Consider the following 227008-nt stretch of genomic DNA (forward strand, 5'->3'; position numbering starts at 1 on the left):
CCTCGACTCAAAAGAAAAAAAACAAAAAAACAAAACCAAACTCATCAATTTTACAGGATACTTGCTACAGTTTTCTTTTCTTTTTCTTTCTTTCTTTTCTTTTTTTTTTGAGATGAGTTTCGCGCTTGTTGCCCAGGGTGGAGTGCAATAGCACGATCTCAGCTCACCGCAACCTCTGACTCTGGGTTCAAGCGATTCTTCTGCCTCAGCCTCCCAAAGAGCTGGGATTACAGGCACGCGCCACCATGCCGGCTAATTTTGTATTTTTAGTAGAGATGGGAGGTTTCTCCACGTCGATCAGGCTGGTCTCGAACTCCTGACCTCAATGTGATCCCCCTATCTCACCTCCCAAAGTGCTGGGATTGTGAGTGTGAACCCCCGCGCCTGGCTTGCTACCGTTTTTACATCTGTTTTACATTGGAGGAAACGTCACAGAAAGGTACAGTCACTTGCTGAAGGTCAGTATGCAGGCGTTGGAGCCACCCCACTCCACCGCACGCTAGGGGCAGGAGGATCAGAGCTCCTGCTGCAGGCTGGGGGCTGTCCCAAGGTGCACGCCCTCTGCCAGAGCTGCGTAGTTGTGAGCCCCTGGAGCCAAACACTTCGCTAGCACCCCCAGAGCAGAGGGCAGAGCCCCAAAACAGAATGAGTGAGTTCAGAGCAGTGGCTCTTAGTTTGGCTGTCCATCAGGATCCCTCCCGAGCCTTATAGCCCCGTAGACTGGCTCATCAGAACCCTTGGTGTCCGGCCCAGGCATCAGCATTCATCAGGGCTCCCCAGGTGAATTCAATGTCCAGCCAAAGAGGGGAACCACCACTTCTGCCTCAGCCTCCCAAATAGCTGGGATTACAGGAATGCGCTACCATGACCGCTAATTTGGGGAGGCTGAGGGCTTGCGGCTTAGTGGAAATAGTCGTGGATTAAGACTCACCTGGGTTTGAGACTTGGCTCCATCATTTCAAGCTGTGTGACTTTGCGCCAGTCACTTAACTTCTCTGAGCCTCAATGTCCTCAGCTGTGAGAAAAGGTGTAAGTCCCTCTACCTTACAAAGGGTTTGCGAGGGTGGAATGAGATCGTGTCTGCAAGGACACTGGCATGCAGGCTGCGTCCTCACTGTTAAGAAGGGGGCACAAGAGACTAGGCCGGCAGAGCAACTCCAACGACTCACCATCGATGGGATGGTCTGCAGAATGTGCTGGGACCCCCGGACCCCAGGCCCTTCCACTGTGCGCTTTTGAGCTCTTCCGGGGGCTTAAGTCTTCTGAGTGGGACCACCAGCCCTGGCTTGGGGGTGAAAGGGTGGGGAGGGTGCACTGACTTCAGCTCACCACCGGGTGGCGACACGAACACACCCACCCGGGGAGGACACCGCCCCGCGGAAGGCGAGGATAACGGGGAATACGTTTTTGTTTGGCTTGATTTTGTTTTAGTACTAGGTACGTACTCGTGGGTTCTTTTCTTTCATTTCCATTGTGGCAGCGCCACTGCCCTCCTTTAGCGGGTGAAGAAACTGAGGTGGTGCTGGGAACTAGGATGTGAACTCCACATCCATCTCCTGACCATGGAGTCACAGAAGTCAGAGCTGCAAATGAAAGCGTCAGATCCACAGTTCCTAAACCTGTCTGAGGATAAAAATCATCCAAGGCTCTTTAAAAAAAAAAAAAATATCCTGGGCCCCAGGCTGGGTATGGAATTAGAATCTCCCAGGAAAAGAGGCCCGGGACTGTGTGTGGTTAAAAGCATCTGGCGGGGCGTGGTGACTCAGTGATTCCAGCACTTTGGGAGGCCAAGGAGGGAGGATCACTTGAGGCCAGGAGTTCAAGATTAGCCTGAGCACATAGTAAGACCCTGTCTCAATTTAAAGAAAAAGTGAAAGGCCGGGCACGGTGGCTCACGCCTGTAATCCCAACAGTGTGAGGCCGAGGCAAGGCGGATCACTTGAGATCAGGAGTCTGAGTCCAGCCTGGCCAACATGATGAAATCCCATCTCCACTAGAACTACAAAAATCAGCCAGGCGTCGTGGGCGCCTGTAATAGCTACTCAGGAGTCTGAGGCAAGAGGATCGCTTGAACCCAGGAGGTGTAGATGGCAGTGAGCCAAGATTGTGCCATGGCATTCCAGCTTGGGCGACAGAGTGAGACTGCGTAATGAAACAAAACAAAACAATAACGAAAAACCCCACAAGAGCAGAAACAAGAATCTGTTTCCAGAGAGAAAAGTGACCTGCCCACAGTCACACAGTGAATCCCCTCTAAGCTCCTATGTAATCTCCTAACACCCTCTGGTCCAGAAGCCAGGCCACTCCCCACAAAGACGAGACCTCTACCAAATGACCCAGTAATCTCAATTCTGGGTTTATGCTCAAAAGAATTGAAAGCAGCCGGGCGCGGTGGCTCAAGCCTGTAATCCCAGCACTTTGGGAGGCCGAGGCGGGTGGATCACGAGGTCAAGAGATCGAGACCATCCTGGTCAACATGGTGAAACCCCGTCTCTACTAAAAATACAAAAAATTAGCTGGGCATGGTGGCACGTGCCTGTAATCCCAGCTACTCAGGAGGCTGAGGCAGGAGAATTGCCTGAACCCAGGAGGTGGAGGTTGCGGTGAGCCGAGATCGCGCCATTGCACTCCAGCCTGGGTAACAAGAACAAAACTCCGTCTCAAAAAAAAAAAAAAGAAAAAAAAGAAAAAAAAAAAAAGAATTGAAAGCAGGGTCTTGAATAGATACTTGTATGTTCATATCCTTAGCAGCATTATTCGAAGTAGCTAAAATGTGGAAGCAACACTAGCGTCCATCGTCTGAGGAATGGATAAACAAAATGTGGCATACCCCTACAGCGGAACATGATTCAGCCTGAAAAAGGAAAGACGTTCTGACACTGCTACACGTGGAGGAACCTGGAGGGCTTTACGCTAAGTGAAATAAGCCAGACACTAAAAGACAAATACTCCGCTTATAGGAGGTACTCAGAGTAGTCAAATTCACGGAGACAGAACGTTGGGCGCCAGAGGCTGGGGTGGAGGAACGGGAACGGGGAGTTACGGTTTAGTGGACACAGTTTCAGTTTTGCAAGATGAAATGAATTCTGGGGATGGATGGTGGTGATGGTTACGCAACTATGTGAATGTTACATTGAAAAATGGTTAAAATGGGCTGGGACCAGCGCTTCGTGTGTGTAATTCCAGCACTTTGGGAGGCCAAGGCAAGAGGATCACTGGAGGCTATGAGTTCAAGACCAGTCTGGCAACATAGTGAGACCCTGTCCCTGAAAAAAAAAAAAAAAAAAAAAAGGGTTAAGATGGTAAATTTTATGTCATGCATATTTTACCACATATATATACCCAGAGAAGAGGGCAGTGCACCCCCAGAATACACACACACACACGAGGCAATCTTTGCCCAGTCTGATTTTTATTTCCTTTTATTTGTTTTTGAGACAGAGTCTTGCTCCGTCGCCCAGGCTGGAGTGCAGTGATGCAATCTCTGCTCACTGCCTCCCGGTTTCAAATGATTCTCCTGCCTCAGCCTCCTGAGTAGCTGGGACTACATAAAGGTGTGTGCCACCACACCTGGCTAATTTTTGTATTTTTGGGTAGAGCTGGGTTTCACCATGTTAGCCAAGCTGGTCTCGAACTCCTGACCTCAGATGATCCACCCGCCTCAGCCTCCCAAAGTGCTGGGATTACCGGCATGAGCCACCATGCCTGGTCCTTTTCTTTCTTTCTTTTTTTTTTTTTTTTTTTTGAGATGGTCTCATTCTGTTGCCCAGGCTGGAGGGCAGTGGCGTGATCGTGGCTCACTGCAGCCTCATGCCACCACTCCTGAATATATTTATTTACTTATTTATTTATTTTTTTGAGATGGAGTTTCACTCTTGTTACCCAGTCTGGAGTGCAATGGCATGATATCGGCTCACCGCAACCTCCGCCTCCTGGGTTCAAGCAATTCTCCTGCCTCAGCCTCCTGAGTAGCTGGGATTACAGGCTCGTGCCACCATGCCCAGCTAATTTTTTTTGTATTTTTAGTAGAGACGGGGTTTCACCATGTTGACCAGGATGGTCTCAATCCCTTGACCTCGTGATCCACACGCCTCAGCTTCCCAAAGTGCTGGGATTACAGGCTTGAGCCACCACGCCCGGCTATTTGTTACTTAAAAAAATTTTTTTAAAAGAGACTAGGTCCCACTGAGTTGCCCAGGCTTGTCTTGAACCCCTAGGCTCAAGCAGTCCTCCTGCCTTAGCCTCCCAAAGTACTGAGGTTATAGGTGTGAACCACCATGCCCAGCTGATAGTTCTTTATTTTTATTTAAATTTATGTTTATTAGATCGAAAGTAGAATGTCCAGAATTTGCTACTGTCCTTGACAGCCTCAGAAAGATTTTCCCCAAAATGTTAGTACCCAATTTATAATACTAAAGAAAACAAATTCATGGTTAGTGCTAAAATAAATCGATAAAACTGCTAGGTCAGCCAGGGGTGGTGGCTTACACCTGTAATCCCAGTACTTTGGGAGGCTGAGGTGGGCGCATCACCTGAGGCCAGGCGTTTGAGACTAGCCTGGCCAACATGATGAAATCCCATCTCTACTAAAAGTACAAAAATTAGCTGGGCGTAGTGACAGGTGCCTGTAGTCCCAGCTACTCAGGAGGCTGAGACAGGAGAATCACTTGAACCCAGGAGGTGGAGGTTGCAGTGAGCTGAGATCTCACCACTGCACTCCAGCCTGGGTGACAGAGCGAGATTTCATCTCAAACAAAACAAAACAACTGCTAGGGCCATGACCGAAGCGGGAGGCAGCTCCGGCCTTGACTGTTCCTCCTTACCCAGTAGAAGTTCCGGGTTGTCACAGGGAGGCTGTTAAGGCAGAGGGATGGTGATGGGGAGCACTTCAACGAAACTCCTGCTGTTCATTTACGCTCAGGGCCGTTTTGCTGCTCCACTTGCTGGTATTAGGTGGCTCCTAGGTCACTCCCCTTGTGATAGAACAAAAATGGTCAAGGAGAGGCTGGGCAGACTTCTCCCACCCTGGCCTACCAGGGCCCAATAATTTCTCCACCATCTCACTTCTTTCCTAAAGAAGACTGATTCGGGGCCAGGCACCATGGCTCACGCCTGAAACCCCAGCACTTTGGGAGGCCAAGGCGGTTGGATTGCTTGAGCTCAGGAGTTCAAGACCGGCCTGGGTAACATGGAGAAAGAAACCCCATCTCTACATAAAAAATACAAAAATTAGCTGGGCGTGGTGACACGTGCCTGTAGTCCCAGCTACTGTGTGGGCAGGTAGGGGTCGGGGGCTGAGGTGGGAGGAGAGGTGGGTTTGGAAAAGGAGTTTTTTTGGCGGGAGATGGAGATTGAAATGAATGGCACAGGTTGCTTTAGGAAGAAAGGAAAGAGGATTTTTATTAGCATAGCTTTGACTATGTATAGGAATCATTTTAAAGTCCTTTGACTTTAAAGGAAATGGATTTTTAATTACTTTAGAATACTGATTTTTTTTTTTTTTTTTTTTTTGACAAGGTCTCACTCTATCGCCCAGGCTAGAGTGCAGTGGCAGGATCTCGGCTCACAGCAGCCTCGACCTCCCTAGCTCAAATGATCCTCCAGCCCCAGCTCCCTGAGTAGCTGGATCTGCAGGTGGGCACAGCTACGCCTGGCTAATTTTTGTATTTTTTGTAGAGGTGGGTTTTTGCCATATTGTCCAGGCTGATCTCGAATTCCTGGGCTCAAGCAGTCCTCCCACCTTGGCCTCCCAAAGTGGCTGGGATTACAGGTGTGAGCAACCACACCCAGCTGACTTGCATGTCTTGAATCAGATACTATTCTGAGACTGAAGCACGTGGGACTGAGCTTTAAGAGGATGCCTCCCTTATTAACGAAGACTCCTCGTGGGGCTGGAAAACCAACACCTTGGTGTCTTGGCTCCTTGACAGCTGGGTCACCCACTGCCGTGGCCATGCCCCGGACCCTGTCATCACCCGAAACTGCTCCACCTCTGAAATTACCATTCAGACGCCCAGTCTCTGACAGCAGTCTCCTCCACCACACCTCTTCCTTGACCCCATTGAAACTCCCAGCTCATAGCTCCCAATTCTTCTGCCCAAGCCTCTTTTCCTTTTTTTTCTTGGTAATGGCACCCACTGTTTCCTTTGAGGAAAATCCAGTTTCCCCTTAGATGGATAATCTGATTCAGCTGAGGCTGACTCCATTCTCCCCAGCTCCAGGGGCAGACCATGACCCACATTTGGCCAACCATCCTGAGTTAGTCCTTTGGCCTCATCGATCGGTCAAGCGTGGCCATGCGACCCTAGCCAGTGTCGGGAGAACAAGCCCCAGGACTATTACTAAGACTCCAGAGAAGGGGACATTTTCTTTCTGTTCAGGTGGCTATGCTGGAAGGACACAGCCTGGACTTGCTGAGAGCGGTCCTCAGCGGGGAGCCTGCAGGAGACTGAGAAAATCTGAGCAAAGAGATAAAGAGACCAGTTCCTGATAATCTTGTTGGAGTATCTGGAACTGGTCATTCCTGGAAACTACTTTGGATTTTTCAGATACTGTATGTGAGTCAGTATTTGAGATCTGTGAGTCACAGTTGGTTTCCATGACTTGAAACAGACTTGACTTTTATAGTAGTGTCTCTCCAGCAGGCTCTAGAGCACGGGTCTCTAAACATGGTTGCCCATCAGAATCATTTGGGCCCTGAGCGAAGTGTCTCATGCCTCGTCCCAGCACTTTGGGACGCCAAGGTGGGTGGATCACTTGAGCTCACAAGTTTGAGACCATTCTGGGCAACAGGGTGAAACCCCATCTTTACAAAAAATACAAAAATTAGCCAGTCATGGTGGTGCGTTATCTGTAGTCCCAGGTACTCAGGAGACTGAGGTGAAAGGATCGCTTGAGCCTGGGAGGCAGAGGTTCCAGTGAGCTGAGATCACACCACTGCACTCCAGCCTGGGTGACAGAGCCAGATCTTGTCCTAAAAAAAAAAAAAATTACTTGGGAAGATTTTCTTCCTTCTTCCTTTTCCTTCTTTCTTTCTTTCCGACCAAGTTTCACTCTTGTTGCCCAAGCTGCAGTGCAATGGTACAATCTCGGCTCACCACAACCTCTGCCTCCTGGGTTCAAGCAATCCTCCTGCCTCAGCCTCCTGAGTAGCTGGAATTACAGGAATGTGCCACCACGCCCAGTTAATTTTGTATTTTTAGTAGAGACGGGGTTTCACCATGTTGGTCAGGCTGGTCTCGAACTCCTGACCTCAGGTGATCTGCCTGCCTCGTCCTCCCAAAATGCTGGGATTACTGGCGTGAGCCATGGTGCCTGGCAGATTTCCTTTTTCTTAAAATCTTTATGTGAAGTAAAACATACTTACAGAAAAGTACATAAAACATAAACATACAAGTTAATGCATTACTATAAAGCCAACTCCTTTGTAACCTCAAGTAGGTCAAGAAGTAGATATTGTCAGGTACCAAAAGCCTCATCCTTTTCCTCATCTTCAAAGGGACTACCACCCTGATTTCTATGGGGATGTGGATTAGTTTTGCCTGTTTCGGAGTGTTATATAAATGGAATTATACATTAATCTTTTAAATTTATTTTTTATTTTTATTGCTTTAGTTAACTTTTAAACTTATTATTATTATTATTATTTTGAGACAGAGTTTCACTCTTGCTGCCCGGGCTAGAGTGCAATGGCACAATTTTAGCTCACCGCAACCTCTGCCTCCTGGGTTCAAGCGATTCTCCTGCCTCAGGAGCATCTGGGATTACAGGCATGTGCCACCATATTATTCTTATTTTTTAGAGACAGGATCTCTGTTGTCCAGGCTGGACATGGCTCACTGCAGTTCTCAAATTCCTGGACTCAAGCGATCCTTCTGTCTCAGCCTCCCAAGTAACTGCTAACCTCCCATTAGTCATATAATTTTTTTTTTTTTTTTTTTTTTGAGATGGAGTCTTGCTCTGTCATCCAGGCTGGAGTGCAGTGGTGCGATCTCAGCTCACCGCAACCTCTGCCTCCCAGGTTCAGGCAATTCTCCTGCCTCAGCCTCCTGAGTAGCTGGGATTACAGGTGCCCACCACCATGCCCAGGTAATTTTTGTATCTTTAGTAGAGACAGGGTTTCATTGTGTTGGCCAGGTTGGTCTCAAACTCCTGACCTCCTGATCTGCCCACCTCGGCCTCCCAAAGTGCTAGGATTATAAGTGTGAGCCACCACACCCAGCCTAATTTTGGTATTTTTAGTAGAAATGCGGTTTTACCTTGTTGGGCAGGATGGTCTCAATCTCTTGATCTAATCCACCTGCCTCAGCCTCCGAAAGTGCTGGGATTACAGGTGCAAGCCACCACGCCCAGCGAATTATTTTGTATGAGCTTTATTCTTCTGCTTTTCGTATTGAAAACCACAACCCACCTGGAATTTATCTGTTGATGGTGTGAGGTAAGGGTCAGATTTTATTTTTCCCACATAGGAGCACAGTCAGTCCATTTACTGAAAAGTTGACTCTTTCCCTGTGTTGTTGGTGGTGGTGGTGGTGGGGTGTGTGTGTGTGTGTGTGTGTTTTTTGAGACAGGCTCTCACTTTGTAACCCAGGCTGGAGTGCAGTGGTAGTGTGATCTCGACTCACTACAACCTCCACCTCTCAGGTTCAAGCAATTCTCCTGCCTCAGCCTCCTGAGTAGCTGGGATTATAGGTGCGTACCACCACACCTGGCTAATTTTTGTAGTTTTAGTAGAGATGGGGTTTTGCCATGTTGTCCAGGCTGATCTTGAACTCCTGACCTCAGGCGATTCGTCCACCTTGGCCTCCCTAAGTGCTGGGATTGCAGGTGTGAGCCACTGTACCTGGCCTTCTGTAGTGTTCTTTGCACATCTTTTGTTACATTTATTCCTGTGTAATTGATTTATCATTTGATGCTATTCAAGGAGCTTATTTAAAGCCCACGTTTTGGCCAGGCACAGTGGCTCATGCCTGTAATCCTGGCACTTTGGGAGGCTGAGGTAGATGGATCACCTGCGGTCAGGAGTTTGAGACGAGCCTGGCCAACATGGTGAAACCCCAACTTTACTAAAAATACAAAAATTAACTGGGCGTGGTGGTACGTGCCTGTAATCCCAGCTACTTAGGGGGCTGAGGCAGGAGAATCACCAGAACCCAGGAGACAGAGGCTGCAGTGAGCTGAGATTGCACCACTGCACTTCAGCCTGGGCAACAGAACAAGACTCCATCTCAAAATAATAATAATAATAATAATAATAATAATAATAATAATAATAAAGCCCAGGTTCTAACAGGGCATGGTGGCTCACGCCTGTAATCCCAGCACTTTGGGATGTGGAGGCAGTCAGATCACCTGAGGCCAGGAGTTCGAGACCAACCTGGCCAACATGGTGAAATCTCATCTCTACAAAAATACAAAAATTAGCCAGGTGCCTATAATCCCAGCTATGTGAGAGGCTGACGCAGGAGAATCACTTGAACCCACGGGGTGGAGGTTGCAGTGAGTCGAGATCACGCCACTGCACTCCAGCCTGGGCGACAGAGCAAGACTTTGTCCAAAAATAAACAAATAAATAAAATAAAGCCCAGGTTCTCTGGTTCAACATTTGAAGAGTCTGAGTGAGTAGTTCTGGGGTGAGCCCAGATGGGAATTTTTAAAAGCTCCTGGTGGTTCTGATATGCACATCCCATCCCGTCTCGCCGCACACATTATCTCTTTTCAATCCTCTTCAGTCCTCCTCCCTCCCAGCTGGCCCATGCCTATAACCCTGTGAACATGCTAAGTCTCCGTGTCTTAGAACAAACCTCCCCAGACACTTCCAGGGCCTGGCATCACCTTTTTCTCCCGTTAATAGCCACACTTTTTGACCACACCTGTGTTTTCATTTTTCTGTACTCCTCATAAAACCACGCAGCCCCTCGCAGGGTTTTAAATGGACATCTAATTCACCTCACCCTTACCCACCCCTATTCCCCTCTGGTCCACCAGGCAGTCTCTCTTTTTCAACCACCTTATACTCCTCCAGCCTCTGCAAAACAATTTGTGTATGTATGTATGTGTTTTTGCTTTGTTTCTGTTTTTTGTTTGTTTGTTTGTTTCCCATGTGTACTCACGGCATGTTTCTGTTTTATTTTTTATTTTCTTTTTCTTTTTTTTTTTTTTTCTGAGACGGAGTTTCGCTCGTTACCCAGGCTGGAGTGCAATGGCGCGATCTCGGCTCACCGCAACCTCCGCCTCCTGGGTTCAGGCAATTCTTCTGCCTCAGCCTCCTGAGTAGCTGGGATTACAGGCACGAGCCACCATGCCCAGCTACTTTTTTGTATTTTTTAGTAGAGACGGGGTTTCACCATGTTGACCAGGATGGTCTTGATCTCTTGACCTCGTGATCCACCTGCCTCGGCCTCCCAAAGTGCTGGGATTACAGGCTTGAGCCACCGCGCCCGGCTATTTTTCTTTTTTTTTGAGACAGAGTTTCACTCTTGTTACCCAGGCTGGAGTGCAATGGTGCGATCTCGGCTCACCGCAACTTCCGCCTCCTGGGTTCAAGCAATTCTCCTGCCTCAGCCTCCTGAGTAGCTGGGATTACAGGCACACGCCACCATGCCCAGTTAATTTTTTGTATTTTTAGTAGAGACGGGGTTTCACCATGTTGACCAGGATAATCTCAATCTCTTGACCTCGTGATCCACCCGCCTCGGCCTCCCAAAGTGCTGGGATTACAGGTGTGAGCCACTGTGCCCGGTCCTGTTTCTGTTTTAAGAGATAAGGCCTTCTTCTGTTGCCCAGGCTGGAGTGCGGTGATATATCATAGCTCATTGCAGCCTCAATCCCCTGGGCTCAAATGATCCTTCTGCCTCAGCCTCTTGAGTAGCCGGGAATACAGGTGTATGCCACCATGCCTGGATAATTTTAATATATTTTTTTTAATTTTAGAATTTTTTTTGTAGAGAAGGGATCTTGCTGTGTTGTCCAGGCAGGCCTCAAACTCCTGATCTCAAGCAATCTTCCAACCGCGGCCTTCCAAAGTGCTAGGATTGTAGGTGTGAGCACCATTCTTGGCCTAAACTGTCTATTTCCATCCTTGGATTATTTCTTTTTCTTACTGGTGTGTAGGAGCTCTTTGTATAATATAGATATTAACTTATCTGTCACATGGATTTCAAATGTCTTCCCAAATGTCATTCCCTTTGACTTTGATGAAGCTATCTTTTTCCATATACAGTTGTAAATGTTTACGTAATTTTATGTGTGTGTCTTTTCTCCTGTAGCTTAGTTTAAAATATTTTATATACTCTGGCTGGGTGCGGTGGCTCATGCCTGTAATCACAGCACTTTGGGAGGCCAAGGTGGGAAGATCACCTGAGGTCAGGAGTTTGAGACCAGCCTGGCTAATGTGATGAAACCCCGTCTCTACTAAAAACACAAAAATTAGGTGGAGAGCACCTGTAATCCCAGCTACTCAGGAGACTGAGGCAGGAGAATTGCTTGAACCTGGGAAGTGGAGGTTGCAGTGAGCTGAGATGTACCACTGCCCTCCAGCCTGGGCAACAAGCATGACTCCATCTCAAAAAACATATATATTTTATATACTTTGAATATTGTTTACATTTATGTGTTTAAAGCACTTGAAATTTATTTTTGTATGGTTTTGGTGAGAAGTAGGGATTCTACCTCATTTTCTTCCTAGTGGGATAGCCAGTTGTCAATGTCACGTATTAAAGAAAGTATCGGGGCCGGGCGCGGTGGCTCAAGCCTGTAATCCCAGCACTTTGGGAGGCTGAGGCGGGTGGATCACGAGGTCAAGAGATCGAGACCATCCTGGTCAACATGGTGAAACCCCGTCTCTACTAAAAATACAAAAAATTAGCTGGGCATGGTGGCGCTTGCCTGTAATCCCAGCTACTCAGGAGGCTGAGGCAGGAGAATTGCCTGAACCCAGGAGGCGGAGGTTGCGGTGAGCCGAGATCGCGCCATTGCACTCTAGCCTGGGTAACAAGAGCAAAACTCCGTCTCAAAAAAAAAAAAAAAAGAAAGTATCGGACTGAGTGGGACTACAGGAATGACTATTCAGTAGTCCCATGTAGTCCTACTGAGGACTACTCATGCCTGTAGTCCCACCACTTTGGGAGGCTGAGGCGGACAGACTGCTTGAGCCCAGGAGTCTGAGACCAGCCTGGCAATATAGTGAGACCTCATTTCCACACAAAAAAATACAAGCCTTAGCTGGGCATAGCGGCACCCACCTGTAGTCCCAGCTACTTGGAAGCTGAGGATCGCTTGAGCTGAGGAGGTTAAGGGTAGAGTGAGCCATGATTGTGCCACTGCCCTCCACCCTTGGCAACAGAGGATGATGCCCTGTCTCAAAAAAAAAAATCACAAATAAAGTATCATCCTTTTCTCACAGAGTTAAAATTCAACCACTGTTTGGTTGGTGGTGTTTAGACCCAGGGTCTTGCTCTGCCACTCAGGCTGCTGGAGTGTAGTGGCCCAATCATAGCTCACGGCAAATGAGCTCCTGGCCTCAAGCGATACACCTGCCTCAGTCTCCCAAAGCACTGGGATTATAGGTGGGAGCCACTGCACCTGGCTTCCACCATCATTATATATTACATCAACTCTCTGTTGGGATCTGTCCCTGTATCCTCTTCTGTTTCACTGACATTTTCATCATTTTCTTGACCATTCTTAGAAAGGCGCTGGCAGGATCAAAGTCTGAAAGCTCCGTCTCTCCCCAATACCCTTGGCCAGATAGGAATCTGTGCTGAAGGTGGGCAGCCCCAATTGGTGTGTGCTCCTGGCAGGATCCCCTTCTCCTGCCTATATGGGGTTGTTTCTGCATTGCATGATTATATACATGTCTCTGCACTCTGCTTTTCTCCCTCACAGCCTTGGCAGTCCTCAGCCCCACCACCACTCTACTGCAGACACAGGACTAATCTCATTACTTTCTTTGTCCCTGTTTACATCACCCAGCACAAGAAGCCCAGATCCCTGCTCAGCCCTTCTCCCTGCATCTAATCCCCATCTGGCCCCGCTTCCCTTCTCCCCACCCCCCAGCCACTGAAACTCTCTGCCAAGGCCCTGGAACTCAGACATGGGAGGTCTTCTTTGAACGCTTCCTTCACCTTCTGGCTCTTCTGACGTTGCTTCCCCTACTGTGAACCCAAGTGGTGGCTGTTTTCCACCCGCCCCTCCCTCCCCTGCCACTGGGCCAGCAGATGGGGGCCCTCCTTGCTCTGTTTGCAGAACATGAGCTTTCCCCTCTTCTCCCAGACCCCCAGCTTTCAATCTCATGTTATTTGACAATATCATTGCTGCGGACAGTCCACGACCACGGGGTGACTCCTCATTCCTTGAAGGGTTTAGGCCAAGCGAGGTGACAAACGCCTGTAATCCCAGCACTTTGGGAGGCTGAGCCAGGAGGTCGTGACCCACCTGGGGAAAATAGTGAGATTCTGTCTCTACAGAAAAAAATAAAAATGAAAAAATTAGCCAGGTGTGGTGGCATGTGCCTGTGGTCCCAGCTACTCAGGAGGCTGAGATGGGAGGATCACTTGAGCCCAGGAGGCGGAGGTTGCAGTGAGCCATGATTGCACCACTGCACTCCAGCCTGGATGACAGAGTGGATCCCATCTCAAGAAAAAGAAAAGAAAAAGAGTTTAGCAGCAAACTCACTGCCCTCTCTAACACTGCTTTTGAGGTTCAGTTCATTGGGTGTCCCTGTAGGTGACCCTTCCTACCCAGCCTCTCAGTCCCTCCACACATGGCCTCCCCTTGCCCTGACCTCAGCACTGTCCCTCAGGATCAGACCTGGACAGGCTTCTCGACCCTGGGACTGCGAGGTGTTGCTTCCACCTGAGATCCCAGCCGCAGGTGCCCTTTCCCAGTTCCCCCTCCACCATTTCGTCATCTCCATTGCTTTGGGCACCCCCTTTCAGCCACTTGGTAGTTTGGGGTTTTGGCGATCTCCTACGTGTATCAATAATGGGCTTTCTGTTACCATACTGGATTCGCCAATATGAGATCACTTGACGGGGACTCTGGAGCTGATGTGAGCATCTATCTATTTCTGTAAAACTCAGTGGCATAAGGCAGGGCGCAGTGGCTCATGCCTGTAATCCCACTACTTTGGGAGGTCGAGGTGGGTGAATCACGAGGTCAGGAGTTCAAGACCAGCCTAGCCAAGATGGTGAAACCCCGTCTCTACTAAAAAATACAAAAAAATTAGCCTGGCACAGTGGCACACACCTGTAACCCCAGTTCCTTGGGACGCTGAGGTAGAGAATTGCTTGAACCCGGGAGGTGGAGGTTGCAGTGAGCCAAGATCATGCCACTGTACTCCAGCCTGGGTGACGGAGCGAGACTCCGTCTCGAAAACAAAAAACAAAACAAAACAAAAACCAAAAAAAACCCTCAGTGGCATAAAACAACCATCATTTTATTTGCTTGTGATTCTGTGGGTCAGCCACTTGGCTTGGTTCTGTGGACAAGTCTTCCGTGAGTCTCCTCTCCAGTCTCTCATGTGGTGGCAGTCATCTTGTGGCTTGATTGGGGGCTGGATGCATGACCCAAGATAGGTAGCCCAGTTGTCTCTCCGTGAGGGCTTTTGTCCTCTAGGAAGCCAGCCCAGACTCCTTCCCTGGTAGTCTCGGGGCAGACAGAGGGAACTTGCGAGGCTCTGGAGAGCCGGCTCAGAACACCCACAAAGTGGCCAGGTGCGGTGGCTCACGCCTGTAATCCCAGAACTTTGGGAGGCCCAGGCAGGTGGATCATCTCAGATCAGGAGTTCAAGACCAGCCTGACTGATTGGTGAAGCCTTGTCTCTACTAAAAATACAAAAAACATTAGCCAGGTGTGGTGGGCTATTACTCGCTGGGCATGCCTGTAAACCCAGCTACTTGGGAGAGGCAGGAGAATTGCTTGAACCTGGGAGGTGGAGATTGCAGTCAGCTGAGATCTCACCATCGCACTCCAGCCTGGGTGACAAGAGCAAAAATCCATCTCAAAAAAAAAAGAACACCCACAAAGTCAGTCACTACTGTCACATTCTGTTGGTCCCAGCTGTCCAGCCGAAGGCCAACCCCAATTTAAGTGGGTGGAGAAGTAGACCCCGCCTCTTGAGGGGAGTTGCAGTCAAGTCACATGGCACAGGCTCATGGACACACGGAGGAGAGGGGTTTGTGGCCATTTTGGTTTACAGTCTACCAGTCTGTTAGTGTGTGCAGCTGAGAGACGAGCTGGAAGTTTGTTTCGTTGATTGACTATAATTCAAACTTCATAATGGCCTCCCTTCAGTGAACCTGAGGTACTAGCAGTTCCCTGAAATAATGTAGAAAAAGGACTCCGGGGCTGGGCACGGTGGCTCACGCCTGTAATCCCAGCACTTTGGGAGGCCGAGGCGGGTAGATCACGAGGTCAAGAGATCGAGACCATCCTGGTCAACATGGTGAAACCCCGTCTCTACTAAAAATACAAAAAATTAGCTGGGCATGGTGGTACGTGCCTGTAATCTGAGCTACTCAGGAGGCTGAGGCAGGAGAATTGCCTGAACCCAGGAGGTGGAGGTTGAGGTGAGCCGAGATCGAGCCATTGCACTCCAGCCTGGGTAACGAGAGCGAAACTCCGTCTCAAAAAAAAAAAAAAAAAAAAAAAAAAAGAAAAGAAAAAGGACTCCGAAAATGCAGGAAGAGAGAAAGCTGAAGTGGATTTATGACATGTGACCTGCACGTCCCTCCCCATGGCATCCCCCGGGGTGCCTCAGGGGTGCACCCAAACCTATGGCATTAGAAATATGTTAGTAAGAGGAGTGCTGATATCCTCATGAAGCTGTGTGCTGGTGTTGCCAGCGCGGTGGCTCAAACCTATAATCCTAGCACTTTTGGGAGGCCAAGGCAGCCGGATCATTTGAGGCTGGGAGTTCAAGACCAGCCTGGACAACATGGTGAAACCCCGTCTCTACGAAAAACATACAAACATTAGCCAGGTGTGGTGGCAGGAGGCTGCAGTGAGCCAAGAGTGAGCCACTGCACTCCAGCCTGGGCAACAAAGTGAGGCCCTGTCTGCAAAAAAAGCTTTGTGCTGGCCAGGTGTAATGTGGGGAGACTCGCCATTGAGATGGGCTCCCATATTTCCATAGGAAAGCTGGAGTTCTGAAGTAGCAAAAGCCAAGTGTCCACAGGTAGTCACCAGAGACACACTGGACATTGGAGGATGGAAATCAGGATGGTTTGGCCTGTACAGATTTGATGGGGGCTAATTAATCCTGACGTCCCTAGGAATAAAATAGATGGGCAATCTACTAAAATACCACTTGCTCTACAGAACAGAAAAGTCCCAGGTCTGGGGGCTGGCAATCTGACTTCGTTTCAGAATAAGAGTCACAGCCCCTCACCCAGTTTTTGGCCCTAAGGCGGGTCATAGGCCCAGAGCCCCTGAACTGAATGATGGCCAGGGTCCCTTGGAGATAGAATCTTGCAAAACTTCATGTGCATGTGCTATAAATCTTCTCCAAAGCCTTCCTCAAAGGACCCTGCAGCCACTTACTAGGATAACTGTATCCTGGGGAAAGAAATATTCTTGGACATTTTGGCGATGACTAGATTCCAGCTTTGAGTTGTCATTAATTTCTGGAAACCATACAAACTAGTAGGGGCATATAGAGCTCAGATGTTAAATGCAATTTTGGCTAAAGTCAAAAGCACAGGGAGCCAAGTAGGACCACAGACCCTTTCTGTGGTTATTTCCTTAGTTCTCAAATGGGTACTTGGCAAGTGGCAATTGGATTATCACATTGGTTTGGGTGCAGTGGCTCACTCCTGTAATCCCACCACTTTGGAAGGCCAAGGGAGGTGGATCACATGAGGTCAGGAGTTTGAGACCACCCTGGCCAACATGGTGAAACTCTGTCTCTACAAAAAATACACACACACACACACACACACACACACACACACACACACATTAGCTGGGCATGGTGATGGGTGCCTGTAATCCCAACTACTCAGGAGACTGAGGCAGGAGAATCGCTTGAACCCAGGAGGTGGAGGTTGCAGTGAGGCAAGACGGCACCACTGCTCTCTAGCCTGGGTGACAGAGTAAGACTCTGCCTCAAACAAACAAGCAAAAAAAGCCAAACCTGAATCCTCGTGTTGGCTCTCAGAACCATTGAATAAAGGCTGTTGCGGTATGAAGAATCACAAGAAAGGAGCCAGGAGCTTTCTCGGTCTCTCCGGATAGTAAATTACTAAAAGTAATTTAGTCAGGAATTCAAGATGAGCCTGACTGATCGGTGAAACCCCGTCTCTACTAAAAATACCAAAAAATTAGCCGGGCATGGTCAGCTATTACAGCTGGGCGTGCCTATAATCCCAGCTACTCGAGAGGCTGAGGCAGGAGAATGCTGCTTGCTGGGGAAACTTCAGGGACGAGGCTGCCCGTCAGACCATCGTTTCTATTTTTTGTTTTTTGAGACAGGGTCTTACCCTGTTGCCCAAGTTGGAATGCAGTGGCATGATCATAGCTCACTGGAGGCTTGAACTTGTAGGCTCAAACCATCCTCCCACCTCAGCCTCTTGAGTACTGAGACTACAAGTGCATGCCACCATGCTCAGCTAATTTTTATATGTGTGTAAAAACAGGGTCTTGCTGTGTTGCTCTGTCTGGTCTCGAACTCCTGGACTTATGATTCTCCCATCCTGGCCTCCCAAAGTGCTTGGATAAAAACCCGCCATACCGGGCCTCACACCTGGTCTCACACCTGGCCTCATGCCCTCGTTTATCTCACTTGTTTGGCTTGTGCAGAAGGCAGAAGGCTTTTAGAGAATTTCTGTAATTTATTGTAAACATAATCAGACAGTGACTCCCAACTGCAGTTGCTGTACCAGATGTGATATCTTTTTAGAGCAAATCAGCATATTCTCTGGTCCCCTGATATACCACTCTTAATCTGGAAATGATTTTTTTCTCTATAACAATTTGCAAAAATTAACAAAAACCATTTAATTTCATCTGATATGCCCAACAGTATACCTTCGCAGTCTTGCCTCGAGGTTGATGATCTTCTTGTTCGCCCATAATCTAGTCGGCAGAGGTTTTAATCATTTTACTATTTCACAGAACACCATCACACGAATGACACTGTTTTCTTTGGACCTAATAAGCAGGTAGGAACAAAAACTTTGGATTCCTTAGTAAGGACTATGCAAGTCAGAGGGTGGAGATTAAGCTGGCCTGTCCTAATTAATACAACATTCTAGAACTACAGATTCATCATGATTGGGGGTAGAGTGTTCTGCTGATTTCAGTGAAGGGCCAAAGGAGCCACTTGGCTTAGAGCAGGGCTCAGCAAACTATAGCCCTGGGGCCAAATTTGGCCTGCCATCTGTTTTTTTCTTTCTTTTAATTTAAACTGTATTTTTTCAATTGGTATGGTAGGCAAATAGCGCCACATTCAAAAGGTAAAAATGAATATACAGTAGAAAGTAACACTCCCTCTCCCTGACTTCCAGCTAGGCAATTTCCTTCCTCAGATGCATCTACTTTTGCCAGATTCCTGTGTTCCAGGAGATGGTGAGATTCTATCCATAGAATTTTGTTTATTGCCTATTCCAAGGTCATGAAGATTTACTCCTATGTTTTCTTCAAATAAATTCATAGTTTTGGTTCTCACGTCTAGGTCTTTGACTCATTTTGAGCTAACTTTTGCATGAGGTAGGGGTCCGACTTCATTCTTCTTTTTTTTTTTTTTTTTTTTTGAGACGGAGTTTCGTTCTTGTTACCCAGGCTGGAGTGCAATGGCGCGATCTCGGCTCACCGCAACCTCCGCCTCCTGGGTTCAGGCAATTCTCCTGCCTCAGCCTCCTGAGTAGCTGGGATTACAGGCACGTGCAACCATGCCTAGCTAATTTTTTGTATTTTTAGTAGAGACGGGGTTTCACCATGTTGACCAGGATGGTCTCGATCTCTTGACCTTGTGATCCACCCGCCTCGGCCTCCCAAAGTGCTGGGATTATAGGCCGACTTCATTCTTTCAGCACATTGTCAAAAATCAGTTGACCATAGATATATGGGTTTATTTCTGGATTCAGTTCTATTTGAGCTATATGTTTATCCTTATGTCAGTACCACACAGTTTTGATTATTGGAGCTTTGTAGTAAATTTTGAAAGCGGAAGTATGATCTGGAGAACTTTGTTCTTCTTCATGAAGATTTTGGCTATTTAGGGTTTCTTGGATTTTCATATGAATTTTATTTTATTCTATTTTAATTTTTTGTGAGAGTCTTGCTCTGTTGTCTAGGCTGGAGTGCAGTGGCATGTTCTCAGCTCACTACAACCTATGCCTCCAGGTCTCAAGGGATTCTTGTGCCTCGGCCTCCCAAGTAGCTGAGATTACAGGCATGCGTCAACACACCTGTCTAATTTTTGTATTTTTAGTAGAGACAGCGTTTCCCCATGTTGGCCAGGAGAGTCTCAAACTCCTGACCTCAGGTGATCCACCCGACTTGGCCTCCCAAAGTGCTGAGATTACAGGCGTGAGCCACTGCACCCAGCCTAATGTGTGCGGCTTTAAGTTGTGCGGACCCATCTCTTCTTTCCTGTCCCTTTTGATGGGAATGCAGTCAGCCATCTTGGCCTGTCTTGCAAAAATCTGCCATCTGTTTTTGTAGATAGAGTTTTCCTGAAATACAGGCACATTCCTTCTTTTATGTGTCATATGTGGCTGCTTTTATGCTACAATGGCAGAGTTGAGTATTTGCAATAGAGACTCTATGGCCTAAAATATTTACCATCTGGCTCTTTACAGGAAAATGCTTGCTGACCCCTTGCTTACAGGACCTCCCTGCAGCCGGATTTCATAATCTTGTCTTTCTGGAATTGGTTTTACAGTTGCTGGTGTTAGAAGCATCATCGTCTTCGGTTTTACTTACATTCGTCTCTGTCCCAGGCTGGCAGCCTGCTGTTTCTGTCCAACAAGTGTTCTTTTGGCAGCAACAGCAACACACATGTTGCCACAGACTCACTAATCACCTAGAACAATCAGTTTCATTAGACCTATCTCTCTCTCTGTCCCTCCTGTAATTTTCCTTCCTGTTCTGGAACACTTCACTTAGTTTTTTGCTTCCTCTGCACCTGAGAGCTTCTGCCTGTTCCCCTCTGCCCTCATTCTCTCTTGAGTCGGTTCCTCCTGCAGAGCCCCTCCTCTGCTGATGCAGTGTTTAAGGGTCTCTGTGGCAAGGTTCCACACTCCACTGCCTCCGTGGCCAAATGCTTTGTATGTGATGCCTGCTCTTGTCCAGCCCATACCTCACTACTCAGTTTGCATTCAAAATGGTCTCTTTTTCAAGTACAGTATTCTTTTTTTTTTTTTTTTTTTTTTTTTTTTGAGACAGAGTTTCGCTCTTGTTACCCAGGCTGGAGTGCAATGGCGCGATCTCGGCTCACCGCAACCTCCGCCTCCTGGGTTCAGGCAATTCTCCTGCCTCAGCCTCCTGAGTAGCTGGGATTACAGGCACGCACCACCATGCCCAGCTAATTTTTTGCATTTTTAGTAGAGACGGGGTTTCACCATGTTGACCAGGATGGTCTCGATCTCTCGACCTTGTGATCCACCCGCCTCGGCCTCCCAAAGTGCTGGGATTACAGGCGTGAGCCACCGCACCTGGCCAGTATTCTTTTTTTAAATTTTTTCATTTATTATTATTATTTTTGAGACAGTGTCCCTCTGGCTCCCAGGCTGGAATGCAGTGGCACGATCTCGGCTCACTGCAACCTCCGCCTTTTGGGTTCAAGCAGTTCTGCCTCAGCCTTCCAAATAGCTGAGATTCAGGTGCCCACCACCATGCCTGGCTAATTTTTGTATTTTTAGTAGAGACAGGATTTCGCCATGTGGGCCAAGGCTGGTCTCAAACTCCTGACCTCAGGTGATCCACCTGCCTCAGCCTCCCAAATTGCTGGGATTACAGGCAGGAGTCGCAGTGCCTGGCCAGTATTCTTTCTTTAAATTGATTATAATTTACAAACAATAAAACACACTGATACTAAGTTCCATTTTGACAGTCATGTACACCTGTGTAACCAACATTTACCACAAGGTGGAGAACGTTTCCATCGTTACTTCTGCTCCTGAGAGGACCTCCACTCTTTCCTGATTTGTCACCGTGATTAGCTTGTTTCTTCTTGCATCTCGCACAGTTGGAATCACATAGAATGCACTTTTGTCTGACTGGTTTATCCTCAGCATAACGTTTTTAAAGATTTATTCTTGTTGTCTATATTGGAGCATTTTGTATTGCTGAATGATATCCTACTGGAAGGATGCCTCAGTTTGGTTATTCATTCTCCTGTTGATGGACATTTGAGTTTTTTTCAGTTCAAGTACAACATTAATTTATTATTATTATTATTTTTTGAGATGGAGTCTCGCTCTGTTGCCCAGGCTGGAGTGCAGTGGCATGATCTCCACTCACTGCAACCTCTGCCTCCCAGGTTCAAGTGATTCTCATGCCTCAGCCTCCCCACTGGCTGGGATTACAGGTGCCCATCACCACACCCCACTAATTTTTGTATTTTTAGTAGAGACGGGTTTCACCACGTTGGTCAGGCCGGTCTTGAACTCCTGACATCAAGTGATCTGCCCACCTCGGCCTCCCAAAGTGCTGGGATTACAGGCGTGAGCCACTGCACCTGGCCATTTTTAATTTTTCTATAGAGATGGGGTCTTGTTATGTTGACCAGGGTGGTGTCAAACACCTGGCCTCAAGCAATCCTCTCATGTCGGCCTCCCAAAGTGCTGGGATTACAGGTGTCAGCCACTGGACCTGGCCAGTTTAAGTACAACATTTCTTAACCAGAATTTTGTTCTCGAGTGATTCTTTTTCCTCCTTCTCCACTTTTTTTCTTCCAGCTTCATCCTCTGCTGCCTGTTAGAATCACCTGGGGAGCTTTTAAAAGCCCAGTGATCAGGCACACCTGTCACCACTTAGCCAAGGATCTCTAGGGGGTGGGGCCCAGGTTATGTGTTTTTTAAAGGCCCGCCCCCAACCCCAGGTGATTCCAATGCAGGGCAATGAGAACTCTTGAAGGCTTCTGGAGAAGTAGGAAGGCTTAGAATGTCACACACTCATCTTTCACTTCCTGGAGCAACTGTTCTGTGCTTTTGGGTCGGTATTTTTTGTTCTCTTGAATTTGATGGTGTTCAGACTTCCATCTTCTCTCTGCTTGGTTTTGGTTCATTAAGTGCTTCTCTTTTCCTTCCTAAAGCTTTCCTAAATTTCTTATTATAATCTTTTCATGAATTACTGACTTTCCATGTCTTTTAGTTTTTATTTACTTATTTGAGACAGGGTCTCACTCTGTTGCCCAGGCTGGAGTTCAGTGGCACGATCTCGGCTCACTGCAGCTTCTGCCTCCTGGGTTCAAGCGGTTCTCTTGCCTCAGCCGCTCGAGTAGCTGGGATTACAGGCGTGTGCCAAAAGGCCCAGCTAATTTTTGTATTTTTAGTAGAGATGAGATTTTTTCCATTTTGGCCAGGCTGGTCTCAAACTCCTGACCTCAAGTGATCCACCCACCTCAGCCTCCCAAAGTGCTGGGATTACAGGCGTGAGCTACCCCGCCATGTCTTCTGTACATTCTTTTCTTCCTCAGTTCCCCAAATAAGGGGCAGATTTTCTCTCGTGTTCGCTTCATAGCCTCCTGATTATAGGTGAAACCAGCTCTTCCATAAATTCTCCCTCTGTAGCTTGACTTCTTTAAAACATATCACAACTGTTTTGCTCTTCTGTTCATAAAATGACACCTTTTACATAATTTAAAAAGGATTTCTGCAGAGCCTGGTGTTGAATCACTTCAGATCTTTTACTTTTTATGGCAAAGAAAGGTCCCCAGAAGAAAATGGCAAATGCGCCGATTCTCGTTAGAAGCTCCCAGGGTGCCCCAGGAAAAACCAGGGATTCTGAATCCGAAGCAGCCGCACTCTCGTTGGCTGGCAGGCGGGCACCTCTTCTGTGTTGTTTCCCGGCCCTGTTCTCAAATACTGATGCCTTTCAGCTCGTGTGCAAACCACAGCCTCTCCCGATGGGTGGAATTTCCTCAGGCCTGTCCTCTGAGGTCTTGTTCTGCCCTCTCTGGGGGCGTCCTGTGATTTCTCTGGGGACCCTGACCATTGTGCTCTTATTCACGGTTGTTCAGGTCCAGTGTCCTCCGGACATTGTTGCTTGCTCCTGTGTGGGTCTCAGGGCCGGCCGGTGACACCCCTTTCTCCCTGCAGGTGCGTTCATGTCTGTTTGTACCTGGATGGCTGACATGGTACCAAGCAGAAGCGCTCCCACCTCACCTCTCCACCTGGAGGACACCATCTGGAGGGGTGAGTTCCAGGGTCAGGGAATGGGATCAGGAGGCTGGGGGAGGACTTGTGGGGGGACTCCTGAGGTGGCCTGCAGCGGCCTGGAGCAGGAGCCCAGGACCGTGTTTAAGAGCTGGGGAGGAGGAGGAGACCTTGCATCTCCAGGATTGGGTGCTGTTGTTATCTGGTTCTAGCCATCAGGCAAGTCTTTACTGTGTTACCTCCCACCTCAACTATTCCCTTCCTCTTCCTCCACCCGCAGGGCAGGGCAGGGCAGGGCAGGGCAGGGCAGGGCAGGGTGGTGGAGCCCCTTCAGGCCCCAGTCCTGTGACTCAGTCACCAAAGCCCAATCTCCAGCCCAAAGGAGCCAAAGATACCTTCCTCGGCACTCTCCCAGTCCTCTTTCCCTTCACCAGGCTCCAGCCTGTGCAGGGCCCTCGCCTCCACTCCTCTCCCGCTCACTCCTACCCCAATCCCACTTCATCTCCCTCCCTCGCCTTAGGGGCCTCACTTGCTCCTCATGCTGGGAGTTGATTTTCTACCATCTCAACTCGGCCAAGAGATCTCATCCCCTAAAAAAGTGATCTGAACCTTAAGATCACATACGGCATATGGGGATGGAGGTGGGAGGTGGGGGGTGGGGGCAGCAGGTGGGTCAGCTTCAGGTGCTAGCAATGGGTGGGGGGGGGCGTGTGGTCTGCAGAGAAACCTACAAACAATAATGCAACTGATTAGCCCATCTGCTTTCTATCATAAAACCCGGTGCTGGCAATCCTAAGCAATGTCGGTGATAAAATGTTCCTCTCAAAATCTTTGGTTAGGATCTGAGTTTTATATAATTTCTTTGGTCATTGTTGAGTTTCTTCTTCGTCTTCTTTTTTTTTTTTAAGACAGAGTCTCGTCTCTCTGTTGCCCAGGCTGGAGTACAATGAAGCAATCTCGGCTCATTGCAACCTCTACCTCCTGGGTTCAAGTGATTCTCCTGCCTCAGCCTCCCAAGCAGCTGGGATTACAGGCATGTGCCACCACACCCAGCAATTTTTTGTAGTTTTAGTAGAGATGGAGTTTCACCATGTTGGCCAGGCCCTCATGTGATCCGCCTACCTCAGCTTCCCAAAGTGCTGGGATTATAGGCATGAGCCACCTTGCCCAGCCTTGACTTTCTTTTTTTTTTTTTCTTTTCTTTTCTTTTTTTTTTTTTTTTAAAGAAGAGGAAGAAAGAGAAAGAGGAAGAGGGAGAGAGGATGGGGGTATTGCTTTATTGCTCGGGCTAGAATACAGTCTAAATATGGGTATGCCTATAATTGTCCTTAATAATGGAGACATGAAAGAAAATGAGGGAAGAGAATAGCAAACAAGGAGCCAACCAAGATTTCTTTTAAACTTCTAAGTTGATATGATGTGGTACTGATAAGAGTGTATATTTTGTATATTTAAAATGGAGAGTTCTATAAATATTAATTACATTTACTTGTTCCAGATCTGAGTTCAAGTCCTGAATATCGTTAATTTTCTGTCTCATTGATCTGTCTAATATTAATGTTGAAGTCTCCCAATATTATTATGTGGGAGTCTAAGTCTCTTTATAAGTCTTGTATGTCTGTGTATTCCTGTATTGGGTGCGTATATATTTAGGATCTTTAGCTCTTCTTGTTGTTGCATTGATCCTTTTATCATTATATAATGTCCTTCTTTGCTTCTTTTGATCTTTGTTGCTTAATTGTAACTTCTGCTTTTTATTTATTTATTTTAGCTCTCTGTTTGGTTGGTAAATCTTTCCCCATCCCTTGTTTGGAGTCTTTGTGTATCCTTGAATGTGAGATGGATCTGGATGCAGCATACTGATGGGTTTTAGTTTTTTATTCAAATTGCCTGTCTTTGGATTGGGGGATTTAGTCAATTTAAATTTAGAATTAATAATAAGATATGTGAGTTTAATACTGCCATTAGCTGGCTATTTTGTCCATTAGTTGATGTAAATTCTTCATTATATTGATGCTCTTTTTGATAATTTTTTTAGAAAGGCTGATACTGTTTGTTCCTTTCATATGTGTAGTGGTTCTTTCAGAAGCTCTTGTAAAGCAGGCCTGGTGGTGATGAAATCTCTGAGTGCTTGCTGATTCACAAAAAACTTTATTTTTCCTTCACTTGTGAAGCTTAGTTTGGCTGGATGTGAAATTCTGGGTTGAAAGTTCTTTTCTTTAAGGATGTTGAATATTGGCCCCCACTCTCTTCTGGCTTGTAGGGTTTCTGCTGAGAGATCTGCTGTAAGTCTGATAGGCTTCCCTTTGTGGGTAACCTGACCTTTCTCTCTGGCTGCCCTTAGTATTTTCTCCTTCATTTCAACCCTGGTGAATCTGACGATTATGTGCCTTGGAGTTGCTCTTCTTGAGGAATATCTCTGTGGTGTTCTCTGTATTACCTGGAGTTGAATATTATCCTGCCTTACTAGGCTGGGAAAATTTTCCTGAATAATGTCCTGAAGCATATTTTCCAACTTGGATTCATTCTCTTCGTCACATTCAGGTACACCTATCAAGCGTAGATTAGGTCTTTTCACATAGTCCCATATTTCTTGGAGACTTTGCTCGTTCCTTTTTATCCTTTTTTCTCTAATCTTGTCTTCTTGTTTTATTTCATTGAGTTGGTCTTCGACCTCTGATATCCTTTCTTCTGCTTGATCAATTCGGCTGTTAAAACTTGTGCATACTTCACGAAGTTCTCGTATTGTGTTTTTCAGCTCCATCAATTCACTTATATTCCTCTCTAAATTGTGTATTCTTGTTAACATTTCATCGAATCTTTTTTCAAAGTTCTTAGTTGCTTTAGATTGGGTTAAAACAAGTTCTTTTAATTCACAGAAGTTTCTCATTATCCACATTTTGAAGCCTGCTTCTGTAATTGGAACACACTTGTTCTCCATCAAGCCTTGTTTCGTTGCTGATGAGGAACTGTGATCCCCCGCTGAGGGAGAGGCGTTCTGGTCTTGGGCATTCTCAGCCTTTTTTGGCCGTTTTCCTCCCTTCGTTATAAATTTATCCATCTGTGCTCTTTGAATTCACCGTCTTTGTAATTAGGTTTCTGAGTGGACGTCCAACTTACTGATTCTCAGCGCCGAGATCTGAGCAACCCACTGCACCGACCAAATCAGCGGCGTTAAGATTGATGGTGCTTTTCCGACTCTGCACCAAGAACCGTCGCTCCAAGGCGCCGGCAAAACCGCCTCGCCGGTCACAAGAGTCGCGCTGGCGACCCGTGGGGCTCCTCCGCTGGGAATCTCCTGGTGCGTGAGCAACAAGAATTCATGTGAAGGTGTGGCGTCCTCTCATTCTTTGCGCTTTCAGTGGGAGCCACAATCCCGAGCTGTTAGTGATCAGCCATCTTGGATCTCTCTCCCCCAGCCTTGACTTTCAATTAAAAAAACAAAACAACCAAAAAAAAAAAAAAAACCTCTCTATCTGTGGGGAGAGAGAGCATCAGGATAAATAGCTAATTTATGCTGGGCCTAATACCTAGGTGATAGATTAATAGGTACAGCAAGGCTGGGCGCGGTGGCTCAAGCCTGTAATCCCAGCACTTTGGGAGGCTGAGGTGGGTGGATCACGAGGTCAAGAGATCGAGACCATTCTGGTCAACATGGTGAAACCCCGTCTCTACTAAAAATACAAAAAATTAGCTGGGCATGGTGGCACGTGCCTGTAATCCCAGCTACTCAGGAGGCTGAGGCAGGAGATTTGCCTGAACCCAGGAGGTGGAGGTTGCGGTGAGCCGAGATCGCGCCATTGCACTCCAGCCTGGGTAACAAGAGCGAAACTCCCTCTTAAAAAAAAAAAAAAAAAAAAAAAAGGTACAGCAATCTATCACGACACACATTTATCTACGTAACAAAACTGTACGTCCTGCACATGTGCCCCAGAACTTAAACTATTAAAAAAAACCTCTATATCCTTCAAATGAGCACATTTTAATTACTTATCCTTTATATTCTACATGGCTACTAATTCAGAAAACTACCCCCACCCCACTCTGAGCCGCAAACACAGTGATTTCTTATTTGCAGAGTAGGTCCCTAAAGATTTAAAATGCTTTCTGCTCTCTTCCTGTGGTTTGTGTCTTCAGCCCTGCTGTACTACATACTTCCACATTTAGTGAATATGAAATAAATGATGGTACACAGATTATACAGTGATTGTATGCTGTGCTTGTAAAAATGATTAAACAACTTGAATCATTTCAATTCAATTATGCGATTGCTTAGAGTTTTAATTTGATTTTAATTTTTTTTTGAGACAGAGTCTCACATTCTGTCACCAGCCTGGAGTGCAGTGGTGCAATCTCAGCTCACTGCAACCTCCGCTCCTGGGTGCAAGCGATTCTCTGCCTCAGCCTCCCAAGTAGCTGGGACTATAGACGCATGCCACCATGCCCACCTAATTTTTATATTTTTAGTAGAGATGGGGTTTTACCATGTTGGCCAGGGTGATCTTGATCTCTTAACCTCGTGATCTACCCACCCCCAACCTCCCAAAGTGCTGGGATTACTGGCATGAGTCACTGTGCCCAGCCTAATTCTTTTTTTTTTTAGTTGAGATGGGGTCTTGCAACGATGCCCAGACTGGATTGGAACTCCTGGGCTCAAGCCATTCTCCCACCCTAGCCTCTTTTTTTTTTTTTTTTTTTTTTTTTTTTGAGACAGAGTCTCACTGTGTTGTCCAGGCTGGAGTGCAGTGGCATGATCTCAGCTCACTGCAGCCTCCATCTCCCAGTTCAAGTGATCTGTGCCTCAACCTCTTGAGCAGCTGGAATTATAGGTGTCTACCACCACACCCAGCTAATTTTTAAATTTTTAATAGTGACGGGGTTTCACCATGTTAGCCAGGCTGGTCTTGAACTCCTGACCTCAAATGACCTACCCACCCATGGCCTTCCAAAATGTTGGGATTACAGGTGTGAGCTACCATGCCTGGCTTGCCCTAGCGTGTTGAATAGATAGATTACAGGTGCCTGCTGCCATGCCTGTAAACCTATCCCAAATCCGTCAATTTGGTTCAAATTTGAAATAGCAAAATAGAATGTCAGCCTAAGGTGTAACTTTTTAAAAATCAGTATAAATTTTCATTGGTACATGAAATATTTCACGATTGAATAACATTTTTTTTTTTTTTTTTTTTTGAGACAGAGTTTCACTCTTGTTACCCAGGCTGGAGTGCAATGGCGCAATCTCAGTTCACCGCAACCTCTGCCTCCTGGGTTCAGGCAATTCTCCTGCCTCAGCCTCCTGAGTAGCTGGGATTACAGGCACGCGCCACCATGCCCAGCTAATTTTTTGTATTTTTAGTAGAGACGGGGTTTCATCATGTTGACCAGGATGGTCTCGATCTCTTGACCTTGTGATCCACCCGCCTCGGCCTCCCAAAGTGCTGGGATTACAGGCTTGAGCCACCGCACCCGGCAAAAATTAATTTTTTTTTAAAGAGATGTGGTCCCTCTTTGTTACCCAAGCTGAAGTGGAGTGCCATGATCATAGTTCACTGCTGCCTCAAATTCCTAGGCTCAAACAGTCCCCCTTACTCAGCCTTCTGAGTAGCTGGGACCACAGGTGCATGCCATCATGCCCAGCTAATTTTTAAATTTTTTGTAGAGTTGAGATCTTGTCATCTTGCCCAGGCTGGTGTGGAACTCCTGGGCTCAAGCAATCTTCCTATCTTAGCCTCCCAAAGTGCTAGGATTATAGGCATGAAACTATTAGGCCCAGCCTATTTTTTTATTTTTTGTAGAGATGGGGTCTCACTATGTTGTCCAAGGTGGTCATGAACACCTGGCCTCAAGTGATCCTTCCCACTCAGACTTCCAAAGCATGGAAATTACAGGCATGAACCACCATGCCTGGCCTTAGTTTCTTTCTTTCTTTTTTTCTTTTTCGTTTTTTCTTTTTTTTTTTTTTTTGAAACAGTCTCACTCTGTTGCCCAGGCTGGAGTGCACTGTCCCAATCAGCTCACTACAACCTCTGCCTCCTGGATTCAAGTGATTTTCCTGCCTCAGCCTCCTGAGTAGCTGAGATTACAGGTACTCACCACCACACCTGGCTAATTTTTGTATTTTTAGTAGAAACGGGGTTTTACCATGTTGGTCAGGCTGGTCTTGAACTCCTGACCTCAAGCAATCCACCTGCCTCAGCCTCCCAAAGTGCTGGAATAACAGATGTGAGCCACCGTGTCTGACAGCCTTGGTTTCTTATTTGTGTTCTGGCTTTATGAAAGTTTCTGTTTTAAAAAATTTTAAAAGAAATATTTGAATTTTTCACCTGCTCAGTGGTAAAAATCTTCTAATAAGTATTCTCCAGTTTTCATATATTTATCTTGTTCCTTTCCTCCCTTTTTAAAGAAAAATTTATTTTTTATTTTGTAGAGACAATGTATCCCTATGTAGCCCAGACTGGTCTCATATTCCTGGGCTCAAGTGATCCTTCCCTCTTATCCTCCCAAAGTGCTGGAATTATAGGCATGAGCCACAGCACCTGGCCCCTTGCCTCCTTTTTTCTTCTGGTGTCTTTGCATAGATCCCCTACTGATTCCTCTTTTTTTTTTTTTTTTTGAGACGGAGTTTCACTCTTGTTACCCAGGCTGGAGTGCAATGGCGCGATCTCGGCTCACCACAACCTCCGCCTCCTGGGTTCAGGCAATTCTCCTGCCTCGGCCTCCCGAGTAGCTGGGATTACAGGCATGCACCACCATGTCCAGCTAATTTTTTGTATTTTTCGTAGAGACGGGGTTTCACCATGTTGACCAGGATGGTCTCGATCTCTCGACCTCGTGATCCACCCGCCTCGGCCTCCCAAAGTGCTGGGATTACAGGCTTGAGCCACCGCGCCCGGCCTGATTCCTCTTTTATTTCAGAGGGTGAGCTTTTCAGGTGGGATAAGAGGCAGGGCCTTTTCCAAGGAGTAAATCAATGCTAAAGCAGACTTGTCAACTGCCAGGCTGACTGTGGAAGGCATGCCTCAACATGCACACAGAGCCCCTGGGCAAAGGCTGTGAGGCTCGCTGGTTCCAGGTGGTGACAGAAATCTGTGTAATTCCTAGCCGACCACTAAGCTAACCAAGAAAAGACTTCAGTAGCCATACCCAACACAGAATATAGACTTGATGGTATTGTCAGCAAAGTCACTAACAACAGTAATCACAACGAATCCTGGGGAGGGAGAAGAATATTTCTAGAGTTTGGCACATCTTGTTATTTAAACTGTCCATTTTTCAGAACGAATTGAGACATGAAAAGGAATAAAGAAAGTATGGCCCACACACAGGAAAAAAAAGCGACCAATAAAAACTGTTTCTGAGGAAATCCAAATAATGAACCCACTTGAAAAAAAAAAAAAACTTTAAATCAGCTATTTCAAATATTCTTAGCCAGGCAGTGTGGTGGGCACCTGTGGTCCCAGCTGCTTGGGAGGCTGAAGTGAAAAGATTGCAGGAGTTTGAGAGCAGCCTGGGAAAAATAGTGAGACCTCACCCTAAAAAAACAAAATAGTTTAAAGAACAAAAGAAAATCGTGTCTAAAGAATGAAATGGAAAGTATAAGAATGATGACTCACCAAACGGAATATCAACAAAGATGGTAAATGATATAAAGAACCAAGTAGAAATTCTGGAGTTGAAAAGTGCAATAATCGAAATGAAAAATTTACTATAGAGGCTCAACAGGCAAAAGAATCAGTGAACTTGAAGATAGCTTAACTGAGGTGACCTTGTTTGAGGAATGGAGAGAGTGAAGAAAAAGGAACAGACTAAGATCTGTAGGACATCATCAAACATATCAACATACACAAGATGGGAGTCCCCAGAAGAGACGGACAGAGAAGGATGAGGAAAACGTTTGAAGAAAACAATGGCTAAAAGTGTCTCACTTTTTTTTTTTTTTTTGAGATAGAGTCTTGCTCTTTTTGACAGGCTGGAGTGCAGTGGTGCGATCTCGGCTCACTGCAACCTTCGTCTCCTGGATTCAAGCGATTCCCCTGCCTCAGCCTCCTCAGTAGCTGGGACTACAGGCGCACGCCACCACACCCGGCTAATATTTTGTATTTTAGTAGAGACAGGGTTTCACCATGGCCAGGATGGTCTCGATCTCCTGACCTCATGATCCACCTGCCTTGGTCTCCCAAAGTGTTGGGATTACAGGCGTGAGCCACCGTGCCCAGCCATGTCTCACATTTTATTAAAAACACTAATAGTTTACTTCAAGCAGAATAAACTCAAAGACATTCACACCTAGACACATTATAATCAAATGATTGAAAGTCAAAGCCAAATAGAATTTTGATGGCCGGTTGCAGTGGCTCACACCTGTAATCCCAGCACTTTGGGAGGCCAAGACTGGTGGACCACCTGAGGTCAGGAGTTCAAGACCAGCCTGGGCAATATAATGAGATCCCGTCTCTAGTAAAAATACAAAAATTAGCGAGGTATGGTTGTGGGTGTCTGTACTCCCAGCTACTCAGGAGGCTAAGGCAGGAGGATTGCTTGAACCCAGGAGGCGGAGGTTGCAATGAGCTGAGATCATGCCACTGCACTCCAGCCTGGCTGACAGAGCAAGACTCTGTCTCAAAAACCAAACAACAACAATTTTGAAAGTAGCAAAAGAGAAGCTACTCATTGCGTACAATGATCTTCAATGAGAGTCACAGCTAATTTCCCATCAGAATCTATGGCAGCTAGAGAGCAGAGGGAAGATGGAGAAATTAAGACATTCCCAGATAAACGTATATCATCTCTACAAAAAAAAATTTAAAAAATTAGCCAGGCTGGTGGTGCACACCTCTAATCCCAGCTACACAGGCATCTGAGGCAGGAGGATCACTTGATCCATCAGTTTGAGGCTGCAAGGTCCTCTGATCGTGCCACTGTACCTCAGTCCAGGTGATAGAGTGAGAACTTGACTCTAAAAAATGTTTTTTTAAAGATCTGGCCGGGCACAGTGGTTCACACCTATAATCCCAGCACTTTGGGAGGCCAAGGCGGGCAGATCACCTGAGGTCAGGAGTTCAAGACCATCCTGGCCAACATGATGAAACCATGTCTCTACTAAAAATACAAAAAAATTAGCCAGGCATGGTGGCGGGTACCTGTAATCCCAGCTATTTGGGAGGCTGAGGCTGAGGCAGGAGAATCACTTGAATCTGGGAGGTGGAGTTTTCAGTGAGCCAAGATCATGTCATCGCACTCCAGCCTGGGCAACAAGAGCAAAACTCCATCTCAAAAAAAAAAAAAAAAAAAGATCTGAGCAGGAGTAGTAGTGTACACCTGTAGTCCCAGCTGCTCAGGAGGCTGAAGCAGGAGGATCACTTGAGCCCAGGAGTCTGAGGCTATGTGTGCTATGATCATGCCTGTGAATAGGCACTGTACTCCAGCCTGGGCAACTTAGTGAGACCCTGTCTCTGAAAAAAAAGAAAAGTTATTTATTAAGAACTTAAGCTTCCATCTTAAGAAACTAGAAAAGAAAAAAAATATCAAACTAAACCAAAAGCAAATAGAGAGAATAAGATCATAAAAATTAGAGTGGAAATAAATAAAATAGATAATAGAAAAATAGTAGAGTAAGTAAATCAAGAAACCAAGAATTGGGTTTTAAAAAGGTTAACAAAATTGACAAAGCAAAGCTACTCTTCTCCCATCACACGGTCTGATTTCTGCAAATATGGTATTTCAGTTATTTATTGCTGCATGACAAATCACCCCAAAACACAGTGGCTTAAGACAGCTGCAACCAACCATTTTTTTTTTTTTTTTTTTTTTGAGATGGAGTTTCACTCTTGTTACCCAGGCTGGAGTGCAATGCGCGATCTCAGCTCACCGCAACCTCCGCCTCCTGGGTTCAGGCAATTCTCCTACCTCAGCCTCCTGAGTAGCTGGGATTATAGGCACGCGCCACCATGCCCAGCTAATGTTTTGTATTTTTAGTAGAGACGGGGTTTCACCATGTTGACCAGGATGGTCTCGATCTCTTGACCTCGGCCTCCCAAAGTGCTGGGATTACAGGTTTGAGCCACCGTGCCCGGCCCAGCTGCAACCATTTAAATAAAAGTTCTGTATTTTAGGCAGGGCTTGGTGGGTATGACTCAACTCTGCCCCCACATGATAGTGGCTGGAATTGCAGCAACCCAGAAGCTCTACTGGACGGGCTGAAATTTCCAAGATGGTCCACTTGTACAGCTGGTAGTTGGTGCTGACTGTTAGCTGGGGCTGCAGTTCTGGGCTTTTCCTTGTGCCATCATGGGCTTCCTTACAGCATGGCAACTGGGTTCCGAGAAGGAGTGTTTCAAGTATTGAGAGTGGAAGCTGCCAGTGTCCTGGAGACCAACCTTGAAAGTCATACAGCATCACTTCTGACACCCTCTATTGGTCAAAACATCACATAGCCTGTCAGGATTCAAGAGGAGGGGAAACAGACTCCACTTCATGGAAGGAGTGGCAAAGAAATCGCAGTTGCTTGCCGGCGTGATTCCTCAGTTGGCTGCTTTTTCTTTGTTCCATGGGAGCAAAGCGGACCCAGGGCTGTTCTTGCCGCTGCTGCTCATCTGCTCCCGTTGCTGCAAACAAGATTTTGTTTTTGTACACTAGGGTGCGCTCCTCTCCCTCAAGGCATGCACTTTGCTCCTTCTCACATTTAGGGTGTGTGTAGGGGGATGGGAATCCAGGCAGAGAGGTCATGGACACAGACTCTAGGGCCAGATGGCCTGGGTTTGAATTCTGCCTGTGCCACTGTTAACTAACTGTGTGTGCACAGTCATGTCATCTTTCTGAGCTTCAGTGTCATTGCAAATGCTATTCAGGTTATTTGCTTCTGCAGCCACTGCTGCTCTATCTGCAGCCACAGGCACCCTCTGTGGTCTTCTGTCCCTCTCTGGATCTCCATCGCTTTCAGCACGCTCACCTATTATTTTGGTACTCAGGATCCCTGGGTGGCTCCTAGGTTCACTGGAAATGGACTTTATGTTTCTGTATCTCATTCTCCACGTTGCTTCTCGTGATTTTTGAGAGGAGGGAGGAAAATGCTAATTTTGTTTTACCATACGCAAACCAGAAGTCCAACAAAAAAATTTTTTTTGAGAAAGGGTCTTGCTCTGTCACCCAAGCTGGAGTGCAGTGGTACGATCTTGGCTCACTGCAACCTCTGCCTCCCAAGTTCAAGTGATTCTCGTGCTTCAGCCTCCCAAGTAGCTGAGATTACAAGCACGGGCCACCATGCCGGGCTATTTTTGTGTTTTTAGTAGAGACAGGGTTTCACCATGTTGGCCAGGCTGGTCTTGAACTCCTGACCTCAGGTGATCCACCCACCTCGGCCGCCCAAAGTGCTGGGATTATAGGCATGAGCCACTGTGAGCAGACCCAACAAAAACAATTCTGAAGAATAAGAATAAGCTTGCATCACCAGCTATCATGAGTAAAACTATGGTCTTGGCACATGGATATCTGTGTGTCTTTGTCTGTCTCTTTCTGTATCCATCCTAATAGAACAGAATTGGAGCCTAGAAAGTCATCCAACATGTGCAGGAGTTTGGCTCCGACGGAGGTGACAAAACAAACCATGAAGGAAAGAACGGACTAAGTAGTATGTGGTACTGAAAAAGCTAATGTTAGAGCCTTACCTTCCACCACACAAAGTACATTCTATACTAAACACCTATATGCGTCTGTTTAAAAATGGAGGGCTGGGCCGGGTGCTTGTGGCTCACACCTGTAATCCCAGCATTTTGGGAGGCTGAGGTGGGTGAATCACCTGAGGTCAAGAGTTCAAGACCAGCCTGGCCAACATGGTGAAACCCTGTCTATACTAAAAATACAAAAATAATCCGGGCGTGGTGGCGAGCACCCGTAGTCCCAGCTACTTGGGAGGCTGAGGCAGGGGAATTGCTTGAACCTAGAAGGCAGAGGTTGCCATGAGCTGAGATCACACCATTGCGGTCCAGCCTGGATGACAAGAGTGAGACTCCAACTCAAAATAAATAAATAAAAAATAAAAATGGTGGGCCTAATATATACTCTTCTCCCCATGGAAGCCCCTTTCCTCTGAAAAGACAGTAAAGGAATTTAAGAAGTATAAAGCCAGCTGGGCGTGGTGGTTCACGCCTGTAATCCCAGCACTTTAGGAGGCCGAGGTGGGTGAATCACAAGGTCAAGAGATGGAGACCATCTTGGCCAACATAGTGAAACCCATCTCTACTAAAAATACAAAAATTAGCTGGGTGTGGTGGCTCGTGCTTATAGTCCCAGCTAGTCGGGAGGCTGAGGCAGGAGAATCACTTGAACCTGGGAGGCAGTGGTTGCAGTGAGCCAAGATTGCACCACTGCACTCCAGCCTGGGCAACAGAGCAAGACTCCATCTCAAAAAAAAAAAAAAAAAGGGGAAACGAAGTATAAAGCCAAAAGGACAAAGAGAATGAACAGGACAGGAGAGAGGAGCACACAGCACTGGCAGAATTTCAGATGCTGGAAAGGGGATGGCTGGAGGGTGACAGAGTCAGCAGCAGGGAGAAGGTGGCACCGAGTATGCAGAGGACCTGGCCCGCCAAAAGGAAGTAGTTTCACATCTTGGTCCTGAATTCCCAACCTCATGATCCATGCACCTCAGCCTCCCAAAGTGCTGGGATTACAGGCGTGAGCCACCGCGCCCAGCCGGATATTGGGTTGTTCACAGAATCACTGAGAGAGCTGAGGAACCAAGATCCAAGACTAAACCATGTCTGCAGTCAAGCCCCAGGCCTTCAGCTGGCACAGCCATCGCCTGCTAGCTCTGGGCAGGGACAGGGGAAGGTGCCTCTGATACTATTGCCTCTGCTATCCTGGAAACTCTTTCCACAATTGCTTCTGCCTTGTGCAGCCTCTGCAACTCTAGTGCTACACGCCAAGTTAGGGGAAGTGAGTCCAGCTGGCAGAACCTAGGTCGCATGCTTACCCATATGCAAAGGTGGGCGGGCAGCTGGCCTTTTAGCCTTTATGATGGAAGTGGTCTCAGCTTCCTACATAGGAGAGGGGCTCAAACACTAAGCAGCTAAAAGAATGATAAATGGGACTGGATGTAGTAGCTCATGTCTGTAATCCCAGCATTTTGGGAGGCCGAGATGGGTAGATCACCTGAGGTCAGGAGTTCGAGACCAGCCTGGCCAACATGGTGAAAACACATCTCTACCAAAAATACAGAAATTAGCTGGGTGTGGTGGTGGGTACTATAATCCCTGTTACTTGGGAGGCTGAGGCAGGAGAATTGCTTGAACCTGGGAGGCGGAGGTTTCAGTGAGCCAAGATTACGCCATTGCACTCCAGCCTGGGCAACAAGAGTGAAACTCTGTCTCAAATAAATAAAAATTTAAAAAAGAATGATAAATGGACACATTGCTATCATTTATGTAAAACTGACAAACACCCAAAGCAATAGACTAGGCTGTACATATGGAGACAGGTAGTTAAAGTATAAATCATTAATAGGAATTAGTTAATAGGAATGACATACATTAACTCCAGGAGTGTAGGTACCTCTGAGAAGGGAAGGTAAAGGAAAAGATGTAGGACTCTAGTTGTATCTGTAACATTTTGTTTCTTAAAAATAAGACCTCTGGGCGGGGTGTGGTGGCTCATGCCTATAATCCCAGCACTTGGGAGGCCGAGGCAAGAGTATTGCTTTTCACTAGCCTGGGCAACATAGTGAAACCCCCATTTCTACAAAAAAAAAAAAAGTAGCTGGGGATGGTGGCACATACTTGCAGTCCCAGCTACTAGGGAGGCTGAGGTGGTAGCATCACTTGAGCCCAGGAGGTGAAGGCTGCAGTGAGCTATGATCAAGCCACTGCACTCCAGCCTGGGTGACAGAGCAAGACCCTGTCACAAAAAAATGAAAAATAAAATCTCTCAAGCAAAGATGGCAAAAATGTTTATATCTGTCTATGTTTGGTGGTGCGTAGGAGAGTATCATTATTTTCTATGCTTAACTGTATGTTAGGAAATATTTCCTAATTTCAAACGGAAATAAAAAATCACTTCAACTAATCGGAGGTGTGTGCCAAGCAGCTCAGGTCTCTGCAGGTGTTTCCTTATGTAACCGTTTACTTGTGAATTAGCCCTGTGCCCACCAAAGGAAGTAGAAAGCTTTGCTTGCTTGCACTCGCCTGTCTTTCCACTGAAGCACTAAATCAGAGACTTGGAGAGACCGATAGGGAAGCAGGAGGATTTTATTAAGGTGGCCACCAGCTCACTGGATTAACATCCTAAGGCTGAGCCCCGTATCAAGAAACAGAGGGTCTTTTAGTTGCACCTTTAGTGTGCAGGATGACGAAGCAGGAAGTAAATTTACAGAACCAAGAACAAAGAACAGTTCATCAACCTGTGACATGCCTTGTGATATTACATTTGAAAATAGCATCTTGAGAAACACAGTGTACATTCTTCGGGTGTTATCTGTCCTGTAACCTTGCAGTGGGCAGTAAGAAAAACAGGAACTTTTAGATGTCTGGGAACTTGCTAAGAATGTGAGGAGGATAGATAAGGCAGGTTTTACAGGGAGTTGGTTAATTTTAGACAGAGCTGGGGGTTAGGTTTTATACTGAATTGAACACAACACAGTTAACTGTCTTTACTGTACAGCAATTATAAATTATTTCCCTCTTCATTCCCCACTTTGTTGCTTGTTATTAATACTTTACTAGGAAGCAACACCACTACTTTGAATATTTATTACTGCTATTTGGGGGATAGGTTAATTTTGGCTAGCTGTTTTTTTTTTTTTTTTTTTTGAGAAAGGGTGTCCCTCTATCGCCAGGCTGGAGTGCAGTGGCGCCATCCCGGCTCACTGCAACTTCTGTTTCCGGTTTCAAGCAGTTCTCCTGCCTCAGCCTCCTGTGTAGCTGGGACTGCAGGCATGCACCACCACGCCTGGCTAATTTTTTTTTTTTTTTTTTTGAGACGGAGTTTCACTCTTGTTACCCAGGCTGGAGTGCAATGGCGCGATCTCGGCTCACCGCAACCTCCGCCTCCTGGGTTCAGGCAATTCTCCTGCCTCAGCCTCCTGAGTAGCTGGGATTACAGGCACGTGCCACCATGCCCAGCTGATTTTTTGTATTTTTAGTAGAGACAGGGTTTCACCATGTTGACCAGGATGGTCTCGATCTTTTGACCTCGTGATCTACCCACCTCGGCCTCCGAAAGTGCTGGGATTACAGGCTTGAGCCACCGCGCCCGGCCATTACTTTTTTTGTGCTTTTAGTAGAGACAAGGTTTCACCATGTTGGCCAGCATGTTGGCCAGGATGGTCTTGATTTCTTGACCTCGTGATCCACCCGCCTCGGCCTCCCAAAGTGCTGGGATTACAGGCGTGAGCCACCACGCCCGGCCTTGGCTAGCTGTTTCTATGAGCTTATGTGCCATTTTATTTTAAGCACGCTTATATTTTCATAGATGAATGTTGAAAGGGAAGGCCCAGTTGAGTGTATTGTGGAACCAATTAGAAAACCTTTCCTAGGAGTGCTTTTATGCTTTTATTGAGTGATGGCAGGCTGGCATCTGTTTGCTAATGGCATGATATGCTTACGGTCCTGAGTTAGGTTCTTGGAAACCTTGTTTTGCCCTATTGGGCCTCAAATGAGCTTTTACCTTTATCTCGCTGTGGCCCCTTTGTGGCTGTGCCTGTCTTAGAGCGTCCCTCCCTTGAGGGCTCTTATCCGTCATTGGCTAACCAGCCATCCGCCCCGGGCCAACCAGGGTGTGCGTTTGGAAGGCTGTCGGGGGCTGACCCACAGAGCGTTGTGAGTTCAGGAACAGGCTTGTCACTTACCTTTAAGTTGCTTCTTTGTTGAGCTGCCTGCTTGGAAAGATGGTGTTAGTAAGGCTTTTCCAGGCTCAGAGCATGACACTTGCATACTTCAGGCTTATTCCATTTGGACATTTGCTAGTAGTAAAGTTTTATCTGATGGCTACTGTTGTTTAAGCCCACAGCAAGCACCACCATTATACATGTCATTTTGGGGCAGCTCTATTTCTTCTTGAGGTACAGGCTCATATTTTGTTAAGGCTATTAGTTGGCTAGTGGTTTGCTTGGCTACAACTGCTTCTGTAGTTGACTGAATGCTTCCAGTTAGGAGAGATAAGAGACAGGGAAGTATTAAACATCCCCCTAATATGATTATTACTTCTCCTATTAGGGTTTTAAACCCTCCAAACCATGAAAACCATCCTCCAAAATGGGAGTCTGGTGACCATCCCTTCCAAGTTTGTCCTGGAACATGAGCTCGCTTTTGCATTCTAGCTGTTATTTTCATGACCATTGTCATCAACTTCTAAGCAACAATTTGAGAGGCTAAACTTTCCATGTACTCCTCCTTCCTGGGAGAGACGATCATCCAGTGCTAGACCGTTTTATAGATTTTATAGATGGCATTTCTCATTCGTGTAGCCTGGATTACCAGCAAATCTAATGCTCTGGTAGTTCCATTGGTTATGATTTCCAGGACGGCTTGTCATCCTGTAATGTGGTTTATCATGTCAATAGGTGTGCAGTAACCCCAAGAGCCGCCCTGTGCCCATGTGGCTGGTCCCTAAAATGTTGTGATTATTTCAGAGGGCCATCTTTCCAGCCTCCTATCTCTGTATCTTTTTTTAGGTTTACAACTCTTGACTCTTTGACTGTTTTCATCGTAGACAGGATATCCTAGTGCTTCTCTTTGTTCTAGTGGGATTAAAAAAAGGATGGTCTAATAGTTCCTAAGACACAGCCCCCTTTCCACTTGGCCTGTGTTGTTGATACGCATGGGTTCCACAAATCCAGTAGAGGCCATCAGGGGTGTTCCATTCATTTGGGGTTTCTAATTGATCCCACACAGAGCTTAAAGTGGGGCATTGAGGAAAAGGATTCCGGTCAGGTGGGGGTAAACCATCCTCAGTGCTTCTCCCTCCCGCTTCTCCTCTGCGCCGTTGCCCCAAGCAGGTTGTTTCTCCTACTGGATCAGTAAAAGTTTCTCCCATGTGAGCTATGTAAAATTTCCAATTGTGGGGGATCTTAACAACCACACACTAAGGCCTGAACTTACAGACCCTGTGTCTGGGCTGGTAAAATTCTCCTGTGGCATTGTCTCTTTTGCTTTCCATGGCTATTGGCCCCCTGTGTGAGTTCCCCCATACACATAGCAGGATGAAACCTCTAAACTGCCAGCTACATTTTCTGCTAGTTGGGCAAATAGATTCTTGGCTGGTGAAAGAGGTTCAGAGTTTGCTTGACTAATTTGTTTATTAAAGGACTTGAAGATTTGGAGTTGCTGTTGGGTTGGCCGGACTATATAGTATGTTTAATAATGTATATGGATGCCCTGCAGTCCCAGTGTTTGGGTTTATCAAGGTCGAACCATAAAGGGGTATGGTTAGCCTACACGGGAAAATTGGGATTCATGATAGTTATATTAACATGGTTGCATGTGTGTGCTTTGCATTGCATTGTGTCATGATATTCGGTGACTGTGAGTGGTTCGTAATCTGGGGATTGAGTTATTGCTTGCCAGCAAGTAGGCAGCTGACATTCTCCTGGAGGGATGGTGGAGCAGATAAGGGGCCACATGCTCATGCATGAGAGCTGAGTCCATATCCTAGGGTTTGAAGGAGACTAGTTTCAGGTATGAGCCCGTTAGCAAGCTGACAATTGTCAAAAGTTAGAGATGCGGTCCCTATGTGGCCAGGGGGTACCTTAGTGAGATTTAAAATTTTTCCTTCAACAGACCCAATGCAGATTTTGAACCAGGCCCCTGGTGGGGACTTGGGATCGTAACACACATAAGGTTGTTCATTTCCAAGATCACATGCTGAATATGTGATAATGTGGTTGTATACACATGCCTCTGGGTGAGTGCTGGTACACTCATAATGGAGCTGGTATAAAAGAGTTTTAGGCTGGGCACAATGGCTCATGCCTGTAATCCCAGCACTTCGGGAGGCTGAGGCAGGTGGATCACCTGAAGTCAGGAGTTCAAGACCAGCCTGGCCAACATGGTGAAACTCCGTCTCTACTAAAAATACAAAAATTAGCCGGTGTGGCGGTGGGTGCCTGTAATCCCAGCCGCTTGGGAGGCTGAGGCAGGAGAAACGCTTGAACCTGGGAGGTGGAGGTTACAGTGAGCTGAGACTGCACCACTGCACTCCAGCCTGGGCGACAGAGTGACACTCTGTCTCAAAAAAAGAAATAATTTTTTTCCATTTTCATGCTGCGAAGACATACCTGAAAAAAAACTTTTTAAAAAGTTTTAACTTCAGTATTCCCTACCCATGTCTTATGTAAGCAAGGAGGAAAAGTTTCTGCAGAGTCTCCCTCTTTTTGCCCAGTTCTAGGGTCTAGGGAAATGAGAGCAAGGCATAGAATGTTATACGAAGCATCGGCAACCTCAATCTTTCCCTGATAGGAAACAGCAACAGAAACGGCAGCATAGTAATAAGAGAGTCAACAGTATTAAGATAGCAGCTAAGATTTCAGTCCACATTTACTTTTGACGACTCCTCAAGCTTCAGCCATGCATAGACTAGTCAGCCTCCTGCAGTGCGACTGGAGCAGGGCTGCTGTCACTGTTAGCAGTTTGGTCCTTCAGATCAGGCTGGCTGGGTCTCACTCACGAGTCCACTTGTTTTCAGGATCTTGCTCACTAGTCCACTTTTCCTGCCTGGCTGTGGGTTTTGACCGCTGTGACGAATCCAGAGCACCATGCCTACAACCTTAACAGCAGTTGGGCTGGACAAAATTACAACATGGGGCCCGTCCCAAGTTGGTCCTAAGGTAGTTGGCTTCCACTTTTTAACCCAAACCGAGTCTCCTGGTTTGAAAGGGTGAACTGGGTCTATTAGGCTGACGGGTAATTTTTCTCGGACCCAGCCTCGTATTTCTTTTTTTTTTTTTTTTTGAGACGGAGTTTCGCTCTTGTTACCCAGGCTGGAGTGCAATGGCACCATCTCGGCTCACCGCAACCTCCGCCTCCTGGGTTCAGGCAATTCTCCTGCCTCAGCCTCCTGAGTAGCTGGAATTACAGGCATGCGCCACCATGCCCAGCTAATTTTTTGTATTTTTAGTAGAGACGGGGTTTCACCATGTTGACCAGGATGGTCTTGATCTCTTGACCTCGTGATCCACCTGCCTCGGCCTCCCAAAGTGCTGGGATTACAGGCATGAGCCACTGTGCCCAGCCCTTCCAGTGTATTTTTAACAACTGTGTTAAGTCCTGAACAATTTCAGCCACAAATGCTGGGCCATTATCTGATCCTATGGCTGAAGGCTGCCCAAATCTGGGGATAATATCCTTTAGTAATATTCTAGTCACTTCTCATGCCTTTTCTGTCCTAGTGGGGATAGCCTCCACCCAGCCTGAGTAAGTCCAAACAAACACCAGCATATAGCCATTACCACCTGCTCGGGGCAACTCTGTGAAATCTACCAACAAGTTTTCACAAGGTACTGCCCCAGTTCCTTGAATTCCCCGGGTTGGCCCCTGCCGGAGGCTGTTTTGATTACAGGTTAAGCATTGTTCGCAGATGGCTTGGGCGATGACAGTGAGCCCTGGCACATAAAAGTGGTCCCCCACGAGTGTTTCCAGTGCTGTTTTACCTATGGGCGTTCCTTGGTGGAACTGCTCTACAAACTTGGGGACTGTGACTTCAGGAAGAGCTAAGCTTCCATCTGAGAACCTCCACCAGCCTTTCTCAGTATAGGCTCCATTCTCCTGAGCAAACCAGGCTCTTTCATTTGGGGAGGAATTTGTCTTCTCAGGCGGGGGTTCTGGGAGGAGAGGCAGGGTGCAGGCTGCCTTCCTAGCTGCTGTGCTGGAAGGCGGGGTATTCATCGCTGCATGCCCAGCTTCTGTATCTGCTTTCCTGTTTCCTCTTGCCTCTAGGGTCCCACCTTTTTGATAGCCTCGGCAATGTATAAGAGCTATGTCCTTAGGTTCCCATACTGCATCTAAAAGCTGTAGGATTTCCTCCGGATATTTCACTCTGTCCCTCGGGCAGTTAGGAGTCCTCTCTCTTTGTGTCTGCTCCCACATACATGCAGTGTAGCAAAAGCATACTTGGAATCAATGTATATGTTGGCTCTTTTCCCTTTAGTTAACAACAGTGCCCTCGTTGAGGCTCTCAGTTCTGCTCGCTGGGCTGACGTGCCCATTGGCAGACTGTGGGCATCCACTACTGAGTCCAGGGTTACAGCTGCGTCTCCTGCCCACGTGACTCCTTCTGTTACAACACTGCTGTCGTCTGTAAAGTATTCAACATCTGGGTCCTGGAGGGGCCGGTCTGTGAGATCCTTTCTGCTTGAAAATACTTCATCTACGGTCTCTATGCAGTCATGTAAGGGAGCTCCTGGCTCCAGCGAGAACAGGAGAGCAAGCAGGGTTAGGAGTGTTTACGGTTTCTAAGGTTTTTGTGGGAGTTTTCACGTAAAAGTCCTTGGTACTGGGTCATTCTGGGATTTGACAGCCAATGGTGCCCTCTTTGATCCATTAATGATAAGAGAGAGTGTGGCACCTGTACAGTCCTGTCCTAGAGTTCATTCATCTGTCCTAGAGTTAATTCATCAGCTTCCTGTATGAGCACAGCTGTAGTGGCAAGAGCCTTCAAGCAGGGTGGCCATCCCCGGGCTACTGTGTCAAGTTGCTTAGATAGTTAGGTGACCAAGCAAAGCCATGATCCTAAGATTTGGGTTAAAACCCCGATGACCGTCCCCTCTGCTCATAAACCTACAGGAAAAAGGGTTTAGTTATGTCTGGCAGTCCTAAAACAGGTGCCCCAACTAGAGCCTTTGTGATTGCATTAAATGCTTTCTGTTGCTCTGGTCCCCAGAGGAAGGGTTTCTTTCCCCCCTCTTTTGTGGCTTCATATAATGGTTTTGCCATTAGTGAGAAATTTGGAATCCAAATATGGCAGAACCCTGCTGCCCCCAAGAACTCTCTGACTTGCCGCTGAGAGGCTGGGGTTAGAATTCTGCAGACACCTTCTCTGCATGCACTCCCTAGCATACACTGTCTGTGGCTTATAACAAACGCCAAGTATGTGACCACTTCGCAGCAAATCTAGGCTTTTCTTTTTTTCCCTGGATACTTTATACCCTGCCTTCCACAGGAGGTAGAGGAGGCCTTGGGTTTCTTTATGGCGATCTTCTATAATGGGTGCTGCTGGGAGGAGGTTGTCCGCATAGTGCAAAAGGACACAGTCCTCGTTTGGTGGGTGTAAGCACTGAAGTCTGAAGCCAAGGCCTCACTGAAAATGGTGGGGGAGTTTTTGAACCCTTGGGGAAGCCTGGTCCAAGCATACTGGAGATTTCCCCATTGGAAGGCAAAGAGGGGTTGACTGACTGGTGTAAGGAGGAGGCAGAAGAAAGCATCCTTTAAGTCTAAAACAGTGAACTGTACTGCCTTGGAAGGAATCAGCAAAAGTAGGGTGTGCCTGGCTGACGAAAGCTGCATGTACCATACGTTGGTTGGCAGGGACTTCTGGGTCAAACGGGGCATAAAGCCAAGATGCCTCACAGAGCCTCTCTTAAAATTCACTTGGACTTTCATCCAGCTTTTGGCGGACTTCTCAGCGTCTTCCAATATTTGTTATCCTCCCCCCGACCCACCATCCTGCCTCCATCCTGTTTAGAAGTGCAGCTCTCTGTAAGTTCTGCAGCCCTTCTTCCCTGGGGTCGTGCTTTGAATCTGCTTGGGAGGGAAATGCTGTACTGCGTGTTGCAGGGCGTCATTAGCTCCTGCTGGTGCGTTATTTTCTAACCATGAGAGCGCCGGCTTGGCTGATTCTTTGGCGCACTTCTGTATTAAACAATGTTAGCAGGAGCTCCTGGCAATCCGGCCAGCTGGGATAGACTGTGTCATATCAGTAAGTGCCTGGGGCTTCTCCGTGAAGGAGGGAGTGTGCTGTTTCCAGTTTAGAAGGTCAGTCGTGGAGAAGGGTTGATGGATAAAAAGTCTCTGCCCACCACAGACGTGTCCCTGCTCATGTAGGTAGGCTGGTGCCCGCATTTCGCAGAGAGGCATTTGTAAAGCCTGAGTGCAGCCAGAGCAGAGTGCTGTCTGCATCCTCCTCTTTTTCCTTTTCCCCTTTCCTTTTGTGAGGGGGAGACACTGAGCTCTTGCTCCTTTCTGTGACTCTTCTTGAGTTCTTTCGTCTAAGCTTGGTCTTGCATGGCCCCTGCCCCTTGCTCTCCTCCTTGCCTTGGAGGTGCTAAGGATGGCACGTAGTAAAGAGGTGGAACCTCCCTCTCCTCTGGGGAAGTCTGCAAAACTGGTTTCTCTGGTAACCTGTTGTTCTTTCTTCTCTTCCTTTATGGCCTTGGGGTCAGCGGGTTCCTTGATCTCCTGTGATCCTGCCTGTGCCTCGCAGTAAGCGGCTAGACAAGGTTGCAACCCTCAGGGTGTGTCTGATTCGTTTAACCGTGAATCAATATGTATGGAAACTGATCTGGATGCCCTGGCTATCCTCTGGTTCCACTAACCACCCGCAACACTCAGCCAATAGTTTCTTTGTCTATGGTTCTGTCGGCCAGCCACCTGACTCCAAAAGTGGGCCATTCTAACTCACAGAGTCCTTAACTTCTCTGGAGACAACTTAACCCCAGAGCCCCCTGAGAAACCTTTCTTAAAGTTCTTTAACATGCACTGGTGTGGGTTTCGATTCCTTTCCCCCCATCCACCCACGTGGCACACGCTCTCTCTGACCTTTCGCTTCAGAATGATCACTGTTCTACTGTCATGGGAGTTTTCAGACTGCCCCTTAGCTAGGAGGGTTCCTTACTCCCACCACAGTCAGCTGTGGCCGTGGGGCGGCTCCTCTTAGCTGTATGTGGTCAGTCCCTAGTGAATTAGTCCTCAGTCTCTTTGGAGCATGTAGTCCATGCTAAGGGATCTGCACCTCCCGGCTTCATGGCCCACATTGGCTCCTCCTGGAACTGCCTCTTCCATACACTTTCACATACCTCCGCCTTTCCATATATCTTGTACTTTTTCCTTTAAGAACTGGCTTAATGTGGTGGGAATGTGGGTTTCATCCAAATCAGCAAGTCACTCCTGCCTCCCTGAGTCTTTCTGGGCAGGATTAATAGCCACTTCTTGGGAGTTGATCAGACACCCGTTCTGCCCTCTTGGGCAGGCTTTTATTTTCCTTCTTTCTTTCTTTTATTTTTGGTTATTTTATTTTATTATTATTTTTTGAGACAGTCTCGCTCTGTCACCAGACTGGAGTGCAGTGGTGCGATCTTGGCTCACTGCAACCTCCACCTCCTGGGTTCAAGTGATTCTCCTGCCTCAGCCTCTCGAGTAGCTGGGACTGCCAGTGCACGCCACCATGCCTGGCTAGTTTTTTGTATTTTAGTAGAGACAGGCCTTCACCAAGTTGGCCAGGATGGTCTCGATTTCCTGACCTCATGATCCACCTGCCTTGGCCTCCCAATGTGCTGGGATTACAGGTGTGAGCCACCGCGCTTGGCCCTTTATGAGTTATTTTTGTTTTGGGGCTCTTAGGGCCTCACCATGGTTCCTGAAGAACGCTGGTCCTGGGAATCATCCTACAGCCCCTTTCAAGGTTCCAATGGGCCGTCTGGGAAGTGGGAACCCGGACACAGGGAAGACCTGGTCTCCTATCCAGGCTGACATTCTCCCGGTGGCATCTAGGATCCTGAGTCTTCCTGGCCCCAGGGCCTTGGTCCCACAGGCAGAGGAGACAGTAAATCTATCATCTCCAATCCTGGACGAGCCCCCAGAAAATGAGGCAGTAAATCAGAGACTTAGAGAAACTGATGGGGAAGCAGGAGGATTTTATTAAGGTGGCCGCCGGCTCAGCGGATTAGCATCCTAAGGCTGAGCCCCGTATCAAGAAACGAAGGGTCTTTTAAGCACCTTTGGGGTACAGGATGATGAAGCAGGGAGTAAATTTACAGAACCAAGAACAAAGACTAGTTCATCAACCTGTGACATGTCTTGTGATGTTACATTTGAAAATAGCATGTTGAGAAACACAGTGTAAACATTCTCTAGGTATTATCTGCCTTGTGACCTTGCGGCTGGGCAGTAAGGAAAACAGGAGCCGGCCAGGTGCGGTGGCTCACACCTGTAATCTCAGCACTTTGTGAGGCTGAGGCGGGCAGATCATGAGGTCAAGAGATCGAGACCATCCTGGCCAACTTGGTGAAACCCTGTCTCTACTAAAAATACAGAAATTATCTGGGCATGGTGGTGTGTGCCTGTAGTCCCAGCTACTCAGGAGTATGAGGCAGGAGAATAGCTTGAACCCAGGAGGCAGAGGTTGCAGTGAGCCAAGATTGTGCCATTGCACTCTAGCTTGGGTGACAAAGCAAGACTCCATCCTCCCTCCCCCGCAAAAAAAAAAAAAAAAAAAAAAAAAACCCTGAAAAACTAAGATGATAAATTTCATGGTATGTGTTTTCTTTTTTCTTTTTTTTTGAGACGGAGTTTTGCTCTGTCACCAGGCTAGAGTGCAGTGGCACGATCTCGGCTCACTGCAACCTCCGCCTCCTGGGTTCAGGCTATTCTCTTGCTTCAGCCTCCCGAGTAGCTGGTACTTACAGGCATGCACCACCACGCCCAGCTAATTTTTGTATTTTTATTGGAGACAGGGTTTCACCAAGTTGGCCAGGATGGTCTCAATCTCTTGACCTCGTGATCCACCTGCCTCAGCCTCCCGAAGTGCTGGGATTACAGGCGTGAGCCACCGCACCTGGCCGGTATGTGTTTTCTACTATAATTAAAATAGTTGTATAAGTATTAGCTATTTTTATTTTACAGGTGAGGAAACAGAGATCCCATCACAGAGCTGGACCCAAACCAGTGCTCTTGCCAAACATTGGAGGCTTCTGGGTTCCTTAGGTTGAGGAGGTCCTGATGAGGACCTTATGAGGGGCCTAGTTTTGCAGTTAGCACCTAAGAAATCACATGGCAGAAGCAGGCAGCACTCTCTGTAGGAAGTCTGGTCTCGGCAATCCAGCCAGCCAGCTGGGGTTGTCTCGGGTTGTAACTTGGTTCTGAGGCCCAGACTTGCAGCCTGAAGGTGGCCTGGTTTATTTATTTACCTACTATCACATTTGGTAACAGCGGAAGGGCATAAGGGTGCAAACCTCACTGTACGGTCTTATCACAATCTGATCCTTGTCAATCGGACATAGCCGGGTTCAGAGGAAGCTTAGAAACCCATACAGAAAGCCTTGCGTGCCCTTGTGAGAGGCAGAGTGGGGAGAGAAGCCTTTACCGAATCACTCAAGATGCAGCTTTCTCGGCAGAAAAGGTGTGTTGACGACAAAGGGGTGAGGTTCCCCAGAATAGTCAGGAAATTATTTATTTATTTATTTGAGACAGGGTCTCACTCTCTCACCCAGGCATGATCACGGCTCACTGCAGCTTCGACCTCCGGGGTTCAAGCAATCCTCCTGCCTCATCCGAGTAGCAGGGACTACAAGCGTGAGCCATCATGCCTGGCTGATTTTTAAAATTTTTGGTAGAAACAGGGTCTGGCTTTGTTTCCCAGGCTAGTCTCAAGCTCCTGGATTGCAAAGTACTGCAATGTCCCCCAAAGTACTGCAATGACAGGTGTGAGCCGCTGCACTTGGCCCAAATTTCACCTAAGGGGGGTTGTGTTAATTAAGACGTATCAAAAACTTATTTCCTTGAAACTCAGTACATCCTAGTGACCATGCAGTAAACAAAGTTAGGCATGGTGTAGCTGTACAGTCGCCTTGTAAATAAAGGAAACTGGTTTTTTTGAAGCTATATTCCAGGAGGCAGGTTAACAGAAAAACAGACCTAAGGACATAGTTCTCTGCACCCAGACTTCTGCCTGGTGTGCCAAAGAGATGAACATCCTGCCAGCAGGAGAAACCATCCTGGATGGGCCCAGGGCAAGAGGGCCAGGGTAGCTCAGGGTAGGGCTGGGCACTTTTTGCAGCCCAGATACTGGGAGAGAAGCAGACGGGGTAGAATGGTGGCCAGCTGGGGGTAGTACTGAGGAAGGGCCTACCCCGTAGCACTGGGCTGGATGTCAGCAGCGGGGTGGGCCCTGGCTTTACTCGGCCTCCAGCGTGGCTCTGAATGAGCGGGGAGAGCGGGGAGAGTGGGGAGAGCTGGAGAGGCAGGCTTGAGTTTCCTGTTGTTACCTATTTTGTAGGTGTCGGTAGCAGATGGCAGATGCTCTGTGGTGGTGCAGCGTCTGCATGCCTCATTTTTCACTAGCCTGTGAGTTGCTCAGCCCAAGGGCCCCCATCCTTGACCTCTGTGGAACAGTGCCAGGTTCACAATGGATGGGCCATAAATGTTTGGGGGCTGGTGACCAGGGCACTAGCACTGGGCAGGGTGGTCTTAGAACACGTTCAAGGAAAACACATTTGATCTTCGTATTTGGTGAACGCTGAGTTATCCATTGTGACTAAAAGTAGAGTTAAGATCAATGTAGCCTGAAGGCCACGGACCCATTTTACAGTTGTGGGCTCCAAAAAGTCAGGTTGCTGCTGGTTCATCACTTGGAAAAGAATTCAGGACACAAAATCAGGCTGCAGGGACAGCCAGCATATCATAGGCCTTTAGCCTCCAGATCTCAGGTAACAGGAATGAAGGGCCACTGGGATATGGAACAGAGGCTGCCTTCAGCAGAACAAAGCCAACTTACTGAGCATCTACTAAGTTCTAGATTGGGGATGGTGGACTGGGTGCTGAAGATGGTGATGAGTAAGAGAGTGTTTCTGATCCCTCAGTGGGAGACAGGAAATCAGGCTTTACTAACTATAGATAAAGGCTAGTGCCATGTCAGGAAGACTCTGGTATCCACAAAGGGCCATAGGATACACATGGGTTTAAGTTCTTAAGATGGAAAAAAAAAATCAGGAGTCCTTAGTATAGAAACATGGTTGCTGGGCGCGGTGGCTCAAGCCTGTAATCCCAGCACTTTGGGAGGCCGAGGCGGGTGGATCACGAGGTCGAGAGATCAAGACCATCCTGGTCAACATGGTGAAACCCCGTCTCTACTAAAAATACTAAAAATTAGCTGGGCATGGTGGCACGTGCCTGTAATCCCAGCTACTCAGGAGGCTGAGGCAGGAGAATTGCCTGAACCCAGGAGGCGGAGGTTGCGGTGAGCTGAGATCGTGCCATTGCACTCCAGCCTGGGTAACAAGAGCGAAACTCTGTCTCAAAAAAAAAAAAAAAAAGAAACATGGTTGTTAGCAAATATAAAACAAACTCATCAAGTCATTCACTAGAACTAGATGAACTAGAATTAGTCATTGCATCCCCAAATACTCATTAACTAGTCCTACCATTTATTTCCTTAGAAGCTTTAAGGAGATAACTTTATGCCAAGGCACAATGCCTTACAGCAAGGAGTTATAAAAACACATTATCCCAGAACAGACCCAGGCTGGAAATATTTAATACCTCAAGAGAGGCTAAAACATGGGCTGAAAGCTATGGCTCATGCTTGTAATTCCAGCACTTTGGGAGGCTGAGGCTAGTGGATCTCACCTGAGATCAGGAGTTCGAGACCAGCCTGGCCCACATGGTGAAACCCCGTCTCTACTAAAAATACAAAAAATTAGCTGAGTGTGGTGGCTGGCACCTGTAATCTCAGTGACTCGGGAGGCTGAGGCAGGAGAATCACTTGAACCCAGGTTGCAGTGAGTTGAGATCTTGCCATTGCACTCCAGCCTAGGTAACGAGCAAAATTTGGTCTCCAAAAAAAAAAAAAAAAAAAAAAAAGCTTAGCCATCTGGTGTGTTTGCAATGTGTCAACTAAGCTAAGTTGGAAACACAACCCAGAATTCCTTCCCTGCTTACTTCTGGGTTAGCAAGGACCAATGACCTTGTGTGAGATTTGAGAGGTGGAAATAATGTAGCGGCCACATTTGTTTTTTCTAATTTTAGAGACAGGGTCTCACTCTGTTGCCTAGGCTGGAGTGCAGTGGCGTGATCATAGCTCACTGCAGCCTTGAACTCCTGGCAGGTATCCTCAACCTCAGCGTCTCAAGTAGCTGGGCCTACAGGTGTGCACCACCATGTGTAGCTAATCAAAACAATTTTTTTTTGTAGTGAGGTCTTGCCATGTTGCCCAGGCTGGTCTTGAACTCCTGGCCTCAAGCAATCCTCTCGCCTCAGCCTCTCAAAGTGCTGGGATTAAAGGTGTGAGCCACTGACCTTGGCCCCCAGAGTGTATTTTAAAAAGACACCTCTGCTTAACATGCTGGTGAGCTTCTCACTATAGCTTTATTTCAAAGTAGACTCTGTGGCCTGCGGCTCTCCTGCCATTTCAATTCCACCAGATGTGTGGGAATTCTAAGGAACTACCACCTTCTTCCATGCACCAACAGCATCATTCCTCATGCTAGAAAAAGATCTATTTTAAAATGGTGTAAGGGCATCAGGTGACCTGGGTGATCACGGGCTGGCTGCATCACCATTCTGGGTCCTCCCATTCTCGATTCTCCAAGGTTCCCATATCTTTAGAAGACGAAGAATCCCTGCCTTATAACCCATGCTCGAGATGTTCTAGCTATACACAGCAGTTACCCAAACAAGATGCTGCCAAAAAATCTTAGGAGTTGTATTTAACAATGTTTCTTTCTTTCTTTCTTTCTTTCTTTTTTTTGAGACGGAGTTTCACTCTTGTTACCCAGGCTGGAGTGCAATGGCACGATCTCGGCTCACTGCAACCTCCGCCTCCTGGGCTCAGGCAATTCTCCTGCCTCAGCCTCCTGAGTAGCTGGGATTACAGGCACGCGCCACCACGCCCAGCTAATTTTTTGTATTTTTTTTTTTTTTAGTAGAGACGGGGTTTCACCATGTTGACCAGGATGGTCTCGATCTCTCGACCTCGTGATCCACCCGCCTCGGCCTCCCAAAGTGCTGGGATTACAGGTTTGAGCCACCGCGCCCGGCCAACAATGTTTCTTTCTTGGCATGTATTATTAAAGTCACATATGGAGATTCTAGGCAATTACAGGTAGTGCCTTCTCTTCGTATCCTTCCCCTACTATCCACAGAAATCTGCACGTCAGACAAGTAGTAGAGAAAAATCTGAAGGGAAGTACTGAAGGTCTACCAAAACTTCTCAAGCCATTGGAGAATGTCCTTTAATGCACTTTTGTCAGTCACTGTCATTCAAATGCACAAGAGCCAGCTGATAGGAAAAAATATGCAGCTGGGTTGGGGAATTCTGAGTTTCAGGATTTTGACTAACTGGCTCAAATTCAGTACATTTCATCACCAATATTGGAAATGGTCTCGTCTCAGAGAATACAGGGTTCGAATGCACCATGGTAAAAGCGGAGTTGGGTGTGTTGCTAAGGCCACGTTAAGTATGGACAAAGCCCTTCACTGGCAGTCCTTGTGTTTTGGAGATTGTACAGGCTGCCTCTGAATTACTGAGATCACAAATTTACAGTCAGGAATCTTCTCTGGCTCAGCCTCAAGATCCCTAGAGTGATCATTATTTTAGAAAAAAAGCATGCAGATAAAAGGAATTTATTACTGTTATTGTTGAGATAGGGTCTTGCTTTTTCAGGCTGGAATGCAGTGGCGTCTTCATGGCTCACTGCAGCCTCAACCTCCCAGGGCTCAAGTGATCCTCCCATCTCCGCCTGTGACTAGGCCTACACGCTCATACGTGTCTAATTTTTGTTCTTTTTGTAGAGACGGGGTCTCGCCATGTTGCCCAGGCTGGTCTCAAACTCCTTGGCTCAAGCCACCTGCCCATCTCAGCCTCCCCAAGTGCTGGGATTATAAGCATGAGCCACTGCACTCGGCTAGGAATTTATTTTATTACCAAATAATTTAACAGCAAGGAAGGAGCAATATAATTCAAATCCAGAGATGAAGCCAAGAATTCAGAGGGAAGAAAAGGTGCCTAGAACCTGTATCGACCTGTCTGTAGACCTCAGAGGTCCTACTGGCATACTATTCCAGCGCGTGCCACCTTTTTTTGTAGTGTGAAAATTAGTATTTGCAGTATATATGACATCTCTTTAGGCCTCGAGAGTCTGTGATGAGGCGTACTGATGCCATATGCTACTTAAGAAAATGCATGCTCAATACAGAACATCACTTCAGATATGCTTACTTATGTTTCAGACACTTATTAAAGGGCACAATTAAATTTTATTTTGCAAATTGAGCCTACCTTAAAATCAATTTAAAAAGGCGAAATATCCACTGGTTAATGAAAGAACAAACACCTTTTATTTTTCCGATTACTTGGTCCTTTTTAGCAATGATGCATTGTTCCGTCGCTGTCACCCCAAGGTTGCTTTCAGGTACACCTTAGAGCAAAGAGCAGGACGATACTATCCACTGCCACAGGCTGGAGTGCAGTGGCACGATCTTGGCTCACTGCAACCTCTGCCTCCTGGGTTCAAGAGATTCTCCTGCCTCAGCCTCCTGAGTAGCTGGGATTATAGGCGTGTGCCACCACACCTGGCCAACTTACGTATTTTTAGTAGAGACAGGGTTTCACCATGTTGGCCAGGCTGGTCTTGGAACTCCTGACCTCAGGTGATGTACCTGCCTTGGCCTCCCAAAGTGCTGGGATTACAGGTGTGAGCCACTGCCCCTGACCTCTGATGTCTGATTTCTTCAAGTTGGCCCCCACCATCGTTTTTTAACCAATATAGCTTTCTCTGAAAATCACTTAAGCAAAAACCAAAAACAATGAGAAGTCACTTTTTTTTTTTGATTTATTTAAAGAACACACAAAAAGGTGCATCTAAATGATTTTTTTTTTAAAAAAACAATGTTTTTAATTCATCATATGCTGACTCAGCAATCCATATGCAGCCTAAAAGGTGGTTGGTTGAGAGATGTCTGTGGACTTCTACACAAATTGTTTAAGATTACTGAATTTGATACAAGAATACTCGGAAGTGCCTTCTTGAGTGGTAACGGGCACCCTGCAGTTATTTGATTGGAACCACTCACACACCCTCCCCCTCCCCCCACACACCCTTGCCAGTTCCTCCTGGTGAACCATAATACACACGTGGGAGACAGCTGGCATCATGTGAGTCTTGGAATAGCTTTCTTGTTATCTGCAAAAAGTCAGGTGGCCTTTTTAGTATCAAATTTCCATCTTGGCCTTACTGGAACCATGCTCTATAGAGCTTTGCAAACAGTTCAGCAAGGAAGCAAAATCAACTTTTGCTCTTCATATTTCCTAGGTGAGACTGGGGCTTTTATAAGAAATATTTCATAAAAAAGACAAAAGCATAAATGAGAAATAAGAGGAATTTTAGTTATTACAGGAAAAAACTCACAAACTGGTTCCCTTCGTTCCATGGAGAAGAAAACTATTATAAAAGGGAAATAATTCGATTTTTAGATTTTAAGAGGGCCCTAATCAAATAAAAGTCTTTTGATAAAACCACCATAAAAATAAAAACTAAAATATAACTGCCAGTGTTTTTTAGGATTTAAAAAAGTGAGATGTTCCAGGTTTAAGTGAATGGTTCCCTGGGTTGCCAAATGCATTCCCATAAGTGTTTCTTAGGCTGAGGGAATAGAGAGCCATGCTCAGTCTGTTTACCCGTAAGGACTAAAATTCAACTACATGTACACATTTATTTTAAGACTTGCCCTAGTTCAATGCTTAGCTCAAGTACTGGAGATTTAGGCTACTGGCTGTACCTGCAAGGGAAGCTATCTTCAACTCTTTCACAACTCTCACCAGAACAGAGAAGCTTGCTAGGGCAGGAAAAGCGAGCAACTGTGTCAAACCTGCAAGTGAAACCCCTAACGCAGAAGAGCAACTACTTACTTGTCAAGCGTACAGATTTTGTGTTTAAAAATTAAGCTTAGTATTAAAAAGTCAAAATTTTTTTGCATGAATGATAGAGGAGTGTAAATAAAGTTCCATAAACCAGGATACATATGCTTATGAGCCAGTAATTTTAAAAGACAAAAAAAGCTGCATGGATCTTAAATGGATATGTAAATAGATCCACTCCAGGTCAAAAATATTGTAAGAACAAGCCGTAAATTCTTACTATCAAGGATTAGAGTGAAACAAGAAGCTGAACAGTAGCAGTGCTGGCAGGAAGTACTGTGTATTGAATATTATTTCCTAAAAGGAATAGAGAAGGGGAGAAAAAGCACAATTCTGATTGCTCTTTTCGTATTTCAGTATCTCAGAATTTCATCCAAAATAGGAAAAGCTAATCCAGAAACGCCTGTCTGCTCATTACCATTGGTGAAGGGTGTTTTAGGAATGACAGGATTACTCCCCCAGGGACACGCTGTGTGCGGTAGAAACCCACTCTCAGTCGGAGGCTGGCCGAGGAGGGGGGTCTTTGGGAGGTGGCTAAGTCAGCAAGCAAGTGGCCTCTGAGGTTCTGGCTTTCACGTCTGTGACACTGTTGTGGAACTGGGGAGACAGGAGACTCCTCTACTGTGGGTTCTGTTGGTTAAAAATGCAACAGATTGCATTTTCAGCACTTCAGTCATTTAAAAAACAAAACCTCATGCTCCTTCCCCTACCCCACCCACCTGTGGGAAAGGAGAAATTCAAGAAGCTTTTTTTTTTTAAAAAGGTTTCTGCAGTGCTATGAAAGGTCAAAGGTAAAGCCTAACAGCCCCACGTGGTTAGGATGTTCTTGAGGGACCCTGAATTGGATACTGAAGGCTGACAGAAACTGAAATGAGCCGGACTGAAGCTGCTGCCTCCCTCCCTCCACACCACAGTCATTTCTGTTTTGTTCCACCTGGAGTGGTCCCATGCCACCCTTCAGTGAACCCTCCGGGCAGCAGCAGGGGGCTGTTTTTGGGAAGCTACTGGTTTTGTTTTGCCATTTGCTTCCAGAATCACATAGACTATAACAAACTTGACATTAAACACTGTTCAGTCCTGAGTTGGGGGAAAGCCCAGTGAGGAGGGGGGCCGAGTTCATTAGGACTCTTTCCTCCTTGGCGTGGCGTCATACGTGGCCTTCAGGTTTCTCTTCTTCCACTGCATGACTGGCTGTTAGTTTTTCATTAGTGACTCCTTCTGAAGTCTTCTTGCTCATTGCTTTATTGGCCTCTTCCTAAGGAAGAATTAAGCAATCAAGAAGGTTAGAGGAAAAAGAAGTGAAGTAATTCCTGGCTCCTCCAGACTGTTTATCAGGTCCCAAACATGAGAATGTTGCAGTGATTTTCTCTATGTTATCTAGATGGATAGGTCAGGGCTGTGCTACAATAGTTAGAGTGGGAGCTTTACCTTTCTTGGTGTAAATGACCAGCTTGACCCATAGGACAGCTGTGGGATAATGAAGTCCGGGCATTCATGGAGACTGGGATGAGATCAGAGTACCAACTATGCTGTAGGACATGTCTCTCTAGACAGACCTCTTCTGCCACATTTGCCAGGCTGGCTGCTGACCCTCAAGGTAATGGGCATGATGGTGGGGCTCCTGTAACACCCCATTTCCTGGGAAAGTCGGAAGTCTTAATGAGGAAATACTACTTGAAAAAAAATCCTGATGGGTTTATAATTTTTCAAAAATGACAAAAGGGTTGGGCATGGTGGCTCATGTCTATATTCCCAGCACTTTGGGAGACGAGACCAAGGCAGGAGGATCCTTTGAAGCCAGGGGTTCAAGGCCAGCCTGAGCAACAAAGGGAAACCTTATCTTTACAAAAAATAAAAAAAAATTAGCTGGGTGTGGTGGTGTGTGCTTGTAGTCCCAGCTAGTCAGGAGGCTGAGGTGGTAGGATCACTCGAACCAGGTTAGTTGAGGCTGCAGTGAGCCATGATAGCACCACTGCACTCCAGTCTGGGTGACAGAGTGAGACACTAACTCTGGGTGGGAAAAGTGTTGGTGCAAAACTGTTTTTGCAAGGCCAGGCGCGGTGGCTCAAGCCTGTAATCCCAGCACTTTGGGAGGCCGAGGCGGGTGGATCACGAGGTCGAAAGATCGAGACCATCCTAGTCAACATAGTGAAACCCGTCTCTACTAAAAATACAGAAAACTAGCTGGGCGTGGTGGCGCGTGCCTGTAATCCCAGCTACTTAGGAGGCTGAGGCAGGAGAATTGCCTGAGCCCAGGAGGCGGAGGTTGCGATGAGCCGAGATCGCACCATTGCACTCCAGCCTGGGTAACAAGAGCGAAACTCCGTCTCAAAACAAACAAACAAACAAACAAACAAAAAACTGTTTTTGCCATTGAAAGTAATGGCAATTACTTCTGAATCAATTTAAGGGAATTTAGTTCTCTCATCTTTCACAACCTGTGCCTTGGGTGAGTGGAACTGCCGAACTGCTCTACTCAACCTTTGGATCCAAAGCAGCCTTGGCCTGAGATCAGATTGAAATCGTTTTCCCTACTCTTGAGCCTCTTGGGTTAACTGTTCCTGTCCCCTAAAATCAAAGGGGCACGGTCAGGCTCTTGATCCACCTGCAGTCAGTGGGCTCTGCACACACCTTGGCATCCTGCTCTGCAAACTTCTTGAACATGTTGGCGTATGTCCTGCGGTCCCGCTCGTTGTGCTCCTTGGCCTTCTTCTGGCACATGAAGATCTGCAGTCTTGCAGCCTTGTTCTGGGGGTTGACTTCCAACACTTTCTCAAAGTCACCCTTGGCTGACTCAAACTCGTTCATGAGCAGCTGGGCTTCCCCTCTCCTATACAGGCCTTTCTCATTGGCACTGTCCAGTCCAAGGGCCTAGGAACAGACGGCATATATTTCAGAAAGGATGAATTTTAAAATCTAGTAAACAGTTTACCAAAGCTCTCTTGCCAAAGGAGATGAAAACAGTGTTTTCATCAAAATGGGGCTCAAGATAATTATATACTACTGATCAAAATTTACTACCCAAATTATTTTCTGCATGTAATGCAATTTCTAGGAAGATCTCAAAGGGATTTGAGAGGGGCTCTTGAGAAGTTCATTTTAAAGTTCCTTGGAACAAGTGCCCAAAAATGGCTGAAAAAAAAAAAAAAAAAAGGAAGAAGGAAAAGAAAGGCACTTGTTCTACCAGAGAAAAAGACATACTATAAAACTACTGAAATTAAGACAGTTTGGTTACTAGTATGTGGACAAACAGCTCAGTGGGACAGAATGAATCATTCAGAAACAGTCACGTGTCTGCATATAAAAACATTTGAAAACAACAAAGGTGGTAGGTGAATCAGTGGAGAGTTAACTTTAAAATAAACGGGGCCAGGATGGCAGCCATCCACATAGAAAGCAAAAGTTAAGGCCGGGTGCAGCGGCTCACGCCTGTAATCTCAACACTTTGGGAGGCTGAGGTGGGTGGATCACCTGAGATCAGGAGTTCGAGACTAGCCTGGCCAACATGGCAAAATCCCATCTCTACTAAAAACACAAAAATTAGCCAGGTGGGGTGCCTGTAATCCCAGCTCTTTGGGAGACCCCCATCTTTACAAAAATAAATTTAAAAATTAGCAGCATGTGGTGGCATGCACTTGTAGTCTCAGCTACTCAGGAGGCTGAGGTGGGAGGATGGCTTGGGCCTGAGAGTTTGAGGCTGTAGTGCACTACAGTCATGCCTATGGATAGCCACTGCACCCCAGCCTGGGCAAAATAGCAACACCTTGTCTCTCAACACACACACACACCCACACCCACACCCACACCCCCACACACACCCACACACCACACCCACATCCACCCACACCACACCCACACACCACACCACACACACCCACACACTTGTTCTCTTTTTCTCTCCACTCTGTATGAAAAAAAGAAAAAAGGCTGGGCGCGGTGGCTCAAGCCTGTAATCCCAGCACTTTGGGAGGCCGAGGCGGGTGGATCACGAGGTCAAGAGATCGAGACCATCCTGGTCAACATGGTGAAACCCCGTCTCTACTAAAAATACAAAAAAAAATTAGCTGGGCATGGTGGTGCGTGCCTGTAATCCCAGCTACTCAGGAGGCTGAGGCAGGAGAATTGCCTGAACCCAGGAGGCGGAGGTTGCGGTGAGCCGAGATCGCGCCATTGCACTCCAGCCTGGGCAACAAGAGCGAAACTCCGTCTCAAAAAAAAAAAAAAAAAAAAAAAATGTATAAAATTAAAAACTGGTCTTGGGAGACGGGATGTGATAGGAAACACTAATCCACAAAATTCAAAAGTCATCTCACAAAGAATGAACAAAATAGTTGCCTTTTGTTTTTCTTATCCTTTTATGTCTACTTTAAGATACATTCAATGATTAGCTTTTACTTTTACCCATAGTACAATATACATTGTTCACTCTGAGGCCAGAAAGCTAAAATAGTATCAGCTGGTGTATAAATATCACAACAGTACATATGATAAAACGCTGTTATGGAGTACTGTGTTTAAGCGCTCAGAGACCAAAGACAGCGTTAAGACAAATATGAAAATGAATAGGCTGCTGATGCTCTGTGGGCCTTTCAAATTATTTATGCCTATCAGTGAATAAATGATAATAAAAACTGACCTATATATATGATTCATATGAACAGTCGCAGTCTGTTAAAGGCCAAAAGAGCTTAAGCTAAATCTGCTCTTATTGAACTGAACCTGAGGAGTTCTGTATCTACTCTGATACAAACACTACAGTTGTAAGGAAGGCCATGGTCAAGAATTACTTAATTTTAATCAAAATGTTTCTTCAGAATGCATTATCATAAACAGTCTAGGTATCATAAAAGTCTGACTGTAATAACAATCTTTCTGAATTTCCCAATTAATACTGAGAAACAAATAATCCCAAACATTCAAATTAATAAAACAAAGCAAAATGAAAAATCCTCCAACCTTTGGCTGAGAGGAAGCAAAAGATGGAGACGGAGAAAAGATCTGGAATATCTAAAGTCCATCTCACAGGAGACACATGTTACCTTGTCACAGCATTCAACAGCTTTGGTGTATTCTCTAAGCTTCAGGTAGCACATGGCCAGGTTCAGAAAGGCAGCAAGCAGAAATGATTCAGAAGCTTTCGATTCCTTTTCTGATAAACCATATTCCATCTCTAACCAGGATACTATCTTCCCATACTGAATCACCGCCTGCACGTATTTGCCTCCCTAGGAGAAAAAAGCGTCATTATCGGTACTCGGCTCTTGAGGGTACAAAAAAGAAGCAAATCCTCAAAGCAACCCCTCAAGCAAACCCTGGTACACCTCCTCTTGGAGGTGGCTCTCCAGGGAGCTTCCCCGCGGCCTTGTGAACAGGTATGGGGCAGCACCTGAGCCTTGCCTACTGCTGCTCCCTAGCAGTTCCATCTGTCCCTGTGGCAGGTGTGCAGCAAGGTTTCTGGGCTACTTTCTTTGGTGCTAATACTGTTTTTCTTTCTTTCTTTTTTTTTTTTTAATAGTAAAGAATATTAGCATCATACCCGGCTCTGGTGCTAATATTCTTTAGTCTTTCAAAAGGATTGCGACCAGTTTTAGACAATGCCACCAGAAATAAGAGGAGGAAGTTACTTTTCTCTTCAGCACTTCACAGCAACTACTATCTGGCCAAGTGCTAGTTCCAAACACAGCAAATCTTATTTGAACCAGTCTCCGTTGCAACTACTAAACTCTTTGTCATTCGTAGTGCAAAAGCAGCTCTAGACAGTAGGTAAATCAATGGGTGCAGCTGCATTTCCGTTAAACTGCACTTACAAATACAGGCAGGGGCCAGATTTGACCAGCACACTGTAGTCTGCTGAACGCTGATCTATAGGCAATGGGAATATGAATAACTGGATAAGCAGCATACAACATAAATAACAACTATAAAACAATATACATCGCAAAGCAAAGGTCTGCCAGTCAGCTATGTGAGAAAAATCTTTCTCCTACTCATATTTTTGTTCTCACCTAATTAGAAGTAGAATTCTAACAATTTTAACAATCACATCAATTAATTAGATATATATATATATGCTCATATAAGAAATTCTGGGGGCTGGGCACAGTAGCTCACACCTATAATCTCAGCACTTTGGGAGACTGAGGCAGGTGGATCACTTGAGGCCAGGAGTTTGAGACCAGCCTGGCCAACATGGTGAAACCCCATCTCTACTAAAAATACAAAAATTAGCCAGGCATGGTGGCATGTGCCTGTAATCCCAGCTACCTGAGAGGCTGAGGCAGGAGAATTGCTTGACCTGGGAGGCGGAGGTTGCAGTGAGCCAAGATGGTGCCACAGCACTCCAGCCTGGGTGACAGAGTGAGATTCTGTCTCAAAAAAGAAAAAAAAAAGAAAAGAAAAAAGTAAACAACTCTGGTGACAGACAATGTGTTCCCTGTGATTTTAAGATGAATGAAGGAAGTAGGGGATCGTTAGTAAATACGCAAATAGAAACAGGAGTGCAAGCAGGGATTCTCTTTTGAGGAGGTAATGGTAAGCTCAAAACCACAGTTACATCCTGCCAGCTGGCAGAAGAGCAGCCACAACTATGAGGACATGAAATTCAACGCCTGAACGGCAGTGTTAAGACCACGTTAGCAGGATTTACCACAGTCAAAGAAGCGCGTACATCTCATCGCCGAGTTGTCTCTCCCCACAAATACTCCAACCCTCACCCAAGGACTCTAAGTAAGAGAAAAACCATAGAGCCGGTCGAACAGGATGTGCCTGTCTTACAGGACTTCAAGCAGGTGACGTTAAGAAACACGCTCTGCCTGTAGAAAGGAAGTCCTGATGGCGGATTTTCTGGTGATGAAGTGGGGGCAAACCTGTTCCAGCTGGAGGGCCTGGTGTGAAAGAGGGCCGGGCTACCTCCCTTGAACATCCTTCTTCCCAAGTCACGCGCCTCGGACAGGGAAGACCGGCACTAACATCAAAGTCTGTCATTCTCTCTGCCTCAGGAATGTGTGATACAGGTTATTCATAAGAACATGAAACCAGGGCATTTTATTATAAATACTGAAATTCTCAAGGAAATTAGATTTGCTATGGACTGAATTGTGTCCCCCATCCCAAATACCTATGTTGAAGCCCTCACCCCCAATGTGACATCTGCGGATGGAACGTTTGGGGAGGAGGGATTAGGTTTAGATGAGATCATGAGGGTGGAGCCTCATGATGGGATTAGAGCCTTTAGAAGAAGAAACACACGAGCTTGCTGCCCTCCGCCCTCTCTCCACTCACACGCACAGGGAAAGGCCATGTGAGGACACAGCAAGAAGGGGGCTGCAAGGAACCAGAGGAGAGGCGATCCCCAGACACTGACCCTGCGAACGCCCTGATCTCGGACTTACGGTCTCCAGAAGTAAATTCTTGTTGTTGAGCCACCCAGTGCATGGTATTTCGCTGTGGCAGCCCTAGCTGCTGAGACAATACTTACATTTTGTCATAGCCTTAGGCCTACCACTTCTCTTTTGGATGCTATAAAAAAAAAATAAGAATAAAGTCCTCACCAGTTTCAGGCTGGCATTTTCTTTCTGTCACCGCCTTTTCTCTTGCTGGTCTTTGAGGACAGGCAGCATGTCCTCTCTCTTTTGGAATATCCAGGGTTTAGCACAAAGAGTCCTTTAATAAAGGTGTGCTGAGTAAATACTGAAGTAAAAGAAATATAAGTATGGAATCAAAACTTTTCTAGCCGGGCGCAGTGGCTCAAGCACTTTGGGAGGCCGAGGCGGGTGGATCACGAGGTCGAGAGTTCGAGACCATCCTGGTCGACATGGCGAAACCCCGTCTCTACTAAAAATACAAAAAATCAGCTGGGCATGGTGGCGCGTGCCTGTAAGCCCAGCTACTCAGGAGGCTGAGGCAGGAGAATTGCCTGAACCCAGGAGGCGGAGGTTGCGGTGAGCCGAGACCGCGCCATTGCACTCCAGCCTGGGTAACAAGAGCGAAACACCAAAAAAAAAAAAACACAACTTTTCTAAAGTGGTGTGGTGGCTCACGCCTCTAGTCCCAGCACTTTGGGAGGCCAAGGCAGGAGGATCTTTTGAGTCCAGGAGTTCAAAGCTGCAGTGAGCTATGCTTACATCATTGCACTCCAGCCTGGGTGACAGAGCAAGACACTGTCTCTCTCTAAAAACAACAACAACAACAACAACAAAACCTTTTTATATTATTGGAAGCAAAAAAGGTGTGGGTAGAAATGAAAGGTGTTGTTTCATTGGGATTAGGTGGGAAGGACAGGCATTTCCCCAGTCATGCCTCATTTCTTCATCCTCTCTCCTCCATCTCTAATATACCTATTAACTTTTCTGCTTATCCCCTCATACACTGTATAGGGAAAGAAAAGAAGATCCAGGGAGGACAAAGACCTAGATCTGATCATTTCAGTAAGTTCTAAATCATCAGAATGGTAGAAAGGTAAGGTAAAACAAAACAAAACAAAAAACAAAACAAAACAAAAACAGGTACTAGACTTCTTAATAGTTCTTTTACATCTATGGGGCATTTTAATTTTTTGAACGCTCTTTCATATATATCATATAACTTTATTTAGACTTCAACTTCCAACGAGTGAAGTCTGTCCTGTACTCCCTGCTTCTGAGGTACTAAAATGGTTCTCACTGAGGGGTGATTTTGCCCCCCAGGGAATATCTGACATGTCTAGAGGCATTTTTAGCTGTCATATCTGGGTAGGATGCTACTAGCATCTAATGGGAAGAGGCCATGTATGCTGCTAAGTATTCTACAATGTACAAGACAGCCCCACACAACCAAAAATTATCCCACTCCGTATGTTGATAGCACTGAGGTTGAAAAATGCTGCACAAAAAAAAGGAAAGTGATAAAGGAGTGGACTCTTAGAAATTTTTTTAAAACCTCAAATCCTAGAGTCATAAATGACTTGTTTCTAAATCACATTTCTGGTATTTTGGAACAGCATGGTAGTGAAAATACAGCAAAGCCCCATGTATCTGAAGAGCTCAGAGGTTGAACGATTCTCCTTAACTAGCTTGTTTTAGAAACGCTTTCTTCCCAGGAGAAGCACAAGGGGGTGCAAGAATCCCTTATCACTGCAGTGTCCTTAGCCTTCTCACCGCTCTGCTGCCAAGTCAGAACAAAGAAAAACACTTACCAGGGGTGAGTTAATGCTCCTGTCCTGCAGAACACTGTCAGCTATGAGGGCAAATACCGTTTCTGTTTAACTGGCTTGCACAATGTCTGGCTTAACATCATGCTGTTACCTGTACTTAATAATTATTTTCAGAGCCAAAGAAAGAGTTCTTTCTCACTTTTCTTGTCTTTGGTATTCAAAGGTTGAAATGAGGATTTTACATCCTCAATGGCAAAGTCATTCCCACTTAAAAGCTGAGTACAGTGCTGGGCGCGGTGGCTCAAGCCTGTAATCCCAGCACTTTGGGAGGCCGAGGCGGGTGGATCACGAGGTCAAGAGATCAAGACCAACCTGGTCAACAGGGTGAAACCCCGTCTCTACTAAAAATACAAAAAATTAGCTGGGCATGGTGGTGCGTGCCTGTAATCCCAGCTACTCGGGAGGCTGAGGCAGGAGATTTGCCTGAACCCAGGAGGCGGAGGTTGCAGTGAGCCGAGATCGTGCCATTGCACTCCAGCCTGGGTAACAAGAGCGAAACTCCATCTCAAGGAAAAAAAAAAAAAAAAAAAGCTGAGTACAATTCAACCCTACCCTACAATTACCCATGTAGGTATAAACCAAACCAACAGATCAATGGAAACAGAATTCCACTATGCAGACGGCATGAAATATAGATTTTTAGTTCAGCTCAGCTCTGCTCTGCTCTCACCCACACATCTGGACTCTGTGCAAATGCATAACATGCCAAGTCAAATACCCTGGAAAGACAAGGGCTGGGAGGGCTGTAGGGCAGATTGAAACCCGCCCTCAAAGTTGGGAAGGGAATACGTACAGGAAACTATCTACTAACCATTTTGAAGTTTTACAGCTAAAGCGAGCAATATTGCTGAGATCTTTTACCTATAATTATAAAGGTGCCTCCAGGGAAGTTTTTAGTGGTACAAAACGTTCAGAGACATTCTGGGAGAAAAGTCTTAGGTCAGTGGTTTTGAATCTTTCATTAATTTTTCCCCAATGGACTAATGTTTTGAAAGATTTTGTCTATTGAATTCCATGTTAAAAATAATTTGTTCCATATGTATGACTGCTGATCCAGATTTTATTCCAAGATTGGTAATTTTAAGAAGGTTCAGCATATTACAGCATACACAAATCACTCTTGCAGTTGTGACGCTAATAAGCAACGAAGTGAAGTAACTGTACAGACACTGCTTTCTGCTACTGATTACTAACTCTAGCCATCTCTCTGTAGATATTCAGAACACAGCTATATGACACATGGCTTCACAACATTATTTCATTACCAATAATGTTCTCCAAAATTCTGTATCATAGCAACCAATTAGAGCGTCTGAATAGCTGAGCTGTTTTACTACGCTGAATCAATATAATTCTAGTCAAAGGCCAAAAGCCTTAAATCTTTTCCAAACTGTGAATATTCTATTTAGAAGTATTGAGAAATATATAAAATACAGTTAAGGATTTTTATGGACTTCAGAAACACAGAAAATACTGTTAAGGACCCATGATCTTAAGAAATCTTGTAGAAACATTTTCCACTCTATTGTTTTATGTATTTGGATATACAAACAACCCATTCAGAATCTTACTTGAATAGTTTAAGTACCCAATATATCTCAATTAGAATTAAAAACAAAACAACACTTGTTCTTGAGAGTTTAGAAACTCACAGAAATTAAGGCTGAAGGGAAACTTGGGGAACATTTATTCTAACTTCCTTGTTTTTCACTTGAAAATATAACCTCTTTGGACCTTATGATATTAAATCATTTGAAGAGCCACACAGCCCATTTTCCCCAATTCCAAGCTCATTCTATCATACCCCAATCCTTTCTGGTGATCCATAAAAGAATTTAGTATACATGGCTGTGCACGGTGGCTCATGCCTGTAATCCTAGCATTTTGGCAGGCCAAGGCAGGTGAATCATGAGCTCAGGAGTTTGAGACCAGCCTGACCAACATGGTGAAATCCCATCTCTACTAAAAATACAAAAATTAGCTAGGCACAGTGGTACATGCCTGTAATCCCAGCTACTCAAGAAGCTAAGGCAGGAGAATCGCTTGAACCCAGGAGGTGGAGGTTGAAGCGAGCCAAGATTGAGCCATTGCACTCCAGCCTGGGAGACAGAGTGAGACTCTGTCTCCAAAAAAAAAAAAAAAAAAAAGTTTAGTATACATAATAGATAATGATAAGAATAAACATATAAATAATTATATATTATATAAACCTATGACTTTAAATTTGTTTGAATACTACCCACAATAAGAAATATGCAATCCTGGCCGGGCACGGTGGCTCACGCCTGTAATCCCAGCACTTTAGGAGGCTGAGGCAGGTGGATCACGAGGTCAAGAGATTGAGACCATCCTGGGCAACATGGTGAAACCCCGTCTCTACTAAAAATACAAAAATTAGCTGGACGTGGTGGCGCGTGCCTGTAATCCCAGCTACTCAGGAGGCTGAGGCAGGAGAATTGGCCTGAACCCAGGAGGCGGAGGTTGCGGTGAGCCGAGATCGCGTCATTGCACTTCAGCCTGGGTAACAAGAGCGAAACTCCGTCTCCAAAAAAAAAAAAAAAAAAAAAAAAAAGAAAGAAAGAAATATGCAATCCAGTACATAACCATACACTACACAAGTAAAATTTTTATTTTGTTTTGTTTTGCTTTTTGAGACCGAGTTTCACTCTTGTTACCCAGGCTGGAGTGCAATGGCGCGATCTCGGCTCACCGCAACCTCCGCCTCCTGGGTTCAGGCAATTCTTCAGCCTCCTGAGTAGCTGGGATTACAGGCATGCGCCACCATGACCAGCTAATTTTTTGTATTTTTAGTAGAGACGGGGTTTTACCATGTTGGCCAGAATGGTCTTGATCTCTTGACCTCGTGATCCACCCGCCTCGGCCTCCCAAAGTGCTGGGATTACAGGCTTGAGCCACCGCGCCCGGCACAAGTAAAGTTTTTTTGTTTTTTTTTTTTGAGACGGAGTTTCGCTCTTGTTACCCAGGCTGGAGTGCAATGGCGCAATCTTGGCTCACCGCAACCTCCACCTCCTGGGTTCAGGCAATTCTCCTGCCTCAGCCTCCTGAGTAGCTGGGATTACAGGCACGCGCCACCAAGCCCAGCTAGTTGTTTTTTTTTTTGTATTTTTAGTAGAGACGGGGTTTCACCATGTTGACCAGGGTGGTCTCGATCTCTGGACCTCGTGATCCACCCGCCTCGGCCTCCCAAAGTGCTGGGATTACAGGCGTGAGCCACCGTGCCCGGCCACAAGTAAAGTTTTATGCAACAAAACTGATTCTTGGTCGGGCGCGGTGGCTCACGCCTGTAATCCCAACACTTTGGAAGGCCAAGATGGGCAGATGACGAGGTCAGGAGATCAAGACCATCCTGGCCAACATGGTGAAACCCCATCTCTACTAAAACATAAAAAGTTAGCCGGGTGTACTGGCACACGCCTATAGTCCCTGCTACTGAGGAGGCTAAGGCAGGAGAATCGTTTGAACCCAGGAGGTGGAGGTTGCAATGAGCCGAGATCTCACCACTGCACTACAATCTGGCAACAGAGCAAGACTCCGACTCAAAAACAAAGCAAAAACTGATTCTTATAACTTACTGCAATACACTTCCACAAAACTGATATCATGACCCAACAGTGTGTCTCAGCTCAAATTCTGAAAATACATGGTGCCCTCTGGCTGTGTTAAATTTGGGTTGATTATATATTCCTACATAATTCTCTAGTTGTTTCCTTTGGATTAACATTGCCACTCCTCCCTCCTGACAAGGTTGTAACTTAATAATAGCAGTCTTATAGCAGATGTCCCACAAGGTACACTTAGGCCTCACTGCTTTATACTGTTGAAAAATATCTAATTTCTGTTCACTTATTACAGTGGCAGAAAATGAAAGAAACCTTGAGAAAACTCCCATTCTCCCTCTAATTCTCATCACTGAGGCCTTTCTGCCTGACATAGAGAAAGCATATATTTGGGATGGGGAAGCAACACTGATTACAACAGAATGAAGTGGTTTCTTTTTTTCTTACATCTAGAGGTTTTAAGATCTAAGTGAGAAAATATCACACTCCTACATACTCCAAGAAGGGTTTCTGAGAAGGAGTCTATGATGAATATCATTCAGGAATATCTGGAGATTCCTCACAAAAGCAAGTGTGCAGGTATCATCTTGACTGTTAGAAGCAATCAACTCTCCTGTCAGTTTCTTTTGAAATCTGTGCATGTTCTCTTTCCTTTTGTCGTATGCCCTAGCGACTTCATCAATGTATAAAGGGAAATAGGCGGGGTGTGGTGGCTCAAGCCTGTAATCCCAGCACTTTGGGAGGCTGAGGCAGGAGCACTGCTTGAGACTAGAAGTTTGAGGCCAGCCTGGGAAACAAAGGGAGACCCTGTCTCTAATATATGTATATTAAAAAACAAAAACAAAAACAAAAACAAAAACGGCCAGGCGCAGTGGCTCAAGCCTGTAATCCCAGCACTTTGGGAGGCCGAGGCGGGTGGATCACGAGGTCGAGAGATCGAGACCATCCTGGTCAACATGGTGAAACCCCGTCTCTACTAAAAATACAAAAAATTAGCTGGGCATGGTGGCGCGTGCCTGTGATCCCAGCTACTCGGGAGGCTGAGGCAGGAGAATCGCCTGAACCCGGGAGGCGGAGGTTGCGGTGAGCCGAGATCGCGCCATTACACTCCAGCCTGGGTAACAAGAGTGAAACTCCGTCTCAAAAAAAAAAAAAAAAAAAAAGAAGAAGGAAGGAAGAAAGGAAAATGATGTGAAACTTACCCCTATGAATTATATTCTTTGCTAACAATTATTCTATTCATTATTTTTTCATTCTAAAAACCCTTGTTGAGTGCCAACTATGTACCAAGCCAGATGCTTTAGGCATGAGTGATACTGTGGTGGTTGGGGACGCCAGACCTGATCTGCTTGTATGGAAGGTTACAATCTAGAGCAGAATGTGTAAAAGAGAAATCTGTATTTTTTTTTTTCACACTAATTTACTCTTTTCTCACCATTTTTCACATTGAAATGACAGATTTGTAAAAATTCCAGCTTATTTTTACCAAGCGGAGTGTTGATAAAATCAGAGTAGCAACTCTCAGCACAACTCTCTGACACTTGAGTAAATACTCTGAGATGGAAAGGATGGTACAGAGACTCACACACCTTGAAGTATACGGTTCCCTTCTCTTTGACAATGGCAGCCTGCTCCAATTTTTCTTTGGTATCCATCTCCCAGGATTCTTTGGCCTGTGTGTAAATTTACGACAATGGTTAGACGAACACAGAGAGAAAAGCATCAGTTGAGGCCCATTAGAACACAGAGCAGTTAATTCTAGAAGATACTCCAAACTGAAAAGACTCTGGCTGTTGGAACTGTGTGTCAGTGACAATTTACTGTTAGGCCAGTGCTTCTTTACACTTCTTTACACTTTCCAGCATGACCAAGCTGCAGCTTAAACAGTGTTGCTCAAGAGGGAGGAGCTGCAAAAACACAGTAAGGAACATACTCTGGTAAGCACTGTTACAAAGTGAATCTTTCCGAGTATAAGGTGAAGCAACGCAAAGTTAGGGCCACACCTTATCTCCCTCTTGCAAACCTCTCCACTAAGGTGTTTTTCTCAAGCCTTCGTTTTTCAACTCTAAAATGGGAACATAACTGTAGTCAAGCTGTAGTTGTATATTCATAGAGAATTTTCAAAATTCAGGGTCAGGCTGTCTCAACACTCCAAAACAACTGGATATGCTACTAATACTGCTAAATTCCATAAACTTGCAGATGTATACAGGGGGATTTCAAGCAAAACATAACTAGGAATAAAGCTCATGCAAAAATAACACTTTAGAGCCATAAGCCAATGACTTCATTATCATCTGCTAGGTTGTACTGTGCGTATCATTACTTCCTCCATTACAGAAATAACTGGACTTGCCATTTTAAAGCTGGATCTAGAAGGACCATAGAGTCAAGAGAACAGTCTGGAATCCTTCCGGAAAAGTGGCAATAGGGGTTGTCAGTGCTACTGACTGCATATAAATTATGAAGTTTAAACAGGTAACTAAACTTCTCGCTATTCAAAAGACAACAAGTGTGTGTTCCTGTTGTCATAGCCCCTGCTATCCTCTACTTTATTACTATTTTCTGAGACGGAGTTTCATTTTTGTTGCCCAGGCTGGAGTGCAATGGTGCTCACTGTAACCTCCACTTCCTGGGTTCAAACGATTCTCCTGCCTCAGCCTCCCAAGTAGCTGGGATTACAGGCAGGCACCACCACACCTGGCTCAATTTTTTGTACTTTTAGTAGAGACAGGGTTTCTACATGTTGGTCAGGCTGGTCTTGAACTCCCAACCTCAGGTGATCTGCCCACCTCCACCTCCCAAAGTGCTGGGATTACAGGTGTGAGCCACTGTGCCCGGCCGCTATCCTCTACTTTTTAAAAGTGAATAATGAAAGGGTTACTAGTCTTTCTGGCAACTCGTATAATTCTGTTTCCTAATAATGTAGCTAAATTATTCAAAAACTTAGTTATGGTTCAATTCCAGGTTTTGGCACCAAAACAAACAAACAAAAACACCTAGTTAACAAGTCTCTGTATTTTTTATATTGGCTTCAGTCTTTACGGAATATAAGTATATTCTTTTTTTTTTTTTGAGACAGGGTCTTGCTCCGTCACCCAGGCTGGAATGCAGTGGCATGATCACGGCTCACTATAGCCTCAATTTCTCAGGCTCAAGCAATCCTCCTGCCTCAGCCTCCTGAGTAGCTGGGACCACAGGCATGTGCCACCACATCCAGCTAATTTTTTTTTTTGTAGAGATGGGGTCTCACTGTGTTGCCCAGGTTGGTTTCGAACTCCTAAACTCAAGCAATCCTGCCTCAGCCTCCCAAAGTGCTGGGATTATAGGTGTAAGCCACCATGCCTGGAATATAAGTATATATATTTTTAGATGGAGTCTTGCTCTGTCCCCCATGCTGGAGTACAGTGGTACGATCTTGGGTCACTGCAACCTCCACCTCCTGGATTCAAGCAATTCTCCTGCCTCAGTCTCCCAAACAGCTGGGATTACAGGTGCCTATCACCACACCCAGCTGATTTTTGTATTTTTAGTAGAGACAGGGTTTCACTATATTGGCCAGGCTGGTCTTGAACTCCTGACCTCAAGTGATCCACCTGCCTAAGCCTCCCAAAGTGCTGGGATTATAGGTATGAGCCACTGCGCCCAGCATGGCCTAGAATATTCCTAATACTACAAGGCAGAGGATTAAATCACATTGCCACAAATATAATCATATACCTTCATGTGATTTCCAATATACCAAGCAGTAGTGTATGAATATACTCTTGGAGCAATGACAGGACACAGGCTTGCTGTGGCACACCACTGGGAGTGCTCCTAAATAAGTAGTGTCCGGGGGAAGAGGGTGCTTTATAAAAGTGGACATCATAGGAGGCCGAGGCAGGTGGATTGCCTGAAGTCAGGAGTTTGAGACCAGTCTGGCCAACATGGTAAAACCCTGTCTCTACTAAAAATACAAAAAAATTAGCCAGGCACGGTGGCATGCACCTGTAATCCCAGCTACTTGGGAGGCTGAGGCAGGGGAACTGCTTAAACCAGGGAGGTGGAAGTTGCAGTGAGCCAAGATCACACCACTGCACTCCAGTCTGAGTGACAGATCAAGACTCTGTCTCAAAAAAAAAAAAAAAAAAAAAAAAAAAGAAGAAGAAATAGGAAAGCCAGAGGTCTACATAACCACATGCTAAAGACTATGTTCTCTCTAATAATGATAATAATAAAAACCCCACAATATGCTACGAAGACAGCATTAGTCGATCAGTGCTGAGCTAGCAGGCCTTTGGAAGAGGTTACTTGACAATGATCAGTGGTCATAACCAGAGCATGTTTCTTTGGAGGACATGAAGTGGAAGGGGTATGATTAGAAACGTCACTGTTGGAGGAGAATCTCAAAGCAGGCCTCTCCTCACCTTCTTAGCCCAAAGGTACAGGCCCACAGGAGAATGATTTTTTTTCCGAATCTACAAAATATAAATGGTCATGTTTCCATTTATATTAATGTGCTTAATGTGGCCAGGGACAGTGGCTCACATCATAATCCCAGCACTCTGTGAGGCCAAAGCAGGAGGATGGCTCAGACCAGGAGTTTGAGACCAGGCTGGGCAACACAGTGAGACCCCATGTCTACAAAAAATAAAATTAGCTGAGTGTGGTGGCATGCGCCTGTAGTCCCAGCTCCTTGGGAGGCTGAGGTGGAGGACTGCTTGAGCCCAGGAAGTCCAGGCTGCAGTAGCTACGATTGCGCCCACTGCACTCCAGCCTGGGTGACAGAGTGAGATTCTATCTTGGGAAAAAAAAAAAAAAAGCTTAATGTACAGAACGTGGAAGTAGCACTATGCAAGAATAAAAAAAGAATACAAATGCAGTCCTTCAGGAGCTCTGCAAAGGGTGGGGCTTTGGAAATGCCAGGGGCATGTGGCTGAAGATGACAGCAGACCTGGCTCAGGTATATGCTGTGTGTCCAGTTCAGCTGCTGCTGGGAGCCTCCAGAGTGAAACTGAGATGGAAATATGTTCAAGGAGGCATGCTGTCTCTGGAATCCAAGGCAACTGACAAATTCTCTCTCTTCTCCACTTGGAGAAGTATGAAAAGAAAAGGCCCAGGGTTAGGAGGTTTCTTTCTTGTATCCCTGGTCACAGAGCCTAGTGGCCCTCGAAGACTTGCAGTTGGGATAACAACTTGCAGCTACAGTGCAGGCCTCTTCGTGACTCCTGTGAAGGGTACAATCCGTTCAGCTCCGAAAAGCTGCACCCTACTCCCCCAAGGAGTCACTTGGCAGAACGTGAACCTTTCTGTCCTCAACCCAGGAAAAAAAAAGTAAAAAAAGAACAAGTCTAGGAACAAATAAGGGAACAAGTCTTGGATTCTACCCAAAAAAAGTTAAAAAAAAAAAAAAAAAGCTGACACATAGGAACAAAATAAGAACACGGAGCTCCTTCGTTGTATATCGGCTGTGCTCTGTCAGTTGTCCCATTCTTTAGCAGCAGTGCTGGAGGCAAGAGACAAACTTGACAATGAATAAACACCATCCATCTATACCACCTACTAAGATAAGATACTAATTTCTAGGAAGTGGATGCAGAAGAGACATCTACCATGATTTTAAGGAAGTTGGTATTTTCTCACCTTTTCGAAGCTCTTAAGTGTAACTTCATAGATAAGCTCAGCATTAGGTTCAATGCCAAATTTAGGCTTCCCTGCCTCTCCAAAACCATATCTGAAATGGAGAGTAAAAAATGAAACTTTAAAAGAATTGGTGTATTTCCAGGCACTTCCTTTAGTATTTTGAGGCATCAAGCCATTATCTGCAAGCTACATATGTCAGAGACCCAGAAGACAAACCAGATGTTGACCAGAAGATACAGTGTGAAGTATCATTGCTACAGTTTTCATAGAAACCAGGCTAGATTTAGTTTTCTCCTTCATAGTCACATGTAATGCAACACCTGTACTCCTTGGGGCAGCTTGATTAATGGGATTTTAAATGTCGCTGCCTTTTTCTATACTTGATTTTATATCTAGTTCTTTTTATAAAATGGCCATGAGTTAGCTACTAGGAATTTTCTCCTAGGTTTTATCAGCAGGAAGGAAAGGGAAGACACAGCCACTGTAATTGTTAGGGTGGTATTCATCAGAAGTACGTTTTGATAAGGTTTTAACTTTAAAGTGCTGTCACCTTCTAGTAGTATCACTTCCAGTCACATAAATGAAGGGGAAAGGTTCACATATCAGGAAAGAAAAGTTTTCACACTATTTAAGTTTTTTTTTTTTTTTTTTTTTTGAGACAGAGTTTCTCTCGTTACCCAGGCTGGAGTGCAATGGCGCGATCTCGGCTCATCACAACCTCCGCCTCCTGGGTTCAGGCAATTCTCCTGCCTCAGCCTCCTGAGTAGCTGGGATTACAGGCACGCGCCACCATGCCCAGCTAATTTTTTTTTTTTTTGGTATTTTTAGTAGAGACGGGGTTTCACCATGTTGACCAGGATGGTCTGGATCTCTTGACCTCGTGATCCACCCGCCTCGGCCTCCCAAAGTGCTGGGATTACAGGTGTGAGCCACCGCGCCCGGCCTATTTAAGTTCCTATTTAAGTTTTTTAAAAGCACATGAAGAAACACAAACAACGTAACAATATACTCAAAAATAAGCTGCCCTAGCAAGTTCTGGCACCTTCTCTAGAGAAATATTCTTATGGCTTGTAGCTATCACAGAGTATAAGATTCTATACCTTTAGCCAAAACTGACTGAGTAAAACAACCGAGGACATATAAATTTGTTGTTTGGATCATGTAAGATCTCCAGCAAGTTAAATGTATTCGGGAAGCAGATATCAACTAGAATGGGAGCTCTAGCAGAGCTCTGTCTGATTCAACTGTTTCCCAGTGTTGAGAACAAGGCCCAACATATTAGTCAAGTGTTCACTGAAATATATTCTGTTCCCATTTGTTGCAAGCCAAGCTGTTCTTTAATATATGAAATGGTATTACAAAAAACTTAGTAAACTCAAACTTTCAGGGTACAGATTGAAAGAGGTCAAAACCGAGTTAATCGAATACCTCCAGTTTTCTCTGGGGCAAAGGGTGTGAAAGGAAACATTCCCATTTTGTTGCCTGCACCACTTTCTTTACCTTTTGCCTGAATTTTCCAGGAATAAAAATGCTTTCTCACCTCCACTGTTACACAGAAAATGGAAGCTGGAGCCAGAAAGAGGAATAGAGATACAAGAGCTGGCAGGAATGAGGAGCAGGGCACAGGGCATCTTCCACAAAGACATAAAAAAGGACATAATTACCAGTGACCAATTTTAAGAAGTGATGCCTAGTTTTCTACTTTGAGATCTTAGAGGTATATATATACTATTTTGTTTCTGCCATCTGATTAATTAAAAAAAAAAATCCATAAGCACCTCAGTAGGTAGGTGAGTCCTTGCTAAGCATATGTTTATCGACAGCATATTACATTTGGAGTCCTGTGCTAAGCAGTTGCAAATGCAACAAATGATCTGGCATTTGCCTTAGACCAGTGGATCTCAACCAGGGCGATTTTAACACCTCTTCCTTCCAGGGAAGCTTTGGCAACGTCTAGAAACATTATGGGTTGTCCCAACTATGGAGGTGCTACTGGTATCTGATGGGAAGAGGCCAGGAATACTGCTGGACAGCCCCCTATGACCAAGGATTAGTAAGCCCAAATTGTCAACAGCGCTGAGGATGAGAAAATCTGCCTTAGAGGAAGGTGGGGGTGGGGAGCGTGGGGGTGTATCAAGAGAGGCACCAAGTATCCTACTATTGATGGGATTAAAGAAGACCAAAGGAAAATATTTCTACAGTCTCTCACAGGTGAAATGAAGCCATTTAGTCAAGAAACGTGGTGTGGCGCACATTATCCTGCAGAGGTGGAAGCTCACGCCACGCTATTCTGGCAGCACCTATCCTGACTTCCGTATTACACAGAAAGTTGTTAGCCTGCGTAAAGGAGGAACCAGGGCACTCAACTCATCTGACTGAAAAACAAACACCACAAGAGGAATCTTAGGACCTAACCAAAAGATAATCTAGACTATAGTAACGAAAGGAATTCAGTATTAATGTCCTTGAATTAAGACTAGCCTCCAGAGATTAGAGATACAAATAATGACTATTAATGACCATTAAGTCTTAATGTGCATATAAGAAGCACTTGGACTGCAGCTCTTATCAATCACTCCCTTTTTACAGATGAATAAACAGAGGCTCAGAGAGAAGTGCTTCCTGAGAAGTCACACAGAGAGGCAGTGGTAGAGCCAGGGTTTAAAATCAGACCTTGTGTGTCCCCAGGAAATGTTTTTTTGTTTTGTTTTGTTTTGTTTTTTTTGACTCATACTGCCTCATAACTAGATGCCATGGCTCTTGGTAGCCTGATGTTTGTTTTTTTTTTTTTTGAGATAAGATTTTCAATCTGTCACCTAGGCTGGAGTACAGTGGCCCAATCTCAGCTCACTGTAACCTCCGCCTCCCAGGTTCAAACGATTCTCCTGCCTCAGCCTCCCAAGTGAGAAGCTGGGATTATAGGCACCTGACAACATCCCTGGCTAATTTTTCTGTTTTCAGCAGAATGGGGTTTCATCATGTTGACCAGGCTGGTTGCGAACTCCCGACCTCAAGTGATCTGCCTGCCTTGGCCTCCCAAAGCGCTGGGATGATAGGTGTGAGCCACCATGCCTGGCCAGTAGCCTGTGTTTTTGTTTGGGGTCCGTTCATGCATGACAGAAACATAAGGAAAGGGAAGGAAAAAGTTTAAACTATCTACACTTGACCTAAAACAAAAAAGATTTATTAGTCTCAGTATTTAAAATAATACAAAGGGAAGATAATGTCCCAATAAGAAGAAAGAAAAACGGATTATCTGGAAATGTTCTATGAATTTCTTATGAAGACATTCTAGGCCAGGCGCAGTGGCTCACATCTGTAATTCCAAGCACTTTGGGAGGCTGAGGCTAGAGGACTGCTTGAGTCCGGGAGTTTGAGACCAGCCTGGGCAACATAGTGAGACTCTGTTTCTACAAAATGAAAAAAAATTAGCCAGGCATGGTGGAGCATCGCCTGTAGTCCTAGCTACCTGGGAGCCTGAGGTGGGAGGATCTCTTAAGCCCAGGAGTTTGAGGCTACAGATTATGCCACTGTACTCCAGCCTAGGTTACAGAGTGAGACCCTGTCTTGGGGTCGGGGCGGGCGGGGAGCGGGGGTAGAAAAAAAAAACCCATTCTTCCCAAGAGCCTATCAGAGTATCAGAGTCAAAGAGAAGGTCTGCCTTAGAAATATTCTGGAGAATGAAATATGGATGTCACTGAGAGCTATTTGAAGATATTTTCTGCAACATTTAGATGTAATGTTTTATGGAAGTGGGAACCTGAATAAAACAAGTAAATTCACTGCAAGCACGGAAAACATGCTTAGCATAAAGGTTTTTATACACACACACACACACACACACACACACACACACACACACCCCACAGCATATAAGAAGTACATATATATACACATACATATATACAGCTTGTAGGGGTTTTCTACATATATATAGTACTATGCAATGCATATGCAGCAGTCTCATATTACAGAGAATGCACTCCACATAATTCCTCAACGTTCAAGGTGTTCCAACCAACACCTTGAACAAAAATTATGTTCCTTTCTAAATATGCTAAATTATTTCCATAAAGCACATAAAAAACTTTTTTTTTGAGATGTTGTTTCACTCTTGGTGCCCAGGCTGGAGTACAATGACACGATCTCAGCTCATTGCAACCTCCCGGGTTCAAGCGAGTCTCCTGTCTCAGCCTCCCGGGATTACAGGCACATGAAACCATGCCCGACTAATTCTTGTGTTTTTAGTAGAGACAGGGTTTTATCGTATTGGTCAGGCTGGTCTCGAACTCCTGACCTCAGAGTATCTGCCCACCTCAGCCTCTTAAAGTGCTGGGATTACAGGCGTGAGCCACTGTGCCTGGCCATTGAAAACTTTTATACCTAGAAATTTATGAAAACCTATTGACAACTTTTATGCCTAGAAAGATCTGAAAAATCTTCCTCATGTTAAACAGGATTTCCTTTTTCTTGCGGTCTGAGAGTAAAATGGAAGAGATAGCAAGCCGTTACAATAGCAACAAAAGCTCACACACTGTGGGCTCACGTGTGCCCTACACGTGTAGGATTTCATTCAGCTCTCCATAACTTTATGAGGTGGATACTGTTATCCCCATTTACAGAGGGAAAACTGAGGCTTAGGAGAGTGAAGTGCCTTGCCCAAGTGTACACAGCTGGGAAGTACAGGGTAGGGTCTAACCACTAATGATACAACAAACAGTTTAAACCAGAAAAGAACTGTTTGTGTTAAAAAATATACAGTCAATTTCTATTTTTCCTTGCCATTAAACTTGAGACATCTGTCCCCACAACTGCCTTTTCAGCCAGGCTAAAATGTAATGTATATAAACTGGTTCATATAACATTATGTCCTCATAATACATACAGAATTTCTCCTAAGGAAGCTTAAGTTTTGAAAACATACATTAGACATAAATCTACCTCTCTGAGTTTAGAATTACTATAATGATTTGAAATGGTGATTAAAACTAATCAGAGATGGCCTGGTGCAGTGGCTCATGCCTGTAATCAATCTCAGCACTTTGGAAGGGTGAGGCAGGTGGATCACTTGAGTCCAGGAGTTGGAGACCAGCCTGGGCAACATGGCAAAACCCTGTCTCCACAAAAAATACAAATATTAGCCAGGTGTGGTGGTGCACACCTGCAGTCCCAGCTACTACAGAGACTGAAGTGGGAGGATCACCTGAGCCCTGGAGGTTGAGGCATGAACCATGATCATGCCACTGCACTCTAGCCTGGGCGACGGACTGAGATCCTGTTTCAGGGAAAAAAAAAAAAAGTAATTAGAGATTATTTGAATATGGAAGAGACAGCTTTTTCTATGCTCTATCTGAATTTTAAGAAGTGTCTCCTAGAAACAGAATTAGTTTCACCTAAGAGTAAACTACAAATACAGAGTAAATATTAATATAAATAAGACACACTAAAGTGGGGGCTATAGTTAGTGGAAAGAGGAACCAGGTAGAGAAAAAGAAGGCGTTATACAAAGGGTGCTTCAGTAAGGTCTTTAAAGAGTTCAAGGTAGAGCATTTTGGAAGGATTTTCAAGTGGTAGTTGCATGACTAAAACATCACCTCAAAAATATGATTATGGGCCGGGCGTGATGGCTCACACCTGTAATTCCAGCACTTTTGGAGGCCGAGGCAGGTGGATCACTTGAGGTCAGGAGTTCGAGATCAGCCTGGCCAACATTATGAAACCCAGTCTCTAGTAAAAATACAAAAATTAGCTGGGCGTGGTGGCAGGTGCCTGTAATCCCAGCTACTCAGGAGGCTGAGGCAGGAGAACTGCTTGAACCTGGAGGGTGAAGGTTGCAGTGAGCCGAGATCATGCTACTGCACTCCAGCCTGGGTGACAGAGCAAGACTCCATCTCAAAAAAAAAAAAAATTTTATATATATATATATATATATATATATATATATATATATATATATGATTATTGATCAAATGCTGGGGCAAAGGTAAACTGCCACTGGATTACTACAGAGGCTACAAAATGACACTGCAAAAGGCATAACATCACCCACTGGCAAGTGCAGGTCATCAAGAATCTCAGTAACTCAGAATCCCACTGTCTGAAATCCATAGAGCCAGAGGGAGGATACACTAGATAAGCAGATGCACTCTCATGCAGAAAGAATCAAAACACCCTGGGTTCTCTCAGGGGTCTGTTTCTCAAGACAGAAGGGTTGGATTCACGGTATAATTTTAGATCTAAAAATAATACTAAACATGTTTTCACAAGAGAGACTGTCAGTGTCTGATAGCTCTGAGCTTGGAAGTGCTAGTGGATATCCTTATGATGGGAAAAATTTAGGCAAAAAATGAGTCATCTCCGTTGCCTTTATATCCAGGAAGAATGTGCTTTTCTTTTTTCAGGGCCTCTGTATTAGAACAAGTGGCACAAGTTCAAGTGGTAGTAAATTGTCCAAATGCTTCTCTGGTTCCCAACCCCCATGTTTTCCTGCCTCATGCCTAATTTAGAGAAAAGGGAAGAGGAGGTGAGAGAACCACATGTGAGAAGGGTCCATAACTGCCTGTCTTGGCAATACTGCAGGTAAAACAAATCATCATAAAAGCAAAAAGTGCCTGTAAGCCCTTTTCTGAACACGTATCAATCAAGTAAACATGCTCACAAACCTCTGTGACACTGTAAGGCCCATTAATTTATGTGCTGACTAACTGCAGCCTGATTTAATTGTTTCCGCTGTTGGATTAACTTCACTGAAAATGCCAAAACGTTGAATGAAAAAGCAAGCATAGCCCTGTCCTTTAGGTGACTTCACTGTGTTCCAAACTGGTATGCTGCTTACCGTGGTCCAAGATGTAAAATACACTGTTCTTCCCGCTGCATTTTCTCCAGAGCTTTGTCAATTCCAATTGGAATGTCGTGGTCTTCTCCTTCACCCACAGTGAATGCCACATCTCTGCAGTCAAACACCCTTCCACCACAGCGGCCTTCCAGGTGGACTGAGGGTAAGGAGACAGGAAAGTCAACAGAGCTGCTGCTTAGGACTGGTTAATTCAGTGATGGGATAAAAATGAGTGGCCAACAGTGTAGCAAATACCATTTCCCCTTTCTCATTTCACAAAGAAACACACGCAGTATGTCTTGGTGAAGCTTCATCTACCCAGTCTGAAAGTTTAGGAGCAACCATATTTCTTTCCAAGTTAAACTTATATTTACTGATATTTGTATCAGTTTAGTGGGTAGCAAACCAGAAACAGGTTTATTGCAGGCATAAGCCACCACGTCTGGCCTAGACTCTTACATTTCTAGGAAAAACAATTCTCTGAAATTTTACAGCTACTTTTAGTATTAAGGGTATTAATTCTTTCCATTTAGGTTTTTGATGCAATAAGAAAAATGGATGGCTGGTATGACAGCATAACAGTCACCAAGTAATATAATACTTTGGATTTCATAAGAAAATCCTGACTGGGTGCAGTGGCTCTTGTCTGTAATCCCAGCTACTTCGAAGGCTGAGGCACAAGAATCCTTTGAACCTGGGAGGTGGAGGTTGCAGTGAGCCAAGCTCATGCCACTGCACTCCAGGCTCCCTCCAGCTTGGGAGACAGAGGGAGACTCTGTCACTCTCTCTCTCTCTCACTCACACACACACACACACACACGCACCCTTTATTTCTACTTATGTAATATAATGGCCTCTATTCAAATCTAGAGATTTCCTAAAATGCTTCTTTTCTAAGACTGGCTGATCTACTTTAGATCAATAACTTGTGGAGAGACTAAAAATCACTCATTCTGTAATACTCATTCCATGCCCAATGAGACAACTATTATCTTCAAATAAAAATTCAATTCTAACTTGTTCTGCTTTTGAATTACATGATCTCAATGAAGCTCTGAAATTCTATGATTCGATGATCTGATAATATCACTCTCAATATCAATATAGCCCAGAAACCGGCTTCAAATCTAATTTCTGCAATTAATCATTTAATTGAACTACCTCTAGCCCAGGTCTGAGAAATGGGAGAAACTGAAGAATGAACAGGAATGGTGTAGACACTAGGGGCCAAAATGTCCCCTGAACATTTATGCTCTAAAGCTTTCTACGCTTTTCCTCTCTTTTTTCTTCTGATTTGCTAAATCTTCTCTGTATTGTTCCAATTGTGCTGCCAAAATGAGTACTCCCCCCTTTTTCTGAGACTGAGTCTTGCTCTGTGGCCCAGGCTGGAATGCAGTGGCATGATCTCGGCTCACTGTAACCTCCATTTCCCAGGTTCCAGCGATTCTCCTGCCTCAGCCTCCTGAGTAGCTGGGACTACAGGCACGTGCCACCACGCCTGGCTGATTTTTATATTTTTAGTAGAGACGAGGTTTCATCATGTTGGCTAGGCTGGTTTCGAACTCCTGACCTCAGGTGATCCACCTGCCTCAGCCTCTCAAAGTGCTGGGATTACAGGCATGAGCCACCAAGCCCAGCCCACCCTACCCTTTTTTAGCCCACCAGTATTAATATCATCTTGATGTGTTCCCCTTGCAGACACAGAATGGGGTCTAGGAAACTTGGGCCAAACTAGAAAGGGCCTAACTCTCAAGTCAGCTCCTCCAAACTAGGGCTAGAGCTAGACTGGCTGGGTAGAGCTGGCACATGCATTTTAGTTTATGTCCTACACTCATAGATGCTGATAATTCCTTCTGTTATATTTACTTTTAGTATGCTCTACATAAAATAAAAATTAACTTGTGGGAAATTGAAAGTTCCTCTGAATTGGAAAACATTTTAAAAATAATTCAACTTTAAAATTTTCAAATATAGTCGTACTTCACTTAAGGATAGGAATACATTTTGAGAGATGTGTTATTAGGTGATCTCATTGTGGGAACACCTTAGAATGTACTTAGACAAATCAAGACGGGACAGCCTACTATAACCTAGGCTAAGTGGTATAGCATATTGCTCCTAGGCTATAAATCTGTATAGCATGTTACTGTACTGAATACGGTAGGCAACTGTAACACAATAGTATTTGTGTATCTAAACATTAAGGAGGTAGAGTAAAAATATGGAATTATAATCTCATGGGACCACTGTTCTATGTGGAATCTGCTGTTAAACAAAATGTTATATATAGCACATAAGTGTGTACATGCAGACTAGAGAGGATCTACAGGGAGTCTGAGGCTTAAGATATTTTTACTGAATTCTCTAAGGGTGGTGGCACACACCTATATAAGTCTCAGCTACTTGGGAGGCTGAGGTGGGAGGATTGCTTGAACCTAGAAGTTTGAGGCTGCAGTGAGTTATTATTGTGCCACTGCAATCCAGCTTGGGTGACAGAGTGAAACTCTGTAACAAAAAAAAAAAAAAGATATTTTTACTGGAATAAATAAAAATTGATGTTTCTAAGGAGATTAAGAGTTCTAAAAAGTTTACATTCCTAAATATTTAAAAATCTGCCAATGAAATTTAGACTAACGATAACACTTTTCTTGCTTTTTTTTTTTGTTGTTGTTGTTGCTGCCCAGGCTGGAGTGCAATGGCACGATCTCAGCTTACTGCAACCCCTGCCTCCTAGGTTCAAGTGATTCTGTCTCGGCCTTCTGAGTAGCTGGGATTACAAACAGGCACTGCCACCACACCTGGCTAATTTTGTATTTTTAGTAGAAACAGGGTTTCACCACAATTCGTCAGGCTGGTCTCGAACTCCTGACCTCAGGTGATCCGCCTGCCTTGGCCTCCCGAAGTGCTGGGATTACAGGTGTGAGCCACCACACCCGGCAACACTTTTATAAAAAAAAGATTTGCTGAGCAAAGTAAATTTCAGCCCATGTATTGTAGAATGTCTCAAGTATAGAGATTTATTGTCGTAGTAGCTCACAACTTAGTCAACAATTTTTTTTGTCTGAAGTTTATTGCTGGAAGTATCATCTTCCTCCCCTAAAGGAGAGTACATTTAGTGGGGGAGGAAATTATCAGTACATTTGTTGTGGCTTTTGGTTGATCAAGTTTGAATGTGTTTTCAAAACAGGAAATCCAGACTCTGTAAGGATTCCTGACTGTGTGTTAGTTTCCTAGGCAGGTTTTCAGCTTGATGTATGTATTTGATATTAAAATTACATAAGTAATTCCAGAAGTTCTCTTTAGATGTGATAACCCTTTATTAGGGGAAAAAACAGTGGCTCCTAATAAACACGTTGGGGCAGATAAATGAAGTAACCATGCCAAAAAAACATCAAACTGTAACAAAGGCATAATTAAGAAAGCAAAATATTCACTGTAGCTAGTCTCTCTGAGAGAGACAATAAATGACAGAACTAGTGTCTAATGCTGTAATAGGACAGTAAAAACTTGTGATAGATCTTATAAATATTTTCTACTTTACATATGGACCAATCTTTTTTCCTGGTAAATCTAATCCCTCAAAATTGGACCCTGCAGCATTATAAAATCTTAAACGGATACGCATCCAGACACACACACCCCAGTTTATATGTATATAAGAAACCAATACCCTTGTAACATTGACAATAATTCGGAATGTCAGAGTAATAGAAGGTATCACAGCCTCATGGTAAATACAGCCCATCGATTCTCTACATCTACAAGCAGCAAAGGGTATTGCTGGGTTAACTGGTTTCTAAACTTGGAACACTGATGTGACAAGGTCTACAAGACTGCTGACAAGAACTCACACATCACTTGGAGCCACGGAAAGACTGCTGACTGCCACAACAGGGACCCCACTTGTGGTAACAGATGCAGATGTGCAGAGCTCCTATAGCTCCACTTACTCTTTTTAATACTAGCTTAAAAACTGCTACCAAAAAACCCAAACCAAAAACAAAACAAAAACCATGGCAGCTCTCGCTGTGGAAGACCTGTGGTTGTTTTTTGACCTGGCATCTTTTAGTAAAATACTAACTTAATAAATATTTAATAATAACCATCATGACTCACTGGGAGTGCAGCCTCTAGGGCTCAGGAGGTCTGTTGCTAATCCTTAACCAGCATAATTTACGGGAAGTAAATCATCTATGACGTGCCCAAAGAGAATAAAAGTACATACAGGATGCTTCTACTTAGGGCTTTTTTGGTAGAGAAAGAAATAAACAAGTTAAAGAGAGACAACATTTTTTCTTGACTTAAGGACTATGTAACTTAAAGGAGGAGGGAGGTCCTCCAAATCCCCACAAAGTCAAACCAAACCAAATTACCCAAGCTTAGCTGCGCAATCGGAGTGTAACCACATCAAGCAAGCTGCAAAACATCACTTAAACTGGAGCTCTGACTTATTGTTCTCTTACTGCCCTAGAGCAATTTTGTTTTGAAGAGCACAGAACACCCTGTTCTGAATGTGGCTGGCACATGAACTGGATGTGCTGACAGCAATTTGTACTTCGATTAAAATAGAGGGGGGAGAAAGGAAAGAGAGTACACAGCAGTAACAAAAATGAAATGCAAGAACCCCTAAACCATGCAATTTGTATTTTAGGAAGCAAAACTGAGAAAGCCTCCATAACTTAAAAGAAAAAAAAAAGGTGCTGTAAATGCTCCAGCCTAAAGACGTTAGCTCTGGTAAGTGTCTATTTTTCCCTTTTCTAATTATAGTAGTCGGTGTGTGATGGCTTTGCACTCATTCTCAAAACAATGACTGGGTCGTGGGGATCTGAATGGGAATGTTGTAATGGCATTACTACTAGACAAGACTGGTTATCTGGCCAGAGAAAACCAGGTTGTGACAGGTTACTCTCACTGGGCAAGGGTTTTCTTTGCTGCCTAATTCATGCCAAATGGGCTTCTCTCTACCTGTATCTCCTGCCACATAGAGTATGGTACCTAAGAGAGTAGGATCTTAGTAACTCCCTGAAAAGGCAAGCAGAGATGGCTTTCTAAAAGCAGGAAAACAAAAGAAACATATTCATGCATGGTGGTCAGATTTCCCCCAAACTGTCCCCCTTCCTCTTCTGCACCGTTTTGTAGTATTTAGGGTGAACACACACCACTGTGAGATTGCTTACAGAACTGATGGACAGATGTTAACAGGCATGGAACCTGGCTCCTGGAACTGAGTAACATTTATGCAAGTGATTTCTTTTCCTTAGTCTAAACAAGAAGCATACAACCAGCAAGAAATTCTCCACGAACACCAACCCTTACCACTCTTGCCTTCACACTACTATAGCACTTGAGTTAGACTTGGATTCCAGTCCCATTCTGCCACTTCAATTCTGGTATTAAGCAAGAAGCTCAGTTTCTTCACTGATAGAATGTGGATAACATACTAGCTAAATAATAATTATTGAGAGGATTAAATGAGATACCGAATTAGAGCTTTTAATCTAGTACCTGATATTCATTCATTCATATGTTGGGGTGTCTATTCTGTGAAAACACTGTTAAGTTGATATACAGAGATGGACTAAATGAATATTAGCTATGATTATTTTCCTACATTTAGTGGTAAATTATACCAGATTAAACATGTTTTAGAGCTCTAAGAAAACATTTAATGGCTCAACACAGAAAGCTGTCAAAGTATGAATAAAATTCTTAGTAGGCAAAGGCCATATCTTGTATTTCTTCACAGTACCCAGCACAGAGTTCAGGGCCAGCAAGTAAATATTTATTTAATGACTAATCTTAAAATAGGGCATTAAGGACAGGGTGGTAATTTTCACTAATTTATACAAATTTTCCTGTTTGAATCTATTAGTATTCCTATTTTAATACATTCTAGGAAGCTATACAAATTCTATATTGATATGAAACCTGTGTTTTTTAATACAATTCTAAAATAAGTGACCAATTGGCTGGATTTTTTTTTTTTTTTTTTGGCAACAAGAAAAACAACAACAACAAAAGACTATTTTCTTCCTTTTTTTTTGAGACAGTCTTGCTATGTTGCCTAGGCTGGAGGGCAGTGGCACGATCTCGGCTTACTGCAGCCTCCACTTACTGCAACCTTCACCTCCTGTGTTCAAGTGATTCTCGTGCTTCAGTCTCCCTGGTAGCTGGGACTATAGGTATGCACCTGTATTAACCATGACCAGTTATTTTTTGTGTTTTTAGTAAAGACGAGTTTTGCTATGTTGGCCAGGCTGGTCTCAAACTCCTGACCTCAAGTGATCCTCCTGCCTTGGCCTCCCGAAATGTTGGGATTACAGGTGTGAGCCACTGTGCCCAGCCTTTTTATTTTTATTTTTTGAGTTGAGGGTCTCACTCTGTTGCCCAGCCTGAAGTGCACTGGTGTGATCATGGCTCACTACAGCCTCACACTGCCTGACTCAAGTTATTCTCCTGCCTCAGCCTCCCTAGTAGTGGGGACTATAGGCACACACCTGGCTATTTTGTTGTTGTTAAAGATGGGTCTCACCATGTTGCCAGACTGGTCTCATACTCCTGGCCTCAAGAAATCCTCCCACTTGGCCTCCCAAAGTGTTGGGATTACAAGCATGAGCCACCACGGCTGGCCAAAAAGACTTATTTTCTATTATGATTTTATTCTACCTGAAGACTTGAAGATACCTTTTAAGAAGAAACAAACTATATAAATACAAAATATCTGAAAGAATAAACACTGGCCACTTTAGACCAAGTACCATATTACATTATTTTGTGAAAACATATAATAAAATGGTTTTAAGAATTTGCTCTCAACTCCTGGACTTATTTCCCAGGACATTCATAAATACTTCAAAAGCATATGAAAAACAAAAATATAAAGTCTCACAGCTCTATCAGATCTCAGTATGGGCAGACAGGGAATCTTTCTTCTATTTTCAAGTTTTGGTACCTTTTTGATTTTAGTGTTTCATTTATAAAGAACACATAGCTAGACATTGTTCTCGCCTTATGAGAACTTTTCCCTTTAATAGGTGAGTTTATTCCATTCATATATTTTGTAATCACTGATGGGTGGTTTTATTCCCGTATTAGGTTTTCTATACGTTTTCTTATTTTTTAAAATCATTTTTGCTCAATTGGTGACGTTTTCCTTGTTCCACTACTTCCCTGCTCCACATGGGGTAGTTTGGAAGTTCTACATGCTATCCTTACTAGTACTTTCCATTAAAGCTTGATCATTTAAAGGTATACATATCTTCATCAATGTTCAGAATTAATCAGCATAAAGCATTCAATAAAATCCAACATCCCTTTATTATTAAAAAACCCTCAATAAACTAAGCATCAAAGGAACATATTTCAAAATAATAACCACCTATGACAATATCTTTTTTTTTTTTTAGACAGGGTCTTGTTCCATTACCCAGGCTGGAGTGTAGTGGTACAACCATAACTCACTGAAGTCCGCATCACCCAGGCTCAAGTGATCCTCCTGCATCAACCTCTCAAGTAAGCTGGGACTACAGATACATGCCACTATGTGTGGCTATTTTTTTTTTTTTTTTTTTTTTTAGTAGAGACACAGTTTTAGCATGTTGCCCAGGCTAGTCTTGAACTCCTAAGCTCAAGCAATCCACCTGCCTTGGCCTTCCAAAGTCTGGGATTACAGGTGTGAACCACTGGGCCCAGACATCAATATTATACTGAATGGGCAAAAGGTGGAAGCGTTCCCCCTAAGAACTGGAACAAGGAAAGGATGTCCACTCTTAGACTTCTATTCGGCATAATACTGAGCCACAGCAATCAGTATGTGGCAAGTCCGAGGCAGAGCAATCAGGAAATAGAAAGAAATAAAAGGCATCCAAATAGGAAACTAGAACTCTACCTCTCACCATATACAAAAACTAACTCAAGATGGATTAAAGACTTAAATGGGAGGCCTCAAACTATATAAATCATAGAAGAAAACCTAGAAAATACTCTTCTGGACACTACCTAGGCAAAGAATTTCTGACTACGTCTCCAAAAGCAAATGCAACAAAAAGAAAAACTGACAGTTGAGACCTAATTTGAGCTTCAGCACAGCAAAAGAAACTATCGACAAAGCCGACGGACAACCTACAGAATGGGAGAAAACATCTGCAAATTATGCATCTGACAAAGAACTAATATCCAGAATCTATAAACAACTTAAGCAAATCAACAAGAAAAAAACAAACAGCCCCATTAAAAAGTAGGCAAAGGACATGAACAAGCAGCCAACGAACATGAAAAAATGCTCAACATCACTAAGCATCAGAGAAATGCAAATCAAAACCACCGTGAGATATCATCTCACACCTGAGTCAGAATGACTATTATTAAAAAGTCAAAAAATAACAATGTTGGCAAGGTTGTAGAGAAAAGGGTATGCTTAAACACTGTTGATAAGAATAGAAATTTGGAAATTTCAGCTCCTGTGGAAAGCAGTCTGGAGATTTCTCAAAGAACTAAAAATCGAACTACCGTTTGACTCAGCAATCCCATTACTGGGTATACAAACAAAGGAAAATGAATCGTTCTATAAAAAAGACAGCTGGCATTTGCACTGGCATGTTTACTGCAGCATTGTTTGTTTGTTTTGAGACAGAGTCTCGTTCTGTTGCCCAGGCTGGAGTACAGTGGCACAATCTCAGCTCACTACAACCTCCACCTCCTGGGTTCAAGCGATTCTCCTGCCTCAGCCTCCCAAGTAGCTTGGACTACAGGCATCTGCCGCCATGCCTGGCTAATTTTTCTATTTTTAGTAGAGGCAGAGTTTTACCATGCTGGCCATGCTGGTCTTGAACTCCTGACCTCAAATGATCCACCCACCTTGGCCTCCCAAAGTGCTGCAATTACAGCTGTGAGCCACCATGCCCAGCCCGTTTTGTTTTGAGACAGGGTCTCCCTTTCTTTTCCAGGTTAGAGTGCAGTGGTATAAATATGACTCAAGTGATCCTGGACTCAAGTGATCCTCCCACTTCAGCCTCCTGAGTAACTGGCACTACAGGCATGCACCACCATGCCTGGCTTTTTTTTCTTTTTTCTGCAGAAATGGGGGTCTCACTATGTTACCCCATTTGGTCTGTAATTCCTGAGCTCAAGTGATCTTCCTACCTTGGCTCCCAAAGTGCTGGGATTAAAGGCATGAGCAACCATGCTTAGCACAGCATTTATTCTTAAGTACAGTTACATTCTTAGTAGCAAAGACACGGAATCAACTGAGGTATCCATCAGTGGTGGACTGGATAAAGAAAATGTGGGGTTCCTTCCACCATGGCCGCCACTGGAGAGCAGCAGCCATGGCTCTGTGCTACCCTATGGCCGTGGGCCTCAACAAGGGCCACAGGGTGATCAAGAACATGAGCAAGCCCAGGCACAGCCACCACTGTGGGCACCTGACCAAATAAATACACCAAGTTCGTGTGGGACGTGATCTGGGAGGTGTGTGGCTTCGCCCCATACGAGCGGCGTGCCATGGAGTTAGTGAAGGTCTCCACAGAACAATGGACCCTCAAGTTCATCCAGACAAGGGTGGAGAGGCACATATGCGCCAAGAGGAAGTGGGAGGAGCTGAGCAATGTCCTGGCCACTATGACGACAGCTGCTGCCAAGGACTGAGCACTCTGCCCTGCCCTTTCTCCAAAATAAAGAATAGCTTGACAAATTTGAAATTAAAAAAAAAATGTGGTACATATACATCATGAAATACTATGCAGCCATAAAAAAGAATGAAAGGATATTTCCCTGCAGCAACATAGATGCAGCTGGAGGCCAGTATCCTAAGGGAATTAACACAGAAACAGAAAACCAAATACTGCATGTTCTCACTTATAAGTAGGAACTAAACCCTGAGTACACACAGACATAAAGATGGAGACAAGAAACACTGGGGATTCTAAAAGCAAAAAAGGATGGAGGGGTACAAGGACTGGAAACTACTTACTGGGTACCATGTTCACCACCTGGGTGATGGGTTCAATAGAAGCCCAAACCTCACCATCACAGACAATATGTAACAAACTGGCACATGTCCCCCCTGAATCTTAAACTAAAAAAAAAAAAAAAAAGTAATTAGCATAATCTCCCCTGGAACAAGAAATTGAGACAACTGGTTGTGATAGTACACACTTGTACTCTGAACTACTTGGGAGGCTGAAGCAGGCAGATCTCTTAAGCCCTCGAGTTCAAGACCAGCTTGAGCAACATAGCAAGACCCCATCTGTAAAAGGATAAAAAGTTAGTTGGGTTTGCACCCTCAGTCCCAGCTACTCCGGTGGCTGAGGTGGGAGGATGGCTTGAGGGCAGGAGTTTTAGACTGCAGTAAGCCACAACTGTGCCACTGCATGCCAGCCTGGGCAACAGAGACCTCATCTCTAAAAAGTTTTTTAAAAAAGAAAATAATCTTGGACAATTTTGCCTTCCCCTCTTCATTTCCTACCCTCACCACCTTCTGTTAAAATGACCCAGAATCCAGACTTTTATATTATTATTATTTTGAAACAGAGTCTCCCTCTGTCATCCAAGTGGGAGTACAGTGGTACGATCACAGTCAGGTCACTGTCACCTCCATCTCCTGAGTTCAAGTGATCCTCCAGCCTTGGCCTCCTGAGTAGCTGGGATTACAGGTATGTGCCATCATGCCTGGCTAAATTTTGTATTTTTAGTAGAGACAGGGTTTTGCCATGTTGGCCAGGCTGGTCTTGAACCCCTGGCCTCAAGTGATGCACATACCTCGGCCACCCAATGTGCTGGGATTACAGGTGTGAGCCACTGTGCCCAGCCCAGATTGTTGCATTATTAATATTACTTTTAACATTAAAGCTGTACTGCTTCAGAGATCTTTCAGGATAAATGTATCCAATATAGAAATATTTTTTTTCTTGCTACTGTTTCTTATGCCTTGAGTTGCTGCTTCTTGACTTATTTGTTTGTTTTGGTATATCCCTACAGTATTTTTTTCAAAAAGAAAATGAGTCTGCAAATTCCAAGAAGTTAATTTTGTTCTCATACATAAATGATAGTTCGGGTGAGTACAGAATTCTAGGTTCAAAATACACAGAGCTATAGACAATGATCAAAAGCATTGTCTTTAGTGTAGTAAGATTCTTATTTCTTTGCACATAGCTTGTTCTTCCTGGGAAGAGTTCAGGATTTTCTTGTAAGCTACAGAATTCAGAAATATCACCAGCATATATCTGGGTGAAAAACCACTCCTTCTTCCTGGGTACCACTACCAACTGGCCTTTCAATTAGAAGATTCTTTTTCTTTTATCACTTATTGGAAATTTTCTATTAGATGTTTGATTAGATGCATATTACCTCTCCTGGATTTTTTTTGCACATAGCTTGTTCTTCCTGGGAAGAGTTCAGGATTTTCTTGTAAGCTACAGAATTCAGAAATATCACCAGGATATATCTGGGTGAAAAACCACTCCTTCTTCCTGGGTACCATTACCAAGTGGCCTTTCAATTAGAAGATTCTTTTTCTTTTATCACCTATTGGAAATTTTCTATTAGATGTTTGATTAGATGCATATTACCTCTCCTGGATTTTTTTTATCCATGTCTTCTAATTTATTTTTTACTTTTCATCCCTCTTTTTATCTGTGTTCTGAGAAATCCTTGGCTATCTTTTAGATCACCAGATTTCAGGGACTGTCCATTTTGCTCTTCAACCCTTCCTTTGAGTTTCAGTTTTGATTAATGATGCTCGCATTTCCAGAAACTTTTTTGTCCTCCCTTTCCTTATCGAGGAAGCTGGCTTTCTGACTTACAACTTTGATGTCCTGTTAATTATTTCTGAAGACAATCATTAGTATTTTTAAAGTTCCCTTCTATTTCTTTCTTCTGTTAGTCCACTTCAGTGCTTCTTTTTTTGTGGTATTTGCTGATGATTCTTTGTTGTTTGGCCGTATTATAAAGGAAGGATTCAGAATGATCAAATGACTATAGTTAGCTGGCACCATTTTTCTAAGCAATTGGATACGTTTCCATGGCAGGCCTTTTCCCAAAAGGGTGGGCTGATTGTGGGGATCTAAGGGCGAAGATTCCACAAATATTTGTTAGGCATTTACTATGAGCTGAGCATGATGTGCACAGAAAAACTGACATCAGGGCAGAACACTTTAGCATTATTTACTGTGAAAAGCTGTCTTTTCACTTTCTTCCCCTTTAAATTGGTTTTAAAAGTGTTTAAAAAAAAATACATTCATTTTCCTTAGTCCTAGTCCTAACACTTAGAGCCTTTGAGGCACATTTTATTTTATTGTTTATTTTTAAATTTATTTTATTGTTTTTGTTTTATTTTAGAACCTGGCCTTACTGGTTTTAGCTTGGGAGAAAAAGTCACAGCCAGATCCTAGTCTAGTAGTTTTCAGTCCTTGACTGCAAAATAGAATCACCCAGGAGTTTTAAAAAAAAATACTTTTGCCTGAAGTTCCATCTTCTGAGGTTTGAGATTCTTATTTAACTGGTCTGTGCATCCCAATTTTTAAAAGCTCCCCAGGTAATTCTAAATTCACCAAAAGTTGAGAACTACTGCACTGGAGGTTTACTGGCCCCACGGTTTCATTCCGTTTTATAACAACCCTGATGACAAAACTAAGAAAAGAGAAAAACAAACAAACAAAAAAACCCTGATGATTGCTGCTTGGGCTCCCTCACACCAGCTGACTACGAGCTTGGAGTTCCGCCTAAGCCTGTTGAGAAGAACGGTATGTACCTCTGCAGAAGCCCTCTTTACACCTGTCTTGGGTTGGATCTGCTGAGACTAGTTTCCATTGGTTCAACTTCATTGACTTTACATATTACAGAAATTCTGATCCACTCTTACATTCCTCCCCTTTCCAGCAATATTATTGATTTCTTCTTTTGAAAACCTTTGTCCCCTCCATCTATCATTTCAGTGAGATTTGAACAAGGAAAGGAGGCATGCCAACAACGGGAACCTGTAGAACACTGTTGAAAATTACACACTTAAAAATACTGCTGACTGTCTGCATTCTTTGCATTCAAATGTGGCTGAAAGTACTGAGAGGCAAGAGAACCACATACAGCCAGCATTTTGATGGGCCTCTTCCAACCACTAAAGTTGACAAATCAGACTATGTGAGAGACTAGGGATGGGGGAAGAGTAATTGGTAGCAATTTAGAGCCTTATGTTAGTCAAATTAGATTTTCTAAGAAAGCACAGCTTAAAAGTAGCAATGTAGCCACGACTTAGAATTAAACTTAAGTATGAGGACTGAAGTAGCAGTCATCATAATTGTATCAATTAGGGTACCTAAGAACACAGTGACTTTTTAAATGAAACAAACAACTTTGAATAAAAATTACAAGATGGTCATCTTAGTTGACACAAGAAAAAGGATACTGGGACAGATGATAAAAATTGACCTGTAAGCATTAGGATCTTCATGTAAAGAGTAAGAATAAATTCCATCAAACTAATGTAAGTTTTCTCTTCCACACAGAGACAAATTATGAAAAGGAAGTAAAAGTTCACAATTCAGTAAAAGCCTTTTTGAGTCCATAATATTATTCTTCCCCCCAAACCTAGAGAAATATGATTTAGATAAGATTACAATTAAGATACATGATTAATTTGAAGACTGTTATTAGAGACAAATTGGGTCTATAATAACCATGGTAGAGCCAAGAGGATATGCTGATAGATGACATGTAGGAGATATATATATATATATATATATATATATATAAAGGAGTCAGCTGGATGCAGTGGTTCATGCCTGTAATCCCAGCACTTTGGGAGGCCAAGGTGGGTGGATCACCTGAGGTCAGGAATTCATGACCAGCCTGGCTCACATGGTGAAATTCCACCTTTACTAAAAATACAGAAATTAGCTGGGCATGGTGGCATGTGCCTGTAGTTCCAACTACTTGGGAGGCTGAGGCGGGAGAATCACTTGAACCCAGGAGGTGGAGGTTGCAGTGAGCCAAGATTACACAACTGCACTCCAGCCTGGGCCATTGCACTCCAGCCTGGGCTACAGAAGAAGAAAAAGAGGCATCAGGGATCTTTTTCCTTAGATCAATTAAAAGGAAGCAAAACAAATTAGAGAAACACAATATATAGGGGAGAAGAAATTAAGTGTCCACTAAATGTCTGACACTTGTCTTCATAACTGTATTGGTCCGTTCTCGCGCTGCCTTGAAGAACTCCCCGAGACTGGGTAATTTATAAGGAAGAGAGGTTTAATTGACTCACAGTTTCATGTAGCTGGGGAAGTCTCAGGAAACTTACAATCATGGCAGAAGGGGAAGCAAACACGTCCTTCCTCACATGGCATCAGGAGAGAAAAGTGCCAGCAGGGTTTCCCTGACAGACACTTATAAAACTATCAGATCGTGTGAGAACTCACTCTATCATAAGAACAGCATGGGGGAAACTGCCCCCATGATTCAGTTACCTCCCACTGGGTCCTTCCCATGACACGTGGGAATTATGGGAACTACAATTCAAGATGAGATTTTGGTAGGGACACAGCCAAACCATATCACTGTCACACAACCTGTGGTAGTGAAAATTTTTCCCATTTTACAGATTTTAAAAACTGGATGCTCCAGGTAGTTAAGTAACTTGTCTAAAGTAATAAAAATATCAGGCAACAATTCCAAGATTCAAAACTCAAGTCTTTTGCTTTGGAAGCCTATCTGTCCCCTCCCCCATACCACTTAATTATTTCTTTACACTTAAATGACAGAAATTTAGTAAAACACGTATCTATCATGACATATTGTAAAGGGTAATCAATATCAATTGTTCTCGTTCACTCACAGCTGGCTTTTATTCCAGGTTTTATTTACTTATTTTATTTATTCATTTTTTGAGATGGAGTTTCGCTCTATCACTCAGGCTAGAGTGCAGTGGTGCAATCTCTGCTCACTGCAACCCCTGCTTCCCAGGATCAAGCGATTCTCCTGCCTCAGCCTCCCAAGTAACTGGGATTACAGGTGTCCGCCACCATGACTAATTTTTTAGTACAGATGGGGTTTTGCCATGTTGGTCAGGCTGGTCTTGAACTCCTGACCTCAGGTGATCTGCCCACCTTGGCCTCCCAAAGTCCTGGGATTACAGGCATGAGCCACCACACCCAGCCTAGTTCCAGTTTTTATATCTGGTTTCACATCTAAGTGTATTTGGTGATGCTACAAACGAAAGGCAAACCAGTAAAGACTGAGACTTCAAAAAAGAAAAAGGAGATCTTGGTTTTAGATGGGGACCGCCTTTAAGGTAATCTTTGTTCTCCTCCCCCAGATAGCTAACTTGTTTAAAGGAGGAAAAACCAGGACATTTTAACCTTGATAAACGAAAGCATGACACAATACACTTCTATGAAATAGATTTGTTACAGAAAACCAAGAAGGTCTTTTGAGTGAAAAAGCAAAATCAACCATTTACTCTAAAATTTCCCAGGAAAGTACATTCTAACAAGATGAAAGGCAAAAGATGAGTCTTTGCTCGTTCTTCCTTTTCCTTTCCCCTTCCTTTCCTTTCCTCCCTCCCTTCCTTCCCTTTCAATCTCTCTCTCTTTCTCGCTCTCTTTTATTGAGACAGAGTCTTGTTTTGTTGCCAAGGCTGGAGTGCAGTGGCATGAGATCACAACTCTCTGCAGCCTTGAACTCCTGGGCTCAAGAGATCCTCCTGCCTCAGCCTCCTGAGTAGCTGGGACTACAGGCATGTGCCATCACACCTGGCTAAATTTTAAATTATTTGTAGAGACAAGGTGTCTATGTTGCTCAGGATGGTCTCAAATTCTTGAGGTCAACCCATCCTCCTGCCTCAGCCTCCCAAAGTTCTGGGATTACCAGTGTGAGCCACCACGCTTGGCTCCCTTTCTTGAAACAAACAGAAAAAATAAAATGACATAAAACAATGAAACACAGGAAGAAAAACCAGGATCTAATGATATAATTAATGAGACAGGAACAGGGTAGAAATAATGGGGAAATGGGAACAGGTTAATAGGGATAAGGGGGAAATAACACTTTTGAGTATATTGTTTTCTGCATAGTTTAGAATCATGGTAATGTTTCACATATCCAAAACAAAACAAATAATTAAAATTAACCAGAGCATGGCAGGAACCCAAAATGGAATATAAACAGTAACAAATGAACAACTTGTTACAACTGAGTAACGAAATCACATTGACGGGGTTGAGGAAGCAAGAAGTTACCTGAGTTAGAAAGCAAGTGTTTTTTACTCAGTATGCTTAGAAATAAAATAAGAAAAAAAAAAAAAAAAGAAAAGAAAAGAAAGAAAGAAAGAAAGTGTTTTGAATATACAGTACACTATAAGGCTGATGACAAAAGGAACTAAATGCAAATATTTCCTAAAGTCAGTTTGTCACCAGGGTCTAGCTTAGCAATTCTAAAAGCACCTTACATATACACTATGATGGAGCAAATGAGTATGCTGTGGAGAACTGAGAGCACTTTCTCACTTTTGGAGAAAGGAGTTTCAAATGAGCAAAGGGCAAGTGAACCTGCACTGCAACTGCCAGTGTGTGTTCACGGTTTTCATATCTATACAGGTTGGCCAGGCGCGGTGGCTCACACCTGTAATCCCAACACTTTGAGAGACCAGGACAGGAGGATCACAAGGCCAGGAGTTCGAAACTACCGTGGCCAACATGGTGAAATCCCATCAATCCCATCTCTACTAAAAATACAAAAAACAGCTGGGTGTGGTGGCAGGCATCTGTAATCCCAGCTACACCGGAGGCTGAAACAGGAGAATCACTTGAACCTGGGAGGCAGAGGTTGCAGTGAGCTGAGAGTGCACCACTGCACTACAGCCTTGGTGAAACTCAAAAAACAAAAACAAAACAACAACAAAATAGATATACACACACCAGGATGATGCAGAAATACATACAGATGTATGTGTATGTAGGTTGAGTTCCATATATTCTCTACTGCTCTGTCTGCTAAGAGGGTCTAGGAATGATGGTATCTGAAACTGAAACTCCTGACCTCAGGTAAGCCACCCGCCTCGGCCTCCCAAAATGCTGGGATTACAGGCTTGAGCCACCATGCCGGGTGGGAATGATGATATCTCATAGCAGGAGCAAACCTAGCACGCTGATCTTGGTTTCTAAATGCCTTTCTCCAATAAAAGCAGTCAGAGCTCCTTGGAGAAATAGTTAGTTCCAGGTCTGGGGCAGGAAAATTTTAAGATGAGCCAAGAATGTCTTGTGATACCAGGAAGTAAGGAACTGCTAAAAAAAAAAACCCAGAACAATGGGATAATATTGAAAGGACACAAAAACAAACTTAAAGGAGTTTCCAATTGTCAAATCTGGGACAATAGGAACAATAAATAAGAATAGTAATGAATAATAACCTACAGAATAAAATAAATATCCACAGGTCCATACTGATATAAATAAACTGAATATATATACAGTAGGATTCCAATTAATGTAGAGAGAAGAATAGCAACAGAAAAATTACCATTAGTCAAATGCCACAATAATGACTACTGCATGCAAAAATCAACAAATGCAGGCCGGGCGCGGTGGCTCAAGCCTGTAATCCCAGCACTTTGGGAGGCCGAGGCGGGTTGATCACGAGGTCAAGAGATTGAGACCATCCTGGTCAACATGGTGAAACCCCGTCTCTACTAAAAATACAAAACATCAGCTGGGCATGGTGGTGCGTGCCTGTAATCCCAGCTACTCAGGAGGCTGAGGCAGGAGAATTGCCTGAACCCAGGAGGCGGAGGTTGCGGTGAGCCGAGATCGTGCCATTGCACTCCATCCTGGGTAACAAGAGTGAAACTCCGTCTCAAAAAAAAAAAAAAAAAAAAAAATCAACAAATGCCAAAATGAATGTGTAAAGTTGTGATATAAAACAAGATAGTACTTCCATCCTAATACTTTTTAATTACAAAGGGAAAACAGTAACTTTGTAGTAGCAAAACATGGTTTCCCACCTTAACCCAGTGTTCTATGTTAACATCACCAGTAATGGGACATCCCTATCATGTACCTCTTGATAATGATGAAAGGCACAACATCACTTCAGTGGTCTTTTCCCCAAAATGCATAACCTCAATCTAATTTAAAACATAACAGAAACCCAAATTGAGATATTCTACAAAATCATCAGTTGTCTTCAAAATAGTAGAGTAGGCCAGGTTGGTGGCTCATGCCTGCAATCCCAGCACTCTGGGATGCTGAGGCAGGTGGATCACCCAAGGCCAGGAGTTTGATAACAGCCTGACCAACATGGTGAAAACCTGTCTGTATTAAAAATACAAAAATTAGTAGGGTGTGGTGGCATGCATCTGTAGTTCCAGCTACTCAGGAGGCTGAGACAGGAGAGTTGCTTGAACCGAGGGGGTAGAGGTTGCAGTGAGCTGAGATTGTGTCACTGCACTCCAGCCTGGGTGACAGAGCAAGACTCCATCTCAAAAAAAAAACAAAAACAAAGAAAGTAAATAAATGCTGGATCCTGAGTTTGATCTTAGACCAGAAAATGACAGTAATATAATATAGTAACTGGTGAAATTCAAGTAAGATCTGTAAAATAGTTACCAGTACTACATCAATGTTAACTTTTGATTTTTATAAATGTACTGTGATTAGATAAGATGTTAACATTTAGAGGAAGCTGTGTGAAGCATGTAAGAAAAAACACTCTATACTAGTTTTGCAACTTTTCTTTTTTTTTTTTTTTTGAGACGGAGTTTCGCTCTTGTTACCCAGGCTGGAGTGCAATGGCGCGATCTCGGCTCACCGCAACCTCCGCCTCCTGGGTTCAGGCAATTCTCCTGCCTCAGCCTCCTGAGTAGCTGGGATTACAGGCACATGCCACCATGCCCAGCTAATTTTTGTATTTTTGGTAGAGACGGGGTTTCACTATGTTGACCAGAATGGTCTCGATCTCTTGACCTCGTGATCCACCCGCCTCGGCCTCCCAAAGTGCTGGGATTACAGGCGTGAGCCACCGTGCCCGGCTAGTTTTGCAACTTTTCTGTAATTCTAAAATTATTTCAAAACAAAAAGTAAAAAAAAAAAAAAATTGACTCCCATTACAAATACTATCAAAAGCAAGATCTGATTTAACTTAATCTGCTCTAAAGTAATCTCCACAGTGGTAATTTTGTGGTATTGTCTATAATTGGAGAAAGCTTTTCCTCTTAATTTAGTTGACAAAACCCTCTAGTTTAAAAATAAATATTATAAATTACTGAATCTAGGGAGTTCCTGTATTCGTAGGAATAAACCTCTATCTTTGTATATACTTTGAAATTTTTCATAATAAAAATTTAAAATACACATTATAGACAAGCTTAAGTGCTTACTAATAGAGTGAAGATGATTTGCTATAATTCCTGTAACTTTTGTAAACATTTAGAATTCTATGATGGAGTTTTAGGGCTAGTAGGGCCTTAAAAATCAAGAGGTCCAACCCTGCCTCCCTACATAGGAAAGAAGCTAACTCCCAAGGGTGAGGTCTAGTTGGAGTCAGCCTGAGGCCATGGCTGAGGCTGGAATCCTATCTCCCAACTCCTAGTCTGGAGCTATTTCCCTGATATGCTATATTTAAAGCTCTTCATTTATTAAAAAAAAAAAAATTATTCCCAAATGACAGAGCTAAACACTTCAATTGTAATAGCACAGTAGTATTTGTAACTGCTTCCCAAAACAACAGAATTTAAACTGATTTGCCAGACTCGTAGAAATAAAATGTGGGTTGAAAATATTACATACTTTAAAAATAAGAAAAATTAAAAAATCAGCTATTCTAATTTTGTTTTATATGAACTCTTTAATTTACTTTTTTTTTTTTTAAGAGACAAGGTCTCACTAGGGTGCCGAGGCTAGAGCATACTAGCTATTCACTGGTGTAATCATAGCACACTGTAGCCTTGAACTCCTGGCCTCTAGTGATCCTCCCATCTCAGCCTCCCAAGTAGCTGGGACTACAGGGACGAGCCACCACAATCAGCTAATTTTCTCGATGTTTTTTAGTAGAGGTGGGGACTCACTATGTTGCCCTGGCTGGTTTCAAACTCCTAAGCTCAAGAGATCCTCCTGCCTCAGCCTCCCAAAGTGCTGGGATTATAGGTGTGAGTCACTGTGTCCAGCCAATATGTTCATTTCCACAAACAGATTTTTTTTAAAGTCTCCATTTTGTCCACATAAATGGAGCCCAACTTTTAAGGATTAGTTCCCTCTTACTTCAATACTTACTTTGTACTCTTGCTCCTTCATTTGGATTTGAATATCCCTCTCCTCTCCGTTTAGTTCTCCGGATAATGCCTCCATCTTCAAGTAAATCCTCTCCTTTGAAATCAAGAAGCTCTACCTAGAAAGAAAAACGGAATTCAGCTAAGAAAAGATCAAATAAAGCCAATTTAACATATGTGAAGGCAAGGGCAACCAATTCTTTCATTTTATAAAATAAATCTGTTTAAAAATATATATATTCATCTATGTATCTTAATTATTGGAAAAGCAGCAAACAAAACCCACTATACTTTTGATACTTGGAACAAATTTCATGTAATAAAATGTCTTGGACTATATCCTAAGGGACTGCAGTACAAAGATAGGAAATACTAGGAAAACCACCCTGTGGGCAAAAAGCCAGAGCTACAAGGTACTGATGTAAAATTATTTTATTTGAGGCCACGACTTTCCCACCCTGGATTTACAGAGTTTCCTTCTCAAAATGTAAAAATAAATCTCATGAATGTGGCCTATGACTGACTAAAGGTGTATCTTACCTAGCTAGGGTGGTTCTTAAAAATCAAGTTTTGCCAAATATATGTCATTCAACAAAGGATGAATGATGTTTTATCACTATCAATGGCTTCTAGAGAAGTGAGATCTATGATATATAAACTTTTATAATATGAAAGTACCTGCAACTTGACATAGGCATATTTCGACATTTATCACCAACATTTCCATCCTGTATTCTGGTCAATTTTGAGTATATCACACTCACACCACAGACCAGAATCTTTATTTCTAAGTGTAGTGTCTTGTTTATTTGGATATGAACTTTCTGTGCTAGAAGCATGTTTCTAAGAAAGCACTGGCACGCACAACCTTGGGTGTGTGGGAAGCAATTCAAGAAGCCAGGCTCCAAAATAAATAAGTTGGACCTGATACTCTATAGCAAGCTTAGCTCCTTTTCCCACTGTTGCTTCAAAGCCATTTCTATTGTAGAGCAGATGCTGACAAGGCAGCATCACACACATACTTGCCTCAAAAAAGAGAGTTGCATTTGAGGGAATTTTAGGAAGACTGCCAGTTGCTCCATATGCATATTCTGGTTTGCACAGTAAATGGCATATCTCTCCTTTCTTCATGGTAGCCACCCCAATGTCCCATGCCTTGATGACTTGGCCTAAGAGAAAGGAAAAGGTAGTTGAAAGCTATAAGGCTTCTTTTAAAAGATTTAACTTTCATAAAACAAAAGTTCAAAGTTCCAGTTCTTCATACTATGTACTCAGCTAGAAAGTAGGGGCTACAAAATGACAGAACTCAGTAGAAGTTAATAAACTAAGATTTTTTTTTTTAAGGCTATCATAAATGATTCACTGCTAATCAGCCCAGCACTTTGGGAGGTCGAGGCGAGAGGATTACTTGAGCCTAGGAGTTTGAGACCAGCAACACGGCGAGACCTCATCTCTACATTAAAGAAACAAAAACAAAAACAAAAAACAACACCCCCAAAAAACACAGCTGGGTATTGTGGTGCACAACTGTAGTCCCAGCTACTCTAGAGGCTATGGTGGGAGGACTGCTGGAGCCCAGGAGCCCAGGAGGTTGAGGCTTCAGTGAGTCATGATTATGCCACTGCACTCCAGCCTGGGTGACAGAGTAAGACCCTGTCTCAAAAAGGATTCCCTGCTGAAAGGAATGAAAGTAGTATAAATTCCTAAACTATTCAAAAATTAAGTCTCTCAAAACTGGTGGTAACATTATCCATGAAATATGACTGTGTTGCAATTGTTGCTTAATTTATCATTTCAACTATATATAATAAGTGCATATTTTCTAGGCAGAGACAGAACAAAAATAGTACTGAAAAACAGAGTTTGTCCTAAGGAAGCTTATAATTTAGTTGGGTAGACAAAAAACAACAAAACAAGAAGTAACCAGAAGAGTATAAACTGCAAAGGGTTCATGAAACACATTTCTTCTCAAAATTTATAATCAGAAAAATGTTTCTTTAAACAAAAATGTATGTGTCTTTTTGTCAACCCACAGCTACAGAACTTAAAATATTTTATTTTTTGCCTACTTCCAGGAAACTAAGTTAAATTTATTGCTCAGTAGAACTATAATAGGCTATATAATTGTAATCTCAGTGTTTACAGTTCTTATGATGTACATCATTATCTTACTGTAAGTAGTATCAAGTCCTTTGGGAGAAAGTAGAAAATTTAGGCAATTTAAAAGGCTAAATTACATTTTGCCTGGGCGTGGTGGCTCCCGCCTTTAATTGCAACACTTTGGGAGGCCAAGGTAGGCAGATCACTAGAGGTTAAGTAATTCAAGACCAGCCTGGCCAACATGGTGAAACCCTGTCTCTACTAAAAATACAAAAATTAGCTAGGCATGGTGGTGCAGGCCTGTAATCCCAGTTACTTGGGAGGCTGAGGCAGGAGAATTGCTTGAACCTGGGAGACAGGGGTTGCAGTGAGCAGAGATCAGGCCACTGCACTCCAGCCTGGGCTACAGAGCGAGACTGTCTCAAAAAAAAAAAAAAAAAAAAAGGCTAAATTACAAATGAGGTACTCTATCCAAAACATTAAGTATCTGGGGACTAGGCACATTGGCTCATGCCTGTAAACCTGGAGGCGGAAAGATCCCTTGAGCTCAGGAGTTCGAGACCAGCCCAGGCAACATGGTGAAACCCCATCTCTACAAAAAAATACATATTTAAAAAATTAGCCAGGCAAGGTGATGCTTGCCAGATACTCAGGAGGCTAAGGTGGGAGCATTGCTTGGGCCCAGGAGGTCGAGGATGGTGCCACTGCACTCCAGCCTGGGCAGCAGAGTGGAGACCCTGTCCTGTCTCAAAAAACAACAAAAAAAAGTAAGTATTCAAAGTGGGATCAAATAAAAGATCAACCCCAGAGGAAGTGAATTTAAAATGAGCTGGTGGTAAGATATTAAGACAAGGGAAACCCTACGTAACAGTATGTAAGCAGGGACAGATAAAACATTTGTCATTCATGACTTTAGCTTAATCTTTATTAACTATTACAACTTTTTAAAACGTTAGCTACATTTATTTCAGTTAAAAATGTATGTAAGTGGCCAGGAACACTGGCTCATACTTGTAATCTCAGCATTTTGGGAGGCCAAGTGGGAGCATCCACCTGAGCGCAGGAGTTTTAAGACTGGCCAGGGCAACATTGTGAGACTCTATCTCAACAAAAATTTTAAAAATTAGTGTGGCATAGTGGCACATGCTTATAGCTCCAGCTATTTTGGAGGTTAAGACAGGAGAATAGCTTGAACTCAGGAGTAAGAGGCTACAGTGAGCAATGATTATGTCACTGCACTCCAGCCTAGGTGACAGCAAGATCCTGTCTCTTAAAAAAAACAAAATTATTCAAGTAATACATGACTATTATTAAAGCACCCATGAGAGAGATGGAAAGTGAAAGCTGAAAGGCCATCCACCTGCTTCTTATAAGTCACCGTTATGTTTCTTTGGTATTCTACTGTGTGCCGTCACTTTTTTAAAAAATTTAAAACACACAAAAAAATATTTCTGAACTATTTTTTCATTTCATATATATCTTCATCCTCTTTCTTCATCAGTAGAAAGGAGGATGTAAACTTTAGAGGTCAAAGATGCAGCATACTCTAACCTCAGACCACTGGATTTGAATACCAAGTCTGCCCTTTACTATCTGTGTAAACTTGTAAAAGTTATTTAACCTCCATGCTTCAGTCTCCTCACCTGCAAAATGGAGATAATAATAGTACTTGCCATATATTAATAGTTGTTGTAAGGATTATTAGATAAAACATATCAAATGCATGGCACGGTGCATGGCATATATGTATTTGATAAAGAAAAGACATCATAAATACAAATAGACCTACCTCATTCTTAATGGATGTATAATACTACAATTTCCTATTGATAAATATATTACTAACAGTAATCTAATGAGACTACTTGTCCATTTATGTTTGCCTACTCTACATAAGTATATTTGGAGGGTAACTTCCTGGAAGTGCAAAGGTGTTATGCACTTTAAATTTGATAACTATTGTCCAACTGTCTTTACAAAATGGCTACATCAATTCTTTTTTTTTTTTTTTTTTTTGAGACGGAGTTTCACTCTTGTTACCCAGGCTGGAGTGCAATGGCACAATCTCGGCTCACCGCAACCTCCGCCTCCCGGGTTCAGGCAATTCTCCTGCCTCAGCCTCCTGAGTAGCTGGGATTACAGGCACACACCACCATGCCCAGCTGATTTTTTGTATTTTTAGTAGAGACGGGGTTTCACCATGTTGACCAGGATGGTCTCAATCTCTTGACTCGTGATTCACCAGCCTCGGCCTCCCAAAGTGCTGGGATTATAGGCGTGAGCCACCGCGCCTGGCCTCAATTCCTTTTTAAGAGACAAGGGTCTTGCTCTGTCACACAGACTGGAGTGTAGTGGTGTGATTATAGCTCACTGCAGCCTCAAGCTCCCAGGCTCAAGCAGTCCTCCCACCTGAGCCTCCCAAGTAGCTGGGACCACAGACATGTGCTACCACATTGGGCTAATTTTCTTTTTTCTTATTGTAGACAGTCTCACCATGTTGCCCAGGCTGGTCGCAAACGCCTGGGCTCAAGAGAACCTCCTGCCTCAGCCTCCCTAGTAGCTAGGACTACAGGTACATACCACTGTGATTTTAAATTTTTCTGTAGATATGGGGTCTTGCTACATTGCCCAGGTTGGTCTTGAACTCCTAGCCTCAAGTGATCCTCCTGTTCAGCTTTTCAAAGTGCTGGGATTACAGGTGTGAGCCATTGCATCAGCCCAGTATTTCCCCCCTTTTTAAGAGACAGGGTCTTTCTATGCTGCTCAGGCTGGACTCAAACTCCCAGTTCAAGTGATCCTCCTACCTCAGCTTCTGAGTGGCTGAGACTACAGGCACCTGGCTTCAACTGATTTTTAACAAGAGTTTGAGAAAGAAAAAGTAGCCTCCCCAACATTTGGAAACTGCTTGAACAACTACAGCTAGACCTCAGTGTTCTTTGAAGCTGGCCTAGGGATTACAGGGAGGCCATATTATTCTCCTGAGGGACATAAACAATCTCATAAAATATCAACATTGGACAAGGTCACTCTGAGACTGTGTTCAAGTGAGACAAAACAAAAATACTTCACAATTTTGTCTGGTTGGGCCCAGTGGCTCATACCTGAGGTCAGGAGTTTGAGACCAGCCTGGCCAACATGGCAAAACCCCGTCTCTACTAAAAAAACAAAAATTAGCTGGGGGTCAAAGAGGGTTCCTGTAATCCCAGCTACTTGGGAGGCTGAGGCAGAGAATTGCTCGAACCCGAGAGGCGGAGTTGCAGCGAGCTGAGACCGTACCACTGCCCTCCAGCCCCACTTCAAAAAAAATTGTTTTGGTCTCAGCCTAGAGAAAAAAAACAAGGTCATTGTGCATTTTACAAAACACCAAACACCCCCCTCTCCTGGCTAATATGAGTGACTGCTGCTTCTCTACCAGTTGTAGCTTTGGTCTCACTCTACTCTAGTTGGCCTACCTCCTAATAAGATATATTAAGACACCCAAACGTAGAATCACTGCACATCCTAACAGCATCTAATCGAGAAAGCTCTGCTTTCCTAAAATTCCCCAAAATCACCTAATACAAGCCCAAGTACTATAAAATATCCCTTCTAACACTCTGAGATACTCCACAGTTCACATAGTGTGCATCCTCCCTCACAAGCAGTGAACCAACGTGTCCAACTATAGGTGTATTTCTAATGGTCTGTGGCTGCAGGGCACTGACAAGGCCCACTCCACTTATGGGAGCAGTGTGTGGGACCACACCACAGGAAACCAGTCGTATCACTCAGTGTATTTGCAAACAGAACAGAGAGCATCAATTAGTCTGGAGTGGGGTAAGCAAGCTTCTATGCCGCATTTCCTTAGGTTAAATTCCTAGATGTAGAATTACTGGCCCAAAAGCATAAATATTTTGTTTTTGAGAAAGGGCCTCACTTTGTTGCCCAGGCTGGAGTGTAGTGGCACGATCTTGGCTCATTGCAACCTCTGTCTCCTGGGTTCAAGCGATTCTCGTGCCTCAGCCTCCCAAGTACCTGGGATTACAGGCACATGCCACCATGCTTGGTTAATTTTTGCATTTTTTGGCAGAGACATGGTTTTGTCATGTTGGCCAGGCTGGCCTCAAACTCCTGACGTCAAGTAGCCCACCTACCTCGGCCTCCAAAATTGCTGGGATTACAGGCGTGAGCCACTGTGCCCAATCCTCAAAGCATAAACAATTTAAAGATTTCTCATCTTTAGGATCTTAGTCATGGGTAAAATACAGGGAGAATATATAAAGTCACTTTATTCTTATACTTCATCTAGACCTCAATTTTACTAGCTTACACACAATTTATCAATTTCAGGAGTCTTACTCCATTTGTAATAAAATATGAAACAAGAATATATATGTACACAAATGCTAACACAGCTATCACTGAATTTAAATGCTTTATATGTATGTAACTATAGGCAGGTGAAACAGTTTAAAAGTATATATTGCCCAGTATAAAAGCAATGCATTATACTTTTTCTTTCTTTTGCAATATTAGATTTTTTCTGGTTTAAAAAAATTATGTAACACATTTTAAGACACAACATTTTGATCCCTGAACACTTTTATTTATAGTAAAGACTATAGTGACCCCTTCAGAACATTCTGACTACATAATGTTTTCTCCTTGAATTAAAACACAAACACACACACACACACACACACACACACACACACAAATGAATTTACCACCTTAGCTATTTTTAAGTGCATAGTTGAGTATTTTAAAGTATATTCACACTGTTGTGCAACTGATCTCCAGAACTTTTTCGTCTTGCAAAACTAAAATTGTATACCCATTAAACATTCCTCCTTCCCTAACCTTTGGCAACTTCCATTCTACTTTCTGTTTTTATGAATGTGACTACTCTAGATAGACACCTCATGTATGTGGAATTCGTCTTTTTTGTCACTGGATTACTTCATTTAGTATGAAGTCCTCAAGGTTCATCCATGTTGTAGCATCTGCCAGAATTTTCCTTTAAAACTTAAATATTCCACTGTACCTTTCTATCACATTTTGTTGATCTATTTATCTACTGATGGACACTTGAGTTTCTTCTACCTTTTGGTTACTGCTACGAACATGAGTGTACAACTATCTCTTCAAGACCCTGCTTTCAATTCTGTTGGTTATATGCCCACAAGTAGAATTGCTAGATCACATGGTAACTGCATTTTTAATTTTTTGAGGAACTGCCATACTGTTTTCCACAGAAGCTGCACTATTTTACATTCCCACCAACTGCGCATAAGGGTTCCAATTTCTCTACATCCTCATCAACACTTGCTGTTTCCTGTTTTACTAATAGTACCCATTCTAATGGGTATGAGGTTGATACCTCACTGTGGTTTTGACTTGTATTTCCCTAATGATTAGTGATGTTGAACATCTTTTTGTATGCTTGTTGTCCATTTTTATATCTTCTTTGGAGAAATTTCAAGTCCTCTGCCCAGTTTTTAAAAATTTTTGTAGAGATAGGGTATCGCTATGTTGCCCAGACTGGTCTTGAACTCCTGGCCTCTAAGTGATCCTCCCACCTAGGTCTCCCAAAATACTGGGATTACAGGTATGGCCACTGCAACTAGTCCTTTACCCATTTTTTAATTGGGTTATTTTGTTGTTTTTGTTGAGTTGTAGGAGTCGTTTATGCATTCTGGATATTAACCCCTTATTAGATATAAGAGTTGCAAATATTTTTCTCCCATTCCATAGGTTGCCTTTCATTCTGCTATTGTTTGATACACAAAAGTTCTTAATTTTGATGTATTCTATGTTTATGATGTGCAGTAATTTATATTTAATTCTGTTTTTGCTTTTGTTGCCTGTGCTTTTGAAGTCATGCCAAGAAACCACTGCAAAATCCGGTATCATGAAGCTTTTCCTCCATATTCCTTTTTTTTGAGACGTAGTTTTGCTCTTGTTGCCCAGGCTGGAGTGCGATGGTATGTTCTCAGCTCACTGCAACCTCTGCCTCCCAGGTTCAAGTGATTATCCTGCCTCAGCCTCTAGAGTAGCTGAGATTGCAGGTATGCACCACCACACCAGCTCATTTTTCATTTGTAGTAGAGATGGGATTTCACCATGTTGGCCAGGCAGGTCTTGAACTCCTGACCTCAGGCCCACCTGCCTCAGCCTCCCAAAGTGCTAGGATTACAGGCATAAGCTGCTGCACACAGCCTAGTTTTATTTTAAATTAGTTATAAAAGGGCTCTAATAATCATCCCTACTCCCTACCAATAGGAACTAATCATGAATTAAAGAAATGATGTATTTTGTTTTGTTTGAGTTAGGGTCTGGCTCTGTCACCCAGACTGGAGTGAAGGTGTGTGATCATAGTTCATTGCAGCCTTGACCTCCTGGGTTCCAGCGATCCTCTCATCTCAGCCTCCTGAGTAAGCTGGGACTATAGGCGTGCACTGCCATGCCTGGCTCATTTGTGTATTTCAGTAGAGACGGGATTTCACCATGTTGGCCAGACTGGTATTGAACCCTTGGGTGCAATCGATCCTTCTGCCTTGGCCTCCCAAAGTGCTAAGATTACCGTCATTATGTTTAAGACTCTTTTTAAAGTGTTCAAATCTTATGTTACATTGTATTTTTGTGATTTCTCTAATTACTAAGAGAACTAATCACAGGATAATCTCTCCCCACCTTCATTGCTTATAATTTTAAAAAACAGGGAAAGAAAACAGATATGGTTGCATATCTGTCCTGTGACAGCCTTAAGGATCAACTCTGCCAGGCTAAATTGTTACATACTTGAAGGTAGGGGTCATATTTTAATTATTCTTTCCCAAACAACTACAGTACCACAATATTGTAGTCAAAAAAAAAGAACAAGGCCAAGATGTAATATTAAATTTAAATGGAGTTAAGAAATTTGCTTAGCTCTCCACAGCCTAAATCAGCTCCTCCCTGATATCCACTCACCAGTGGAAACTGGAGGCATTCCTCCTCTATTGCAAAGTACCAGGAAAAACCAAAGTAAGTACTTTCTTAAAGTTTGCTGTCTTTCTAGCTTACACTTTAGGGGACAATTAGAAAAATTATATATTTTAGCCTAGAAGCTTTCCTTACAAATTTCCTGAATGCTCCTTAACTGCACGTAAAAAAAAAAAAAAAAAAAAAAAAAGTAAATAGATATTAAGAACCTATTGGCTGGGCACAGTGACTCATGCTTGTAATCCTAGGACTCTGGGAGGCTGAGGCGGGAGGATCACTGAAGCCTAAGAGTTCAATGCTGTAGTGAGTTATGACGGGCGCCATTGCATTCCTGCCCTGATGATAACAGGCATGGTGGTATGTGCCTGCAAGCCCACCTACTTGGGAGGCTGAGGCAGGAGAATCACTTGAACCTGGGAGGCGGAGGTTGCAATGAGCTGAGATCACGCCACTGCACTCCAGTCTAGGTGACAGAGAGAGACTCCATCTCAGAAAAAAAAAAAAAAAGAAAAGAAAAGGAACATCTACTGTATATCAGGCACTCAATAAATACTGCTAACCAGGAACTACTTCATTTCTGTACCTGGTTTGGGCTATGTTTTAAACTTTAAGATCTAATATAACTTAAAAGAGACTAACCTGAATTTGAATACTGGCTCTGCCATTTACTGTATAGCCTTGGGCAATTTGCCAAAGATAACACAAGATTCTGTTTATGTGAAATTCTAGAAAAGGCATAATTATAGTAACAGAAACCAAGTTAGTCACTGCCTGGGGCCCGGGGTCCAGGAAGGAAAGTGACTTTGCAAAAGGACATAAAATTACTTTTTAGGGTAAAGAAACTGTTTTATATTTTCATTGTGGTGGTAGTTACAGAAGTATTATCAAAATTCATCAAACTATATATTTAAAAGTGTAAAACTTTATTATATGTAAATAATACCTCAATAAAAAACATTCAAAGTGGGTTCAACACAAATGTTAATATGATTGTCATCTAAATTATACTAATTGTATAAAGAATCCAAAAAATAGTAAGATTGGTATGTGAATTAAATGAGGTAATACACATAAGGCCCTTGGCCTGGCATTGCAAGTACTTAAAGTACCAGCTGATTAGTCTTTCAACATGTATTTTCCCCTTCTCACCCCAGTATACTACTGGCTGACTAAATTAACAGCTATGTTTACTAATGGTCACAGATCGTAATGTAACAAAAGTAAGATTTTATTAATGTAACAGGCAGATTACTCATATTTACTTTATTATGGCCAAATCTCTCTAATAAAAGGGTAGTACAGAAACATGAAGAATCCAAAATTATTGGTTTATTTTTCTCTTACTCCTCAAATCTGAGGGAAAAGTATAAAAAGTAGGATTTTTATCTTTGTGATTCTCAGGTGTGTCAGTCACATACGAAGAACATAAAAAGCAGCCTCAGTGAAGTGGCCTTATATCAGATGTATCACCAGGCTTTTACAGGGGTGAATGGAGAGGCATGAAGCTTCAGTACTCTTGGATTTACTTTTAAGAATAGGGTAGAGGTTTGGTGCGATGGCTCATGCCTGTAATCCTAGCACTTTGAGAGGCTGAGGAGGGCGAGACCAGCCTGACCAACATGGAGAAACCCAGTCTCTACTAAAAATACAAAATTAGCTGGACGTGGTGGTGCATGTCTGTAATTCCAGCTACTCAAGAGTCTGAGCCAGGAGAATCCCATGAACCTGGGAGGCATAGGTTGTGGTGAGCTAAGGTCGTGCCATCGAACTCCAGCCTGGGTGACAAGAGTGAAACTCTGGCTCCAAAAAAAAAAACAAAAAACAGAAATTAGCTGGGCGTGGTAGCAAGTGCCTGTAATCCTACCTACTTGGGAGGCTGGGGTAGGAGAATCGCTTGAACCTGGGAGGCAGAGGTTGCAGTGAGCCGAGATGGTGCCACTACACTCCAGCCTGGGCAACAGAACGAACTCTGTCTAAAAAAAAAGAATAGCGTAGAAATAATTATTTCATCCTCCAAATCTATTGCCCTCTTCTACTTTACTGAAAATATATTTCCTGTGGGGAGGAGGGTAAAAGAACAGAACTCCTATTATAGACTTATGTATGAAAATCCTCAGTCATTCTTAACTCAACTTCAATTTCAACTTCTTTTTAAATGGGCTATGACCAGTTCTAAGAATTCACACCTCTAATATTTAGTTTAGAAAACCTAGTGAGAGAAACCACACCTCTTCACTCTAATTTCTGTAACATATTCCACAGTAGTAATAATCAGTTCCCTTAGATTGATTCTGTCTTTCCCAACTTCCTGGGGTTTAGCAAGATAACAGAGCATTTTTTCGAAGGTTTGTATGCATGCATGTGTAGTCAACAGGTAAGAGTCAGGGCCGAAGATGTTATAACACAGTTTTTACCATTCCATTATAAAACCAATCAATAATCCTAACACTGCAACAATAGTAATCAACATCTGAGTGCATACCATGTGTTAGGCCGAATGTGAGGCAATGGTGTACATTACCTTACTTAATCCTCAACATAACAGTATACACTTATATAATCATATATAATATATGATTATCATCACCTTAGATGAAGAAAGAAAAGCACAGAATTTAAAAGATGGTACAGTTGGCTGGGTGTGGTGGCTCACACCTGTAATCCCAGAACTTTGGGAGGGCAAGACAGGTGGATCACCTGAGGTCAGGAGTTCGAGACCAGCTTGGCCAACATGGTGAAACCCCATCTCTACTAAAAATACAAAATTAGCCAAGTGCGGTGGTGTGTGCCTGTGGTCCCAGCTACTTGGTAGGCTGAAGCAGCAGAATAGCTTGAATCCAGAAAGCAGAGGTTGCAGTGAGCTGAGATTGCGCCATTGCACTCCAGCTTGGGCAACAAGAGCGAAATTCCAACTCAAAAAAAAGAAAAAGATAGTATAGTAAAAGCAACAGATGTATACAAACCAATGTTACCTTTTCTTATTTATTTATTTATTGAGATGGAGTCTCACTCTGTAGCCCAGACTGGGGTGCAGTGGCTCAATCTAGGCTCACTGCAACCTCCGCCTCCCAGATCCCAGTTCAAGCAATTCTCCTACCTCAGCCTCCCAAATAGCTGGGATTACAGGCACGAGCCACCATACCCAGGTAATTTTTGTATTTTTTAGTAGAGATGGAGTTTCACCATGTTGGCCAGTCTGGTCTTGAACTCCTGACCTCGTGATCTGCCCGCCTCGGCCTCCCAAAGTGCTGGGATTACAGGCGTGAGCCACTGTGCCTGGCCATGCTTATCTTTTCAATGAAATTTTTACAGATAGGTTCTTATAGTTCTATTTTAAATATTGAAGTCATACTAGAATCCCTAAATTAGAATGACTTTCCATTGAAATATTTCTATTTAGGCCAGGCACAGTGGCTCATGCCTATAATCCCAGCACTTTGGGAGGCCAAGGTGGGCAGATCACGAGGTCAGGAGACGGAGACCATCCCTGCTAACACGGCGAAACCCCATCTCTACTAAAACTACAAAAAATTAGCTGGGTGTGGTGGCATGCGCCTGTAGTCCCAGCTACTCAGGAGGCTGAGGAAGAAGAATGGCTTGAACCCAGGAGGCAGGGGTTGCAGTGAGCCAAGATGGTGCCATTGCACTGTAGCCTGGGTTACAGAGTGAGACTCCGTCTCAAAAAACAAAGAAAAAATATTTCTATTTATTCCCTTGGGAGAGGTACAATATAAGGGATCAATGTAAGGTACAATATAAGGGATCAATGAACAATATTTATGCTACTGTCCATTTATATTATTTTCTGCATTTTGATGAAGTACCTACTGCTACAAAATTTAAGTATAAAACGATAGGCCAGGTGCAGTGGCTCACGCCTATAATCCTAGCACTTTGGGAGGACGAGGCAGACAGATCGCCTGAGCTGAGGACTACCCTGGGCAATATGGTAAAATCCTGTCTCTACTAAAATACAAAAAATTAGCCAGGTGTGGTGATGCACACTTGTGGCCCCAGCTACTCGGGAAGCTGAGGCACAAGAATCACTGGAGCCCCAGAGGTGGAGGTTTCAGTGAGCCAAGACCACGCTACTGCATCTCATCTTCGGCTTTAGAGTGAGACTCCATCTCAAAAAAAAAAAGGGGGGGGGAACCCCCACAAAACTATAAACTCCCAAACCAATGTTTCTTGTTTTGCAGGCAACTAAATACACTATGCTATAGATGTTTTACCAGAGGTATATTGTGCTATCCTAATATTTCCAATTACCATCTTAAGGGGGCCTCTAAAGGTCTCTCTGTGTTGGTATTAGTTTTTTATGGTTTTTGTTCCCGCATTCTTTACAGAATGAGCAAGAATCAAGAATGGAATCACACGGGCTCTCTGTAGACTTCCTTTACAGAAGCAGTTAAGATTAAGTGGCTTACTCATGTTAACATACCACAAAGAATAGTGAAGGCAGAAACCCTGGCTTTCTAACACCCAGCTGGAAGCTTTTCCCATGAGACCATGCTGGCTCTAGACAGGTATGCCGAGGTACAAAGTCAACTGAAAGTTGCCCCTTTTTTCTCCCAACTTGTATTTTTTAAAAAATCTTCTCACCTTGCTTAAAATTCTAGGAAACGCATTCACCATAGTGTTTTTGCTGAGAAAATCGCAGTAGAGAAGGTAACAATATAAATTCTCAACAATTCTTAATTCTACTCACCAAGATAACTGCTAAAAGGTGACCTGTTACCTTAACTCTATCAACTTCTTTTTTTTTTTTTTGAGACGGAGTTTCGCTCTTGTTACAGACAGAAATTCTAAGGGTAGAGTAAGGATTTAGGAGGGGGTCTGACAAGGCCAGTCACTCTTAGGTCACCTAAATAATGATGCCATACCCATTCTGGCAGCCCTGGAGGTTCAGATCCCTAAATCAACAAAAATTAAAAAAAAAAAATTCTAAAATAACTGTCATAATTATCTGCCACAAGACTGTGTTTGATTTTTACTGCTATCTTATTCAAACAAAAGATTAGCACACGAGCCATTAATCTACTAAGGACCTAAAGGAGAAGGGAGCAGTGGCATGGTCAAAACTGGAGCCTGGAAAGAGCACAGCTAGATGGGAAGCAGAATTCACCAGGCACACAAATGATACAGAAAGCAGGGAAAGCTGAGTGGCAAGAGACAGAAAGTAACTCCTCAGTTCCTGCTTACTATTTCCTTTCCAGATCCATGCTTAGTTAGCAATTCCACTAGACACAGAGCTGAAGGAGAAGGGTTATGAAGTCCACACTGAACCTTAGTGGTGAATAGGTTGAGTACTTCTTTTTTCCCTAATCTAGGAACAAATTACAATTGCTTTTCTGGCAGACAAGAATAAAAGCCATAACTCAGCCACCAACTTCCAATAAGCCACACGGTCTACGAAGTTTAATTTGATGTATGGGTTATTATTCCTATAAGATTAAAAAATAAGACTAAATGAACTAAAGACATTTAAAAGCATTTGTGGCCAGGCACAGTGGCTCATGCCGGTAATCTTAGCACTCTGGGAGGCTGAGGCAGGCAGATTGCTTCTGCCCAGGAGTTCAAGCCCAGCCTGGGCAACGTGGTGAAAGCCTGTCTTTACCAAAAAAAAAAAAAAAGAAAAAAGAAAAAAGAAAAAAAAAATACAAAAATTAGGCTGGGCATGGTGGCTCATGCCTATAATCCCAGGTATTTGGGAGGCTGAGGTTGGCAGATCACTTGCGGTCAGGAGTTCAAGACCAGCCTGGCCAACGTGGCAAAGCTCCAGCTTTGCAAAAAATACAAAAATTAGCCGGACGTGGTAGTGCATGCTTGTAGTCCCAGCTACTTGGGAGGCTCAGGCAGGAGTATCTCGCTTGAACCTGGGAGGGGGATGCTGCGGTGGGCCGAGATGGTGCTATTACACTCCAGCCTGGGCGACAGAGCAAGCCAGGCATGGTGGCACACACCTGTATACCAAGCTATTGTGGGGCTGAGGTGGGAGGATTACTTGAGCCTGGGAAGTTGAGGCTACAGTGAGCCAGCCTGGGTGACAGATTGAGATCTTCTCCCCGCCCCCTAAAAAAAAGCATTTGAAAATAAATTAATAAAAAATCATACTAGTTCTCAACCTTTTTTCCTCAGGACCCCGTAACATCTTAAAAACTGAGGACTCCAAAGAGCTTTTGTTTATATGACATATCTACTGATGTTTACTATATTAAAAGTTAAAAATTTGTTATTTAATAATTTTAGAATAACCCCATGTTAATAAGTAGTTTAATTTTGTAAAGTATTTTTATATTTCGTATTTTCCAAAACAAAAGAAATTAGAAGCGTGTCATGTTTTAGAATGTTATACATGGAGAAATGTTTGACTTGTAACATGAGACAACCAGATTCTCATATCTACTTCTGCATTCATCTGTTGCAATTTTGAATGAAGTACGTGGGAAAAAAATCCAAACCCACAAAGATAAGATAGTTGAAAAGGGTAGGAGCCCTTTAATAACCTTTTAGATAATTGTGAATATAACTATCTGATACTACATCAAAACTGTACAAGTTGTAAGTTTCATAAAAGTCAATTACAATGTGGAAACTGAAAGTATACCAATGAACTTTTCACACTGTTAACGTTAAAATCTGTTGGTCTAACTTTGAATGAATTGTTTATTCACATATGATCGTATAACATCTTGCATTGGTCACTGAGAAAATATTGGTTCTTAGTTATAAAGATCTTCCAATCATTGTATAAGATTTAAAACCACATTCATTAGTACCCACTGACCTCATCAGAAAAGCCTTCGGAAGCTGTCAAGCTCACAGTGGCAGATAGGAGTTCTCCTAAACTATAATTTTTACTTAAAAACTTAATGGCAAAAAACATTGTCAGTTGTTTTTCCTTGAAGTGACAGACTTACTCCATTCATTCTCAGAAAAACACCTGCCAAATACTGAATCAATTCTGCATCATCACAGTCTGCCCTTTCAAGTAAAAATGGTGTTTCATGAAATAAATGCAGTTAGTTCAGATCTCAACTAAAACAAGAGCACAAGTAGTTTTCCTTGAGACAACCATCATACTATACTTCGGGGTACAGAAGTGCTTTTTTGTTTTTTTTTTTTTTTTTTTTTTTTGGAGACAGAGTCTGACTTCGTCGCCAGGCGCTAGGCTGGAGTACAGTGGCACAATCTCAGCTCACTGTAACCTCCGCCTCCCAGGTTCAAGCAATTCTCCTGCCTTAGCATCTGGAGTAGCTGGGACTATAGACGCACACCACCACACCCAGCTAATTTTTGTATTTTTAGTAGAGACGGGGTTTCGCCATGTTGGCCAGGATGGTCTCGATCTCTTGACCTCGTGATCCGCCTGCTTTGGCCTCCCAAAGTGCTGGATTACAGGCTTGAGCCACAGTGCCCGGCCCAGAAGTGCTCTATATGTATTTCCCTTTCTGTCACAGAATATCCAAGTGATGTGAAACTTGAGGATTGGGTTTTAATAAAACTAATAATTTTTACTGCTTTATCAGGACATTCTTACGTGAAACTAGCTTTTTCCTTTATGTAAACAGTGAATGAGTGGTAGTGGAAAATACCATGACTACTGAACAGCTGGTTACCACTGCCTTGATTTGTGTTAAGGAAGCAGCAGTTTTTTACCACTGAAGCTTTTTGTACCATCGGTGCAAATGTCAGTGCAGTAAAAAGGCAAATAATATCTTAGTATTGTGATGAAAGCAAATGACACTTGGGACCCCCTAAAAGGATCTCAGGGAGCCCTAGGGATTCTCAGACCTTTGAGTATTACTGCTCTAAAATATATTTAACTTTTAGAAAGGATAGAATCAGCTGCTTCTACATATTATAAACATTAATAAAGCTAAGTAAAACACAACTCAAAAAAATACCCTCTTACCTTTGCCAATACTAAAGACAAACGGTTCATTTCTATCATGACTGGAATCAAACTTCTTTCCATTTGCCAATTTTCCGTTGTAATGGACATAAACTCTGTCTCCAATCATAGGTGTTTCCTCACCATGCCCCACTCTTTTGACAATCTAGAAACGACAAACATTAAGAAAAAAAAAAGGTGAAATTTTTACTTGTAATCAGAGAATAAAAAGTTCACACAATCCATCCCAAGACACCCAGGCAGATCTGCAAATATGCTATTATCCATTCTTTCTAACACCTTCCTTCATAGTCCTGACAGTAACTCTCATTGTTAGAAAACTGTCCTTTACCAACCTGTCTCTTGTATCTACTTTTATTGCTAATCACATTATTTATTCCTTCAAAGAATTAACCAATAAATCCTGTTCATTGGTTTAATGCCCTATATTTTGACACTAAATTCTCTCATAACACAGACTTGTGAGCTAGTCCATGTACACACTAACTTAGACCAGAAAGAATGGTAGACTTTTAAAAATATTCCAAAAGAAGCTTAAGCAAAGTTTCAAAGGCGTAACTGTATTTCCCCCCTTTGCTAAAAACATTAGCTTTTGACTAAATTCTGCTTGTTTACTTTCAGAAAGCCCAATTTCCTGGTAAAACAGGTTATATTTCCTATATTTTAAACATAGTCTATCTGTAAAAGACATGAGTATCATTGCACAGTTTGATATGATACTAAATAATTTGTTTTCTAGTATTTAGCTATCTTAAAATACAGTGTATTTATTTTGTTCTTGGCTGAGCAAGCTGCTAATGTAGTTAGTCAGTTCTGGGAAAAGAAAAGCAAATACAGGTGTGTGGTGGTGTAATTTAGTTTGTCAATCATCTATCCCAAATTAATCATTTTTAGTAGGTAACAGAGGATGGTAGCTAACATGTGATGAACATCTTTTTGGGAGAGGCGTTTGCTTTGAGTTTTATTTAAATAATTTGGCCATTTGCTCCTAAATTCTTTTTTGACAAGTAAACCCTCTGCCTAAAATAAACATCACATAAACACTGTGAACTAGATTCCATAGCTTTCTTAACTCAAAAGCCCAAACATCTTTATTTTATTTTTTGAGACAGGGTCTCACTCTTCCACCCAGGCTAGAGTGCATGCAGTGGTACAATCATTGCTTGCTGCAGCCTCTGTCACCCAGGCTCAAGTGATCATCCCACCTCAGCCTCCCAAGTAGCAGAGGCTACAGGCACATGCCACCATGCCTGGCTAATTTTTTAATTTTTAGTAGAGATGAGCTCTTGCTATGTTGCCTAGGCTGGTTTGGAACTCATGAGTTCAAGTGATCCTCCCGCCTCAGCCTCCTAAAGTACTGGGATTACAGGTATGAGCTACTGCACCCAGCCTCAAACATTCTTTAAAGGCAAAGAAGTATTACTGCCCTTCTAGGACTTCAAAAGAAAAAAAAAATAGTTTCAAAACATTAATCTAAAAGATATCTTACAATATTCTTCAAGGGCTCATGTTCATGAACTGGCTATGCTCAACTGTCAGCCTATGTGGAATGACTCTGCACTTCCAGGACTATAAACAATAACTGGGCATTTGGGAGGAATGGCTACCAGAGAGTCAGAGAGCCATCCACACCAGCAAGTGGTACTGTGGTATCACTTCAGGATTCCCTAGCAAGATAAACTTGTGCCTAAATCTAGAGTTGCCTTAAGGACATAATCTAGGTTCTATTCATCTTTAAAATATAGATCCAACTTTTGTCTTCCTCGGATAGTTACTAAATTTCCAAACCAGCACTGGTTCTTTTTAAAATATATTTAATAGTTAATAAGATAGATTATTATAGGACAGGCAGTATGCTAAGTGCTTCACCTAATCCTAATCACTCTGTGAGACTGATGGCATTATTATTCTAATTTTACAAATAGGAACTTAATCACAGAGAGGTTAACTAAATTGCTCTAGCTCCGCACAGTTACTAGACCTATTTAAATATTAACCAAAAGACTCATGTTGAAATCCGAGGCTCTAGACAATGATAAATTATATAATTTAAAGGGCTTCAAATCCCAAACGTTTCTTAATAAGCCTAAAAACCTTGCAATTAGATTTACTCCCTAGAACAAAACAGGGTCTGAAGCAAGTTGGGGATCATGTTCCCTGGGCGTAGGCACTCTGAAAAGATGAAAGGGAAAGTTGTAAACAGAGGCAGGGAGATGCCGAGGACAGCCGGCAGAGCCTCCACTGTCTCTAGAAGCTTCGTGGAATTTAGGAGGAGTAACTGTAACTACAAGGTTGAGAAGCCCTCTAGAAAAAGACAATAGGATGTAAATCTATAGCATAGAACACTTATTCTACAGCTACAAGTCTCCAAAAGTTGACTTGGCACATAGCAAGCTAACAGCAATTCACATATATTCAGAAGAGATCCTGGCACAGAAGAAAGGCTTTCATATAAGTAAGGTTAGACAAACAAAAATTCTTATTTGCTACTGCTGGCCTAAGAGATATTAAAACTTAGCATCCTGGTAATATTTAGAATGCATCAGATAAGCTTTTCAGGAAAAACAAAACTTAACTATACAAAACTTTTATGTGTTAACAATGGTGTAGGAGAAATAACTTAATGTGACTAAAGCCACTTAACCTTTCTCAGATTCAGTTTATTTACTTATAAGATGGACGAATCAAGAGATGCTCTGATTGTCTCACCACACTGTTGTAAGAAACAAAAAAAATTCACATGAAAATGATTATAGGGTGAAGAAATACATACAATCATGCATTGCTTAAGGACAGGGATATGTTCTGAGAAATGTCTCCTAAGGTGATTTCATCCTCATGTGAACATCACAGAGTGTACTTACACAAACCTAGATGGCCTAGCTACACACCCAGGTCAGGTGGTTTGGCCTATTGCTCCAAGGTTAGTTACAAACCTGTACATTTTGTTACTGCACTGAATACCGTAGGCAACTGTAAAACAGTGGTATTTGTGTATCTAAACATATCTCAACATAGAAAAAGGTAAAGTAAAAAAAAGGTGTAAAAGAAAAATATTGTACACCTGTACAGAACACTTATTATAAATGCAACTTGCAGGACTAGAAGTTGTTCTGGATGAGTCAGTGAGAAAGTAGTGAGTGAATGTGAAGGCCTAGGATATTACTATATACTCCTGTAGACTTTATAAACACTGGACACCTAGACTATACTAAATTTATTTAAAACTTTTTTTTTCCTTTAATAATAAATCAATCAGCTTATTGTAACTTTTTTTTTTTTGAGACAGAGTTTTACTTTTGTTGACCAGGCTGGAGTGTAATGGTATGATCTTAGGTCACTGAAACCTCTGCCTCCTGGGTTCAAGCAATTCTCCTGCCTTAGCCTCCCAAGTAGCTGGAATTATAGGCACCCACCACCACGCCTGGCTAATTTTTTGTATTTTTAGTAGAGATGGGGTTTCGTCACATAGGCCAGGCAGGTCTCGAACTCCCGACCTCAGATGATCCACCTGCCTCGGCCGCCCAAAGTGCTAGGATTACAGCCGTGATCCACCATATGCCGGCAACATTTTTACTTTGTAAACTTTGTAATTTTTTTTGGCTTTGACTCTTTTGTAGTGACACTTAGAATACAAACACACTGTACAGCTGCATAAAAATATTTTCTTTCTTTATATCCTTATTTTATAAGTGTTTTTCTATTTAAAATTTTTTTTTCTTTTACTTTTTAAACCTTTTTTTGTTTAAAACTAAGACAAACACATACATTAGCCTAGGCCTACAGAGGGTCAAGATCATCAATATTACTGTCTTCTACCTCCACATCTTGTCCCATAGGAAGGTCTTCAGGGGCAATAACACACATGGAGCTGCTGTCTCCTGTAATAACAATGCTTTATTCTTGAATACCTCCTGAAGGACCTGCCCAAGGCTGTTTCTTATTTGTTCGTTTGTTTTTGAGACAGGATCTCACTCTGCTATCCAGGCTAGAATGCAGTGGTATGATCATAGTTCACCGCAGCTTGGAACTCCCAGGCTTACATGATCCTCCTGCCTCAGTCTCCTAAGCAGTGGAGACTACAAGTGCATGCCACTATGCCTGGCTAACTAAAAAAAAAAAATTTTTCTACAGATAGGGGTCTTAACTATGTTGCCCAGGCTGGTCTTAAACTCTGGCCTCAAGTGATCCTCTTGCCTTGGCCACCCAGGATACTGGGATTACAGACATGAGCCCCTGGACTCAGCCAAGGGTGTTTTACAGTTAACTTTTTAAAAAGTAAGTAGAAGCACACTCTAAAATAATGTTAGAAAGTGTAGTAAGTATATAAACCAGTAATATAAACATTAGACTATACATAACTGTATGTGACTGCAGTGCAGTAGGTTTGTCTACACCCACATCACCACAAACACATGAGTAATACACTGTATTACCATGTTACTACCGCTACGACACCACGAGGCCATGGGAACTTTACAGCCCCATTATAATCTTATGGGACCACTGCTGAAGGTACAGTCTATCATCGACTGAAATGTCACTATGTGATGAATGATTGTATAGTGTTTAATGGTAAGAACGCTAGTTCAAAAATAAGATATATTCTCTGAGGAAATTTTAATAGATCTCTTCACTGTATACAAGAACACTGTATGTAAAAATAAACCCCTCTGAACTTTTCAAGTTAGCTTTTCTTTCCTTAAAAAGTCTTCAAAATTGTCATTAGCTAGCTTTAGTGTACTAAAATGATACATTAAAATAGTAACCCATTTGTCTACTCAGAATAGGGAAACATAGCCCTTTAGAATGAGATATAACTTGGACCTAAACCTCAGGTAAATCTGCATTTACTAAGATATATGATATTGGGCAAGTTAATTTTTTTTTTTTTTTTTTTTTTTTTTTAGATGGAGTTTCACTCTTGTTGCCCAGGCTGGAGTGCAATGGCACAATCTCGGCTCACCGCAACCTCCGCCTCCTGGGTTCAGGCAATTCTCCTGCCTCAGCCTCCTGAGTAGCTGGGATTACAGGCACGCGCCACCATGCCCAGCTAATTTTTTGCATTTTGAGTAGAGATGGGGTTTCACCACGTTGACCAGGATGGCCTCGATCTCTTGATCTCGTGATCCACCCGCCTCGGCCTCCCAAAGTGCTGGGATTACAGGCGTGGGCCACCGCGCCCGGCCTGGGCAAGTTAATTTACCTAGCTCAATCTCAATTCCAACATCTACAATCTGGGATTGTAAACTAAAATCTCCAGCTGGGTGCAATGGCTCGTGCCTATAATCCCAGCTACTCAGGAGACTTAGGTGGGAGAATCGCTTGAGGCCAGGTTTTCAAGACTAGCCTGAGCAACATAATGAAACCCCCTCTCTCAAAAATTTAATTAATTAATTAAAAAATAAATAAAGTCACAGCTACTCAGGAAGCTGAGGTGGGAAGATCACTCGAACCCAGGAGTTAAAGACCAATCTGGCCAACATAATGAGACTCCAAATCTTGAAAAAAAATCTTGGAGTTATGAAGACGAAATGAGAATCTAGCTATAGTGTTTAGCACTTAGTAACTCTCAATAAACATTGTCCACCCCAGAACCCCTCAGAAAGATGTTATAAACAATCTTTCCAGATAGCAGATTTCCTTGTATGTCATTTAGCTTTGTGGCCTCACCTTTAATACACCCCTGTCTTTCTTGGAGGTAACATCCTCTCCCTGCTCAGCAACAGTAGCTGCGGGGTTTCCTCGACTGTTCTTGGCACCTTCATCAGTAGTCATTGTCTTTTAAGTAGAGGACCTGCTAAGAAGAAAAATATTTTAGGTAGGAAAAATATCACTTCTTCATGAATCTTCATTGCCCCTGGGAACTGAGCTCTACCCAACCTAAGATTTATTTAGAGCCAGCAAGCTTAGATACTGAAAACAAAAACAAAGGCATTTGCTATGAGTATGTATTGATGTCATCCATCATGTAAACAAAACATCATCCAATTCTTCAATTTCCCATCTAGCTCTGGTCTCAAAACAGAACAGTACAAGTCAGGTTTGGTAGCGATTACATTCCTTAACATAACATGGTGAGCAGTCCCTTCACGTCTTTGAAAACATCCTCTTCCTATAGCCATGTTCTTGACAGAGGATTAAGACCTTATCAGTTCTTAATAAAAGAAGTGACAATGTATCAATCATAGTGAGAAACAGAACAGGCTTTAGATTCTGAGACCCAAGTCTGAGTCCTAGCTCCAGCTCTTGACATTTCCAATTTCCTTAATTTCACTGAACCCTCATTTCTCATCTGCAAAATGGACACAGTACACGATTCACAGGGTTACAGTGAGGCAGCAGTGAGATAACGCTCGTTAAGACATCAGTACAGATTGATAACTTAAACATGTGTAAGCATTATTTATAATCACGATTGGACCTTCTGTAGGGTCATTTTTCATCTCCTGCTCAAAATACCTATGGAATGAGGCTCTTCCATATGACATTCAAGGCCCTTCACAATCTGGCCCTAATCTATCCTTCAGTTCTAGCTGCCATTATTTTCTTTTACTTTCTTTCGAGCAGCTCATGCTGCAGCTAAACTAGGCCAATTCCGCTTCTACAACAAGCCCAGTGCTTTCCCATAGTCATTTTATCTTCACTCCCTTTCTTGTTTCCAAAACATCCACCTCCCTCAAATGCTACTTCTGGGCCAGGCACTGTGGCTCACGCCTGTAATCCCAGCTTTTAGGGAGGCAGAGGTGGGAGGATAGCTTGAGCCCAGGAGTTCGAGACCTGCCTGGGCAATGTAGTGAGACCCCATTCTCTACACAAAAAAGGAAAAAGACAAACAAACGAAAAAAAAAGGCATAACTCCCCTCAAACGCTACTTCTGTCACACCAATCTTGACCCTCTATTTGTAGGTCATTTTGCCCTTTTATGTACTTCCTCAGCTTTCCTCTCAATTCATTGTCTATAAGAGATATATAAGACTATATGCCTGTTAGGTTTAAAAGATCCTTCAGAGCAAGGTCTATGCTTTGTTCACATTTGAATTCCCTATAATGCCTCTACCTTTTAGAATGGTAAGACAGAAAGTGCAAGGAAATTGTCTTGTAATCTAAGGGGGGGTCTTTCTCTGCTCCTTACAAGCTGTTTGACGTGGAGCTACTTTAACTTCTCTGAGACTTTCTTCCTTGCCTATGTGATTAGAATAAAAATACCTGTTTTCACAAATAGTCTTCTTGATGAAATGGCATAATGTATATGTTTAAGGTATACTATTCAAATGTTAGCTCTTATTGTTATTGTTGGTCACCTGACAGAGACTTTTTCATGCAAGGCAAGCCAATGTAACAGGCTAATCATAGGCTAAACAAAACACACCCAGCCACTGCCATGATAAATTCCACAGTGCTCCCTGCTTGGGCAGGGGAAATCAAAAAGGAACCAATCCTACAGTTATCCCACATTAGGGTAAAAACAAACTTAAGGCCCCCTAAAGTCATCTGAGCATTTCTGTCTACAAAGAGTCTTTCTGCACTTGTGGAAAATGTCTTACTGATTCAACTATAATTAGACAACTGAAACATATATTGTAGTGTTTTAACTCATTTCCAAATGACCACCATTGATTTCAGTTCAACAAAGACACAAATACAACTGTTGTGCCCCAAAATCTTCAAAGAGAACAGCAAAAACCAGGGGCTAAGTCCTTCTGCTTTAGTTTCTAATACAGTTTTTATACCAAACATAAAAGATTCAAATGTTTGGCTCTGGATAAGCAAAAGGCCAGAATAAATCATTCTCAAACAAACAACAAAATTTAAACACCTAGCTTTACATAAGGCTGGCTATATAATCAGGAAAATCAGATGAACGGGATTGGTTCCCAGCTTCTGGAAACCTCCTACTTGTAACACACTTCTGTGATGCACAGAAACTTGTAAAAGGCATCTCGATAACACAGGGAAAAGATCTTTTAAATATTTGGAGGGTCCTGGACTGGATGCCTGGGAAAATATATGCCCACAAAAAAATTTCCTAGGGCTTCACAGAGATACTGACATCCATCAATAGATCCCTGGTTAAACTGAGTTTTAAAGCACTGAACAAATTAAAACCACCAGATGAGCGGTTACAGGAAAAGTACCCCAAAGACTACTTACTATTAAAAAAGAGAAAGGACCTTTCAAATAAAATGATCTGACTGATACCACTTTAAGAAGTGACCTGCATCATAACCAAACTCTGCATCACTAATAATGAAAAAACTGCTATTAGTGTGTCTCCTAATGTGATGTAGTAATGTGATATAGATGTGCTATCACCTTTCACTTTCTGTTTTGTTTTGTTTTGAGACGTAGTCTCCCTCTGTTGCCCAGGCTGGAGTGCAGTGGTGCAATCTCGGCTCACTGCAACCTCTGCCTCCTGGGTTCAAGGAATTCTTCTGCCTCAGCCCCCCAAGTAGTTGGGATTACAGGCACACACCACCATGCCTAGCTTATTTTTTTTAGTAGAGACAGGGTTTCACCATATTGGCCAGGCTGGTCTTGAACTCCTGACCTTGTGATCCACCCACCTCAGCCTCCCAAAGTACTGAGATTACAGGTATGAACCACTGCGCCTGGCCTGTGCTATCACCTATGTGGTATTCCTATAAAAATGTTTAACCAGAAACTAATCAAGAAGAAAAGACAAAAACAGATATGGAGCATTCTACAAGACCATTGGCCTAGACTCCTAAAAAATGTTAATGACATAAAGAACCAAAAAGGTGGCGTGTGCTTGTAGTCCCAGCTACTCAGGAGGCTGAGGCGGAAGGACTTGATTGAGCTTAGGAGTTTGAGGCTGCAGTGAACTGTTATCATGCTATAGTACTCCAGCCTGGGCAGAAGAGCAAGACCCCATCTCTTAGAAGATAAAGAGAGAGAAAGAGAAAGAGAGAGAGGGAGGTCTGTTCCAGATTAAAGGAGATTATAGAGATATGACAACCAAGTGTAATCAGTGATCCTTGGCTGGATCCTGGGTTAGGGGATGAAACATTATAAAAACTTGGAAAAGCAGGCAGGGTGAAGTGGCTCACGCCTGTAATCCCAGCACTTTGGGAGGCTAAGGCAGAGGAATCACAAGATCAGGAGTTCAAGATCAGCCTGGCCAACACGGTGAAACCCCGTCTCTACTAAAAATACAAAAATTAGCCAGGCATGATGGTGGGTGCCTCTAATCCCAGCTACTTCGGAGGTTGGAGCAGGAGAATCACTTGAAACCAGAAGGTGGAGGCTGCAGTGAGCCGAGATCGTGCCACTGCACTCCAGCCTGGGCAAAAGAGCAAAACTCCATCTCAAAAAAAAAAAAAAAAAAAAAAAAAAAAAAGAAAGAAAGAAAGAAAGAAAAAAAAATGCTTGGAAAAGCAGACTGTATATTAGCTTATTATTACTATGTTAGCCTTCTGGAGTGTGATATAGTATTGTGTTTTATGTAAGGTGATATAATTGTTCGTAGGAGACAAATGCTGTAGTATTTAGGGGTGAGGTGTCATAATATCTCCCACTTGCTTTCAAATCATTGAGTGCTAGAGAGAACACACATGCCCAATGTCACAAAAAAATTTAAAACAAAGCATTGAGCAAACATAACTACAACACATCCAAAGACAATGCTTTCTTCTGAATGTTCTTCATTTGGAGTTCAGCTAAATTTTTATTTTTATTTTTTGAGACAGAGTCTCACTCTGTCACCCAGGCTGGAGTGCAGTGGCGTGATCTCGGCTCACTGCAACCTCCGCCTCCCAGGTTCAAGCAATTCTCTGCCTCAGCCTTCCAAGTAGCTGAGATTACAGGTGCCTGCCATCACACCTGGCAAATTTTTTTTTTGTATTTTCAATAGAGACAAGGGTTTCACCCTCTTGGCTAGGCTGGTCTTGAACTCCTAACCTCATGATCCACCTTCCTCAGCCTCCCAAAGTGCTAGGATTACAGGCATGAGCCACCGCACCCAGCCTCAGCTAAATTTTTAAATGAAAATACTGTCAATGAACCTGAATATAGTATTATTCTCCTTAATATGATTTTATCCTATTTGGCCTCAAAAAGGTTGAACAAGGACTAAGTCATTAACTTCCCCTCCCCAGGAGGATGCTGGGATGACAAGAAAAAGTTTTTAAAATTTGCAAAACTCTGAGATGGAAAACCAGAACTTTGAGGGACTTTCTGAACACCACACAGCAGATGAGTTCAAATGGAAGGAGAGAGCAAAAAAGAACAAGTTGCCTCCCAAACACCAACTGCTCTTCCCAGGGGAGCCTGGAGAAGCTCTAGGCCTGGGGTCAGTCGAGAAAGCAGGAGTAAGCCAGGGGAATGCACTGGAGAGCAGCATCTGGGGGAAAAAGCAGAACCTGTGTTTGGATCACCTAGGCCAGGTAGGTTTCTTTCCCTCCAGAGGGCACACTGTGGCTCCCATCTTTTCTTCTCTGAAAGACATAACAATCTTTATTCTTGGAGTTCAGACCCATCACAAGGATATGTCAAGGTACCTGAATTCCTGCAGGGGCTTGATATCCTGGCCCTTAACTGCTGAAGACAAGTCTTGGGGGATCTCCAGAAAAATTTTCTAGCATTATTTCTTCTCCTTTGATGACTCTGTCCTCTAACTCTAGAAGTATTATTAGATAGATTTTGGACATCTTGGTTTTATCCTTTGGATTTCTTAAATATTTTTCTAAACCTGGGCTAAACAACAGTCACCTGAGGAGCTTTTAAAAAAGCTACTGATGCCTGGACTCCACCCCAGAAAGTCTGGATTTAATTGGTCTGTGATGGGGTGAGGGTAACTGTGTTTTTAAAAAGCATGTTAGATGACCCTAATGTGCAGCCAGATATAGTTGAGAACCACTGGATATTTCTCTCATTTTCCATCTCTGTCCCTTTGCTTTATATCCTAAGAGACATTCTTTGATGGAATTTTCATTCATTCATTCATTGTCTCTTAAGAGAGAGGGTCTTGCTCTGTTGCCCAGGCTGGAGTATAGTGGTACCATCATTGCTCACTGAAGTCTTGAATTCCTGGGCTCAAGCAATCCTTCCCCTTAGCCTCCCGAGTAGCTTAGGATTGCTCAGTAGTTCACACCTACTGCTTTTTAAAAAAAATTTTTTTTTGGTACAGAAAGGGTCTCGCTATGTTGCCGAGGCTGGTCTCAAAGTGATCTTGGGCTCAGGTTATCCTTCTTCTTCATCCTCTTGAAGTGTTGGGATTAAGAGTGAGCCACCATGCCTGGCCTGATGGAATTTTTACATCGACATTTGGTCATCAGCTATGTTCAACACATCACTTAGTGTATTCAAGGGATTTTTAAAAGAATTTAGTGGCCAGGTATGGTGGCCCAAGTCTGTACTTCTAGCACTTTGGGAGGCTGAGGTGGTCAGATCACTTGAGGTCAGGAGCTCGAGACCAGCCTGCCCAATGTGGCGAAACCCCCTATCTACTGAAAATGTAAAAATTAGCTGGGCCTGGTGGCGGCGCCAGTAATCCCAGCTACTCAGGAGACTGAGATAGGAGAACTGCTTGAACCCAAGAGGTGAAGGTTACAGTGAGCCAAGATTGCACCACTGCACTCCAGCCTGGGGAACAAGAGGGAAACTCTGTCTCAAAAAAAAAAAAAAAAAAAAAAAAAAAAGAAAGAAAGAAAGAACGAAAAAGAAAAAGAATTCAGTAGGCCAGACGCAGTGGCTCACACCTGTAATCCCAGCACTTTGGGAAGCTGAGGTGGGCAGATCACCTGAGGTCAGGAGTTCGAGACCAGCCTGGCTTGCATGGTGAAACCCTGTCTCTACTAAAAATACAAAAAATTAGCCAGGCATGGTGGTGGGCACCTGTAAACCCAGCTACTTGGGAGACTGAGGCAGGGAATCAATTGAACCCGGGAAGTGGAGGTTGCAGTGAGCAGAGATCGCACCACTGCATTCCAGTCTAGGTGACAGGGTGAGACTCCATCTCAAAAAAAAAGAAAGAAAAACAAGAAAAAGAATTTAGTAGTAATGTTTTTCATTTTTACATATTCTTATCCGATTGCTCATTTTTTTAGCACTTAGTCTTTATTTTGTAGATGCAATTACTTCTGAAATCTTTCTGAGTGTATTACTGAGAATAAAATGGAGCACTTCTTATAAGCGCGTATTTGGCTAAAAGATTTTTTTTAAAGGAAAAAAATGCCTCAGCCTTCTGGGAGGTGGCATTTTGTGTATCCTCTAGCGTTTCCCAAGAACACTAGGTAGTGGGAATTCTCCGAAGTTTGAGACAGTAAAGAAGTGAAAATAAGAGAAAGGTAGCATATTGTGAACATGAAAGTTAAAAGTAGAAGAGAGATGTACAGACAGGCAAAAGTAACAGGTGAGAAGTTTGATACTTATACTAGGGTTATAAAAAGGGGAAAGATGAAATTATTTGGGTGAAAGAGAAGTGGAGAGCAACCAGATAGGCTTAAATGCATAGGGAAAAGAATCTACGGGAGACAAAAAGTAATGATGCAAGAATAGGAAGAACAAAGGCACAGATCTGTTCATCAACTAAACACAGATCACTGAGTTCCAGCTAAATTTTAACTATATGGCTAAATAAAAGTATTTCAAAGTTTTTCCTCAAGAGGATGGTCATAGGAATATTTAAGTAAAATTTGGCAAATGCATACTATAAAAATACACAGTTTTTGAAAAGGATGAGATAAATAGAGTAGAGAATCATTTAGCTAAGAGTCTAAACAAAAACATCCAAACAACTGAATTGGGAAAATATTTTGTAAATGTTCATCTATTTAAAAAAATGTCAGGCCCAGTGGCTCACACCTGTAATCCCGGCACTTTCAGAGGTCAAGGCTGGAGCCCAGAAGTTTGAGACCAGCTTAGACGACACAGTAAGACCCAATCTCTGCTAAAAATAAAAGATTAGCCAGGTGTGGTGGCACATGCTTGTGGTCCCAGCTACTGGAGAGGCTGAGGCAGGGCAGGAGTATCACGCCATGATTGCACCACTGAACTCCAGCATGGACAACAGAGCAAGATATTAAATGGAAAAAAAAAAAAGTAAAAAGGAATAGCATTGCAGTAAATGAAGTGTACTGTTATGGTGCATAGTGCCCGGTGATGATTTGGTTCTCTGGAAAAAGAAAAAGTCAGTTGATGATGCCACAATAGGCTAACACATGTAATACAAACAGTGCAATTTATTTTTTATTTTTATTTTTTACCAAACTGCTAAAACAGTGTTACCTCTGGAGAATGAGATATGGGAGAATAAGAAGGAATTTTCACTTCTTAGATTTTATTTTTTTATTATTTAAATAGTTTAACATTAAACATGTATTACTTTCATGATCTTTTTAAACTCAGGGAAGTAAAATGAAACATTTTACGGTTCCGCTCATCTGGACTTTTTATTCTTTCTCTTCAATTTAATTCAAACATTTTGGAGTGCTTTTTATAGAGAGCAAGAGAACTCTGGCTGGGGCATGTTCAGCAAGGGGTGCTTGTGAGATATCCAGAAGGTTATCAGAGACAGGGCCTGAGCTCAGGAGAGAGTGTGGATGACAGTTATATACTGGGGAGTCATCGGATTCTACACAGTAATTAAGATAACAGTATTGTTGCAATTATGTACTACAAAGCAAATAAAACCATGGCTCTCAAACGTTTAATGTCCAAGTCTCACTTTTTTTAGGCTTAGCATTCCTAATTGGAAAATCCAAACTCCTGGATGCTCCAAACTCTTTAAACTTTTTGAATTCTAACACGATGCCGTAAGCAGAAAACTCTACACCTAATACTTCTGCTTTCTAATGGTTCAAGGTCTACAAATTTTACTTCATGAACTAAATTATTAAAAATAACATATAAAATTACCTTCAAGCTGCATGTATGAGTACATACAAACATACATAAATTTTATGTTTACACCTGAGTTCCATCCCTAAGATACTGTATCTCATGAATACATGTATGTGTATGAAGTCAATCGACAATGTGACAATGGGCTAATATATGTGATACAAACAGTGGGGTTTATCATAGTTATTTGCAGCAACCAACCACAGTTCCTAATCATAGATTTTAGTGGGTATAATCATTTTAGAGCACTGGATTACAATTACGCAAATATTATATATTATTACATGCCAAAGTATCTTTTTCCCTTAGTAAAATACGCAAATATTCCAAAATCTGAAAAAAATCCAAGATCCAAAACACTTCTGGTCCCAAGCATTTTGGATAAAGGATACTTGATGACCTACAGTACTTTTGACAGCATAATTGAATTTTTTGGTTTTTTTTTTTTTTTTTTTTCTGAAACAGAGCCTCGCTCTGTTGCCCAGGCTGGAGTGCAGTGGCGCAATCTCAGCTCACTGCAACCTCTGCCTCCCGGGTCCCGGTTCAAGCAATTCTCCTGCCTCAGCCTCCCAAGTAGCTGGGATTACAGTAACGAACTACCATGCCCAGGTAATTTTTGTATTTTTTAGTAGAGATGAAGTTTCACCATGTTGGCCAGTCTGGTCTTGAACTCCTGACCTCGTGATCTGCCTGCCTTGGCCTCCCAAAGTGCTGGGATTACAGGTATGAGGCACTGCACCTGGCCTGAATAGTTTTTACTATTACAAGCTGACTATATTCCTTCTCTAAATTTTATCTGAAAAATCTAATCTGGAGAATTACACTATACCTGAGTGTTCAAATTATAAAAGTAAAAATAAAATTCCATTCTATCAGGAGTACTACTTAAGAACATCCAAGCATAATTAAAATCTATCTCTGAAGTGTATTATTAGAATATCTGTGCATACACAACACATAGCAGATTTATCTTATTAATTAGATTAGTTTGGCTTAAATATGGACAGTAAAGAACAGAGGACCACACCTAGCTGCCAATATTTGAGTATACGTTAACTAGCAAATGGAGGAAGAGAGGTTTCAGAGAGTTGAGATGCAGAGAGAAAAAACCCAAGGCAAAAGTATTTAATACTACATCCTCTTATAATACTAGCTCATTAAAGCACTATTATATAAATTGTTTCCCAAAGTCTATTATATGCCAAAGAGAAAAACTGTACAAGAGTAGCATTTGGGGTCTGTATAGAAAGAATAAAAAACCTTGACCATCTTAGGCCAGGCGCGGTGGCTCAAGCCTGTAATCCCAGCACTTTGGGAGGCTCAGGCTGGTGGATCACGAGGTTAAGAGGTCGAGACCATCCTGGTCAACATGGTGAAACCCCGTCTCTACTAAAAATACAAAAAATTAGCTGGGCATGGTGGCACGTGCCTGTAATCCCAGCTGCTCAGGAGGCTGAGGCAGGAGAATTGCTTGAACCCAGGAGGTGGATGGAGGTTGCAATGAGCCGAGATCGCGCCATTGCACTCCAGCCTGGGTAACAAGAGCGAAACTCCATCTCAAAAAAGAAAAAAACCTTGGCCATCTTAAATCCCCACCATAAAAATATGGAAGGAAGAAAGGACCAGTAAACTCAGATCTACTTTTTTCTTTTGAGACATGTTTCACTTTCGTTGCCCAGGCTGGAGTGCAATGGTACAATCTTGGCTCACCGCCACCTCCAGGCCACAGGTTCAAGCAATTCTCCTGCCTCAGCCGAGTAGCTGGGATTATAAGCATCTGCCACCAGGGCTAGCTAACTTCATATTTTTAGTAGAAATGGGGTTTTTCTGTGTTCATCAGGCTGGTCTTGAACTCCCAACCTCAGGTGATCCACCCACCTTGGGCTCAGATCCACTATTAACTAGCTGTGGAATCTTTGGCCCCTCACTCAGTTTCTATATCTATCCTTTCAGGGTGTTAGACTAGAATCATATCTAAGGTTTATTCCAACTCTATTATTTTGTATTTATTTATTAAAAAGTAATTCTAAATGTATGTTTTAATTTTGGGGAAAATGAAGTTTGCTATGTGGAAGGAAAAACAATTCCCGGGGAATAGGAAGTTATCTTAACAATACAGAGTTTACTTCCCATTGCAATCCTCTGGCAAAACATGACTTCTGAGCTTTACTCCCTTATATATGATATTAGTTTTCTATAGATGCCATAAGAAATTAACACAAACAGGCCAAGTGAAGTGGCTCATGCCGGTAATCCCAGCACTTTCCAAGGCCGAGGCAGCTGGATCACTTGAGATCAGGAGTTCGAGACCAGCCTACCCAAATAGTGAAACCCTGTCTCTACTAAAAATCCAAAAATTAGCCAAGCATTGTGGTGTGTGCCTGTAATTCCAGCTACTCAGGAGGGTGAGGCAGGAAAATCACTTGAACTCGGGAGGTGGAGGCTGCATTGTGCTGAGATCACACTACTGTACTCCAGCCTGCGGAAACAGAGCAAGACTTCGTCTCAAAAAAAAAAAAAAGAAAGAAAGAAATTAACATAAACTTAGTGGCTGAAATAATACCCATTTATTATTTTATAGTTCTGGAGATCAGAAGTCCAGAATGGGTCTCACTGGGCTAAAATCAAGGTGTTGGCAGGGCTGCATTCCTTCTGGAGGCTCTAGGAGAGAACCCATCTCCTGGCTTTTTCCATATTCTAGAGGCTGCCCACATTTCTTCACTGGTGGCCCCCTTTCTCCATCTTCAACCAGCAATACTGCATTTCTCTGATCATTCCTCTGTAGTCATCTCTCTGACCATAGCTGGGAAAGTTTCTCCACTTTTAAGAATCCATGTGATTAAGTTCAGCCCACCTGGAAAACCCAGGAAAATCTCCCCACTTCAAAGCCTTTACCCTTGTTCACATCTGCAAATCGTTTCTGCCCTACAAGGTGACATATTTACAAGTTCCATTTTTGAGGAGCAATTTCTTCTCTCTACCATTAGTACCTAATCATCCAATCAAGATCAAAAGAATTTCTCTCAAGCTTGGAATTCCACTGACTTCCTCCATTTGGCACTTAGGGTGTCTCAACATTCTTCCCTTTCCTTTTCTTTATCATCCAGTTGGATAATAATGTTTTAATCTAAAATAAATTTTAACATTTTATGTCATTCTGAAAATTCATTCAGAAATTCAGAAAACATAAAGTAAAACAACTGGTTTCTCAATTTTGTCATAAAATTATAAGTAAATTTGCTATACACAATGCATGTGTTACCTCAAACCCAATCACTGAAAAATTATTTTAAAAATTAGTCTCAGTCCCTTATGTGATTCTGAAATTTGAGCAGCATGCTAGAAATGTTGAAGAACACACATGAGGTATTTTTTTAACAGATTTTGAGACATAATTAAGCTACGATAAATTACACATTTAAAGTATACAATTCAATAAATTCTGACATATGTACATATATCCATGAAACCATCACGACAATTAAGATGATGAACATAACTATTACTCACAAACATTTTCTTCACAAGTCATCCATTTGCAGCTCAGGTCTCCAGGCAATCTGATCTGCTTTTTGAATAGATTTTACGGAATTTCATAAATGTGTCATTTTTTTCTGACTTCATTTCCTTACTAAAATTATATTGAGAATAAAATATGTTGTACGTATCAATGACTCATTCCCTTTTATTGTTGAATAGTATTCCATTGTATAAATAGATCACAAATGTCCCTGTTGACTCACATTTGAATATATTCAATTTTTGCCTATTACAAATAAAGCTGCCATGTATTTAAATACAAATCTTTATGTGTTCATATGTATTCATTCCTCTTGGATAAATGCCTAGGAGCAAAATGGCTGCAGCACTTGGTAGTGTTTATTTTAAGTCCTTAAGAAAATGCCAAACTGTTTTCCAAAGTGGTTGCACCATTTTACATTCCCAGAACAAGTATATAAGAAAGAGTTTCAGCTGCTCCACATCCTCACTAACACTTATTACTGTCAGGCTTTTAAACTGAACACATTCACATTACAGTGGTATACTCTTAAAGTTTTACTCTGCATTTCACTAATGACTGATGATGTTGATCATCTTTTTTTAATGTGCTTATTTGCTGTTCACGTATCTTCTCTGACAAAACATCTGTTCAAACATTTTGACCATTTTTTAATAGGTTGTTTATCTTATTATTTTTGAGGGATTTTTTTTCTTTCTTTTTTTGGAGACAGAGTCTCACTCTGACACCCAGGCTGGAGTGCAGTGGCGCAATCTCAGTTCACTGTTCACTGCAACCTCAGCCTCCCAAGTTCAAGCGATTCTTGTGCCTCAGCCTCCCGAGTAGCTGAGGTCACAGGCCTGTGCCAGCATGCCTGGCTGATTTTTGTATTTTTAGTACAGACGGGGTTTCACCACATTGGCCAGGCTGGTCTCAAACTCTTGGCCTCAAGTGATCTGCCCACCTAGGCCTCCCAAAGTGCTGGGATTATAGGCGTGAGCCACTGGAACTGGTCTTAATATCATTGAGCGTTGAGAGTTCCTTATATATTCTGAATACAAGTCTTTTATCAGATTATCTTCTACAAGTATTTCCTCCCAGCCTGGGGCTTGTCCTTTTATTCTCTTAAACATGGCTTTCAAAGAGATATTCTTAATATTAATGAAGTCCAATTTATCATTTTTTTCTTTTATAAATCATGCTTTTGATGTTGTACCTAAGAAATCTTTACCAAGCCCAAAGTCAAAACAATTTTCTTCCAGAGATTTTATAAACTTGGGCTTTCCATTTAGGTCTATGATTTTCGAGTTAACTTTTATGTATCATGTAAGGTATAACTCAAGATTCACGTTTTTATATATGAAGACCAAACTGTTCCAAAACCTTTATTTTTGAAAGGACAACACTCTTTCTATTTAATTGTCTTGGCAGCTTCTTCAAAAATCAACTGACTATGTATTTTTTCTGGACTTTTCTATTCTGTTCCATGAATCTGTTTATCTTTACATCAGTTACCACAAATACTGTGCTTTAATCACTATAGCTGTAAGTTTTGGAAATCAGTGTTAAATCCTCCATCTCTGTTGCTCTTTGTCAAAATAGTTTTGGCAATTCTAGATCTTTGCATTTCCATATGAATTTTAAAACCAGTCATCACTTTCTTGAATCTTCCAATCTTTGAACACAGTATCTGTTCATTTATTTAGATTTTCTTTAATTTTTCTCAACAATGTTTTATAAGCTTGCAGTTAGAGAAGAGCTTGTATATTTTTTGTGAAATTCAGCCTTATTTAGTATTTTTTTTACTGTCAGTATTATTTTTAAATTCTAACACCTGATTGATTTGTTAGTATATAGAAATACAACTGACTTTTCTATATTGATCTTGTATCCTGTAAATTTGTTAAGCATACTTAATTGCTCTAATACCATTTTTGTAGAAATCATAGGCAATCATGTCATCTGTGAATAAAGAGAATTTTACTTCTCCCTTTACAATCTGGAATACTTTTTCTTATCTTATTGCACTGGCTAGAACCTCTAGAACAATGGTGAATACAATTGGGAATAGCAGATCCCTGACTTGTTCTAAATATTGTAAGGAAAGCATTCAGTCTTTCAGCATTAACTATGATTTCAGCTATTGGTTTTTCACAGATGCTCTTTATCAGATTGAAAAGTTCCCTTCTTTTCCTCATTTGCTGAGTTTTTATCAGCAAGGCATGTTAAATCTTATTAAATGTTTTTTTCTGCATCTATTGAGCTGATCATATGCTTCCCTTGCTTATGTGGTACATGACATTGGTTTTCAAATGTTACATCAACCTTGCATACCTGGAATAAACCCTATTTGGTCACTGCATTTTATCATTTTTATATATTATTGGAGTCAATTTGCTAAAATTTTGTTAAAAATTTTGCAGGCTAGGTGTGGTGGCTCACACTTGTAATGCATTTTGGGAGGCCAATGTGAGTAGATTGTTTGAGCCCAGGAGTTCGAGATCAATCTGGGCAACATGGTAAAACCTCAACTCTACCAAAAACAAAAATTAGCCAAGCATGGTAGCATGCACGTATAATCCTAGCTACTCAAGAGACTGAGGTGGGAAGATGGCTTAACCCCAGGAGGCGGAGGTTGCAGTGAGCCATGAGATCGCACCACCACACTCCAGTCTAGGCAACAGAGTGAGACGCTGGCTTGGGGGCAGGGGCGGAAAGAATTTTGCAACTATGTTCATGAGGGATATTGGTCTATAATTTTCTTTCTTTGTAATGCATTTGTCAAATGTTGGTAGACTAGATTTGTCTAGTTTGGCATTTGGTAATACCAGTGTCATAGAATGACTTAAGAAATATTCCATCTTTATCAACTTTATGAAGGAGTTTGTATAAAATTGGAATTATGACTTCCTAAAATGTTTAGCAGTATCAGGAATACCATGTAGGCCCAGAGTTTTCTTTGGGGAATTCAATTTATTTAACAGATACAGGACTTTTCAGGTTGTTTCTTCTTCAGTGAGCTTAGGTATTTTTTATCTTTCAAGGAATTTGCACATTTCATCTAGGTGTCTAATGTATTAGTATAAAGTAATTCATATTCTCTTATTGATCCTTTGAATAATTATAGAATCTGAGCTTTCTAGGCAATTATTTCATTCTTGATATTGGTAATATGTGTGTTCTCTGTTTCTTGATTAGTCAGATTAGAGGTTTGTCAATTTTATTGTTCTCAAATAACCACCTTTTGATTTCACTGACTTTCTCTACTAGTTTTTTTTTTTTCTATTCTACCAATTTTGGCTTCTATCCTTAACTCTTTTCCTGTTTACTTTGGGTTTACTTTTCTCTTCTTTTTCTAATTTCTTAAGGTGAACGCTGAGGACACTGATTTGTGATTTTACTTTTTACCCAATACAGGCATTTAGTGCTATGAATTTTCCTCTGAACATTTGCATTAACCACAACCTACAAATTCTGATGATTTTCATTAAGTACAAAATACTTTCTAAATTCATCTTTGATATTCTTCTTTGACCTGTGGGCTTCTTAGGAATATATTAGTTTCTAAATATTTAGGAATTTTCTAGGTATCTTTCTGTTATTGACTTTTAATTCCCTTTGGTCAGCGTATACCTACTCTATAATAATCTAAGTCACTTTAAATGCATTGACATTGTTTTATGAACCAAAATATGGTCTATCTTATGAAATGTCCTGTGTGCAACTGAAAAAATTGTGTATTCTGCTTGTACTGCATAGAATACCATGTAAATGTCAATTAGGTTAGTTGATAGTGTTGTTGACATCTTCTAAGTCATTTTTTGTCTACTTGTTCTATCAACTATTGAGAGAGAGGTGGGGTATTGAAGTCTCCAACTATAATTTTAGATCAATTTCTCCTTTTAGTCCTATCAGTTTCTGATTCATGTATTTTGAAGCTCTGTTACTAGGTGCATAAATATTTAGGACTATTAATTTCACTTGATGAATTGACTCATTATCATTATTAAATCATCTTCTTTATTGCTAGTAATATTTGCACTAAAATGTAATGTCTGAAATTAGTATAGCTATTTCAGCTTTCTTTTGATTAGCATTAGCAATAAGACATCCTTTTCCAACCTTTCAATTTCAGTTATATAATATTTGTATCTCTATACATAAAGTATGTTTCTTTTTTTGAAAGAGATGGGGTGTCACCATGTTGGCCAGGCTGGTCTTGAACTCCTGACCTCAGGTGATCCACCCATCTCGGCCTCCCAAAGTGCTGGGATTGCAGGCTTGAGCCACCACACCCGGCCTATAAAGTATGTTTCTTATAGGCAGCATATAGTGGGTTTTGCTTTTTTATTTAATCTACTAAGCTCTGCCTTTTGAGGTGTTTAGACCACTTATATTAAATATGATTATTAATATGGTTTGGTGTAAATCTGCCATCTTATTTGTTTTCCATTCATCACATCTGTTCTTTGTTCCCTTTTTCATCTTTTTCTTGGATCTCTGACTTTATAATGATCAAATTTAGAAATTTCTTGACACTGTTTCTTCAAAATTATTTTCTGTATTTCCTCCTCTCCTTAACACTACAACTACATGCATATTAGGCCACATGAAGTTGTCACACAGCTCACTGATGCTCTATTCATTTTTTCCTAGTCTTTTTTTCTTTCCTCTCTGAGTTTATTTTGGATAGTTTATGTTGCTATGACTTCAAGTTTTCTTTCAGAAATTTCTCTCCCCCTACCTTCCCTCCTTTTTTCTTTCTTTCCTTCATTTATTTAAGAGACAGGGTATTCTTGCTTTATTGCCCAGGCTGGAGTGTAGTGGCATGATCATGGCTCACTGCAGCCTTGACCTCCTAGGCTCAAATGATCTATCCACTTCAACCTCCCAAGTAACTAGGACTGCAACTGTGCACCACCATGCCCAACTAATTTTTAAATTGCATTTATTTTATGGCCGGGCATGATGGCCTCACACCTACAAGCCCAACACTTAGGGAGGCTGAGGCAGGAGAATCATTTGAGCCCAGGAGTTTGAGGCCATCCTGAGCAACATGGCAAAACCCCATCTCTATGAAAAAAATCAACAAATTAGCTGGGTATGGTGACACCGTGCCTGCAGTCTCAGCTACTTGGGAGGCTGAGGCAAGAGGACTGCTTTAGCCTAGGAGGTTAAGGCTGCAGTGAGCCATAATCATGCCACTGCATTCCAGCCTGGGTGACAGAGTGAGACCCTATCTCAAAAAATAAAAATAAGAATAATTTTTTTAAGAAGAAAAAAGTATTTTTTTAAAGAGATGGGGGGGGGGAATCTCACTCTGTCACCCAGGCTGGTCTCAAACTCCTGGCCTCAGGCAATCGTTTCACCCTGGCCTCCCAAAGTGCTGGGATTATAGGCATGAGCCACTGCACCCAGTCTGGCTTCAAGTTTTCTAATCTTTTCTCCTGCACTGTCTAATTTGCTGTTAAACCCAAGCAGTGCATTTTTCATTTCCCACATTATAGTTTTCAGCTCTAGATGTTCAATTTGGCTCATATCTTCCATATTTGTATTTAACATTCACAATGTTTCTGGGTACTTTCTTGACTGTATGGAATATAGTTATAATAACTTTTAATATCTCTGTTTGCTAATTCCATCATCTCTGTCATTTCTGGGTCTGTTCCTAGTGACTGATTTTCTTTTTCATAGGCTATATTTTTCCCACTTCTTTGCAAACTTGTTAATTTTTTACTGGTGACTAAAATAAAATTTTAACTTAGTGAGAGCTACGTATTATTGCATTCCTACAAATACTGAGCTTTGTTCTGGGATGCAGTTAAGTTAATTGGAAACGGTTTGATCCTTTGGATACCTTTTTTTTTTAATTAATTTTTTTAATTGTACTTTAGGTTCTGATGTACATGTGCAGATCATGCAGGATTGTTGCATAGGTACACACATGGCAATGTGGTTTCCTGCCTCCATCCCCCCGTCATCTATATCTGGCATTTCTCGCCATGTTATCCCTCCCTGACCTCCCCTGGATACTTGTTTTTAAGCTTTTTTTTTTTGTTTTTTGGTTTTTTTTTGAGATACAGTTTCACTCTGCAGTCCAGACTGCAGGGTAGTGGCACGATCTCAGCTCACGGAGACTTCTGCCTCCCAGGTTCAAGTGATTCTCCTGCCTCAGCCTCCCAAGTAGCTGGGATTACAGGTGCACACCCCTGCACTCAACTAATTTTTTTGTATTTTTAGTAGAGACAGGGTTTCACCATGTTGGCCAGACTGGCCTTGAACTCCTAATCTCAGGTAATCTGCCCCCCTCAGCCTCACAAACTGCTAGGATTACAGGCATGAGCCACCATGCCCAGCCTTTAAGCCTTTTTTTTAAATTTATTACTATTATTTTTTAATAGCTCAATGCAGCCTTGAATTCCTGGGCCCAAATGATCCTCCCATCTCAGCCTCCCAAGTAGCTGGGAATACAGGTGTATACCACTAGGTCCAGCCCATTTTAAAATTTTTTTGTAGAGACAGGATCTCACCATGTTGCCCAGGCTGGTCTTGTAACTCTTGTGCTCAAGAAATCCTCCTGCCTCGACCTCCTAAAGTGCTGAGGATCGCTACTCAGGAGGCTGAGGCAGGAGAATTGCCTGAACCCAGGAGGCGGAGGTTGCAGTGAGCCGAGATCGCGCCATTGCACTGCAGCCTGGGTAACAAGAGCGAAACTCCGTCTCAAAAAAAAAAAAAAAAAAAGTGCTGAGGATTACAGGTGTGAGCAACCACGCCCAGTCTGCTTTTAAGCTTTGCTGGAGGGATGAGAGCATTCCTCACTCTAGGGCTACATTTGCCTCACTACCTAGGCAATACCTTTCTGAGTAATCTACCCTATGTCCTGTGACTTATGAAGATTTTCTGGTCTGTGTGGTGGAAACCAACTATTCTTGACCCTGACAAAGAATTAGGAATTCTTCCCTCAAATTCTTTTGGGTGCTTCTAAGTTTTTGGTAGCCTCCGCACAACACATTCACTGACCAGTACTCATTTGAAGACTTAGGGGGACTGTCTGCAGACCTCTGGAGTACTCTAACTGTGCAGCTCTCTCCTCTCCAAACTCTGGCCACTTTGGCCTTCCTGGACTCCAGCTCCATCTTCTCAAGTCAAAGAGATTTCTGTGCTCTGCCTGGGGTCCCCCTCCGTACCCTGAAACCTGGAACTCTTGTTACGCAATAAGCTAATATATAACTATAGATTCTATCTTGTTTGTTTCTGCTTTCTTGGGATCACTGTCCTGTGCTGCCTGTTGTTCAGTATGAAACTGATGCTTAACATATTTTGTCTACGTTTTTGCTTATTTTGTGATTACAGCCAAGAGAGTAAATCCAATCTTGCTATTCCATCTTGGCCAGAAGCTCAAAGCCGTAAGTACAAGGGAGACATAGTAAAAAGACACAAGTAAGGGGAAGAAAGTGTCTTATAGAGTAGCTGAACAAATTTTGACAGTCTGAAATGTAAAGGGGATAGGTTTTTCATGTCTCTATAAATAAAGTCAAAGCCTGTAGCTAATGCTTTATTTTAAAATAGATACTATGTGTGCATATTTCTACAAGTCTAGATAACTGAGTCTTATTTTGTTTCTTCAATCTATATAAAAATGGCTATTTTAAACCTTGCAAGAAAAAAAAGAAGGCTGGGTGCGGTGGTTCACGCCTGTAACCCCAGCACTTTGGGAGGCAGAGGTGGGTGGATCACAAGGTCAAGAGATTGAGACCATCCTGGCTAACATGGTGAAACCCCATCTCTACTAAAAATACAAAAAATTAGCCAGGTGTGGTGGTGTGTGCCTATAGTCCCAGCTACTCAGGAGGCTGAGGCAAGAGAATTGCTTGAAACCGGAAAACGGAAGTTGCAGTGAGCCAGGATCGCACCACTGCACTCCAGCCTGGTGATAGAGCGAGACTCTGTCTCAAAAAAAAAAAAAAAAAGAAAAAGAAAAATTGTGATTTTACATTTCAGAAGGCCATTAACAAATAAATATCACAATAAAAAAAAAAACTGAGACCAAACTATTTCTCCCCTTCTTTTGAGTAATTCAATTTAAAAATATGCCAGATAAATCATCTTAATACTTCAAAGTTATAATGCTACAACAGTTGCCTTTGGGTGACTTTGTATTAATAGGCTTTAGCAGGTCTTTAAATTTCTCTTTCCCTTTGGAACAAACCCCAAATGCCCACCTATTACACTACTTAAACTAGAAAGAAAACCCCAAACTATTTAGAGCACAAACACTCTGCAACACACTTGCAAACAGCACGTGAACAGCAGCCGTCACCAAGCCACAGAGCTCTCCCTTCTCTGTAAACTTTTAACTAACCCTAGCACCACCTGCAGATCTCTTAAAAAGCATATAATTTCAGGCTGGGTGCCATGCCTCATGCCTGTAATTGCAGCACTTGCTTGAGCCCAGGAGACCAGCCTGGGCAATATAGGGAGGTCCTGTCTCTACAAAATAAAGTAAAAAAATTAGCCAGGTGGGAAAGCACACTCCTGTAGTCCCAGCTACATTGGGAGCTGAGGTGGGAGGATCATTTGAACCCAAGAGATTGGTGCTGCACTGAGCTGTGATCATGCCACTATACTCCAGGCTGAGACACAGAGCAGGACGTCTCCATATATAATATATATATATATATATATATATATATATATATATATATATACACACACATACATATGTATAATTTCATAAGAAAACAATATATACAGATGCCAAAAACGACGGAACTCAAACAGAGGCAAAAAAGGCAGTGAAGAGCTCTGCTTGAACAATTTCCTTTTCCCCCTCCCCAAATCACTTTCCATCAAAAGTGGCTTCTGTAGCTCAGACTATACTGACTTGTCACCTTCAGGGTACTCTGCCACTGTTCATTCCACTTACCAATGGGAATTAGATAAACTAGCCAGATTTCTTAAATTTTATCCAAAGGTTCTGATGAAAGTCCTAAGCTAGGGTGTGAGAAAGAGGCTTTTAACGGAGAGTGGAAAGACAGATGAGAAAGTAAACAAAACTGACTGGAGAGGGAAAGGAGCATTCAAGGAATTGAGTATTATATCTGAGGCTGGCCCACTCTAATCATAACCCTATACCTTAGCTCCTCACCTTCACACAGTTTTCCTAGAAAGATGGGTACCTGGATTTTATCTACAGAGTAAAGAAGGGTTGTATTTTGAGTTATTTTATTAGTCAAAACTTAAATTTTAAAAATTATAACTATGTTATATGTAACATAGTTTGGGAAATAAAGAAAATATGTTAACCATATACAAATATTACAATTTTAGGGTACTTTTTAAAAAAATAGACTTTATTTGTTAGAGCATTTTAGGTTCACAGCAAAAGTGAGCAGAGTACAGAGAGTTCTCATATACCTGCTGCCTGCCCCGAGCCTCCTCCACTATCAACTCTGACACCAGAGTGTTACGTTTATTATAACTGATGAACTTACGCTGGTGATCATTAACAATCCATGAACCTACATCATTATCACCCAAGTCCATAACAGTTTACATTAGGGTTCACTCTTGACGTTGTATATTGTATAGGTTTGGACAAATGCATAATGACATGGATCCACCATTACAGTATCAGGGTAGCTGACCTGTCTTAAAAGTCCTCTGTGCTCTGCTTATTCATTTCTCCATTTACACTAACTCTTGGAAACCACTGATTTTTTTTTTTTTTTTTTTTTTTTTTGAGACAGAGTTTCACTCTGTTGCCCAGGCTGGAGTGCAGTAGCACAATCTCAGTTCACTGCAATCTCCACCTACTGGGTTCAAGTGATTCAACCTCCCGAGTAGCTGGGACTACAGGCATGCGCCACCACACCAAGCTAAATTTTGTATTTTTAGTAGAGACAGGATTTCACCATGTTGGCCAGGCTTGTCTCAAATTCCTGACCTCAGGTAATCTGCCTGACCTCAGGTAATCCCAGCTTCCCAAATTGCTGGGATTACAGGCATCTTCTCCCTCCACCCTGGGAAGTCCCAGTCCCATTATCCTGGTGTGAGAACAAATTTGGGCTTTCCTGCTCCACCTGAGGTAACCAACTCTCTTTCATAATCAGGAAACCAAATGTCACCTTCTCAAGAAACTTTATTTTCACATAGCTGAAGTGTAAAACATAGGTGACCATTTTTAATAAGCATAAATCTTTTAGCCACACAATGTCTACAAGAATTATGACTTTAAAATTTTTGTATTTCAAAGATATCTGAACTGAAATAAATCAGTTTCTTTTAAAAAAAAAAAAAATGTAGCTGGGTGTGGTGGCATGTGTCTTTAGTCCCAGCTGCTCGGCGGGGCTGGGGTAGGAGGATCACCTGAGCCTAGGAGGTCAAGGCTGAAATGAGCCATGATTGTGCCACTTCACCCCAGACTGGGTGACAGAGTGAGAGACCCTGTCTAAAAAAAAAAAAAAAAGTCCATATACAGGTTTTTGTCTGGATATATGTTTTCAACTCATTTGGGTACACACCAAGGAGCATAACTGCTGCATTATATGGCAATGGTATGTTTAGTTTTCTAAGAAATTGCCAGACTGTCTTCCAAAGTGGTTTTACCATTTTGCGTTACCACCAGCAACAAATGAGAGTTCCTGTAGTTCCACATCCTTGTCCGCATTTGGTGTTGTCAATGTTTTGGACTTTAGCCAGTCTAATAAGTGTGCAGTGGTATCTCATTATTGTTTTAATTTGCAGGGTTTTTTTTTTTTTCTTTTTGAGACAGAGTCTTGCTCTGTTGCAGTGGAATGATCTCGGCTCACTGCAACCTCCACCTCCCAGGTTCAAGTGATTCTTCTGCCTCAGCCTCCTGAGTAGCTGTGATCACAAGCACATACCACTATGCCTGGCTAATTTTTGTATCTTTAGTAGAGACAGGGTTTCGGCACGTTGGCCAGGCTGGTCTCAAACTCCTGACCTCAGGTGATCCACCCACCTCAGTCTCCCAAAGTGCTGGGATTACAGGCATGAGCAACTGTGCCCAGCCATGTTTTAATCTGCAATTTCTTAATGACACACAATGTTGAACATCTTTTCATATCTTTGTTTGCCATCAATGTATCTTCTTTGGTAAGGTGTCTGTTAAAGTATTTTGCCCATTTTGAAATCAGTTTTTCTTATTGTTGAGTTTTAAGAGTTTTTTGTATATCTTGGATAACAGTCCTTTATCAAATATATCTTTTGCAAAGTCTGTAATTTGTCTCCTTATTCTCTTGGTAAGGGTTATTTTAAACATTTATCGTTTTTCATTTATTTATTTTTCTTATCTCAGCATCTTCCCAATAAACATTTTTTTCATACAGTTGCCCTCATAGTGTACCTATTTTATATTCTGATTCTTCCAATTTAACACTATGCACATTTTAAAATGTCACTATTTAGTAGTATTAAAATAACTACAATTATAAATGACTACATTATATCCTATTGAATGCTCTCCAAACTGATGAATGAAATCCTTGCCAAAATCTAAGCTGGCTTTGTGGCAGAATTTAGCAAGCTGATCCTAAAATTCATATGGAAATTTAAGAGACCCAAAATAACCAAAACAATCTTAAGAAGAAAAAAGTGGTAGAACACACACTTTATAGTTTCAAAACTTACTACAAAGCTACACTAATCAAGACAATGTGGTAGTGTCAAATGGACAGACACACACAGATCATGGAATAGAACTGAAAGTCAAGAAATAAACTTACATTCAGCCGGGCATGGTGGATCACGCCTGTAATCCTAGCACTTTGGGAGGCCGAGGCCTGAGGTCAGGAGTTCTAGACCAGCCTGACCAACATGGAGAACCCCTTTTCTAAAAAACCAACCAACCAACCAACCAACCAACCAGCCAAATAAACTTACATTCATGGTCAACTGAGTTTTGAAAAGGGTACCAGGACACTTCTGGGATAAAGAACAGTCTTTTCAACAAATTGTGCTGGGACAACTATCTCTTCACATGCAAACGATTACAACGTTGGACAAACCTTAAACCATTTACAAAAAGTAACTCAAAATGAATCAAAGACATAAATGTAAAATATAAAACTATAGAACTCTTATTAGAAACCATAGGGGTAAATCTTCACTGACCTTGGATTTGGCAAAGGTTTCTTATGTAAAACTGAAGGCCAAAGCAACAAAAAAATAGAAAAACTGAACTTCATCAAAATTTAAAACTTTTGTGTCAAAGGACATCATAAAGGAAATGAAAAGGTAATGCACGGAATGGGAGAAAAATTTTGCAAGTCATACATATAATGAGATCTGTAGCCAGAATATAGTAAGAGGCCAGGTGCAGAGGCTCACATCTGTAATCCCATGTAATTATAAGCAATTAACATAATTAAAAGTATGGGTTCTCTTTATTACATATGTAATCCCAGCACTTTGGGAGGCCAAGGTGGGAGGATCACTTGAGCTCAAGAGTTGGAGATCAGGCTGAGCAACATGGCAAAACCCCATCTCTAAAATAAATAAACATATATATGTACACACACATGTATGTATATATAAAGAAATCCTCCAAATCAATAAAAAGACAAAGCGAATTCAAAATGAGCAAAAAATATGAACAAATCTTCTCCAGAGAAGATGTAACAAATGGCCACATGAAAAGACGCTTGGCCAGGCACTGTGGCTCACACCTGTAATCCCAGCACTTCGTAAGGCCAACGTGGGCAGATCACCTGAGGTCAGGAGTTCAAGACCAGCCTGGCCAACAAGGTGAAACCCTGTCTCTACTAAAAATACAAACCTTAGCCAGGCATGGTGGCATGCGCCTATAGCCCTGCTACTCAGAAAGCTGAGGCAGAAAAATTGCTTGAACCAAGATCATGCCCACTGCATTCCAGCCTGGGTGACAGAGCAAGACTCCATCTCAAAAAAAAAAAAAAAAAAAAGAAGATGCTCGGCCAGGCGTGGTGGCTCAAGCCTGTAATCCCAGCACTTTGGGAGGCCGAGGCGGGTGGATCACGAGGTCAAGAGATCGAGACCATCCTGGTCAACATGGTGAAACCCCGTCTCTACTAAAAATACAAAAAAATCAGCTGGGCATGGTGGTGCGTGCCTGTAATCCCAGCTACTCAGGAGGCTGAGGCAGGAGAATTGCCTGAACCCAGGAGGCGGAGGTTGCTTTGAGCCGAGATCGTGCCATTGCACTCCAGCCTGGGTAACAAGAGCAAAACTCCGTCTCAAAAAAAAAAAAGATGCTCAACATCATTAATCATTAAAGAGATACAAATCAAAACTACAATAAAATACCAAACATACCCACTAAGATGACTACTATAAAAAAGGTAACAAGCTGTATACAGTGGCTCACACCTGTAATCCCAGCACTTTCGGAGGCAGAGGCAGGCAGATCACTTGAGGTTAGAAGTTTGAAACCAGCCTGCCTGACATGGTGAAACCCGTCTCTACCAAAAAATACAAAAATTAGCTGGGCATGGTGGCACATGCCTATAGTCCCAGCTACTCAGGAAGTTGAGGCACAAGAATCACTTGAACCCGGGAAATGGAAGTTGCAGTGAGCTGAGATCACACCACTGCACACCAGCCTGGGTGACAGAGTGAGAGCCTATCCAAAAGAAAAAAAAAAAGAGAGAGAGAGAATAACAAATATTGAAAAAGATGTGGAGAAAGTGAGACTCTTACTCACTGCCTTGGAGAATATAAAATGGTGTGGCTGCTTTGGAAAATAGCCTGGAACTTCTCTAAAAAGTTAAATAGTTAAGCCATTTGCCCTAATAATTCCATTCCTAGGTGTATCCCTAAGGAAAATGAAAACATATGTCCACACAGAAACTTATAGACAAATATTCATGACAGCACTGTTTATATACATGTATATAATAATTATTATATATAATAATAATAGCCAAAGAATGAAAATAATCCAAGTGTCCATTAACTGAATAATGAAGAAACAAAACATGGTATATCCACATAATGGAATATTAACCAGCAATGCTGTACTGATAACATACTACAACATGGATGAACCTTGAAAACACTAATGTTAAATGAAAGCAGCCAGTCATGAAAGGCCATGCATTATATGATCCCATTTATATGGAAGGTTCAGAATAGGCAAATTCATACAGACATAAAGTAGACTGGTGGTTGCTTAGGGTTAGGGGAAACAGGAGGAAATGGGGAGTGGGAAATTTCTTTTTAGGGTTATAAATGTTCCAGAGTGGGACAGCAGTAATAGTTGCACAAATCTGTACAATATGCTGAAAACACTGAATTATACACTTTATTTTATTTACCTTATTTTATTTTATGTATGTATTTTATAGAGATGAGGTCTCGCTATGTTGACCAGGCTCATCTTGAACTCCTGGCCTCAAGTGAACCTCCCATCTCAGCCTCCCAAAGTGCTGGGATTACAGGCATAAGCCACCACACCCAGCCTGAACTGTACACTTTAAAGGGGAGAATATTATAGTATGTGAATTTTATCTCAATTAAGCTGCTATTATTCTACTGAATGGATGACCATAATTCATGAATGATATACATTGCTTCCAACTTACTGATACTCTGTAATACTGCTATGAACATTTTTGTGCCTGAGCTTTTATCATAGGTAATTCAAAGTATGGCTTTTTGGTGGGCAAAGCGGCTCATGCCTATAATCCCAGGCACTTTGGGAGGCTGAGGTGGGCGGATCACCTGATGTCAGGAGTTTGAGATGAGCCTGGACAACATGGTGAAACCCCATCTCTACTAAAAATACAAATATTAGCTGGGCGTGGTGGCAGGCACCTGTAATCCCAGCTACTCAAGAGGCTGAGGCAGGAGAATCGCTTGAACCCAGGAGGTGGAGGCTGCAGTGAACAGAGATCATGCCATTGCACTCTAGCCTGGGCAACAAGAGTGAAACTCTGTCCCCACTGCCAAAAAAAAAAATGTATGGCTTCTTGAACACAGTCAACACAGTCTGCTTGAATGAGAATCTTACCTTGACAATATAGCAGCTGTATGATCGTGTGCAAGTCACTTACCTTCTTTGTGCCTCGGTTTCCCTAACTAAAACACAAGTTATCAGTATCAACATCTCTTGGGATTGTGAGGACTAAAGTAATGCACATAAAGGGCTTTGTACATTGCCTGTTACATGGTAAACTTTCAACACAGTAGTAGTAGTAGATACTGTAACTGTCATTTAGTTTGTATTACCTTCTCTTTTCAAATTTTTTATTTTTATTTTTTTTAAGAGACAAAGTCTTCCTATGTCGCCCAAGATGATCTGAAATTCTTGGGCTCAAGTGATCTTCCTGCCTCAGTCTCCCAAGTTGCTAAGATTTACATGCAAAAGCCACTGGGGCTGGCTAGTTTGTATTATTTTCTTAAGATTTCCAGAGTGGTATCACCTCATCAAAAACAGTGAGAATTTACGTGTCTGATTTTTTTTTTTCTTTGAGACAGGGTTTCGCTCTGTTGCCCAGGCTGGAGTACTGTGGCACAGTCACGGCTCACTACAGCCTCAATCTTCCAGGTTCAAATGATCCTCCCACCTCAGCTTTCCAAGTAGCTGGGATTAGAGACATGCACAACCACACCCAGCTAATTTTTTTATTTTTATTTTTGTAGAGACGAGGTCACACTATGTTGCCCAGGCTGTTCCTGAACTCCTGGGCTCAAGCGATCCTCCCACCTCGGCCTCCCAAAGTGCTGGGATTACAAGTGTGAGCCACCATGGCTGGTTGTGTCCGAATATATTTCAACAAAATACATCTCAAACTGGGTATACTAATATTTGGCCCCAGTAGTAAGTATATGTAAATATATAAGAGAACAAGGATTAACTAGCTATCATAATTACAGTAAATTTGTTTTGTAAGTAGGAATCTCATTTTAAATGTGCATTCATTTTTGCTGCTTTTGGCCCTTAGTTGTTTGAAAGCCAATAGTTTTTTAAACTATCCTATGAATCCTACACACTATGAATACCTACTGAATAGGAAATGTCTGTAAGACCCTGTTCTCGGGGATACAGAGGAAACTGAATTAAGTTAACCCAAGGATTTTTTGTGAAGGCAAAGAAACATTTTAATTCCAAATAATTATGATTACACAGAAGAGAGCTACAAAGTGTTTCTGAGTCCAAAGCGGGGAGAAGGTGGCAGTGTCTGAACTAGTTCTTGAAGGATGGGCATACTTTCAACTGGCAATGGTGAGGCAAGAGTAAAATCAAGGCTGGTAAAAGAACACAGCATGTTTCAAGCCTAAGCAGCTTAAGTACAAAGTGGCTTGGGGCAGGAATGATGAGAGACCAAGAGTACAAAAAGGACCCTCTAAAACAGAGCCAGTGATCACGTGAACTGAGGGGGCAGGCTTCTCACAAGGCAAACTGTGCAAAAAGACACGAAGACACAAAAGCATCATGACCCATCCAGGGAGCTGCATGTGATTCCATTTGGTTAAAGCGACAGGAACGTGTGGGAAAGACGCAGATGATGCTAAATAAACAGGCAGAGGCCTGACTGTGAAGGACCTTGTGTGCCAGAATAAAGTACATGAACTTTATTCCAAAGGCAAGAGGAACTGAAGCATTTTTAAGAAAAGAAGTGACAAGCAGACTAGCTTTAAGAAAAAATTACTCTGACACTCCAGTGGCTTCCCATCTCACATAGAATAAAACCCAACATGCTTAATACCCTACATATACTGATCACTGGCTATCTCTGAAATTATTTCTCCTTCTGCCCTCAGTCACTGCTCTGGCTACAGTGGCCTTTTGCTGCCCCCTCCCATGTCCCCTTTCCTCAGCGCCTTTGCACTTGCTGTCCCCTCTACCTGGAACTCTTACCTGGATAGCTACATAGCTCGCTCCCTCACTCCTTTCAGGTCTGCCTTGATGTTCAAACACTTTCTTATCAGAGTTGCTTTTACTGTTACTGGAAATAAAAGAGCAAAAATCGACTATAATCAGCCCCTGCTATGTTTTCCTCCAGTGTATTTACAGCATCTGTATACCGCTGTCTCTCCTTACTAGAATGTAAGCTCTTTGATGAATCCCTTCAATAACCGTGTGACATTGGGATTGTTATTACTGCCATGTCCAGACAGCAAAACTAAGGGAAGAACTAAGTAATCTATCCATGGATATACACTGCTAGTGAACAGTGGAACCAAGGAGAATGACTCCAAAGCCTACACTCTAACTGTTTTACATACTGACTCCCCAGTAGTGTCCCAGGTCCCTGACTCTGATTCTAAAGCATTTCCTGTGAACAGGCTCCATGCTGACAAGCACTAAGCCAGCAAAAACTCTGAATTCACAGTATGTCCTCCTGAAAAGACATCGATTCTTATCATTTGTATTAGCCAAGTTTTAAAAGCTAGGAAATATTTTTTAAATAATTAATCAAAATGTACAAGATATCTGTACTTTTATCTATCCAAAAATTAGGTGTTTTTTTTTTTTAGCCCCACAGATATTCAAACAAGATGAAAAGATTTTATCAACTAAAAGGAACACAGCCTATGATACCAAAACTGCTTTCCCAAGATCCTTTTACAGGTATCACATTCAATTTCAGAAATAAAACTCAACAACATCTTTAAAATCATCATCACAATTTTCTGACACACCACTCCCAGAGGAAGAGCAATGTGGTATCTACAGGAAAACATCCAGCAAATACAATTATCATATGCACAGTAAAAGAATGAAAGGTAGGCTCGGTAACATTTCTCTCGATTCTTTTCCCATGCCTGAAATTATTAAATTTCCTCTCTGCCTGGGCGTTCTTTCATCCCATCTCCTGTTACCATCAGTATCCTCTCTTTAAAATGTAGTTTTCAATCAACAGTTGCTCCCATCAACCACTTCATACCAGAACTCATCCACTTTACTTCCTTACTTTTTTTTTTTTTTTTTTTGAGACGGAGTTTCGCTCTTGTTACCCAGGCTGGAGTGCAATGGCACGATCTCGGCTCAAAGCAACCTCCGCCTCCTGGGTTCAGGCAATTCTCCTGCCTGAGCCTCCTGAGTAGCTGGGATTATAGGCACACGCCACCGTGCCCAACTAATTTTTTGTATTTTTAGTAGAGACAGGGTTTCACCATGTTGACCAGGATGGTCTCCATCTCTTGACCTCGTGATCCACCCGCCTCGGCCTCCCAAAGTGCTGGGATTACAGGTTTGAGCCACCGCGCCCAGCACTTCCTTACATTTTTAAGGAAAATTAACTGTTTCAAAATTGGTGCCTTCTCCATTTACTTCATAATCTGTATTATCTGGGCATTCTCCTAGGTTTGCAACTTCAACATAATTTTTCTCCACTTAGTCAACAGGATCTGCCAACTATTCATTGTGTTTCCTTACCTTAATTTTGACTCCATAGCTATCACCACATTCTGAGTTTTCTTCCTCTCTCTTGTCAATTACTACGGTTCTCCAGAGGACCCGCCTATCTCCAGGCGGCTCACTCACTTTCACTCATTCTGTATACACTGCTAGTGAAGGCTTTCTTACTCAGCACACCTACTACATTATTCCCTAATTCAAGGACCTTAAATAGTGCCCCAGCATAACAAATCTAAACTTCCCAAGACAGCACTTGGTCTTCTGCTCCTTTAGAACATCACTAGCAAATGTTTATCCTAACCATTCTAAAAAGATAAAAATCTAGAAACCCAACATTGTGATCTTCCATGTCTGAATCTGTACAATGCATACTATGGGTCTGCAGAGGTCACGGTACACCATCTTCCACCTAACTTCAACTGATCATATCAGCCAATGGAACTATAGACAGTCGCCGACTTATGGTTTGGGTTACGAGTTTCAACTTTTTTTTTTTTTTTTTTTGAGATTGAGTCTCACTTTGTCACTCAGGCTGGAGTACAGTGGCACGATCTCGGCTCACTGCAACTTCTGCCTCCTGGGCTTAAGCAATTCTCCTGCCTCAGCCTCCCAAGTATGGATTACAGGTACCCACCACCACACCTGGCTAATTTTTGTATTTTTAGTAGAGACGGGGTTTTACCATGATGGTCAAGTTGGTCTTGAATTCCTGACCTCAAGTGATCTGCCTGCCTCAGCCTCCCAAAGTGCTGGGATTACAGGCACGAGTTTCAACTTTATGATGGTGAGAAGGCCATACACTTTTAGTAGAAACAGTTCTCCAAGCACCCATACAACTATTCTGCTTTTCACTTTCAGTTTTCAATAAATTATGTGAGATATTCAACACATTATAAAATAGGCATTCTATTAGATGCTTTTGCCCAACTGTAGGCTAATTTAAGTGTTCCGAGCACATGTAAGGTAGGCTATGATGTTCAGGTTAGGTATATTAAAAGCATTTTCTTTTTTTTTTTTTTTTTTTTTTTTTTTGAGACGGGGTTTCGCTCTTGTTACCCAGGCTGGAGTGCAATGGCGCGATCTTGGCTCACCGCAACCTCCGCCTCCTGGGTTCAAGCAATTCTCCTGCCTCAGCCTCCCTAGTAGCTGGGACTACAGGCGTGCGCCACCATGCCCAGCTAATTTTTGTATTTTTAGTAGAGACGGGGTTTCACCATGTTGACCAGGATGGACTCGATCTCTTGACCTCATGATCCACCCGCCTCGGCCTCCCAAAGTGCTGGGATTACAGGCTTGAGCCACCGCGCCCGGCCTAAAAGCATTTTCAACTTACGATATTTTCTATTTACAATGAGTTTATCAGGATGTAAAACCATTATAACCCAAGGAACATGCATATTACCTAATCTATCATCTTCTGAACATCTCGAATCACCACAACAAGGATTCATTTTCAGAAGTTTAATCCTCTAATTCACAAAATGAAAGTGCGTACAGTTATCAGAAAAATAACACTTCATATCTTTAGTAAGAGTACAAATTGGTAGAATATTTTTAAGGGCAAATTTCACAATATTTACTGAAAATTTATGAGCAAATATCCCTTAGCCCAGCAACGCCACTTCCAGGAAATAACCTGTAGATATTCTCACAGAAGCAAGCAAAAATACATGCAGAAACACTACTATTACAGCTAAAAAAAAAAAAAAAAAAGGTGGGGGGGTGAGGAGGGGTGGGTTTCCTTAATAGACCTATTATATACCCCTACAATGGAATATTTATAAAATTAAAAATAAAGACACAGTTACAAATGAACTGATATAGAAAGTTTAAGAATGGCATGAAGAAAAGAAAGCTATTTACAGAACAGAATGTAATTGTTCTATTTGTGTAAAGAAAATGTGTATGAAGAGAAAATATCTAGAAAAAAAATACAGTAAGCCATGAATAGTAGCTAATTCTGGAGAATGGGGCTCAGGAGAAGAAACAATAAATTTTCACTTTTTGTTTTATATATATGTGTGTGGGCATACATACATACATACATGCCTTCTAAAAACATAGCCAGTTTATTAAATTTACGTTAATAAAGAAAACAGTATAGCAAAGGCTTTTAACCTTAGATGAATATAATTGATCTTGATTATCCACAGCACAAGAAATATGAGCTATTAAAAGTGCATAATGAGAAATTTATCCATTCAACTATTTATGGAACATTTACTACCTGTCATGCATTATGCCTGATACTGACATAATGGCGAACCAGAAAGACCTAGTCCCTGCTCCCAAGGAACTTACAGAAAGGCCTGTTGGACTCCAGTGTTTCTGTCTTCTCTGTAAGAACCACTCTGACTTACAAGTGTGTGCTCTCACTTTGCCTATTACGTTTATGGCTCCCATAAGACAGATATTAATTAATAGAATCACTATATCAAACAAAAAGAAACCTTAAAATGAGTAACCCCTGTTTCCTCTGTAATAATAAAAATTATTATTACTATTTTGAGACGGAGTCTCGCTCTGTCTCCCAGGCTGGAGTGCAGTGGCACAATCTCGGCTCACTGCAACCTTCACCTCCGGGGTTCAAACAATTCTCCTGCCTCCGCCTCCCAAGCAGCTGGGATTACAGGCGCCTGCCACCATGCCTGGCTAATTGTTGTATTTTTAGTAGAGACGGGGTTTCACCATGCTGGCCAGGCTGGTCTCGAACTCCTGACCTCAGGCAATCTGCCTGCCTCAGCCTCCCAAAGTGCTAGGATTACAGGTGTGAGCCACAACATTCAATGGCCCATAGTTACTTTTTAAAGTTATTAGAAGCACAATCTGTGGAAAGAACAATTCAACAAGCACTCTTTTAAATAAGTAAGTAGTAACCTAGTTAGCTAGGCACAGTGGCTCATGCCTGTAATTCCAACACTTTGGGAGGCCGGGGCAGGTAGATCACCTGAGGTCAGGAGTTTGAGACCAGCCTGACCAACATGGTGAAACCCCATCTCTACTAAAAATACAAAAATCAGCCAGATGTGGTGGCAGGTACCTGTTAATCCCAGCTACTCAGGAGGCTGAGGCAGGAGAATCACTGGAACTCAGGAGGCGGAGGTTGCAGTGAGCTGAGACCCCGCCACTACACTCCAACCTGGGTGACAGAGTGAGACTCTCTCTCTCTCTCAAAAAAAAAAATAGTAACGTAAATGTTAAATGAAGTTTAAGGGAAATTAGCTAACAACATTGAAAAAGGAAAAAAAATTATAGGAAATTTTTATTTTATTTTCCTCACTAATTTACTTAATTTTTCTACAATGAATATGTAATATAAGAAGGTAAAAGTTATTATTCAAAAGAATCCTCTAATGGCAACAACAGATCAGCTACTGTATAAAATCCAACTCCTTTTCCCACACTATACCCGGCTCTTATGTTCTGGCCTTGCTGAGACTCCTTGTGTTAGCTCAGAGCCCACTCCTCTTTATGCTGGAAACAGCATCCCAGGACTTTCCTCTGGGAAGTCCTGCTCCTTACCACTTAGGCTAGGCCTAGTGTCCAGTTTTTGCCAGTCATTGCTTTCTATCCCCTTGACTACCACAACAGTTCAGGGGTAAATACTCGACCCTAACAGACCAAAACCAAAATCAATCCTGAAAAAAGACTAATTTTAATGAAACTCTTAAATTGATTATAATTAAGTGACAGGTAATACAGCTAAAAATCCTTTTAAAAACTTTGTAATAAACGTAATTTTCACTTAATGTGGTCCCTAAATGTTTTGTGTGGCTATTAATTTCAAATCATAAAACTGGAGTGGAATAGTCATGTCACCTGTTTTGTTAAAATGCACAATAAAACAACAACAAAATATAATGGCACAATTTCCATTTCTAGGAAGCTATTAGAACTTCATGATTGTCTCAAAGAATTAGAATGTTAAATTCCTATCAATCACATCCGTTAAAATACTAAGTATAGAAACAGTAAGAAAATACAGCTCAACCAGGCATATACATTAGTCACATTTCCTCTGACAAATTTTTTTATAACTTCAAAAATAAAGACTCCTGCAGGAAGTATTTTATATGGAACTTAAAATGCCACAATACATAAGAAAACACTTAAGATGCATTTAACTTTCAAAAAAAGTTTGATCAATTAATTATTTTCTTCTCAACTTTAAGAAAGTATAGAATATATTTATATATCACAGGAAAATAAAGTTAAATTCAGTGTAAGAAAACAGAAGTTAACCATCAGAATTCCCTAAGACTGAAATAGGCTATTTTGTAAAACAGGGACCTCCTCTTCCTTGGAACTAAGCTAAAACTAAAACTCTGGAATTCTCTGGAAATAAGACATCCTTGAGGAATTCAATTGATGTGCCAGCTGTTTTATTTCTTGAAAGAATATAGCTGAACACATATAATAATCTGTTGCTTTTTTTTTCTAGTATTGCACAATGTTCCTGGCCTACAATGCACATACTGTATCTATTATCATATTTAAACATCTGACAGCATTGTTGTAAGAATCCTTAATATTTGTCTCTAATTAAATACATAAATAAAATTTTCAGTCTTCAAAAGAGCATGGTTTTCAGTAAAGTATCATATATATTTTTTCCACATAGTCTAAATACAATACATTTCCTGACCTTTTAGCTTTCAGTTTCCTGTTCGTCAGTGGCTACAGCTCTAGAGGCAATACATAAACACATCCCAGCCATGGTATTTCCACTTTTGACAACAGTGGACATGAACTTAATATGACCAATATAATTACAGTGCATATAATAGTATCTGATGGCTAAGACAGAAACAGCAGAAATTCAATTATTTTCAAAATTAGAAATATAAATTATGTTCCATATACAAGAATTCACATAACAAACCTTTTAAAACTTATGAGTCAGAAAAAGTGCCTCTCTTGTGAAGAAAACCGAAAAGGTTTTCTTTATTAGACAATAATTATAAAACCTATCCTGTTTCCTTTTTTCTCTTGCTTGCCAGGAAGCTCAGAGCTAAATTTAATGTTCAAACGCAGAAACGATCTGGCCTCAGATTGCTAATGTAAAGATTTCTTCCCATTCCCTCATTCTGCTCATTATTTCTCAAGTGATTTATGCTCATTTTCTATTTTTGTTTTTAATGGTCTTTGCCTATTTTGTTTTAATCACAAACTATCAAATCCTTTTCAATAAATAAGTTCATATAAATTATAAATTAAAGAAAACCTAATGACCTTAGTTTGTATCTTCACACCACTGCATAACCAGCTAATGCAATTTATAGAAAATGGAGATCCTAAAAGGTATCTTTGCTGTTTTAAAGTTAATTATTTTACATGATTCACTTTTAGAAAAGCCAATGACAATTTTTTTTTAAATAAAAGAATAACAGAATGAAGCAAGGATCGAAACTTAAATTACTAAATTAGAGACACTGAATTAGGAGGATTCAAAATTTTTTTATGTTTTAAATTTGCTGACAAAATTGGTCTGGCAAAGCTAGGTAACTATCATTGAAAAAAATAAACTTACATAAAGGGTATTAAATTCTGAGTAGGTGAGATGGCTCACATCTGTAATCCTAACACTTTGAGAGGCCGAGGCGGGTGGATCACTTGAGGTCAGGAGTTCAAAACTAGCCCGGCCAACATGGTGAAACTGTCTCTACTAAAAATACAAAAAAAATTAGCTGGGTGTGGTGGTGGGCATCTGTAATTCCAGCCACTCGAGAGGCTGAGGCACAAGAATCACTTGAACCTGGGAGGCAGAGGTTGCTGTGAGCCAAGATTGTGCCACTGCACTCCAGCCTGGGCAACAGAGCAAGACTTCATCTCAAAAAACAAAACAAAAAACCTTCATATACTGCTATCCGTGTCATTAGCTGCAGAGTGGACATCAGGTATAAAAATATTGAAATAGTCTAGGAATCTAAGAAAAAGGGGGAAAACTCAGTCACATGTTTAAAAATTATAAATGTACACATACACATGAAAATGTCTGTATATGGTAATACCAAAATTTGTTAAACAGAGATCAAAAGGGAGGTATTAATTAAATTAATAAGCCAGGTACAGTGACTCTTGCCTGTAATCCCAGCACTGTCCAAGGCCAAAGTGAGACGATCCCTTGAGCCCAAGAGTTTGTGACCAGCCTGGACAAAATGGTAAAACCCTGTCTCCACAAAAAATGCAAAACTTAGTTGGGCATGGTGATGCACACCTGTAGTCCCAGCTACTTGGGAGGCTGGGGCAGAACGATTGCTTGAGCCTGGGAGGCAGAGGCTGCAGTGAGCTAAGATCACACCATTACACTCCAGCCTGGGTAACAGTGTGCAACCCTGTCTCAAAAAAATAAATAAACAAAAACAATAAAAGGAAAAGAAACTACAATCCAAACTGACACATGCAGCCAAAATCTTAAAAAATATATCATGAATTTAAAAAAATCTAAACAAGTCATATTAAAAATGGAAAAGAGGCCGGGCACGGTGGCTCAAGCCTGTAATCCCAGCACTTTGGGAGGCCGAGGCGGGTGGATCATGAGGTCAAGAGATTGATACCATCCTGGTCAACATGGTGAAACCCCGTCTCTACTAAAAATACAAAAAATTAGCTGGGCGTGGTGGTGCGTGCCTGTAATCCCAGCTACTCAGGAGGCTGAGGCAGGAGAATTGGCTGAACCCAGGAGGCAGAGGTTGCGGTGAGCCGAGATCGTGCCATTGCACTCCAGCCCGGGTAACAAGAGTGACACTCCATCTCAAAAAAAAAAAAAAAAATGGAAAAGGGAAATGAATGCATTTTACAACAAAAAAGACAGCCTAGAAAGTGCCTAACATTATATGAAAGCTTCCCACTTTTAGAAGACACAAATAAAATGATAATAAATGGAAGGAACAAGACAGCCAAATAGTATCTATAAAATGAAAGTGAAAAAGTCAATTATCCCTTTCTATCTCAAGATATCAGAATTGCAGGGTTTTCTGCACAAATGGTGGAGCCATACCAGAATAAAACAAAACCAGAATTACAGGGTTAATAGAAGTTAAATTACAAAAAAATTCATATTCTAAGACTGAAATTAACAGCAAAATTTATTACTATGTAAATTTAAAAAGCTAGCAACTACCCACAAATATAGCTTAACAAATTGTTTTTAAGCAGCAATAACATAATTCAACATAAGAAAACATTTAAAAAATAGAAACAGAAGTTTCAACACATTATATGAAGGGACTAACAGAAACCTACACACACAAACCCAGCCCTCTAAAGAACCCCAAAATCTACTTTTGAGGCATTTATCTTCTCTCTTAGTAGCAATAATTAGAAGATAAAATGTGTTGTGTCTTTTTTCTTCACCATCTCCAGTAACGGCTATAAGCAAGATAAAATTTGTTATAAAGGGTAATCATCCAAATACAAAACAAGTCACAGATCAGAAAAGGGAGTAAAAAAAATCCCTTTTTACCTTCAGAAAAATGAAGACAAGAAAAAGAAACCAAACCATGAGAAATACAAATAAATAATATGATACAAGGTATTGAGGACATGGAAAAAAAATTATATAGACATTTGTGAATTATATGATTCAAGTTCACAGTGTTTAATATAGAAAAATGAATATTTCAGTAAAAAATCAATCTAGTCCAGCAGCTTGCCATTTTTTTTTTTTTTAAAGAAGTAATGTGGCAGACTGCAGAGGTCTAGAACATCTGTATAAAACCCAGGCCACTTTTTACTTCTTTAATCATGGGAAAGAATATAGAACATGCAGTTTACCATTTGCAAAATGATTTATTGATTATGCTTATAGAGACTAAAAAGTATTTGCACATTACGCCAATTTTCAAAATGCAGAGAGGGCAAACGTATTTAAACATAGGTTTTGAAGGAAGAAAAGGAAGTGATGTGATACTGAACTGGTGCTTGGGAACTAACATTATACATGAGAAAAAACTACCAGCCCTGTAAAAGGGAAGAGAATATTTACTGAGCAACTGGTATGGCCAGACACAAAGCTTAGATACCTTACATCACATTACATCTAGGTAGAAAAACAACGTAGAAGAAAATGCTTGAATACATAACACACCATTGTTTTGTGGGTGGCATACATTAAAATCTAAGAGAGTGGCTCCTGCCTATAATCCCAGCACTTTGGGAGGCCAGGGCAGGCAGATCACTTGAGGCCAGGAGTTCGAGACCAGCCTGGGCACCAACACAGTGAGACCCCATCTCTACAGAAAATTTAAAAATTAGCCAGGTACGGTGGTGTGCGCCTTTAGTCCCAACTACTTGGGAGGCTGAGGTGGAAAGATTGAGCCTGAGCCTGAAAAGGAGCTGTGATTGTGCCACTGCACTCCAATCTGGGCAACAGAGAGAGACCCTGTCTCCAAAAAAAAAAGAAGAAGAAACAAACAAAAAGTCCACTCTTTTGAGAATATTATTTATGTTTATAATACTATTATAATTTACAACTCTAAAAATGAAAGCAAAAAACCCTCTCCTCAAAGCAGATTTTGGAGTGTTGGTTTTAAGTGTTACTTTAATAGTGATGCTCATCTGAGAAATAAAATCACGGGCTTATTAATAAGGTTGAATTATCACATAGTTCCTGTAAGTAAAATTATTTTTTGTCTTGGTGCTTAACAGTAATAACACAAAACTGACTTATTATACTACTAAAATTCCCACCCAGATGGCTGAGAATCACACTGAGATGATAGTAAAAAACAGCCTTCACCCATTCAAAAGTGGGCAAAGGATATGAACAGACACTTTTCAAAAGAAAACATTTATAAGGCCAACAAACATATGAAAAAATGCTCATCATCACTGGTCATTAGAGAAATGCAAATCGAAACCACACTGAGATACCATCTCACGCCAGTTAGAACGGCAATCACTAAAAAATCTGGAGACAACAGATGCTGGAGAGGATGTGGAGAAACAGGGACACTTTACACTGTTGGTGGGAGTGTAAATTAGTTCAACCATTGTGGAAGATAGTGTGGTGATTCCCCAAGGACCTAGAAATAGAAATTCCATTTGACCCAGCAACCCATTACTGGGTATATATCCAAAGGATTATAAATTGTTCTATTATAAAGACACATGCACATTTATGTTCATTACAGCACTGTTTACAACAGCAAAGACCTGGAACCAATCCAAATGCCCATCGATAACAGACTGGACAAGGAAAATGTGGCACATATACACCATGGACTACTATACAGCCATAAAAACTATGAGTTTGTGTCCTTTGTAGGGACATGGATGAATCTGGAAACCACCATTCTCAGCAAACTGACACAAGAACAGAAAATCAAACACGACATGTTCTCACTCATAGGCAGGTGTTGAACAATGAGAACACATGGAAACAGGAAGGGGAGCATCACACACTGGGGTCTGTTGGTGGGGGGGAATAGGGGAGGGACAGCAGGGGGTAGGGAGGTTGGGGAGGGATAACATGGGGAGAAATGCCAGATATAGATGACGGGGGGATGGAGGCAGCAAACCACCTTGCCATGTAGGTATCTATGCAATAATCCTGCATGTTCTGCACATGTACCCCAGAACCTAAAGTGCAATTATATACATATATATATATGACAAAAATAAAACAAAACAAAACAAAACAAAAACAGCTTTTATTTAGTTGCAAAAGGGGCAGCCCTGCTCATTCATTAGCTGTGGATCTTCAGCATATGCCTCTACTTCCTCTGCACCTCAATTTCCTCATCTGTAAAACAAGATGGCTGGACTAGAAGATGGTTCCCTTCCTTCTTCCCTTTCTCCCTCTTTCTGGTCCTTTCCACTTTATGGCTTGGTGATTTAGGATCTAGACTGGGGTTTTGAGGACAGAGAAGAAACACTAGCAGAAACCCACTATACTTTGTAGAAAAGGAGTAAGGATTATGTAAACAACTAGAATATGGAGAAAAAGAGAAAGCCAAACACATTTACAAAAATAAATGGACAAATCGGCCAGGCGCGGTGGCTCAAGCTTGTAATCCCAGCACTTTGGGAGGCCAAGGCAGGTGGATCACGAGGTCGAGAGCTCGAGACCATCCTGGTCAACATGGTGAAACCCCGTCTCTACTAAAAATACAAAAAATTAGCTGGGCATGGTGGCGTGTGCCTGTAAACCCAGCTACTCAGGAGGCTGAGGCAGGAGAATTGCCTGAACCCAGGAGGCAGAGGTTGCGGTGAGCCGAGATCACGCCATTGCACTCCAGCCTGGGTAACAAGAGCGAAAACTCCATCTCAAAATAAATAAATAAACAAATAAATGGACAAATAAAGAGTCATAATGGCTGTTTAGAAGATTATGAGCTTTACTATCAAAATTAGCTTAAACAGAAGTTTCAGTTACTTTGAAATCAAGAAAGACGGGGAGAAATGCTGGAGATACAGATTTAGAAATGATGTGTAACACTTAAGACTCAACCCAAGAATCTTCCCAAGTTCCCTCAGTATATATGGAAGAGATGCCACACTCCTTGGCTTAATCATTCATGACTCTGCCCCAACAAATTCATCTACTATTCTCCAGCAGGCTATCCCTCTGGCCAATTTAGTTTCATCATTTCAAACAAACCTAGAGTATCTCCCTTCATTATTACTCCATGTTCTATCTGAAATGCATTCTCCCTTCTCTCAACTTATTAATAATATGTTATCATATTGTTAGAACAATGTTTGAGGAACCATTCTAAGTGTTTTACATATATTAATTCATTTAATTCTCTCAACAATCCTAGGAGAGAGGTCAAATCACTTGCTTAAGATGACACAGTAGCAGAACTGAGATTCAAACACAAGCAGTCTGGCTCCAAAGAGACTGTCAACTTGCTAATTAGTCCTTCAAAGCTCAGATCAAGTTTTGTCACCTTCCTTAAGTTCTCATTTGCTTAAGCAATTATTCCTGCCTCTTGAGCCCTTAAGTCAACCACTCATTTGCCACTTACCATTGGATCTAGGTTGTTATTCATCTTTTGTGCATATGTTCTATCTTTTCTGAGAGCAGGATCATGTCCTATTCATTTTTTTAACACTACTTAGAACCTAGCAGAACTTAATAAATATCTGGAACATAGCAGTACTTATTAATGAAACTACAATAGTATTTAATATTTACTGAAGACATACTAGATGCTGAGCTAAGCGCTTTACATGTATTGTCTCATTTAATCCTCACAAACTTGAGGTAAGTGCTCATTCTGTCCCTCTCCCATGTTATAGATGAGGAAACTGAGACTTACAGAAAATAAGCATCTTATCCCATATTACAAAGTGGCAGTGATAAGATTCACTGAAGTCTTACTTAAGAGTCTACGCCATACTCTTAATCCCCAGGCTACCACAAAACACCTCAAGGAAAGAAAGCATCAATCTTAACAACTCAATTTGCACTTAGCAGCAGCAATACTTCAGTATTACGGAACGGTGTGGATTCAGGATTAGAAGTTCAGCTGCTGCCTTCAAGAAACTCATAGTCCATTATGACTTCAGGATCAAACTTTTATCATTGCCAAGAGTGACTATCATCAAAACTTAGGATTTTAACTTATATTTTAGAGGCAAAATCAAAACAATCCTCGGAATTCTCTTCTACACCAATTTTTCTACCTTCAGGCTTGCCCATCTTCTCTCACCCTAGGACTCATCTCTCCAGTTCCTGTATAACAGAGTAGAAGAGCCCCATCAATCCAAACAACTATTGAGACATCTGAATTTAAATCAGTAATAGCTTCGACTCAAGGGTCTATCTGATAAATTCCACAATCATAATGAAATATGGGTAATGAAGGATAGCTGGAAAAAAGCAGCAGCAAGAAGAAGCAGAGAAAAGGGGATTTGAAGTCATACTGCAAAGCAAATAGAAAAGGAAAAGGCTAGAAAAGCAGGAAAGTGGATACAAATATTAACAGAAGGTGAAAGTAAGGGTCCAGAATAAATTCAGTGAAAAGATACAGATAAATCTAAATCCACTTTACAAATGCTGACTCCTTTAATTATTTCTTCTCCTAACCTCTAATGGAAACAGAAAAACATGTATGTGAAACAGCCCCTGAAAAATCATTAACTAGGAAGAGCATATAAATTAGGAGGTTTTCTTTTTTTTCCTGAGAAACCACTCATCTTAGAATTTCAGAACTGCAGAGGGACCTTAAGATATTACCCAAAATCCAACCCGCTCATTTTATACATAAAGGTTCAGAATGGCTAAGTAATTTTAACATACCCAAGATCATACAGCAACTTAGTGGCAACACTCATGAATCAAATTCCAGTGTCTATCCTACCATACCAGGCTTCCTGGGATAGTTTATTTTCCTTCTTTCCCCCCCTCCTCAATAATCATTAAATTAATTTCTGCATAAACATTTCCAAATCCCTATATTATCTGTAGTTCCATCAGAAGAAAATAATCAGATATTCTGAATTATCTAGGGTAATATATTATTTCATTCTCTTATCCCCAAAATCAGTAATTACTTAAACTAGGTCTTGGTTTGTACCAGGAGGAAATTTTAACATTTCCCAGAAGGGCAGAAATACGAAAAAAATCTCCATCAATGGACCAAAAGCAAGTCAAAACTACCACCCATCTGGAAAGGAATCACGCCCAAGACCCCTGAAAGCTAGACAAGTGCTAGTGGGAACAACAAAGGAGGTCAGTTATAATCTCATTTCTATTTTATATTCTCCCAGCTAAGCTCAACTCCTATCTTTCTGACAAACCAATTCCAGAAGCCTGCAAAGAGAAGGTAGAGTAATGAAACAGAGCGGCACGTCACTTTAAGCAAAGGTAGATTTTCAAAGGGTCAGGAAATATGAGACACAGGATAAGAAGAGAGTCTTTAAGTAAATCCAAAGACCTGTACTTTCTGCCATAAAAACACTAGAAAGTCTTAAAAATGTGTTATATATACTCAGTTCAACATTTCCCTTACTACAAAGCACTTGCCGATATTCTGGGCTTGGAGGAATTCATCCTGGGCCACAATCTGTGGTCTAAGAAAGTCTGCTGTTGAAACCCCTTGAAAAATCATGGGCACTGCCAGCCACCACTATTCCACCAGGTTATTTGAGCTGTGTGATTTGGCAATCTTCCATATCACCTTGGTTTAAATATAATTATTACCTAGGTCTTAAAAATGATGTGTCTGCCTAAAGGCTGATTGAAGCCGATCTCTCTCTCTCTCTTTTATTTTTGGTAATTTAATTTTTAATAACAGAGGTTCTATCATCCAGACTGGAGTGCAGTGGTGTGATCATGGCTCATTGCAGCCTCAACCTCCTGGGCTCAAATGACCCTCCCACCTCAGCCTCTCCAGTAGCTGGTACTACAGGCACATGCCACCACACCCGGCTATGACTGAGGCCTTCTCTGGAAGGGAAGAAAATGTCCTATTTTACATCAAGAGCATATCTTAATTTTGATATGTATGAAGTTCATTAAAGATTCAGGATAACATCCTGCTTTAACATGTTAACCAATCAGGACAAGTGTAGTGAAAATGAAAAGGACAAAAAGATACAGAGACATAAAGTTAGAAACAAAAGGATTTAGTGACTCACTGAGTTTAAGAAGAGTCAAAATGACCAGTAAGAATAATGGAGTCATTAACAGCTAAAGAGGAAAGTCACGAAGCGAAATGTTTGGCTGGAGGGAGTGGGGAGGGGTCATGTTGGCATACAACTGCTACAGAGATGGTATTTAAGTATATTTCACTTCAAGGGCCCGGCGTGGTGGCTCACGCCTGTAATCCCAGCACTTTGGGAGGCCGAGGCGGGTGGATCACGAGGTCAAGAGATCGAGACCATCCTGGTCAACATGGTGAAACCCCGTCTCTACTAAAAAAAAAAATTAGCTGGGCATGGTGGCACGTGCCTGTAATCCCAGCTACTCAGGAGGCTGAGGCAGGAGAATTGCCTGAACCCAGGAGGTGGAGGTTGCGGTAAGCCGAGATCGCGCCATTGCACTCCAGCCTGGGTAACAAGGGCGAAACTCCGTCTCAAAAAAAAAAAAAATTCATTTCAAGACATAAGTGACTATTTAGACCTCAAGTTTAGACAGTGATGTAGGTTTGGGGCCTAAAAAAGGGGTGGCAGTTAAAGCACTGCAATGATGTTTTTAGAGAAAGAAAAGGCAACAGAAAAACATTTAGACAACTGCATTCCTCAGATATTACACTAACCTAACTTTCCAGATGAAAAGTACCTTATTCTACACATATAGAGTATTTGAACTAATTTATTCTAATAAAAAGCATAAAAATTAATCTTTCTTTTTCTTTTCCAGGCTATGAATTGACAAAAAGAAGCTAAAGATAAAAACAGTTTCATAATTACCATTTGTCCAAAGTCAATCTCTGAGCTAAAACACAATGCTTTTTTATGCTTCCCTATTTATAACAAAACTTTGAGAAAAAACTAAGAAAGATTTGGTGCACCAATACTGCCACTGTTTTATGATCTCTGTGAGAACTTAACAGTTTAAAAAAGCACACTGCCTGGACATGGTGGCTCATGCCTATAATCCCAACACTCTGGGAGGCCAAGGCAAGCGGACAGCTTAAGCCCAGGATTTTATGACCAGCCTGGGCAACATAGTAAGACTCTGGCTCTACCAAAAAATTTGAAAATTAGCGAGTCAAGCCGGGCGCGGTGGCTCAAGCCTGTAATCCCAGCACTTTGGGAGGCCGAGGCGGGTGGATCACGAGGTCGAGAGATCGAGACCATCTTGGTCAACATGGTGAAACCCCGTCTCTACTAAAAATACAAAAAACTAGCTGGGCGTGGTGGCGCGTGCCTGTAATCCCAGCTACTCAGGAGGCTGAGGCAGGAGAATTGCCTGAACCCAGGAGGCGGAGGTTGCAGTGAGCCGAGATTGCGCCATTGCACTCCAGACTGGGTAACAAGAGCGAAACTCTGTCTTAAAAAAAAAAAAGAAGATTAGCGAGTCATGGTGATGCATGCCTGTAGTCCCAGCTAATGTGGAGGCTGAAGTGGGAGGACTGCTTGTGCTTGGGAGGTCAAGGCTGCAGTGAGCTATGATTTTACCATTACACTTCAACCTAGGCAACAAGCAGGACAAGGACCCTGTTTCAAAAAAATAAAAATAAAAATAACCAAAATGGCAGTAATCAATGAATCTGGGGAATGGGTACATGGAGGTTCATGAAAGAATCTGGAGAGTGGGTATATGCAGCTTCATTAGACTATTCTCTCCAGTTCTGTCTATGTGTACAACTTTCATAATAAAAAGTCTAAAAAGGTCTACTTACAGACATTTTTTAAGTCCTATCTTCAGTTAAGGCCAACCATTCAAAACAAAATTCTAGCAGATGCTTTTTGAATAATGTTTTCTTCCTTCTCAACAGATCAATTAAACACCATAGTGAAATGGACCATAAAAGGGGAAAAGGCCTCATCTGTCATTTCAGAGACACATGAACATGTTTATTACATGGAAAAAATCAAGTCTTTTTACCCATGTTGATTGATGAGAGACATGTTATTCTTCAAAGAATTATGCTTTTGTTGAAAAATATACAGGTTAAATGACTAGAGAAAATGTGGTATATATGCACAATGGAATACTACTCAGCCACAAAAAGGAATGAAATAATGTCTTTTACAACAACTTTGATACAGCTGGAGGCCATTACGCTAAGTGAACTAACTCAGGAACGGAAAACCAAACACTCCATGTTCTCGCTTGTAAGTGGGAGATAAACTAGAAGTATACAAAGGCATACAGAGTGATATAACAGACTCTGGAGACTCAGAAGAGGGCAGGGGAAAGGGACCAAAAAAACTACATATTGGGTACAATGTCTATTACTCAGGTAACGGATGCACTAAAATCTCAGAATTCACCACAATATAATTCATCCGTACAACAAAAAACTACTTGTACTCCAAAAGCTATTGAAATAAAAAAATATTACATTTTAAAACTAATAAAAATAGGTCATATAAATGTATTATTTTCATTAGCAAAGGCAAAACAAATGTTTATCTTGAACGTCAATGATTAATTTGTTGAAGCATCTGGTTAGCCCTACAGTTACTTCAAACATCTTCCACTCTGCTAAATAACCAAATAAACAACTTTCTAATGTAGATGGGAAAAAAAAAAAAGATATTTTTAAAAAATGAGCCAGGCCAGGTACAATGGCTCACACCTGCAGTCCTAACACTTTGGGAGGCCAAAGTGGGAGGATCACTTGAGGCCAGGAGTTCAAGACCAGCCTGAACAACATAGCAAGTCTCTGTCTCTATAATTTTTTTCCTTTAATTAGTCAGTCATGGTAGTGCAAGCCTGTAGTCCCAGTCACTAAGGAGGCTGAGGGGAGAGAATCATTTGGGCCCAGGAGTTCCAGGCTGCAGTGAACTATGATCACATTACAGCACTCCAGGCTGGACACCAGAATTAGACCCTGTTTCAAAAGAAAAAAGAAAAGAACCAATATCCATTAATTATGCCTAATACTAAATTGTAATGAACACATACCAGAAAGTATATAAAATAATAAGGAGAAGAGAAAAGTTGAATTTTTTTAGCCATTATTGTTTAAGCTATGATTTAAATTGATTGAATCTAAATCAGATCACAGTACTGAGGCTGTGGGAACATTAAAACTAGTAGACAGTGACAGATTCACCACTCAGGTTTACCACTTAACAACAATCAAGAATAGTTCAGTTTACAAACACCAATGTCTTTCCTGCCTATGAAAAATAGCACCACCCAAAACAAGCAGATTTGTATGCCTCCTCTTCTTTGTCTGGTAAGTTCTAGGACAGTAAAAACTGTTCATGTCTGTGTAACAGCTAGCACATTGTAGGTGTCCAACTCTTCTAACAGAAACAGTCACCACTTCCAATGCCCAGAAAGCTATTGCTAGGTTTCAGTCACATTCCCTAGGTGACATGTGTAGGATAACAAAATAAAGTGGTTTTCCTCACAGGCAGTTCTACCTTGAATCATTTTCAGGATCCTGTTTCCTGTAACAGAGACATGTTGTCATGAGTCTTAATTGAAAAGCAGTATAAATATATATACATGAAGACAAAAGACAATCAACGATTTTCTCATCATTATTAAACCACTGGTTAATTCCTAAGAGTTATTTCATGTTTTCTAGATAACAAGATCATCCTCATTTTCTTTTTTTTTTTTTTTTTGAGACGGAGTTTTGCTCTTGTTGCTCCCAGGCTAGAGTGCAATGGCAAGATCTTGGCTCACCGCAACCTCCTCCTCTCGGGTGCAAGCGATTCTCCTGCCTCAGCCTCCTGAGTAGCTAAGCTGGGATTAGAGGCATGGCTAATTTTGTATTTTAGTAGAGATGCGGCTTTTCCACATTGGTCAGCCTGGTCTTGCCCGGCTCATTTTGTATTTTAAAATGCCCGGCTAATTTTGTATTTTAGTAGAGATGGGACTTTTCCACACTGGTCAGCCTGGTCTTGAACTCCCGACCTCAGGTGATCCACCCACTTCAGCCTCCCAAAATGCTGGGATTACAGGCATGAGCCACCACGCCCGTTGATTATCCTCATTTTCAACAAATTTTTTAAGCTTTCTTTCCTTTATTAAAGTAAAATTTTACATACTATAAACTCTTAAGTTTGAATCAATATGTTTGAATAAATGTATATAACAATTGGCAAACCTGTACAAAGGTATACGGAAGTTCCTTGTACTAGTCTTGCAACTTTTGTGTAAGTTAAAAATTATATGAGAGCTTGTTTGGAGGTTCTAGCAGGGGAGCGCAGCTACTCGTATACCCTTGACCGAAGACTGGTCCTCCTCTATCGGGGATGGTCGTTCTTTTCAACCGAGCGCACAGCTTCTGGAGGGACACACATGGGAGTGGTAAGGGAGGAAGGGGACACCCACGTAGCCAGCCAAATTAGCCAAATCAACCCTGGTGATCAATGGGGTGACAAAATGTCGCAGCCAGATTGCCCTCACATCCTAAAAATTATATGAAAACAAAGTTACCCAAAAAGTATATAATTGAATTACCATCACTCAAGTCAAGCTACAGAATATTTCCATCACGCCAGAAAGTTTCCTTGTGCCCCTTACCAATCACAGCCCCTACCAAGAGGCAACCACTGTCCTGATTTCTATCACCATATCTTAGTTTTGCCTGTTATTGTATTTTTCATAAATGGCATCATAAACACTTATACATACTTATCTGTGCCCGGCTTCTCTGGCTGTGAACAGTATTTCTGAGATTTATCAATGTTACTATGTGAATCAGCAGTTTATTTCTACTGTGAAAAAAGTTGCTATGAACCAATCGTTTTGTGGGCATATACTTATTTTCTCTTGATACAGTAAGATTTCATTGAAAAGTTTTACATATAAATATGCCTGGGAAATAAGGCAGTATAGATACTGCTATAAATACATAAAACATATAGCAACTATATAGTTATATATAATGTAAAAAAGATATTTGATATTTACACATATATGTGTAATATACACACACATACACAAGCCTGAATAATTCTAAGAAGTCCACCAGAAAGATATTTTAAAAGAATTTATGGTTGGGCATGGTGGCTCACGCCTGTAATCCCAGCACTTTGGGAGGCCGAGGCTGGTGGATCATGAGGTCAGGAGTTCAAGACCAGCCTGGCTAAGATGGTGAAACCCTGTCTCTACTAAAAATACAAAAATTAGCTGGGCATGGTGGACGGCGACTATAATCCCAGCTACTCAGGAGGCTGAGGGGGAGAATTGTTTGAACCCAAAAGGTGGAGGTTGTAATGAGCCAAGATTGTGCCACTGCACTCCAACCTGGGCAACCGAGCCAGACTTCGTCTAAAAAAAAATTAGCCAGGCCTGGTGGTGCACACCTATAGTCTCAGCTACTCAGGAGGCTGAGGCAGAAGAATCACTTGAACCTGAGATGCAGAGGTTGCAGTGAGCCAAGTTCGAGACACTGCACTCCAGCCTGGGCAACAGAGTGAGACTCCGTCTCAAAATAAAAGAATGTATAAAGTTCATAGTGAAAGTAAATCTAAGATGGGAATGATGAGCATCTAAATTTTTCTTAGTAATTTTATATTTTAACCTAACAATAATTCAAAAGAGAAACAAGTATCGCTCCATGTAAATTACCTTGTTAGGTTTCAAGGAAACACATTTTTCTCTTGAAACAAAAATCTCCTCCAAGCTAGAACTTCAAAACAGTGTTACCATCCACTAGGTAATAATTTTTATGCTAGCAACAAAACCCAAAACGTGTGTTCAGAATACAAGACTGTTTTATTGTCTTGCTTTTTTAAAAAAGTTAAACATGGAAAAACTCAATTGGTTAATATCTAACATGGGTAAAGAACATTCCATGCTCATTCAGAATACATTCTGATGCAGACTCAACCTCTAGGATGTTTTCTCCATTCCAAAAAGTAGCCTATCGCATGCAGCATTATGTCTGTGATTGGGACATCTTGACTTTCAAATTCACTGTGCAATTTTCAGCTAACAATGGAGGAGGTTCTTTCATTTCCAGAGATAGGAACATTGAGAAACAAATACAAATCTAACCTTTGAAAAGAACAATCTGAAATTTGCAACCCTGCTTTTTACATGAAATGACCATTTTCTGGGGACTCCTCATTTATAACATCTATAAATTGCCAAAACGAAAACAGAATGCTATAAATGATTCTAGAAATTTACCACTGCCCACTTAGGATTTGCAACTACAAAAGAGAAAAAACAACCTTCTTCCACTCTAATTTTTGTTCACCTCTTATTCTTCTTTCCAAAAAATGCACAATCTCAAAAAGATACAATTCAAATGTACATTTTTAAGCCAGGCATGTTGGCTTGAGCCTGGGATCCCAGCACTTTGGGAGGCTGAGACAAGGGGATCACTTGAGCCCAAGAGTTTGTGTGGAGGCTGCGGTTAGCCACCACAGTTCAGCCTGCGTGACAGATCAAGACACAATCTCTTTAAAATATATATACACACACACACACACACATAATGTATGTATATATGTGTATATATATATATCTTTTTTCATAAAAAATATAAAAACATACATAAGCCAATCTCTGTAATAAGTATATATATATGTGGACTGGGCACGGTGGCTCACACCTGTAATCAACAATTTGGGAGGCCAAGGCAGGCAGATCATAAGGTCAGAAGATCAAGACCATCCTGGCCAAGATGGTGAAATCCCATCGCTACTAAAAATTAAAAAATTAGCTGGGCGTGGTGGCGCATCCATGTAGTCCCAGCTCCTCGGCAGGCTGAGCAGGGTCTCATTCTGTTGCCCAGGCTGGAGTACAAGGGCTTGATCACAGCTCACTGCGGCCTCAACCTCCCAGGCTCAAGTGAGCCTCCAATCTCAGCCTCCCAAATAGTTGAAACTACAGGTGCACTCCACCACACGTGGCTAATTTTTCTATTTTTGAAAAGAGGGGGTTTCGCCATGTTTCCCAGGCTGGTCTTGAATTCCTGGGCTCAAGCGATCCATTCGCCTTGGCCTCCCAAAGTTCTGGGATTACAGGTATGAGTCACTGCACCTCACCACCTTTTTCTAAGAAGAAAAACAGCCTTGATTAAGCCTTGATTTTGATAACAAAAATGACAGCAACTCCAAACGACTATAATCACAACTTTCAGTATCTTTTGCCTGACTTTTTTAGAGAACTAAAATAAAATATTATTCTTTTTTTTTTTTTTAATATTTTGATTTCAGACCAAGGGTGAAAAACAAATACAACAAATATATAGACCCCACACTCCCTCTGGTGGACCTTCACTCTCATTAACCAAATGTTTTCCCAAAAGGCTATAAGTAGGCCCTATACTATGGCTCACACTTATAATCCCAGCACTTAAGGAGGCCAAGGCAGGAGGATCACTTGAGCTCAGGAGTTGGACACCAGCCAGGGCAACATAGTTAAACCTTGTCTCTACTAAAAATTAAGAATTTTTAAAATTAGCCGGTTGTGGTGATGGGTGCCTATAACCCCAGCTACTTGGGAGGCTGAGGTGGGAGAATCACTTGAGATCAGAGGTTGGGCAGGAGGATCTCTTGAGCCCAGGAGGTCTACAGTGAGCCCACAATCACGCCACAGCACTTCAGCCTAGGCAATAAAGCAAGACACTGACTCAAAAAAAAAAAAAAAAAAACCTAGAAGTAAATACTAAATTAAGCATAAAATGTAGGTTCTCATAACAAACTACTATAAGAAGTACAAATTATTTTGAGTAGGGCCGGGCGTGGTGGCTCACGCTTGTAATCCCAGCACTTTGGGAGGCCGAGGTGGGTGGATCACAAGGTCAAGAGATCGAGACCACCCTGGTCAACATGTTGAAACCCCGTCTCTACTAAAAATACAAAAAATTAGCTGGGCATGGTGGCGCGTGCCTGTAATCCCAGCTACTCAGGAGGCTGAGGCAGAAGAACTGCCTGAACCCAGGAGGTGGAGGTTGTGGTAAGCTGAGATTGCGCCATTGCACTCCAGCCTGGGTAACGAGCGAAACTCCGTCTCAAAAAAAAAAAAAAAATTATGTTGAGTGGAATTTTAGTGTTCTAAATATTGCTAAAATACTCTCATCAATCTGTTAGTAATGTAATAGTACATATGGCCCTACTGAAAATTATTTTAACCAGTTTTATTTGGCAGTACTGTCTTTTACATAGTAAATAAACATCTTATTTGCAAATTAAATCACACTTAAGTGTTTATTGTTTTAAATCAATAGTTTTGTGACACACATACCACCATCCACCCAGTCTCTACTGAATACAGATTTTCTCTTTTTTTTTTTTTTTTTTTGAGACAGTCTCTCACTCCGTAGATTTAACTTTTCTTTACACTTTTGGGGATACGATGACAGGATTTTAAAATGCACTAAAATATATTACAGAAAAATTCAGAAATATAAAATATTGAAAAAAATCTACTAATCAGCTAAGTTGAAAAGTTCAAATAGTTTCAGAATTACAAAATGCAGATTATTTAACTTAAACATGAATTACAAAATTTACTGTGCCAATACGTACAATACAGATTATTCTTTAGGAACTGTGGAAACTTAATTAAAGCTCTTTAGAGGAATTTTTCATACCAGGTACAAGTATATTACTGTTAAATAAAGCAATACTAGGCCAGGCGCAGTGGCTCATGCCTGTAGTCCCAACACTTTGGGAGGCCAAGGCGGGTGGATCACCTATCAGGAGTTCAAGACCAGCCTGGCCATCATGGAGAAACCCCATCTCTACTAAAAATACAAAAATTAGCTGGGCATGGTGGCACCAGCTACTCAGGAGGCTGAGGCAGGAAAATCACTTGAACATGGAAGATGAAGGTTGCAGACAGCCCAGATAGCACCTTTGCACTCCAGCCTGGGCAACAAGAGCAAAACTCCATCTCAAAACAAACAAACAAACAAACAAACAAACACTACTACTGTCTCTAATAGTGCTGTTTGATCTGTCCTCAAAGTTAGCTGTTTTAATATAAGTCCTTGTTTTCTGTAGCTTTATTTATTTAAAAATACTTATTACCACCTCCAAACTCAAAAACAGTTATACCTGAGGGTAAATGGCTTTAAACACTCCCAGTGTTTATTGTGTGGATGTGAGAATTCAACTTATGCTTAATTTTAAAACTGAAATTGTGGTTGATAATTTTATAATATCATCTATTACAAGTTAAAGTAGACAAAAGTCAGTAATTAAAATATCTAAAAACTGATTTTTAAAATTATAATTAAAATACTAAAATATACTATATGTAAATAAATTATGAAATATAACTTTATTGTATGTGGCATATATATACATCACCATAGAATAAACACAATAATTATGAATAGTATTTAATATATTCCTGTACACTAAAGAGCAATTACATAAATGATCAAAATAATGGAAGCTACAGTCTTATTCAGATTCTTACAACTATTTAAATAGAGTAAGTCCTCCATATACGAGGATGAGTTATTGTTCAACGCATCTATCCACACTAAGCATCAAAAAGCCAACTTATCTTTTAACAGCAGTAACTTCTGCAGGTATACAAACAGGATGTTCTTTCTTCTCCAGACTAATTCATCCTAAGCTGAGAAGCCTTTAGGAAACTAAACTGAACCCAAAATATGCATTATTTTCCAAGAATAAACAGAAAACTAAAGATTAGTTGCCTAATTCAATATTTTAAGTTTTTCATGTTGAACTGATTAAAAGTGTGTTTTAAAAAAGAAATTCACACAAAATTCCCATAACTAAAAGAATTAAAGATTCAGAAACATATTTGTTTTGTTAAATGTTAGAAAGACAAAGGCCTCATAGCTTGTTTTGGAGAAATAAAACAATTTATAAAGACCATCTTTGATTTTTTAAAATCTAAAATAGTCACAATTATTGGTTAAAGAATTTATGGTTCAATGGAGAACTCTTATCAGCTATTAGCTAACTCTAATTACCCAGGCAAATAAGTAAAATGACCATTCAATGAATAATAAACCAGCATAATTAAGATTAGTAACTGTGTTCTTAACTTAAACTTCATCTCTGAAGTATAAATCCTACCTAATACAGATATTAGAAGACACATTAGAAGAAAAAACCTGAGTAAATCAAGCATTTCTCACAAATAATGAGTATTAATAACCCTTGTTTTAAAAATGTTATTTCTATAGAATCTCTCAATTGGTCAGGGCCATAACTGTAGATTGTCAGGCAGAGGTCAGCTGGGGGAGAGACAAACAGAAAATGGTGAAGTGAAAGTATGACAATAAAAATTTCCCACCAGAGTAAGAATCTTTTCAAGTCGATTCTTGGCTTTTGATTGAAACACCAAGAGAAGCAGCTCCCTTCAGAGAATTACTTTATAATTCCCTAAAGTAAAAACCCTTATGGGGAAGGTGGACAGAATCCCAGACTATTAAAAATACTTAACCAAAATATGCTTTAACTTTCCCCTTGTCCACAATCTAACAAAATGGGAAGACAATGAAAATAAACACTCCTGTCTACCCTCAGAGAAGCAAAGAAAGCTCCCATTCAGTACGAAGCCTTATTCCACTGGAAAACATACTCCTGAAAAGTAAATCCAAAACCACGAGCTCAAACTGCCTCATGCACAATTTACTGAACGGCGGCCAAACGCTGTACACACTGTCCTGAACCACACTGAAGGGTATCTAGAGTTCTGCATCTCCGCTTACAACTTGAACCTTACTACGCTTTTCGCCACCACTGCAGAGCCCGATTTTAAAAGCGAGACTATGACGTTCCTGCCGGCTCGTGGATCGAAGAAAGGCACTCTGCACCCTGACGCTCGAAGAGTCTTTTTGGCAATATCGGTTTTTGACTCTTATACGGTGACCGGCGCACGTTTTTGGACGATCAATAGTGAGGCAGAAGGCGTTTTCACATCCTAGAACTGAAGAGCGTAAGGAGCCCGGGCATAGCGTTCAGCCGCTTGGGTCTGGCCCGGGAGTGACGCGGATCACCTGTTAGACGGCGCCGAGCGGACTCCTCCACGAGCGGCCGTCTGCGGCGCTGAGGTTCCCGGACGCTTTTCCGGGGCGGCAGGTGAAGGCGGGGACCGCCCGTTCACAACCGGAGCAGGGCTACCCCACCACCTGCCCCTGAACGGCCCCGCCAGATGGGCAAGTCTGCCCCGCGCCCGCGGCGTCCCAGCGCTCGTCTCGCCCCGGGGTCCGGTTGTCCCGGTGCCCCGGCCCGAAGGCGAAGTTTGGCTCCCACCCACAGCGGTGCCGGCTCCGGCGCTGCCACGCTCTCCGAGGGTCCCGCCGCCCGTCCCGGGCGAGCCGGGGGCCGGAGACCAGAAGCGGCGCGGGACCTGTGATCCCCGGCGGGAAACAAAAGCCCAGCGAAGACGAGCGGGCGCGACCCGCCTCGCATCCGCCGGGAGAGCGCGGCGGGGGCGGGGAGCGGCGCCCGCGGCCACCCCGCTCCGCGCCTCCCGCGGGGAGCACCGGCCCTGCGGCCCCGGGGGCGCGGCGAGGGGCGCCGCAGTGGGGCCGGGGCCTCCCCGCGCGCTCTCCTCGAGGCTTCCCGGACCTGCTTCCCCAGACACGCGGCTCCAGGGCTGCGAAGCCGCGTGGGGGTGGGAGCTGAGGCGGCGAGTGCGGCCGCGGCGGGACCGGGAAGGACGGCGTTCGGCTCCCGGGGCGCCGCGGCCGGCCGCCCCATTCCCGCGGCCATGGCGCCGGTACCTGTCGCCGCGGGGGCTCACCGACTCCGTCACTCTCTGCCTCGCTAGCGCGCCGCGCACCCTTCTGCCCGCCCAGCAGGCCTCCCGCGCGCCGGACACCGCCGCCTGAGACTGGCAGCGCCCGCGAGCGGGCCCGAATCCCCCGGGCAGCGCCCGGCCCCGTCCCGCCCCCGCCGGCCGCAGGACCCGCCTTCCATAGGGCCCTGGGGCTGTCAGTCCGCCCCCAAAAGGCGCGCGGGCTGTCGATCCGCCTGTCCGGATTGGTGGCCGCGCGCCGTCCATGCAAATGAGGCCCCGCCCCCATTCGTTGGCTTCTCCGCCTCCCCACGCCAGCCCACGTGTCTGGCCCTTGCCCTTTGTGGGGGCCATAGAGAAGGGATGGTGGAAACCGACACCCCCTCACATCTCTTACCTCCCGAGAAATTAATGCCTAAGCAAGGTAGTTGACTTCCCGTCTGTATCGTGTCTCTGAAGGCACTGCCCCTCCTGTCTGTCCACAGGGTCTACTCAGAGGCTGGAGAGGGGCAGGCCAGGCTGTTTGGATTAAGTCAATTGGCCAGGTTAGCCTTAGGAAGCCACCCCATTAAGTCAAAGATGCACAGTCAGGTCTGGGGAAATCCCACCTCGAGAAACAGTTTAGCAGATATCACCTCCCTCTGGACACCCAGTGGCTCTAACGACCATACTTTCTCTTGGCTTGCTACCTTTCAAGCAGGAGATCCCAGGCTACTAAAACAAGAAGAGGCCTTAAAAACGGCTGAGTTCAGCGGGCGCGGTGGCCTATAATCCCAGCTTTGAGAGGCCGAAGCGGGCAGATCACGAGGTCAAGAGATCAAGACGATCTTGGCCAACATGGTGAAACCCCGTCTCTACTAAAAATACAAAAATTGGCTGGGCATGGTGGCACACACCTGCAGTCCCAGCTACCCAGGAGATTGAGCCAGAAGAACCGCTTGAATCTGGGAGGCGGAGGTTGCAGTGAGCCCGTATTACACCACTGCACTCCAGCCTGGCGACAGAGCAAGACTCCATCTCAAACACACACACACATACACAAACACACACACACGCACGCACGCACAAAACGGCTGGGTTCTGAGGTCAACTCCAAAAGGTAGACTACTGAGCAAAAGCAACTTCAGGACAGACCTACCTTCCTCCAACCAGATGGCTATCTCTGAGTCGCTCCCATAGAGATGCAGGAACTGCACCTGGGCCTTAGGGAATCTAACTCAACTCTTTCATTTTAGAGGAAACAGAAACCTAATATCCCATAGCTAGTTACCCATGGGACCTAATAGTTACCTATGGTAACCTAATGTCCCATAGCCAGATTAGAACTCAGGTCTTCTGGCTCCAAATCTGTTCTCTTTGCACTATACTGCATCCAAATATTTATGAAGAGCCTCGTCTACAAATCTCCATGCTGCCTTCAAGAGATGACGTCTGTAGAAAAGATAAATAAAGCCAACACTGAAACCACCTCGAGAGCAGGGGCTCTGTCTCAGCCATTTGTCTATTCTCAGTGCCTAGAAGCTTCCCTGTTTACCAGCTGCCAGGGAGAGTCACTGAAACAACTCACTCGTTCATTAACGCAGAAAAACAAAGTTGATCAAAATTCCTCCACATACTAACACCAATTGATTAAGCATCTACTATGCTTAATAACAGTACATATGAAGCTCTATGCTATGTGCAGGGTATATATGACCCAATCCTCAAGGGCTTCAGCCTAGGAGTCAGTGACATACATATAATAAGTCAGTTCTCCTCTTGTTACAGGGGTTGTGGCGGATGTCTGCATAGGGCATGGCGGGAGGCCCCAAGGAAAGAGGAATCAGCTCTTTTTCTAGGAGAGGCAGGGAAGGCTTCATTGAAGAGGTTACCTGACAGTAGAGCTGAATCTTAGAAGATGAAGCAGGTGTTTGCCAGACAGAGGGGTGTGGACAAGGAGGAAAAGGGACTCCCAGGCAGGAAGGGATGGCATGAGCAAAAAGCATGCAGACCTGGAAAATCCTAATAATTGAGGGAACAGTGAGGAGCAGTGTGGGCAAATCTGCAGAGGGCTGTGTGGACGTGTCACATGTCTGGGACCAGGCTCTTCCAGGAGGAAGACAGAAAGGCAGGGGAGGCTGCCAGGCTGTGTTGTAATACACCGCAGCAACAACAACAGGCCCTGTAGATACAGCTACAGGCTTCTTTTTTTCTAGGCCAGAGTCTGTGGAGAACAGTCAGTTCCACAGTTCCAATGGCAGCCTGGCTAGCCCCACCCACTCTCCCAGAAAACCACTCTGGTCACTGCACTTGCCTTCCTTGGCATTTGGAAACACGTGTGCTTGTGTTTTCCCTAAACATTGCTGTCCTTCAGAATTCAAAGATGTTGTGGGCTATGGCTGCAAACACCTGGGTGTGGGATGAGCAGCCCTTTCCTAAGGCACAGAGTGGTTCTTTGCAGGGCCTGTTGTTAAGGCCAACTCCATGAATGTGTGACCCGTGCAGTACATAGGGCCCGGTACTTAGAAAAGCCCTGTGCTTGGTTTAATGCTCTGCTGCTGCCATCTTGAAATTCATAGTACTTCCTCAACAAAGGGCCCTGCATTCTCATTTTTCACTGGGCCTCACAAATTATGTGGCCAGTCCTGCTTGTCACTGGTAGTGACCCTGGGTATGCTTGTGGAACTGCTTAAACCTCATCTCATTTAAAAAGCACTTGACATTCACCAGACTTGTTCACATGCATTTTATCACTCGATTCTCTTTTTCTTTCTTTCTTTCTTTTTTTTTTTTTTTTTTTTTTTTTTTTTTCAGAGATGAGTTCTCACTCTATTGCCCAGGCTGGTCTCGAACTCCTGGGCTCAAGAGATCCTTTGACCTCAGCCTCCTAAAGTGTCAAGTTTACAGATGTAAGCCACCCTGCCCGGACTTATCACTTGATTCTCACAATGGAGTAGGCCGGTATGACTCTTTATTCTCATTTATTACTTAAGAAAATTGAAGTTTGGCAACTTTCTCCAGGTGGCACAGCTAGGAAGTAGCAGAACTTGTACTTGAACTCAGGCCAGGCAAGCTCTGTTCCACTTACTATCGGGCTACCTCCATCCTGGTTTCTGAATCCTTTTAAAGGAAGCTTTGTACACTAAGGTTTTTAAGAGTCAGAATGCATGGTAGAGTTGATATCTATCATTTCATGGCTGCCTAACACCTTTTGAATAGTTTTTCATTAGTTTTTAACAATTCTTAGCCATTATATGTTCAAATACTGTTTCTGTCCTTTTTCTTCTTTCTTTCTGGGGCTCCAATTGAAACATATTCAATCTTCTTACTTTATCCCTTTCTTCTGTATTTTCTGTCTCTTCTCCTTCCATGGTTTCTCCTAATAATTTTCTTCTATTTTCAGCTCATTCTCTTTTCAGCATTAAAAAAAAAAACAAAAAAACAATCTCCTCTTAAACCCAACCATTGAGTTCCATTTAGTTATTCTATTCTTTAGGTCTAGAATGAATTTCTATTTGGTTCTCTTTCTTGCTTGCTTTTCTTTCTTTCTTTCTCTCTCTCTCTCTCTCTCTCTCTCTCTCTTTCTTTTTTTGTTTTGAGACAGTCTTGCTCTGTCACCCAGGCTGGAATGCAAGGGCAAGATCTCAGCTCACTGCAACCTCCACCTACCAGGTTCAAGCAATTCTCCTGCCTCAGCCTCCCCAGTAGCTGGGATTACAGGCGCGTACATCATGCCCAGTTAATTTTGGTATTTTTAGTAGAGACCAGGTTTCGCCATGTTGGCCAGGCTGGTCTTGAACTCCTCACCTCAACGCCTTGGACTCCCAAAGTGCTGGGATTACAGGTGTGAGCCACCGCACTCGGCCTCTGTTTGGTTCTTTCTCAAATCTGCTATGCCAATTCATGTAGCTCTCAATCCCCTGTTATAATTTTCAGGCTTGTCTTTTCCCTCCTTAAACATAGTATCATTGTTTTATGGTCTATAACTGATAATTCCAAACTGGAGTTCCTGTGAGTCTGCTTCCAATGTCAGATTTTGGTTTTGCTTTTTACTCAAAAAAAAAAAAAAAAAAAAAAAAAAAAGAGATAGAGTCTCTTCATGTTGCCCAGGCGGGTCTCAAACTCCAGGGCTCAAGGGATCCTCCTGTCTTGGCCTCCCAGAGTACAGCGATTACAGGCATGAGCCACTGCACCGAACCAGTTTTTTTTGTTTTGTTTTGTTTTGTTTTTTTGAGGCAGAGTTTCACTCTTGTTACCCAGGCTGGAGTGCAATGACGCGATCTCGGCTCACCGCAACCTCCGCCTCCTGGGTTCAGGCAATTCTCCTGCCTCAGCCTCCTGAGTAGCTGGGATTACAGGCAAACGCCACCATGCCCAGCTAATTTTTTGTATTTTTAGTAGAGACGGGGTTTCACCATGTTGACCAGGATGGTCTCGATCTCTTGACCTTGTGATCCACCCGCCTCGGCCTCCCAAAGTGCCGGGATTACAGGCTTGAGCCACCGCGCCCAGCCGAACCAGTTTTTATTTTTGTTTTCATTTTCAAGACAAGGTCTCACTAAGTCACTGAGGCTGCAGTGCAGTGGTTTGGTCATGGTTCACTGCAGCCTTGACCACTTAGGCTCAAGTGATTCTCCCACTTCAGCCCCCTAAGTAACTGTTACTACAGGTGTGCACCACCATGTCTGGTTAATATTTTTTATTTGCAGAGGTGGGGGTTTCACTATTTGCAGAGGCCAGGCTGGTCTCGAACTCCTGGCTTCAAGTGATCCTCTCGCTTCGGCCTTCGAAAGTGCTGGGATTACCGGTGTGAGCCACCACTCTTTGCCCCATTGTTCAGTTTTTACTGATTCTTTCTCATGTCACCACAGACCTGGTTGTGTTTTGGACATTGTATTTTTTAAAAATCATTTTAATTAACAATAATTATACTGTCCTCTGGAAAAGATTTCCATTGGCTTCTACCAGGATCTAGGGACACTGGCAGTCTGGGATCATCTTAACTCAATTTCAGGGCTCCAGACTTTCTGACCCACCCAGTGACTTGAAGCTGGACTGCAGTCTGTAGAAGGGTTTGGTTTGATTGGTTGGTTGGTTGGTTGGTTCCCCTTTACTCAATTTGGGGTCCCAGTTTAAGATTGAGAGTTTTTTTTTTTTTTTTTTGAGACGGAGTTTCGCTCTTGTTACCCAGGCTGGAGTGCAATGGCGCGATCTCGGCTCACCGCAACCTCCGCCTCCCAGGTTCAGGCAATTCTCCTGCCTCAGCCTCCTGAGTAGCTGGGATTACAGGCACGCGCCACCATGCCCAGCTAATTTTTAGTATTTTTAGTAGAGACGGGGTTTCACCATGTTGACCAGGATGGTCTCGATCTCTTGACCTTGTGATCCACCCGCCTCGGCCTCCCAAAGTGCTGGGATTACAGGCTTGAACCACCGCCCCCGGCCATTTTTGTATTTTTTTAGTAGAGACGGGGTTTCACTATGTTGACCAGGATGGTCTTGATCTCTTGACCTCGTGATCCACCCGCCTCGGCCTCTCAAAGTGTTGGGATTACAGGCGTGAGCCACTGCGCCCGGCTAGATTGAGAGTTTTTTAGTTATATATTGTTCCATAGCAAACTACTCCAGAATTTAGTGGCTTAAAACAGATGTCCAGCTAACTGTTTTTAAAGGACCAGATAGTATATATTTTAGACTTGCAAGCAACATGGTTTTTGTCGCAATCACTCAACTCTATCATTATAGCACAAAGCAGCCATAGATAATAGAAAAGCAAATGCATGTCTGTGTCCCAATAAAACTTTACGAAAACAGGCAGCCATCTTCAACCTGATAAAGGGCATCTGTGAGAAACCCACAGCCAACATCATACTTAATGGTGAGAGGTGGATGCTTTCCCCAGGAAATAAGACAAGGATAAGAGAAGAATGTCCATTCCAACCACTTCTATTTATTTATTTACTTATTTTTTTTTTTTTTTTGAGACGGAGTTTCACTCTTGTCACCCAGGCTGGAGTGCAATGGCGCGATCTCGGCTCACCGCAACCTCCGCCTCCTGGGTTCAGGCAATTCTCCTGCCTCAGCCTCCTGAGTAGCTGGGATTACAGGCCCGTGCCACCATGCCGAGCTAATTTTTTTGTATTTTTAGTAGAGACGGGGTTTCACCATGTTGATCAGGATGGTCTCGATCTCTTGACCTCGTGATCCACCCGCCTCGGCCCCCCAAAGTGCTGGGATTACAGACTTAAGCCACTGCACCCGGCCTTCTGTATACTTTCAATGAGCAATCCAAAGATGAAATTAAGAAAACAGTTTCATTTATGATAGCATCAGAAAGAATATAATACATCTTATTGGAATACATTTAACGAAAGAAGTATAAACTTAGAAAATGACAAACATTGTTGAAAGAAATTAAAGACAGTCCTTTTTTTTTTTTCTTTTATGACAAAGTTTCTCTTTTGTTGCCCAGGCTGGAGTGCAATGGCATGATCTCGGCTCACCGCAACCTCTGCCTCCAGGTTCAAGGGATTCTCCTGCCTCAGCCTCCCAAGTAGCTGGGACTACAGGCATGTGCCACCACACACAGATAATTTGTATTTTTAGTAGAGACAGAGTTTCTCCATGTTGGTCAGGCTTGTCTCGAACTCCTGACCTCAGGTGATCTGCCCGCCTCGGCCTCCCAAAGTGCTGGGATTATAGGCTTGAGCCACCGCTCCCGGCTCAAAGATGGTCTTTAATGGAATGTATGCAGGGGTTTTTAAAAAAATAAATTAAAGACCACCTAAATAATCAGAAAAACTGGCCAGGCGTGCTGGCTCATACCTGTAATCCCAGCACTGGCTCTACAAAAAATACAAAAATTAGCCTGGCATGGTGGCATGCACCTGTAGTCCCAGTTACTCAGGAGCTGAGGTGGGAGGATTGCTTGAGCTCAGAAGTTGGAGGCTGCACTAAACTGAGATCATGCCACTGCATTTCAGCCTGGGCAACAGAGCCAGACTCTGTCACAAAAAAAAAAAAAAAATGGAAAAATTTGGAAAAAATCCTATGTTTATGATTTGTAAGACTTAACATTGTTAAAAATGCCAATTCTTTCCAAATTGATCTTTTGACATAATGCAATCCCCATCAGAATCTGAGATTACTATTTTATAGAAACTGATGAGCTGATTTTAAAATTTACATAGAATTGCATTAGACCAAGAATAGCCAAAACAATCTTTAGAAAGAAAAACAAAGTAGGAGGGGTCCTATTTCCATTTCAAAACTTACTGCAAAACAGCAATAATCAACTCAGTGTGATACTGGCACAAGGATAGACTTATAGAGAAATGGAATAGAATTGAAAGTCCAGAAATAATCTCATTCATCTACAGTCAACTGATTTTTGACAAGGGCGCCAAGCACTGGTGAGAATATGGAGAAACCAGAATTTTCATGCATTGCTGGTGGGAATGTGAAACAGTACAGCCTCTGTGGAAAACAGTTTGGCAATCCTAAAATGTTCAATATAGAATTACCATATGTTCCAGTAATTCCACTCATAGGCATTTATCCAAAAGAATTAAAAGCAGGAACTCAAACAGATACTTGGATACCAACGGATATATCAGCATTATTCATAATAGCCAAAAGGTGGACACAACCCAAATGTCTAACAACTAATGAATGGATAAACAAAATGTGGTATATCCACACAACGGAACATTATTTGGCCATAAAAAAAGAATGAAGTGCTAATAGATGCTACCTTGAAATAGATGAACCTTGAAAACATAATGAATGAAAGCAATCAATCACAAAAGATCTCATACTATATGATTACATTCATATGGAATGTCCAGAACAGAGAATAAAGGAGATAATACATAGATTTCTTAGGGCTGGAGGTGTAGGAGAAGGGAGGATGGGAAGGTGATAGGTAAAGAATACAGAATTTCTTGTTGAAAAATTATTATTATTATTATTTTTTGAGACGGAGTTTCTCTCTTGTTACCCAAGCTGGAATGCAATGGTGCAATCTCGGCTCACCACAACCTCCATCTCCTGGGTTCAAGCAATTCTCCTGCCTCAGCCTCCCGAGTAGCTGGGACTACAAGTGTGCACCACCATGCCCAGCTAATTTTTGTATTTTTAGTAGAAACAGGGTTTCACCATGTTGACCAGGATGGTCTCGATCTCTTGACCTCGTGATCCACCCGTCTCAGCCTCCCAAAGTGCTGGGATTATAGGCGTGAGTCACCGTGCCCAGCTGAAAAATTATTATAAAGTGGACCATGGTGATGGTTGCACATATATGTGAATATACTAAAAACCATCGTGCTGTACACTTTAAGTGGGTAAACTGTATGGTATGTGCATTATATCTCAATAAAGCTGTTAATAAAAATAAAAGAACAAATAACCAGCCATAGGTCATAGTTTGCTTACTCCTGGCTTAAAATAACAACTGTCATATTTACTCACTGTTATTTGTCCGTTCTCACATTGGCTATAAACAAACATAGCCAATGTGAGAACGGACAAATAACAGTGAGTAAATATGACAGATTGGGTAATTTATTAAGAAAAGACGTGGCTGGGAGTGGTGGCTCACCTCTGTAATCCCAGCACTTTGGGAGGCCGAGGTGGGTGGATCATCTGATGTCAGGAGTTCGAGACCAGTCTGATCAACATGGTAAAACCCTGTCTCTACTAAAAATACAGGATTAGCTGGGCATGGAGGTACATGCTTATAATCGCAGCTACTCAGGAGGCTGAAGCAGGATAATTGCTTGAACCTGGGAGGCGGAGGTTGCAGCGAGCAGAGATTGTGCCATTGTACTTCAACCTGGGCAAGAAGAGTGAAACTCCATCTCAAAATAAAATAAAACTGGGTGCAGTGGCTCACGCCTGTAATCCCAGCACTTTGGGAGGCCAAGGCAGGCGGATCACCTGAGGTCAGGAGTTCGAGCCCAGCCTGGCCAATATGGTGAAACTCTATCTCTACTAAAAATTCAAAAATTAGCTGGGCATGTTGGTGGGAGCCTGTAATCCCAGCTACTCGGGAGGCTGAGGCAGGAGAATCCCTTAAACCCAGGAGGCAGAGGTTGCAGTAAGCTGAGATTGTGCTATTGCACTCCAGCCTGTGACAGAGTAAAACTCTGTCTCAAAATACATAGATACATACATACATACATACATAGAAAAACAAAAGAGGTTTAATTGGCTCGTGGTTCTGCAGTCTGTACAGGAAGCATAGCAATTTCTGCTTCTGCTTCCAATCATGACAGAAGGCAAAAGGGGAATAAGTCCTCTCACGTGGCAGGAGCAAGAGAGAGAGGTAGCCGGGAGGTGCCACACATTTTTAAACAGCCAGATCTCATGAGAACTCACTATCACAAGAACAGCACCAAGGGGATGGTGCTAAACCATGCATGAGAAATCCACCACCATGAGCCAATCACCTCTCACCAGGTCCCACCTCTTAACACTGGGGATTACAGCTCAACACGAGATTTGGTGAGAACACAGATCCACACCACATCATTTGCTCATGATTCTGCAATTTGGACAGAATTCAGCAGGGACAACTAGTCTCTAGTCTATGTGGCAAGGGTGGGGCAGCTTGAACAGGGCTGAATGATCCACTTCCAAAATGGCCTTACATGAAAGGCAAGTAGGACCCTAGCTGTGATGCTGGCAAGGTTCTTCAGCTTTTCTCCACATGGGCTCTCCATGAAGCTAGGTTGGGTTTCTCACAGCGTGTTTGTCTCAAGGTGATCGGACTTCTGAACGTGGTATCTGGCTTTCCCCCCCAGAGCAGATATGGAAATTGTCAGGCCTTCTTAAGGTTTACACCTGTAACTGACATAGCATCACTTCTACCACATTCTCTTGGTGAAAGCAGGTTACAGCCCAGTCCAGGTTCAAGGGGAGGGAACTAACAATGGTGTGAAGACATGGTTCTCTGGAGACCACCAAAGTACTCTATCACACTCCACCTTCTGCCTCCTAATGAATCGCTGGCTCTTACATGTACAATACACGTACTGCCCCTTAAGTCCCCTGTGAAGTCTCACCCCATTCATGTGCCAGTATTGAGCTTGTAGTCCATACTTTCCTCATCTAAATCAAGGCCAGGTATAAATGAGGCTTCTCAATTGATTCTCCTCTTAGTCTGAAGACCTTTGAACTAAAGAGACAAGTTATCCACTCCCTATACACAATGGTTAGGCCAGGAAAAGAAAATCATAATTGGCATTTTCACTAAAAAGGAGGAAATGGGCCAGGCACGGTGGCTCATGCCTGTAACCCTATCACTTTGGGAGGCCGATGCAGGTGGATCACCTGAGGTCAGGAGTTCAAGACCAGCCTGACTAGCATGGCAAAACCTCATCTCTACTAAAATTACATAAATTAGCCAGGTGTGGTGGCCCATGCCTGTAATTCTAGCTACTTGGGAGGCTGAGACAGGAGAATCACTTGAACATAGGAGGCAGAGATTGTAGGGAGCTGAGATCACGCCTCTGCACTCCAGTCTAGGGGACAGAGTAAGACTCAGTCTAATAAAAAAAAAAAAAGAAAGAAAATGTAACTACCCTGAAGAACTGGGATCTAACTAAGAAATTATGTCCAACTGGATTTCAGAATTGCTACAGACCTGTGGCTGCTATGTGCCTGCCATTTCCTCCTTTTTATTTTATGTGTTTTTTAGACAGAGTCTCGCTCTGTCACCCAGGCTAGAGTGCAGTGGCACCATCTTGGCTCACTGCAATCTCTGCCTCTTGGGTTCAAGCGATTCTCTTGCCTCAGCCTCCAGAGTAGCTGGGACTACAGGCATGCGCCACCATGCCTGGCTAATTTTTGTATGAAGCTGTCTTTTTTTTTTTTTCTAGGTAAAGCTATCTTCTTAAGGCTTAAGCCAGAAGTAGCACAACATCACTACCACTATATTCTATTAATTAAAGCAGGTCACAGGCCAGGGGTGATGGATCATGCCTGTAATCCCAGCATGAGGCAGGTGGATCACAAGGTCAGGAGATCGAGATCATCCTGGCCAACATGGTGTAACCCCATCTCTACTAAAATACAAAAAATTAGCCTGGTGTGGTGGCATTTGCCGGTAGTCCCAGCTACTAGTAAGGCTGAGGCTCGGCAATTGCTTGAACCCAGAAGGCAGAGATTGCAGTGAGCTGAGATCGCACTACTGCACTCCAGCCTGGCAACAGAACAAGACTCTGTCTCAAAAATAAATAAATAAATAAATAAAAATGCAGGTCACAGGGCAGCCCAGAATCAAGGGATATGCAGGGTATGAACAGCCATAGCCATGGCTCAGTCTACCACAAGAGTGATTTGTCAGGGTGTCCAACCTTGGTAGGCCCTGAACTCCGAATTCATACCCTTAATCCCAAGAAACTTTCAAAGGTATAGCTCAGCCTCTTCGATGGCTCCTTCAGACTGGCAAATGCCCTTGGGCAAAAGCAGGCCCAAGTGCTGGGCTCACCTCCCTGGTAGAGTCACCACATTTAACAAATAAAAAAGGCCAGGCACAGTGGCTCACGCCTGCAATCCTGGCACTTTCGGAGGCCAAGGCGGACGGGTCACCTGAGGTCAGGAGTTCAAGACCAGCCTGACCAACATGGTGAAACCCCATCTCTACTAAGAATACAAAAAATTAACTGGACGTGGTGGTGCATGCCTATAATCTCAGCTACTCAGAGGCTGAGACAGGAGCATCGCTTGAACCCAGGAGGCAGAAGTTGCAGTGAGCTGAGAGTGAGCCACTACATTCCAGCCTAGGCAACAGAGCGAGACTCTGTCTAAAATATTAATTAATTAGGGGCCGGGCATGGTGGCTCACACCTGTAATCCAGCACTTTGGAAGGCCAAGGCAGGCAGATCACCTGGGGTCAGGAGTTTGAGACCAGCCTGACCAACATGGTGAAACCCCGTCTCTACTAAAAACACAAAAATTAGCCGGGCATGATGGCACATGCCTGTAATCCCAGCTACTCGGGAGGCTGAGGCAGGAGAATCACTTGAACCTGGGTGGTGGAGGTTGCGATGAGCTGAGTTTGTGCCATTGCACTCCACCCTGGGCAACAAGAGAGAAAATCCGTCTCAAAAAAAAAAATTTATTAATTAGTAATTAACTAGTTAATTTAAAAAATTAAAAATAGGTTGTCCAGTTAAATTTGAATTTCAGATAAGCCACGAATACTTTTTTTAGTGTAAGTATATCCCAAATATTACAGGAACATAATTTGCATATGAAAAAAGTATTCATTGTTTATCTGAAATTCAAATTTAACCGGGACACACACTGAAAAATTATCCATTATCTGAAATTCAGATAAGAATTTAACTGGGAGTGCTGTGTTTTTGTTTGATTTTGTTTGTGTGTTTCTTGAGACAGGGCCTCACTCTGTTGCAAAGCTAGAGCCCAGTTGTGCAATCTTAGCTCATTGCAGCTTCAACTTCTCACATTCAAGCAATCCTCCCACCTCAGCCTCCTGAGTACCTGGGATGACAGATGTGCAGCACCATGCCCCACTAATTCTGTCTATTTTTAGTAGAGACAAGGTCTCACTATGTTGCCCAGGCTGGTCTTGAACTCCTGGGTTCAAACACACCTCCCACCTCAGCCTCCCCAAGTGTTGGGATTACAGATGTGAGCCACCATACCTGGCCAGGAATGCTGTATTTTCTTTAAAAAAAGGAAAAGAAATACATAAGAGGATACTGAACCTCATTCATAACGTAATGAAAATTATGCAATTTAATATAATGATACGCCATTTTTATCTACTAGATTATTTAAAAGTTTGATAATATACAGTACAGATAAGGATGTGGGAAATAGGGCAAAGCCATTTTTGTTTGTGGGAGTGAAGATTGCGTAACCTCCCTTGGCAGAGAATTTAACAATGTTTATCAAATTTTAAAACCCACATACTCAATGACCTAACATTCCACTTCCAGGAATTCATTCTATAGCTATACTCCTACATGTCAGCCAAACTATGTATACAACAATGTTCTCTGTGGTATTTGTAACAGCAAGAAACTAAAGGTAATTTGATCATCAGTAGCAGGAGACTGTTTTACTAAATTATGGCTTTGCCATTCAACATATGCAATAATTTCTTTTTCTTTTCTTTTTTTTTTTTGAGACAGAGGCTTGCACTGTTGCCCAAGCTGGAGTGCAATGGTATGATCTCGCTCACTGCAACCTCTGCCTCCCAGGTTCAAGCTATTGTCCTTACCTCAGCCTCCCAAATAGATGGGATTACAGGCACCCACCACCATGCCTGGCTAATTTTTTTGTATTTTTATTAGAGATGGAATTTCACTATGATGGCCAAGCTGGTCTCAAACTTCTGACCTGGTGATCCACCCACCTTGGCCTCCCAAAGTGCTGGGATTACAGGCATGAGCCACCGTGCCCGGCCTCATACGCAACAATTTAAAATATGATATGGCCGGGCGCGGTGGCTCTAGTCTGTAATCCCAGCACTTTGGGAGGTCGAGGCGGGTGAATCACGAGGTCAAGAGATCGAGACCATCCTGGTCAACATGGTGAAACCCCGTCTCTATGAAAAATACAAAAAATTAGCTGGGCATGGTGGTGCGTGCCTGTAATCCCAGCTACTCAGGAGGCTGAGGCAGGAGAATTGCCTGAACCCAGGAGGCAGAGGTTGCGGTGAGCCGAGATCGTGCCATTGCACTCCAGCCTGGGTAACAAAAGCAAAACTCTGTCTCAAAAAAAAAAAAAAAATATATGATATGTATCTATGTACTTACGTGGAAAGATCTATAAAATATATCAGGTGAAAAAGCAAAGCATAGAACAGAGTATAATAGATGCTCCCATTTCTACTTTTGAAAAATTATATATCTATAGTTAAATGTAATTAAAGTTCCAATGGAACTTTATAGAAAGATATGCAAGAAACTCATAACAGTAGTTATGCCTGAGGGTATGGGACTGGGAATCTAGGGTAAGAAGGTCTAGGTTTTATTGCATTTCTCTTTATATTGTTTTAGTGTTTTACCAAATACTTGAACTACTTTCATAATTTAGATCACTGGTAAGTATGAAAAGACTTTTGACCTAATTTGTTTTTTTAACTTTTATTTTAGGTGCAGAGGTACACGTGCAGGTTTGTAATATAGGTGAATTCATTTTAAGGGAGTTTGTTGTACAGATTATTTTGTCACCCAGGTACTAAGCCGGGTACCCCATAGTTATTTTTTCTGATCCTCTCCCTTCTCTCTCCTCCCACCTCCACCCTCAAGTAAGCCCCAGAATCTGTTGTTTCCTTCTTTGTGTCCATGTGTTCTCATCATTTAGCTCCTACTTATAAGTGAGAACATGTGGTATTTGGTTTTCTGTTCCTGTGTTAATTTGCTAAGGATAATGGCCTCCAGCACCATCCATGTGAAAACTCATGACTAAGGACATGATCTCATGACTTCTGACCTAACTTGTGGTAAAAGAAATGTAAACCGGCCGGGCGCGGTGGCTCAAGCTTGTAATCCCAGCACTTTGGGAGGCCGAGGCGGGTGGATCACGAGGTCAAGAGATCGAGACCATCCTGGTCAACATGGTGAAACCCCGTCTCTACTAAAAATACAAAAAATTAGCTGGGCATGGTGGCACGTGCCTGTAATCCCAGCTACTCAGGAGGCTGAGGCAGGAGAATTGCCTGAACCCAGGAGGCGGGGGTTGCGGTGAACCGGGATCGCGCCATTGCACTCCAGCCTGGGTAACAAGAGCGAAACTCCGTCTCAAAAAAAAAAAAAAAAATGTAAACCAAGACCATGTTATACCTGTCAGAAAGATATATCACTTTCTCCTTGAAAGACTGCTAACGTTTTCTGATACAGTGGGTCTGTCAAGGTGTGGGAAAATATTATTGGTAAGAGCAAAGACTGATGAAACTTCTTCAGAGGGAAATTTGGCAGTAACACAGTCTTTGACCTAATACTTACACTTCTAGGAATTTTTCCTACAGAAATAGCCCCATCTATGCCAAGAAAGTAGGTAGATACAAAGATCTAGTTCCTTGCATCATCATTTGTAATGAGTATGAATAACTTAAGGTCTGTCAGTTGGTTAAATAAATGATGGTACATTTGTACAACGGAATTCTTTTTCTTGAGACAGTGTCTCCCTCTGTCACCCAGGCTGGAGTGCAGTGGCGTGATCTCAGTTCACTGCAACCTCCGCCTCCTGGGTTCAAGTGATTTTCTTGCCAGCCTTCCTAGTAGCTGGGACGACAGGCATGCTCCATCACACCTGGCTAACTTTGATATATGTAGTAGAAATGGGGTTTCACCATGTTGCCTAGGCTGGTCTCAAACTCCTGACCTCAGGTGATCCACCCACCCTGGCCTCCCAAAGTCCTGGGATTACAAGCATAAGCCACCGCGCCTGGCCTTGTACAATGGAATTCTATGTACGATTTTTTTTTTAATGAGGCAAATCTATGTAAACTTGTCACAGGATTGTTAGCTGTGCCCCAATATCCATTCTCCTTTTTTCCTTCTATTTTTGAGCTGGGTACATGGCTATTTGGAATAAAAAATAAATTTCCGGACCGGGCGCGGTGGCTCAAGCCTGTAATCCCAGCACTTTGGGAGGCCGGGGCGGGTGGATCACAAGGTCGAGAGATCGAGACCATCCTGGTCAACATGGTGAAACCCCGTCTCTACTAAAAATACAAAAAATTAGCTGGGCATGGTGGCACGTGCCTGTAATCCCAGCCACTTAGGCGGCTGAGGCAGGAGAATTGCCTGAGCCCAGGAGGCGGAGGTTGTGGTGAGCCGAGATCGCGCCATTGCACTCCAGCCTGGGTAACAAGAGCGAAACTCCGTCTCAAAATAAATAAATAAATAAATAAATAAATAAATTAATTAATTAATTTCCAGGCTGGGTGCAGTGGCTCACATCTGTAATCCCAGCACTTTGGGAGGCCTAGGTGGGCAGATCGCCTGAGGTTGGGAGTTCAAGACCAGCCTGACCAATATGGAGAAACCCCATCTCCACTAAAAATACAAAAAATGAGCCAGGCATGGAGGTGCAAATGCCTGTAATCCCAGCTACTCGAGAGGCTGAGGCAGGAGAATCACTTGAACTTGGGAGGCGGAGTTTGCAGTGAGCCGATATCGTGCCATTGCACTCCAGCCTGGGAAACAAGAGTGAGACTATCTCAAAAAAAAAAAAAAAGAATAAATTTCCCAGCCTCCTTTGCTGGTAGGTGTGCCCCTGTGTTCTGTTTTGATTTTTGTTGTTGTTGTTGTTTTTTGGTGTTTTTTTTCGCTGGCTAGATGCAGATGTAACGGCAGGAGCTCAGACAGCCACAATGGAACATGAAGTAGAAGCTCCATGTTGAAGATAGCATAAAAAAACAACAGAAGGAATCTAGGTCCCTGATAATTATGGAATCCTAGTATTGCCTGGCCACTTACCTCTGGACTTCATAAGAGAGAGAAATCAATGTCTAATTTTGTAAGGCACTAATATTTTTAATTTTCTTTCACTAGCAGCCAAACCTAATCTTAACTGACACGTACTGTATTAGTGTGCTTTCATGCTGCTGATAAAGACATACCTGAGACTGGGCCAGTTACTAAAGAAAGAGGTTTAGTTGGACTTATAGTTCCAAATGGCTGGGGAGACCTCATAATCACGGTGGAAGGCAAGGAGGAGCAAGTCGCATCTTATATGGATGGCAGCAGGCAAAGAGAGCTTATGCAGAAAAACTCCCCCTTCTAGAACCATCAGATCTTGTGAGACTTAATTACTATTATGAGAACAGCATGGGAAAGACCTGCCCTCATGATTCAGTTACCTCCCACCACGTCCCTCCCACAACACAGGGGAATTCAAGATGAGATTTGGGTAGGGATACAGCCAAACCGTATCACATATAATGATGTGTAATGACTTCTCTTTTTTTTCTTTTTTTTTTGTTTTATTTTTGTTTATATATATATTTTTTTGATGTGTAATGACTTCTAAGATAAATTGTTAAATGAAAAAGCAAGGTGTAAGCCATGTATACAGTATAATACTATTTTTGGAAAAAAGTGCAGAAAGATCTAACTATGTTTGCCTATGGGCAGCATTTTCCAGAAGTATATACTCTGAATTTTTTACCATGTGCAAATATAACTTATTCAAAAGTGAACTTTAAAAAATCAGTTTTATACTGGAATAAGAATATAAAAAATATTTTTTAAAAAATAATAAAAAATCAGTTTTAAACTAATTAATAAATGATTTGTATTTCTAAACCGTAACAATCTGATAAAACTATGGTTGGATTTTGTTTTCTTTCTTGTTTTCTATCTTTGTAAGATTTTAAGATATTTACATGCAAAATAGAACAGTCCCAGACAGTGAAAATAACTTATGCTTTAAATATTTCTGTTTTGCTGTCATGCAAACCCTTTAATTCCCAGGACCCCAAAGGTCAATGTATGGAACATACATTTTAGAGTCACAAGTCCATTAAGCAATCTGTAATTGAGCGTCTATGATCTATCAGGCACTACTTTTAGGTAAACACAACAGACAAAATACGTTTGTTCATGGAGCTGATGTTCTCATGGGGCAAACAGATTAATGTGCTAAAAAGTGTTGAGAATTCCATTAGAGAGGGTAGTGAGGGAAGACCGCTGAGAAGGTAGTATTTGTACTAAGACCCAAATGATGAGAATTCCAGAAAATGATCCAACACCATGCAGAAACAGAAGGGACAGGAAGGGCAGCTTCAGAAGAGGTAGCAGGGCAGCATCTGTGTGCTTCAGTGAAAAATCCTCTTCACCTAACCGGAAGCATGCAGAAGACTGGATGCAGTGGTTCATGCCTGTAATCCCAGCAATTTGGGAGGCTGAGGTGGGAGGATTGCTTGAGACCAGCCTGGGCAACATAGGGAAACCTGGTCTCTACGAAATGTAAAACAATTAACTGGGCATCGTGGTGAGTGCCTGTAGTTCTAGCTATTCAGGAGGCTGACGGGGAGGATCACCTGAGCCCGGGGAGATTGAGGCTGTAGTGAGTCATGATTGCACAACTACACTCCAACCTGGGCGACAGAGTGAGACATTGTCTCAAAAAGAAAAAAGTGTGAAAAACAAAAAGCCAATGATACCAAGAGCTTGCCAAGATGTGGAATAGTTGGAACTCATACTTTGCTGGCGAGAACATACAGCCACTTTGGAACACAGTTCGGCAGTTTCTTCTGAAGTTAAGCATACACACATTTGCCATACGACTCAGCAATTCTGCTCCCAAGACAAATAAAAACATGTGTCCACAAAAGGAGCTGTACAAGAGTGTTCACAGCAACTTTTTCATAACAGCCCGAACCAACAACCGTAATGTCCATCAACAGAATGAATAAACAAACTGTGGTATGGCCATCTAATGGAATACAATACGGCAATAAAAAGGAACAAACTACTTATATGTGCAAAAACACAAACAAATCTCAAAAACGTTATGTTGAGCAAAGAGAAGTCAGATACAGGCCGGGCGCGGTGGCTCAAGCCTGTAATCCCAGCACTTTGGGAGGCCGAGGCGGGTGGATCACGAGGTCAAGAGATCGAGACCATCCTGGTCAACAGGGTGAAACCCCGTCTCTACTAAAAATACTAAAAATTAGCTGGGCATGGTGGCGCGTGCCTGTAATCCCAGCTACTCAGGAGGCTGAGGCAGGAGAATTGCCTGAACCCGGGAGGCGGAGGTTGTGGTGAGCCGAGATCGCGCCATTGCACTCCAGCCTGGGTAACAAGAGCGGAACTCCATCTCAAAAAAAAAAAAAAAAAAAGAAGTCAGATACAAAACAGTATATACCATGTGACTCCATTTATGTGAAATTCTAGGAAATATAAATCTAATCTATACTGATACAAAGAAGACTGGACAGGTAGGGATGGGCCTTTGCTTGGGCCGGGTAGGGATTGATTGCAAAAAGAAGCAAAGGAGACCAGTATAGTGGCTCATACCTGTAATTCCAACATTTTGGAAGGCTGAGGTGGGCAGATGGCTTGAGTCCAGGAAGTGAAGATCACCTTGGGCAATATTGTGAAACCCTGTCTCTACAAACAAACCAACAAACCAACCGAAAAAAAAAAAAAACCAGGTATGCTGACTCACACCTGTAGTCCCAGCTTCTTAGGAGACTGAAGTGAGAGGATCACCTTAGCCTGGGAAGTAGAGGCTGCAGTGAGCCGTGATCTCAGCACTGCACTCCAGCCTGGGTAACAGAGTAAGACCCTGTCTCAGAAAAAAAAAAAAGAAAGAAAAAGAAGAAGACCGGGAGCGGTGGCTCATGCCTATAATCCCAACACTTTGGGAGGCTAAGGCAGGTGGATCACCTGAGCTCAGGAGTTCAAGACCACCCTGGCCAACATGGTGAAACCCCATCTCTACTAAAAATACAAAAATTACCCAGGCATGGTGGTGCTCGCCTGTAATCCCAGCTATTCAGGAGGCTGAGGCAGGAGAATCTCTTGAAACCAGCAGGCGGAGGCTGCAGTGAGCTGAGATTGCACCACTGCATTCCAGTCTGGGTGACAGAGCGAGACAAGAGAAAGACAGAAAGACAGAAAGTGGGGAGAGAGGGAGGGAGGAAGGAAAGAAAGAAAAGAAAAAGAAACAAGGACACTTTTAGAGTAGAGGAACTAATCTATATTGTGATAAAGGTTCATCAAACTGTACACTTAAATGGGTGAATTTTCTTGTATGTAAATTATGCCTCTGTAAAGTTGATTTAAAACACACAGTGTGGGCCGGGCGCGGTGGCTCATGCCTATAATCCCAGCACTTTGGGAGGCCGAGGCGAGTGGATTACAAGGTTAAGAGATCGAGACCATCCTGGTCAACAAGGTGAAACCCGGTCTCTACTAAAAATACAAAAATTAGCTGGGCATGGTGGCATGCGCCTGTAGTCCCAGCTACTCGGGAGGCTGAGGTAGGAGAATTGCTTGAACTCAGGAGGCGGAGGTTGCAGTGAGCTGAGATCGCGCCATTGCACTCCAGCCTGGGTAACAAGAGCGAAACTCCGTCTCAGCCGGGCGCGGTGGCTCAAGCCTGTAATCCCAGCACTTTGGGAGGCCGAGGCAGGTGGATCACGAGGTCGAGAGATGGAGACCATCCTGGTCAACATGGTGAAACCCCGTCTCTACTAAAAATACAAAAAATTAGCTGGGCATGGTGGCACATGCCTGTAATCCCAGCTACTCAGGAGGCTGAGGCAGGAGAATTGCCTGAACCCAGGAAGCGGAGGTTGTGGTGAGCCTAGACCGCGCCATTGCACTCCAGCCTGGGTAACAAGAGCGAAACTCCGTCTCAAAAAAGAAAAGAAAAAAAAAGAAACTCCGTCTCAAAAAAAAAAAAAAAAAAAAACAATACACAGTGTGTGTTTGTGTACTTACCAGTCTGGTACACTATGTTTCTACTTCTGTTTCTTGTTTTTTGAGACAAAGTCTTGCTCTATCGCCCAGACTGGAGTGCAGTGGTGCAATCACAGTTCACTGTAACCTTGAACTCCTGGCTCATGATCTTCCTGCCTCAACCGTCCAAGTTGCTGGGACTACAGGTGTGTGCAATCACAATAGGCTAATTCAAAAAACATTTTTTTTTAAATTTAGAAACAGGGTGTCCCTATGTTGCCCAGGCTGACCTCAAACTTCTGGGCTCAAGCAATCCTCCCACCTCAGCCTCCCAAAGTGCCGGGATTATAGGCATGAGCCACCACACTTAGCCTCTGGATTTGCTAAAAAATAGCTTGCAGATAATTGTTGTCACCCACTCTTTTTTTCCCTTTTGTCCCCTGCACCAAAGTGAGTTAAGCCTGTCACCTGGAATTTCTTTTTTTTTTTTTTTTTTTGAGACGGAGTTTCGCTCTTGTTACCCAGGCTGGAGTGCAATGGCGCGATCTCGGCTCACCGCAACCTCCGCCTCCTGGGTTCAGGCAATTCTCCTGCCTCACCCTCCTGAGTAGCTGGGATTACAGGCACGCGCCACCACGCCCAGCTAATTTTTTGTATTTTTAGTAGAGACGGGGTTTCACCAAGTTGACCAGGATGGTCTCGATCTCTCGACCTTGTGATCCACCCGCCTCGGCCTCCCAAAGTGCTGGGATTACAAGCTTGAGCCACCGCGCCCGGCCCAGTCACCTGGAATTTCTAACTATTAAGGCCAACTCCATCATCTCAGCCCTCACCACAGAGATGTTTGTCTCCATTTTATAGAGGAATTTTAGAGAAGGCTTTTGCAGGATGGGAGGTGTCAGGAGAAAGCTCCAGAAGTGGGTAAGGAGGGCAAGGGTGGTAGGCATCTTTCCAGGGAGATACACCTTGAAGCATCGAAGCCCTAACAGTTTGCTAAGGAACAGCTCTTTGGGCCTGGCACTAGGAAAGGCTCCGTTTTATAAGCCAATCCCCTCACTATCTGCCTCTTCACAACAAGAAGCAAGATTTGTCTACTGTCCCAGCCTAGTTCTCAGAGAGCTGAGGGCTATCACTGCATAGCTAGATGCTGTTTTCACCCTGTCATGCAAACCACCAACAGGTATTTCCTAAGCCTGGCAACATGCAGATAAGCTGGCTACCCTCAGGGAGATGCTGAGATACCAGCGCCTCGTCTTCTGAGATTCAGCTCTGATGGGCAGGAACTGGGCTGACCCTAGAACTGAAGCTGGCCATGTGTGGCCTGGACATTCCCCAAAACTATTTAGTAAGGTTTCATCACAGCTTTGCTTTCCTGTCCAGGTCCTGTGGGTACAAAGCAAAACTAATCTTATCCTAAAGCTGGGTGTGATGGTGGGTGCCTGTAGTCCTAGCTACTTGGGAGGCTGAGATGGGAGGATCACTTGAGCCAGGGGGTTAAGTGATCCATGGGTCACTTAAGCCAGGGTGCAGTGAGCCATGATCACACTACTGCAAAAAAAAAAAAAAAGAAAAGAAAAAAAAGAAAAAGAAAAAAAAGAAAGAAAGAAAAAAATCTTACCCCAAGAAGCCAGTATCAGTAGAGTGGGTATAAGTGAGCAGAGGCAAAAAGAGGGGAGTGACTCCTTGGGGCATCTGGTGAGTGAGGAGGATGTGGCTCAGGTCAACAGGAGCCACACTTGTTGAGGGAACCCTAGGATTAGAGTGAGGCAACAGCCAAGTCCAAATCCTGTGGCCTAGAAGAGGGACAGCCTGATGGAGTTTTGCCTCATCATGAAGACTGCTGGCTCCAGTGACAATATTAGCTAACATCTACTAGGCACTTCATGAAGCTGGACCGTGGGTGGCCTAGATGCTCTAAGGTGCCTTAACTAATTTAATCTCGAAAGACAACCTTATTCGGTAGACGCTATCACCCTTTGACAGTTAAGGATATGGAGGCACAGAGGTTTTAAAGGACCTGCCCTTCTAGCAAGCAGCAGAGCTGTGACTTATGCTGTAAGCCACAGTACCTCTCAGAAGTCAGTGTAGGAGGCTGAAGCTGCTGGCTGGAGGGTGGGGGCTCAAGAATCAACAAACTCTCCTGCCCTGGGGATTCTCATTTGAGCTTTTTCCCAGACTGAAATGCTCAATTTGCATAAAGGGCAGCAGAGAATGTTAAAATGTAGCCACTTGCCCAAAACTGTGCAGCCACCCAGGAGGGCTGTGACCTGTCTCTCTGGACTCACACCCTTACATCCTCTCTCCCCTACCTTCCTGGACTGCCTGTCCTGATACTAAGCGTTAGAATCTAAATGTTTCCTCGACTTTGTACTTTTTTTTTTTTTGAGACGTCTTGTTACCCAGGCTGGAGTGCAATGGCGCGATCTCGGCTCACCGCAACCTCCGCCTCCTGGGTTCAGGCAATTCTCCTGCCTCAGCCTCCTGAGTAGCTGGGATTACAGGCACGCGCCACCATGCCCAGCTAATTTTTTGTATTTTTAGTAGAGACGAGGTTTCACCATGTTGACCAGAATGGTCTCGATCTCTCGACCTCGTGATCCACCCGCCTCGGCCTCCCAAAGTGCTGGGATTACAGGCTTGAGCCACCGCGCCCGGCCCTGACTTTGTGCTCTTTTTCCCTTTCTCTGATTGTCAAAATCTGTCAAGGCTCAGCCCAAATCTCACCTCTTCCAGAAATCCCTCACAGACATTCCTGATTGAAACAATTCTGTCCCCAGTCCATCTGCTGAGACGTGAGGCTCTCAACTGAGGGCTTGGGTCACTTCTCGGTGGATCTGTCTCCCTGGGGGCATAACCACAGGGCTTCCTCAGTAAGCAGCTGATACCCACCCATGGTTAAGCAGGTCCTTAGAGGGTTGTGAGGACATCTCTCTTCACTGACTTGAAAAATCTTAGGCGACTGGACAGTGGCTCCCGCAGGTAATCCCAGCACTTTGGGAGGCTGAGGTGGGTGGATCACCTGAGGTCAGGAGTTCAAGATCAGCCTGGCCGACATGATGAAACCCTGTGTCTACTAAAAATACAAAAATTAGCCAGGCATGATGGTTGGTGCCTGTAATCCCAGCTATTCGGGAGGCTGAAGCAGGAGAATCACTTGAATATGGGAGATGGAGGTTGTACTACCTCCCAAGTCTATAGGTGTATGCCACCATGGCTGCCACCATGCCCACATAGTTTTTGTATTTTTAATAGAGACAGGTTTTCACCATGTTGTCTAGGCTGGTCTTGAACTCCTGATTTCAGGTGATCCACTCTCCTAGGCCTCCCAAAGTGCTGGGATTACAGACTGTCTGGCATTCCATTAAATTTTAATGAGTGAATTCATTAATTAATTCATCAGATGTTAATTGATGCTGGTTGCTCAAAGCTATATGAGTTGGCAAATACTTCTAACAGTGAATGAGTGCAGGGATTAACTGCACAGCATCTTCAGCCAAACTGGCTGTGAGGAAATCCTACTCTACCTTACTGGGCATGTCACCTTAGGTCAGTTACTTCACCTCTCTGTGTATCAGTTCTCTCATTTAGAAGATGGAGATGATAATGATAGCACCTACCAAGGTTGTTATGAGGCTTACACAAGCTTATATATATATATGCATATATATCTACATGCAAAGGAATCAGAACAAAGCTAGGTCAAGGAGGAAAAGGCATCCAGGCGGCCGGGTGTGGTGGCTCACGCCTATAATCCCAGCACTTTGAGAGGCCGAGGCGGGTGGATCATGAGGTCAAGAGATCGAGACCATCCTGGTCAACATGGTGAAACCCTGTCTCTACTAAAAATACAAAAATTAGCTGGGTATGGTGGCACACGCCTGTAGTCCCAGCTACTCGGGAGGCTGAGGCAGGGGAATTGCTTGAACCCAGGAGGCGGAGGTTGTGGTGAGCCGAGATTGCACCATTGCACTCCACCTTGGGTAACAAGAGCGAAACTCCGTCTAAAAAAGAAAGAAAGAAAGAAAGAAAGAAGCCGGGCGCGGTGGCTCAAGCCTGTAATCCCAGCACTTTGGGAGGCCGAGGCGGGTGGATCATGAGGTCGAGAGATCGAGACCATCCTGGTCAACATGGTGAAACCCCGTCTCTACTAAAAATACAAAAAATTAGCTGGGCATGGTGGTACGTGCCTGTAATCTGAGCTACTCAGGAGGCTGAGGCAGGAGAATTGCCTGAACCCAGGAGGCGGAGGTTGCGGTGAGCCGAGATCGCGCCATTGCACTCCAGCCTGGGTAACAAGAGCGAAACTCCATCTCAAAAAAAAAAAAAAAAAAAAAAGAAAGAAAGAAAAAGTCATCCAGGCAGCAGAAACGGCATGTACAAAGGCTCAGAGGCGTACACCAGTACAGCAAGCTGAGGGAACCAGGAGGAATTCCATGAGGCTGGAACTTAATGTGCAGCTGGAGCAGGCTGAGAGTTGCATGCTGGGCAAAGTGGGGAGACCTCATCTCTAAAAATATTTTTAAAAATGAGCCAGATGGGGTGGTGCACCCCTGCAGTACGAGGTACTCAAGAGGCCAAGGTGGGAGAATCACTTGAGCCCAGGAGTTCAAGGTTACAGTGAGCTATGACTGTGCCATTGCACTCCAGTCTGGGCAACAGAAACCCTGACTCTAAAATAAAAACAAAATAGGGAAGACAACAGGAAGATCAGTTTGGTGGCGTGTCTGTATATTCTGGGGAGGGGTGGGCAGAGGCGGTGGGCTTGGTGTGCAGCATGTTGTGTTTGAGTTCCACCCTCGGGAGTTTTTCTTCCTGTGTGATGTTCTCCAGGCTCTCACACCAAGACACACACACTCTTAGAAGATAGTTACTGTGTCTGGCTGGTCGCAATGGCTCACACCTGTAATCCCAGAATTTTGGGAGTCCCAGGCAGGCGGATCATGAGGTCAGGAGATTGAGACCAAGCCTGGCCAACATGGTGAAACCCCATCTCTACTATAAAATACAAAAATTAGCTGGGCATGGTGGCGCACACCTGTAGTCCCAGCTACTTGGGAGGCTGAGGCAGGAGAATTGCTTGAACCTGGGAGGCAGAGGTTGCAGTGAGCTGAAATCATGCCACTGCACTCCAGCCCGGTACCTGGTGACAGATTAAGACTCTGTCTCAAGCCGGGCATGGTGGCTCACGCCTGTAATCCCAGCACTTTGGGAGGCCGAGGCGGGCGGATCATGAGGTCAAGAGATCGAGACCATCCTAGTCAACATGGTGAAACCCCGTCTCTCCTAAAAATACAAAAAATTAGCTGGGCATGGTGGCGCATGCCTGTTATCCCAGCTACTCAGGAGGCTGAGGCAGGAGAATTGCCTGAACCCAGGAGGCGGAGGTTTCAGTGAGCCAAGATCGCGCCATTGCACTCCAGCCTGGGTAACAAGAGCGAAACTCCGTCTCAAAAAAAAAAAAAAAAGAAGAAGAAGAAGAAGATAGTTACTATGTCTTATGATTTCTGTGCCACCTCTCATCCTTCCTACCTGTCCCAACCCATCCCAGGTACATGCTCTGTGCTAAGTGACTGCAGCTAAATTGGGTTTAATGAAATCCAAGCTAATGAAATCCCTGCCTAACTCTTGAGATCTGATAACTGGGTCGCAAACATTACCCCTCTACCCGGCTGGTCTCTGGATTTCTGCTGTGTTGCTCTGGAGGAGTCAGAGAAGCCACCCTTCTGTTGAATGGGGCTAGATTGCCTGGGACCCTGCTGCCAGCCCCAAAGCTGCCACATCAACCTTAGGACTGGGCCCTCTTCCAATCCTTCCCACCTCCCCACATGGGAGAGCATGGGCCTGGGGCATCGGTAGCAATGGGAGGAATGGATGAACTGGAGGGAGGAGTGTAGCAGTGAGAGCACAGACCAGCCTCGTGTTTACTGGTCTCACCAAACCTCAGCTCCATGGAGACATTTGTTCCTAGAAGTGATGGAATCCTTACCCCACCTCTCTGTCCCCATTCTTGCCAGGCACCCAAACAAGGTGCTGTTCCAGAGTAAACCCACAGCTTTTGAGCTGTCTCTCATTCCCATTGGGCCATCAGTAGGAAAAATTAACAGACAAAAATCCAGTTGAACATAAAGTCAGAGGCAGCTGGGAACCAGCAACTGAGCCTGCATTTCCCCTGCATGTGATCTGAGGGTGGAGAGCAGGCCCCTGTCACAAGAAAGCGTGTGAGTGTGTGTGCCTGTGTGCCATGCATTCACGTCTGTGTGTGTGCTCTGTGTGCACGTGTGTTTGTGGGGCTCATGTGCATGTATGCAACTGTGTGTATGCCCTCATGTGTCCACATCTGTGTTGCCCATTACGCATGTCTGTGTATGCCCTGTGTGTATGTGAGAAGAATGTGCACTCGTGGCAATGCCCACCCAGGGGAGGGGCAGGGGAGCTGTGGGAGCAGTGGGGTACATCTTTGCAAACTTGCTGCTGTGGGCAGGTAGGTAGGAGTAGGTTTGGATATGGTTGTGGGAGCAGGAGCCACGTGTCTGTTGTGAGGGAGGATTTCCGCCGGGGTGTTGGACGACTGAGGTGGGGCAGCCGTGCTTCTGGCTGAGACCCCCGCCTTCTCATCCTTCCTGGGGTCACCTCCCAGGGCAGCCACCGTGGCCAGAAGTGCCCAGGTTTGATGCTCCAGCCTGGGCTGGCATGGCCAGCAGACAGCACAATGTCTTCAAGGCCCAGCAGAAGGACGACCTCAGTCTCTGAAAGGTGAAAGGGGGCATGTGGAAGTGTAGGATGGGAATAAGAAATCCCTTCAAGGCCGGGCGCGGTGGCTCAAGCCTGTAATCCCAGCACTTTGGGAGGCCGAGGCGGGTGGATCACGAGGTCGAGAGATCGAGACCATCCTGGTCAACATGGTGAAACCCCGTCTCTACTAAAAATACAAAAATTAGCTGGGCATGGTGGCACGTGCCTGTAATCCCAGCTACTCGGGAGGCTGAGGCAGGAGAATTGCTTGAACCCAGGAGGCGGAGGTTGCGGTGAGCCGAGATCGTGCCATTGTACTCCAGCCTGGGTAACAAGAGCGAAACTCCGTCTCAAAAAAAAAAAAAAAAAAAAAAAAGAAATCCCTTCAATTCCTCCAACAGTGGCTGACAAAACAGACCCCATATCCAAGGAAAGCTGTGCCCTGGGATGGGAGGATTGCAAAATGGAGGAGGCTCTGTCTGTTCTGGTAGTGGGAACCTAGGTGACACCACTCCCCAGATGCCCAAGGACTGCAGGGCCTCTGGGGACAGCATTTGAATTAGGCCATAAATGATTAGGAGAGTATCAGAGGAAGGAAGTAGGAGGGGAAAGGGGGCATTCCAGGCAGCAGAAACAACCTGAGCAAAGGCACAGAGGCGAGAAAATGGAGGTGTGCCCAGAAGCTGCCTCCTGCATGCTCATGGAGGAAAGCTGAGGCCCAGAGAGAGGAAGTGTTTCTAAGACCTAGCAGTAGCCATGAGGTCCTCTCACTCCAGGTCAGTGCTTTTTGCTACCCTAGAAAGCTTGCAGGAGGGCACACCAGGGAGTCAGCTGTTGGTTTGGTTTCCTTTGCTTTCTTATCCCCAGCTAGGGCTCAGTCAGGGATCGATCCTTGTTCTTGGCCTTCCTCTGCCAGCAGCTAGCTGTGTGATTCTAATAAGTCACTTCCCCTCTCTGGGCCCCTCATCTCCAATGCGAAGGAGGTATAAGGCCTTGCCTCCACCTGGGAGGCAACTCTGACTCCCTAGCAAGCTAAAAAGTAGCTTAGTTATTCTCCTCTTCCCAGCACCTGGCAGACTCTATAGCATGACACAGGTTTTTGAATGAAGAAAGAAAGGAAAGAATGAAAAGCATCATGACTCTTCCTTAGCACTCTGCTTTGACAGCCTCAGCTTCTCCCCTCCCCAGGCAGGACAAAGGATGTAGGAGTCTCAGACCTTGAAAAGGAAGTCAAGAAAAACAAATAACCTAACTACATGGGGGCCCGAAACTCTGCCTCCGGGTGGATGCCCCCGAAAGAACCTTCCCTCGCAGCCTTGGCCTTGCTGCAACTGTGCAGTGGTCAGGGCCTGGAGGAGGGGCAGGGACCTCTAGGAGACCCAGAGGCAGCTGGGCCTGAGCCAAGACCGCACTCACAGCTTCTCTGCTCCAAGAAGTGTCCCAAGCCCTCTGGTCCCAACCCTGAGCGGTTGGGCTGGCTCTGAAACCTCCTGTTTCCCAGGCCAATGATACCTTCATTTTTCCAGTTCCAATAACACCTTTTTTTGAGGCCCTCTCCTTTCATGTTAAGAACTTTATTGCTCATTTCCCTCTTCGGTGACAGCAGCTGTATTTCTTTTAACTTTGTGAAACACACACACCATCTATGGTGGCAGAAATCAGAATCAGTTGCCTCTGGGGTGGAGACTGACTGGAAGCGGAAACAAAGGAATTTGGAAGTGGTGAAAATGTCTGAAATCTTGATCTAAGTGATGGTTACATAGGCATAATATTTGTCAAAATTCATCAAGCTGAACACTTAAGATTTGTGCATTTTACTGTATGTGGAATGTGTGTTGATTTTACCTTATAAAGTACTGCTAGCATCTAAAAGATACACATACGGAAAAGTACATGAAACGTACATGTTCAGTTTAATGAATTATTTAGCCAGCGCCTGTGAAACACCACCCACGATTCCTGGTGCCCCTGTGCAGTCCACAGAGCCGGGATATAACCAAGCAGTTTCCCAGGGACCCCAACACCCACAGACGGGGCACCTCGACTCCAGACACCATGTGCCTCTTGCTTCCTGGACTCATGGAAATACAGAGGCCAGGGATGGGGCAGAGCCCATGGGCTTTGGAACCTAGAATTTCCCATCAGTTCAACACCAAGCTTGACCGAGATTCCCATTCTAGTGAATTGAAGGAACAGAAAACACACCATTTCCCCTTTCTGGGAGGGGAGTTTCCGTACCCGGCCTCCTCCAGTGAGTCTTGGCTGGGGGGTGGGGGTTGTCCCTAGTTAAAGTCAAGGAGAACTGTGCCTTCCCTGCATCCCTGCTAAAAATAACTCCAGGCAGTGTTGCTGCCACTGAGCAGCAGGAAGGACAGAGTCGTGTTTTGCTTTAAACCTAGAAGCAGCTCGGCAGTTGGGGGCTAGGGCGGGGTGGGAGAGCAGGCTAGGGATCTGAGAACCCTGGCTGTGCTCAGTGCATCCCCCACCCCCAGCTGCAGCTGGTCTTCCGGGGGTGCCTGGGAGGGGTGTATGTGTTAGCGCATGCACGCGCATGTGTGGTGACAGGGCCTCCCAGCAGCAGAGCAGGAAGCCAGGGAAGGCTGGGAATGGGTGGGGAGGGGTCTCTGTCCTGCTAACTGGAGCATGCAGCTGGAGGGCCAGGCGTCACATACTCCATGGGGTCCCTACCTCCTCTGAGAAGCCTTCTGTTCCTGCAGCCCACACCAGGCTCCCTGGGGATTGGAGAGGCTAGCCTTCTGCAGCGTGGCCGCCTGCCCCTCAGGGCTCCTCGCACACACGGGGCTGGAGATGGTCGCTTGGCAGTCCCTGTCTCTGTCTGGCTTCCGCTCTGCCCAAAGAGATTGGGAGGTCCTCAAGGGTGGGTGCAGTCCGGCAGCGAGGAATTTCCCTGGAAACGGGAAGTACAAGATGTGTCAATATGGGATCCTAGCAGAGGAGTGAAAGGCTGAGTAAAGGGAAGGGAAGAGGCCCTCCTGGCTGCTCAGTCTTGCTCTCTCCTCCCACCACTCCCCTGCCTGTCTTATACATCAGAGGCCTCGAATTGTTGATCTCTCTTTCTCTGTGCTTGTCTTGGGTCCCTGGCTCCTTGGGACCAGGATCATCCTGCAGTTGGCCTCCATTTTCCAAGGTAACAATAAAGAAGAATCACCATTCATTTCACAGGTACCCCATTCCAGGCACTGTGCTGACTCTGATGTGGATGTTCTCATTTAATCTTCCCAGCAAGCCTTTGATATTGGAATGATTACAATTCCTCCCTATTTATAAAGGAGGAGGCCGGGCGCGGTGGCTCAAGCCTGTAATCCCAGCACTTTGGGAGGCCGAGGCGGGTGGATCACGAGGTCAAGAGATCGAGACCATCCCGGTCAACATAGTGAAACCCCGTCTCTACTAAAAATACAAAAAATTAGCTGGGCGTGGTGGCGCGTGCCTGTAATCCCAGCTACTCAGGAGGCTGAGGCAGGAGAATTGCCTGAACCCAGGAGGCGGAGGTTGCGGTGAGCCGAGATCGCGCCATTGCACTCCAGCCTGGGTAACAAGGGCGAAACTCTGTCTCAAAAAAATAAATAAATAAATAAATAAATAAATAAATAAATAAATAAAGGAGGAAACTGAGGCTTAAAGTGGTAAAATGCTAGTCTAGGATCTCACTGGCAGTACCTGACAAAGACAAGGCTTGAAGTCATGATATAGAACACAGAGCATGTCCGAGATGACCGTCTAGGAGACAATAAGAATTTTCCGGGAGACAGTAAGAATTTTAGGGCCAGGCATGCTGGCTCCCTCCTGTAATCCCAGCACTTTGGGAGGCTGAGGTGGGTGGATCACCTGAGGTCAGGAGTTCAAGACCAGCATAGCCAACATGTTGAAACCCTGTCTCTACTAAAAATACAAAAACTAGCCAGGTGTGGTGGCGGGCACCTGTAATCCCAGCTACTTGGGAGGCTGAGGCAGGAAAATTGCTTGAACCCAGAAGATGGAGGTTGCAGTGAGCTGAAATCATGCCACTTCACTCTAGCCTGGGCAACAGAGCAAGACTCTATCAAAAACAGAAAAAAGAAAAAAAAAAAAAAAGAATTTTAGAAATTTGACCATCTGGGCCAGGTGCAGTAGCTCACGCCTGTAATCCCAGCACTTCAGGAGGCTGAAGCAGGCAGATTCCCCTGAGGTCAGGAGTTGGAGACCAGCTTGACTAACATGGCAAAACCTTGTCCTTACTAAAAATACAAAACTTAGCTGGGCGTGGTGGTGGGTGCCTGTAATCCCAACTACTCGGGAGGTTGTGGCAGGCAAATCGCTTAAACCCAGGAGGTGTAGGAGGTAGCAGTGAGCCGAGATCACACCATTGCACTCTGGCCTGGGTGACAGAGTGAGACTTGCTCTCAAAAAAAAAAAAGAAAAAAGAAATTTGACCATCCTAGATAATTTAGGACACATGGTTGCTGAACTTGATTATTTTGTTTAAAAACACACACATATATGCCGGGCGCGGTGGCTCAAGCCTGTAATCTCAGCACTTTGGGAGGCCGAGGCGAGTGGATCACGAGGTCAAGAGATCGAGACCATCCTGGTCAACATGGTGAAACCCCGTCTCTACTAAAAATACAAAAAAATTAGCTGGGCATGGTGGCGTGTGCCTGTAATCCCAGCTACTCAGGAGGCTGAGGCAGGAGAATTGCCTGAACCCAGGAGGCGGAGGTTGCGGTGAGCCGAGATCGCGCCATTGCACTCCAGCCTGGGTAACAAGAGCGAAATTCCGTCTCAAAAAAAAAAAAAAGAAAAGAAAAACACACACATATATATACATACACACACCAAAATAGCCCAAAAAATAGTGGCTGTACAGCCAAAATTTGTACTCCCAGTTGTGATTTTGACCAAGAAACTAACCATCCTGACAAGCCTGAGTTTCCATCTCTACAAAATGGGTATGATAATCCTTGCAGAGGATTACTGAAGAGTAGTGTCTTTGAACGCAGCCCTTTTCCTAAACCTAGAAAACACAAAGCTCCTTCATGCCTTGAGGCCTTTGCGTGTGCTGTGCTGTTTCCTGTGCCTGAAACCCTCAGCTTCCAGATGTTCATGTGACTGGTTTATTCTCGTCATCCAGGTCTTAGCTCAAACATAACCTTCCTCAGAGCAGCCTTCCCTGACTACTCAGCAGACCCCCATCACACTCAATTGCATCCCTGTTTCATTTTCCTCTTTGTACATATCGTGATCGGAAATTTCCTTACTTATTTGTTCTGTCTGTTTTTTTATGGCCTGTCTCCCTCCCAGCTGCCAAGGAGATAAGTTTCTTGAAAGCTGGAGGCCAAGCGTGGTGGCTCAAACCTGTAATCCCAATACTTTGGGAGGTTGAGGTGGGCAAATCATTTGAGGTCAGGGTTCAAGACCAGCTTGGCCAACATGGTGAAACCCTGTCTCTACTAAAAATTCAAAAAAAATTAGCCGGTCATGGTGGTGGGCGCCTGTAATCCTAGCTACTGGGAGGCTAAGGCAGGAGAATCGCTTGAACCCAGGAGGCAGAGGTTGCAGTGAGCTGAGATAGCGCCACTGCACTCCAGCCTGGGCGACTGAACAAGACTCCGTCTCAAAAAAAAAAAAAAAAGAAAGCTGGAACCTCTGTGGGGTTGAATGACCCATTCACAGTGCTCAGAACAGCACCTGGCAAACATCAGAGCTTGCTAAACATTTATGAATGAATGAATGAATAAATGAGCTTTGAAAATAGCATTATATTTAAGTGACTGACTCTCACGGGCCTTGCTGAGGGCGGTGAATGTGGGCTAATGGGGGATCAGAGGAGAGTGCTTTGGGCCTGGCTCTGGCCCAGGCTAAGCCCTGAAGCTCCTGGGCTGCAGGGAACCATGAGGCTGCCTGGGCTTCCGGCTGCTCCAGGATAAAGGTCAACTCTTGCTGGAACACGAGGTTCTGCACCATCTGGGCTTGCCTGCCTCTGGCCTCATCTCCCCAGGCTCTCCAACCTGCACTCCATGTTCAGCCAGACCAAACAACTCCCAGTGCCCACCAGAGAACACGGGGCTGCTTCACGCCTGTGTGCTTTTATACACACTGTTCCTTCTACCTGGAACGCCCTGCACCCTTGCTCTGCCTGGCCAGTTTCTCTCTCCCTGAACCTTCTGCTGTGGCCACGCCCAGTCCCCACCTTCCCAAGACACTGTAATGACCTGTTTTTGTGCATTTTTGCAAGTAACCCAGGGACGCAGACTTCCCAAGTAGCCCATACAGGGAAGTGACCTGGTTGCGTGTCCCCAGTTTGTAGTGCAATACTTGGCACACACAGTAGGTGCTTAATAAATACTCAGGCACAGTTTTTGGACTTTGGTTCCCAGGGCATTAACTCAATTCTTGGGACACACAGTAGGTGTTCCATAAGTGCCCACTGGATTAACAAGGCTGAGCAATCTGATACAGCAGAAGCTTGGGGCAAGATGAGGCATAGGGGTAGGAGTAAACAGAAGACGCTTCCTGGGAAACAAGATGGTGTCAGAGGGAAGAAACCAGAAGGGATCTTGGGAAAATTCCCAGAAGACTGAAAATACAAAAAGCAAAAGTAGGCAGGGCACAGTGGCTCACATCTATAATCCCAGCACTTTGGGATGCCAAAGTGGGTAGATCACTTGAGGTCAGGAGTTTGAGACCAACCTGGCCAGCATGGTGAAACCCCATCTTTACTAAAAAAAAAACAAAAATATTAGCTGGGCATAATGACGCACATCTGTAGTCCTAGCTACCTGGGAGGCTGAGGCAGGAGAATGGCTTGAACCATGGAGGTGGAGATTGCAGTGAGCCGAGATCGTGCCACTGCCCTCCAGCCTGGGTAACAGAGAAACACTCCATTTCAAAAAAAAAAAAAAGTAAACACAGATAGATGGAGGTAAACAGGACTCTTAGTGAACAAGGATAGAGAAATACAGAAGGAAAGATAAATGAAGAAGAATGAACTCAGAGAAAGAAGTTCGGAAAGACAAAATGTGCCCATGAGAGCCACAGAGGACAGACTGCCAGAGACCAGGACAGGCCAACTAAATACATTATGTCTGGTGCCCCTGCTTCATGCCCTGGGGGAAGATAAGGTTGGCATGGGCAGTGTGGTGCTGTGGTCCCTTCCTTGGGTGATAGGGCTGAGTGAAAGCCCACACATCATCAGGACATCTTGGAAAACTTTTCCTCTCTTAGCTCAGGAGAGGCCCTGTGATAGGAAACAAAGCTCCCCAGAGAACAACTACAAACCTAGTTTCTTGCCCTTAGGCAAGCAACTTAGCTGCTCTTGCCTCAGTTTTCCCAGCAGAAAGGTGGGCCCTATTCTTACTTTAGAGACATAGTAAGATCATACTGAGTTAAGGTAGGTATACGAAATGTACACAACTTGATACAAATGCCAAGGATTGACATCATGGTAGTGCTTTCTCCCAAAGCCCTGTTGTGAACGGGTCCTAAGAGAGGCTGTGACACTGTCACTAGGTGCTGCAGACAGACCTGACTTCAGAGCCCTGGAACCCAGGCTCAGCCTCTGGTTTTTGGATCCTAGAGCCAAATCAATACAACCAGGCACATATATATATATATATATATATATATATATATATATATATACACATATATATATATATACACATATGTATCCAGGCAGTTTATTCCTGGGTGGAGGGTGAGGGGCAGCAGGCATGCCAGTCAGCCAAGAGACACACGGAGCCCGCAGCCAGCAGGCCTGACCATCCAACTCCACTGCTGAGACTGTCCTCTGGGGCTTTGATAGCATCCAGATTTCAGCCTGTCAAATGGGCTAAAAACGATTTTCTAGCTGTTAGATCACACCTCAAGGCATGTACGAGCTCCACGGAGGCAGAGTTCTCTTTCATTTGAAGGGAGAAGGGAATAAGACTCAGTCCTGGGAAATGGAAGATTTGCATTGTAGGTACATAATCTCAGGAATCTCACAAACTGTTTTGAAGTGCTGGCTTTGGCTGGGTGCAGTGGTGCACACCTGTAACCCCAGCTATTTGGGACATTTACTCAGGAGACTGAGGTGGGAGGACTGATTGAGCCCAGAGGTTGAGGCTGCAGCGAGTACAGTGGGGCCGTACAGTGGAGTACAGTGGCGTACAGCCCCACTGTACTGGGTGACAGGGTGAGACCTTGTCTCAAAAAAAAAAAAAAAAAAAAAAAAAAACCAAAAGGTACTGGCTTTGATGTCAGACAGACCTGAATGTGAATCTCAGCTCAGCTTTGTCATTTCTCTGAGCCTCAGTTTCCTTAACTGTCAAAGAGGGCAAACAATAGCACCCGCCCCCAGAACTGTTGGGAGGGGTAAATGAGATCCTGTAAATAAAGGCCTGAAATTAAGCTTGCGTCTAGTAGTGAGTCTCCTGGGCCACAGTCTTTGGGTTCCAAAATCTGGTTGGGGGTGGTGTGCAGAGATAGCTCCCCATATAAGCAATCAAGATTAGTCATCATCATGAATAATAATATCCCATGCTCCTGGGGGAGGAAGGCCAGATCATAAATGTATTGCTCTCTCAATATCTAAGCCACTTTGAGGAGATTAAACTGGTCACATCTCAGAAAATCACTGAGAAATCACCAAGTGTCAAATTCCATTAGGAATATGTGACTCATAGGGGTGAGAGGATGGGTTGATCCCCCTCCCTGCTGCCAGGTCACCACCTCTGCCTCTGTTCTCTGTGACTGACGAGGAAGGATCACTGATTACCAGGTCTGCCGAGCTTTTGGAGGCAACTTAGGTAGCTCTGTCACGTGTCTAGCTGGGCTCAGGGATATTGCTAAAATGCTTGGGAAACAAGGCTGGCAAGGGGAGAGGGATCAGCCTCAAACGTCCAGAGAAACTTCAGACCCGGTGTGGAGATGCCAAAGCTTTAGAGGCAGTTTCAAGGCTGGGTGATGGGAGAGAGAAAGGACTGGGGGCTTCACCCTTCTGGAGTCTAACTTCTTCCTTCCAGGGTCTCTCTGCACCCCGCCGTCCCACCCCCAGCAAGAGTTTAGAACCTACAGACTGGGAGTAAGAAGTAGGAGACTCATTTCTTGATTCATGGGGGGTTGGGGAGCCCAGGTGGAAGATGTGGGGGATGAGAGCAGGGGTAACTGACAGCAGGATGCCACAGCTAAAGAAGGAAGTATAAATATAAAGCGGCCAGTGTAGGACTGGACAGAGGCCATATGAAACACACGGTACATTCCGGCCCCAGCATAACAAACTGTACCAGCCTTTTTGAGAGCTGTGAGCACTAAAAAGGGGAGGGAAGAGCAGAGGTTCCTTCGAGGTTGGCCCTGCCTCCTCCTCCCCCACTTCTCCCACAGCTCGGGGCACCGCAGGGAAAGTCCTGATGTTTCTTTTGCAACCACAGGAAACCTACCATCCCTGCTCACACTCTGTACCCAGTGTTCCTCTCAGCAGCTCCAGACTGGGAGGGAGCAATGAGTGTGTATGCGTGGAGAATGTGGGGTGCAGACAGCCACAGCAGCCCAGGTAACACCCGGAAAGGCGGCAAGCGTCACTTGGATACTGACTGGAAGTCACAGCCTGTAAAGGCTGCAAGGGAGGTACAGATGACGGCAAGGAAGTGCCTTGTGCAAGGTCACGCAGGCAGTTGTTCCCCAGGGTGGGACCAGAGTGCATCCAGAACTAGGCAGTGCTGGGCAGCTCTCTTGGGTGTAGTGTGTAGGAGTGGCAGGCCAGGGAACAGGCAGTGCCCAGGGACTAAGGGTGGGGAGCCCAGATCCAAGGCTGCCTCTATGCTCTGGTTGGCTTTGGGAAAGCAGGCCTGGCTTGGGCACTGTCCCGTCCAAGCCTCCCAATCCTATTCCCGCTACCTTAAATATTAGAGATAATGCATGTGAAGTGCCTAGCATGGAGGCTGTTTTGTGGCGATGTCGACCAGAATGATTCACATCCACCCCTCCCCTCTCCTCCTCCACACACACACAGCTCAAGGCCTAGAACCTCCTGGGATCTTTCTCCCATAACACCGCCTTCTTTCTTCTGAGTCCCTATAGCTATTACACACATTTGGTACTCACCACCTGCTGGTTCGGGTTATTATTTAACCTTACATCCAGTGCGTTTGTCGTTTCAATTGCCCAACAGGAGGATATCATTTCAACATACCCAATATTTATTGAACATGAACTCCCATGTTGAGCCTGGCCTGTGGGGGATGAGTTGGAATGGTGGCGGAGGGCGGGGGCGGTGGAGGAGAGGGCTCGGAGAAGAAGCAGACTCTGTTTCTGCCTCAAGGACTTTCTAATCTGGTTAGAAGAACAGGATTAGTAAACAGATCGCTAGAATATGAGACAGGCCACACACTGTGCTGTGAGAAAGGTACAAACTGAGTGTGCTGGGCGTTCCGAGGAGACAGGAATCAGATTTGGCTGGCACTATTTCAAGGGAGCTTTACGAGCTGGAGCAGGAGAGATGGATAGACAGGGAGGACCGGCATCCTGGCATGTGAAATGGCACAGCAAACTGTGGAGGTGGGAAGGAGGGCGAACAAAGGACTTCAGGAGTGTCTTAACCTCATAGTGACATTCTTTACCAGAATCCAACACAGAGCCTTCCGCATGGTAGACGTACTCACTATATAAATGCTTTGTTCCCTCCTCTTGGTTTGGAACTTTTTTTCTTTTCTTTTCTTTTCTTTTTTAAGACAGAGTCTTGCTCTCACCCAGGCTGGAGCTGGAGTGCAACGGCACGATTTCCACTCACTGCAACCTCCCCCTCTTGGGTTCCAGCGATTCTCCTGTCTCAGCCTCCTGAGTAGCTGGGATTACAGGCGCCCTCCACCATGCCCGGCTAATTTTTGTATTTTTAGTAGAGACAGGGTTTCACCATGTTGGCCAGGCTGGTCTCGAACTCCTGACCTCAGGTGATTCCCCCCGCCTTAGCCTCCCAAAGTGCTGGGATTACAGACGTGAGCCACCGCAACCGGCCAGGGTGGGATCTTTAGGACCAGCACTTAGTGATGTCTTTCCGCAGAAGGATGGATAAGGAGAAAACGTGGCTCTGAATAAACCGGGAGGTCGCGGGCAGTGGGGGTGGGGGTGGGGGTGGGGGTTGGTTGGGGCTAAACAAAGTGAGGGGTCATATTCAAGGGGCAGTTTGGGGTTGTCTTCCTTGGCTTTGCCCTTCTTCCACCCTGCCGTCCACACCCACCCGACAGTGTCTGGGCTCTCCCGACTCCCGGCGTCCTGCCAGGGATTTCCCAAACCGTCCAAAAGGGCTGGGCTTGGTTTGCCAGCTCTGGGAATCCCTGGAGTCTCCGTGTTCCTGGCATCTGAGAGGGATCAGACAAGTGGGGCGAGGAAAGGGGAGGCTCCTCCAGGGGATCGCTTGAATTGGCCCCCTCAACACAGGCTTCCGTTGTCACATGACTGCGTCCCAGGTCTCGCAAGTCTGGGGCTGGCGTGCTCCAGCTATCCTCCTCCCGCCTCCGGGACTGAGCGCTGGAGAGGCACGGGCGGCAGCTTGGGTGGCTGCTTCTCCTCGTAGAGCTTCCCACACCTGCCCCCTCCCCTAGCTGTGCTAATCCAGGCGCCACCCAAGCCTGGGGTACCCAACCAGGGGCAGATGGGGGATGGCTTGGTCTGGGTGCTCCAAGGCCGGTGAGTGGGCAGGGCTGAGGGGCCCACGCGCTCTCCGGAGGTTGCTCGCCAGCCCCTGCCCCAGCGCGCACTCGCAGGGCTGCGGCGGCCGGGAGGCTGCGCGCCGAGCGCAAGTCGCGAGCACAAACAGGGCGAGGAGGCTGGTGTGAGCGCCTGGGCCCGCTGCCAGCGCGCCGGGGCTGGAACACAATGTCCCGAGCGGGCGGGCGGGCGGGCGAGCGCGAGCGAGAACAGCCTGACTCAGCAGCTGGGTAAGTGGGTGTGCTCGCTCACCAGATCAACCGCTCTTGCAGCCTGCGGTCAACGACGACCCGGCACTCGGCGGCTCCCTGGAACGGGAGGGGCGAGCGCACGGCCGGCTCCTCTGTTCGCGCCTGAGCCTGCCGCGCGGTACCTCCACGTGGCCGGTTTGCGCCTCCCTCTGCCTTCCCGCCCCTCTATTAAAGCGTCTCCCAGCCCCCAGCTTGAGCGCAGCCCGCTCTGCCTACCTGGGAGGAGCACTCTCCTTACCCCACCCGACAGGTGTGGCCAGGCACACAGCTGCTGGGTACATGTCCTGTTTTTCCCAAACCTCACCACTCTGGGACGCCTCTGAAAGTCTTAGCATGGGGGATTAACTCTTAGTTGCAGAAGTAGGAGATTGTTCTGGAGTAGTGGTGGAGAAGGGAGCCCAGGAAGAGGGTCCTAAAAAAAAAGTGGGACTTAGGGCAAGAGGATCTCCTCTATCTCTGTCCTCACCTGACCCAGAGTTCAGAGTCTCTTCCTGCCTCCTCCCCTCAAAACCACTAGGCCCCTGAAGTTTCCTCCTCGAAGGGAGGGAGACACAGGTGGTGTGGTGTTTTGAAGCTTCCAATCCTGCCACCTGGCCACAAAGCTCCTTCTTCCCCCTCAATGCATGGGAATTGGGGTCCCCATTGGGGACTTATGCTGCCCCTATCCTGCCTCCTGGGGTCTTATAGGGCCATTGTGAGGATGACAGCAGCCCAGAGCAGGGCTCTTCTTGAGGGTGGGGACCTGTCCCACATCCCAGCTTCCTGGGGTGCCTGCATGGTGCCCGGAGGGATGCTTTGTGCCTGGAGAGTGCCAGGGTGGGCGGGGAAGAGTGATTCCGGGAAAGGCCCTGGCAGGCAGCACAGGCCTGGACTCCAGGGCCCTTGAGGGTGGGACTAGGGGAGGGACCTCAGGCTGCTGAAGTGCCTCACCTGGGCCTCAGGCCCCCAGGCCCATCTGATGGCATCTCTGGCACCCTCTGTGGCCAAAGATGAGGAGATGGGCCATGGGCTCCTTTCCCATGCATGCATCACACTTCCTACACAGGCTGTCACCCAGCCAATGCACACTGCAGCACCAGTCTCAAGGCACCTAAACTGCCATCTACTCCCACCTTCTTCCTGATGCTTGAAATCTGTCCATGATCCCAGGTCAGTGATTGCTTGAGGCTGTGACAGGAACACTCTGAGACAGCAGCCTACTGCCCTTCTGGACTTCCCTATCTCCAAGTCCAGTCATCTACAGGACATCTGCCCTTGCATGGCCTAGAAGTGACTGAACTCATCATCATGGCCCTCACACCAGCTCCTCCCCATGCCCACCATGACCCTCCCAGTCCTGAAACTCACTGCAAAGGTGGATTAATTTTTTTTTTTTTTTTTTTTGAGAAGGAGTTTCGCTCTTGTTACCCAGGCTGGAGTGCAATGGCGCGATCTCGGCTCACCACAACCTCCGCCTCCTGGGTTCAAGCAATTCTCCTGCCTCAGCCTCCTGAGTAGCTGGGACTACAGGCACGCACCACCATGCCCAGCTGATTTTTTGTATTTTTAGTAGAGACGGGGTTTCACCATGTTGACCACGATGGTCTGGATCTCTCGACCTCGTGATCCACCAGCCTCGGCCTCCCAAAGTGCTGGGATTACAGGCTTGAGCCACCGCGCCCGGCCAAAGGTGGATTAATTTTCAACTATGTTCTCTCCTTCACCATCCTATGTCTGATCTCTTACCAAATTCTGCAGATTCTTCCCTTTGCTGCTTTTATTTCAAAAGGTATTGTTTGTTCATTACTTTTCTCCTTCATCCTTTCCCCTCCAGCCCCATAGATTCCACCTTTGGCCCAAATTCTCACAGCAGCTGCCACTGTCCTTCCTTTTTCCTTCGTCCTACACACCCTGCTGGAATAATCTTTCTCAAACACCATGTATTGTGTATGTTATCAATGTCAGACTTCTCAACCAAGCACACTGAGTACACTAGCTAATCTAGTGTAGGCTCTGTGATGGGACCTGAATTCATGCACGGCATGTCCAGGCCACAGGGACTAGTGCAGTGCCTCCTGCACAGCAGGAGGGCAGCAAATGTTCCTCAAGTGACCCATCCATTTGGTGGTGTTCCCTTTCCATTCTTCCGATTCTCTCTCCTGCCTTGGTCTCCCCAGTCCCACCAAGCCTATTGGCTTCCCGATGATCACTGGGGCCCTTTTGAGTGCCACTATTTTTCATTTCCCCAAAATCTTTGGTGGGGCAGGGGGGTGGCGGTGGCTAGTGGGGAAGGGAGAGACTGACATCCAAGTTAATGTCAGGGAGTTTGTGGCAAATACCAACTGCAAAACCTTAGGTGCAACGAGGGCAGCTGCCTGCTAGGAGTCCCTGCTCCAGTGAGACAAAACCACAGAGGACGGCAGAAAGTGGAAAGGAGAGTGAGTGGCACAACCAGTGGCTTCCCTTTGAGCCTGTGAGCTGACTTCAATCTTTCCTTTTTTTTTTTTTTTTTTTTTTTGGAGACAGAGTTTCATTCTGTTACCCAGGCTGGAGTACAGTGGTGCAATCTCAGCTCACGGCAACCTCCGCCTCCCAGGTTCAAGCCATTCTCCTGCCTCAGCCTCCCGAGTAGCTGGAACTACAGGCACGTGCCACTACGCCTGGCTAATCTTTTGTATTACTAGTAGAGACAGGGTTTTACTATATTGGCTAGAAGGTCTCGAGTTCCTGACCTCAGGTGATTCACTCACCTCGGCCTCCCAAAGTGCTGGGATTACAGGCATGAACCACCACCCCCGGCCTAATCTTTTCTATATTTTATTGCTTAGTTATGTCCTGCGGTATTTTAAACCCCTTCTCCAGCAGCCTGTAAGCTCCTTAATGGCAGGGACAGCGCCAGACATCAGACATCTACTTATTTTGAGAAGCAGGCCTGAAATACTTTGGAGGCCATACGTAACTTGGGTCTGGATCCTGGTTCCAACATTTAGCTGTTTGGCCCTGGATAAGTCTCTTGAAACCTCTCAGAGCTAGTTTCTTTGTCTGCAAAAGGCACTAGTAACACTTGTCTTGTAGACTGAGGGGCAAAAATTACAGAGAATACAAAACACCAGGAAAGTGCCTGTTGCACCCAGTAGTTTATTATATTCCTTCCCTGCAGGCTTAGAGCCTTTCCTGAATTGGGAGAAAGGTGTTCCTTAATTACTGCCCATACTGAGACACTTTAAACTTCAAAAGGGACACTGTTAATAATTATGTCGGTTCCTGGGTTCCTGGGACGCGGGGTCACCCTACCCTAGTTCACAACAACTGGCAGTGTTTGGATGGCACGCAATATCCCAGTGCCGAAGCGCGGCGCCAAGCGTAACGCTTAATAACGGCCTGTTGAATCGACGAGCTAACAGAAGCTGACCCTCACTCCGTTTTTTGGACATCATTGAGTGAAACAAATTGAAAAGCCCGCCCCCGCCGCGCCCCCACCCCCACCCCGACCCCCACCCCCACCCCATCCCAGAGCCACCCGCAGCCTCAATTCCCTTAGGTCTGCCCTTCGCTAGCCCACCGCCCCGCCCCGGTTGCCTTGACATCGGTGACGTCACCGAGGGGCGTGGCACCTCTCCATCCTCGCCCAGCGCCCTGGGCCCCTCCGCTTCCGAACCTTGGGGGGAGGATGATGTTGGTGGCGCTTGACCCTACTCGCCTCCCGCCGGGCCAGCATCTAACTACGCCCGCCTGGCCGCCTTTCTAAGGAGCGCAGTTGTCTCGAGTGTGGGTACCCCACCTCCACCTCACCCTCACCAGGGTGAACTATAAGGGGGTTTCACAGAGTGCCGGATCCCAGTGAGCCCTCCACCCCTCCACCAGCTGCGGGCCACAGATCCTGAGAACCTGGGCCCAGCGCTCGCCCCTTCTCGGGCAGCCCTCTTGCTACACGTCCTGGGGGGCGGGCGGGAAGAATGGGATCCCCGCCCAGGAGGCGCGCAGGCGCCGCCGAGCGCGGGAGAGAAGGAGTTAAACTAGGTGCCGGCGCCGGGCGCGGCGGGAGTGGGGGAGGGGAGCGAAGAGAAAGTGAGAGCGGGGGCGGAGCGGGGACGGGAGCGAAAGAACATCCTGTGCCCGTCGCCGGATGCGCGCGGGGGGAGGAGGTAGTCCGGGGAGGGAGAGCAAGACGGGGGGAGGCCCGGGGCCGGGAAAGGCGCGGCCTCCTTCCCCCGCAACCCCTCCTCTGGGGGCGCTGGCCCCCTCCGTCCCCGCGCCTTCGCCGAGGCCCCGGAATTTGGTTCCTGGGCCGGAGTAGGCGCAGGCTGGAAGGAGATGATCTCGGAGAGTATGGAATCCACGTCAGGGCAGGGGCGGCCTCCAGCCTTTCATCTCTTGGCTTTCTGCAAGGGAAGCTCGCACGTGTTGAGCGTCCCCTGCGCAGAGAGTACACACATTCTCTCAGTCAGTCCTGACAGCGGCACTTCCAGGCAGTAGACAGGAATTCATATACTCGCGTTCTGGAGGAGGAAACAGACTCAGATTATGGAATTTGTCCAAACCTCACACTGCTGGGATTTGAATGCAGGCCTGTCGAACTGCAAAGGGCTTTTCATTGGAGTTTAGGGTAGGGTAATTTCCCCTTAGCTGCTATGCACACAAGTGCTGGGCCGCTGCAGCGTCAGCTTCGGGAATGGTGGTGTCTTTTCGTAGGGGACCTCCAACAGCATCTGGCTGGAGCTTCTGTCATTAACTTCTGTCATTAAATAGGCTCAAACACCCATTGCCAGGATACTGGTAAAGAGAATGAGGAAGTGGCCTTAGGGTTCTACAGGTAGTTGGACGCTTCTTAGGAACACAGTTTAGGGGAATGTGTTGTAGGGCTCCTCCTCCTCATTTAGATATTTGTGAGGGCTTCAAAGAGGACTCCAGAGTCACTCAAGGCAGTTACATGGATTACAGGAGTTGGGATTGATTCACTTTTAAAAAGACCAGGGAGTCCTGGTGTGGTGGCTCAGGCCTGTAATCCCAGCACTTTGGGAGGCCCAGGCAGGCAAATCACTTGAGGGCAGGAAGAGTTTGAGGGCAAATCGCCTGAGGGCAGCCAGGCCCAAATGGTGAAACCCTATCTCTACTAAAAAATACAAAAATTAGCTAGGTGTGGGTTTGTGCATTCCTGTAGTTCCAGGTACTCAGGACAATTGCTTGAACCTGGGAGGGGGAGGCTGCAGTTAGCCAAGATCATGCCACTGCACTCCAGCCTGGGTGACAGAGCAAGACTCTGTCTCAAAAATAAATAAATAAATAAATAAATAAATAAATAAATAAATAAGGCCATCGCAGTGACTCCTGCCTGTTATCGCTGCGCTTTGGGAGGCCAAGGTATGAAAGATGAGAGGATCACTTGAGCCCAGGAGTTCGAGACCAATATGGGCATCATGCATGGCAAAACCCTGTCTCTACAAGAAAATACAAAAAATCAGCTGGGTGTGGTGTCACACGCCTGTGGTCCCAGCTACTTGGGAGGCTGAGGTGAGAGAGTGAGGTTGAGCCTGGGAGATCAAGGTTGTAGTGAGCCATGATAGCGCCACGGCACTCCAGTTGGGGAGATAGAATGAGACCCTGTCTTAAAAAGAAAATAAAGCAAAACAAAAACAAAAACAAAAACAAAAACAAAACATCATGACTGGCGTGAGAGGTAAAGGAGTAAGTGGAAGGAAGGGCTGACTCATGTGCTTTTCAGTCTGGGATGCATTGAGGGCTACCATCTGTGTTCTCACTGCCTACCCACACCCCACATGTTGTCCAGGTGAAACCTGCTAAGATAATTAGGATTATAGTCAACATTTGCTGAGCTCTGTGTGCTGGGCACTTTTCCAATTGCTTTACTTAATCCTCACAAACAATCCCATGAAGTAAGTCTGTTTCCATTTTACAGGAGGGGAAAATGAGGCACTAGGAGAGGACAAAGCTAAGTCCGTGACTGAAATGGTTTTTTGGGTTTTTTTGCCCCTCTAGACGGAGTCTTGCTTTATTGCCCATGCTGGAGTGCAGTGATTCTATCTCGATTCACTGCAAACTCTGCCTCCCGGGTTCAAGCAATTCTTCCCAGCCTCCTAAGTAACTGGGATTACAGGCGCACACCACCACGCCCAGCTAATTTCTGTATTTTTTATGAGAGATGGGGTTTTCCCATGTTGGCCAGCTGGCCACTCCTGATCTTGTGATCTGCCCGCCTAGGTCTCCCAAAGTGTTCGGATTACAGGCATGAGGCACACTGCGCCGGGCCCTGAACTGGTTTTGAACCCTGGCTAGAACCCATACTTATTTACTAAACGCAACTGTGCTTAACATGATGAGAACATCGGCCTTGGAGGTAAAAAGCTGGCATAGGCTGGGCGCGGTGGCTCAAGCCTGTAATCCCAGCACTTTGGGAGGCCGAGGCGGGTGGATCACGAGGTCAAGAGATCGAGACCATCCTGGTCAACATGGTGAAACCCCGTCTCTACTAAAAATACAAAAAATTAGCTGAGCATGGTGGCGCGTGCCTGTCATCCCAGCTACTCAGGAGGCTGAGGCAGGAGAATTGCCTGAACCCAGGAGGCGGAGATTGTGGTGAGCCGAGATCGCACCATTGCACTCCAGCCTGGGCAACAAGAGCGAAACTCCGTCTAAAAAAAAAAAAAAAAAAAAAGCTGGCATAGCCTAGTGTGGCGGCTCATGCCTGCAATCCCAGCACTTTGGGAGGCCAAGGCGAGCAGATGATGAGGTCAGGAGTTCGAGACCGGCGTGATATCAACATGGAGAAACCCCGTCTATCCTAAAAATACAAAAAATTAGCTGGGCATGGTGGCGCGTGCCTGTCATCCCTGCTACTCAGGAGGCCGAGGCAGGAGAATCGCTTGAACCTGGGAGGCAGAGGTTGTGGTGAGCCAAGGTCGTGCCATTGCACTCCAGCCTGGACAACAAGAGGGAAACTCCATCTCAAAAAAAAAAAAACAAAACAAAAACAACCCTGGCATAGATGTCAAAGAGGTCTGTGCTTGGGTAGCCCATGTCCTTTTCATAGGTAAGGGCAGGTAAGTAACTCATAGCCGGCTTTATTTTGGCGCTCAGACTTCTCTTTAACCAGTGGTTCCAGATTTCTGGATTCGACAGAAAAAGCAAGAAAACAAATGAAAGCCAGGTTTCCATAGAGTTGCAGCTTTTAATTTATGCTCCCTAAGATCATGCAGAGCCAGGCATGGTGGCTCACGCCTGTAATCTCAGCACTTTGGGAGGTGGAGGCCAGCAGATCACCTGAGGTCAGGAGTTTGAGACCAGCCTGGCCTACATGGAGCAACTCTGTCTCTACTAAAAATACAAAAATTAGCCAGGCATGGTGGCGTGTGCCTGTAGTCCCAGATACTCAGGAGGCTGAGGCAGGAGAATTGCTTGAACCTGGGAGGTGAAGGTTGCAGTAAGCTGAGATGGCACCATTGCACTCCAGCCTGGGCAACAAGAACAAAACCCAGAAAAGAAAGAAAGAAAACAGCATGCATGCAGAACATACCTACCATCTATTATCACCATCATTAAAGAAAATACTTTTTTTTTTTTGAGACAGGGTCTGGCTCTGTCACCCAGGCTGGAGTGCAGTGGTGTGATCTCGGCTCACTGCAACCTCTGCCTCCCAGGCTCAGGCAGTCCTACTGCCTCAGCCTCTAGAGTAGCTGGGGTTACAGGCACGCACCACCTCACCCAGCTAATTTTTGTATATTTTGTAGAGCGGGGTTTTCGCCGTGTTGTTGAGGGGGTTTCACTTGAGCCCAGCTCAGGCTCAAAATCCTGGGCTCAAGCGATCCACCTGCCTCAGCCTCCCACAGTGCTGAGATTACAAGTGTTAGCCACCATGCCTGACCTAAGAAAATACATTTTAATTCTTCTCAAAATAGGAATGACAACATCTGAATCAAAAACAATTAGTCCCGGCTGGGCGTGGTGTCTTATGCCTTTAATTCCAGCACTTTGGAAGGCCAAGGTGGGTGTACTGCCTGAGCTCAGGAGTTCAAGACCAGACTGGGCAACATGGCAAAATCCTGTCTCTACCAAAAATATAAAAAATTAGCCAGCTACTTGGGAGGCTGAGGCAAGAGGATTGCTTCAGTCTGGAAGCAGAGGTTGCGGTGAGCCAGGATCGCTTCACTGTGCTCCAACGTGGGTGACAGAGTGAGAGACCCGCTTCTCAAAAAAAGGAAAAAAAAGGAAAACAATTATTACCAAGAAAAGATGGTTAACGGATTTTAAACCAACAAATAGACATTTCTTTGTCTTTTTTGTTGTTGTACTGTGGACTAGTGAAAATGTCACTCTGGGAATGACTTGCCTCTAATCTCGGAATCATTTGAGAGCAGAACCAGAAGAAAAGCGCTTTAGGTGTGGCAAGATGGAGTTAGGTTGCAGCCAAGAAAGAACATTTTTTGGAAGTTTTTTTTTTTTTTTTTTGAGACAAAGCTTCATTCTTGTTGCCCAGGCCGGAGTGCAATGGTGCCATCTCAGCTCACTGTAACCTCCGCAGTCCCAGGTTCAAGTGATTCTCCTGTCTCAGCCTCCTGAGTAGCTGGGATTACAGGCACGCACCACCATATCCAGCTAATTTTGTATTTTTAGTAGAGACGGGGTTTCTCCATGTTGGTCAGGCCGGTCTGGTGATCTGCCCACCTTGGCCTCCCAAAGTGTTGGGATTACACTTGGGAGTAAAAAAAAGGCGCTTGGCGTTTTTTTTTTGTTTTTTTTTTTAGATGGAATCTCGCTCTATCGCCAGGCTGGAGTACAGTGGTGCAATCTCACCTCACTGCAACCTCTGCCTCCCAGGCTCAAGCAATTCTCCTGCCTCAGCCTCCCGAGTAGCTGGCACTACAGGCATGCACCACCACGCACAAATAATTTCTGTATTTTTAGTAGAGACAGGGTTTCACCATGTTGACCAGGATGGTCTCAATCTCTTGACCTCGTGATCTGCCTGCCTCGGCTTGCCAGAGTGCTGTGACTACAGGCATGAGCCACCGCACCTGGCCTGGAGGTCTTTAAAGAACAGGTGAGCATCACATGTGCTTAGGAAGCAAGGGTTGCAGAATCAGCTCCATGGGATGGAGGGGCCAGTAACTCTGGGTCCCACCCTGGAGAAGGGCAGAGCAAGACCTTGTTTTGAGGGATTTATTCTCAGATCCACCAAAGTAGCCTTGGAATCTACATGACACAGTTCCCGTCAGGCAGTCGTTTTCTGCCCGGAATTCAGTAGAGAGGCGACGGGATTGCGTGGCAGTAGGGAGGCTTCCATGGGCTTCTACTCACCCTTCACTGCAGGGAGTCCGTGTAGTCACCCACCTTGGGGCTGAGTGCTGGGAATGACCCTTGAGGTGGGCTGAG

General features: G+C 43.7%; 1 protein-coding gene and 1 long non-coding RNA gene across 10 annotated transcripts; one reads left to right on the forward strand and one right to left on the reverse strand.

The window, feature by feature from the left end:
- Positions 1-53010: 53010 nt before the first annotated feature.
- Positions 53011-208412, reverse strand: FKBP5 (FKBP prolyl isomerase 5). 9 transcript variants are annotated; one of them, XM_074397049.1, is made up of 11 exons: positions 208395-208412; positions 123279-123402; positions 117606-117750; positions 101654-101796; positions 100632-100746; positions 80380-80536; positions 73545-73635; positions 69509-69592; positions 60191-60376; positions 57783-58022; positions 53011-56406 (listed from the first exon to the last, which is right to left on the reverse strand). In XM_074397049.1, exons 2-11 carry the CDS (start codon positions 123381-123383, stop codon positions 56299-56301), a joined length of 1374 nt encoding a protein of 457 aa, XP_074253150.1. In that variant the 5' UTR covers positions 123384-123402; positions 208395-208412; the 3' UTR covers positions 53011-56298.
- LOC141584303 (uncharacterized) lies at positions 84759-90506 on the forward strand. The gene is made up of 2 exons (XR_012517278.1): positions 84759-85113; positions 87786-90506. It is a non-coding gene; the product is annotated as an uncharacterized LOC141584303 (long non-coding RNA).
- Positions 208413-227008: the final 18596 nt, after the last annotated feature.

Source organism: Saimiri boliviensis, chromosome 4 (assembly GCF_048565385.1).
Source record: "Saimiri boliviensis isolate mSaiBol1 chromosome 4, mSaiBol1.pri, whole genome shotgun sequence".
NCBI lineage: Eukaryota > Metazoa > Chordata > Mammalia > Primates > Cebidae > Saimiri > Saimiri boliviensis.

Excerpts from the sequence above, each read along its gene's own strand:
- FKBP5 (XM_074397049.1), bottom strand. The coding sequence starts at position 123,383 with ATGACTACTGATGAAGGTGCCAAGAACAGTCGAGGAAACCCCGCAGCT. Across the intron at positions 117,751-123,278 it reads AAGACAGGGGTGTATTAAAG|ATTGTCAAAAGAGTGGGGCA; the intron begins GTGAGGCCACAA and ends TGTCGTTTCTAG. Across the intron at positions 80,537-100,631 it reads TGAAGGAGCAAGAGTACAAA|TCCACCTGGAAGGCCGCTGT; the intron begins GTAAGTATTGAA and ends CCTTACCCTCAG.